Raw genomic sequence first — 288,358 nt, 5'->3', positions numbered from 1 at the left:
TTATTGTAAGGAGTTTGGGCATTGGGCCGAAGATTGTCCGGTACTCCGTGAGCAGCGTAGTCAGCGTGGTCGAGGAGGCGGAAGGTCAAGAGGAGGTTATACGGGAGCGAGAGGTGGCGGAAGTGATCGTGGAAAGGTTGAGATGAGGGGCCGTGGCCAGGATGAACGAAACATGTTTGATAGGCGGAATCAATATCAGATTTTGGAGGGAGAGAATGTGGAACACCAGGATTATGTGCATGCATAGGACTGCGTAGGATGGGGTAAGGAATCAGTTGAAGTGCCGGTAGATCAGCAGGGTCCATATGTAACAGCGGGTATTCTGGGTTCTACTGATCAATTTCTAGTCGATACAGGAGCTACACGTAGCGCTTTGTCGAAAAACTTGGTTCCGAGGGCTCCCCTGTCTGGCGAAATGATTACATGTGTAGGGTTTGATGGCACACCCTCCCCCAGCCCATTGTCCAAGCCCCTTGCACTATGTCTTGACAAATATTTTAGTTTTGGTCAATTCTTGTTATCACCCCATACTCCTGACAATATCCTGGGTATTGACTTGCTCAAATATTTTCGAGCAACAATACGTTGCGCTCCTGAGGGAGTGCGGGTTATCCTGAATGACAATTATCCTGACCCCGACAGGTTTTACGCCATCTCAGATATTTCAGCTTTGGCCTCTCTACCGCATACGTTATGGGCAACCTCAGATACGGATGTGGGAGAGATGCGTATTCCACCGATACATATTACTGTTAAGGAGGGGGCCCCTCTACCACGAGTGCCACAATATAAGATTTCGAGAGAAGGTGAAATTGCATTGACACATATTGTTCAGGATTTGATTTCTGCAGGGGTTGTGGAGGAGGTCCCTTATAATGTTTGCAACAGCCCTATTCTTCCGATCCTTAAGAGAGATACTGACGGCAAAATCTATCGCTTTATTATTGATTTGCGAGAGATCAACAAAATTGTCATTCCTCAATACCCGGTGGTGTCCGATATTACGACCTTGCTTACTTTGGTTCCACCAACGGCCACCACGTTTAGTGTAATTGATTTAAAGAATGCGTTATTTTCCATCCCTGTTCATCCTGATAGCAGATACCTGTTTGGCTTTACGCTAAATAATAAATCGTATAGATTTTGTCGTGTTCCCCAAGGATATACTGAAAGTCCTAGCATCTATAGCCAGGCTTTGAAAAGGCAGTTGGATTCCTTTAAATTGCAGTCTGGCGTTGCTCTCATCCAGTACGTGGATGACCTTCTGCTTGCTGCTGACTCTTATGCACAATGTGAACAGAGTACACTTGCGTTGCTTTCCTTTTTGGCACAGAACAATCATAAGGTTTCGAAGAAAAAGCTTCAATACTGTAGACCTCAGGTGACCTACCTCGGTCATCTGTTGTCTAAGGAGGGGCGTGCATTAACATCTGATCGAATTCAAGCAATTTTAGACACACCAGTCCCCCGCACGCAGAGAGATGTGCGTGCCTTCATAGGGTTGACGTCTTTCTGCAGACAATGGATTATGGGGTTTTCACATATCATAAAACCGTTGCTGGCGTTACTGTCCAAAGCCACACCAATGCCCCTTGAGTGGACAGATGAATGTCAGAAGGCTTTTGAACAGTTGAGGCAGGCCCTTTGTTCCGCACCCGTGTTAGGCACACCAGACTACACGAAACTTTTCACATTGTACGTGCATGAGAATGATGGGTGCGCGTTGTCAGTGTTAGTGCAATTACACGGGGATAAGCAGAGACCATGTGCATACTTCTCTGCCATTCTGGATCCTGTAGCACGAGGGTTGCCGGGGTGTTTTCGAGCGGTAGCAGCAACAGCAGTGGCCATACGACAGAGTGAGGGAATAGTGTTATCACACAAACTGTTGGTGTTAGTTCCACACGCAGTAGATGCCCTGCTAAACCAAACAAAGACCCAATACCTTACGAGTGCACGGCTAACAGGATATGAGCTGACACTTTTGGCGCCACATATTACACTGAAAAGATGCGCTACTTTGAACCCTGCCACTTTATTGCCCTATCCGGCCGAGGAGGGTCAGGAAGAAAAACATCACAATTGTGTTTTCCTGACCGAGGAACAGACAAAGGGTCGTGTCGACTTACAGGATGTCCCACTTCCAGATGTGGATGGGGAACTGTGGGTTGATGGATCGTGTTTAAGGCTGCCAGATGGTACGACTTCCGCAGCTTATGCGATCACGACACTTAAGACAGTGGTAGAAACAGCTAGGATACCACAAAAGTCGGCTCAGGCAGCAGAGCTGATAGCCTTAACAAGAGCCTGCGAACTGAGTGCTGGTTTATGTGTGAACATATACACGGACAGCCGGTACGCCTTCGGAGTGGCACATGACTTTGGGCTACTCTGGAGAGAACGTGGGTTTTTGACATCTCACGGAGAGCACATTATGCACGGAGAACTAGTGCGTGATCTCCTAAATGCGCTGCTAGGCCCAAAGAAAGTAGCGATAGTAAAATGCAGTGCCCACAAAAAGATCACGGATAAAGTGGGTCAAGGAAATGCCTTTGCAGACAGTATAGCAAGACAAACGGCTATGTCCCGAACTAGCTCCCCCATGTACGTGATACAATCACAGGCTGAGCGATGGAGTGATGCTAGAGCAGAAATATTGGATATTCAAAAATCAGCTACTGAATCTGAACTTGCGGCATGGGCAGCAGATGGGGTACTAGATGACGAGGGGTGTTGGAGGAGCAAAGACATGGAGAAGTGGAAATTGCCTGCGGCTTACTTGCAGGCGATGGTCCAGATGACACATGGACTGGCGCATGTCGGAGCTCTTGCAATCACTCGGCTTTTAACACGAGTTTGGGAACATCCCGAGATTGCTAATACTGCGAAGAGAGTAGTGCAGACCTGCCTGGTTTGTTTACAACACAATCCCGGAAAGGGGACCCATACTCCGAAAGGAGGGTTCGTTCCACCTTCTGCGCCATTCGAGGTGCTCCAGATGGATTACATCCAACTCGAGCGTTGCAACAACCTGAAGTACGTCCTAGTGGTGGTATGTGCCTTTAGCAAATGGGTTGAGGCCTTCCCCACGAAAGACAATACGGCTTTGACAACAGCTAAGGTGTTGCTTAAGGAATTCTTTCCTCGCTTTGGAGTTTGTAAATTTCTGTGGAGCGATAATGGGCCTCATTTTGTTGGGAAGATTGTGGAATATGTACTGAAGGGGTTAGGGATTCAGCAGAAGTTCCACGCTGTATTCCACCCTCAGTCAGCAGGTTTGGTCGAGCGGTACAATGCTACGTTGAAACTGAAACTGGCCAAAATTGTGGCGTCTACATCATTGAAGTGGCCAGATGCTTTGCCGCTAGCGCTACTCTCTCTTAGATCAGTACCCCATTCACGAACTGGCCTTACGCCTTATGAGGTGGTGTTTGGGCGCCCCATGAACATTTGGGGGGTGCCTAAGCCGCGACTAATACATGATGTGCCTTGTGTTATGATGAATGATTTTTTGGCACGATTAACAAATAATTTACTCTCTATTCATCAACAGGTTCGAGAAGCGCTCCCTGACAACTCTACGGGAGAAGGCCATGATCTCCGTCCTGGGGACTACGTTATGATTCGGTCGTTTGAAAGAGCAAGCAGTTTGGAGCCCAGGTGGAAGGGTCCCGAACAGGTCCTCCTTGCAACCCGAACCGCTGTACGAGTGACCAACAGGAAGCGGTGGGTGCATTCGACACACTGCCGCCGTGTCTCTCCGGACCTGGTGACTCCTGCTGTGCTGACCGACTACAAAGAGATCTTGGAGAAAGAAAAGAGCCCAGCTGTGACGCCGGCCGAAGTTGAGGGAGCCTTCCCGGACCACACTGTTGCCGGACGAGAACGCTATAACTTGCGTCCTCGATAAGAAGATTTTTGTATTTTTAATGACTGGTTGGTTACCGCTCCAGGTTTGTGAAACGGAAACCGGGAATTCCAAGGGGGGGGGATCAGTTCTGCCAGTGTAGCGACACCCGTCTTGGCCCGGAGAAGAAAACAACGGCTACCTCGGAGTTCAGCACCACATTTTTCTTTTTTAGGTATACACGCATGTGTATGTGAAACTTTGTGACTAAATCGAACTATTTGAGACTCAGCAAAGGTTTTCAGAACTATGGCATTATCAGCAGCACGAGATAAGAGACTCTTGGGTGCCATTCTCTTTGTCATGACTATTGTAGTGATTGCGGTAATAGCCTGGGTAGTCGAACTTGTGGTACCTGCACGTGAACATTTGCTGCCGACTACCCCGGCTCCATCTGAACATTTCCATTTCACCCTGCCTTATCATGAAGAACGGCACCGACAGACTTATCTGAACAATAGTTTTATTCAGATCTTACATCATACACACAATATGACAAATACTTCAAATTGCTGGGTGTGCGGGATGTTGCCTGGGCATCAGAAGAAAGGGGGTACTCCACTCATCCCTCTCCCGTTTTCACATAATGGATCCTGTAATGCATTTTATACTCTCCTCTTTACTTTGAGATGGCCCACAAAAGGGGGAGTGCTTTTCCGTTTAAATAAATTGTGTCATCATGATCGGGATGGGTATCCTCAAGCTGAGGGTACTCGATTTGAATATGAGGAGTACCGCCCTGACAATGTGTCTGCTTCACGAATGTATAGCAACCAGCGAAATGTCAATGTATCGAATGCACATGTTATCAACGTTATCGCTACCAAAGCAGACCTATGTATACGTAATAAAGGTGTAATTTCTGTTGGGAGAAGTGAATGTAACACCACACTCACGTTTGATAGTCCTACTGGTATATCGTTTGTCACCTCCCGAAATACTTACTTCATCTGTGGAACGAAGGGTTATCATCAGCTTCCTTTGGGATGCTCAGGCACTTGCTATGTGTCTTTTGTATTGCCGCCTGTATTCATTGCCCCACCAATGTATCACAACAACTACATCCTCTATCACGACTTTGTTTTAAATCGTGATAAACGCTCCCTTGTCTTGGACGATGTTGATCAAACGGACACTACCTTGCAACAATATGTGGACTTCAATTTGGGTTTGTTCTCTTTCGTTGGGGCAGCTTTGAACAGTCGAAAGATCCGACGACTAACTCGTGTTGTTGAGGCTGTGGCTAATGATACCGCAATTGCACTTGGAAATATCACTGAAGAAGTACAGATTTCTAGAATTGTTGCGCTTCAGAATCGGATGGTTCTGGATGTAGTGTTAGCTGATCGTGGGGGGGCATGTAGAATCATCGGAAGTAGCTGTTGCGTTTACATACCTGATAATTCACCATCTGTATATGATGCTATCACTAAACTACATAAGATAGCGGCTGAAATACATCCAGATAATGGTACTTGGACTCTGTCAGGATGGTTCTGGTCAACACTCACCACCTGGGGATGGAAACTGTTAACGATTCTATGTGTTATTGTGGGAATTCTGTTTTCCATTTGCTTATGTATCCAGTGTGGCCCAGTTTTTTGTTCTATGTGTTTGTAAGTTTGTGTACCATCGAGACGAGCTCTTGCTCATGACAAAATGATGCTTCATAAAGAAGTAACACAAATAATGCTAATTGACATAGAAGATGAACACCCTGACTATGTCCACTATGAGGTAGCTTCAGCTAAACGCTAAAAGGGTCGTCTGTCGTATTTTGACGATGGCTGGGTTAGCGCTTAGCTTTGCTACACGATTCCCGCTTAAATTAGCTATACGTAGAAACGCCATTTTGTATGTGTTGGCGGCCATCTTAGATCATGAGCGGCCTCGTGGCCGGCGTGCCCTTTAGTCCTTTGTCCGTTCCATTGACCACTCGAGTCTGCCCAGCAACAGGCTATTTTTAGTATTGGTCAAGCTCACACATGCGCAGTTCACACTGACCAGTCACTCCTCAGGAATGTGCCGCAAACTGACCAGTGGGTTTGAAACCCTCCAATGAGCTGGCAGTATTCCAAAATATGCCCTTATATGTACATAATGTTCTGCAACTTTGTGCCGCGTGTACGTTTTATTACCTGTAGAATCATATAAAAGAAAGGGTCACACCGATGTTCGGTGTGATACCTCTTGCATTACCGAAGGGTGCTGTATGAGTGTACCACCACCCCATGGGGTCTTAATAAACTTGTTATTTGACTTTTACAGTTTCCGTGCCAACAGTTCTTGAATGTAAGTGGGTTATCTTCGGAGCATGTAGGCCTTGGGAACCCTGATTACTTCAATGTCACAAGGAGGGCGCACTGAGAAGTGATGCATTGCTGCTTTCACGCAGCGATGCATCACTTCTCATAAATGAGGCCCTGAACCTTTTGCCCTGGCGGCATCTCTTTTACCGTGCACATCAGCAGCCCTAGCCTTTAAATTCTATCCACTAGAATCACAATATACTCAGGCTTACTGGCTTTTTTCAGGATGTCATCAACATTATATAATGTAATGAAACTTTGAAAACCCTTCACGAGGATCCCAATTCTCATTGACAATAAAATTATGCATGGCTGAAAACTTTTTTCTTTACATATCTGTTGTGATTTAATAATGTTGGTCCTTCTCGGCGACCTTACTCTCTGGTTATAGTGCGTTATTTATGTTCATGTACTCACGTCATGCATTCCACTTTGGAATGTTAGTAATGTGTATTTAAGTGACGTCACCCTAGCGTCCCCGGCATTTTCCCTCACCTTCTCCCAACTCTACTTTGCCCCAGCTGTATACCCGTGGGCCCTCCTGTACTTAATAAATACTTCATCCTTCCACTTCTGTCCGTCTCATCTTTATAACAATGGCTACTAGGGTGGGATTCTAAAAAGGTGCAAGAGAGGTTGTTGACATGCAGAAACCCCCCACTGCAACATGTACAGACATCGCTAAAGAAATAGAAAGGTCGTTAGTTACTACTAAAGTGTTGTCAGGCAGCAATAGTAATGATAATGTGTTCTACTTACAGGAAAAGAAGAAAAGTGACCGAAAAAGTTTTCAGAAAATTTAGGGGGACAAGAAGATAGGAAGTAGAAATTTGAGTTGTTTCAGATGTGGGTCGCAGGAACATCTAGCAGATTGCAGAACATGTCCCGCCATTAACAAAAAATGTGCGAAATGTAAAAGGTATGGTCACTATACTGCGCTATGTAAAACAAAGAAACCTAATGAAAATGTGAAGGTGAATACAGTGGGGGATTTTGATGAAGAAATGTGTGATAAAATTGTACTATATGTAGAGATGGTGAATGGAAAGATAAAGGGGCCAATAGGTGATGTAAAAATAGGAGATGTAGAATTACAGTTCACTGCTGATTCAGGGTCACCTATAACAATTATATCGGACAAATTATTTGAATAAAAATGGCAGGATGTAACACTACATGATACTGATGTAAACCCGAAAACATTTGTGGAAAAGGATATAGAAATGATGGGTTATTTCTGGGACACCTTAATGTTCAAAGGCAGAGAAATAAAGACTAAGATATATGTAGCAGTGAAGGGCAGAATCCTAGTAGGATGGAAGGACTTAGCAAAATTAGGTGTGATTCTTCAACCAGGTGCTAAGGAACCAATTATACTAAGAGAAGATTTCATTAATACCAGATGTGTGGAGGAGCATCAGGTAGGAGTAGAAGAAGTAATGGATAAGTACAACGAAGTCTTTAAGGATGTGATAGGGTGTGTAAAAGGATTTATACACGAAATAAAATTGAAGGAAGACGCAGAACCCATCAAACACAAAGTGAGAGCAATTCCACTGTCAATCAGAGAAGAGCTAAAGGAGGTGCTAGCAAAATTGTGCAAGGAAGGATTGATAGAGGAAACAGATGCATCTGAGTGGGTATCCGCAATAGTGGTCTCAAAGAAAATGAAAACAGGGGAGATAAGGCTGTGTGTGGATCTCAGATCTTTAAACAAAAACATTTTGGTGAACTGCCATCCACTCCCAATGATACAAGAAATCCTGCAATCTGTAGCTGGATCAAAATACTTCACCCTAATCGACCTAAGAGCTGCATATCATCAGTCATGTTGTCTGAAGACTCAAAAAAGCTCACAACATTCATAACACCATTTGGTGCTTACAGGTATGTAAGATTACTTTTCGGTCTAACATCCTCGTCTGGCGTGTTCCAGAAGTTAATAGACATCCTGTTTGGTGAGGTCAGAGGAGTAAAGGCATTCCGGGATGATATCCTGATACATACTGAAACGGAGCAAGAACACATAAGAGTACTAGGCAAAGTAATAGGCATCCTAAGGAACAAGGGAATGGCAGTGTCAAAGGAAAAATGTAAATTCATGAAGGAGAAAATAGAATACTTTGGACATGTGTTATCTTCCGATGGAATAACACCAAAGGATGACCTGGTCCAAGCAATCAGAGAGGCACCAGAACCGAAAGATAAGGAAACCTTGAAATCATTGCTTGGACTCAGTGAGTACTACTCAAAATTCATAAAGGGATATGCAGACAAAGTAGAACTACTAAGGAAAATCCTATGAAAAAATGTGAGCTATGTTTGGTCCAGTGAGCAAGAATTGGCATTTAATAAAATAAAAAAAGAGATCGCTGAAGCCCCTGCTCTGAAGGCATACAACCCTATACTGGAGAACGTAATCACAGTGGATGCGAGTACCAAAGGTATAGGAGCAGTATTTTGTCAAGTAAAAGGAGATCAAGAGAACACTATTGCGTTTATATCAATGAGACTAAGTGAAACAGAGAAACATTACAGCTCATTTGAGCGGGAGGCAAATGCCTGTGTCTGGGCTGTGCATAAACTAAAGAACTACCTAAGGGGTTAAAGATTTGAAGTTGTGACAGACCACAAGCCATTAGTGTATATGATGTACGGAGAAGGTCGTGGAACCAGAAGAGCAAGCTCAAGATTGATTAGGCTGTTGTCCAAACTCCAAGAGTACACATTCAGTATCAGACACATAAAAGGAAGTCTCAACAGCAGGGCCGACTGTCTGTCTCGTCTGCCTATGGACAACCAGGATAATGAATCAATGGACGATGTGGAATGTGTAGTGGCATGGGTAGATGCATGGAAGGCTAACAATGGGTCCGTGACAGAAACAGAGTGGAAAGAAGGATTGGAAAAAGATAAGACAGTAAGTAAGGTAATGGACTACTTGAAGTCAAAGTGGCCCCCTATCAGGAATCTGTAGAATGAGTACAAAAGCTATCAACAAGAAAGCGATGAGCTGACAATAGAAAATGGATTCCTAAAGAGATGCGACCAATTTATTCCACCGGCAATTTTGAGAGAGAAAATAATAAGGTTAGCTCACAAGGGACACCCCGGAAGTAGTGCAACAAAAAACATTGTCAGAAAACACTACTGGTGGCCTGGAATGCATCAAGAAGTGAATAACTTCATCGACAGGTGTGAGGCATGCCTCAAGGCTGACAAGCATTGGAAAATACGCAAAGGAGAATTACAAATAGTGGAAATTCCCGAAGGACCATGGCAAAAGGTAGCTGTTGACTTCGCAGGACAATTTCACGGATTGAGCGAAGACTGCAAATATATCGTAGTTATGACAGACTACTACTCCAAGTGGGTACATTATAAATTTGTGCTGTCAACTACTACGGAACAGGTGATAAAGTTCTTCAGGAAAGCGTTTACAATGGAAGGACAACCTAAAATAGTTGTTTCCGACAATGGAACACAATTGGTATCTAAACAAATTACTGAATTTTTTGACGTAGCTGGCATCAAGCAGGAAAAAACACCCCTGTATAGCCCAAAGATTAACAGTCAAGTAGAGAGAATGAATAAATTCATAAAAGAAGGAATACAATTGGCCATCGCATCAAAGTTGAATGTGAAGGACAGCATCCGAGAAAAGATAAACACTTACAACAACACACCAAATGAGACAACCAAGTTCACCCAGTTTTTCTTAATGAGGGGAAGAGAATGCAATGCTGTGCTTACACCAAAATTTAACAATTGGTATAGGAAAAAGGGAAGAGCTGAAAAAATAAAGGATTGTGAGCTACAAGTCAGAGAAGGCATTATGAGCAAACAGGAAAAGACCAAAAGATATTCTGATCAAGTCAACAAAATAAAAGTAAAAGAGAAAGAACGTGGAGATTGGGTGATAGCAAAGAAACCGTTCATGGTGGCAAAAGGAGAGTCAACCTACAGCAATCCAGTACAAGTGCAAGATGCTTCCAGAGCAGCAGTATATCTAGAAGGAAAGGAGTGGCGAAGCAAAGATGATGTGGTGAAACTAAAAAGAGGACAAGAGAAGATCATCATGAATGGAAGAGGAGCAGAGGAAGATAGTGCTAATGAGAGTATCCTAGAATGGGATGATGTTTCTGATAGACATCATTCTGCTGAAGAGGGGGAAGGTTGTAACACATCAAATATTGGAAGTATGGCAGATGGCTAGCAACCTAGACAGGAGTCACAGCAGGAGGCAGATGGACAGTGCCCCTGCAAGTGTTTCTAGACTGGTCAGTATAGTTACTCAGACCAGACTGGACAGTGACCCGACAAGTGTTCCTAGACTGGGTGGCGTAATCACTCAGACCAGAAGTGGTAGGCAAATTAGAATGCCTAAACGTTACGATGACTTTGTTCAAGATTAATTGTTCTCTTCAATGTGTAAAGAAGGGAGATGTTGTGATTTAATAATGTTGGTCCTTCTCGGCGACCTTACTCTCTGGTTATAGTGCGTTATTTATGTTCATGTACTCACGTCATGCATTCCACTTTGGAATGTTAGTAATTTGTATTTAAGTGACGTCACCCTAGCGTCCCCGGCATTTTCCCTCACCTTCTCCCCACTCTACTTTGCCCCAGCTGTATCCCCGTGGGCCCTCCTGAACTTAATAAATACTTCATCCTTCCACTTCTGTCCGTCTCATCTTTATAACAATATCAATAAAGCACTGTAATGTCAAACATTATAGCGTCAGAGTTTTCCACATTTAACAAGGTTGCCAAACAACAATAGTCGGTGGCGCATTAAAGCACATAAAAGGTTGCCAAACAACCACATAACCTAGCACATAACAACATGATGCCCACAGCACAAAGCGTTTCTACGGGAATGCGCAATATTGGCAAGAGTTCTTGAAAATTGAGTAATCTGGACCAATTTATATCAGAGACATTCTGCATTGCCGCTTTTCACTACAAAATACCCTCTTTAATTAACAGCATTATTTGAATTAATTAACTGCCTATCCTGTATGCTTGTGAGCTATTGGCACTTCCAGATGTGTGTTTTTGGTGTCAGAGAATGCCTATCTTCGAAAAGACTAAGGGGGATATGTACAATGAAGTGGCGGAGCGTGTCAATAGTCTCCTGGGTTTAAGCAACACGCTCCGCCACTTCGGAAAGGCAAGGCTGCATCATATTTACAAGAATGCGGTGCAGCCTTGCATTTCCCCCTGTGATGGCGTAAGTTTAACAACTTAGAGCAAACAGAGGCACCCATGCACCAGAGTGCAAGGGTATCTGTGTGCAGGGGAGGATTGGTTATGTGTAGGAAGGTGTCCCTTCCTGCACATAAACAATCCTAAAATGCCATTTTGTAACTTTCATGTGTGCAGTACACATGAAAGTTACAAAATGGCATTTTTTAAAAAGGTTTGTTTATGTACAGGAAGGGACACCTTCCTATACATAAACAAACAAGGCATTTAGCTTTTCCCATGTGTGTTTCAGAAGGCAGCACACATGGAAAAGCAAAAACGAGGAGAAATAATGCATTTCTCCTCGTTTTGCCAACTTAAAACCAGGATTTTCCTGGTCCTAATTTTAGAGCTGTCTCCCATGTACGCCACCCTTGTACATAGGGGACAGCTTCAATTTTAATGGGTGTTGTTGTGGAACACCCAGCACACCCCCCTTTCACGCTAAACATAGATGGAAAGGGTGCCTTATGTACAAGGCAGTATAAAGCCACAGTAAGTGGCTTAACACTGCCTTGTACATAAGGCAAGGCCCCTATTACCCCAGGAACGTCACAAAAGGTGACGTTCTTGTGGTGATAGGGGCTTATACCTAAACCCCTAGCACTTTAAGTTCAACAGTATCACTTTGCCCTTTTAATTAAATGATACGTCAGAAAGCTTCGAATGTTTCAAGGATTAAAATACATACGCTCTTTGCTACTTTACTAAATATCATCTACTTAGGGGGAAGGTTCCCAGGCACTTGTGTTAGGAAGATTAGAGACCATAAATAAGGTAAAGAAACAACATCATAAAATGAGAGAGACATCAGTGCAAGAATAGGGTATTGCACATTTTATTTAACTTTTTCTGTGTGCTGTGTAATCACTAAGGGATTAGTAACGGACACGTTAAAATAAAATACTAAAGGTCCTGGTAACTTAACACCATGTGTGAATTACTCCCTTCTTGAAATGGTGAACAGCTGACCAATCCATTGAATTACATTTCCTAGCATCATCGTTTAAAAACCGTAGATATTGATGGAAACCTGATAAATTATCACAATTAGGAGATCGAAATAGAGGAAGCTACTGTCCTTAAGAAAACCCATGACGTTTTGAGCGTTTTGAGGGCAATACGTCTAGGGTTGAATCATGTCGACCTCATAAGCATGTTCGAATTATTCTACGGCAGTCTTGTTTTTCAATCCTATACATGGGAGGAACAAATAAAATCAAATTTTAATCTATAGGTAGTTACCTTTATTTTCACCTTTATCCCCTCTGGCTATCCTTTAGGGCACATCGCCATCAGAACACTAACACATAGGGTCAAAAGAGTTCCCCTTCGCAATGAGAGGTACACTAATACAGCCCCTAACCAGTGTGAAATACGGGGCCTATGATGACGCATCTACTTGGTGGGTGGGGTGTTCTTTAATTAAAAGGATGTGAAAATGACTGACACTGGAGGCATACAACATTCACACTGGTATCTTCTCTCCTAGAGTATTTGTAGTTGTATAGGGTTGGTGAATAGCTCCATTGCAATTTTCCGGAAAGCAAGGAGGCAGGCGATTGCTAGTCAGCAGGTGCTCTTTCAGGATTTTAAATAAATTATCTCTGAGTTGTGTGAAAACTCACCAGCATCTCAAACTATTTAAGCCTTCTTGTCTTCCATCTCACCAGATCCACTGACTGTTGTAGTGTCTCCTGGTATGGCTGTCCCACATGCTCCCCCACTCACCCCAGTGTGTCTAGGACTTTGGTGGGTGTCCCAACACGCCCTGGAAGCCCACCTGTTAGTGGCTGAGGAGGAGTTTGTTGTGGTGGTGAAGTCAGAGCCTGAGGATGCACAGATATTGTTACTCCAACTCACAACAGCTACTTGCGTTCACCGTGTGGGCTAGGAAATTGACTTACATTTCTGTTTGAAGTTTGGTTGATAAATTCATCATCATCATCATCATCATCATAGAGTCTTTATTTCGATTATAAAACCATAAAAGACAGATGCAGACAATAAAAGTGAGTCCATTAAAATACAGTAATATAAATAGTTAAGACAAACACAAGATTCCCTAAAATGAGTATTAAACCACAGACCAAGACTCTTGATTTAAAACAGTAGTTAATGCACAAAGGGTAGTTAAAGTTAAGAAACACACAGCATCTAGCACTTTACAGATAGAAAAAGGTAACAGCATTTCATGCTACCCCACGGCTAAAGTCACTGTGGATTAACCAAATCAACAAACCCTGAGTTTGTTGGCCCAAATCCTCCACGCCCACCCTAGGAATTTTGCGATGGCAATAACAATGGCATCCTGAGGGTTGTCTGTTAAAATCCTCAGGGCTTCAATGGAAATCCTTGTGCCAAGGACAAGACAGATAGGTTTAAGCCATTTCCTCCTCGGGAGGCTGTAGTCTTGACAGACAAATAACATATGGGAGATAGTTTCAGGGTAAGCCTGACACAAAGGGCATAGGTCTGTTGTGGGAATAAGCCATCTACTGGTGAAGGCTCTTGGAGGCAGGGAGCCTACCCTAAACTGGTGATAGAGCTTCCTATCCAATGGTTTTAAGATAAGGTGCTAGTAGGGGTCAAACACAGGTTCATGCTTTATGGATAGGTAGTCTCTGGTTACGGAAGGACCTGTTGTACAAGAAAACCTTCACAAAATCCATATAAGCGGCCTTGAACTCCTTTTTAGAAGGAAAAGGAGGCGAGTCTGGATAATCCCACAAGATACCCATCCCCATTGCAGTCAGGGTATCTTTGATGTACTGCAGCCATTTGATCTTTGATATACTCCCAACCCCCCTGAAATTCAGAAGGCCTCTAGCATAAAGTTTAAGTTCAGGGGTGGCCCAAAACCTTCTCCAGGGGGCTAAAGGCCTGAATCTAGCTTAGTCCTTGATATGGTGACAGCCCAGGTCCAGAAATAAGGACACCAGGGGGGGACGATTGCGGTAATCCTGTTAAGGCCCTCATAAATTAGTTTTTGGCTATGGCCAGACGAGTTAGGTCCTCATGTCCCCATAATTCTGCGCCGTATAAAACGGCGCTAACCCCTTTGGTGTTATATATTGTGAGTACAGGGGCTATAGGTTTAGTGTGTGAGCATGCTTCAAAGCAAGCACGCCAATTTGCGGTTTCCAATGCAGCTTTCTAGTTAAAGTTATACCCAGATAGGTAAACACATCTGTCTGCTCTAAAGGAACATCGTTCATATAAACTTTACCCCTATCAGCTTTTGATTTGTGGAGAACCATTTCGTCTTACCCATGTTAACCACCAACCCATGATCGCAGCAAAACTCTTCAAAACGGGCCAGAGCAACTGCAACCCAGACTGGGTCTTAGATAATATCAGAGTTTCATCCGCAAACATGAGTAGGGGGAATTTCAGTGGGACATGTGGAGTAATATTGCATTACCCTGTCTATAAGGGAAAACAAGGTAGGCACATTTGGACTGCAAGTTTTACTATTTCTATTTGACTTTTCATACATGTTTACAATCTGCTCCTTTTAACAATGAAATAGACTTGTCCCCTGATGTCCTGGTATATTTTCTTCTGTTGCCACCCCCTGTCTTTGTTTTGTTCCTGTTGTTACTCTTTACCAAATGAAGAGGGATGCTTGTTGATGTATGTAATTGTGGTATATTATTAGAAAATGTCAAACCATCCAGAGTATATATCACAATACAACAAAATGAATATGATATATATTCATTAAATATACAAATGAAAATATGCATAGAGACATGATGCTCGGTGAGAAAAAGTGAGATTTATTTACAAAAGTTGAAACTAAACCAGTTATAAAACCAAAAGTTTTGGATGGTTGTATATAAAAGTGTTATTTATTTGAGTAAGAATGAGTCAGTGAAGTTGTGTGTTAAATGTTTAAGCACTTGGAGGTTCTTTTCCATACTTGCGTTGATAAAGAGTAGGTGGAATTGCACCTGTATTGGAGGCATAGCATGAGAGTCCACTGGGATGCCAGCAGGCTGAGAAGTGGTTTGGGAGAACCCAGCCAATATAGGTTTCAATTCTGTAGCAGTTGCATGGGACTTGCAGTCAGTAAAATCTGTCTAGGAGGGAGTCTGCATGCTATTCCTAACGTCTTTTTTACAATAATTTGCTATGTGGGACCAACAATTTCCTTCTCCTTCTAATTATTCTCCTCTTCTTTAGTTGTGGAGGCCATAGACATGGCTGCTTGGAGGATTATAGGTTTTAATCTTAGGGTTGCCCTCCATCCAACAATTGGGGACAGTAAAGCAGCGTAGTCATTGCCTTCCCAAGTGCTAACAATAAACGTGGATATTGAAATATAAAATGCACATTCAAAATTCAGCATATTCTAATAAATGCTTTATTATCCCATATCTAATAATTTAAGACATTCACCAAATAGACAAATAAAATCGGGTGGGCTCCAGTGCTTTCCAACCCCCCCCCCCCCCCGGGGGTGGGACAAGACAAGGGGGGAGTGTGCCTCCCTCCCAGAGTCTCCTTGATGCCCCGGGGACTTCATCACCTTAGTCTGCTAATTTATAATTAGGAGAGGGAGTCGTTGGCCTTACTCCCTGTGCCATTATCATGCTCCTGGGCCATTGTATTAAAAGAGGTAGGGGAGTGTCCGCCCCCAACTAAGAGCACAAAAGCTCTAGCGGGAACGGAACTTCAGAATTACTTCCATCTGGCAGGAGCAAAAGAAATGCTGCTACTGTCAGATGGGAGCAATGCTGGCTCCGGCCCCATCTGGGATAGGTGCTAGCAGGGGATTGGGCTGAACTGTGCATGCCTTGTATCTCTTCTTACAACTCCAGTATGGTTAATGATAGGGGTGGGGCGCAGGGAGACACCGGAGTACCCCAGTATTTAAAAAGAAAATTTAAGATGAGCGACTGCGGACCTTATAAAAAAAGTTACAAATATTGTTGGGTGGTCGGGTGGACACAGGTGCTTCCAGAGTGAAAAAATACACAATACAAATTGCCTATGGGGCTGCTAGCAGGGAGTTGGGGGGTAGGGTCCTGGGGCACTTCCCTTAGTCCAAAATGCATATTATCGATGTGGGTGTCCCAGTTGGGCCCTGGAACTCCCAAAACCTAACGAAATTACACACAAGAATATAAATGATTAATAAGAGCCACTCGTTTATTATTTACTGCTGACGCATGGAGTGCCAAATAATGCCCTACAAGGCATTTTTTAAATGTTGTAGGGGGCTGCAGGAAGCACAGCAGTCCCCAAGTGGCGTTAAAGAAAACAGTAAGTCTCCTGGGTTGTGAGTAAGTGGGGTGTGTTATATGGTGTGGTTGTGTGACCTCAACGTATAATACCTTTTCCAACCCCTTTGAGACCCCTTAAGTTTTGTCTCTGAAACCCTCTGCTCGACTCTGGGTTGCTGTGGCACAGAGGGGCCAGGCTTATAAAGAGGAACAAGTGTTTAGCACTTAAACAGCACCAAAACAAATGAAGAAGAAATTGACATAACACTCAATAAATCTGACACCAATTGACAAACAATACTTTTTTTTATAATACTTTAGACACTAGAACAAAAAATATTCACCACAGAGATGCAGAGTTAATGATTTTACTAGCAATAATATATCAGAGCAAATTCACTCAAACTTGGACACAATCATTTTCAAAGAAAATTATGTAAGTGTCAATGCCATCAGTTAGAAGTATTTGGGGGTGATCAACTCCAGCAGGGAGCTAGTCAGGGGGTCCTCAAGAACAGTTACCTCCACAGAAGTAGCTGTCCTCCAGCAGTTCCAGGCACCTTATCTGCATTGCAATGAATTCCTATGGAGTTGTTTTCATGCAAGGGCTGAAGGATGCCAACGATGTTTTACGGATGCTGTGGATGTGATGCAGTCAAAGGGGGTCTTCCTGAAGGGATTCATTGTTAAAAAAATATGGTGAGGGGGTTCTGTTTGCAGGGTTGATGTCTAACGAAGTCCTCTCTTGTCTGGCCGAGCTCCAGTCGCCACTGGACTACCAGTGGCCTGTTCTCACGGTCACATGCCAATCCTTCCTGGGTTGGTAACTCAATTTCTGAGGGTCCCAGCAACTCTCTGACATTACTTCCAGGATGAGGGAACTGGGTGCAACTCTGTGCATCAGATATTAGTTCTTGGTGCTCCACAGCAGCAGTGATATTGACTTGAAAACTTTCAGCTACAAGCTTGCCCCATCAGGCTACTTCACTTATTGTGTCCCTTTGCTTCAAACAAGAGGCCAGTCAGCTGGTCCTTGGAGTGTCTTGTCTTGAATGGACTCTGGAGAAAATTTCTGCAGGACATCGCAGGCAGTCCCTCTCTTCATTAGCCACCAAGTCAGCAGGTGTAGTCTTCGACGGTGCAGCCTCTCTGTGAAGGTCACTCAATGCAGTAGGGCAGTCATCTTTGGTCATTCTTCCAAATCAGTCAAGGTCTGTGGCCTGGGTGCCAGGGGTGCCCCTTTAATGCCCTGAAAGGGCCCTTAGGACAGGATGTGGTTGTTAGCCAAGGTGCTACCAGGTTCCCCCAACCTGGTAATAACTGCCTGTGGAGTATTGCATCTGACTATTCCAGGATGCATCATTCTGCCCACTCCCAAGATGGAGAGACCCCTCACCTGGTGTTTCGACCTCTGTAGCCCACTCCTGGGGTACTGCTACCTCAGGAATACATGCCACTGGGGAAACCAGTTTGAAACTGGCTCCCCCTTTCTGCTCCCTGTACCAACCTGGCTGCCTAAACAATGGGGCCGCCCGCCTCCCTAGTGTGACACATGTGACCTTTGAAGGGGCCTTTCTCTTTGAAGCCTGCCTTTTATGGCTAACACATAAGTGGCTTCCTGCAGGAGGGAGGTAACACTTCCCTGACTTGCAATCCATTATTGTTCTCTCTTCTTGAGAATCATTGGCATGTCTCTTCAGAAGGGCAGAAAGCTATGTCATGGGACAAACTCCATGTGTGCCCTAGAAGGCACAAACATTTTAAAGGCAATAAAGTGGCAGGCGTGTAAAAGCGGCACACTGCAACAAGTTACATTAATTTTAACCTGGGTTGCAAGTCGGGCTTAATGTAATGAGTTGTTTGAGATATTGGAGTGCCCCCTTTCGTCGCATGGTTCAGGAGTTAGCACTGGTGAGGGGTCAGCATGTAATCCTTCACTCGCCAATTGGGAACTATGTCTTTCCACAATAAAAATAGTGCATTCACTTGTGTGCTGTCAGGACATGTAAATACATGTCCTGCCCGTGTAATATGTTGCACCCTGCCTTATGACTGAGAATGACAGAGATGACTTACACAGATATACAATGGAAGTGCTGGCTTTGCCATTGCTTTTAATTGCAAAGTCAGGCTAGCTGTACAGGACTGCTCTACCTGCCTGCAGTGTTGAGCTGGGGTGATAATTTTACTTGGGGAGGGGGCAGAGTACCATAACTAGTGCTGCAAGCCCAGTGGTACCACTCTAACATATATCCCATGGGTACCAGAGTATTATATACTAGGGACTTACAGGTAGGTTAGCCATTTCCAAATGGATATAGCCAACTCAACCTACACTTTGGGGTCAGGGCACTGGCTCTGAGGTCTGGTAAGCAGACCGCTGTACACTCTCAGAGTTGAAAAACCAGCATCATCAGTCCAAAAGCTTGGGCGTGGCCATGCAAAAAGAGGCATTTCCTTACATGTCCCCCTCCCATATGAAAGGTGATGAACATCTAACACTTGCCCTGGTAAATTTCATCATCTCAGTGGAAGAACCTGGAAAGTCCATCAGCATTGGCATGGTCAGTTCCAGGTCTGTGCTCCACTGCAAAGTCCCTACCCTGTAGGAAAATTTACCAGGTCAAGAACTTGGAGATCTCTCCTCTCATCTACATCGGCCATTTGAGGGGTCTGTTGTCAGTTTGAACTTTTAATGGAGTCCGAAACATGTAGGGTCATCAGGAACCAAACCACAGCAAAGGCTTCCCTCTCAAGGGCACTCCAATGCTTCTCCCTAGGAAGGAGTAACCTTCTGATGAAGGCAACTGGCTGAACCTGGCCCAAATCATTCACTTCTGACAACACTGCACCTTTCCTATGTTGAGAGGCATCTGTCTCGACAATAAACTCTTTAATGAAGACAGAGGCCTTCATGACCGGTGGTGAGCACAATGCTTCCTTGAGAGTGTCAAAAGTCTTCTGACACTGCTCAGTCCAGATAACTATTCTGTGATGCTTCTTTGAGCTTAGGTCAGTTTGTTGTGCCACTATGGTGCTATAACCCTTCACAAATCGCCAGTACTACTCAATCAGGCCTAAAAAGGGTCTGACCTGGGTCTGAGTCTACGAAAGTCTCCCAAGCCAAATTGGTTTGGATCTTGGGCTGTAGAGATTGTACATTGTTTCTACCAACTTGATGGCCTAAGTGCACAATAGAGGCTTGCCTTATTGGCTCTCACTTGCCTTGATAGTCAGGCTTGCCGGCTGCAAGGCCTGAACCCTTTCTTTGAGGTTGGCCTGGTGATCCTCCCGGTTGGAGCTAAATACAGCTATATAATCGAGTTAACCTGTACCGAAATTCTCCGGTCCTGATACTTTATGATTAAGCAACTTCTAGAAGGTGGCAGGGGCATTCTTCAACCCACATGGATACACTTTAAATTGAAAGTGGCCCTCTGGTGTGGACAAAGCAAACCTCTCCCAGGCTCCTGGAGTGAGGGCAGTTTGCCAATATCCTGATGTGAGGTCAAAGGTGCTTAGATATTTAGCCTGCTCTCAACTTGTTGATGAGCTCATCAGCTCTTAGAATGCGGTGGTAATCAGTCTTAGTGATTACATTGAAGCACCTGTAGACCACACAGAATATTGTCTCTGGTTACCCCCTTTCTGGTTTAGGTTTGGGAACTAGTACCACTGAGCTGGCCCATCAACTGCTAGAGGGCTGAATCACCCCCAGCTCCAGCATCTTGGCAACCTTAACCTTGATGCTGGCCTTGACCTAGTCAGACACACTGTACATCTTATGTTTGACATGAAAGCTGCCACTGGTGTCCATAGCATGGGTACACCATGTTATCAGACCCGAGGTCAGAGAAAACAGTCCAACAAACTGCTTCTGCATGTGACAGCATTCTTTTTGTTGCTGGTTTGCCAGTGTGGGGGAGAGGATTGTTCCTTCCACAGTTCCATCTTGGCCATTAATCGATACGAGGTCTTGGAAGGGTCATTCTCTTCCTCACCCCCATATGTTACCATCAACATAGTGGTCAGCCCACTCGTGGTGCAGCTTGAGCCTGTTCACATGTATCACTCTATGAGGGTTCTTGGGGGTTCCCAAATTCATAGGATATGTGACTTCATGTCTCTTTTCCAAGATAGGGAGGGCTCTTAGTGCTACAGACTCTATGGTATAGATGCACCAAATTAAAATCCGCTCGCAAAGGGGCAGATTCTCAGAATCTGCCCCTTTGCGACCAGTATTTTTGTATTTGGGATGCATCATTCCAAATGCAAAAATCCCAAATTAAGACATCGCAAAATTGATATTACTTGCATTTAAGGAATCTCAAATTGAGATTCCTTAAATGCAATGCATTAAAATTAAAAAAAATAGCGATTTCGCTAATAGGGCTCGCTAAGTACCATGAAGTTGAACTTCATGGTAATTTGCAAAAACTTTTAAAAATGCACTAAAGTGCATTTTTCAAAGTTTCATGTTGCGCACACACAGGCCCTAAGGGCATGTGTGTGCGCAACATATGTGCACAGATCAATTTCGGGGGTGCAACAGGGTGCCCTTTGAAAACCCCTGCACCCTTGAAATTGCATTCTCATTTTGCGATTCGCTAATTGCGATTAGCAAATTGAGAATGTCTTCCCATTCATTCCTATGGGCCTCTAGGCCCATAGGAATGAATTAGGAGGTATTCCTTAATTGCAACTCGCAATTTGCGAGTCGCAATTAAGGAATTTTAAGAAATCACAATCTTTTTAGTGATTTCTTCAAGCATAGCATTTTGCTATTCCTTATTAATGAATCATTATTTTTCGCTATTAAGGAATAGCAAAATGGGTTCTTGATGCATCTGGGGGTAACACCCACACCTGTTGGCAAGTGTGAATGAATAAATGAATGAATAAAATTTATAACGCGCAAACAGTAACCCGAAGGCATCAAGGCGCCTAACAAAACAGATCAAAAGTGAAATCGCTACATCGCTACAGGTACGCTTGCGCAAAAAGGTGAGTTTTCAAAGCCCTTTTGAATGCCTGAAAGGTGGGTAGTGATCTTATTTCCAGGGGAAGAGCATTCCACCACTTAGGGGCCAAGGTGGAGAAGGCCCTGCCTCCCCATTTCACTCTCCTGAAACGGGGGTTGATAGCAGGAGTCTACCGGAGGACCGTAGATTCCTAGTGGGAGAATAGCGGGTCAGGATAGATCCTAGACCAGTGGGGCTATTTCTGGCCAAAGCCCTGTATGTCAAGCATACGGTCTTAAAGTGGATCCGCGCCTCAACAGGAAGCCAATGTAGCAGCTTTCTAGCCGCTGTGGCTGAGGTGCGCCTGGGAAGATCCAGGACGAACCTGGCAGCTGCATTCTGGACTACCTGCAAGCGCTGCAGTAGGCTCTTTTTCAAGCCCGCATACAGCGCATTGCAGTAGTCTATTCTGGAGCCGAAAAGGGCAACAGCTAGATGTTTCCTTGCCTGACGGGAAAGGTAGTTCCTAATCCTTCTCAGGATATGGATAATGCCCCAGCAGGTAGAGATGGTTCGACTGACCTGCTTGCTCATGTCAAGGGCAGGGTCTATCATAACCCCTAGGTTTTTTGCGGAGGAGGTGGGGATGGGACAGGCTCCTAGTGAGTCTGACCACCAGCTGGAAGACCATATTTCCTCTTACCCTCCGAACACCATCACCTCTGTCTTCTCTCCATTTAATTTGAGCGAGTTTGTGATCATCCATTTACCGACAGCCTCCATTCAGGATCTAAAATTGGAGGCGGTCGGGACGCTGACGTGGGAGAGAGAGACTAGGATCTGGGTGTCGTCTGCATAGGAAACTATCTCCATCCCATAAGATCTGATAAGCCTGGCAAGTGGGGTCACGTAGATGTTAAATAGGGTCGGACTAAGGGCCGACCCCTGAGGGACCCCACATTGCACAGGGAGGGATGGAGATAGGTACTCCCCCAGCTTCACTCTTTGTACTCAGTGGGTGAGAAAAGACGTGAGAAGATGCAGGGCAGCTCCACGCTCCCCAATCTCCCTCAGCCGAGTTGTTAGTACTGAGGGAGAGAGGGTATCAAATGCCGCAGTCAGATCTAAAAGGATCAGGAGGGTGGTCTGGCCCTCATCAACCCGTGTGCGTATGTTATCCAACACTATGGTGAGGGCTGACTCAGTGCTGTGTTCCCTCCTGAAACCATGTTGGGAGAAGTCGAGACATTCCGAGCTCTCAATGAAAGTGGCGAGGTGCGTATTGAGATGCGCCTCTAGCATTTTCGCTGGGGCAGGGAGTAGGGAAATGGGCCGGAAATTTTTTAAGACCGACTGATCCAGGGAGGGCTTTTTTAGAAGAGGTTTTACAACCGCTCTTTTCCATTGAATGGGAAAGACACCATCTCTCATGGCTCTGTTCATGATGTCTACCAAAGGAGGCAGGAGTGTTTCCCTGCATTGTTTGAGAATCCTTAGGGGACATACATCCAAAGGAGAGCCTGATTTGGTTTTGTTAAGGAGGCGTGTGGTACTCAACCATGGAAGACTTCTGGTCATACCAGTGCTTAACACGTTCCTGCCTGGCCTTTCCTAATGTACTCAGCCATTCTTGAGCAAAAGCCAAGTGCATAGTCTCATATATCTTGTTTGGGCTCTTTTAGAGGCTTCTCTCAGCATTCTCTCACCAAACTTAAATGGCATCTCACAGGGTGTCCTGAGAGCAGTTCAAATGGGCTGAAACCAACTCCTTTCTGAGGGTTCTCCCAATATGCAAACAGTAGGCATTATAGAGGTTTCACAGATAAACCGATAATCCTGACTCATGACTGTCATAGTCTTGGTACATTTTTCTATGAGACCATTTCCTTAGGGATTTTAGAGGGTAGTGAACCTTTGTCACATCACTATCATCCCACATTGTTTTCAAATAGGCAGACATGAAGTTGGTGCTGTCAGATGAGATTCAAGCCACTCACCTGAATTTCCCGGAAGATTTGCAGGAGTGATGCAGGATCTCCAGTTCTCTTGGAACAATTCTCAACAATTCTGTTTGATGAACAGCAGCGTTGGCAATTGCCCCAAAAGTGAAGGGGATTGGGATGACAAGAGAGAGAGAAAAGAGAAGACACTGTTATCTGCCACATAGGCCAGCCAGGATCCTAGTTCTCATGAGCAGGTGTTCTGTTTGTATCTTCTATCTGTAAACATCAATTGCTTTTTATTAAAATGACATGAATGCATGAAACACTCTAATTATAGATTGAGTTCCCCCAAGAATTACCTTTATAATAACTGTTGCTGCACAGATAATCTCTCTAGTCCTGGGATTGGCTGTAATAACGGATTGCACTTGAATTAAAACTAAATAACTATTGGTTTCCAAGTGAAATACAAGGAACACGGTAAATGCTTGCAATGATGTCTCAAATCATGTCTGAATTAAACCCACAGATCACATAAGGAACATACCTAGATTTGTAAGCCTCTAGTCACAAGATATTTCTCAAAATAATGTAATCCAATCCAAGGAGTGTGAATTGTTTATTCCTGGAAAGTTCTCCTAAAAACGTTATCCTAGTTTTGCCTTCAAACTAAACTAAACATGATAAAAATATGCTCAATCAGTAACATTACAAATTGCCCATAACAAACGTGTCTTCTGTCTAATGATTAATGTCATGTTGCAGCCACAAAAAGATCTAACACTCCTTGAATGTCCTGTAAGCCAGATTGCCTAGAAACACTCTAGCACACTTTAATTTGACCTTTAAATATGACACGCAGTAAATCACACATGCATTTTTGGTGTACTGAGCTTGCTTTGTAAAGATCGAGGTGCTTTTTTAAATGTGCTTTTAAAGTACAAACAGCCTGATTCCTGAAAACCGAATTCTGCGAATTCTAAATTGCGATTGACAGCGAATCGCAATTTAGAATTCGCAGACCGGCATTCATCAAAATCTGAGAGAAAAAAAAGCGATTCGCACGCGGCCGCAAAAAGCGGGAAGTCGCATTTTGAGCACAGTGATGACATCACAACCAGGAAGCAGGCAGTTCCCACCCCCATTCAGAACAGTGAGGCAGATCTCGAGGCTGCATCTCACAGAGCTCCTTCCAGGACACCTCCAAACTTTCTAATCCTTCACTTTTGTGGCTGCAGCAATGGCAGAGGATGCAGCACCAGGGCCCAGTGACACAGGGTGCAAGCAGAAGCTCAAATTTTCTGAGCAGGAGTTGGAGCACCTGATAGACGGAGTGGTTGAAAACCACCCAAAACTATTTGGAAAGGACTCCAGGAGGGTGCCTGAGGCGGAGAAACGCCGACTCTGGCTGGGGATCGGCGCAAAAGTCAACGCTGTGGGTGTGACACACAGGTCGATCGGGGAGCTGAAAAAGAGGTGGTACGACCTCCGAGGTCGTGCCAAGGAGAGGGTGGCAGAGAGGCTGGGCGAGACCCTGGCTACTGGAGGTGGAGATCCTACAGTCCCTCCCAACACACCCTTGGAGGACCGCCTGGAGGACACACTTGAGCGAGAGTCGTGCATAGGGGTCATCAATCTGGACTCATCCCGACCCACCCAAGACAGCCAAGGTAAGTGGCATGTAACTGCGACCCTGTCCCCTAACAATGGCCATGACCCTATAGCCTCCCATAATCATCCCAAGTCATGCAATCCATGCACATTAGGTCATGCCCAAAAGCATTGTGGGACATGTAGTCTGCCCACAATGTACAAAAACCCCAATGCAGCCAGACATGTCCCAAAGTACGCAATGCCACAGCCAGTCAGGGAATGTCGGCCAGCATGCATGTAGCAACTGCACGTGTGACAGATACATGCAATTAATCTACGTCCACTTCCCCTCACAGGTGGCGCTGACAACAACAGCAGTGACAGCGACAGGCAGCTCATAGACGAGGCACCAGAGGATGCAGAGGAGGTGCCAACAGCCACACATCCTGCACCATCAGGCGCTGCACCTATCCCCGCTGCCAGATCACCACCATCTGTGCCAGCACCATCAGGCGCTGCACCAATCCCTGCTGCCAGAGCACCACCATCTCCACCAGCACCATCAGGCGCTGCACCATTGACAACCGCAACACCACCACCAGCGGGACCCTCTACATCTGGTGCTGCTAGTGCGGTGACAGTGCGCACACCCACTGTGGCCAGCCAGCACAGCAGGCATGGCAGGGATCGCCAGCAGAGCACAGCACGCAGTGGCAGGAGGGGGATGGCTGTGCGCGTGCCAGGGCTCAGCATAGAGTGCCGGATGCTGCGCATCCATCAATTGCAGGCACGACGGCAAGGGGCAATCCAGCTCCAGCTCCACAACATTGGCCGAAATGTCGCAAATGTGTCCGACAGGATAGAGCGGATGACAACTGCCATGGAGGCTACCACTGCAGCCCTCATCTCGCAGCGCAACACCGCCCGCCGCTGCCACTGCCAGCTACTTACGTGGCTATCAGCCTACACGCGCTCAAACTATGTCATTGGGAATGCCACCTCCCAGCTCTCACGTCGGTCCCTGGCTATGCAGCAGCAGATGGTGCAATGCTGCGAGGATGTGGCGAGTCTTGGAGCAGGTCACCAGTGCCGTACTGGCACTACATCCTACTGGGCCAGCCAATGTTGGAGGGGACGACACCAGTGAGGGCACCTCCAGTGTCAGCAGTCTGTCTGCCTCACAGGTGGGTGTGCTACGCTGCAGCACCAGGCCCACTGCAGGGTCACGTGCCGTCCCAGAGGAAGAGCCAGAGAGGCGATTGGGTGCCACGCGCCGGAGGCACACTTGACTTTACTGTACATTGGCAGGGACATGCTGATGATAGAAGCATGTCCTGTGTATTGTTTGGAGCAGTATGGCGCAATACTGCTTGCATGTAAAGAATAGCAAAATGACATTATTATTGTGCCTTCAACAATAATATTTAATCTAGCATCGTACATCGACCTCCTGTCATTATTTCCATTGGCATGCAATTGTGATTTGTTGGGTGAGGGGAGTGGGTGCACTAGAAACTGTTCATTGTGATGTGTTTGCGGCGTCTGTGTCCTTCAGCTGGGTTCTCCCCGCGTGCATGACGCACATGTGCAGGTGGCCGGTCGTACCCTTCCGACTCACTGCCAGAGATCTCTACAGGTATCCGGCGCTTGGTAGCAATGTTGTGTAGTATTGCACACACAGCCAAAATGCAGCAGCACACATCAGGACTATAGTACATGGCCCCACCAGTCTGGTGCGGTATGCGGAATCTGCTCTTCAGTAGCCCAAATGTCCTCTAAATGCAATTCCCTGTGCGTATGTGTGCTACATTGTTGCGCCGTTGCTGTGGTATAGCAGGGTTGAGGTATGGGGTGAGGAGGTATTCACGGAGGGCGTAGCCACTGTCACCTGAATGAGAGGAGCAGAGGGTGAGTGCCTGTGCAGCGCTGCTACTTCATCGCAGTGTAACATTGTGGGCCAAGTGTACTTACCAAGTAGGTGTCCTTCACCAAAGTCTCCCCTGGCCAGTCGTGTGTGGAAGCCGCAGTGCCGGAATATGAAGGAGTCATGTGTACTCCCCGGGTACTGTGCCACTTTGTCCGTGATGTATGTCTTAGCATTGCACACCATCTGGATGTTGAGGGAGTGGTAGGACTTGCGATTGCGGTACATGTACTCCGTTGCAGCTGGTGGGCAGATGTGGATGTGGGTACAGTCAATGCATCCTATCACATGTGAGAAATGCGCAACATTGTAGAATTGATGCTTGGTCTCATCCAAATCCTGTTGGCTGGTGGGAAATTTGATGTGGTGGTGTAGCTGGGTCAGCATTGTGTCTAGGAAACTCCTTAGGCAGCGGGACATGGTGGGCTGGGATATCCCCCCAGCAGCCGCAACTATCCCCTGGAAGCTCCCGGAGGCCAGAAGGTGCAGGCTGCACAATACCTGGGGCCTTATTTATGAAGGATTTGCGCCGCCGGTGCGTCACTTTTTCCCATGTTAAAAGTGACGCACCGGCGGCGCAAGTCCTTCATAAATAAGGCCCCTGGACATGTGTGGCCACGGCATTGGTCCGCCTTGTTGGGTGCTGCATCAGGGGGTCAAGGTCCTGAATTAGCTTGATGATCATTGGCCCATTCAGGCGGTACTTTGCGTATATTTGCTCTCTGGTTTGGCCCAGCTGGGTGACCCGCTGGCGGAATATCCTCTCCTGGATTCTGCGTCTCCTCCGTGCTGCTCGCTGTAGCCTTCGCCGCCTGACCACCATGTAGAGTCCTGGCATTGTGAGACTCCTTATGCTGATGCTGCATCTCCTTAATAGTGTTTGGTCAGGCCTGCACCTGTTACTGATTGGGCAACGGATTTTCAAACAAAAATTTCCAATGGCTTTGATGGTCACCACCTGCTTTGGGTTGTCCTTAAATTGCGCCTCGCAATCAGCGATTTAGTTTTTTTTTGCTATTTGCGATTATTCATGATTAGCGATTGCGATTGTATTGCGATTTCGCAATTTTATTCGCAGAATCCGTGGTTTCTCGCAATTTCCGATTCGCTAATGGTCTACTGCCGGGATTCTGCGAATGTTTTTGCGATTTCGCTATTCTGTGTTTGCGATTTTGCTTTTTTCTTCTAGAATACCAATTTTGTCAATTGCGCTCGCTATAGCATTTTCGCAGCTATTGCGCTCGCAATTTTGATTCATGAATCAGGCTGAAAGTCTTTCACCTTGAGTGTACTTTAATTTGATCTCAAAGATGAAATGCAGTAAATCTCACAAGCGCTTTTGAAGTTTAGACCTTTGCTTAAAAGAAATGCGGTGTTTATTTAAATGCGCTTTTAAAGTACAAGTGTTGGTGACTTTGCTTGTTCCAGCGAGGTGAGATCTTCCTTCGGCAGATTCTCCCTTCAACTTAATTGTTGACGACCTTCAGATTTCAGAGGTCCTTATTTTCGTGGATGCCTGCGACGTCAGTCTTAATCCTTAAACAAAATGACTAAAACCCAAGCACCCCTGCGTGTTGGGTGTGGCTATTTATAGGAAAAGCAAGGGTGTGGTTTCTATGCTTTTTACGTCGTAGTTTCGAATGTGATGCTGGCTCACAGTCTCATGTGCAAAGTCAATAAATCAACAAGCATTGGTCAAGAATAAATCAGAAATCAACAAGCATTGGTAAAGAACACATATTAAACATGGGTTATACAAGAACATATTAAAGTACAGAGACATGATTAACTTAGACCCCAGAAGGATGTTGGCAGATTGTGGAAGAAATATGAAAGTTCCTAACAGGTGCCTCTATCTGATATCACCTTCTTAGGGAAAACCACACTTGTAAAAATACTAAGTAGGGCTCTAGCCACTGCAGGGGCAGGGACATGTTAGGGAAGCACTGCTGGGTATCTGGTGTTACTGCCCACTACCACCAAGATAAACCTATTGCCATAAACCGCAGGGGTGTCTAGGGGGACAACAATGTAAATCTCTACCCTCTCAAAGGGACTCCCTACCATATGCAGTGGTATAAGTGAAGCCTTTGGCTTTCTTCCTGCCTTCCCACTGACCTGGCTAGGAGCAACAAAACACCTTACTTTCTCTGACATATGAGGCCAGTAAAATTGATTGACCAAACTGTCCCAGGTATTTATCTGATCCAAATGTCCAGCTAAGAAGATGTTGTGGGCCAAGTTAGAGAAAAATGTTCTGTACTGTTGGGGGGCCATCACTCTCCTGTTTAACCCTGGTTTGGGTTATTTTGCCTCCCTGTCAGGATTTCCTCCTCCCATTACACCTTATGGGTAAAACCTACACCACCTTCCTCCTGCTTGATAGCCAATTGTCTCAGGTTCTCAAGAGCTGGACAAGTATTTTGCCTTTTGTTCTCAAGAGCTGGACAAGTCTTTTGCCCTATGTTCAAGCCCACTCTAGAGGGACCACATCTTCCCTGGATTTCTGCTAGGTCAGGCAAATCTCTGAAGAACACACCCTCCTGCTCCAGGACCAGGCCCTCCCCCAAGGGGCAGGCTCCTTCTGGGCTTCTGGGCTTTTGGAGGTTGCTTTGTCAAATGTCCTGCCTGTCCTCTTGGTACTAGGGTCTTGGGCCATTTTTCAAGGCTCTACAATCTCTTGACTTTCCCTTAAAGCCATTTGTGTTCTACTGGAAACACACTCCCACTCAGGAAGACATAGCATTGCTTCATGAGCCTTTCTCCCCACCTCTGCCCAGGTATAAGTTTCAAGGGCATTGCACAGCGGACACACTACTGGAATGGAAGGGACACAGCTATGTTCTTAGGGTCAGTAACTCCCCCCACTCAAAGTCTACCAGAGATATGGGATGTGACTTTGTTACATTGTGTCTTCAAAAAAGATTACCCAGGAACTTGAGAAGGTCCAGCACACTTGCTCTTTGTAATAGTAATCAAAACATGGGAGTGCAAGTGAAGCAAAATTACTTTTATTTGATTTGGTTTAAATCATGAAGGGCGGCACAACCACCAATATATTTAAACTTCACAAGCAAATATTTTGATTGATTAATTAGCTTGAATCTCATTAAAATTTACAATACAACAAGTTAGGAAATTAAACAATAATTTCCTGCAGATCTAATGGTAGCCAGTCATGCTATGAAAAGCGGGCTTCTTGTGGAATTCTGTTGAGCTGTGCACTAATAGGCAATGTGCATGATCTCTATAAGAAGCCCTAGGACAGTAGACAAATATAATTGACTGAGTTAATTCAATAAGGAGATGGAACTTAAAAACGAGGTCAAATGATGTTCCTTTTATGAAGTGCTGTTGCTAATAATTGATTCAACTTGGTGATCTAAGGTGAAATCTGGTACCATTGGTAATTTCCTATTATTTCTCCAATGTAAAGTGCATGGTGCTGTAAACAAATAGACTGCAAAATGTTGTATTGCCCTTTATCATGTTGCATGCCCAACCAGTTCAAATTGCCTATCGCTCTTTTCTGGTTCCTTTACCGCTATGCTCAGAAACTTTATTGTTTTGCATGCCAATTGTACTGACGAGCCTCCAAGGCATTTATTACAGTAGATCTACAAGTCCTTATTTGTTTATTTTTCAGTAGTGGCAGTAGGAGGACTTTCCGTATGGGTAGTAGTGCCTGAGAAAAAAATACATAATAGGTGGAGTAATGACTCATCTCCTTGTCCACAATCCATTGTGTGCCATACCTATTTCCATTTTGGAATAAGATCTTTCGATGGGTAAAGACCCTGTCTCAGTAAAATCTATTTCCGCTTGTTGTGATTTGCGAAATGTTCTATCAGATATTTAACATTTTATATGTTGACTTCACCATCCATATGTTGTTTTTTAGGTCAAGGAAGCTTTGTCTATTACCTGAGATTGTTGCTTGATGGTTTTATTAACTATTTGTTTGAACTCTGGATAAGACGATATTGTGTGCCAAGCGTCCTCTAATTATAGGGTCGCAAAGGATTGTTTTAAAAATAGGTAAATTGAGTGGGTCAATCTGGAATGCTTTTCGACCTCCAGCCAGCAGTAGTGTGCTAGAGAGTCTTCTTCCGCTGCCCTCATTCTCCAATAATATTTTGCCCCTTGTCTTGTCAGGATCTGGTTTTTTAACTCGAATTCCAGTCTGATCAGAGCTTGGAATTAAAAATGGATTCTTGAAGAGGCTAGTTTGGGCAGTGTTTAAGGATATTGAGTCCTTTGTATTGAGGAGTTCCAATCTATACGTGATTGATGGCAAGAATTTTGCTGCCACAACCATTAATAATGGATTGTGGTACTTCACTAAGTTTTATTGCAAGGTTTTAAATGCAAATAGTAGCTGTTTTGGTTTGAATTTCCATAGTTCTAGATATTGCTTAGAAATGAGATATTGATCTAGTAGTGCACCCAGATATTTATATGTTCCCACCTGATCCACGGGGTTGCTGTCAATCGTCCAGGTAAATTTCGGTTGTTTTTTATGTGAGCTGGAAAAACTCATAACCTTGTATTTTTGGAAATGTATGACTAGTTGGACTGAGGCTCTGTATTCTGCTAGTTGGTTTATCAATCTCTGTAGGCCTTAAGGCGTTTGAAAGCGCAACACGATGTTGGCATATTGTGGCTTGTATGAAAGTTACCCAATTTTGGAGGGTCCCCTTGTGTTAGGCGGAGGTTGCTGTCTAGGTCAGCTGTGTAGATGTTGAATAAACAGGGGTCCAAAATGCACCCCTTTTTTGTGTATGTGTATAGGCATTTATATAGCGCACTACTTACCCGTAGGGTCCCAAGGCGCTTCGACCGCTGCGAAACCCTTCCTGGCTTCCCTGAGAGATGGTCCCTTAATGGGTATCTCCAGGGTGAGACCAGGCATCCCCGGCGGTCTGGTGGGGCCGTTAGTGAAGATGAGGCAAGCTAATGCCCATAGTTGCCGAGTGTGATCGCTGATCAGAGTGGGCACCGAGGCGAGAGAATTATCGAGTCCGCTGACCCTGGTCCAGGAACCTGGTCCAGGAACCTGCCGCGCCGGGAATCGAACCCTGGTCCCGGGCCGTCCTCTGCTCTCGGGTCTGCCGCCTCTAACCAGTGAGCCACACTACTTTTAAGCCATTTACGGTTGTGATTTTGTTTGTAAGGCTTCAATCCTCCCCCATATTTTTTGGACTCATGTTTTGAGAAAAGATTGATAATTGCGTCTAACAATAACAGGGATCTTGGGACCTTGTAAAAAGCTGCTTTGAGGTCTACAAAGCAAGTATACACAGCTTCTGGATTTGCTATAGCTTAATTGGCCAAGAGTGTGACAGCAGATAAATTAGTTAGGGTGCCCATCCCGGCTCGAAAGCCTGTTTGTGTGTTAGGGGATCAGTAGTTTGCTATTGACCCAATTTTCAAGACCTTGCAACAAATTTGCAGCATAAATCTTTGCCTTTACATCAATAAGGGCTAATAATCTGAAATTGGATGGATCTGAGCAAGCCCCTGATTATATGTTGGTAGTAAAATGCTTCCTTGCCATGAGTCTGGAATGAAACAAGTCTCCAGTGTGCAGGAAAACAGCGAGGTTAAATACATGGACCAGAAAGCTGGGTCTTTTTTAAATAAGGCATTGGGCAGGCCATTTGGTCCTGGGCCCCATCAGATTTTTGTTTTTTTATGGCTTTCAAAAGCTGTTTTCGTATGATCTGTAGATGGTAAGTCGGGCCCTAAAATTTCAGGTGTACCTGGCAGAGATTTGTCTTCTGACTGTTTAATTTGGGGAAAAGGTGGTTTATCAGTTTTGATGTACAGGTCGTGAGATCTATTTTATGGTTGCTTCTGGATGCTGGGGCCTGGGAGTTCAATCCCGTAGTAATGGTCATCCGAATCCCTTTATTTAGAGTGTTCTTACAAGGTGTTATATTAGTCTGTGTCACCTTTGATGTTCAATTATTAACAGGAGCACCTGAGAAAGTGTGGGTGTTAAATATGGCTGCTATGTGAGCTCTTCATTTGTTTTTAGTTATGTCAGAATTAAAATGCTGGTTTCTCTCATTTTATAGGAGGTTAATGTGTGTCTGCCTAATTCATATCCTCTGTCCATCACCACCCCCTTTTTCTGAATCGTTTTTTCCACCATAAGCGTGGTATGGTATGCTCAGACATGAGTCCCTTGCTCACTGCATCATCAGGATTCAAGCAAGCCGGGCCGAAGACGGCTGTATTGCCAGAAACCGGTCCCCGGAAGCTTGTTTCCTTTCCAGTAAAAGAATTGGCTTGGCAGTTTGGTCTGCCCTGTTCCCATGATGCACTGGGCCAGGGACAGACTAATTTGCATGTAGCCAGGTTCTGAGCTGGGATGGTGTAGTGAGCTAAAAACGGTGATGGATCAAGCCCTGATCTTTTGACTGGGTACGAGTATTCTGCTTAATTCAGATGCTCTGTCCATCACCACCCCCTTTTTCTGAATCGTTTTGTCCACCATAAGCGTGGTAGGGTATGCTCAGACATGAGTCCCTTGCTCACTGCATCATCAGGATTCAAGCAAGCCGGGCCGAAGACGGCTGTAATGCCAGAAACCGGTCCCCGGAAGCTTGTTTCCTTTCCAGTAAAAGAATTGGCTTGGTAGTTTGGTCTGCCCTGTTCCCATGATGCACTGGGCCAGGGACAGACTAATTTGCATGTAGCCAGGTTCTGAGCTGGGATGGTGTAGTGAGCTAAAAAACTGTGGTGGATCAAGCCCTGATCTGTTGACTGGGTACGGGTATTCCACCTAATTCAGATGCTCTGTCCATCACCACCCCCTTTTTCTGAATCGTTTTGTCCACCATAAGCGTGGTAGGGTATGCTCAGACATGAGTCCCTTGCTCACTGCATCATCAGAATTCAAGCAAGCCGGCCCGAAGACGGCTGTAATGCCAGAAATCGGTCCCCGGAAACTTGTTTCCTTTCCAGTAAAAGAATTGGCTTGGTAGTTTGGTCTGCCCTGTTCCCATGATGCACTGGGCCAGGGACAGACTAATTTGCATTTAGCCAGGTTCTGAGCTGGGATGGTGTAGTGAGCTAAAAAACGGTGATGGATCAAGCCCTGATCTGTTGACTGGGTACAAGTATTCTGCTTAATTCAGATGCTCTGTCCATCACCACCCCCTTTTTCCATACCTGGACAATGGACACACAAACAGGGGGGCCCTAGGAAATTTAAAAACCAGCTATGGCGAACTCCCCAATTCACATAATCAAACACAACAAATAAATTAAAAGAGAGAAGCAGGAAGGGATGACTAAGAAAAAGATGTCCCTTTAAAGGATGGTTTGCCTCACCCACCTGGGGTGGCATGCTTCATCTTCCGGAATCCTCCTCGCACCATGAAGCCTAGTCATGGTGGGGGCTATAACTCCCTCACTGTGAGGGATATTTTTTGTGTAAGAGGGTTATTACTAAAACCCAATGTGAGCTAACACAATGCTGTGAGGGGTGCAGTGCTGGTGGCGAAGTAAATTAAAACTTGCTACAGGGTTTACCACATTATTTGATTCTGGCTACCTTGTGCTAGGGTTAAAAACGAAGTACAATGTAGAGCATTGGATCAAATTGTTCTGGACTCAGATCAACATATTTCAGCCAATTGCCTAGAGAGTGTTGTGGCTTTCTTCAGTACCTAACGTTAGCTACTGATACCCATAACAGATGCTAAAGTTGAGGGCTGTTGGGGGAACCTTGAGCCCCCACAGACCATGCGGGCTCCCCACTGAGCATCCATTGAGTTGCTGGCACGAGCAGTATTTTTTTAATTGTGGGTGCCTCGGTGCCCACCTGGTGAACCAACAACACAGCTAGTCATTGGGGGCCGCAGGGGAGTCCTAAGGTCCCCAGGACACTGCACCAGTATCGGCCCCTGGGAGATGGAATCCCTGGAGCTTATCTAAGGCAGAGAAAGGGGGGTTTGATCCCCCCTGCCCTCCAAAAAGGGTATGCACCTGTTACAACGCATTCGTTACTCCGCACTACCATTACAACGCGACTTTTGCAACGCATACCATTACAACGCATTGCGCTGGGGGGCGCTATAGGATAGGGAATAAGTATAATTTACTATCCAACACCTTCCCTAGGGTCCACGGGGACTGGAGTTAGAATAGTATATTATACTTACCACTATCCAGCACCCCAAAGCGCTATGCGTTGTAATGGTATGCGTTGTAATGGTCGCGTTGTAATGGTAGGTAGTTGTAACGGTATGCGTTGTAACATGGTACATCCTCCAAAAAGACATTGGCCTTGGGGGATGGTGTTCCTGGGGCCTTAAGAGACCAAGCGAGGCCACAAGTCCTCCCCTAAAAAAAACTATTGGTCCGAGAGATGGGGTTCGGAGGGCCTAAAAAGAATCAGTTTGCATGCTCAAAAGAAAATAAACCCACCGGCCACCCAGGCCCTGGTCTATCTTGGGGGTCTGTGATTTAAAAAGGGCTGAAGCCCACCTTTTCTTTTGGAACTGTGAATCCACGGATCCTCTGTGGATCCAAAGCTCAGATAAAAAAACATTGACCCCCCACCAGTCCTAAGGGGTCAGAGTAACCGTACCCTACCCCACTTTATGTTTTTTTTTACATGACAGGAGACTGAGTCTCGAAACCCTGAAAAGAGGCTGCCGTCACATCTTTGTTCATGAGGGGGCAGCCAATCAGATAAATATGTTGATCTTTTGGATCTGCAGATCCTCTACGGAGCGAGATACACATGCATTTTGAGCCTTCATTTATCAAAAACTATTGAATGGATTAGACCAAATTAAAAAAGGACACTCTCTGGAACAGGATCTATCTTTCTGTCAAATTTATTGTAATTCCCTTCAGTAGTTGTACTATTGCTCTTCAATTGTGCAATGGAAAATTGATCAGGGAAAATGTGTTTTGGGCTGCCTCTTTGTCTCAGCCCCCGATTGACGGATCTCCTTCAACCTTTCCAAGAAGAAGCTGAGGTTGAGATGTATAAAGTGTTGCAACATACCATGATGTAAAACAATAGAAACATGTATTGTAAATATTATATTGTAAAAAACTGTGGTAAATTAATGAGTTTGAAACTTCTTGCATTGTAAAAACTGATATTCTAGTGAAATTAATTTCTTAATAATTAATGTATTTATTTATTTTTGTAATTTCTATAAAGCGCAAAATGGCATGGAAGCTTCAGAGTATTCCACAATAAAGCCAGAACATATAAATACCAAACAATATACAAGTACCTCAAAGGTGGAGTGGAAGCCAAGTTAGCCTCTCCCAGAACATAAAAAATGGCACATGTATGCATAGCTAAAAATAGCAAGGAAAATCAGGTGAAGCAGTACTCCTAAAGGAGCAACACTAGTTTGTGCAGGGCGAGATTGGAATAAGATTGGAGGACTTTTTTGAAAGTGACATAACATGTGGTCAGGCAGCGGCTTGTGGGAAGGAGTTCCAGACTCTTGAGGTGTTTCCAGAGAAAGATTTGTTCTTATATTTCTTGTGTGGCTTAGTGGAGGAGCAATGGAGCATTTTTTGAATTTCGGTCAGTGCGTGAGATTTTCAGTTTCTTTGAGAGATAGGAAGGTGAAGAGCTTTATAAGGGGTGCAGGCAGTTTTAAATCGAGTTTTGCTTCTATGGGAAGACACTGAAGGGACCATAGAATTGGAGAGATGTGATCACATTTCTTTTGTCTTGTCACAAAGCGGTCTCCTGCATGTAGGACTGCTCTGAGTGGACTTCAGTGGATTTAGGGAATGCTGGAAAGGAGTGCAATTCCATAGTCCAGTATGGATGGAACAAGCACCTGGACAACAGTTGTACAGTCTTGTACTCGCATGAGGCTCCTGATTTCCCAAAGCAGTCTTAGATGAAACCAGGCATTCTTAGTCATGGTAGAGATATGGTCCTGGAGGTTAAAATATCTGCTGAGGTGAATGCAAGATATTTGACATTTTGAATAATGGAGAGGTGGCTAACAATGTCAGGAAGGGGTGTCATGTAGTCTTGGATCGAATAATTAATTTTTTGGAGGGATGAGAATACATTCTGTTTTCGCTGGGTGTAGTTTAAGGTGGTTGTTTGCCATTCAAGCTTGAATCTTTTCAAGGAGTTTGATAGGTGGGTTAAGTCTTCGGGCATGAGAACTTCAGATAGATTTGTGTGTCATCATTGTATAGGTGGGAGACGACTCATGTGTTTCTGAGGATCATGTACAGGGGTTCAAGGTAGGGGTGGAAAAGGTTTGGAGAAAGAATTGAGTTTTGGAGGACCACATGTTGCAGGCTGACCGGATCTGAGATGGACTTCCCAATGTTTACTATTTCGGAGCAGTTTGTTTGGTATGATATGAACTACTTAAGAATGACAACATTAATACCCTTTCGAAGCTTCAAGGTGTCTAATAAAGACTGGTGTTTAACTGTGTCATACTCAGCATAGAGGTCGAGGAGCCAAGTAGACGGGATTTAATAGTGTTGAGGAGGCGCATCATCCTCAATTTACGGAATTGCAGTCTCAGTGCTGTGGCCCTGATGGAATCCATATTAACGGGAGTCAAGAAGGTTGGATCCTGGATTTTGGTTGACAGTTGGGAGGCTACACAACTTTCAATCACTTTGCCAAGTGGAGTTGTTGAGGTAATCAGAGTGCAGAGATTGTGTTTTTTTCAGAGAGGAGAGATTCAACACCCCTTTGTGACAGTCTGGGAATGACCCCTGACCTGTGATGAATTGATGAGAAATGTACGAATGGGGATGAGCACGTCAGCTAGGTATTTGCTGATGGAGTGTGGAATGGATTTACAAAGATGGTTCAAGGGTTTCACCTTTTCTAGAGTTAGTAGTAGATCTGCTTCTGAGATAAGGAAGAAATATGCAGAGTCTTGCAAGGCAACTTCTCTTCAACTTTGTTAACTGGTTTGACTGGTAGGGAGATATTAATGTATTTGATTTTTTGTCACAGAACTCTTAAATGGGGTGTTGTGGGGAGGGTTATTGATGTGATTGATCACCTCAGATAGCTGTTTTGGTCTGTTTTTTACTTAATCCTGAAGGGATCTGAATGTGACGACTTGGCTTCAATGATGTGGCCTTTGTAGTTTTGTCTCACAGCACAAAGTTTAAAACCATTTCTTCAATAAAGGTCTTGGAGTACTGGGGCAGGAGAGCTTGAGTCTACTGTATTGCATTTTCTCTTTACACAATTAGGAATGAAATAGACTACATTACAGTTAGATTTTACTAAAGCACAAAAGATATCTAAGTTCAGCGTGTGTGTTGTAATATTTAAAAATATGTACATGAGTTGGAAACATTTTCACCATACCTTGCATATGCAGTAACTATTATTAAATCACAAGGTTTTAGATTAGATAAAGCAATAAAGGATAGAAAAAACAAAAAAAACAGTCATTTTAGAAGGAATGGCTTTTGCGCTTTTAATCAAAAGTGAAAACACTCTCAGCCTTGTTCCCCTCGGACTTTGAAGAAGTTGTTTCCAGCTTCATTTGAAAATACATTAGAGTCAGAATATTATATGCTCCTCATCTTGGAGCATATTAAATACCTGAAAAATATCACACGGAGAAAAACTAGACAAGTATGACAACATAAAAAAGAAGAGCATAAATTAAGGAAAGAAGCAATGCCAGAAAAAAACCTGAAAACCCACCAAGTATATATTGATATCTGCTTTACTAGCACAATTGGAACTTACTGTTATGCAAATGTGACAGTTGATGCACAAGTTGTGTTTACAAGACTTGCTGACTGCATTAAAAAGAAAAGAGAGTTCTAACTTCAGAACTGAAGATAATGTTGACATAAATTAACAAAGACAGAAAATTGATGCACAACAGAACAAGAATTAGAGAAGCATTATCAACAGCTTGCAAGAAGAATCAATGTAAGCAGCAGCAACAAGAGTTTATGATGATTTATTTTCAATCAATTGAAAACTTAAGAAGTGACCATGGAGATATTTTATAAATAAAGTATGCTTAGGAGTGCAAGTGTTCTAACTGTGTTCATGTAACTGGAACAGAAGTTGACCTTGAAAAGCAAAAATAGATGAGGAAATAATTTTAAAAAAGCACACATGTTTTAAGGTTGAACTACAATATATAAAATAAATCGAATAGTAACGCTGTAAAAAAGAGCTAAAACATTTTAAAATGCTACAGCACACTAATTTATTGACAGCACAATTTATCTAATCCAAATTAGCTTTAGCTGTTGTAATTACATGCTTTAAAATCAATTAGTTTAGAAATCTCAGTTGCTAAACCCTTAGAACAGGACAGACAAATATAACATGCTTGATTGTCTGAACATGATTATGACATAAAGTTCAAATTCTTTCCTCCCAAACTACATTTTGCCATCCATCCGTCATTGTTTATAATGGTAAACATTTTAACCTGTAAAGCATTATACACCTTTGCATCATGTGTACCAAGAGCTGAAGTGCAGAAAAACATTATTTAAAAACAGAGCAGCCTTGATAATGGGGGAGAGGCATTCCTTGGCCATAAGACGCCTTAAGGATTTTTCCTTTACATGCAGAATACAGTGATACCATCATAGAATGGTGGCAAGTTCTCTTATGTAAGTGCTCAACATTCCTAATTCTAGCTTGAACGCTTCTATCGAGACCATGCAGATAGTGCGAAGAATCTTCCCCTCCACCTTATGCATGAAGTGCCATAGCTTAATATTTATTGTTTCTATAGCATATGAAAGGGTCGACTGGATCTTTATTTTGTATACTGTTAAAAGATTATTAAAATGAGTATGACCTGTTGCTCCATAAAATGACATTTGAGCATTTCCATGATCTTAGCCATATCTGATAGGTAACGGTTACATTTGGGGTCATAATTCTTTCAAGATAAGGGTAAGATTTTTTTACTTCTATAGTAGAATTGTTAAAAAAAACTTATGCTTTGTAATGACCCAACACCCTTTTGAGAGAAACCTTATGATCTTGGTTTTATCTGTATTAACCTTCAGAAACTGGACATCTGAATAAGAAGACAGTATATCGAGATGTCCCTGGAGGCCTTTAGAAGTCAATATTGTCTGCATAAAGTACACTTCCTACAGGATATGAGCCTAGTTTTGAGGCATCATCGATAGGGGTTGGCGGAATTTGCGTAGTCGCACCTCGCAAAGCTCCACAAAACTGTAAAAATCTTAGTGAGCACGCAAAAATTCAGCGAAAACGCGGAATTGCTTGTTCTGCCCGTTCACGATGATTTTTTCCTGTTCGCGAACGCTGTTTGTTTGCTTGCTTGGGGAGAAATATTTTGCGAACATGCATTTTGAAAGCGCGAACAAGCAAAAAATTTTGTGGAGCCCTGAGTTTTTGGCAATTCTGCTTTCTCCGCAAAATGCGAAATTACCCAAATTCTGCAAATTCCAAGAGCGGAATGGAATATACCGCCCAGGCCTAATCATCGACCGCCTTGCTCAGCAGATCAGGTCAGTTCACCATATAAAAACAAAAAAAGTAGGGGCAACAGTAGGCATCCCTGCTTCAAACCATTAATGGTCGGGATTTTCAGAGTCATGCCCTGCCTGCTTCCTAACATGACATGACACCAGGTAGCGGTGCAGAGAGCAATGATGAGTTTTAGCAGACCCTCAAAAGCACTCAAGTTTTCCCAATGGGGTGGCCTGTCCAAGCAGTCGAAAGCAGTTGAAAAATTCATAAAGGCTGCGTAGATAGGCATCCCTCTTTTTTCACGTATTTTTCCAATCCAAGATGAAGTACCTTTAGGTTATCCAATGTCGAGTGACCAGCTCTAAACCCAGCACATACAAACCAAGATTTCGATTTAAATAGAGTAAAACAATATTGGTACGGAGCAGCCTGCCCACCAAACCTTTGGTCTTCTTTCCTCAGTTAGCAATAGATGGACCTTAACTACCTCTCATGGTCGGCGGATATGGGGTTGTTGGAGGAAGGCCATTATAGCGACTGATTTATGTAGCTTGGATGGAGTAATTACATTTTTTCTGTCCGTCACTGTGGGGAAAATCCTAAATGTGAGGGAAAAAATAAAAACAAAAATCCCCTCACACTCCAGGACGAAACTTTCAAGGTGTGGAGTCATTTGTTTTTTATTTGAGGGAAAGAATAAAAACAATAATGCCCCCCACACTCTGGGATAAAACTTCCAGGGTGTGGAGTCATTTGTTTTTTGATTTTCAGAAACCAACTTTTGCTTTGTTGTTTAGTTTTGGAAAACAAAAACTTTGGAAAAGTTTAGTGAATTATCATAAAAACTAAGGGCCCCATTAGGATGGCCGGCGGATTGCCCCCGCCAGGCTGGCGGTAGCCACCGCCAGCCTGGCGGGGGAAATCCGCCCGCCATCCTTTCCTGTATTCCCCCCACCATATTAGAATGGCGGGGGGACCACGGCGGAGGAAAACACCGCCGCCACTTTTCCGCCCCGGTCGCCTTGCGGCCGGGGTGGAAAACGAGTAACATGCAGGCGGTGTCTGTCAGACAACGCCCGCAATATTACAATGGGCATTTTACAGTGCCTTTCCGGGGCGGCTGCCGCCACGGAAAGGCATGCGGTGTTCACTCTGGGGGCCCCCTGTGGGCCCCCAGAGTGAAGGCCAAAGGGGGTGGCACACGGGGGGTACCTGTGGTACCCCCCTGTGGATCCTTCGGACCTGTCTAACTTAAGGCCCATCTCTCTGCTGCCGGGGCTCGGCAAAATTGCTGAACGGCTGGTCAACCAACAATTATCAGCCTTCTTGGAGTCCAATGGACTGCTCTGTGTTTCGCAAACCGGCTTTCGCCCAGGTCAGGGCACCGACACTGCTCTCTTGGCGGTCGTCGATGAAACTATACGTATTCTGGATTCAGGAGGGTCAGTGGCAGTGATCCTCCTGGACCTCAGTGCGGCGTTTGACACCGTGAACCATCAGGTGTTGATCCGGCGGCTGGCGGAGGTAGGGGTGTCCGGGGTGGCCCTGCAGTGGCTGAGATCATTTCTTACCGGACGAACATACCAGGTCTGGGACGGCGGTGAGCGCTCTAAATCGATCCCCCTCCAGTGTGTGGTGCCACAGGGCTCCTCTCTTAGCCCTACATTATTTAACCCTTTCGATGCTGATGACGAGCTGGGCTCGTCATGGTGCACGGTGGTCGTGTGCTGATGACGAGCCCAGCTCGTCATGAGCCCCACCCTCGGGGGAAGCGCTGGCGCTCCCCCCGAGGTTTTCTGATCCTCGTTGTTTTGCTCGGGGCGGCAGCGGAAGAGCTTCCGCTGCCGCCCCCGCCCCCCCCCCCCGGGAATCCCTGATGACGTCAGCGCGCACATCGCGCGCTGACATCATCAGGGATTCCCTGCGCTCGGGAAGCCATTTGCTTCCTGCGCGCCGAGGAGAAAGGTAAGTTTCTCGTGTCCGGCGGGGGTTTGGGGCCGCAAAGAGGCATCAGGGGAGAGGAAAGAGATTTTCCTTTCCCCTGAAGTCTCTTTGCAGGGCATTTCTGCCTCACGATCGCGCACAGCGTCGCGATCGTGCGGCGGAAATGCCCCCACTAGCACCAGGGATTGTAAATTTAGCGTTTCGGAAGCGACCCCTTGGGCAAGGGTCGCTTCCAGGTGGGCAGACATGTTCTCGACGATTTTCTGCCCCCCCTGGGGGCAAATCGGCCCGTTATTTCGGCCGTTTTGCCCCCAGGGGGGGCAGAAATAAACCACTGGCACCAGGGATTATTTGTTTTGGCAATGTTTGTTTTGGGAAGCGACCCCTTGGGTAAGGGTCGCTTCCTGGGGGCCATTATTTTGTCGATTATTTTCTGTCCCCCCTGGGGGCAAATCGGCCCGTTTTTTTTGCCGTTTTGCCCCCGGGGGGGTCCGAAAATGCCCACTAGCACCAGGGATCGTGAAATTAGCTTTTAGGAAGCGACCCCTTGGGCAAGGGTCGCTTCCAGGTGGGCAGCCATTTTATTTTCGATTTTCTGCTGACCCTGGGGGCAAATCGGGCCGTTATTTCGGCCGTTTTGCCCCCGGGGGGGGCAGAAATAAACCACTGGCACCAGGGATTTTTTATTAGTGCATGTTTGTTTTGGGAAGCGACCCCTTGGGTAAGGGTCGCTTCCAGGGGGCCTTGATTTTGTTGTTTATTTTCTGTCCCCCCCCCCCTTGGGGCAAATAGGGCCTTTTTTTGCCGTTTTGCCCCGGGGGGGGGGGCAGAAAATGCCCACTAGCACCAGGGATCTTGAAATTAGCTTTTAGGAAGCGACCCCTTGGGCAAGGGTCGCTTCCAGGTGGGCTGTGATAATATTTTTGTTTTTCTGCCCCCCCGGGGGGCAAATCAGCCCGTTTTTTTAGTTGCTTTGCCCCCAGGTGGGGGCAGAAATTCCCCACTGGCACCAGGGAACTGTTTTGAGGCAATGTATATGTTTTGGAGGCGACCCCTTGGGCAAGGGTCTCTTCCTGGTGGCAAGTAATTGTTTTTGAATTTCTGCCCCCCCTTGGGGCAAATCGGAGTGGTGTTTGCCTGGCGGTGTGTGTAGTGGTGCTTGGCTGGATGGTGTGCGTGGAGTGGTACTTGGCTGTATGTGCACGGAGTGCTGCTTGGCTGGCGGTGTGTGTGGAGTGGCGCATGGCTGGATGGTGTGCGTGGAGCGGTACTTGGCTGTCTGTGCACGGAGTTGTGCTTTGCTTGCGGTGTGCGTGGAGTGGCGCTTTGCTTGCGGTGTGCGTGGAGTGGTGCTTGGCTGGCGGTGTGCGTGGAGTGGCGCTTGCGGTGTGCGTGGAGTGGTGCTTGGCTGGTGGTGTGCGTGGAGTGGTACTTGGCTGTCTGTGCGTGGAGTGGTGCTTGGCTGGCGCTGTGTGTGGACTGGTGCTTGGCTGGCGGTGTGCATGGAGTGGTGCTTGGCTTGCGGTGTGGTGCTTGGCTGGCGGTGTGCGTGGAGTGGCGCTTGGCTGGATGGTGTGCGTGGAGTGGCGCTTGGCTGGATGGTGTGCGTGGAGTGGTGCTTGGCTTGCGGTGTGCGTGGAGTGGCGCTTGGCTTGCGGTGTGCGTGGAGTGGCGCTTGGCTTGCGGTGTGCGTGGAGTGGCGCTTGGCTGGCGGTGTGGCGCTTGGCTGGCGGTGTGGCGCTTGGCTGGCGGTGTGGCGCTTGGCTGGCGGTGTGGCGCTTGGCTGGCGGTGTGGTGCTTGGCTGGCGGTGTGGTGCTTGGCTGGTGGTGTGTGTGGAGTGGACTTTGGCTGGATGGTGTGCGTGGAGTGGCGCTTGGCTGGATGGTGTGCGTGGAGTGGCGCTTGGCTGGATGGTGTGCGTGGAGTGGTGCTTGGCTTGCGGTGTGCGTGGAGTGGTGCTTGGCTTGCGGTGTGCGTGGAGTGGCGCTTGGCTTGCGGTGTGCATGGAGTGGCGCTTGGCTTGCGGTGTGCATGGAGTGGCGCTTGGCTTGCGGTGTGCGTGGAGTGGCGCTTGGCTGGCGGTGTGGTGCTTGGCTGGCGGTGTGGTGCTTGGCTGGCGGTGTGTGTGGAGTGGCGCATGGCTGGATGGTGTGCGTGGAGTAGTACTTGGCTGTCTGTGCACGGAGTGGTGCTTGACTGGTGGTGTGTGTGGAGTGGCGCTTGGCTGGATGGTGTGCGTGGAGTGGTGCTTGGCTTGCGGTGTGCGTGGAGTGGCGCTTGGCTTGCGGTGTGCGTGGAGTGGCGCTTGGCTTGCGGTGTGTGTGGAGTGGTGCTTGGCTTGCGGTGTGCATGGAGTGGCGCTTGGCTTGCGGTGTGGTGCTTGGCTGGCGGTGTGTGTGGAGTGGCGCATGGCTGGATGGTGTGCGTGGAGTAGTACTTGGCTGTCTGTGCACGGAGTGGTGCTTGGCTGGTGGTGTGTGTGGAGTGGCGCTTGGCTGGATGGTGTGCGTGGAGTGGTGCTTGGCTTGCGGTGTGCGTGGAGTGGCGCTTGGCTTGCGGTGTGCGTGGAGTGGTGCTTGGCTTGCGGTGTGCACGGAGTGGCGCTTGGCTTGCGGTGTGGTGCTTGGCTGGCGGTGTGTGTGGAGTGGCGCATGGCTGGATGGTGTGCGTGGAGTAGTACTTGGCTGTCGGTGCACGGAGTGGTGCTTGGCTTGCAGTGTGCGTGGAGTGGCGCTGTGTATTGCGGTGTGCGTGGAGTGGTGCTTGGCTTGCGGTGTGCGTGGAGTGGTGTTTGGCTGGCAGTGTGCATGGTCTGTCGCTTGGATGGTGGTGTGGGTGGACTGGCGCTCGGCTGGCGGTGTGTGAGTACCTACTTTCTGTTGGTCACTACACACACTGCTAGTTGAGTGACACTGTACTCAGTCCATCATTTTGTGTAGTTGCTGTGGCAGATATTTGGGTGTGTGAAAGTGATGGGCCCTTGAATGGCGCTGTCTGCTGGTGTGAGTGTTGTAATGTGATGGGTCTGCGGCTGGTGGTGTGAATGTTTTGTATGTGTCACACGTACGAAAGGTGTATGAATGTCCTTACTGCCCCCGTGTGATGGGGGTACTGGTAGGAGCAGAAGACCGACTGGCACCAAAGGGGTTAGGCAGTAAAATAAATTCAAAAAATTAACCAGTGTCTTGATGTTAAACCTCATCTAATCCCAATTGGTCTTTGCCCTATTTGATGGCCCCTCTGTGCAAATGTAAATTTGGGGGGCAAATTTGTGTGTGGTTTTTTCAATTGTTATATTGTTTGTGAAATGTGGTAGTAATTTTTTTATCTTCTCCATTTTTGCCTTGTTCCAGGCTTTTGCTGTTTGGATTGTTGTAGGTTGCGGGTCCGTTACTGTTGGTTTTGCAGCTTGTGTAGTTGCTTGTGCTTGGTAAGTGAATGTATTTTGTACTACTTTCCCTTGTTTTTTGTCTTTTTGAAAAAGGTTGTACTTATATCACTTTGTGTGGCTCTGTTTCTTTTTTTCTTCAGCATTAGTGTTTTATGTGCACTTTGATTTCTAATTTGTTTTTTTTCTTTTCTTTCTAGTGGGATATCATTTCTTTTTGCTGTGTCTCAGCAGAGTAGGTGCTGGTGAGTGTAGCTGTATTTGGTAAGAGTGAAATTCTTTTGGATTGTATTGATCTTTGTGTGAAAGCCTTACCTTGTTTACTTCTTACTTTGCACAGTGTAGGTTGTTGTTCACTTGTGTGTGCGGTCTTTCTTTGTAAGGATAATGGCTAGTCGCAGGATTACTGCTCAGCAGGTTCTTAGTTTGCTTTTTGAGTCTTCCTCTGACCATGGTTCAGAGACTGACTCTGATTCGGATTTGGAGGTTGGTGGAGAAGATTCAGGCAGTGAGTTTTCTCTTTGCCTGCATTCATCATCATCGGATGAAGAATCTTCTTCTAGTGCTGATGAAGTGTCTATGGTAGCGGAGGACATTGTTGCGCCGGTAGTGGAACAAGAGGCAGCTGTGCTACTTCCTAGGGCTGCAAGGTATCCTTTCTTTTTACGTCGGCATGAGGCAGGTGGGCTACAGCCTGCGCCCAAAAGGCTTCACATTGCTGTGGTGCGCCAAGCGGCATCTGGTGCTGTTAGGCCTCCTATTGTTGTAGAGCGGCAAGGTGCATCAGGGTCTGATTTGTTTTCCGGTGGTGTAGTGCAGCAAGAAGCTTCTCAGGCTGCTGGGCTTCCCGTTGGTGAAGTGCTGCAAGAGGCATCTGGGGCTGGTAGGCTTCCCATTGTTGTAGAGCAGCAAGATGCATCTGGACCTGCTTTGTTTCCCGGTGGTGTAGTGCAGCAAGAGTCTTCTGGGGATGCTATGTTTTCTGTTGGTGATGTGCAGCCAGAAGTATCTGTGGATGTTAGGCTTCCCGTACGTGTACAGCAACAAGTGGCTTCTGGTCTGCAGGCTGAGGTGGCTGCTCCCCCCGTTCATGGGGATGGCCTCTGGGTTCCCCCTGGCATGGTGCAGCCGGCATTGCCAGAGTTCACTGGTGTTCCTGGGTGTAGAGTGAATACAGAGAATTTTCAGCCAATAAATTTTTTTCAGTTGTTTATGGACGATGTGTTTTTGCAAAATATTGTTGACCAAACCAATTTGTATGCAGAACAGTTTTTGAGGGACAATAGTGCCAGGCTTAAGCCCCATTCTAGAGCTACTCTGTGGACTCCCACAAATGTTGAAGAGATGAAGAAGTTTTTGGGTTTAACTTTTTTGATGGGCTTGCTAAGGAAGCCATCAATGTCTTCATATTGGTCCACTAGTCCCTTGATGACAACAGCTATATATCCAGCAGTCATAAGTCGTGATCGGTTTTTGCTTCTTCTTCGGATGATGCATTTTGTTGATAATGGTTTAGCCTTGGCACGCGATCACCCTGATTGTGACCGTCTGTTTAAAATTCGGCCTGTCCTTGATCACTTTGTTGATCGTTTTTCTGAGATCTTTGCTCCTGGAAAAGAAATTGCAGTGGATGAGTCTTTGCTATTGTTCAAGGGCCGCTTGGTTTTTAGGCAGTACATTCCTAGTAAGAGGGCACGCTATGGAATCAAACTGTATATGTTGTGTGACAGTGAGACTGGATATGTCTACAATTTCAGGGTGTACACTGGTAAGGAGTCCAGCATTAACCCTCCTGGTTGTCCTTCCACTTTTGGAGTGACTGAGAAGATTGTATGGGAACTAGGTAGAGGATTATTTCACAAAGGCCACCATTTGTATGTAGATAACTTCTACACTGGTGTGCGGTTGTTCAAGGAGTTGGCCAAAGTGGGCACTGTTGCTTGTGGCACAATGCGCAGTAACCGGAAAGGTTTCCCAAAGGAACTTGTTTGCAAAAGGCTTGTGAGGGGACAGTCTACTGCATTGCGATGTGGGGAGCTTCTGGCTGTGAAGTTTTCAGACAAGAGAGATGTGTACATGCTGACTACTATCCATGACGAAAGTACTGTACCTCAGCCTGTTTGGGGTCAGGTTGCTGAAGTGCGCAAACCTGTGTGCATTCTAGATTACAATAAGTACATGGGTGGTGTTGACCGAGTAGATCAGAGGTTGGAACCTTATGATGCTATTCGAAAGGCTTACGTTTGGTACAAGAAATTGGCTATTCATCTTTTCCATTTGGCATCCTTCAATGCTTTTGTTGTGTTCCAGAAGTCTTGTCCTGAGTCGAAGATGCCTTTTGTTAAGTTTCAGGAGTCTGTAATAGCCAGCCTTGTACTAGTGGAGCAGGCAAGTGTTCCTAGATTTGGAGTGGTGGAGGAGGTGGCTAGATTGAAAGATCGCCACTTTGCTGAATTCATTCCTCCCACTACCGCAAAAGACTTTCCGACTAGAAGATGCAGAGTCTGTTGGCGTAGAGGCGTGCGGAAGGAGTCTCGTATGTACTGCCCTGACTGTCCTTCTAAGCCTGGATTGTGTCTGTCAGCTTGTTTTAAATCATACCACACGAAAAAGAAGTATTGGGAGTTTTAATGAGCTGTGAAGTGAATTGCCTGGTCTGTATTCTGTAAAAAAAATTGGTTTGTTTCAAGGTTTGGCTTTAGTGCAATGTGTTTGGTTTTAGAATTTGTGTAAGTTGATTTGTAGGTATTTCCATTTGTTTAGTGTTTTTTTGAAAAGAATAATTCTAAATGTGATTGTGGTGTGTGCAGGCTGGCGCTTGGATGGCGGTGTGCGTAGACTGGCGCTTGGCTGGAGGTGTGTGTGGATTGGTGCCTCCCTGGCAGAGTGCATGGTTTGGTGTTTTGCGGGTGGTGTGTGTGGATTTTTGTTTGGCAGGCGGAGTGCATGGTTAGGTGCTTGGCTGGCAGTGTGAGTGTATGGTGCTTGGCTGGTGGAGTGCAAGGAATGGTGTTTGGTTGGCGGTGTGTGTGGAGTGGCGCTTGGCTGGATGGTGTGCGTGGAGTGGCGCTTGGCTGGATGGTGTGCGTGGAGTGGTGCTTGGCTTGCGGTGTGCGCGGAGTGGTGCTTGGCTTGCGGTGTGGTGCTTGGCTGGCGGTGTGTGTGGAGTGGCGCATGGCTGGATGGTGTGCATGGAGTGGTACTTGGCTGTCTGTGCATGGAGTACTGCTTGGCTGGCGGTGTGTGTCGAGTGGTGTTTGGCTGGCGGTGTGTGTGGAGTGGCGCTTGGCTGGATGGTGAGCGTGGAGTGGTACTTGGCTGTCTGTGCACGGAGTGGTGCTTGGCTGGCGGTGTGCGTGGAGTGGCGCTTTGCTTGCGGTGTGCTTGGAGTGGTTCTTGGCTGGCGGTGTGCGTGGAGTGGTACTTGGCTGGCGGTGTGCGTGGTGTGGTACTTGGCTGTCTGTGTGCGCTGAGTGATGTTTGGCTGGCTGTGTGCATGGTTTGGTGCTTGGATGGTGGTGTGGGTGGTCTGGCGCTCGGCTGGCGGTGTGTGAGTACTAACTTTCTGTTGGTCACTACATACACTGCTAGTTGAGTGACACTCTACGCAGTCCATCATTTTGTGTAGTTGCTGTGGCAGATATATGGGCGTGTGAAAGTGATGGGCCCTTGAATGGCGCTGTCTGCTGGTGTGAGTGTTGTAATGTGATGGGTCCGCGGCTGGCGGCGTGAATGTTTTGTATGTGTCACAAGTGCGAAAGGTGTATGAATGGCCTGTAAAGAGGTTGGTGCCTTGACGTGGCTTTACAGCTCACGAGCTGTGAGTCAGTGGTTCAGTTTATCATACTTTCAATTATACGCAGTGTATTTCATTTTTGTGAAATTACTTGCAAATAAAATTGTATGTACTGAATCATCACTCATCCTCGTGCCAAATCCAACCAGTATGTGTGTGTGTTTGCGGTTTAGATGGCTGTCCAGTAATATTTGTTTTTGTTTTCCCTTTTAGAAGTAGGGTGTACCTTGTCCCTTTTTGTGAATGTTGTAATGTGTTGCTTTTCCTTCCGGATGGTGTCAATGGTCTGGTGTGTAACAGGTATGAAAGGTGCGTGAATGGCCTGTAAAACGGTTGGTGCCTTGTCGTGGCTTTACAGCTCACGAGTTGGGAGTCACTGGTTTGGTTTTTATGCATTTATTTATTGACAGAGCATTTCATTTTTTGAAATATCTTGTTAATAAAATTTTATGTACTGAACCATCACTCGCCCTCGTGCCAAATCCAACCTGTATGTGTGTGTCTTTGAGGAATAGTTAGCCGTGCTTGAATGTTTGACTTTTGAGTAACTCTGTTACGGTGTACATTATAGCTATAAATAACTTACTAAATTTAGATTTTATTGTTAAACCATGGAAGTATATGGTCATGTCTTTCTGGTGAATTTTATTGATTTTTTTCCACAATCTCCTGCAAACTTGAAATTGTCGGTCAAAATTTCCTTGAATCACACGCTCTCAAATTGAAAACTTAATTCGCCACCGTACAATTTGGACCGTTTCCTTTTGCAGCCACTATGCCTACCCACGCAAGTGAGGTACCATTTTTATCGGGAGACCTGGGGGAACGCTGGGTGGGAGGAAATTTGTGTGAGCCCAGTGACGCCACGCTTTCCCACGCAAAAAAAGTGTGTAAAAACTGATTTTTCCAGCAAAAATTGTGGTTTGCAAGGGATTCTGGGTAAAGGAACGTTGGAGGATCCACGCAAGCCATACCTCCTTGGAAGCCCCCGGGTGTCTACTTTTCAGAAATGTGTGGGTTTAGTAGGTTTCCCTACATGGCCGTCTCGCACGGGGCCAAAAACCCAGGTAACCTCTCTTTCAAAAGCTGGTGGTATTCAATGTGAATACCACCAGCTTTTGCAAGAGGGGTTACCTGGGTTTTTGGCCCCGTGCGAGGCGGCCATGTAGGGAAACCTACCAAACCCACACATTTCTGACAAGTAGACACCCGGGGGCTTCCAAGGAGGTATGGCTTGCGTGGATCCTCCAACGTTCCTTTACCCAGAATCCCTTGCAAACCTCAATTTTTGCTGGAAAGATCATTTTTTACACACTTTTTTTGCGTGGGAAAGCGTGGCGTCACTGGGCTCACACAAATTTCCTCCCACCCTGCGTTCCCCCAGGTCTCCCGATAAAAATGGTACCTCACTTGCGTGGGTAGGCATAGTGGCGGCAACAGGAAAAGGTCCAAATCGTACGGTGGAGACATTACAATAACCAATAGCAAGATTACCTTCTTTTTTTAGGGGGGGGGGACTGAGTTATTGGACCGGGGCTCGGCGGGCATCTTTGGTAACTACCAAACCCAAACATTTCTGAAAACTAGACACCCGGGGGAGTCTGGGGAGGTATGGCATGCGTGGGTCCCCCAATGTTTTCCTACCCAGAAATCCCTGCAAACCATAAATTTAGGTTAAAAAAACAGTTTTCCATACATTTTTGCGTGGGATCGCCGTGTCGGCACAAATGTCCTACCACCCTGCGTTCCCCTTGTTCTCCCGAGTAAAATGATACCTCACTTGTGTGGGTGGGCCAAAGGCCTGTGACTAAGGCAGGGGGGCTTAATTTGCAACACTGAAATACTACTTTTTTCAACATTCATTTTTGGCCTGTTCTGCTTTGGGGCACCCACACAAGTGAGGTATCCTTTTACTCGGGAGAACAGGGGGAGCGCTGGGTGGTAGGACATTTTTGCCGGCACGGTGATCCCACGCCAAAAAGTTTGGAAAAGTGATTATTTTACCTAATTTTAAGGTTTGCAAGGTGGTCTGGGTAGGAAAACGTTCGGGAACCCACGCATGCCATACCTCCCTGGACTCCCCCGGGGGTCTACTTTTCAGATCTGTTTGGGTTTGGTACTTTCCAAAGAATACCACCGAGCCCCGGGCCAAAAACTCAGGTGCCCCCCCCCAAAAATGAAGGTTGTTTAGCAATTTGGTATTGTAAATTCACCACCGTACAATTTGAACCATTTCCTTTCGCAGCCACTATGCCTACCCACACAAGTGAGGTACCATTTTTATCGGGAGACCTGGGGGACGGCTGGGTGGGAGGAAATTTGTGTGAGCCCAGTGACGCCACGCTTTCCCACGCAAAAAAAGTGTGTAAAAACTGATTTTTCCAGCAAAAATTGTGGTTTGCAAGGGATTCTGGGTAAAGGAACGTTGGAGGATCCACGCAAGCCATACCTCCTTGGAAGCCCCTGGGTGTCTACTTTTCAGAAATGTGTGGGTTTAGTAGGTTTCCCTACATGGCCGTCTCGCACGGGGCCAAAAACCCAGGTAACCTCTCTTTCAAAAGCTGGTGGTATTCAATGTGAATACCACCAGCTTTTGCAAGAGGGGTTACCTGGGTTTTTGGCCCCGTGCGAGGCGGCCATGTAGGGAAACCTACCAAACCCACACATTTCTGACAAGTAGACACCCGGGGGCTTCCAAGGAGGTATGGCTTGCGTGGATCCTCCAACGTTCCTTTACCCAGAATCCCTTGCAAACCTCAATTTTTGCTGGAAAGATCATTTTTTACACACTTTTTTTGCGTGGGAAAGCGTGGCGTCACTGGGCTCACACAAATTTCCTCCCACCCTGCGTTCCCCCAGGTCTCCCGATAAAAATGGTACCTCACTTGCGTGGGTAGGCATAGTGGCGGCAACAGGAAAAGGTCCAAATCGTACGGTGGAGACATTACAATAACCAATAGCAAGATTACCTTCTTTTTTTAGGGGGGGGGGATTGAGTTATTGGACCGGGGCTCGGCTGGCATCTTTGGTAACTACCAAACCCAAACATTTCTGAAAACTAGACACCCGGGGGAGTCTGGGGAGGTATGGCATGCGTGGGTCCCCCAATGTTTTCCTACCCAGAAATCCCTGCAAACCATAAATTTAGGTTAAAAAAACAGTTTTCCATACATTTTTGCGTGGGATCGCCGTGTCGGCACAAATGTCCTACCACCCTGCGTTCCCCTTGTTCTCCCGAGTAAAATGATACCTCACTTGTGTGGGTGGGCCAAAGGCCTGTGACTAAGGCAGGGGGGCTTAATTTGCAACACTGAAATACTACTTTTTTCAACATTCATTTTTGGCCTGTTCTGCTTTGGGGCACCCACACAAGTGAGGTATCCTTTTACTCGGGAGAACAGGGGGAGCGCTGGGTGGTAGGACATTTTTGCCGGCACGGTGATCCCACGCCAAAAAGTTTGGAAAAGTGATTATTTTACCTAATTTTAAGGTTTGCAAGGTGGTCTGGGTAGGAAAACGTTCGGGGACCCACGCATGCCATACCTCCCTGGACTCCCCCGGGGGTCTACTTTTCAGATCTGTTTGGGTTTGGTACTTTCCAAAGAATACCACCGAGCCCCGGGCCAAAAACTCAGGTGCCCCCCCCCCCAAAAATGAAGGTTGTTTAGCAATTTGGTATTGTAAATTCACCACCGTACAATTTGAACCATTTCCTTTCGCAGCCACTATGCCTACCCACGCAAGTGAGGTACCATTTTTATCGGGAGACCTGGGGGAACGCTGGGTGGGAGGAAATTTGTGTGAGCCCAGTGACGCCACGCTTTCCCACGCAAAAAAAGTGTGTAAAAACTGATTTTTCCAGCAAAAATTGTGGTTTGCAAGGGATTCTGGGTAAAGGAACGTTGGAGGATCCACGCAAGCCATACCTCCTTGGAAGCCCCCGGGTGTCTACTTTTCAAAAATGTGTGGGTTTAGTAGGTTTCCCTACATGGCCGTCTCGCACGGGGCCAAAAACCCAGGTAACCTCTCTTTCAAAAGCTGGTGGTATTCAATGTGAATACCACCAGCTTTTGCAAGAGGGGTTACCTGGGTTTTTGGCCCGTGCGAGGCGGCCATGTAGGGAAACCTACCAAACCCACACATTTCTGACAAGTAGACACCCGGGGGCTTCCAAGGAGGTATGGCTTGCGTGGATCCTCCAACGTTCCTTTACCCAGAATCCCTTGCAAACCTCAATTTTTGCTGGAAAGATCATTTTGTACACACTTTTTTTGCGTGGGAAAGCGTGGCGTCACTGGGCTCACACAAATTTCCTCCCACCCTGCGTTCCCCCAGGTCTCCCGATAAAAATGGTACCTCACTTGCGTGGGTAGGCATAGTGGCGGCAACAGGAAAAGGTCCAAATCGTACGGTGGAGACATTACAATAACCAATAGCAAGATTACCTTCTTTTTTTAGGGGGGGGGGAACTGAGTTATTGGACCGGGGCTCGGCGGGCATCTTTGGTAACTACCAAACCCAAACATTTCTGAAAACTAGACACCCGGGGGAGTCTGGGGAGGTATGGCATGCATGGGTCCCCCAATGTTTTCCTACCCAGAAATCCCTGCAAACCATAAATTTAGGTTAAAAAAACAGTTTTCCATACATTTTTGCGTGGGATCGCCGTGTCGGCACAAATTTCCTACCACCCTGCGTTCCCCTTGTTCTCCCGAGTAAAATGATACCTCACTTGTGTGGGTGGGCCAAAGGCCTGTGACTAAGGCAGGGGGGCTTAATTTGCAACACTGAAATACTACTTTTTTCAACATTCATTTTTGGCCTGTTCTGCTTTGGGGCACCCACACAAGTGAGGTATCCTTTTACTCGGGAGAACAGGGGGAGCGCTGGGTGGTAGGACATTTTTGCCGGCACGGTGATCCCACGCCAAAAAGTTTGGAAAAGTGATTATTTTACCTAATTTTAAGGTTTGCAAGGTGGTCTGGGTAGGAAAACGTTCGGGGACCCACGCATGCCATACCTCCCTGGACTCCCCCGGGGGTCTACTTTTCAGATCTGTTTGGGTGTGGTACTTTCCAAAGAATACCACCGAGCCCCGGGCCAAAAACTCAGGTGCCCCCCCCCAAAAATGAAGGTTGTTTAGCAATTTGGTATTGTAAATTCACCACCGTACAATTTGAACCATTTCCTTTCGCAGCCACTATGCCTACCCACGCAAGTGAGGTACCATTTTTATCGGGAGACCTGGGGGAACGCTGGGTGGGTGGAAATTTGTTGATCCACGCAGATTCCGGAACTTTCCACCACAGAAATGTGAGGAAAATGCGTTTTTTTTCCCAATTTTTTAGCTTTGCAAGGGATTCTGGGTAAGAGAACCTGGGGGTAGGCAGTCGAGTCACCCCATCCTGAATTCCCCTGGGTGTCTACTTTTCAAAAATATATAGGTTTGCTAGGTTTCCCTGGGTGCCGGCAGAGCTAGGGTTCAAAAACAAAAGGTAGTCTGTTTGCCCAAAAAGGCCACAATTTCACTGAAAAATTGAGTTGTGACCACGTTGCGTTTTGCACTGTTTCCTGTCGCAGCCACTATGCCTACCCAGGCAAGTGAGGTACCATTTTTCTCGGGAGACCTGGGGAAAGGCTGGGTGGATGGAAATTTGTTGATCCACGCAGATTCCGGAACTTTCCACCACAGAAATGTGAGGAAAATGCGTTTTTTTTCCAATTTCTTAGCTTTGCAAGGGATTCTGGGTAAGAGAACCTGGGGGTAGGCAGTCGAGTGACCCCATCCTGAATTCCCCTGGGTGTCTACTTTTCACAAATGTATAGGTTTGCTAGGTTTCCCTAGGTGCCGGCAGAGCTAGGGTTCAAAAACAAAAGGTAGTCTCTTTGCCCAAAACGTGCACAATTTCACAGAAAAATTGAGTTGTGACCACGTTGCGTTTTGCGCTGTTTCCTGTCGCAGCCACTATGCCTACCCACGCAAGTGAGATATCATTTTTCTCGGGAGACCTGGGGGAACGCTGGGTGGGTGGAAATTTGTTGATCCACGCAGATTCCGGAACTTTCCACCACAGAAATGTGAGGAAAATGCGGTTTTTTTTCCAATTTCTTAGCTTTGCAAGGGATTCTGGGTAAGAGAACCTGGGGGTAGGCAGTCGAGTGACCCCATCCTGAATTCCCCTGGGTGTCTACTTTTCAAAAATGTATAGGTTTGCTAGGTTTCCCTAGGTGCCGGCAGAGCTAGGGTTCAAAAACAAAAGGTAGTCTCTTTGCCCAAAACGTGCACAATTTCACAGAAAAATTGAGTTGTGACCACGTTGCGTTTTGCGCTGTTTCCTGTCGCAGCCACTATGCCTACCCACGCAAGTGAGGTACCATTTTTCTCGGGAGACCTGGGGGAACGCTGGGTGGGTGGAAATTTGTTGATCCACGCAGATTCCGGAACTTTCCACCACAGAAATGTGAGGAAAATGCGTTTTTTTTTCCAATTTCTTAGCTTTGCAAGGGATTCTGGGTAAGAGAACCTGGGGGTAGGCAGTCGAGTCACCCCATCCTGAATTCCCCTGGGTGTCTACTTTTCAAAAATATATAGGTTTGCTAGGTTTCCCTGGGTGCCGGCAGAGCTAGGGTTCAAAAACAAAAGGTAGTCTGTTTGCCCAAAAAGGCCACAATTTCACTGAAAAATTGAGTTGTGACCACGTTGCGTTTTGCACTAATTCCTGTCACAGCCACTATGCCTACCCAGGCAAGTGAGGTACCATTTTTCTCGGGAGACCTGGGGGAAGGCTGGGTGGGTGGAAATTTGTTGATCCACGCAGATTCCGGAACTTTCCACCACAAAAATGTGAGGAAAATGCGTTTTTTTTTCCAATTTCTTAGCTTTGCAAGGGATTCTGGGTAAGAGAACCTGGGGGTAGGCAGTCGAGTCACCCCATCCTGAATTCCCCTGGGTGTCTACTTTTCAAAAATATATAGGTTTGCTAGGTTTCCCTGGGTGCCGGCAGAGCTAGGGTTCAAAAACAAAAGGTAGTCTGTTTGCCCAAAAAGGCCATAATTTCACTGAAAAATTGAGTTGTGACCACGTTGCGTTTTGCACTGTTTCCTGTCGCAGCCACTATGCCTACCCAGGCAAGTGAGGTACCATTTTTCTCGGGAGACCTGGGGGAAGGCTGGGTGGGTGGAAATTTGTTGATCCACGCAGATTCCGGAACTTTCCACCACAGAAATGTGAGGAAAATGCGTTTTTTTTTCCAATTTCTTAGCTTTGCAAGGGATTCTGGGTAAGAGAACCTGGGGGTAGGCAGTCGAGTGACCCCATCCTGAATTTCCCTGGGTGTCTACTTTTTAAAAATGTATAGGTTTGCTAGGTTTCCCTAGGTGCCGGCAGAGCTAGGGTTCAAAAACAAAAGGTAGTCTCTTTGCCCAAAACGTGCACAATTTCACAGAAAAATTGAGTTGTGACCACGTTGCATTTTGCGCTGTTTCCTGTCGCAGCCACTATGCCTACCCACGCAAGTGAGATATCATTTTTCTCGGGAGACCTGGGGGAACGCTGGGTGGGTGGAAATTTGTTGATCCACGCAGATTCCGGAACTTTCCACCACAGAAATGTGTGGAAAATGCGTTTTTTTTTCCAAATTCTTAGCTTTGCAAGGGATTCTGGGTAAGAGAACCTGGGGGTAGGCAGTCGAGTGACCCCATCCTGAATTCCCCTGGGTGTCTACTTTTCAAAAATGTATAGGTTTGCTAGGCTTCCCTAGGTGCCGGCAGAGCTAGGGTTCAAAAACAAAAGGTAGTCTCTTTGCCCAAAACGTGCACAATTTCACAGAAAAATTGAGTTGTGACCACGTTGCGTTTTGCGCTGTTTCCTGTCGCAGCCACTATGCCTACCCACGCAAGTGAGATATCATTTTTCTCGGGAGACCTGGGGGAACGCTGGGTGGGTGGAAATTTGTTGATCCACGCAGATTCCGGAACTTTCCACCACAGAAATGTGAGGAAAATGCGGTTTTTTTTCCAATTTCTTAGCTTTGCAAGGGATTCTGGGTAAGAGAACCTGGGGGTAGGCAGTCGAGTGACCCCATCCTGAATTCCCCTGGGTGTCTACTTTTCAAAAATGTATAGGTTTGCTAGGTTTCCCTAGGTGCCGGCAGAGCTAGGGTTCAAAAACAAAAGGTAGTCTCTTTGCCCAAAACGTGCACAATTTCACAGAAAAATTGAGTTGTGACCACGTTGCGTTTTGCGCTGTTTCCTGTCGCAGCCACTATGCCTACCCACGCAAGTGAGGTACCATTTTTCTCGGGAGACCTGGGGGAAGGCTGGGTGGGTGGAAATTTGTTGATCCACGCAGATTCCGGAACTTTCCACCACAAAAATGTGAGGAAAATACGTTTATTTTTCCAATTTCTTAGCTTTGCAAGGGATTCTGGGTAAGAGAACCTGGGGGTAGGCAGTCGAGTCACCCCATCCTGAATTCCCCTGGGTGTCTACTTTTCAAAAATATATAGGTTTGCTAGGTTTCCCTGGGTGCCGGCAGAGCTAGGGTTCAAAAACAAAAGATAGTCTCTTTGCCCAAAAAGGCCACAATTTCACAGAAAAATTGAGTTGTGACCACGTTGCGTTTTGCGCTGTTTCCTGTCGCAGCCACTATGCCTACCCACGCAAGTGAGATACCATTTTTCTCGGGAGACCTGGGGGAAGGCTGGGTGGGTGGAAATTTGTTGATCCACGCAGATTCCGGAACTTTCCACCACAAAAATGTGAGGAAAATGCAGTTTTTTTTCCAATTTCTTAGCTTTGCAAGGGATTCTGGGTAACAAAACCTGGGGGTAGGCAGACGAGTCACCCCATCCTGAATTTCCCTGGGTGTCTAGTTTTCAAAAATGTATAGGTTTGCTAGGTTTCCCTATGTGCTGGCAGAGCTAGGACTCAAAAACAAAAGGTAGTCTCTTTGTCCAAATAGCACAAGATTTCACTGGGAAATTGAAGTGCAACCACGTTGCATTTTGAGCTGTTTCGTGTCGCAGCCACTATGCCTACCCACGCAAGTGAGGTACCATTTTTCTCGGGAGACCTGGGGGAACGCTGGGAGGGTGGAAGTTTGTTGATCCACGCAGATTCCAGCACTTTCCACCACAGAAATGTGAGGAAAATGTGTTTTTTTTGTCATAATTTTAGCTTTGCAAGGGATTCTGGGTAACAAAACCTGGGGGTAGGCAGACGAGTCACCCCATCCTGAATTCCCCTGGGTGTCTAATTTTCAAAAATGTATAGGTTTGCTAGGTTTCCCTATGTGCTGGCAGAGCTAGGACGCAAAAACAAAAGGTAGTCTCTTTGTCCAAATAGCACAAGATTTCACTGGGAAATTGAAGTGCAACCACGTTGCGTTTTGAGCTGTTTCGTGTCGCAGCCACTATGCCTACCCACGCAAGTGAGGTACCATTTTTCTCGGGAGACCTGGGGGAACGCTGGGTGGGTGGAAATTTGTTAATCCACGCAGATTCCAGAACTTTCCACCACAGAAATGTGAGGAAAATGTGTTTTTTTGTCATAATTTTAGCTTTGCAAGGGATTCTGGGTAACAAAACCTGGGGGTAGGCAGACGAGTCACCCCATCCTGAATTCCCCTGGGTGTCTAGTTTTCAAAAATGTATAGGTTTGCTAGGTTTCCCTATGTGCTGGCAGAGCTAGGACTCAAAAACAAAAGGTAGTCTCTTTGTCCAAATAGCACAAGATTTCACTGGGAAATTGAAGTGCAACCACGTTGCATTTTGAGCTGTTTCGTGTCGCAGCCACTATGCCTACCCACGCAAGTGAGGTACCATTTTTCTCGGGAGACCTGGGGGAACGCTGGGTGGGTGGAAGTTTGTTGATCCACTCAGATTCCAGCACTTTCCACCACAGAAATGTGAGGAAAATGTGTTTTTTTTGTCATAATTTTAGCTTTGCAAGGGATTCTGGGTAACAAAACCTGGGGGTAGGCAGACGAGTCACCCCATCCTGAATTCCCCTGGGTGTCTAGTTTTCAAAAATGTATAGGTTTGCTAGGTTTCCCTATGTGCTGGCAGAGCTAGGACTCAAAAACAAAAGGTAGTCTCTTTGTCCAAATAGCACAAGATTTCACTGGGAAATTGAGGTGCAACCGCGTTGCGTTTTGCGCTGTTTCGTGTTGCAGCCACTATGCCTACCCACGCAAGTGAGGTACCATTTTTCTCGGGAGACCTGGGGGAACGCTGGGTGGGTGGAAGTTTGTTAATCCACGCAGATTCCAGCACTTTCCACCACAGAAATGTGAGGAAAATGTGTTTTTTTTGTCATAATTTTAGCTTTGCAAGGGATTCTGGGTAACAAAGCCTGGTGTTAGGCAGTCGAGTCACCCCATCCTGAATTTCCCAGGGTGTCTACTTTCCAAAAATGTATAGGTTTGCTAGGTTTCCCTAGGTGCCGGCAGAGCTAGGGTGCAAAAACTACAGGTAGGCACTTTGCCATAAAAGGGTCAATTTGTAACTGCAAAATTGAGGTGTGACCACGTTGCATTTTGCGCCGTTTCCTATCGCAGGCACAAGGCCGACCCACACAAGTGAGGTACCGTTTTTATCGGGAGACTTCGGGTAATTCAGATTTGTAAATCAACTGTTATTACCTAATGAGCTTTCTAGCATTTCTCCCTTTCAATGACAGACATTGTGTAAAAAAAAAATGTTTTTGAAAAATGACCAATAATTCTCAAGCTAGTATGGGTATTCCCAATTTTGAAAATGTGCAATTATATACTGTTTCTGAACTCTATATTTTGTACCCAAATCAGAAATACATAGGTGTCTTTCATACAGATTTTTCCATGTATACATTTTCTAAGACAAAATGCTCTATACCCAGTAAAAGAAAAAAAAACATTGCAAGTTGCTGCTCAGTTTTTGGATCTGGGTTCATTGGGTTCTTGGTGAAACTACAACTCCTATATATCCCCACAACCAGGAAGGTCTAACGGATGTAACAGTATATTGCTTTCCAAGAGCTGTCAAGATTAGAAAAAGTTATAGGTGAAAACGTTGAGACAAAAGGCTGTTTTTTTCAACAAATTTTCTATTATTCCAAGATTTAACTGTTACTTTCGATAAAGAACCCTTCATGGATTTAGACAAATGACCCCTTTCTGAATTCAGAATTTTGTTTACTTTCCGAAAATGTACAGCTTTCTAGGATCCATTATTGCTTTCAAACTCTTTTCTACCATTAATTGGAAGGAGGTGGAAAGCTCTAAAAATAGCAAAAATAGGCTATGTCCCAGAAAAATGCCAAAACTGTGTGAAAAATGTTGGTTCCCTGACAAAAGACTGTCATTCCCTGAAAGCTGAGAAAACGGAGATTTCAGCCCCACAAACCCTTTTTTTATACCATTTTCAGGGAAAAACCCAGAGGCTTTCATTTGCAGCCCGTTTTTCCCATTTTTCTGAAAAAAACAAAAAAATCACTATATTTTGGTTAATTTCTAGGACCCCTCCAAGGGAATCCACAAACCCTGGGCGCCTTTGGAATCCACATGATGTTGGAAGAAAAGGACGCAAATTTGGCGTGGATAGCTTATGTGGTCAAAAAGTTACAGGGGCCTAAGCGCGCACTACCCCAAATAGCCAAAAAAGGGCTCAGCACAGGAGGGGAAAGGGCCCAGCAGCGAAGGGGTTAATGTTTATATGGCCCCCCTGGAGGACATAGTGTCTCCGTATGACATCAAGATCGTCAGTTATGCGGACGACACGCAGTTGGTGGTTTCTTTATCCCAACTGGCTGAGAATCCGGATACCCTGCGCTCCTGTCTGTCGGACGCTCACACCTGGATGGAAGAATCTGCCCTTAAACTGAACGGCTCGAAGACAGAAATAGTGCTGCTAGGGAGCAAATCTCCTCTTCTTCCCTTGACCAGCTGGCCGAGCTGCATGGGAGCCCTCCCGGACCTCAAAGAGGTGATTAAGAGCTTGGGAGTCTGGCTGGAACAAGACTTGTCATTTCGGACCCAAGCTAAGAAAACTGCAGAGGTGTGTTTCGCTCTGTTACGGTCTGCTCAAAAAATGTTCCCTCTCTTACCGGTAACATCGAGGAAGCCGTTGATTCAGGGCCTTATAACATCCAGATTGGATTACAGCAACGCCATCTTTCTGGGCGCCCCTGAATCCACCCTCAAGACTCTTCAACAGGTCCAAAATGCAGCGGCAAGGCTGCTTATGGACGTCCCGAGGACGCAATCAGCAAAACCCGCCTTAAATGCGCTGCACTGGCTTCCAGTGCGGGAGCGAGTGATATTTAAGGCACTTTGTACAGCCCCCAAAATCCTTCTAGGGAAAGGTCCCCTCATTTTAAAGAACTTAGCGACCCCATACAAATCAAGCAGAACGTTGCGATCTGATCAAAAACACCTCCTTTTTGTCCCTAGAGTTAAAAGGGCTCACATGGGCGGGAGAAGATTCTCATTCAACACAGCGAAGCTGTGGAACTCGCTCCCTTTAAAATTACGTGCCGAGACCTGCACATGGCGTTTTCGCAAAGGTCTTAAATCCTTTCTGTTTCCCGCTTGAATGCTTTAAACTGGCTGTTTTTACTATCTGATGGTGTCTGGAAAAGCGCTGGGATGCCTAAGAGTAACTGCGCGCTATATACTATATAAAATTTTAAATAATAATAATAATAATAATTTACATAATCAAAGCGGTAGGCACCGCGCGGTGCCTGCCGCTTTGATTATGTAAATGCTGCACAGCATTTTTAGTATTGTGGCAGGCGGAGCACAGTGCTGCGCCCGCCACAATACTAAAAATACAGGATGTGCCCGCCACAGTGGCGGGCACATCCTATTGCTTCGTGCGGGACCCCCGCCCTTAGGGTAGGCGGTCCCGATTTACGATAGGATGGCGGGCGGGCAAAGCCTGCCCGCCATCCAAATGGGGCCCCTAAGTGTGGCTGCACAATTAAAGTTTGGAACATTGAAAGGTATTTCTTTGACAGGGAATCCTTTCAATATACAGAGATGACCGCTTGGCCAGCAGTCATATGTAAATTTGGTGAACAGTAGTCCATCAGGATGGTGGAATTAATGTCCATTGCTGGTCTGATTGAGAGAGTACCAGCTGTCAAGCCATAAATAAGACCCAAAATGTGGGTGTCGGACTAAACCACTGTGATGGTATCATAGTTCTGCACAATTGCTGGATCACTGGCAAACAAGACGTTTTAAATCGCAGTATAATTTGCATACTGTTTTCCAATGTCTTGCTACTTTTTTCAAATGGATGATGCATACTGTTCTTTACTTTGCCCGCCAATTATTTGGGATTTTAGAAATCAATTTCTGTTCTGCAACTGTTAAAGCAGATAAACATACTAATTACTGTGAATTGATTATTTACCTAATGCTGGCTACTTAGATCATAAAACAATATAAACTGAAATTGTGTTACTCAAAGTGATTTGCTAGGATTATCATTACACTTACCCCCACATGCATCAACCTATTTAGGAAGTGCAAACGGTGCGAATCGATAAATTTGGCCGTTTGCCCTTCCTAAATACGTTTTTGGGATGCATGAAACATTTTTTCAAAATTCGTTTTTTTTTGCATTTCCTAAAAATGCGAATGCACATAAGGAATCGCATTTGTGCGATTCCTTAAATGCAATGCATCATTTTAAAATAAAATACGAATTTTGAAATAGGAAGTGCAAATTAACACGAGGTTGACCCTCGTGTTAATTTGCGAAATTGTTTCAAAAAGCACAAAAATGCATTTTGAAAAGTGTCATTTACAGACACACATGTCCTTAGGACATGTGTGTGTGAAACATGCACTTTAAAATACATTTCAGGGGTGCAGGGGGGGGTCCTTTGGATCCCCCTCTGCACCCTTGCAATGCATCAACAAATTGCGATTTCCTAAAAAAAGAAATGCAAAACGGCATTGATTCCTATGGGCCTCTAGACGCATAGGAATTAATGTAATGCCATTCCTTAATTGCGATTCGCAATGAAGGAATCGCAGATTCCGAAATTTAAGAAATCCTAAGAAAATGTAGGATTTCTTGATGCATAGGATTTTGCAATTCCTAAATAGCGATTCCTTAATTTTCGCTATTTAGGAAATGCAAAATCCTAGATTGATGCATGTGGCCATTAGTTCTTGGTGATAGGATGCACAGCGGAGTCAAAGAAAATGTAATTTACTTTGAATTACGAAAGCATAAGTTTCAGAAGTGAGAAAATGTCAGAATACTAACTTCAAACATCATTAATTAAAACTATTTTTTGGGTTTTATTGTCTTACTAAGCAAATGGCTGACAAAGCATTCCTAACCCATAAAATTGATAACTGGTTTGTAATCTGGTGATTACATTTTCTTTTTCTCCGCTAAAGAACTTGTCATTAAGGGAACATTTCTAAATAGAAGACACCCTCTGGAAATAAGTTTACATGTGCTGCCTATTCATTTTTACTTGTATATATTAACTGTTTTTGTATGCTTTTATTATTATTTATTAATAATTGGATAAAACTTTTATTGCTTGCTTGAGTGATTGATTTATTGAAGTCTACATGTGTTGAGCTGTAATTTTGCAGTATGCATAGTTCTCCTAGCTCTGCTATCACTTCCCTTCTCTCCCAAAATATAACGTTTTTAATACTGACCGCTCCTATATCAACTCCACAATATCAACTACTAACATATCTTCAAGGTAAGTAGATGTAGAGTAAAGAATAGTTATTCAACAATTTCCAAAATATAGTTACCTTTGTAAGACATTGACAATCAATAGTCTGGAATCAATATCTGTGCAGGTTGATTTTATTGACCTCAATGTTTTGACACACTACCCCCTTAGCTTCAAACCAGTGAGTCTCCAGTCTGTTTCTAATGCTATGTTAGAGGCAACATGTAAATGCACATTTAATCAGTAAAGATTCTTCTCAACTATATCAGTTCGAAATTAATTTCTTTCACCTTTGAAGTGTCCTGGTGGATTGAATCAGAATGAAAATGTAGTAACTTTAGTTGTAGCCAGACAACGGAAAGCCTGGGTAAGGGCCAACATGTAAAAATGACATCTCCCAAAGCACCACAATTAAGTGAGTATGCATTGTCAAAATTCATAGCTCCATGGGGCACTGCAAAGAAGATAGAGAAGTAACAGTCATTCAGTACAGCCTGTTAACTTTCCTGTCTTCCGCTTAGGGACATCAGATGTTGAATTTGCATCACCCCCACTCTTTTAACTTCAGCACTCGCCTCAAGTTCTAACCCTACCCCAGGCAAGTAGCAAATCAGAAAGCATCTAGTAAGAACAAAGCAAAATAATAGAACATGAGACTGTACCTCTATTGAATAAAGGCTTTAGTTCACCTATTTGAGAGCTCTGCAGCTATGACATGTAGAGAGGGGGCATTAGATTAACTTTTGTCTCTATAATAGTTACTTCTCACAGGCCAAAGTCAATATTGATAACAACAACAAAAAATATATAGAAATATATAGATATATAGAAATATATAGAGAATAAAAGGAAGATTTTTTTTCAGAAAGAGCAACAATAGAAAACAGGAGTATTGCAATTTTGTGGACCTGTGTGTCAAAAAACATTTATTTGTCAAACAGAACACCAAGGCCCAGATATACATATAAATTATGCAGCACAGAGCAGCAAGTGGAGTTGTGGCTCCGCACTACCTTAACTACAAAGAAGTGGTTCTGTTCTGCTGTCTTCCTTCACTGGCATACATTGGTGCTACTTGCACCAATGTAGACACACTTGCAATGGTGCCCTCACTGGGGTCAGTATAGTTTTTGTGCATGAAAGGAGACCCTTCCTGCACAAAAAGTCTGCTGAAAGACAATTCCAATTTTGTATGCGTGCTGTTGAATGCAGCAGACATACAAAGAGGGAAAAACGAGGAGAAATAAAAGTATTTCTCCTCGCTAAGGCACCCTGAGGGAGGTACTTGATTTTGGCACATACTGACTCCTAAAAGTCTTTACAAATATGGATTTGCATCAAGTCCATGGGTGGATTGCATGGGAATCCCCATGCAACAGCCACTGCATGCTTCCTTGATGTAAAGTAATGCAAGGCAGCACATTGTTCGCTAATATCATGTTCATCCCCTGTGAGACTCAAATACAACCTCAAGATCGCAGTGTTTGCTTCTCCAAGGGTAAATAGTAATATAATAGGCAGCCTTACTGTGTTGCATGCAGTCCCATATCTCCACTATTGGAGACAGTGGAGATCCCTTACTTCTATAAGGGACTGTAGGATAATAAGAGGTTCTTGGGCATCTGATAGGTTTGTCTCAGCTCTGTGATTGTATGAAGTTACCTTCTTCGAACAGGTCTCCTATCTCACAAATAATTGCCAAATTCCATTTCACATATTAATAGTTTTCGAACTGAACAACTTTAGAGTTATCTATTCTTATGCTTATTCCTAACAAAGTGAGTTTATGGTGAAGTATATTTTCATGTTTACTTCCTATGTATTACTTGCTGAAGTGCTGAAACTGGACTTATCAGCGACCCCCCAACCCTACATACTGTCTGAGCAAGTCCAGTCTGTCACACTGATGAGAATCTCTCATTGGTTAATGCGCCTTTTGACATTGAACATCTTTGATAGATGTCCGTCTTTGTTTGACAAAGCTGGGATTAAAAGATTCACTGACTTCAGATGTTGACATTACGTGCATTGTATTGGACTGATTGAAGACAAAGGACCTGACTAATAAAGAGGTAGTAAATCCCCGAAGACACAGTTGTCACGTTCGATTTTCATAGCTTTCTTTCTTTCTTTTTTTTCATTTTCAAAATTGCTGGAAGCATATAAGCAAACTCCGTACCTTTCATATAAACCTGTTGCATTTTACCATATACACACAAATACCATAACGAATAGAGGGATATATTATCAAGGGGCTTTATCTCCGCTTTTTTGGCTTTAAAAGCCAAGAAAGCGGAGATAAAATTATCTCCCTATTACCTAGCTGTCGCTAACACCGGTTAGCGACAGCTAGTAGGAGATAGCGACCATCTTGGGCCCCACTTTGCATGTCAGTGATATTTATCACTAATGACATGCAAAGTGGGCGTGCCAAGATGTTAGCGACTGGAAACAGTCGCTAACATCGCTATCTCCTATTACCAACTTTTGGAGATATTCGCGCTAAGCGCGAATATCTCCAAAAGCTAACACCTGCCCTGAGCAGTTCTTAGCCATGTTATCCAATGGGAGGTGGATAACATGGCTAAGAGCATTAGCTCGCTAATGCATGAATATTGCTGACTTTTCTGCGATATTCATGCATTGCGGCCGATTTTTATCGCATTTGCGATAAACCTTGGTAATACCAAGGTTTATCTGCAATAAAAATCGCCGCAGCTCAGCGATAATTTTTTCACGCTAACCAAGCAATAGCGATAATTATCGCTATTGCTTGGTAATATGCCCCAGAATGTCAAGTTGAGCGGATTAGGTAAAAAGTGAATTTGCTAAAGTTTTCCCACTCCTTTCTTCACATAATAGACCTTTTCCATATGAGGAAACAGACCCCTTACAAACTGTGAACCCATAGAGACATTATGTGTACTTTGACTCTCCTGCACTACTTGCTCCACTTATTCCTATGCTTTGTCCTGTTAGTGCACCGAATGTATTGCAGATCTTCATAACTACCCTGTTTTAACATAGTCGGGGGCTCATGAAATTGCACATTTTATTTTCTTACCTCTACCTAACTTCGGACACATCACTTCTAATGATAAAAACAATTTTGAGAATTGGCTCTAATATTTTTACCTGGACTGAAAAAAAGGCGTTTTGACGTGTTTTAGGCCCAGTTTATACTGTGAAGTCGCCATGCTTTTCCAGACCCTTGCAGGTTAAAGGTCACTTGTCAATATCAAAAGGTAAAATATAGCCCTGGGTGAAATTTTGATTACGCCGGAGTAATTGGAGTCATTCAGTAAGTATATATTCGTCTTGTGATGCGAAATAAAAAAATAAATGTGATTAATCCAATTTGAGTAATTAAGAGTAAAGAGAACTCTTTGCCTCACTGTCACCAACCAGGTCCTCAACAAAATGGTAAAAGAATTTTACATATTTTGTTTATTCCAAATCAGATCATCTCGGCCAGCAGTCATGCTAGCACTGAACAGTGATCAGTTGCAGACAGCTTGCAGGGCCACCAGATTCCTACAGAAGGCGACCCTTCTCATACAGAAAACTGAACAAATTGTGACCAACGGCACAAAATAGAAGGCATGAACTATAATCAACGGCCAAGAATACAGACTAAGCAATATTTGCTTCTTATTTTTCCATTTTTCTTTCTCATTTTTCTCTTTTTTTTTTTTTTTTAAAGTTTAAGGACACTATAGAATGTACTTTCTATTTCAATCTTAGTCAAAAACAGTTTGAACTAATTTTTTATTCTTGTAATATTGTAAAGGTTTTGATTAACCATACACAATAAATTTGTTTACCTGTTTACCTGGTAAAAGAATGGTACTCCGTTTAGATATTGGGTAAAAACAAGCTTGTTAGGTCGCACTAGGGCTGTCCCTATTGAACAAAGGTCTTTAGTTTGTGTGGCCTTTTGACATTAAGGGGTCCTACACTTCTTCAAGCAGTGAAATGTACAGTGAAAAGTACCATTGAACAGCTAGGACAAAGGTAAATTGGCTTTGGAAGTTGGTCTTTGCTGAGTTACTCCCAGAAAAGATCACAATTTATGTATCCCTAAATAAAACATGATCGACAAAGGGATGAATTAGTAAGAGCCTTATTTAGTTTGGCTCATTAGATACTCCGTCACAAATTAGGCAAATATCCCATTTGCTGTATTACAAGTGCATTATAGCCTATGTGACTTGTAATGTGGCATATGGGACACCAGCCATGCTCTGAGGAAGTATCTCATCCATCTGTCACGCTTTAGATAAGGCCCCAAGTAACCAGTAAAGAAAAGTAGTAAATCAGTACATTACTCGTTCGCAACGTTTTCATGATTCAGTTGTAAAGAAAGTAAACCGATAAGGTTCAAATGCTAAAAGAATTATAGGCAATGCCTGCTGTTTCCGTTTTGTATATTAAAAAGATTCATGTAAGGCTGAGTACTATATAGAAGATTTAGCACAGAGAGAGGGAGGGAGGGTGTGTGTGTGTGCATGCATGCGAGTATGTGTGTTTGTGTGTGTATATACATATAAACTTTTTTAATAACACAATGTTTCAAATATAGTAATGAAAGCCAAAGGTTTGAAAGTATTTGTAAAGGTGAACTGATGAAGGATAGGCTATTGTGGTGTTTCTGGTCCAGTCCGGGGGCAAAAGAGCACTATTTCATCAAAGCTATGACTCTTGCATGCACCTACAAAACCTTGGTTGCTGATAAAAGCATTTGAGGGCAGATTTACAAGCCCCTTGCGCCTCTTTAATGCCGCCATTGCGTCACTTTTGTGATGGAGCGGCGGCGCAAAGCCAGCACCATGGTGCGGAGTATTTACAACGTGACGCATCTAGGCGATGCGTCACGTTGTAAAGCCCTGAGCCACTTGTAGGCATTCCGGCGCAGGGTGGTGGGGGGGGGCTGAGGGCGTTCCGGCGCAGGAACACCTCCTAAAAGTGGCTGAGTGAAATCTACAAGATTTCACTCAGCCACTTTTAATGCCATGCTGCGTCAAAACCCTGTGCCTTCTTGAAGCAGGGGCAAGGATTGACGCAGCATTTTAAGAATAGGGCACCGCCGAGCCTTGCTGGAGCTGCTTCGTGCTTGCGACGCAACTCCAGCAATACGCCGCCTTTATGGCAGCAGATGAGTCATGCATCTGTCCATTTTTGCCCCATGGTGCACCACATTATAAGTGCGACGCATCCATGGTGATGCAGGGATCCGCCAGTTATTGTAAATTTGCCCCTTTGTGTACATGAGACACATTGCCACGCCTGTCACGGAATGCTGCAGTAGAAGAAAATGCCCACTGTAAATCCTACTCCAGGAAAGAAAATATTAATTTCAAATACTATTGCATGACACAATGCCGTTCCCTGTTTCTGTGACAGTTCATAACCCTTCTTCAACTCTGTCCATGAAATACAACACCACCACCATCAATGGTGGTTTATGCCAAGGAACTGCAATGAATGCCATGGAATTTCCCATGCATTTCTGAATGTTGGTCGGAATGTCTGGGGTTGTGTTAAAATTACAATGCTCAATATGCCAGCCAGCCGAGGGTGTTGATCTCATATGCCACCCAGTCAGTAGTATTTATTGATTACCATATGGGCCAGGACTGCCATAATGTAATGTTCCCATTTTCTTTGTGATGCTATGAGCCACATTGCACAGATATGTAAAATAATATTCCTAGCCATTATTTTACAATGAACCTCACCAGTGCGTAAAACACAATTTTCAACAGCTGTTTCTTTCCCATTAAACAATGTTATTGTGTTATGTTCTCTAAAATATTATATTATCAGTAATCGTTTCTAGAATTTTGTCTAGAGCTCTAGGACTTTGTTTTCTGACATTTCTGCTCTTAGGACACTTCGGCTCAGGTTTACTGACGCTTTGAACTGGGTTTGCGTTATGCATTTCCATGGGAAATCAGAATTTGCTTTGAATACTTTCTTAAAGTAACACAAAGTTGCACTAGGCGCTGCTTTGCATTACTTTGCCTCAAGGGGACGTTCATTGCGTAGTAGATGTGCGTTCCCATGCAATCACTCATGGGTTTTGACACAAATCTCCTATCTACAAAAATTCTTACACTAGTATTTGTGCTAAAATCATAGGCCTCCTTGTTTTCATTTCTGGTCATTGTTTCTACTTTGCATGCCTGCTGCATTGTACAGCACACGTACAAAGCTGTTGTGCTCTCTCTTTTTCCGGTAATGCAGCACTGTAACGTTGGTGAGTGAAATCTCAGTCTGCATCTGCAAATTTCTAGAGTGTGTTAAACCTCATTCTGATGATTCCTTTTGTACACAACAGTGTGTAGAGGACTTTTTGGAAATCAATGGAGTTTCTAATTAAATTACAATGAATACACTCAATATCTGATTCCCTTCATGGCCAAAATATGTGTACCTGCTTAGCATCTCTGTGCCACGTGCAAAACCTTGTTAGTCCCCATTTTTTGTTTTGCCAACCGCACATTGTATGTTGGGACTTTTAGTTGAGAATTTCTCATTATATTTATGGGTATATTCTCCTATGCAGTTGGATAAAAAGTTTGGACTGATTAAAATTGTGATGCGTGACATTTTGTAAGCAACGATTATGCCCTACTTGATCATTAATGTTGGTAATAAATTCAGAGTGTTATAGGTGGTACAGAATATTTCCAACTTGATAAGACAAAGCAGTAAAACATTGTGTGGGACTTGTTTAACAGACAAAGAAAGGGTGAAAGTGATGGTTGGACTTGTGGATTTGATCTACTGAGCTATATATTCGGGCTAATGCCTTGTCTGTGGAGATCTGCTTGCGTCCTGCAGGTCACAGACTCAAATCCCTTTGACACAACTTTGTCTTCCTAGACGGAAGTTCTGAGTAATAGCAGTACTTTTATTAGCTTGTAGCGAGGGCTGGCACAAGGATGCACCTAAGATGGGGCCATTGGGGTCACTCTCTTTTGTTCAAAAACGACCCCCTACTTTTGCAACCTACGGGAACATTTCTAGAGTGGTAAAACATCAAGCCTATCCCTAGATTTAATGTGCATTCATGCTATTGCGCGTTATGAGCACAGTCTGTAGGTATTATTATTATTACAAGAACCTAAGTCAGGAAGGAAACTTCATACAGGAGTTTATCAGGAACTATCCAAGATTCAGCCAGAGGGTTACCATTTGACACAAACATTGAGGTCAGTTCCTTCACAAATGGTAACTGTGTGGGATGATGTTGTCCATTGATGTTTACCAGTCAACAGCACTCTGCATGCTGGAAGATGTAAGGTCACATTTATAGAATAAAAGATAAAATTAGGAGTCTCGGAATGGATTGTGAAGTTGGCTAATAATCGAGAACTAGTTGATAGTGTCCAGCCCATGCGACAGTTGCACAACATTAAACTCAACAACCTCATCCAAATTGAAACAAGTGATCCAGCGCTGCAACTAAAATACTTTATAAATGATGTCACAATCCACCACCAAACTTACCAATCAATACCAGGCCCATAGAAACAACAGAGCAGCTGAATCATGAGGCGAATGGATCTAATATGTTTGTTTAAGACATTCACAATAAACAAGACCAGCTTGTCATTTTTAAAAGTTTATTCAAACATATTCAGAAAAACTTAGGTTTTGGAACTTTATTAAGCAAGCATTAGAAAAAGTCATAGAAAAGTTTTATTCAGCATTTATAAAGAGAGCTTATTTCAAGAAAATATTATTCATTAGCAGAAATAAATAAAAAGAGCATTTCCAAATCCTAACTAACTCTCTGTCTCTACCCTCATCGCCTGAAAACAAAGTCTTAAAAAGTTACTTTCCTTACGTGTAATCATCGGACAGCAGAACACGTCCCTCTGGAATCAAGAAGCGTAAGCCAAAAATTTGCAGCTAAAGCCTATTCTTATACCCTAAATTAAGCTGAGCTAACTATTTTTCACATTCCATTAGCTGAATTCTGGCTCCCCATTGGCTGAATCACCTCACGCCACAGTAAATTGTGACATCTTCCACCACGAGACCAGGCTTTTACACAGAGCCATTGTTCATGCACAAGTCCTGGCGACAGTTCCTTAGTCTGCTACATTTTGTAGCAAAGATGTTCAAGCAATACAAAATCTGTCACATCTCTTCCTTTCAACCTTGAGCCTGTCCGTTCTGAGCTTTCCGTGGCACAACCAAACCACTCCACAGAGTGCCTTTTGCAGTTCTTTTCAAACCATTTCACAATAAAAGTTCATAGGCTTTTCATCCACTTCAAAATAAGTTTTTCTCATGTGGCTTTCAACAACAGCCGGCCTCTTTTCAGAAAGCATCATTTTTCTGCGCCACTTTTGCTTGCGTCACTGGACACTTTTAGCTCACGTCACTTTCCAGAAAACTATTATTTAAACAAACACAAAACAATAATTAATTCAGGTAATGAAAGACATTCTGTTTCCAACCTACATAGCTAATGTTAACCCATTAATATAAGTCACCTAGCAGAAGCACACAGAAAAGCAGCACATTTAAAATCTACAATTCTTCATCGTGTCCAGCTTTAAGTTTCTGAAAGAGTAAAAATATGATTAAATAATACACAGACAGACAATCACAACATAGGACAAACATGTAAGCACATATAATAAAGCACATGCCATGAATGATCAGCCGCATATTAATAGTGACAAAGACAATAGGACAGACCTGACAAACAAAACAATATTAATCATGTGTTACAAAACAGACTTGCAAATGCAACAAGAGCACATGTAATTAGTTTCCCGCGTGTTCATGTGTGGTGCAAACTTAATCTAGGTTGAGTTAATTAAACAAATCATGCAAAAATTCATTAATTGATTAGTTCATGTTATAGAGAATTGAATCCACGAGTCAGAATAAAATATTTTCTGAAGCCCGCTTCATCAAAGTAAGAAAATTCAGTGCTGCAGTACTATTCTCTGATATAAAACATTGACAGTCTATCACTGAGCTACCCAGTCTCCTATCACTCATTGACTTTATTCTTATCTTTGACGCTGTACAGTACCACGTTGCCTTGTGGCTAGGTTTGAGCTATAGAAATAGCGTATGCATGCATACACACAATGATACAAACATAGATACATGCAGGAGAGAGGAGTTGGCCGAATGGCTAGGGCGGTCAACCTTGAATCCGGGGAACCGGGTCCGCATTGACGCTGAACATCCTGTGATTCTGGGCAAATCACCTAATCTCCTCGTGGCAGATTTACAAGCCCCTTGTACCACTTTTACGTCACTTTTCCCATGTTAAAATGACGCCAAAGTGGCGCAAGGGGCTTGTAAATCTGCCCCCTCGTGTCTAACAAAACTGAACGTGTCCTCATGTAACGCAACTGGTGCTATGTGAAGCGCTCTGATACCCTATTCGGGTCAAGTTTGCACTGTAAAAAAAACATGCATGCATACATACATCTCTCTGTCGTCTTTCTCTCAGGCTTTTTGTCCGTGTTGATTATATTGACAAACTTTGCCAATTCTGATGTTTAACAAGGGTCTTCACTTAACTATGAGATGTTCATTGATCCATCAAATGTATTTACAGGTTTGTGACACTCATGATGGAGTGTGATGATTACTAACCATGGCGGTGGTATTGTACCGCAGCTAGACCCAACGTGCATCCATTGTGCCGCTTGGCCATGCACAGGATTTCTCCTGTTGCGATTCCTAATTAATCTCATTTAAAATCATGCAGCCCTGACCCTGTGCTAGTGTGTCTTCAAGCTAATCATGCGGTGCAAGATTACTAACAATCTTTCGGCAAAGTGTCTGGGCGAAGCAGCTTTGAGTTCATATTAAGAGTAAAAGTATAAAAAGTGGATTGTTTTAAAGTCGACAATTCCATTAATCATACCCCAAAAATCGTTTATAGCAGTAGAGCCCAATGCCGTCCTTATGGACCCAAAGCTCTAATAAGGCCTCAGGAGTTATGTATTTCACCTAAAGCCCTGACTGTTGTAGATCCTGGATCAGGCTACTTTATCAGCATATTTCAGATCAGGGTTCATCAACTCCTCTCTTCAGGGCTCATCGCCAACCATGAGAGTATATCAGAGGTCAAAGATAATCAGCAGCTGAGCTCAAATGTAACTTTGTGTGGAGCAGATCTCGGATCAGGGTTCATGGATGCTTCTAAATCTACGATCAGATCTTTTTCCAGGCTTCAGCAGCTTTAGCTCGAAGGTCACACAATATGAGATGCTGATCTCAGATCAGATCTCATCAACTGCAGATCCGTTACACCTCCTCAGCACAATACAGATCAGGCTGCTTCAGGTGCAAATCATGTGATATCAATCCTCATGATCAGCGAATCTGAAGTTAGGTAGCATCATCAGAGGAGGCACAATGGCGGCAAGGCCAGTGACTTTGTGTCCTCAGCTGTAGACAAATTCATCTTCTTCCGATTTTGTATTTTATTTTTTAGTTTATGTGTTTTTATATGGCGCAGACTTTACCCAAAGGTGTCAGAGCGCTTCGCAATAGGAATAGGAACAGTAGCGTTACATGAGGAGAAAATTACAGGTGGGCATGTTACAAAAGCAAACATTACATTACATGAGGAAAAAGTGATAATTGTGCATGTAAAAAAAGCAAACAAGATATAAGAAGAGGTGGCAAACGATACGTTACAAGAGGTAAAAAGTGAACATTGTGCATGTGACATAAGCATTCAAGATACAAGTAGAGGTATAATACTGCAATAAGTGGCAGTCACTCAAAACACAAGAACACACCAGGAAGGCACTTCTATAGGCATGGAGTACATCATTTCCTATATTGAAAGAACTTCCTTGAGGGAATAGAGGAGGAGAAATTAGAGGTCAGTTTTGAAGGACCGGGAAGAGGTGGTGGACCGAAGCTGAGGCGGAAGAGAGTTCCAGATTCCCACTGCGTTGCCTGAAAAGGATTGGGCCACTGATGCTAGATCAGACATCAATACTGTTCACTGACTAATAATGTGAGCATGACCCACACATCTCGCTTTTCAGATAAGCAACCAGCATATATTAGTCAAGGTCTTTGCTTTAAGAAAGGCTTTGAACAATTTCAAACTGTTTCAAACTGTTTTCAAAGTGAATGAAATAAAGATGTGATACAGACCCGTCCACATGAAGATGTGTTAATAAATGGATGCGAAGGCGTGCTTTACTCTATACCTCGGCGGGACTCTATCTTTCACACTGAACATATGATTGGCCATCACTGGACCTTTCTCTTGGCTGTAGTGGAAGCAGGTCAAGGTGGTGGCTCCCATGGTGGTCTGAACTGATCTTTGCGGGTGATTCTTTGATGGAACAGAGAAAGAATGGCTGGGGTTAGAGCTGCGGTGCTTGCATACCCTGAATCCGCTGACAAGCCATCCAAGATCTCCTGCCCTCGCTTCTTCAATGCCCATATTTACATGTGACTTATTTAGTTTATTAGGTTTCACATGCACATTACATGTACAGTAATTCTTCTTTACAGTGCTTAGTAAGTTCATTGGGTTTCACATGTAAATTACATGTACAATAATTCTTCTTCACAGTTCTTAGTACGTTTACGTGGAGGAGTGTGGCTCAATGGTTAGAGCGGCAGAGTTCTGGCCAGGGACCAGGGTTCGATTCCCGCCTCGGCGGGTCTCGGGCTCATAAATTCCTCTGACCGGATATTCTCACCTCAGAGCCTATTCTAATCATGGGTCACACGCTGCAACTCTGGGCAATAGCTTGCTTAATCTCCACAACGGCCCCAACAGCGCGAGGGATGCCTGGTTTCACCATGGAGGTGCCCAGGAGTGGACACTTCACAAGGAAAGCCAGGAAGGGTTCCTGAGCGGTATGAGTACAAGCGCCGGGAGACCTTGGTCCGGGGTAGCTGTGCGCTATACAAGTACAACACATTTACATTTAATGGGTTTCACATGTACAATACATGTACAATAGTTCTTATTTACAGTGTCTAGTAAGTTTATTGGGTTTCACATGTAAACTACATGTACAATGATTCTTCTGTACAGTGCTGAGGGTAGAGTAGGAGTAGGACAGTAGGGCGTAGAGTAGTTGTCAGGGGTGGGATTTCTAAGGGCGTCCTTGCCTGAATGGGATATCAGTGCAGCTCTGAAAATAGTATCCTAGCCTGAAGCTCATAGACAGGTACAGTAGTGCCTCTCTGAGACAAAATTCATTGCCTTCGCAATTCGGTGGGACAGATCTCAAAACGCAATCTTTAAATGGTGCTAATACTTGTCCTTGGTAAGGCAGGGATTGGTGCAAACACCCTTAAGCACCAAATTAGAAAAATTGATTTCTCAAGGTGGTAAAATGTGACCCAAGTGTTTGTGCCTGCTGCATTTTGAAGTGATGTTGATGTTCTGTGTTGTGTTTTTCAGCCGCATTATTGCATCTTGTTGTCATGTTTTGAGGTTTTTATGTCTCTTTTGGCTGTTTTATTGTGTTTTATTTGCCATGTTATGTTTTTGATGTTTGCAAATGCGACTACATTTCCAGTCAAATACAGCACATTCCTGTAAAGTACTTTCAGAGACAAATAGTCACTTTCTAAGGCAGTATTAAACCACTGCTCGAACATTCAGTGGTGTAGGAAGAGGGAGGGGAGGGTGGTAGGTGCGGGATGCCCCGGGTGTCATCACTGAGGAGGGTAACAAAATGGCACTGAGGGGGGTGACAAAATAGCAAAAATATGTGTAACTAGCATTTTTTTCCTTACTTTAATATTTTCAATGTGGGCGGGGGGGTGAAAAGAAATTTTCCGTACCGGGTACCTCCTGACCTTGCTACACCACTGCAAACATTCCAAATATTTAAGACACCAATTAGTATATTAGCACTTTCAGTGCACCCTGTATGAAGTACGCCCAGCATCTCTGGATCGCACACCACAACAAACGAACAGTTAAATGTTTTCCTACCAAAACATAAGGTCAGTCAGTGTCTTGCAACACTGAAACCGACAGAAATGTTTCCACCCATCTACTTGTTAGAACAAGTTCAGTTCTTGCTTGTCAAAGGCCAAAAGACAGTTTCAAGACATTATTGCCATTTTAAGGAAACACTAGGGGCCTGAATCACAAAGTGCCTCCGCATTCATGGCGGAAGCCATCCCTACTACAGTGACCCATTGTGGGGTCCCCGCCATGAGTGGGGGCCCCCGCGCCATCACAGTGTGGCCCCTGCCACGAGTCCAGAGGCCCTTTTTGAATCGGCCCTTCAATATTTTCCCACGTTGTTAATAATAAATTAATTTCTAAGCAAATGATTATATGATAAGCAATGTTACAAGTATTAATAGAAGGATTGCTGATATTCACAGGGTAAGGACAACATTGAAGGATGTTCAGGAAAGCACTAAAGTATCTGTGAGACAATGCCTCTTTTTGCATGATCACCCTCGTAGTTTTGGGATGATGCCGCTTATTTTTGATTCTGTGCTCTGGAACGCTGTGCAGTGCATGTGCCCCGACACCTAAAACATGGTGAAATGGGCTATGCTCCTCATTGGCACATTTATCTTGAAGTCCTGGAATGTTGACTGGTGTCAAAGTGTACTCCTCTTGCCTAAACCTAAAACTTGTCACTTTTTCGATTATTTTGAAGGCTTTTTGCCTGGAGATAAGACACAAGAATGGGGCCAACTTGCCAAGCCAATTCACAGAGGGTGTATCGCCCATGGGCTTGACTTCACCATAGTGACTGCTACGTGTGCCTTGCACTTTAGCAGCTCCTCAAGAAAGTCTATTTCGGAGATTGGGTTGAATTCCAGTAACACAGGTGCTGGACTGTCAGACAATATCCGAGGTCTAACTGAACAAACTTCTGATGAGAATGTTGAATAAAGTTTATAAATCTTTTCCTCAAAGAATTCAGATAAGCTAGTGCATAAGGCAAAGGACGGATTGAAAGCACTCTTTGCTACTACTATGTAGTAAAAGATTTTACAATATTAAAAATTTCCCTGGTTGAATTACCAGAAATTATCTTGCATCGTTTGCAGCTTTGGCTTGTGACATATTTTGAGTGCCGCCTTACTAGTTGGTTTATCGGTCATAATACCTCCTCAAACATCGGTCCAGCCTTTTACAGAGGCTTTCCTCTGCTCTAACATTTGCTGAAAACCAGGGACCAGATGGCTTAGACCTATTAGCGGTTACTGTTTTTAGGGCAATTAGGTCCAGCACCTTAGTGATCCAAAAACTTTAAAGGATCTAATCCCTGTCGTGATTGCTTGAAAAAATGGCACTCCACTCACTCCTAGCAGTCGGAAAAAATCTCCAACACGTGGCAGGCAAAATAGAACCCCCCCTACAGAAACAAAGCAGAGGTTTCCCTCCAAGAGCTCTATCTAACCCTCAAGAACCTGGTAGTCCGTAAATCACCTACATGGAGCTTTCAACACAACTGTACCAAATTAGTTCAAAAATTATTCTAAATACAGGTATTCGTTTGAAAATGGTATAAACTAATTTTTATTAACAACAAGACAGACACATTAGGACCAGTTTTTCAGGAGTCTGCTGCGCGTCCATGACATGGAACTCCTTAAAGAAGGCTTGGGAGCTGGTCTCCACAACTCGACCACTAACTAAAGCAAGATGGCGCCCAGGAATGGACCCCTCGAATGGAGAAAAATGGTATTCCTCTCGATTCTAGCAGTCGGAAAAAATTGAAACATGCAGCAGGCAATGTAGAAACCCCCCTTACAGAAACAAAGCAGAGTGTAGTGAAGAGTCTCCCTTCAATAACTCCAACACTCCTTGTTGTGTTTCAGAGTCATCTTTATTGACCACAGTCTTCTCCAGAGACAGCTTGCAACTGACTCGTCTGTAACTTACAACTTAAACTTCACTCAGCATTCCGCATTCCGAGATTACAGAGCTCGGAATGGGAAATGAGGAAAGATCAACATCACCACACAGAGGTTTCCCCCCAAGACATCCCTCCGACCCTCAAGAACTTGCCCAAAGACCATAAAACACCTACAGGCAGCTTTCAACACAACTGCACCAAATTAGTTAGGAAAACAATTCTAAATACAGATGTTCTTTTAGAAATAGTATAAACCATTTATTAATAACAACAAAACAGACATATTTGGACCGGTTATTCACAAGTCTGCAGTGCGTAAGCAGCATGGAACTCCTTAAATAAGGCTTGAGATCTGGTCTCAGCAACTAGACCTCTAACCCAAGCTCTAACATGGTGCCCAGGATTGGACCTGTCGAACGGTGAAGAAATTGCACTCAATCAATCAATCAATCAATCATGGCATTTGTATAGCGCACTACTCGGCCGGAGGGTCTCAAGGCGCTTAGGGGAGGGGGGGTCTGCTATTGCTCGAACAGTCAGGTCTTGAGTTGTCTCCTGGAGGCGAGAGGGTCCTGGGCCAGCCAGAGGTGGGTGGGGAGGGAGTTCCACGTCTTGGCCGCCAGGTAGGAGAAGGATCTTCCTCCGGCGGTGGCTCTTCGGATGCGTGGTATGGCGGCGAGGGCAAGAATTGTCGAACGGCGGGTGGGCGTGTAGAAGGTCAGGCGGTCGTTGAGGTACTTGGGGGCCAGGTCGTGGAGGGACTTGTGTGCGTGGGTGAGGAGTCTGAACGTGATTCTCTTGCTGACGGGGAGTCAGTGCAGGTCCCTCAGGTGTCCGGAGATGTGGCTGTGTCGGGGGATGTCCAGGATGAGTCAGGCGGAGGCGTTCTGGATGCGTTGGAGTCGTTTCTGTAGCTTGGCTGTGGTTCCGGCGTAGAGGGTGTTTCCGTAGTCCAGTCGGCTCGTGACGAGTGCCTTGGTGACCGTCCTCCTGGTTTCGGTTGGGATACCAAGACGACTGAGATCATGGTAGTCGGCAAGCAGGCGACACTGTGGGATGACAAGTGGTGGCCTTCTGAATTGGGTGTGACTCCGTCTCCAGTATCGGAGATAAAGAATCTGGGAGTATGGCTTGACCCGTCCCTCGGTTTCATCTACCATACCAAGAAGGTGGCAGCTTCTTGCTATGGCATTATTAGAGGACTCAGGCCAATCCTTAAATTCTTTAATGCTCCCACCAGGCAGTTGGTGGTTCAAGCATCAGTGCTGTCTCGGCTGGATTATGCCAACTCACTTCTGGCTGGGATCAACCAATCCGAACTCTCTCGACTGCAGCGAGTTCAGAATGCTGCAGCCAGAGTAGTGATGGGTCTACCAAGGCGTAGTTCGGTCGCTAAATCTTTACACTCGCTTCACTGGCTTCCTGTACACCAAAGGATTAAATTCAAGGTGTTATGCCTGGCGTTTAAAATTCTCAAGGGTACATCTCCCCAAATCTTGGAGAATTTGCTGATACCGTACGTCCCCTCGTGAGCCCTCAGATCCTTAGGTCAAAACTTGGCTGTGGTTCAGCGTTTTAGACTTAGTAGAGCTGGTGGCCGCTCCTTCCGAGTCTTAGCGGCAAATTGGTGGAATTCTCTTCCGGTGCATATTCGAGCTATGGACAATCTTCTTCAGTTCAGACGGGCTATCAAAACTATTTTATTTGTTTAGCTCCCTCGCTGTGTTCTATGATCCCTCTAGTATTCTGCGGTGTTGTGTTGTGTTGATCTTGTCAAAGTGCCAGGACACCCCTTTGCTGGGGCAGCTGTGCGCGATACAAATAAAAATAACATAACATAACATCCATCGGAAGATCTTACGGCGCGTGCGTAGGGTGTTGAAGCATGATGAGGAGACGGCGTTGACTTGTCTGGTCATTGAGAGGGAGGAGTCCAGGATGAAGCCCAGGTTGCGTGCGTAGTCTGTTGGCTTGGGTGCGCTGCCTAGGGCAGGGGGCCACTAGGTGTCGTCCCAGGTGGAGGGCGATGATCCCAGAATGAGGACTTCCGTCTTGTCTGAGTTTAGTTTCAGGCGGCTGTTTTTCATCCACTCGGTGACGTCTTTCATCCCTTCGTGTAGGCTAGTTCTGGCGTTGGCTGGGTCACTGGTGAGGGAGAGGATCAGTTGAGTGTCGTCGGCTTAGGAGATGATGTTGAGGTTGTGTTGACGTGCTATGGCTGCAAGTGGTCTCATGTAGACGTTGAAGAGAGTGGGGCTGAGTGATGATCCTTGCGGTACGCCGCAGATGACTTCGGTGGCCTCGGATCGAAACGGGGGAGGCGGACTCTCTGTGTTCTTCCAGCGAGGAACGAGATGATCCATTCCAGAGCCTTCTCTTGGACACCTGTGTTGCTGAGGCGTTGGACTAGGGTGCGGTGGCAGACAGTGTTGAACGCTGCTGAGAGATCCAGGAAGATGAGGGCCGCTGTTTCCCCGTTGTTGAGCAGGGTTCTGATGTCGTCGGTGGCTGCGATGAGGGCGGTCTCGGTGCTGTGGTTGGCTCGGAAACCGGACTGCGAGGGGTCAAGGGATCCATTCGTCTCGAGGAAGGCGGCCAGCTGTCTGTTGACGGTCTTCTCGATGACTTTGGCAGGAAAAGGGATGAGCGAGATGGGGCGAAAGCTCTTGAGGTCGGTGGGGTCCGCTGTTGGTTTCTTCAGTAGGGCGCTGAGCTCGGCGTGGTGACGGTGTTGAAGGAGATGTTGATGATGTCCCGCAGTTGGGGTGAGATGATGGAGCCGGCCTTGTTGAAGACATGGTGGGGCAGGGGTCGGTCGGAGATCCGGAGTGGATGGTGTTCATCGTGCGGGCTGTGTCTTCGGTGGTCACCGTGGTCCAGGTGCGGAGGGTGGCGGTGGGGTGTGTTGGTTCGGCGGTGGGGAGCGTGGCTGGTGCGCCGAAGCTGTTGTGGATGTCAGCGATCTTGCGGTGGAAGAACGAGGCGAGAGAGTCGCAGAGGTCTTGAGAAGGAGTGATGTCGTTGTTGCCGGTGCTGGGGTTGGAGAACTCCTTGACGATGCTGAAGAGCTCCTTGCTGTCGTGGGCATTGTTGTCCAGTCGTTCATTCAGTGTTTTCTTCTTGGTAGTGGGGATGAGCTGGTGGTGCTTGCGGGTGGCTTGTTTGAGGGTGGTCATGTTGTCTGTGGTCTGGTTGAGGAGCCATGCTTTCTCGAGGGTGCGGCAGTTCTTCTTGGAGTCCTTTAGTTCGTCGGTAAACCAGGTGGCTTTCTTGCTTCTGGGTCTGCTCGGGTCACTCGGCTCAATCCTATCAGTTGGGAAAAAACTGCAACACCCCCCTTACAGAAATAAAGCAGAGGTTTCCCCCGAGAGCTCCCTCCAATCCTCAAGAACCTGCCCAAACCAGTGGCAGTCCAGATACACCTAGGGCAGCTTTTAACAAAAATGCACCAAATTAGTTAAAATAAATTCTAAATACAGGTGTTCTTTAAAAGTAGTATAAACCAATTATTAATAACAACAAGGCAGGCAAATTAGGACCAGTTATATAGGAGTCAGCCTGTGTTGAATCTAATGATTTGCTTTATGATTCTCCATCCAGCTTCCGTGCTGGCTATAGCATGGAGACTGCTCTTCTGGAAGTTGCAGAGACAGTCAGAGATGCTTTGGATGGAGGGGCATCTGATATGGTGGTGCTGCTGGATCTATCAGCAGCATTTGACATGGTTGCACATTCTAACTTGTTGACTAGATTAGGCCATTTTGGCTTTCAGGGAATCGTGCTGTCATGGATTTGATCTTTTCTCAAGGATCAAACTCAAAGGGTTTTCTTTCGTCCTTTCTCATCTTTGCCTAAATTGTTAGTTTGCGGGGTTAAACAGGGCTCTGCCCTCAGTCTGATGCTATTCAACCTTTACCTGGCCCTTTTGGCCTCCCACATTGAGAACTCAGGAGTGAAGGTTGTTCATATGCAGACGAAACTCAACATATTCTTTCATTTAAAGAACTTTCTGAGGCTTCCTTTATCAATTTCAAAGAGTGCCTAAAGGGCATTCCCAAATGTATGGACATCAATTCTTTGAATTCGAATGCAGAAAAAACAGAGGTGGTTTTCTTCAGTCAGATGACGTCCCCCCCTTCGTGTCTATGGTGGGCTACTGAATTGAATCTGACACCTATAACGGCCACTTCAGCTAGAAATGTAGGGATTAAGCTGGATTCTGACCACTCTTTTCCCACTAAAATTTGGCAGACCTCATTGTGTTGCTTTCTGAAACCAAGATCAGTCAGGAAACTACTGCACCTGTTGCTGGTAGAGTTACGAAATATTGTAGTCCAAGAACTTGTGACATCACGCCTGGATTATGCCAACAGCTTATGTTTGAGACTTCCAAAAGTCCTGACTCATAGACTCCAGATATTTCAGAATGCAGTGGCCATGCTGATCTGACGGCACCCTTTCGTCATCAAATCTCCCTCCATCTCATGGAACTTCATTGGCTCCCGGTGGGCAAGAGGGTTGAATTTAAAGCCCTAACATTGGCATTTAGAGCCATTAGAGGCAAAGGGCCAAGATACCTGAGAAACAGGATCAGACAGTAGCAGAAGGTGAGAGATTTGAGATCTAATCACTTGAGACTTCTGCATATCCAAAGGTTTTTCAAGGCTCAACGTGGTGGGAAGTCATTCTCAGTACTGATGGCTCAGCTTTGGAACACCGTGTCTATCCATCTGCATATGGCCAAGTCTGAATTTGGTTTCAGAAGGGATTTAAGAAAACTATGCATGGTTAAATAGATTGTGCTCTCCCAGTTATTCTTTTTCTTCATGCACTCCTTTGTGTGCTCACAAAACTTTGTTCATTTTTAGAGCATAATGATAGGCACTTTATTATGGGATTAAAAAAAAATGAATTGTTTGATTCAACATTCCTCATGGCATATTTCAGTATGTAACAGCAGTATCCCACTAACACATCCATCATTGTAGTTTGTAAAAAGAAGCACCTTGCACCAGGATTTGTAACCAATGACCAACACATGGGGTACTGTAAACCTAGTGGAGATTTTGTGCTCGTTGAACTGAGAAGGTAATAAGAACTATAATTGAAACATATCTTTTGGAGTGGCAACTAATTTACAGATAGTCAAATGTGTATCTAATTTTTGCAGGCCTGATTCACAAAGGTAAACTTACATTTTTGTGTAAGTTTTTCTTTGGGTATTCACAAACTATGAGTTAATAGTAAATTTACGACTGCCGAGACAGGCCTAACTTTCAAGTGCAAAGTTATGGCCCGACTGCAGAGTATCAGAATTTGTAAACTTAGTATTAACTCTTAGGGGCTTATTATGAGTCTGGTGGACCACGGATCAGCAGACTCACGATGGCACAATGGTGGCGGTCTTTCGACCGCCCTATTAGGACCAGGGGGGTTGGGCCACCCCGGGACTACTGCAAGTGGCTGTGATCAGAGATCCCAGGCGGTGGCACTGCAGTCTTGAGGGCCCAGTATGTTTGGCAGGACAGCTGCGGGCCCACCAAACATATTACAAGTTTCCTCACTGCCACACTTTTCTTGGCGGTGCCACTGCCATGACAAGTATGGTAGTGAGGAAACAATTGGGGCCCTACAAGACCCCCAGGTGCCTCATGTCATGTGAATGCACACAGGGGGCACAACATGTGCCTGCGTGTGTGTATGCACACCAGAAGCTGCACAGCATGGACTGCAGCAGTCCATGCCATGCAGATACTGCCTTTGATGCTCCTATTGCAGTGCTACCCTGGGAACTCCAAAGAACCGCCCACCAGACCTGGAGAAAACTTCTGATCTGGCGAGCTGTTCCTACATGGCTTTGGTGGTGCAGGAGCGGGCAGTCCCTCACCACAAAAATCATAAGAAGGCCCTTAGTTTGTGAATACCAAATAAAATGTAATATTAGTGTTAGTGTAAGTTTACATTTGTGAATCAGGATCAGAGTATTTACAATCATAAAAAGAAAAATATCTATCTGCAATAAGCATCAGAGAGTTTGGGGGGAAGTCCCAATATTATACATTTTCAAGGAACAATCTTTTTAACACCTTACAGCCATAATGACTTTGTTCACTTATAAACATGATTTGTTATTAACATTTTTTTAAATATTTCAGAGATTGCAAAGAAATTGTTTTATATTATGAAAATTTGAAAACGACATTTATTTCTGTAGATATTTCATGTTTACCTTTATTTGTTGATATGTTTTGGTTTTGTACTTTTTAATTGATCTATGTTTTGTAAATTAAAATATGTTATTGTAAAAATTATAAAATGTGTAGATTGATTGTAATGCAATCCATATTTTGTAAGGAATAATTGTAAAATACATGATTATTATAATTCTAAAAATATATATATATATATTTTAAATACTATTGCAATTTTCTTATATTTAAAATTAAGTTTAATTAAATTCAAGTAATTTTTTTAATGACATTTCAATATATTTTACACAATATTTAGTTTTCTCGAGTTTTTTTCCATTTTAATAGTAAAACTCAATATTGTGGAAATATATATTTTTGTACAACACATTATTTAACTTTAGATATTTTATTAGGACAATTTTTTGGAATTAATACTTTTGATGTTTTAATTGCAAGTGCAGGTTTATTATTATTATGGCGGTCTTTAATTTTACTCGATAATATGGTCAACTTTTCTCTAGTTCATATTCATTAACTACAATTATTGGTGACATGGGTGTCACTAGTCACACATAGATTACAAGGACTGTGAAGGATATGACATAGTCCCGAAAAAATATTCCAATCCTCTGAATCACCTTAAGTTGCCTCGCTCAAAAACAGGCAATGATTCCTCCTTATCGAATATATTCCAAAGCACCTTCTTCACACCACATCATCCCAAACAGGCTGATAGAGACATTAATTTTGCAATTCTATCTCACTAATCGTTCGGATCACATCACTCCCAACATTCATCCCTTGTCAAATGTACTCAAAACCTTTTGTACCTACATTGTAGAATAAAATGTCAACTTCTTGTGCATGTAAGACCTAGTTGCTAAACACAGGTCACTAATTTTATGTAATCTTTTATGTCAACTGTAAAAAAATACATTGATATACTTTTCTTTGTTTGTTGTCGAGCCTAATGTGTGAGTTAAGTAGTTCCTTTTGTTCATATGTGATCCTAGAATGTTGCTGATGAAAAGAAAAGAGCACCACAGAATTCTCTGAAACTTAACTCAAAGATGTTCTTCTCCAACAGAGAACGAATACGTGTGAAGGAATATAAAATCAATACTATATAATGTTGTCATAACATATCCAATATATATCTGCCACTTATATCAAAGCCCCTTGTAAATACATTTGACCCATGTACATCTTGAGAATCGGGCCCGAATTGAGCAAAAGCCATCTTGGTTTCGTTTCCTGAGGCCTCTTTCGTTAGTAAGGAGACACGTGACATGCTGCTTAGAGAAGAGTCAGACAGGTCGGCCTAGACTATGAACAAAGCAGTGATTCTAACTTAGGAAACCCAAGGTTACATCTGCTCTTTCTTGTAGGATGAGCACATTCCTGCAGGCGCCATGCCCGTACTCCCATGCACCAGAATGAAAGGGAGGCACCTTTACTGACCTACGCCCGGAATAGCTTTAGCAGAGTTCTAACCAATTTGTTGTGCCTTAGATGGGTATTCCTGATGGCTCCTCTTGAACTGGTAATTTTCCATGTACGGAATTTGTATGAAGTATGTTGAAAGTATTTATGCCTGTTTTGAATATGATCCAGCAGTCTCCTCTGTACACCTTCGCGAGCTGTGGCCAGAGGGAGGCTCCCCTGTACAGGGTACTTTGCAAAATAAACGATTGAACGTTTTCCATTGCCGACTGATTTATATATGGTAAATGAGATATATGGGATATTGGTAAGTATAGCTCTATGGTATATTTTTCTAGTACTTCACATGCCCCAAAACACTGGCACTGCAGGGATCCTATGCAGGCATCAACTAAAGTTATTCTTACTTGTCATTAGGCTATATGCAATAAACGAAAACATAACCGCATTTACGTTCTTGAATTCCTTTAGTTTATTGCTGCTGTTAACCTAGTTCAGCAAAAACACAACGTGTCATTGCCTAAAACTCAAAAACGCCCAGAACTAAAAAGTTGGCATAACTCATAATTGTGAAGAATAGTATATTAAAGACAAGCCACGAGCAACAGGAGTACTGCAAACAGGAAGATATGTAAATTTGTTTCTGTGCATGAATCCTTTACGCCACTGTTTCATATCAAAGTATAAATACAGATTTATGCAGAGAAGTGAATGCTCAAACCAACTTTGCATGTGCAAAGCTAGAATACTTGACTTTTCAAATGTAAATTTCCTATTTATAAATCATAAAAGTGCATTATGATCTGTAATTACGAATATGAATCTCAATGCACACATTGAACATCCTTGCAAAGTTGTATAGAAAAGAGAATGCCAAAGAGATATAACTCCATTCTTGCCACTCACAATGGAACTCACAAATGTCTCACAATCACTTATGCCGGGGGCAGGCATCACCATAGGCAGAGGTGAAGCTGTCGCTATCTGACAGCTTACACTGTGCTTTCCAGGCACAGATAGGAGCATGTTGTTGTCTCCAAACTAATGCTCCCCTATGCCCCATTCATAATGTGCCACTTTTTCACATTAGGATGACAGACTTCTCGGTAGACAGTGGCACAAATGACAGCACGATTGCAGTTATGTTATGTTAATTTCGATTTATATAGCTCCAAATCACCGGACAGGTCTCTTAGTGCTTGCTTTGGGAACCCGTCCTGGCTTTCCCCATCCTTGGGGATGCCCTACTGGGCATCCCCAAGGTGAAGACCAGGCATCCCATCGCGGTTGGCCGTAGTGGAGATTAAGCAAGCTATTGCCCAGAGTTGCAGAGTGTGAACCCATGATTCGAGTAGGCACCGAGGCGAGAATTATCGAGTCCATGGACATTTTGAGCTCAAGACCCTGCCGCGTCGGGAATTGAACCCTGGTCCCGGGTCTTGTGGTTCCGTGGTCTCGAATTGGGTTCGATAGTTCCGAAACCCGATTTAGAAAGATCGTCGGAAATGGACGATTTTGGTATCAGCAGACCGCAAATGGCGAGTGTAACGTGTCTGAGTGTTTTCATATGAATCGATATAGGAGAACAGTTCGGCCAGGTCATCAGTTAGGAGACATGCGCGTCAATATCCGATGCGAGAGGTTCCTCCGGTATGGAGACCTGCTGATGCTGCTGCTAATCCACCGGTTTTAGCACATTTTCAGCGTGTTTGGGTTCATGTACCATGGAAGCGTGCAGAAGTTTTAGCGCTTAAACAGACTTTACCAGATCCGCAGAAGAATCCGGTAGGATAATATAAAGAACTTACGCAAACTGTGAGTTTGTGCGTTATGAATTTGGCGGACATTGATATGTTGTTTGGGAATGTTGTCCCACAGTCCATCTGGAATGTCATTCGGCATACAGATCATGATAATGAATTGGGCGATTCGTGGGTGAATCTTGTTGCAGCAAACGATAGACAAGTTCTAGTCTCGCGTTTCGAGGAAACTTTTGTTGATCATAGTGGTCAGGATATGGCTACTGAAGGTGGCCAGAGATTGTTCGTTGATAAATTCATGCACAATCTTCTTCCTGAGTTGTGTACTAAGTTGAAGGATTCCGAGAGTGCTTGGCCTGTTTCTACGTCGGCGCAAATTCTTGCTACGGCTCAATACTATGAGAATAGGCGTAAGGATGAGTTAGAGAGAGCGGATAAGAAGACTAAGGAATTGAAGACTAAAGTTCTTCTACAACAAGCTTATCCACCCCGTGTTAATATTCAGCGTGATTATCGGCAGCCTCAACAGTATTCGAGGAACTCGCAGAGAGACGAGACTCCTCAACAGCGTATTCAGTATGGGCCTAATCAGTGTGCATATTGCAGAGAAGAGGGACATTATAAGAATAGTTGTCAGTTTTTGTTGCAACGTGCTAATATTGCTCCTGGTGTTAGAGGTAGAGGTACTCAACAAGCGCCTAGAGGAAGAGGTTGCGGACAAAACGCGCGCACTTTGACTCCGCAGAATTCAATGAACAGTTTTGACCGACAGCAGAATTCGTATGGTAGGACAGCTCAGTACTACGTAGATGATTACTATGTTGAAGGCGATGGAGAGCAAGGTAATGATTATTAGGACAGCCATGGACAAAGAGAGGGAGTTGTTTCAGTTCCGGTAGATCAGAGTGGACCTTAGGTAGAAGTGATTGCATCAGGTGTGTCAGAGCCTTTTCTGCTAGACACTGGTGCTACGAAGAGTTCTATGATGCATTCTAAACTCCCTGGCGCACCTTTGTCTGGCTTTAATAATGTTTCTATAGGTTTTTCTGGCGCCCCCGTTACAAATCCGATTTCTGTTCCATTGCCTCTTTCTGTTGGTCCTCGTAGGTTCAAAGCACCCCTTCTTTTGACTACAGGTTGTAATGAGAACTTCTTAGGCCTTGACTTGTTGAAGAGATTGTATGCGACTTTGTATTGTTCTCTGTCAGGAGTACATCTTACTTTGGGTGAGAATGTGATCTCTCCGATATATGTTTCGAAAGATTGTCTTCCACCTGAATTGTCTTCGTTACCGGATTCGTTATGGGCTACGGGTCCAAATGATGTGGGCCTTTTAGATATTCCCCCATATGTTGTGACGCTGAAGGCGAATGCTCAGTTACCGCGCATTCCGCAATATCGTATTACAAGCGATGGTGAACGAGCGCTTTTGGCGATCATTTATGATCTAATTGACAAGGGTGTTATTGAAGAGACTCGAGGTAATGTGTGTAATAGTCTGGTTTTGCCTGTCTTGAAGAGAACTGATTCTTCACAGCCTCCTGTATATAGGTTTGTTATCGATCTTCGTGAAATGAATAAAATTGTTGTTCCACAGTTCCCTGTTGTGCCTGACATAACTGCATTATTGACATTGATTACAGCTTCTGCTACCTGGTTTTCGGTGATTGATTTGAAGAATACTTTCTTCAGCATCCCGATTGCCATAGAGAGTAGAGATATCTTTGTATTCTCTTTAGGAGGACGAAGTTTCCGCTTTAAGCGCGCTCCTCAAGGTTATTGCGAGAGTCCATCAATCTATAGTCAATCTCTGAAGACGCAACTTGACTTGTTGACTTTACCCGAAAGTGCAGCCCTTATCCAGTATGTCGACGATTTGCTGGTCGCTGCGATACAGAAGACATATGTAAGGTTGCCACTGTGTCCTTGTTGTCTCATTTGTCTGAATGCCATCATAAAGTTTCTCTCTCGAAATTACAATTCTGTCGCCAAGAAGTAACCTATCTAGGTCACCTTTATCGAAGGAGGGAAGGAAACTGACCCCAGAAAGAATCCAGACTATTGCGAGAGTGAGTGTCCCTATGACACAGAGAAAAGCACGTGCGTTTTTGGGTATTACGTCTTACTGCAGACAGTGGATCCCAAATTTTTCCCTTCTAGCGAAACCTTTGATAGCTCTTATGGTTAAGGATACTCCAAATCCGATTCCTTGGACTGAGGAATGCCAAAAGAGTTTTTCTGAGTTGCGTAGTGCGTTGTGTTCGGCTCCTGTGTTGGGTACTCCCGACTACAGTAAGCCTTTCACATTGTATGTCCATGAGAGAGAGGGATGTGCATTATCGGTTTTGACTCAACAATATGGCGGGAAGCAACGCCCATGTCCGTACTTTTCGTCAACATTAGATCCTGTGGCTAGAGCATTGCCGAGTTGCTTGAGAGCAACTGCAGCAGCGGCTGTTTCGATTCGACAGTCTGCTGGTTTAGTTATGGACAATACGCTAGTGGTTATGGTTCCACATGCAGTGGATACCTTGTTAAAAAGGACGAAGACACAGCACTTGACTAGTGCTCGGTTGTCAGGGTATGAGCTTACGTTGTTAGCAAGCCATGTGCACATCAAGAGGTGCAATACCCTAAATCCGGCTACGTTGTTGCCGATTTCGCTTGAGACAGACGATGATAGCGAAGAGCAACACAATTGTTTCTTGAGAACAGAAAAAGAGACGAAAGGGAGGATAGATTTAAGGGATAGTCCTCTTCCTGATTGTAATGATGCTTTGTGGGTTGACGGCTCGTGTTTTAAATTACCAAATGGCGATACCACTGCAGCATATGCTGTGACGACTTTACATACAGTTGATGCATTTGGAGTGGCTCATAGCTTTGGACGATTGTGGCGTGAACGTGGATTTTTTACATTGCATGGGACGAAGATCCAGCATGGGCAGCTGGTGAATGAACTTCTTGAATCTCTTACGTTACTTTATCTCCAAATAGCGATTGTGAAATGCAGTGCCCATAGAAAGATTACGGATGATGTTGGTCGTGGTAATGTGTTTGCGGATGAAGTTGCGAAAGAAACTGCTAGGAATATGACGAGTCGAATGTATGTTGCGGGTCCAGCTGGATGGGTTCCAGAGAAGAGTATGTGCGAAGACACTATTGAGAGCGTGAAGATTATTCAGAGTGAGGCCACTGAGAAAGAGTTGGATGAATGGAGAGAGAGTAAGGGTGGGTTGGATTCGAATGGGTGTTGGACTGTCGGAACATCAAAGATGGTTGCTGCCAAACGCGTATGTGCTTCCAGTTGCTACAATGGCGCATGGATTGGCACACATTAGTGTGAAAGGGATTTGCAAGTTGTTGGCTCCGGTTTGGCAGAATGTGGGAATACCCAGATGTGCAGAGAATTTGGTCAAGAACTGTATGGTGTGTTTGATGCATAATCCTGTCAAGGGAACTCCAACACCAGCTGGTCATTTTGCTCCTCCTACATATCCGTTTGAGGCTTTGCAGCTAGATTTTATCCATATGGAAAGATGCAACAACTTAAAGTATGTGTTAGTGGTTGTTTGCTCTTTTTCTAGATGGGTAGAAGCTTACCGCCTTAAGGACAACACTGCTTTGTCCACTGCGAATGTTTTGATAAAGGAATTTTTTCCGAGATTTGGTTTGCCGAGAATCATTTGGAGTGATAACGGAAGTGAGTTTGTGGGTCAAGTGATGAAGAGAGTGTGTGACGGTCTCGGAATTAGGCAGAAATTCCACGCTGCAAATTATCCCCAATCAGCTGGTTTAGTTGAGTGCTATAATGGCACTCTGGAACTTAAGTTGGCCAAAATTCAAGAGAGCACTGGTTTAGAATGGCCAGATGCTTTGCCATTAGCACTTTTGTCCACCCGAATGACTGTGCATTCACGAATGGGTTTGAGTCCGTATGAGGTTGTGTTTGGTCGCCCGGCGAATGTTTGGGGCGTACCAAGACCGACGAGGTTTAGCGACCTCGAATATCCTGTTTTGCTTGATAACTTGCGTGAATTGACAACTAAAATGAGTGTTTTACGCCAACAGGTATATGACTCTCTGCCACAAGGTACAGAAGATCCAGGCCATGCCTTAGAACCTGGCTCGTGGGTCTTCATCAGAAACTTTCAGCGTACGAAGAACGAGCAGCCCCGTTGGACTGGGCCCTACCAGGTCCTACTTTCTACGAGATCTGCGGTGCGAGTACATGGCTCCCACACGAAGAAAACACCCTTACCTTTGCCGTACGATAAGTGGGTTCAGGATGGTCTCGCAGATTCTGAGACCGAGACAATCCCTAAATTTGTAACGTTCAGTGATGCTCGTTTGATTGGGACTAGCTCAGAACTGGAAAGTGATCGTCTTTTCCAAGCATCAATACCTCCTGCAGATCGATTGGACACTACTGAGCCTCATTTTTTGTTTGCCGAGCAAGAGTTACCTGGAAGAAATAGATTCAATTTGAGATCGAGAACTAAGGACAAATAAAAATTAATAAAGTTGATTTTTTTTACTGTTTGCAGGTTAACTCTCCCCCAAGGATCTACGTATTTTTGTTTTTCTGAACTGCCATCCGGTTCTTGCTGCTAGGGTCGCGGTTGCTACCAGTCTTGGGAGTGTAAGACTGAGACACTAGGTCCTGGGTTCTGTTGGTCCGAGGCAGTCTTCCTGGGTGCAGCAGAGGCACTCTCAAGCAGAATCAACCAACCACCGCGGGCAGCAACTTAGTTTAGGATGGATTTCTTTGAGTTGGAGAGACCTGTGCAGACACTGACTTTTAGAAAACGCATTTGCAAAATAATGTTGAAGAAATGCTTTTTGATACCATGCATACTTTTACTACTGAGTTTCGTAATTTTCATAGTTGGTTATGTAGCATTTGTTTTTAAAATGACGTCTAATTCCACTGTGCAATCTACACCTTCACCTACTGTTTCCTCTCATTCTTTCCACCCTTTGCCTGAATATGAGGTAGTCAGACGTAAGGAATTCTCCAATAATTCCTTCATACAGCTTTTGCACCAGCATCAGTTAGTGATCAATACGACGAACTGCTGGATTTGTGGTTTGATGCCTCATACAACCGATAAAGGAATTCCTTATTTGGTCTTGCCTTTTAGTTTGAATGGTTCGATTCGAGCTTATAGAACCATGTTCATATATGCCCACAGTGTTGACCCCTTACGTTCACCGAGAGATAATCCGAAGAATAGTCCTATAGCTAGAGGCATAGTCGACATGATTAAAGGGACTAATGCAGTAGAGACTATTCCAAAAGATGAGAGGCAACCATATAGTGGTTGGAACGTAACTGGATATGGAGTTAGTCTGAGTTTTAACCAGCAAGCGAAAAGTCCTCTACCGATCTGGATAGTGTCCCATAAGGGCTACTATTGTCTGCAGGGCAACGGTAAGAATCCGAAGGCTCAGGTAGGGAAGAGCGTTTGCGCTGAGACTTATGTGTTTCCGTCTCAGTCTTCCCCAGCGTTCTTAGCTGCTAAGGATACCTACTTTGTTTGCTATGACAAAGCGTATACATGGTTGCCCTCCAACTTCTCGGGAACATGTTTTGTTTCCTTTCTGTTACCCCCCACTTTTACAGCTGCGGCAGATTACCACAAGACGAGAATTGCTAGAGGTGTCTTTAGCCAAGAAGACACTGCAGGACAAGAATTGGGTGATTTCTTCAAGGGTTTTCTGCCGTTCTGGGGACCTATGGCTAACAGTAGGAACATTTGTCAGCTTACGAGAGTGGTTGAGTCCACCATAGTGGAGACCGCCGGTGCCCTTGGTAACCTGACTGCTGAGCTCCAGTCGGATAAACTTATGACACTTCAGAATAGAGTTGCCCTAGACGTTATTCTGGCAGATCGAGGGGGAGTTTGTAGATTGATTCAGTCGAGCTGCTGCGTTTTTATTCCTGACAATGCTCCGTCAGTCCTCCAGGCCATTTCCAAATTGCACAAAATCTCTGATTCTGTCCATCTGGACAAAGGGGATTGGTCTTTGATGGGATGGTTATGGGGATTGATAGCCACTTGGGGTTGGAAGATTCTGATGGTCATTGGAATGGTCTTAGCGATTCTGTTTGTGTTCTGTCTCTGTGTACAGTGTGCTCCGGCTATTTGTGGCCTTTGTGCTACTTTGTGCGTACGGAAGCCTGTCCGGAGAGAGATGCATAGTAATAAGATGATGCTACAGCAGCATATCGATGACTTGATGAATATAGATCCGGATTCAGATTAAAATGGGTCTGGGTTTATTGCATATGATAGGGCAAAAGGAGGGTCTTTGGTTCCGTGGTCCCGAATTTGGTTCGATAGTTCCGAAACCCGATTTATAAAGATCGTCGGAAATGGACGATCTTGGTATCAGCAGACCGCAAATGACGAGTGTAACGTGTCTGAGTGTTTTCGTATGAATCGATATAGGAGAACACTCTGCATTTGAGGATTTAGTTTGAACCCTCGGGTTCTATTTTGTATGTGGCAGCCATCTTGTGTGGTTGCCCTAACATAGGCCCTATGATTGTGGCTGAACGAGTCCTTAACACTTACGCCTTAGTCGACTTCTGGTTGACCTGGCCGAACTGACTCCTCGCCTGGGGCGAATCCCGCTGAGCCAGTTCCTTGTTCAGCAGCTGGCCTGATAAAGATCAAAGAGCAGGACGTGCCCTGACTTTATGACACACCGTTCCCACTCCTCTATCTCCTTTCCATCTGTTTCTGCCTTTCCCTTACGACATGTTCATCGATCTGGGTTGAAGGTTTTATGGTGGGTTTGTCCGGCCTGATCGAACAGGAAACTTAGCAGATGTGCGATCGTTTTGGTGGGCTGGACAACGGAAAGTGGGATTGACTTTGACTGTCGTGATTCGTTACCTTTTGAAATGCTACTTGTTCATTGGTTAGTTTGTATGCACCAAATGTAAATTGTGATGTTGCTAGAGGCGTAATTTTCGGCATAAAAGACCGAGTTTCGTTCATTGAGGTGGTTCAGTCTCTGTTGAACTACCCGTGTGTACTTCGTAGACCTCTGTCCCTGGTTGCAACCAATAAACTTTGGTCTTTGACGTCATCGAGAAGTATCCCGTGTCTCTGTTTGCCAAGACAGGGGAATCCGGGGTCTTTGGGTGTTGCCCTGACACCGCTGGGTTAATGTAATAGTATCGGTTCCGAGAAAACCCAGTACCTCAGTCTGACCTCTGCATCTGGGTATGCCTCCTCTAACCAGTGAGCCACACTTCTGCTGTCTCATGTAGGGCAACATACCAGCATTCACTACTGTTTTAATTGAGGAGCAATGCCAGTTCCCTGCTCTATTAAAATGAATGAGGTAAACCTACATCTCTTAGCGCTGCATAGGGTTTGCGAATGCTTTGAAGGGTAATCGATGAGGCTGTTGCAAAGCATTACTCAGACAAGGTGTCCAAAGCAGATCTTTGGACATCATGACCAAGATCTCTTTGTAGGGCTCGGCAGAGAAAATAACAATTTTTTCTTTCTTCATCTCAGTGAAACATCTTTCTCTACAAGAGCATTGACTGCCTAAAGCACTGTAGGAAAAGAGTGAGGAATGTTGGTTTCTAAATCAGGTTTCGGGAAAAGAAAGTACAAATTGTTGATATATTAACATGCAATTTTAAACCAAGCAGGACATTTACTTTAAACAAAGAGAAAAGTTGTTAACCTATGCAGACTTTCTAAGGGGTAGGAGTCTGCATTTAAATAGAACTTCTTAATATAATTATTCCAGTCCAATTAGTTTCCAATGTCTCTTGGTAGGAAGTAATCATTAAAAACATGGAAATTAAGCTACTGGGAAGCTTAATAGATTTAGTCATTGATTTTTCATCTCATGTTGAATAGTAACCTTCAGTTGAAATTAATCACCAAACGCTTCCCTGAACCGACGACAAAAGGTCAAAGCTCATTTTCTAATGGAGTTGCATAAATGAATCTCTCAACTCAAAGATGTTCTTATCCAACAGAGAGCGCAGATGTGTCCCACAACACTGACAGTGCACTGGTACTATGCAGGCATCAAGAGACATTATTTTAACTTGGCATTAATGCCACATGCAATAAAGCCACATTTACATTCTTGAATTCTTTTAGTAGTTACAATTAATCAGCCTCAGCATTAAAAGTAATTAAAGTGTTCCAAAGCTTCCACTCGTGTTGGCCTTGCTTAAACTCTCAGAGTGGAATGGTGCAGTAATTCATTTTTTTCTGTGGCACAGACAATGTCTGTCTGAATATAATAATGCTTCTGGGGTCACAAAGCTTTGACGGCAGAATTCTGCTAACTTAGCTGAAAGTCACAGCTTCAACAAAAGCGATTTTATTTTTTCTGGAGCCCTGAATTCAACTATGCTTCTCATATTGACACGCTTAAGGACTTCTTAACAATCATGCCACCTCTTTCTACCTTCCATTTGGAATGAAAGATTTGAGTGAGGGAGCAACTAAGTTCATGAGTGTGATGAGTAAATGAATTAGAGTATGCATTGAGTGAGTGAGTTGTTTAAGTGAGTGAATGGGTGAGTGAGTAAGTTCATTGAATTACTGAATCACTAGTAAGTAATTCATGATGCACACCCACCTAGGGATACAAGGGATAAAGTACTCACTGCTGTAAAGATATTGCAAGTCACTGAGGAGTTCCATAACCATATAGAGGAACGAGGCTGAGTTGCTTTATAAGATTATGGAACTCCCCGGTGACTTGCAACATCCTCATCATGTATGGCAGGGGGTACTTTATTCAATATAGCACATGGTCACACAATCACCATTAAAGAGCAAGCATGTTTGCAAACATGAAGAATAAAAAGTAAAACCTCCAGGGCAAAATTAAACACATCAAAACATTAGTTATTTCTGGCTAACAGATATTAAAAACATCTCAACAGAAGTCAGTTTGTTTTAAAGCGTCAGTGGTTCAGAATATGTAGAAACATTCTGTATGATTCGAGATTTTTTTTTACTATCTTAGGAGTGCAAAGAATAAATGTTATATCTGCTTGTCACTGTAAGCTAAAAACAAATAGAGCAGAAGAAACAAAAGCAATGTTCTGTTGTTGTTGCTTTAAACAGCTGCTTCAGTCATGCTCAATGAACTGACCTGCCCTTCACTTCAGCTGCTGGCTCTGACAGTAGGCATTGTGACATCAGAACTCAACTATAATAACTTATGAAAGTCGAATTCTTGTGTCTTTTCTTTATAATCAGCGACTGGGTATGTCACAAGTTACTGATTATCAGATATTGGTGTTTATATAGGAATTACAGGATCACATGTATTACAAACACTCAGGGTCTGGGGCATCATGAGTCATGAAGATCCTGCAATATAAAAACACCTATGCAGATGGTGCCATTTAAGCAGCTGACAAAAAATCTGGGTTTCTCATCCAAAGTTTGATTTAATTTGATTATGAGGTTTGTATAGAGCATGGCTGCCCTGAGGCTTCCCCACGCTGATGATAAGTGCTGTGGTAAGAGCGGAGTCCATTAATGGTTTACGGGAAACAGCAAGGTCAGCAAGGTCTTAAGTTTTTCCTGAAAGCCAGTCCATTTGTCAACGCTCTTAGTTCCTGAGGGATCTCGTACCAGCATTTGGGAATCAAGTGTTCAAAGGATCTTCCTCCCCAACTTGATCTTTTGATTCTGATAGTGTGGCGGAGGTTTCGATGGGAGGACCTAAGTAGTCTGGGCGGGGCATGAGCAGATATCAAATTTCTGAGTTTTTCGAGGCCTTTGTTATTTACTGCCCTGTGAGCAATGCATAGGGATTCGAACTTGACTCTCGCTGCAATTGGCAGCAAATGAAGCTGTTTAATGGGTTCTCTTACCGATACGTGGCTAGGGAGTTTGAGCAGGAGCTTTGCCACTGAGTTCTGTCTCTTTATCTTGTACTTTGGAGAATCTAGGTAAAGAGAATTACCAAGTCCAGGCGTGAGACTATAAGGGACTGCAGGGCTGTTTTCCACAGATGCTGTGGGATGAGTTCCAGTATCTCCCTGAGCATTCTTAAGGGCCCGAAGCAGTTACCCGGCAGTTTTTTTGCCTGTTGGTTCATTGCAAGGGAGCTATCCAACCAGATACCTACATTTTTTATAACGGGTTTAGGATCAGGTGGGTTACCGATGCAGAATGGCCAATTATTCAGTGGCCTAGGTATGGCCATGTTACCTAATATCATTAGTTCTGTCTTCAATCCGTTCAATTTTAGGCAACAGTTTGACATTCAGTGAGACAATTTGTTCAGGCAGGGAACCATTTGTCAGTTTCCATGGTTGGGGCCATTGGACAGAGAGACAATCAACTGGGTGTTGTCAGCATACGATACACCTGAGATGCCAAACTCCTGCATGATATAGGCAAGCTGTCGTAAGTATATATTAAATATCGTGGGGCTGAGTGAAGAGCCCTGTTGCACTCCGTATTTAATTGGTAGGCTGAAATAGTCCTTTTCCATCACTTGGAAGGACCGATCTTCCAGAAAAGAAATAAGCCAGTCCATTGCTTTGTCCTAGAAACCTATTTCTCATAATCTGTCTATTAGTATAGTGTGGTTGACGGTATCAAACTAAGAACTGAGATCGAGCAGTATAATGGCGGCAGACCCTCCATTATCTAGTAGGGCTTTAAGTTCCTCAATAACTGCCAGGAGAGCTGCTTCAGTGCTGTGTAGGGCCCGGAAGTCCATCTGTGTCGGCTGGAGTAGATGGTTCTCCTCCAGGTAGTTGACTAGTGACCGATTTACACGTTTCTACAGGAGTCTACAGAGGAGAGGAAGTAGCGAGATAGGTCACAGATTGTCAAGTATGTCAGGGTCTAGATGAGGTTTTTCAAAATTGGTCTGATTTCGGCATGTTTCCAAGATTGTGGGACCACGCCGGACCCCAGTGACTTATTAAGAATCATCATTAGCGATGAAAGTATAACCTCAGTCACCTTGAGAAGAGCATGCGGGGGAGCTGAGTCTATCGGGGATTCAGATTTAGTGGACCTAATTAGCTTGAGGATAGCCTCTTTCTCGAGTTTAGGGAATTGTGATAGACTTGGGGTTGTCGCCGAAACCCTGACCTTATTTAACCCCCCATGTTCTGGTTCAGCGGTGTTCCGAAAGAGACTGTAAATGTCTGTCACTTTCTTGTGAAAGAAATATTCTATTTCGTTGCATCTTTCTTAAGGGGCCTTAGGAGATCCATTCATTTCTTGAGAGGTGGTCAGAGTTTTGACTACTCTGAAGAGTTCCTTTGGGGAGTTAAGTGCCTAAGTGATTTTATCCTCATAAAATTTAACTTGAGCCATTTTTTATTTGTTTTTATAGGATCTGATCGAGGTTTCATATTTAACTGTTAGGACTGGGTTGTACTCCTTCCTCCACTCTCCTTCTAATGTCTTACATTGCTTCTTCAGTATCAGCAGATGGTTATTGTACCATGCAGCTTTCTTATCCGGGGTTTTCTGTTTGGGCATTTTTTTCAGTAGAGCACATGCATCTAGCGACTGACCAATAAATCCAGCTTTCCCACTGCTTGTAGTCCTCCTCTAAGCTACCAGTGAGATTGGGCATAGAGTATTTCTGGGCGCTCGACCAAATATCCGAATCGCACTTCGACCAGCGCCTAGTGGCAATGGTCTCAGCCTAATCCTTAGTCTGTTTGACAGGTTTGGGTAGTCTGAACCAAATAAGGCAGTGGTCGGACCAGGGGACTGAGGTTACGTTGGATACCGTAACCTAGGGATCATTAGAAAATATGAGGTCCAATGTATACCCTTTGTCATGGGTGGGTGTCGAGCCCAGTTGTATTCGTTGAAGAACCTCCAGATCATCCAGTAGCCTTTTGGTGGAAGGAGTATCCATGACTTCAAAGTGGAGGTTAAAGCCACCCAATATAGTTGTGTGATTTTTCCCTATAGATAGGCTTGCTAAAGTATCTGGTAAGGCTTCTAAGAATGTGGAGCAGGGGCCCGGAGGTCTATATACCACAGCACCGGAATATGTACAGGAGGGGGGGAGTGTAAAAAGAAACTGAACGCTTTTGCATTCCGGGAGAGTGAGTGGGGTTGTAGAGCATTCAAAAGCAGTTTTTAAAATGATGGCAATTCTGCCCCCAATTTTATTTTTCCTATCTAGTCTGTGAATGTAGTAGCCTGGAGAGAGTGCAAGATTAATGTCTGGCCCAGTGCTATCCTTAAGCCAAGTTTCGATGACAAACAGTACATCAAGGGATTTTTCCTCTAACAAATTTCTGATGTTAATGGCATGTTTGGCGATTGACCGGGAATTCATCAATCCAAGTTTCCAGAAAGAATCTTGGGGCTTGGAGCTGTTTAATGATGGTCCTTGAAGCCATGCAAATTAAAGCCGCACAGGCTTCAGTTTCTTCTAGAGCTAGGAAGATTAGTGGAATCCAGCAACTGATCATTTCGGAAAAGATATGGAGGCCTGAGCGCCAAGATCTGACCTCTTGTGTAATTCTGCAGACCTATATAGGGGGGGTATTAGGGTTCCTGGCCCCTGGTACCGTTTGGATCCGGCTCAGCATCCGGATATTATTGGTGGCCTGAAGCGGAAGTGCATGGAGCGGGGAGGGGCTGTGTCTGTCCGCCACAATCGGCAGAGCCATGACGGACCAGAGTCGCAGAGCAGAAGCGGCGACTGAAGTCAACACGCCGGCTCAGAATATGGGGGAGAGTGACCAGAGGAGTCCTTCCCTGGTAAGGTTATCGCAAAAAGCACACCATAGGCTAATCCCAGCTTTGGCTCCAAATCTTAACATGTTATGTACATAAAATAAGAGAGTACAGGCCTAAACACAGGTAGTCAGAGTTTAAAAACCTGAAAACAGATTGTCCGATTTTAAAATATTAACCCGTTAGTATATAAAAATGAAGGTTAAAATGCACAGGTTTGACATGAGGACTTCACCTCGCACTCACCCGCACTCATCAGCCGTTAAGACCTGAAAGAGACATTGTCAAATAAAGTGCCCTTAACTCAAAGTTGAAACCCCTTTTTAACATCAAGCACCTATAAGAAATGAGAACTATCGGTACGCTCTGCCTATCTGATCTGAGTGATCGAGTCAGAACATAAGTTAAGACTGGGAGAGCTGTGTTAGGTCATAAACTGCTCCTTTGACGGGCTAATTTAGTAAACCGAGGTTGCAAAGCAGTTGATCATTTCAGTTTGTGGTGCGACTAGTTTACTACTAAGTTGCACTGCAAAATGTGCATTTGCTTGTGGTCACAAACCTGCATTTGACAATCCCATGTAAATGTCTGAGAATGCAAAAATGCAAGGAACAAACAACAGTCATCTCTGAGTTTGCACTCTTACTGGTGAACACATTTTTAAGCAGCCTGTGTACTTTAAAGGGATAGAACCTGCCTTTAAAAACGTTCACATGTAAGGAATAACATCTGAGTGAACATGGCCTTTGTACATTGGGTAGCTGCAAAGCCTGTGAAACATTTCTTCTATGTGCTTCTCTGTTTTGTGTGTAGTATATTGATAGGCGTTTAGTATCCAGATCTCTAGTTTGTGTTACAGTCTACTTTGGTGAAACAAGTCCAATATTCAGTCAACTACTTGTGGAGTCATAGATTGTGAGTGTACCAGTCCACCCTGAACATTCCTTCTAGTCGAAAGTCAGCTCAGGGGCCTCTGCCTCTAAATTCATTTGGCAATTTTTGAGACATACCGATGGCAAGAGTAGCTATAATGTGCTCACAAACCTGGAGACAAGGGCTTGTTTTTGATCTCATTGTGATTGTTGGTCTTGCTTTTTGGTGTGAATTGTTTTATCTGGGGCAGAAGTGATCTCATATGCTGACCCACATAGGTCTTTTCAGGCAGCTCCGCAGTTCTGTAGAGGTCAGACAACTCAGCTTACACTGTGCATCAGCTCGAATAGGCAGGCAGGTCCTTCCTCATGATGCAGGTCAGGAACAGCAGCACATCCACCCAGAGTTCGTTCTAGACTCGGTGCCAGTCGGGGTGAGTAGCAAACAATCAGCATCTTCAATTACTCTTAGCTGCACTGGTGTACAGCTCCTCCTTGGTTTTCGAGGAATATTTGAACACACTATTAGTTCCATGGGTTAGTACATATTCCCAGGTTGGAAAGTCACGATATCTGCAGTGTTAAAATATTGTGTGGTTCCTTGGTTTATAGAGGAACAGCATCTCTGCAAGTTAAGCTGATGAATATTCTGGTATCACTGTAGTCCTTTCAGAGACCAGTTTGAAGTAGGTCAGGTGGACTGGTGATTGGCTTTGGATTGAAAGCCACATCATATAGGAACGCCGATGATGCAGGAACTCACTTCAGCAGGATAACTGTAGCTAACTTCAAATGACTGGTGAACTAGATACCCTCAACCACAGGCACAAATAATGTAGGGAGGGAGCACAAGAAGGAGTGCAAGCTAGCACCAATGTCCAGGGTGGATCCATGGCACCCTCACAACAAGATGAGCACTATCTTGAGATGCACACACATATTGATTAAAATGGACTCCACAATTTACCAGGTCAATCACATGTCAACCCACGAATGCACTCACGTCCACATGCACACACAGGAACAGATGAACTCCAAGCATATCACAGACATTATGGAGCCAAATGATAAAAGTTTAGAATTCACATAGAGGAAGCCTGGAGGCTATCACTTCATAATGATATGGACACGCAGGCTCCAAAGACTGTTAGGTCCCCGATGTTAATCTTGCATAGGGTTATCCAGAATCATAAAAGGGGAGGAAGACAAAGATTTCATCAGACATGAGGTCCTGCTCCTTGGTGGTCTACTGATGGGTTTTGTAAGGAAGCAAAACTAGGGTGAGAAGGTAACCTTATGGCTAGAGCGGTCAACGTTGAAGCTAGGGAACCCCGTTCGAGTCTCGGCAATGGCACTCAACATCCTGTGATTCTGGTCAAATCACTTAATCTCCCTGTCACCAAAACTAATGAAGGATATCTTGAAACGGTATCCAGTTGTGAGGCAGCTGAAGACATGGAGAACAGAACCAGAGCTGAGGGAGATGAGATTGCCAGTCTCGAGGAGTCTGAAATGTGGAAGGAAGAGTGTTGAACCCTGCCGGATGATGCTGGATGGCCTCCTGCTCTTGAGTTGTGGCGTGGCGAGTGAGTGATTGGAGGGTGTGGAGCGGGAGGTGTAAAAGGATAGAGACCTTTGCTCTGTATACTCACTATCCCAATCCGACCACCTGCACCGTTTAGAATAGCTGGTGTTATATGCTCATTATTCCCTGCATGACCCCTTGCACCCTCTATTGTTGGACCATTCAAATGAAACTAGTTTGAATTCACACTGAATTGCTTCATGGGCAACTTACGAAACATGAGCAAGATTGGGTAGCAGGGGACACTCAATAGTATGAATGAAAAAGGAAGGGAAGCAATTGGCAACCTTTCAGAAGAAGGATGGTCTACCTTGAGGCGGGTCAAAGGTAATTTGTCTCTGCAAAGTGTAACAAAACACTAATATAAAAACAAAGCAAACTCTTACTTACTGCTCTTTTCCTTTCTGATGATCCCAGCGACGTCATGCTGTCTGGAGTGATTCATAGAGGAAAGAAAGAAAACCAACATCACACATAAGAGGGAAAAGAATAGAGAGACGTACAACCCAGGATTCATTATCAAAGCCTGGAGTATCACTTCCACATCTCTGTAAGCATAATCAAATTTCACAATTCAGAAACGAACGCAGCCTCCTTGTCTGTTTATCTGCTCCAGTCTATTCACAGCTAGGCAGGCTTTACCTTCCGGTTAAGGCTCTGGGCTAAGCAGGGCCATAAAGTGTCAATAACGTGCACTTTGAATGTCCTAGTAATTATGGCTCAACGAACCACTCGCAGTGGAGTCTGTCTCTGTGCTGATAGGGACAGATGCTGGTTAACCCACGGGGTCAGTTGGTTGTGTGAGCTCAAAAAGACACTGTGTGCAGTGGAATCTTAAAGACCAAAGACATGCTCTTTAGTAGCTCAACATGAACAGTTTATTAGGTGCATTGGGAAAAACTGCTCCAAAAATGCAACAATACAGGGGAATGCCCAGGTGAAAATTAATGTAAATATGGAGCTGGAACAGCTGTACAGGTGGTCAGGGACTCACATTCATGTAGGGCCTTTTTGTCAAACAGGACATATGTGGAGACCTGTAGGAAACACTACTTACATTTGTCGAGCAGAAGGAGCAGGTGGGAATCTACAGTTTACTCAAAAGAATCATCTGTAGATGCTTATTCAGCAAAGAAGCATCTTGTGAGGCTTAGCACAAATGTATTGGTCCTCCTATGAGGTGGTCCTAATTTTTATATTAAGGTTAGTTCTAAAACTGTTGGACAGAAAGACATTTGTAGTCCTAGAGCCCCTGCATATCACCCATGATGCTGCAAGTTTTCATTGCACTTTTCCAAATCTACGACTTTACATTTTTTTCTTTTTCTCACATTTGAGTTTAAATGCACTTTTCTTTATGTAAATCAGTGTATCGTTCTATCTGTGCCACTGGGAGATTACAGAGTCCATACTGCTGGCACACCGCTCTTGCATTTTAGAGTTGGTTGATTCTAGATCACATGTTTTGAAAATCCCTATACTCTGGTATTTTAATTGATTGCTGACAAAGGCCTTGTACTCTCTTTTCTTGTGTTTTTTTCATTCGGCAACTTACGACTAGAGGCGGCTGTTGGAATTTGAACCTGGTGGGGCTTTTGAAGTAGGCATCAACGAACGGGAGCGAGCGAGCGAAGCGAGCGAGCCCGACGGCAATAAGGGGGGTGTGGGGGGGTTCTCCCCCCGCGAAGAAATTTTTTAAAAATTGGCATTTTTTGGTGCAATTTTCCGCACTATTTCAGTGATAAATGGACTGAAAAATCAGTTCTTCTAGGCATTCATAAAAGAAAACTCATACATTATTTCAGAGAATTTCTGTGTTGCCAAGCAAGACTGACTTCTGAAGAGGGCCAGGGTACTAAGCCAGGTTGCACATCCACAAAGAAACACTCTTGTAATTTTGTTCCTCCCAAAAATGACGGCTGGCCATTTCCTTTTCTGCATCAGCTATTCAACGTTGATTGCCCAGTAATCTTTATGACATATTAAACAGCTACATGTATAAGAAATATCAATTTGAAACAAACATTTAATTTTTAGGAAGTCAGCAAAAGCTTTTCATTTTTGAGCAACTCAATTTTGCAAAATAATTAAGTAAATATTGTATTTAAAATAGTTCATATAGCGCTCTGAAGCCCTTGGGTCTATCAGTATTTTAGAAAACCACTAATTAAAAATAAGTTAGGAAATGAGTGTAATATGCATTGCTTATAATATAAGAAATATCCATTAAAAATCTTTCATTTATTTAAGAAAGAAAGAACAAAAACGTTATTTGCATAAGCAGGCTAGGTACAAATGTTTTACTTTATTTTTAAATACTTTGCATGCCACTCTCAGGCCCTTGTGGCAGTCAGTATAGTAGAAAATGGCTACACAAAAATAAAATATGAAAATAAATAAATGTATATTTTAAGAAATATCCCTTCAAATCCAATATGATATTTGTAAACACAAACAAAATTATTTTAAATAATACTATGTAAATTGTTTGAATGCCACTCTCAGGTCCTTGTGCCCTTCAGCCAGCACAGCAGAAAAAGTTAAACAAAAAGAAATTATGGAAATAAATAAATGTACATTTTAAGAACTTTCAAAACCAATATATTTTTAAACACAATTGACAAAATAAAAATAATATTTAAATACTTTGCATGTCAATCTCAGGTAGAAGGGTTCCTGTCCCTGTCAGTACAGTAGAAAACGGTTAAATAAAAATAAATTAGGAAAATAACTAAATGTTGTATATATAAAGACATATACCCTCAAAACACTAACAACAAAAATATTTTAAATAATATTAAAATATGAAAACAAATATATATAAATTCACAGATACATAAGCACACATATATAAATACATATCAACTGTACAGGAGTTGTATGAATATTAAATGGAATGAGAACATTTCCAACAGTACTTCCTAATGTTATCAAACAAAACAAACTGAGCTATAAACACCTGAAACTATGATCACACATCAGATTCATATTTTCTATTTATATAGAAAGTTTGCTCGTCGATCTTTAATATGAACAAACTTTTCGATTGTTCTTTTGTTGAATTCTGGTATTTCCTTTATTAGCTCTTTTTCCATTGACAGCATAGCCAAAGCATTAAGTCTAGCTTGAGTCATAGTGTTTCGCAAAAAAGTTTTTACCCTCTTTAGTGTGGAAAAACATCGCTCAGATTCTGCTGTTGTCATGGGTGTAGTAATGACAACTCTTAAGAGCTTTATGGTCTCAGAAAAGGATTTCTCTAAGTTGTTTTCACATAAAAAGCTAAATAAAGCCATGGCACCACCAGTAGTTTGACGGAAGTCTCGTCTTCCATACAGGACCGAAAGTTCTGTACTCAATCTGGCTTTGTCTAACATAGGATAGGCTTCTACCGTTTCTGCGAGTGCCTCAGCTGGGAAAGATTTGTCATGGCTTTCAAAAAGGTCACTTCGCAATAGTGTTGCACTTACAAGATGCTTTGTGAAAGCAAAGCGCTCTCTGGCATGGACCACAATAATGTCACAGACTTCTTTTGCTTCTTGGGTTAAAGTATTTATTTGCAGTCTCCGGTTTACAAATGTACATTCTTGTGGCAGTGTAGAATCCAAACTGTCAATGGATTCTCGTACTTTGGTGATGCTTGTCACAAAGTCTGTAGTAGCTTTCTGGACAGACACAGTGTCAAAGTCTCGCTTTTGCAATTGATTATATAAAATGTCTACCTGGGGCATTATTTTGAAAAAAAGAAACAGAAAGAATATAAACTCTCTATCATCTAATGTTCTACTAAATCCCTTAGCTTCACATATAGTATTCGACTCAAAATCACCACTGTTTGCAATGGTTGACATACATTCAAGAAGATCTTCTCTGAATTCATAAATTAGCAATATTGCTCGAATATTGAAGTTCCAGCGAGTTGCAGACCCTCTTGGAAGTCTTCTTGAAACTATTTGTTCAAGAACTTCCGTCCTTTTCGGGGAACGTGCAAAAAATGCTGTTATACCACCAATCTCTGAAAAGAAAATTTTAACTCTAGATATTTTGGAGGAAGCCTGTTCCATAATTAGGTTAAGTTGGTGGGCATAGCAGTGAATATAATGTGCATTTGGGTAAACATCCCTGATTTTCTTTTGCACCCCACCTGTTGCACCACGCATGACGCTGGCACCATCGTAGCTTTGAGCAATTACTTTTCCTTTAGCACATTGCTCAGGGAAAACAATGTTTAATTCATTAAGAATGGCTGAGGCAATTGTTTCTGCAGATGAGTCTTTTAGATGTGTGAAACAATAAAATCTTTCAGCTACCTTGCAATTTCCATCAATGTAGCGGAAGACCAGAACTGACTGTGTCTTAGTAGAGACATCAGTTGTATCATCAGCTTGGATAGCTACATAATCAGTGGTTCTCAACTGCTGTATAATATACTCTCTTATTACTTCCAGCATACAGTCCAGCAATTCATTTTGAATAGTTTTAGAAGTGCCTTTAAACACGGTGGCTGTTTTTAAATGTGTTTCCATAGCACTGTCAATGCTGGAGACAAAATCAACAAGACCCCTGAACACACCAGGATTTAGAGACTCTTCAGTTTCATCATGGCCTCGTAATGCCAATTCAAAGGCACCACAAAATCGAATACAGTCAATCAATTTTGATAAAATGTATCGGTTTTTATCCACTTCTGCATTATGTTTCCTTACTCCCACACGGTATGCTTCGTTTAATTGCTGTACAATGTCCGATTTTCCAAAAAGAGATAATTTTAACATATTTGTCAAATGGGATTTACAGGAATCATGTTTTTTTATTTTTTCAGCCAGATGCTTTAGGTCAGTAACTCCTGTTTTTGTCCAGGTAACTTCACCTCCAAAGAGTAAGCATGGGAAACAGAATAAAGCATTTTTAGAAGCGCTACCAGTAAGCCATTCAATCCTATCATACCATGTACTGGTAAAGCGACGTGTGTACCCCTTTCCCCTATCTTTTGTAGACTGCTCAATTTTAATTTGAGGTTTATCAGCTCCTAATGTTTTCACTTGCAGTTTATCTGCATATGTCAAACCCAAAAATGGGTTTATGAGTAAACTGTCAACTGTGTTCATTGTGTCCAGCAATATATCAGATTGTAAATAGAAAACCTAGCCTGTTTTTTAAAATTCCCTTGGTTGAAGACACAAAAACGATATTACGCAAAATACTAAATAAACACTAATTTAAATTGTCATGCACACACAAGTAACAGGAATTATTCATCCACATCCATCTTCAGTCTGACAGGAATGCAACTGCAGCAGCACGTACAGCTGTTCCCCAAGCGGTATAGCCTTGTAAATTTTTGCAGAATTTCTCCTGGGATCCTGTTAATAATTAAAATATGATGTGAGCTTCGAGGCTAGGTGCCATAGCATGCACAACACCAGTGGTGATTGAAAAGCTTGAGCATGTCAATTCAGTGATCTGCCTAGAATTTAAAGGGTGTACTTATAAATTTTGACTTGACTTTAGATGGCAAATAATACAAAACATATTAAAAAATGTCTTCAAAAGAATGAGAGACTAATTGAGCAATACCCTTTAAAAGGGTTCTAGGCAGATCTCTGATATATCCAGTACTCATCTGTACCCAACACAGCAAAATAAATGCATATTTTTTCAATTAGGAGTTTAACATTGCAGTTAGACCATTTTGATATTCTACACATTGATGAAATGACCTATTTTACACACAAGACAGACTAAAATTACAGCCTATAGACAGTGCTAGTCCTATCAGTGATCCTATTACTAAATGGACAACAGTCAGAAAGTCACAACACATTAGATTGATTTTATATATCCAACTCACTGTACATACTCTGTGTGCAGTAAAAATATTGTGTGCAAAAAATAGGCTGAAAAACATTGCTGTAAAAAATATTGTCGACTGAAAAAACTAGAATGAAAATAAACAGTGGCCTAAAACGTGGTAAAATGCCATGCATTATAGAGCAAAGATGAGTGTACTGGGATCAGGGGTAAGAGGCATCCTCCTAAAGTAGACAGGAGCATTTAAAATGAGGTGGGGTAAAGGGCCCGGAGACTAGCAATGCATTTTAATAATTCAAGTATTAGTTAGCTTTAAGGGATAGTTAGGAGATTTTAGGGTAGCACTAAGTAGTAGTAGAGGGCTATAATGAATTAGAGTAGTACTTTTTTAAGCAGGAAGAAAGGATAAAACATATGGGCAGTTTGGTGTTTAAAGGCTTTAAGGGTGAAAAGCATTAAGGGATAGTAAGGGATTACCAGGCCACAGTTAAATAAATGAAAGTGTATAAAAATATAAAAGATTTCAAAATCAACATTTTGGGAATTTTCATGGTCCATGATGAAAAACAAAAAATGATTCCCTTGAACTTTCAACTCGCTACAAGCTCACACTCTGAACTGTTCTGCTAGGATAAGCCAACAGGCAGTCCTCCACACCTAAAGACCACACAGTTGGCATCCATATACAGCTGAATGTGGACCTTTGCCGTAAATAGAGAACCATGTCCTACCTTGTGGCCTGAGATTAAGGATCACGAAGCTGAGTTTTGGTCAATGTCCTGTTACAGCAGAGTCAGAACTACCACTTGTCCTCTTTCGATATCTCTCAGTACTGATCTTGAATGTGATTATATCACGATCAGTTTTAAATCCAATTTTTCATGTGCTAAAAGAATTAAAACAATAATTATTACCAGCAATTACATTGCATTCATGTAATGTAATGTTTCAAGCCAATGTGCTTCCTGTACAATAATGTTTTACACAAAACAAATAAAAATAATACATTCAGGTGTTTTTAATCGAATGTGCATGAGTGCAAGTGAGCTCCTGGGTCTCTGCAAGCATGGTGATGTGTGAAATTTTGTATAGCGTTGAATATTTCTGCAAAGAAGTGCATGCCCATGTTTAAACATGAATCTATGTGAACGAATGTGTGTGTATGTTTGAGTATGTGTGCATTGCAGTGAGCACCTGTGCCGCTGGCCCGAAACTCTAGAATCCTGTTGAAGTAGTGAGCAGAGGTATGGGAACACCTCATGTGACTAGAGGAGGGATGGTGAGTTAAGGTTTTACACCGGTTACATTCAGGGGGCTAGAGGACAGATAAGCCAGTGATCATTTCCAGCAACCAGACCCCTAGGTTGAAAACTTTCAGCACCAAGGCCACTGCCACCTCTAAATAGCCTATAGTCCATCGCCTTTCTGGAAAACAACAGTTGGCATAGGACGACCCCATGGTTCTACGTGGAGCACTCTCTGCCAGCCGGGTCAGGAATTATTTTGGTTTATAACTTGCGCTAACTGAAGAAAGTGTTTTACACTGTGGGAAAGCAGGCAGTTTGGCAAGAGATTGGTGATTATTTCTTCCAGGCAGTGCCGAAATGTGATTTTGCCAAGAAAATAAGTGGGACAGACTGCATGCTTTTCATGACCACGATGCACTTACTGCAAGCGTGCTTGCTGCCTAAAGCTGCCTAAATGCAGCTACTCAGAAAGCATGCAAGGTGGTTGGGGACCCATGGGAAACAGCTTCCCTCTTCCTGCTGGACCTCTCAGCCGCCTTCAACACTGTTTCCCACCACACCCTCTGCACAAGATTCCACGATGCCAGCATCCGGAACAAAGCCCTGGATGGATCTGCTCCTTCCTCACTGGCCGAACACAGAGAGTAAGACTTCCACCATTCAACTGAAAACCCACAGAGATCAGCTGCAAAGGGTCTCAAGGGTCCTCCCTGAGCCCCAAGCTCTTCAGGCCCTATTTGCAGCCATCGTCAAGAACCACAGATTCAACGTTGTCTCCTACGCTGATAACATCCAGCTGATTCTCTACCTCACAGAAGGACCCACAGCTGCCAAGAGCAACTTCCACAACAGGATAAATGCAGTCACCACCAGGATGAAGGACAGCTGCCTCAAGCTTAACTAACTCAAACAAGACCTAAGTCCTCAACCTGGGATCTACCCCCAAGTGTTGCCACTCCCTCTGCCTTGGTTGACTCTTGGTGGCTCAGGCAGAGGGGGTCTGCAGCACTTGTATGTATGTATGTATGTATGTATAAAAGATTTTATTACGCGCTCTGCTACTACAGAGTATCCTGGCGCGATATGTGAACTAGAACAGAGCCGAACCAAGGAAGAAGGGAAGCAACTAGATACTGAGATTAAAAAGGTGAGTTTTTAACCCCTTCTTAAATTCTGCCAGTATGGCTGACGCACGCAAAGAGAGCGGCAGGGCATTCCAGGATCGAGCTGCTTGGACAGAAATAGATTGACCACCCAATCTCACATATCTGATTTTAGGCGTAAACATCAGAAGGAGATTAGCTGATCGGAGTGCACGGCGAGGGGAATAAAACGTGAACCTCTTGTGCAAATATTGTGGTCCGTGTTGATGCAGGGCACGGAAGGCCAGGACCAGAGATTTGAACACAATACGATGGGCCACTGGAAGCCAATGGAGCTTTCGGAGATGAGCAGAAGCGCTAGTTCTTCTCGGGAGATGGAATAAAAGTCGGACCGCCGCATTCTGAATAATCTGCATTCGGTTGATGAGATATTTAGGAAGACCGCTAAAGAGGGCATTGGAATAATCCAGCCTAGATAGAATCAGAGCACGCAGAACCGTCTCTTTTGCTTCCCTATGGAGCAGTGGAAGGAACCTTTTTAGTGACTTGAGGGTCGCAAAACAGGTCGCCGTAAGTTTTTTTAGATGTACTTCAAACTTAAGATCCTGTCCGAACCAGACCCCCAAGTTTTTGGCCGGGCCTCCAAGAGAGCTGGGACAAGCAAAATCAGGCGGCCAAATGAGATCCTTAAAATTGGCCGGAAAGTTGCCATAAAACAACAGCTCTGTCTTGTCCTCGTTGCATTTAAGTTGGGCTGACAGGAGCCACCGAAAGACATTGGATAGACAGGAGCAGACGACACTAGCATCTAGGCAATTCTTAGGCTAGGTAAACAACAGCTGAGTGTCGTCGGCGTACGCCATTATTTTGGCTCCCCACTGCTCAGCCAGATAGATCAGCGGGGTCATATAAACGTTAAACAACAGGGGGCTTAACGTCGACCCCTGGGGGACCCCTGTGCTGAGCTTCTTGGGAGACGAGGCGTAAGGAGGCATCCAAACTTGCTGCGTCCGTTCCGACAGAAACGAGGACAGCCAAGCCAGAACCGCGCCTGACAGTCCCACCTCTGCCAACCGATTCAGCAGCAGAGCATGGGGAACCGTATCGAAGGCGGCAGATAAGTCCAGCAAAACCAGGACCGCTCTGCCGCCTCCGTCCAGACACTCCCTGATGGCCTCCGAAACTTCCACCAGAGCCGTCTCGGTGCTGAAAGCCGCCCTGAAACCCGATTGAGCCGGGTGCAGGGCCTGAGAGGACTCAATAAAATTATTCAGCTGCCTATAGACAACCTTTTCACAGACCTTCGCCAGTGCCGGGAGCAACGATATCGGACGATAGCTGGACGTGGCTAGAGGGTCCAGGCCAGGCTTCTTAAGGAGGGGAAGCAATTTCGCCTGTTTCCAGCAAGGTGGCACTGAGGCCGAGGACAAAGACAAATTGACCACCTGAGTGGCCTCCTGATAAACCACGCTCGCAGCTCCCCCCAGAACCCTGGCGGGGCAAGGGTCAGAGGGTGAACCCGACTTTAGTGACTCCAAGATGGCCAGCACGTCCGCTTGCACAGCTGGCTCAAAGGTGGTAAATTGGCTAGTAGATTGCTTCCCCCCAGAACAAGCGAAGGGTGACAAGGGCCGAAGAAGCCCACTGGAATTTTGGAGCTCCCCCCCCCACACACTCCCACTGACTACATGTGAAACCGTGGCAACCTCCTGGACTTCTCTCTCTCAATAAACCACCAAATCAACGTTGTTTATTCCTCCTATTTCCACATGCTCCATCTACTTCATGAAATCTTCCAGTGTGCCCCAGTGAGTACAGGAAAACTGTCACCCATGAGCTTGTCAGCACTCTATCCAGCACCACCCAGAAACTCCAAAAGAAACTGCAGAACATCAAGAACACCTCCGCCAAACTCATCCTGAACATCCCACGTCGCAGCCACATCACCGGCCACCTGAGAAGGGAAATATCCATTACAACGAATCCAATACAACGCATGCCATTACAACGCATGACATGACAACACAACGCAAGTACCATTACATCGCAATGTTATTACAATGCTTAGCATTACAATGCAAAGCATTATAATGCATATACCTTTACCACACATGCCTTTACATGAATTTCTTTGTATAGGCAAGTATGGTAAAAGCATATGTGTTTTACATGTAAGTATAAGGTAAGTATAGGGTTTAGGGTGGGTTTGGGGTGTAGGGGTATAGGTTTGGGTTGCCAAGATTAATTTTAGGGTTCAGGACAGGTATATGTTTTGGGGTGCCAAGGTTAATTTTAGGATTCAGGGTGGGTTTGGATTTTAGGGTGCCCAGGGTAATTTTAGATACAGAAAAGGGGGTGGTGATGAACAGAGTGTCTGAATTAAGCAGACCACTCTTACCCAGTCCAAAGATCAGGGCTTGATCCATCACCGTTATTTATCTCACTGCCCCATCCCAGCTCAGAACCTGGCTATATGCAAATTAGTCTGTCCCTGGCCCAGTGCATCATGGGAACAGGGCAGACCAAACTACCAAGCCAATTCTTCACCAGAAAGGAGACAAGCTACCGGGGACCGGTTTCTGGCATTTCAGCCTCTTCGGCCCGGCTTGCTTGAATCCTGATGGAGCAGTGAGAAAGGGACTCATGTCTGAGTATACCCTGCCACACCTATAGTGGCCAAAAACGATACAGAAAAGGGGGTTCAGGACAGGTATATGTTTTGGGGTGCCAAGGTTAATTTTAGGATTCAGGGTGGGTTTGGATTTTAGGGTGCCCAGGGTAATTTTAGGGCTCGGACAAATCTGGGTTTTGTGGTGCCAAGGGTAATTTAAAGTTTAGGGTTTGGGGTTGTAAGGGTAATTTTAGGGTTTAGGGGGTATGGGTATTAGGGTGGTAAGGGTAGTTTTAGAATTTTAAGGGGGTAGGACTATTGGCACTGGTACAAAGGGTCATTTTGGGGTTGCCTGGGGGTATTATATATATATATATATATATATATATATATATATATATATATATATATATATACACATATACACACACACACAAACAGAGACACACAATTACTTACCTTAACCACTTTTACCAAGTATATGCCTTTACCACGCATGTCTTTTCCTTGTAATGGCATGCGTGGTAAAGGTATATGCATGGTAAAAGTGTGCTTTGCAATGGTAATGCGTTGTAACAGCACTTGTGTTGTTACAACCACGTTATAATGGCATTCTATTCCCTGAGAGACCTTCACTTGCTATCTTTCAACAAAAGAATTACCTTAGCTCAAGCGCCTCACGCACGCCTACAAATCCCTCCACAACGCCAGACATACATAGCTCAACCACCACTTCTGCTTCTACACTCTCCCTTGACATCTCCACTCCGCCCAATTGGCGCAGGCCACCATCACACATCTGTAGACCAGTGCTGGAGAAAGATCCTTGTCTAAACTTCTGGAACGTCCTGCCTCTACACCTCAGGCAATCACCATCACGTCCGCAATTAAGGAAGGACCTCAAGACTTGGCTCGTCAAATCAATTCTAGATCCCCTCCCTCAACACCCCACACACAGCGCCTTGAAACCCTACGGGTGAGTAGTCTTGCTTTAAATAGTAATTGATTTGAAGCAATGGAGCAGAAAGAAAGGCTTAAAGCTTATCATCATAAGACGCTTGCTTTTGAATTTTTATTTTCAAAATTTTTAAATTTAAATACCACTATTTTGTTTTTTTTCTTTTTATAGTGCTACTCATCCATATGTAGGGTGTCAAAGCGCTTTAGATCACATGTACACATATATTGACAATAAATGAAGAGTGTAAATCAATGTACAGGTTGTGTTACAAAAGTAAGTTAGGGTTACAAGGTTAAAGAGTTGCATGCTGTTTATAGCTCACTGTGCTATATGGGAAGGATTAAAATGTATGCACTGTCACTGCACATAACCAAATGAGCTCTGTATTAAAAGCAGTAACCCACTTATCTAGTTTCATAAAATAAACATCTGTCATCGGCATATTACATAGAATTTTGCATGGAGTGCACTGCATGACACACATTAACCCTTGCAAGTTTATTTAAATGCACTCATGAGTCATGATACTAGACTAGAGTGTGCTATATGTTAAAATAATTACAAAGTAGTATATTTAAATAATGGAAATATTGCAAAAATAATTTAAATGAACAATAATTAATACTTCACACTTACCCCAGTTATCAGGCAGCTTCTGTCTCAGCCGGTTGATGCTAGTTGCTGGCTGGCTGTGCTTCTCCTTTGTTGTCCAGCAGCTACTGGTTCAGAGAGAGCTGAAACAGTAAAGCTTTCACTTTCAGGATGAAAGTGAAAGCTCTTCTCTGTGCAGCATGTGACACCACGTCACAGGGTCATGAGTTAAGTCTCATGACTGTGACATAAATAAAATGCTTACAGCGTTTTCTTTTTTTTTTAAATGAAGTTAAAAGTTTATATTCAATAATCATTCAGTGTAATGATTATTTCATTTTTTAAAATGTCCTTTCCCAAATGAGTCGTTTTTGAGGTGGCTGGGGTCAGTTATGCATGACCCCACCCCCTCCAGTGACGACTAATCAAAGGGTGGGGTGAGGGTGTACTCGTCACCATTCCCCAGACTTAAATGCAGCCTCGGGCTTACACTGTACCCGCCCGAGGCTGCTGTCAATTTGTGATGCTGCCTTGCGTCATTTCTGGGCGGGCCCCAAAAGGGCCATTCTTTATACTCCCGGGCTGGCACCTAATGCGCCCGGTGTTTAGACTCCGGCAGTGAGGCTTCAAGCTGTAGCATTACATTGTGACACATGCGCAAAGCGCATGTGTCACAAATCCCCCCACACGCTTCCTCCATTTCCTGCCTGGCCTGCCTGCTGCTGCAGTGACGCTCGAGTGCGTCCTAAACTGATGGCAGGCAGGCAGGCAGGCCGGGCTTTGATCAGCACTGCAGTGCGGCTCCGCCGGCTCGGGATTTAAAATGCCTGGTAAGTAACATTGCTGTTACTTAGCATTTTAAATCCCTGGCTTGCCGGCCGAGTCGATAGGGAGGGCGGAGCCCCGCCGCCCTTGAATGAAAACCGCCGCTGCTTGGATTCATGTGTGATAAATTAACGCTGTCAGGATTTGATAAAAAACAAACGCACTCTTGTTCTCCACTTCATCTAGCTATGTGTTACAGTGAGACAATTCATTCCACAGTGCAACTCAAACTGGAACAGTAAATCTAGAATGGTTCATACCAAAGTTGTCAAAAGCAGTGGAAAGCTCCACAGAAGATCAGAAAAACAGTGTAACATGTGACTAGATAAAAATAAAACCGGCTGTTTCAAGTACACCCACAGAATGTGTTTATTGCCCAAAATCTTGCTTATCTGTCAAGTGACCCATGTCATGTTTGAAAACTTCATCCAGTCATAGCTTTTTAGAAAACTGACATCACATGATATATTAATCCAATCCAGATGTCCTATGTTGAAATTAAAGAGTCAAATCCCAGAATGGTATGTGTACGTAGCTACAAAATTTAGGAATGCTGCTCACAGCCATATGGACAGATTGAAGCAGCAGTAAGCACTCACAAAATCGTGCTTAGGAATAATTTGAAAATTAAGCTGTTAAGGAAAAGTCCAGAACTAGATAATCATGTTGCTTGTGACTGGGAGACTATTTGTGTGCTGAACATTTTTATATATCTCCTAATAAGATTTCAAGTGTTGCGGTAGAGATGTGTAAGAAATTGGGTTGTTGGTTGACTGGGGTGTGATCCCTGGTCACACAGCAACCACAATCCTTTTCAGGGTGAGTCACAGCCCAACCCTAAATTAACTTTGTGATAAAAATTCTGATAGCTTGGCACAGAGCAGTCAGACTTAATTCAGAGGCATTGTGTAAAGTATTTCTGCAACACTTGAAACAGTAAGAAAGTGGAAAACAACACCCACAAAGGATCACACACCAAGTCAGAGAAATAGAGAAAATCTTAGTAAATAAAACTAGTCCACAATGACAAACATCCAGTCTGTAGAACTGGAGCTATGAATGATTTAAGATTTTAGTGAGAATAGTCCCACAAAGCACAAAGCAACAACTAGGGATATCAGTTCATGCTGGATGGGGTCAAAGTCATACTCTCACTCCAACCACGATCGAGTATTGGCCATCTACAGGGCCCCAGTTAGGCCCACCGAACAATGTACCTTAAATCCTAGTTTATGGAGCATTGTTAGGATCTGTGTCGAAGATGTGTCATGCAGCCGAAGCGATGCATCAGTTCTGAGATACAGCGAGGGTGCAATACTAGAGCCTGCATTGTCATCAAGGATCGCATCGATGGGTGCAAGATTGTTTAATGCCTGTTGTATCCTTGAGGCTTCAGATCAGGAGACCAGCCATCTTGCCCTTAGAATCACTGTGGGTTTTGGGGCCAAGAGATGAAGGCCCAATCCTCACCCAGGCAAGAGAGTAGCAGGTCAGCACAGCAGGGCAGCAGTCCAGCAGAGTGACAGTCCTTTCAGCAGCACAGCAGTCTTTCTTCCTGGAAGAGTATCCACAGGTCCAGAATTGTACTGAATTGATGGCATCTGGGGTACTCTATTTATACCCAGTTGTGCCTTTAAAGTGTGGAGAGGCTTCTAGAGGCATGCCTTTGAAGAGCATAGGTCTCTCCTTCCTGGCCTTGGCTCGAGACTAACTACAGGAGGTATGCAGCCTTTTTTTGTGGAGATAGACATAGCCAATGTAGGTGTAAGTGTGGCCGGGCCCAGCTCCTCCCTCCCATCCTGTCAGTGATTGCTTATCCAGTCACACCCAAGCTTCAAATTGTGGGTGGTTGTCTGGGAGGAATGCAAAAGCCTAGCTTTCACCCCACAACCGGTCATGTGGCACTCAGGACTCAATTATGAGTCTTGTAGTCCACGGGCACAAGACTTGTGGGAGAGCAGCTATACGCTCTTCCAACCACCCTATTACAATTAGGGTGGTCAGACCGCCTTTGCCCCGTTACAGCTGCCAGGAAAACGCCATTCACTTATGGTGGTGTGGTGATGCAGAGGGAACAATATGCTTGACGGTTTCTCCTACAAGAAAACCTTGGTGGAGAGAAAAAAGGGGGCCCTACAGAGCCCTAGAATGCCTCTAGGCCTCAGAGGTGCCTGCAGGGGGGCATAGCAAGTGCACCCCCTGTGTGTCTGCACTCCAGTTAGACGTCTAAGTTCCGCAAGAGAAGAGAAAGCCAATTAGTGTTAAGGGAGAGAGTGATAGGGATACAGGAGGCGCATGCCTGATCCTAAAATGGCAGCAGTTTCTCCCCCTTGTTTCTTTAATACAGCAATATTCTCCTCCTCAGGAGGCCAGCAGATACTGGCTATGGACTCTCACTGCGCCATTGCTGAAACAACGCCCGCCTTCGAGCTAAAGATATTAATGGCTCCGTCAGAATGTAACACCATGGTTATTATTCCTTTCCCTGTCTCCAAGATGGCTGTCACAGTTGTACCCACCACGTTATGCTACTACTACAGAACAAAAACTGGACTATGACCTGTCTTTGAAGCTATCCCTCATCCTGCTTACCCATCAGGACTCAGAACATGTTGATCTTACCTCCAACAATGGAGACCTACCATTTATTTTGGCTGATGCCCGGTGGAGCTACCTGTGAGCTATAGAGAAGATAGGCTGTGGATTTCCCTCTCTGCCATCACCTACAGATCCGGACTTTGGACATACTTTTCCTTTGTCTCTGAGCTCCATTCTTCTTGTCTCTTATGCTCTTTATATGTTTTACATTAAGACCTGCCTATTTGGCCGAAGCCTGGTAGTGCTATCAGATAGCTATAGAGGAGATGGGCTGCAGACTTCCCCCGCGGCCCTCACCTACCCAGCCGGACCTTGGACAGACTTTCCCTTTGGCTCTCTATCGTATCTCCCTCCTACCCCTTTTCCCTACCCGTCCTGCTCTACTTCTTCTTTCCAGCTAGTGACCTTTGCCCTCACCTGTCCTTGCCCATAGTTCCCACCCTGTTTATCTGTGAACTTTTCCTCGTCAATAGAGACCTAGCTATTTTGACTGATGCCCAATGGAGCTAGCTGGTTTAGCTAAAGGGGAGACGGGCCATGGATTACCTCCTCGGACTTCACCTTCCCAGTCGGTCTTCGGACAGACTTCCTGTTGTCTCTTCCCTCATCCTCCTTCTTCACACTCCCCTTTCCCCTTTCCCCCTCCACTATTCATATCTCTCCTTTCTCTCCTCTCTCAATGTATTGCTTATTTTTTTCGTGATGTTATGTGTAATTGTTATCATTTTCTGTTACATTGTGGAACCTAATGTAAAGCGCTATGATACCTTCGGGTCTCGCCAGCGCTATATAAAACTCTTTAAATAAAATACTGCATGGACTTCACAGTTCATGCCATGCAGGAGCTGTTTTTGGTATTCCCATTACTAGTTTTTGGAAGCACCGCCGTGAGAATAGAAAAACAAAAGCCAGCCAGACACGAGAAACATTTGTAACCTGGCAGGTGGCCCAACCAAGGGTCTGGAGTTGCAGCTGCGGGGGGGGGGGACCGGCACTACACTGCCAAAGTTGTAATTAGGCCCTAAGGGGCATATGTATGAACAGAATTTTTACTTGCAAACTCTGCAAATCGCAAAGAAGCAGTGTTTGGGAGTAAAAATTCGCTAAACGGGATGTAAGAGGAAAATCGCATCGCAAAATTAAGGAATCGCAAAATTTGTGATTCCTTAATTTTGCGTAAGCATTTAAGGAATCGCAAATTGCGATTCCCTACATGGTATGCAGCAAGCACTCAAATTTTGCGATTTCTCCTTAAGAAATTGTAAATTACCGCCAACTTCAAGTTAGGGCATGTATGTGTGCCATATGCGCAGACATGTTCATTTCAGGGGTGCATCAGGGTGTCCTCATGACACCCTTGCACCCTTGAAATTATTCTCAATTTGCGATTCTCAAATGGCGAATCGCAAATTGAGAATGACTTCCCATTCATTCCTACGGGCCTCCTGGCCCATAAAAATGAATGGGAAAGTATTCCTTAACCGCTTCAGCGCGGCGCAAATTTTCGCGCTCTGCTGAAGATTCGAAAACGGGCGTGGTCGTGACGGAACGGTTCCGCCACCAGCACAGCCCAACCGACGCTCGTGACGGAACCGTTCCATCACGAGCATCGTAGGGGTTAATTGCGATTTCGCATATTGCTAATCGCAATTAAGGAATACTAAGAAATCGCAAAAAAATTGTGATTTTTTAGATACAATACCTTTTTGCAAATCTCAAATAGCGATTCTCGAAAAATTGCTATTTGAGAATTGCAAACAGGGTTTTTCATGCATATGCCCCTAAATGACTAAGGCAAGAATATGCAGACTTTCTAAAAGTACCGTAACCAAAACTGGGTCTGGGCTAACGGGCAATAAGGACAAGCCTCACTATAAACCGAAAAACCAATAACGAGCGCCAATATTGCCACTTATTTTTAGGGGGGTTATTGATGACCACTCGGTCTACTGATTTAAACAGTACACCTCAGGACACTTTTTTAGTCCAGAATAAATCAATTTTAATTGTCAAAGTTCAGCAAAAACAAATTTCACAAAGATTTCGTAACATTTGAAAGCATTGCCTATATCACTCAAAAATCTCTCATACAAAGACACAGTCATTCACTCAACCATACAACCTGTACAAAAAACAAACATGAACAAGGTATGAAAACAACTATACATCAGTTAATACAAATTTGCAGTTCAAAATTCACAATCTATACAGCAAAGGAACAATTTTTTGCATTTAGAATGGTTTCCTTTTAGAATCCTAATACTGTAGGAAAAAGGTCAACGCGTTTCGATGACCCTTGATTATAGGGAAATCTCGTCAGGACCACGTAGCTGCGAATGCAAAAGAAAGGGTATGAGTCACTCTGCTAGAAGACCCACCCTCTGTCACTTTTAGTTTTGAAAGGGGAATCTAATCCTACCTCAGAGGTGCTTGATAATCTTTAAGGTCGAGATCTAAAAAACCAAAGAGACAGATACAAACTCTACTTAATACCAGCTATTTTCAAGTAAAACACAAGTCAAAGCACGTATCAAATATACTCACAGGCTTCGCATTTACACAGGCCTATTCATCAGGGGAGTTGGATCTGTTTAATGGAGAAATTGAATCGTCAGGGAGCAGTCTTATGAAGAAATGCATAATATATTAAGGACAAGTTTGGCGAAATGATTCTTACTTGTGACCCGGCGGGGTTCCACAAACCGAAGTTTTGAATTATGCGCAGGCGGGACGAATCACGCCTGTAGGAAGAGGAAAATCGAAATGAGTTCGCCGTGCACGGAAGCAAAACGTATTGCGCGCTGTTTGTGGGAATTCGGGGCTGTGGTTACCTGGTATGCCCGATTAGTGTAGCACAACGAGGAACTCCGCCATCCGTCTCTGTCTCCGGATCCAAGAGACTACTGTAGGTAGCGCTAGCCTAGCGTTATCACGTTTGTGCGTCCCTCCACTTCCTGGTTCCAGGGGATTGTGGGATTTGTAGTTGTGTGACAAAGATTATGAGTACGTACTTATAGTGGGCTTGACGTCAAACTGTAGTTGATAGGTTTACAAAGGGAATAGTCACTAGATCGATTGAGAGGACAGCTATAATTTCAGAATTTAAATAACCAGGGTGTATCAGTACTTTGACAGGAAAATATCACAAAAGATGTTTCATTATAAAAGGTGGTACGTTTTCACAGTCGGTAGATTTCTGACATTTCATTGAGGCCATCGATGGCTGTATTGAATTTGACAATTAATAGGGCTTCGTGGCGTGCCGATTTTTCTTCAATGTCGCCGCCTCTTGGGTCCTTTTCAATTTTGGCTACAACTGTCCATTTCAACTCCTCAATAGTGTGATTGTTGGACATCCAATGATTCACCAACGGCGCAGTAATCACGTTGTTCTTAATACGTGATTTATGTTGGCTTATTCTGCAGCGGACCTCTCGACTCGTTTTTCCAATATATAATTTGTCGCAAGGACATTTTATGCCATACACAACAAATCGTGTTTTACATGTTTCCAGTAAATCTGATTGTGTGAGAAAAGTGTACCCTTCTCTGTACTTGAACAACAACTGCAGGCACCGCATTTATGGTGTCGTTGTATCGGTGGGAGGCCAAAGAGGGAGCAGACTGAGGTTATAAAAATTTTCAGGTAGCCAAAGTGTCCCCCTACCCGCACCCTATCCATGCACCCATGTTCCATGTATGTCGTGTAACTTCTCTCCTGTTCATGCTAGAGAGACGCAAATACATTTGCGTCCAACGTTAACATGTCAGCTATCCAGCCATGCATAAATATCCTGTTAATTAGGTTTCTAGGCCTATGGTGCCAACGTCTTTACATGGTACACTTTCACGTTTTCATCCACGTTTTCTGGCCCAGTCGAGTTAGGCCCTTAAACGAGGCCCCGAGTCTCTTCTCTCCTGTCTCTGAAAGCTGTATGCATCCCTGACCCTTGCCTTACTTCCTGCCTCAGATGAGCAGTGCCCGGCTCGGCCTGGTTCGCTTGCCAAGATGATGTTTTACCTACAAGTTATCTGTCCAGCCTCCTCGAAAACACATTCCAGTCGAGTGAAATAGGTAAACATATTCCCGGCTGCAGAGCAAAGGGCCCTGCCTTCCTGTCTCCATGCAAGTAATTTACTGTTCCTGTTACCATGGTAGGCCCATGGCCCCCGCACTCTACATGAAGATCCCTTTGCACGCACTCGCATTCAGTGTTGAACGGCCCTTGCCCGAGAGACCTTTTACTCCAGACACTACATCCTCAAACATACGATATCAGATATGCTATAGGTACAGGTCGTTTTGACACCCCAGACATTAGTCTCCTCTACTCGTGCAAAAGTCAAAGCCCCCAGTTCTCCCCGGTTGCACGTCATGCTCAGCTGCGCGCGCATATAGGTTAGAAGTTTCTGCTGATTCTGCAACTTTCACTAAGCATCCACCCACTTGTGACGTTTCATGTTACGTTTCTCTGACATGTCCAGTGCACGCCCATGTGTACGCCTTCTTACACTCCTCCTGTTACGCACATGTGTTCTTATCACCTCTCTTTTCACCTGTTACGCCTACTGTATTCACTTCCATGTATACTGTTTTACTATATATAATGTGTACTGTTAATAAAAAGTGAGAATGTCCCTTCCTGAACCTGAGTGGTGATGGAACCCGATGTCCCATGCTTCGAAGCATTATATTAAAGCCCGTATGACTCAGATTCCACGGACTCTGTCTCTCATTTGAATGAGCTGTCTTGTATTGATAATTATATGGAAAAAATGATTAGGTAAAATTTATTTACCACAAGACTGTTAGTTGTTTTTTCTTTATGGCTGCTCTCACCAAATGGTTTGCCACGCTTTGATCCTTTTTAAAGGCGAACAATGGTTTTTCTTTAAGGGATTCGTCGGCATTTTCCACTAAATGCCAATTTTGGAGTATCATTTTCTTTAGTTGGTTTGAGTTTGCACAAAAAGTTGAAACACATACTACTCTCTTGAGCGCAGGTTTTTCTCTCTTTTCTAAGAGGGTGTCTCTCGGTACCCACCATGCTCTTTTCATTGTTCTTTTGAGGAGTTTTTTGGGGTAGCCCCTTGCTACCAGGTTTTCAGTAAGGTTGTTTGCATGGAACATGTATTCATCCTTGAAATGGCAGTTTCTTTTTATCCGAAGGTATTGTCCAAATGGCAAGTTTTCTTTCAGATTACGTGGGTGGTTACTTTGGAAGTGTAATGCCTTGTTCCGATCTGTTTTCTTTTTGTATAACGTGGTCACTAGACCCTCTTCTGTTGGGTACACCTCAACGTCGAGAAATGCCATTCTTACTTTAGAATAATTGAGGCTGAATTTGATTTCTTGCGTTCTTGAGTTGAGCCATTCGTGGAATTGTTTGAGTTCTTCCACGTTGCCACTCCATGTCATAAAAATATCGTCGCTATATCGACTCCAACTGGTGATCTGTTCCAAATATGGGTTATTTGGTAGACAAAACGCTCTTCATACAATGCCATATAAAGAACAGCCAATTCTGGAGCAAATGGGCAGCCCATGGCTACTCCACTTATTTGGTAAAAGAAATCTCCGTTAAAATTAAAATAATTTTTCTTTAATGCAAATGCTGCTAACTGCATTATAAATTCAGTCGGGACCCTGGTTGGTTTTTCTCTTTTTTCCAAAAAATATTGTATCGCATCTAGTCCGTCATTTTGGGGGATCTGGGTATATAATGAAGTCACGTCCAATGTAACTAATAGATCTTGATTATCTTCAAAGTGGATTGTCAGGAGTTTATTAATGAAATCTGATGTATCTCTTAAGAATGATTTAACTTGAGGGAGAAATGGTTTCAAGAAGAAGTCTACAAATTTGGATATGGGTTCAAGTAAAGAGTCACAGCCGGAGACAATTGGTGGCATCCTTATGCATTTTTGGCAGGACGTAAAAGAGTGGGGTCCGTGGATTTTTTGGTTTAAGATATTCGTACTCTTTTTTCCCAATGAATCCGTCCTCAAATCCTTTCTCAAGCATGGGGTTGAGTTGGCTTTGTAATTCCATTGTAGGATCTTTTGCGATTTTTCTGTAGCATCTCGGGTTGTTCAGTTGACTCATAACTTCTGTTGTATACTTCTCTGTGTCCCAAATTACAATTGACCCGCCTTTATCGGCCTGTTTTATTGTGACTGATGTATCTTTTTTGAGATCTTCCAGTGCTTTTCTTTCCGATTGTGAGATATTGAATTGAGTCCATTGCTTTTTTTTTTGTTCCATTTGAGTGATGGCAGACAAAATAACTCTTTCAAAGGTGATGATTTCTTTTGCCACTTTGTTTGCTGGAGGGCAAAATGTTGACTTTGTTTTAAGCCCTGTCACCTCAATTGGTGTGTTGTACACAGTGTGTGAAAAGAATGATATGAGTTTGAGTTTTCTGCAGAACTCTAATGCCTCTGTTCTAAGTTTGACAAAATTGGTATATCTCACTGGGACAAAAGAGAGTCCTTTTTCTAGGATGCTTGTTTCCGCCGGAGTGAGAATCTTATTTGAAAGGTTGAAAATTGGTGAAACTACCAATTCTTGTAATGTTGCCTCCGTGTCGACATCGCCCATGGTTGATTGTATCGGGGGCGTGCCCGATTTTGTTGTTGGCCTCTCCCTAAAAAAGGCGCTGATGATGGGCCCGATTGTTGTTGGTGGAAGGATCCTCTTTTGTCTGTATTTCTTCTCTGATTTCCACTCTCGTTTTCACTACCGCTTGAGCAAGATGAAGTGTCAGAGAACGTGATAAATTTGTTGTTCGATCTACCTTGATATTCCGCTAAATATTTCCTTGAGTCTGGTCTTGAATAGAACTCAGGTTACAGATATGGATAGATTCTTTCCAAATTGAAGTTTTTTTTATCCTTTTGGAACTGGTTTTCCTTTTGATTTATAGTAAAGTCCTTGAACTCTTGGATATCTTTTTCTACCTTATCCAGTAGTATTTTTGCATCTGTAATTAATTGTTTTTTTTCTATTTCAGCTTCTAATATTTTGATCTCCTCTAGTTGTTGTAAGGAGATGCGTTGTGCTGTTTCTACTGTTAACACCATAAGGTCTCTGCTGCACTTCGTCTCGATATAGCTATATCCCTTCTTGTAGATTGGGTCTTCGGTGAATATAACTGGAATATTTTTTATCTGTAAGCTTCCCGGTATTGTACCAGCTCTCAAATGCTGGAGCAAAAAATGACCATGTAGGTCTGTTTGAATCTGTTTTTTCCGTAATCTTAGGAGTTTGTCAGTTTCGTTTTGATTCCTTGCAGATGCACTTAAAGTGACAGAACTGAACAAAGGTGGTTTATCTAGCAGATTTTTTATGTGTTCTTCACTATAGGCGAATGTCTGATCCTCTGATATACTTTGATAAGACACACACTCAACTGACACTCTTGACACAAGCGAACTCACTTACCACACTACCTACTTCAGTGGCTCCACTATGGGGCTCAACTACAGTTTGACGTCAAGCCCACTATAAGTACGTACTCATAATCTTTGTCACACAACTCCAAATCCCACAATCCACTTGAACCAGGAAGTGGAGGGACGCACAAACGTGATAACGCTAGGCTAGCGCTACCTACAGTGGTCTCTTGGATCCGGAGACAGAGACAGATGGCGGAGTTCCTCGTTGTGCTACACTAATCGGGCAAACCAGGTAACCACAGCCCCGAATTCCCACAAACAGCGCGCAATACATTTTGCTTCCGTGCACGGCGAACTCATTTCGATTTTCCTCTTCCTACAGGCGTGATTCGTTCCGCCTGCACATAATTCAAAACTTCGGTTTGTGGAACCCCGCCGGGTCACAAGTAAGAATCATTTTGCCAAACTTGTCCTTAATATAATATGCATTTCTTCATAAGACTGCTCCCTGACGATTCAATTTCTCCATTAAACAGATCCTAATCCCCTGATAATTAGGCCGGTGTAAATGCGAAGCCTGTGAGTATATTTGATACGTGCTTTGACTTGTGTTTTACTTGAAAATAGCTGGTATTAAGCAGAGTCTGTATCTGTCTCTTTGGTTTTTTAGATTTCGACCTTAAAGATTAACGAGCACCTCTGAGGTAGGATTAGATTCCTCTTTCAAAACTAAAAGTGACAGAGGGTGGGTCTTCTAGCAGAGTGATTCATACCCTTTCTTTTGCATTCGCAGCTACGTGGTCCTGACGAGATTTCCCTATAATCAAGGGTCATCGAAACGCGTAGACCTTTTTCCTACAGTATTAGGATTCTAAAAGGAAACCATTCTAAATGCAAAAAATTGTTCCTTTGCTGTGTATATTGTGAATTTTGAACTGCAAATTTGTATTAACTGATGTATAGTTGTTTTCATACCTTGTTCATGTTTGTTTTTTGTACAGGTTGTATGGTTGAGTGAATGACTGTGTCTTTGTATAAGAGATTTTTGAGTGATATAGGCAATGCTTTCAAATGTTGTGAAATCTTTGTGAAATTTGTTTTTGCTGAACTTTGACAATTAAAATTGATTTATTCTGGACTAAAAAAGTGTTCTGACGTGTACTGTTTAAATCAGTAGACCGAGTGGTCATCAATAACCCCCCTAAAAATAAGTGGCAATATTGGTGCTCGTTATTGGTTTTTCCGACTTTCTAAAAGTGGCATACTCATAATTGTAATCTAAAATCTACGAAGGGGTTAAATTATGATTCCAGAGACACCAAACAGGAAATGGTCACCTGTTCCCATTTTGAAAATGACAATCATAGACACTTATAAAATGTAATAAGGTCATTCCAATGTTATCCTAAGGGAGAGGTAGACCTTGGTGTAGTGAAAAACAAATGTTAAGAGTTTTTCACTAACTTAGAAGTACATGCCCAACGTTTAAATACACTTCACCCTGTCCTCTAGGGTGACCTGGATCTAACTTAGGATGTCTTATATGTATTAAAAAGAAAGGCTTGGTCCTGGAGAAAGGTTTGCTTTACCAGGTTGAAATGGCATTTTACAACTGCACACACACAGGTTTCAATAGCAGGTCTGAAGCATGTTAACAGTGCTACATAAGTGGGTGGCATAATCAGTGCTCCATGCACACAGGCAGCATTTAATTTACAGGCCTTGGTCACAGGTAGTGCCACTTTACTAGGGACTTACAAGTTAATTACATATGCCAAATGCTTATAAGCCAAACTAACATGTTTATTGGAGGGAGTACAAGCACTTTAGCACTGGTTACCAGTGGTAAAGTGCACTGAGTCCTAAAGCCAGCAAAAACAGGCGGTCAGAAGGAGAAAAGTTAGGCGAAATCCACTCCAAGGATGCCAGGTCTAACAACTTGCACGTAGTGACGCTGTATGAGGAATTACCAGGTCAAATGTAGCAAAACATTTCCAGGCAAAACCCTAGAATTTGTGAATTATCTGCAGAAATCAATGTGTTACCAAGAATTCCCCTGGAAATGTTCCATTTGATAGGGGAAAACTCAGTATATAATAGAAACTGTGCATCTTAAAATTACCAATCCATGTTGTATGAATTTCTACAGCCCGCACACTGACAGTGCCCATTCTGTTAAAAAAAAAGGTAGAGATAAAAAACAACCTATTACCAGACCTACTTGAAATATGCACTTCTGCACTTGTCAAACAATCTACCATCTAATATATAAAAGAGCCGCACGTGGTGCTGTACAGTGGCAGACATTTTGTAAATGCTAGCGGGTGAACTTTTAATTTATGATTACTATATTCATATGACTGCAGCCCTGTGCTCATGAACCCGGCACTCCAGGCTTTCACACTGACATTAGAATGAGTTTACATTGCCAGCACTAACTGATAAGACAATGGATGCATCAGTGTCACAATGTTTATATTTGAAAATGTTGCATCTTGTTTCTTATTGTGAAGGTCAGTGGCCATTAAAACATGACAACATCTCATCCACCTTATTTCACGGTCTGCTCCACTGGGAAGCCTCTGACTGCCAGCAGTATTGCCTTGAGATTGTTTGTGCGCCAGAAATCTCTCGTTGTTATTTTACAAGTCTTTCTAACAGACTCCCTCCAAAAAGAATGAGTTTGTGTACACGTGCACAAAACAATGTCATTATCCATTCAATAGTCCGCTGGAATAGACACAGGAGCAACATTGTCTCTTACTGTGTCAAAATGGAACCGGCCAGGAATATGAGGCTACATACTTGCAATACCTGCCAGGAAAAAATGACATCTCTTCAAGCCTTGAGGTCACGGAAGAGGCTTTCTTTTCTGAGGACTTTAATGTAACAGAGGCAGCAATATGTAGAATTTGCCTGAAACGCATAAGCCTATAGTTTAAACAACTTGGTTTATGACACAAAGGGCCTGAATGCGAGAGTCGTGGATAGGTAGATGCCATCTATTGAACTCCATAACATTGGAAACTCTGTGGGTTAAAATTTATCAGCTGTGATAAATATCATCTAGCCTACGTTTTTTCTCTGTAATGTGCAATAACATGCAGATTTTGGGGCTTACTGCCCCAAAATCTGCCTGAACCAGTAATTACTAGGCATTATTCGTCTTAAAATCATATCCTGTTGCATTTCTAGAGGTTGATATAAACTTTATTGCACCCAGTAACTACTGGGTGCAATAAACATCATGGGCCATATGTATAATACTTTGTTTTGCGATTTCAAAGTAGCGAATTTGTGGAAATCTCTATTAGGGAATCGCAAAATGAGATTTATGTAACAATGAATTCTTCTTATAGGGATTTCTACAGATTCACAATTGCACATAGAAAATCACTATTTTCGAAATTGCAAAATTGCAATTTACAAATAAGATTTCGCAATTTAGGAAAAGTTGCATTTCGGATGCAGAAGGATGATGTCCGAGATTCGAAAATGCTGATATGCCTTGATATGCCACGCAAAGGAGAAGGTGGTCAGCAGGATGACTGAGGGCCTTAGCATGGGTGGTGGACCTTCCAAACATGCCCATGGAATCACTGATCGAGGGGGCACTGGAACCAGAGAGTGTGTTGGGAGTGCCGAACTTTGACAGCGCCAATCCTGCAGGCACCAGCCAGAGTAAGGTAACTCCTCTATATTTTCTTAACATAACATAATGTGTGATATTCCACAAGTAAAACATCACAGCAAACAAAACTCCATTTTGTTGTACTTTGGCAATGCATCATGGGAGTTGTTGTACACCAAAGTGGCATGCCGTACTGGGTATCTGATGACTACATTAAACACATGTAACACACACTGGATGCATACTTACAACAATATTGTGAACACAAATTAACCATTTATTAACACTAACTATATGCATGCATTTACAGAGAACAAACCCAGGAAGTGTCATAAACAATTGAGGCTGAAGGAGCTACTTGCACACATGTGGAAATGGAGAATAGCTAAATAGCAACTCCTGTGCCAATTAGTTCAACTCCAAATTCCAGGAGAGCAAGCACCAATACCAGTCTTTGTGGAAAGTGATGAGAGACAATCTAAAAGCAGAGGCACAACTACATCTGTGGGCAGGACACACAGACACCATAGGATCCAACCACCAACAGTCCACAATGTGTCAGATGACATGGTTGCCAGTTCTCCTGTGCTTCTACAGTGCCTGTAAACCAAACAAGGTCAAAGCAGCTACTGCATAAATGCAAGTCCATTGGATTGCTCCCATGCGGAAAGACCAATATCTGCACAGATGCAGGCACAGGCAGTACAAGGCATGCTTTGATGCCTTCACTCAATAGATTAACAGAAGCCACAGCCACTCTTGCAAGTCAAACTGTTAACATTCAAAATGACATGGGGCCATGTTACCAGTATGTTGCTTTTGGGCTAGTACAAGTGACAACAGCCCTTGAATACCTTCAGACACACAACCTGTCTGTCTCCAACATAGTGCCACCTGAGAGTGAAGACAACTCCAGCGTTAGTACCACATTTATGCAAGAGGGATGCTGTACCAGGCGTACACACTGAAACATCTCTGGATTTCCCATGTTCCCTTTTACATAGACCAGTCCTGCTGAGAAGGCACCCAACGCCAGAGATATTATTTTTGGTCTGATGCAAATATTGGGGGGTATTTGACAAAGATTTGTATTGGTTAAGGTTGCTATCCATGATGTTCAAGAACACCTGAATGACCTTGGAAAAAGCACTTTGTGACCTCCCCAATCCCACAATTACTATGACCCCCTGGTAACTATGACAAACTAGAAGGCGTAGACAGCACAATACCTTCACATGTGATAGGATTGCATTACATCTGAGTGCAGCTGTCTGAAGCTGAGGTTGTAACTAGCCAATTAATTCCAGGATTACCTCCCTGTTGAGTCTGTCCTTCTGACCTATCTAATCCTTTGTCTGTTCAAACAGGATAACCCTCACCCTAGATATCCTCCCTTGTCTCCTCCTCCTTCTCTGCCTACCAAGGGTGGCTCCTCATGTGGGCGGAGGAGTGTCGCCCCACTGCTTTCTCGCAGTGTGAGAAGCAGAATGAAAAGGGGGGCCCTTGGCCCCTCCGCCCGCATGGCGTCGCGGCGATCCCCTCTCCCCTTGCCTACCGGTGGTGTGGGGGCGTGATCTCCCGGCGCCCAATGGTACGCGGGAGGTGTGCGCCACACCACTGGTCGGTCGACGCCCAATCCCTGATCCGGAGGCGTTGTGCAGTCTTCCGGGTCAGAGGGGCAGGCGTCGAGGGTTGAGGGGAGGGGGCGGCCCGCCCTCTCCCCGCATCCCTGGGTATAAAGGAGGGGGGAGAGCTCAGGTGGTCCTTCTAGTCGCCTGACGCTCCCCCACACTGGTCGTGCCCCGCGCTCGGGGCCTCCAAATTTTCTGTTTTCTTTTTCAGATCAAGGATTGCTGACTGGAGTGTGTGGTAGCGCGACGTTGGAAGCAGAAGACAGACGGAGAGTTGACCGTAAAAGATAGAGGACGGTGGATCTGTAGAGTGCAGGACACGCAAGTCATCGACAGTAAGAGGAAGCGGGGGGATTGCATTTCATCGCTTCGTGTGGCCGCCGGGTGGTTCTACATTAGAGTTTGGCCACCCCTAACATTCGAAATAGCCAGTGTTATGGTCGCTGTTGCGTGGTGCTCATAGCCCCCTGCACATCCTCCGTCTTGTGAAGGTACAGGGCGCACTGGTTGCGAATCTGAGCAGTTAGCGAATTGATCGAAAGTAAGAATGCCGGGAGCCAAGGCTAAAGGGTCGAAGATGGAGTTGATGTTTCAGGCCATGATGCGTAAGATGAATGCCATGGATAAAAGATTGAATAAGGTTGACGGCCTAGAGGCCCGAATGATGGAAAGGATGGATGATATCGCAGGCCGCGCGCACTAGGCCCAAGCGGCAGATTGACGCGCTGTAGTGATGGCATGTTCCTTTAATTAGAACCTTGTGTATGTAATAGGAATGTTCAGTGGCTGAGCAACGGTAACTGCGGCTCTGGTGTCATTCTTGATGTAACTTTACTGGAGCTGCATGTTATTCTTCACCTTGAGAATAAACGTCCTATTTATATAATTCTACTCTTCTCATTCTTCTGTTCCTGATGTGATTGGAGTCACTACAATTTTGGCGACATGGATGGTCTTTAAAAACAAAGAAGAGAACCTGTGGGAAGTTCAGAACTGCCTAAGAAAACGGAAGTGTGGCTGTGTCCGTATTTTGATGGAAGCTGTGGAAGGCCGATTGTGATTTCGACACTTCACTGGAAAAAGGAGTGTGTTTACGATATTTCTTCGTGAGTAAAAGCGTGACCTTATGCGTGCGGCATGTGAAGACAATTTGAACTTGAGAATGAGCAGCAATTGCCATGAAAATATTCGTGTGGTTGCCTTCAAACTTGGAGTGTTTAAACGTTTGTTTAACATCGTGACATTGTTGTAAAGGAGCTCGCTTACTAAATTCACGCTGTCATATAAATATATTTACAATAACGTTGGGCCTGCTTACATTTAAAACTGTAGTGGTTGTGCGTGCGCCAGGAGCTCGAGTAGGAGTTCTTTGTGACGTATCCCCGGAGCTCGTACTGGAGTTATCTTCGTCAACCTTTGCACGGACGTTGTACGCTCAAGGAAGGAAGTCGGAGCACACGTCACTGCGTCAAAGGTCACGTACGACGGCCATCTGGAGCAAAATCTCCCTGACAACCAGGCGTACACCACAGACACGGCAAGGCAAGGCTAATGTAAGCAACGTGGACATCGATGATAATTCATTTTTTTTTTAAACAGCAGCGGAATGTCAAATTTAAAAAAAAAAAGAAAAAGGGTATTTGGAGCAATTTTATTGCCGGTTTCTTGAGGTAACATATTTTTGAGGGAATGGAAGAACCGAGGAATGATTCTTGAAGCGATGAGGTTAAACATTTCATGACTTAACTTCATGACTTAACTATACACCAACTTTGTTCTCTTTAAGTGTGAAGTGCAGCTGGAAGGTGCGAGTATTTTATAAAAGCACCATTCATGAAGTGATCTTTTCAGTTTTCACGAAAGGGTGATTCATTCTTTGAGGAATTGTTATAAGGAAGCTCATTCTGCAGTATTTGGGTGCTGGAATAACTGGAACTCGAGAAAATTCATCGGTAGACAACGGTGACTACTTTCTTTATTTTTGCTTCCTAACTACAAAACTCTGTCGTTTTCATTCCACAGCAGAGATTTGTTTCCTTATTTACAACGGTTTCTTGTGCTCCAAGTATTACCATTAGTATTACCATTACCAGTACAAGTACTACTTGCTTCTAAGTTGTTGCATAGGTTCCCAAGTACGCTCACTGTATGCAGAAATTTCATAAAGCTCAGGAATTTCATGAAGTATTAATTTAGAGTTAGTAAGTGTATATTCATTTACAGTTTATTTTTTTACTGACTCATCGACCTGTCTATATTATTTGGAACAACGAACCTATCTATTGCTTGCAGCAGTATCAATTTTGCTATTTGCTATTTTCCTAATTTTGCTGTCTCATTATTCATGAAGTGGTTATTTGAGTCTTTATATTTTTACTGACTCGTCATTCACGAAGTGGTTGTTTGAGTGTTTTTGTTTCTCTTTCGCATTTACATTAAGGTTGTTATCCTTTGCTGAACTAATTTTATTTTGGATCTGTATTGGTGTGTAAGCTTGTTAGTATGTTTTTAATAGCCAGGGATTCAGCAACAGGGGACGAAGGTTCTTCTAGGATGCGTTTTACTTCAAATTTGCAAATCAATTCCCCAGGAGGAAATGGTGATTTTCGTGATAGGAAGGAGTGGGAGGGTAGTGAAAGGAAGACATTTAGTGAGAAGGAGTGGGAGTGTAGTGTAAGGAAGAAATTTAGTGAGGGAAGTGAAAGGAAGAAATTTAGTGATGTGGTGTGTTTTAGATGTGGGAGTTACTTTCGGAACATTGAGATTTGAATTTCAGTCATCACTTTTTGGTGAAATATGTGCTGGATGATATATTTTTTTTTCTTCTTCTCTCTTTAGCAATTTGGAAAGGGGGGATGGTTGGGAGTGATCTGGTTTAGTTCTCATTTGTTGATCACATAGGTTTGTGCGGTATTTACTAAACATACATGGCGGATTATTAGGTCCGAGTTGTCAATGATTTTATGTTGTTGTTTTCTTATTTGTTTGTTTTTTATTTTTGTTTGTTTCTTTGTTAAGAAGGAGGATGTGTAGTGATGGCATGTTCCTTTAATTAGAACCTTGTGTATGTAATAGGAATGTTCAGTGGCTGAGCAACGGTAACTGCGGCTCTGGTGTCATTCTTGATGTAACTTTACTGGAGCTGCATGTTATTCTTCACCTTGAGAATAAACGTCCTATTTATATAATTCTACTCTTCTCATTCTTCTGTTCCTGATGTGATTGGAGTCACTACACGCGCCTTTACTGGAGAGAGATTCCGATTCCTCGCCTAAAAGGGGCAAGGCTAAACGGCCAAGGCGCAATGCTTCCGCCCGTGCACCGGTGGCGGTTCCCACTACCCCGGAGCCTGTACTCCCGGCTCCCTTGGCACCGGCTCCCACCTTGCCCACAGGGGCCAATCCTGTCGGGCTGGCGCCGCCTGCCCCAGATGGCCCACTTCCATTGCCTCCATGCCGGCACCCATGGCTCCGTCATCACCGGTGGTGCCGGCAGTAGTACCGGATTGTGACACTCAGATCCCTCCTGAGTTAATGGCACAGATAGCGGCTATATTTCCTTGGCTGCAGAAAGGGGGTATGATGCCCTCAACGTTAGACCATGCCGAGCAGGCGGCAAAAATGGTGGGGAAGATTAGGGCGGGAACAGTTACGAGTGTGGCTGCGGCCCCTGTTTCTCCTTCTTCTGCAGGTTTGGATGCCGCTCGGCCGAAACGAAGCAACGCAGGACCAGCCCCGGTGTCCGTTAACGGTAAGGAGGTAGCCCTGCCTCTTTTAGGGGACGGGACGATTCCGTCTAGGATCGAAGATTTAGGGCAACATGTTTCTCGGGCGGTGAAAGAGATGATTTGGGCGGGAAAGTACATTTATATTTTCTCTTTGCTATTAGATAATAGGGAAATGGAAACTGCCAAAATGCTAAAGGAATGGATTCATCCTAGTGAATGGAGAGTACAGTGTGCGAAGTTTAGGGTGGAGGAAACTCTGAGCAATTGGATCAGGGCATTCTCCTTCCTTACAGCTATCACTATTGAGCGACCTCCAAACGTGCATGCAGCAATGGCTTGCTACCGGAGCAGGATCGTGGGTTGGAGCGAACAGTATGCCGGGGACGCATGGAAAGAATATGACGTAAATTTCAGGAAGTCGAAGGAGTTCGGCTCGTCGTTGTCATGGGACAAGGTGAACTCATTGTTGTGGCATAAACAGTTCGCAGGGAGCACGGCCCCTGCCCAGCCCAGGATCGTAGCCAACGTGTTCCCTGCAAAGATCCAGCAGCCCTTTCGGGCGGCGCCGTGGAATGAGTTCCCAGGGAGGAATAGGGGAGGTGGCGGGGAAAGAAAGGGTGTGTGTTGGGACTTTAACAAGCGTTCCTGTACTAGACCGGCCGACACATGTAGATTCAGACATTAATGCGCAATCTGTGGTCACACTTCCCATCCTGAGACAACATGCAGGAAAAATGGTAACCAGAGTCAGAGAGGGGGAAAGAAACCAGAATATCGCTGGAAGCATGGTTAGCCCCTCCTCGGTTAATGTCCTGGCAATGATTCCATGGTTGAATAGATAACCAGACCACGGTGCAGCTGCGTTACTGCAGGAAGGTTTCTCCCAAGGTTTTCGGATCCCGGCTGAGGGATACACCGGCAGTGAGCACTGTAGGAACCAGTTATCTGTACAACATATTCCTGCGGTAGTTATGGCTAAGATCCGGAAAGAACTGTCCCTGGGCAGGATAGCGGGGCCATTCCAGGAAGTCCCAGTGCCGGATTTTGTGTGTTCACCATTAGGGGTAGCCCCCAAAAAAGAGATAGGTGAGTTTAGACTGATCCACATCTTGTCCGCACCAAGAGGGGCGTCCTTGAATGATGCGATAGACGAGGGAATTTGTAGTGTGAAATATGCTTCCTTTGACTAAGCAGTAGAGCTATTGCAGGGATTGGGGCGGGGCACTCTCATGGCCAAATCTGATATTAAATCAGCCTTTCGTTTATTGCTGGTGCTTCCTTTGGACCACCACTTACTTGGTTTTGCTTTTGAGGTAAAGTTTTACATGGACAAATGTATGCCTATGGGTTGCTCGATCTCTCGTGCGTACTTTGAGACTTTCAGTTTCTTTCTGGAGTGGGTCATGAGACAGGCCACGGGCCACAAACAGGTCATGCATTATTTTGACGACTTACTTTTCCTTGGAGCGGCGGGGACTTCGGAGTGTGCCTGGGCATTGCAGGAATTTTGCGTGCTCATGCGGGCTTTCGGGGTTCCGTTAGCGCCCGGGAAGTCGGTTGGCCCGACCACCTGTTTGGAGTTCTTGGGTATCGAGATTGATTCATTGGAGGGGTGCATCAGGTTACCCAAAGACAAAGTATCGAAATTTAGGGCGGCATTGCGCCAGTGCCTGCTGAAGGAGAAAGTTACATTGCAGCAGTTACAGGAGACGGTGGGCCAATTGAACTTTGCTTTGCGAGTCATCCCAATGGCACGCCCCTTCTCTCGGTCGATTGCCCAAGCCATGAAGGGTTTGAGAGAGAAACATCACCGCACTAGGCTGTCAGCGGAGGTTCGCCAGGATATGCGGATATGGGTGGCATTCCTGGAGGATTTCAATGGCAGGGTAGTGTGGCTGGCCCCCCCCACGCTTGTATCTCTTGGTTTTGCAGTTTCTTGAACCTGTCACGTGGGAGAGGAACTTGCCGAATGTCGGCAGAAGACAGGAGCATTGCAACAAAAGCAACAGGAAGATCGTCCGACATTGGTGACTTGGATTGTGGGCCACTCCTATGTTAGGCGTGCTAAAAATGTATTTCTTGCAGGTGACAGGATGAGAAGGGCTGAAGAGGAGGGGTTCTCCATCTCATTCTTCGGGAGGGGAGGCCTGGGTATTAGGCAGTTCAGGGATTACTTTCTGGAATTATTGTCACAGCAACCCGCCCCCCGTCAGTGGCGATACTTCACCTGGGCGAGAATGATTTGACCAAACTGGGGAGACGCATCCTGATAGATGAAATCATATCCACTGCGGGGTGGGTGTCTAGGACTTGTGCGGGTTGCACGGTAGTCTGGTCGCAACTTATTTCTCGATGGCAGTGGCGAGGGGGGGGCTCGGTCAAGGCGTTGAATCACTCGGTAAAGAGGATCAACACACAGTTGGACAAATTGTTTCGAGCCCCCCAGTTGCAGACGATTCCTCATGGGTGTATTTGGGGGGAGCATTTCTACCTGCGGGATGGGGTACACTTGACTGAGGCTGGGAACGTCCTGTGGTCAAATAACATTTCAGCTTGGATAGAGGGATATGCGAGGGGGACATCACCTTTCTGAGGAGTAGGTAGGGGGGAGGCCAGACCGTCGGGTAACAATGCTGGCCTGTGGCGGTAAGGTCATGACCGGTGAGCAGCTATTTTAAGGTCTTAGGGGGCGGCATCATCCTTTGGAGGTGTCCGTCCAGGGGGAGGAGGGGTCACTGGCCCCTCCTAGAACTTCAGGGGCAGCTGGTAATGCAAGTTAGGGCCCTCCTTCACTGGTTAAATGAAGTTCACGGGGTGGCCCGAGTAATTAACAGGCTCGGCTGCATGGGTGGACCGAGTAAGTAACGGGCTCGGCTGCATGGGTGGACCGGGTAATTAACGGGCTCGGCTGCAGGGGTAGACCGGGTAATTAACGGACCCGGCTGCGCATGTGCACCTGCGTAAGGGCGCAGCTTGTAAGACCTGACACCGGTTAGCGACCTTGCTATATTGCCATCAATGTTAGTATGCAAAATTTTCAGATGAGGATGTTAGATTCGGTTAGGAAACAAGCTGTATTAGAATCTTGTTAAGGCTAGCCGATCAAAATTGTCTATATAAATGTATCTTAACGTATATGAATAATTTTGCATACAAATTGTATATTTTGTTTAACAATTTTATTATTTTGTATCTTAATAAATACGGCCGGGGGGTTTTGCGACCCCCGCCTTCCAAAGACAAATCATGTTCCTTTTCATTGTGTTCTGGGTTGATGTGGGCATACAGGGAGAGGGGCGGTAGCTGTCGCTGACCATGACATAAAATGCTATTATGAACACCATTGTATGTTTCTGCTTCTTGCACTGCAAGAAAGCAAAAGGTTTTGGTTTGGGGCAGGCGGGTGGGTGGTGACTGGGTGGTCTTGCTCCAGCCAAGGGAGGAGTGGCTTGCCCACTGTTGTGGGCACTATTTGATTGGTGCTAGGGCCAATCAAACCAGTCATAGGCACTCTCCCGTTTTACCGTTGTAGGGTGCATGCAGCCTGCATGGAGAAAACGGCATCCCCATGGACGTCTGTGTGGTCCATGTCCCAGCCAATCACGATGCTGCCATTACAGCATTGTGATTGGCTTAGTGGAGGAGAGGGATGCTGCCTGCTTCCTGTGAGGAGCAGAGAGGAGATGGGACGTGGTGGGACCACTGCCTTTATCTCCTGGGTGCCAGTGAACCTGGACAAGTAGCCTTTACCATTTCAAGGGATGAAGGCAGTAGCTCGGTGGATGTCTTCCAACTTTCTTCAATGTAATGTTGGTAAGACAGAGGTGATGCTTTTCGGTGAAGCCAGGGTCCAATGGTCCCCTGATTGGTGGCCACTTGACTTAGGCCCAGTCCCTGAACCCAAACTAATAATCAAGAACCTGGGGGTACGACTGGAACCGGAGTTGACTACGAAACAACATGTCAACAGCACTGTGGGATCTTGTTTCCACATGATAGGTCTCCTTCGTAGGATATTCCCTTTCCTCCCTGACTCCCACAGGAGAACTTTAGTTCAGGCTCTAGTAATCAGCCGTCTTGATTATTGCAATGGTCTCCTGGCAGGTGCAAATGAAGAGGTACTAGATCGTCTGCAAGTAGTGCAGAATACAGCAGCTAGGCTGGTGCTTAATGCCCCCCCCCCCCCAGATCTCCATCCAAACCTCTGTTGAATAAACTTCACTGGTTGTCCATACGTCAACGAGTGAAGTTTAAGCCCTGTTGTATTATACATAAAGGTCTTCATGATCTAGGACCAGAATATCTGGCAAGAAAATTTGTTCCATATGTTCCTACCCGCACCCTTAGGTCTAGCGAACAGCTGCTACTGAGTGTACCCAAGATCAGTAGAACTAGGCTGGGTGGTAAGGCCTTGTCTGTGGTGGGTCCTAATCTGTGGAACGCGCTCCCACTTTTATTGAGACAATGCCCCAACCATCTCCTTTTCAGGAAGAACTTGAAAACTTTTTTGTTTAGTTAATATTAGCTAATCACTCTTTATTCTGGATCTAGGTAATTGTTTGAACGAATTTTATAATTTCAATGCTACCACCTATAGTCCTTCATGCCGGCTGTCACAAGCGCGGAGATACTCCTTTGGGAGTCTATTCCTAGCGCTATACAAACATGCAAATAAATAAATAAATAAAAGGGCTCCATAGACACTTTCATTCTTATCGTGGACGAGGTAGCGAGAAATGCCAACATCCTTACTGAGGCCATACTCCCAAGACTTGGCTATGCAATCTAGCATCAGTAGTGTCTGATACCGTACCTCTAAAACCAGCTGGAGACAGTGCTTTATTTGTAAAACATGAAGTGTCAGGGCCCTTTTTTGGAAGGTCACTGCGGCCTGCACCACCCATACCCTGCCAGTGCTGCCAATGGCAGTACCAACATAACACCTTACCATTGCACTCCTACAAGTGTGACAATTCAGATTATTTAAGGCCACACACAGCTATAATAATGGCATGAGAGGCTAGTATTATTAATGTAAATGTTTATTGACCTAATAAACACAGATGTTTTCCTCATCTCAAAACTGAAAAAAACAGAGCCTCCATGTGGTGAACTGTCACTAGAGCTGAGGAAGCCTATTAAGTGCTGATGTAGAGCTACAGAAACCACCGGCACAAACTAAGCACTGGCTGGAGTACTCAGTTCATAATGATTCATTTACCAGTTTTCACAGAGCATGTTTTGTAACCTTTCCTTCTTGCACTATCACTGGTTGTGCAGGGATGAATTATTATAACAGGTTACTATTTAATGTTTGTAGCCTGCCTTCATTGCTGAATTGCCTGGGTACACTAATGCAGGCTGTTTTCTGTAGCATCACGGTATTACAAAGATTTATTAGCACAAGCCCTTAATAGGTTGCGTTCTGGCTGGCAAAATCACCAGATTTCAAGGTTGCAATGATACATGCCATCAATAGCTGATAAATTGAAGCTTGGAGTCATTGCTGCACTACAATGACGGAAGTACCACGAGATTATTACTAGTTGGCTTTCTGCAACTGGTGTGCTCTCAGGAGTTCTATAATATCATTAATGCATTACTAGTATGTTTAAACATGCAATGTTGCTGAAGTTTGGTTGTTTATAGAATTTCTTCTGTATGTTTCCAAGATTTTATTCATACATCATACACTAAAAAGTAACATAATTAACTCATAACTGTGAACATGCTAAATTTTATTATATATAATATAAAATATAATATATTTGTCTTGGCACCATCTGGCCTTCTTAGATATCTTTAAGCATTTAGGTCTTTATACTGCAATAGCATGTTCAGCCATCTCATACTTTTCACCTAACAAGATTTGCAATCTGTGTTCATTACTTAGATTCTAGAATATGTTATTTTCATTGGAAACCCTTTGTAGTGGTGCTTGCTTGCTTTTCCAGGTTTGGCACGATGACAATGTTCTATAGAAACAACATTGCAGTGGGAACACATCTGTATCTAAAGTCTATTTCTACAAATAGCCAGTGGTCACATATTGTACATAAATGAATTATTTATCTATGTTTCCTGTTTTGTTTTATTCTGAATGGTTATCCTGGGAGGTAATTGGTAACTCTGCTTCATTGTTAGCCCACAAGATTTCACAACTAACCAATTAATTGTCAATGCATCCAGTTAATCATTCATTCAGACATCTATGTGATTATTCAGTGATCCATCCACTGACTTATTTCATATACATCCACATATCCTAAAACACAGCCACACCCTCATAGAAATTTGACAAATAATTAAGAAGTACATTTACTAGTAAAATAAAAAAAAACACCTATTTCCATTCTCAATGTTTATTATAGATTGTGAGTTCAATTATTGCAAAATACAGACTGGGTGCAGATTTACTAACTTTTCACACAATGCAGGAAAGTGCAGCAACCAAAGTGGATGCAATGCAATTTTTTACTGTAGGTGATCCTTCCAGTACACAAACTATGCTTTAAAACTTTTACCACTTTGTACCTGTGCTGCATGAATGCAAAGTTGGAACAATGTGGTGATTAATATATAATTGTTCATCAGTAATGCCTGCCTCAATGAGGTGTACAATTTTGGGACAAAACCCTGTCTACCAAAGTTAAAACTTAGGGAATTGAGTAAAATCCATGGGAGGTTTAGGGAGAAGGAGAGCAGTGGTAGGAATGTATATGGCACACAGTTTGAAGAAATAAAAACCTTCTAATGGGTTCACTGATACACCTTGTCCTCTAAAACAGCAAAGAAGAAATTGGCGCAGGTGCTGTAATATAAAAGCAATGCATTTATTAACTTCACATGAGGGAGATTGCATCACACAGTACCCTCAGGCCACTGTAGGAGGCATTCTGAGGAGTACAGAGAACAGGGGCCATATATATATGCATTTGTTAAATTGTCAGCATAAAACCAAGGGGAGGTCCTTGCACATACAAGCATGCTTATTGACTAATATGGGTATACAACATTTGCTTGCTCAACAAAGTGGGAGGGGAAACTAAACTGAACACATCAGAAAGAACAACCTGACAGTTCTATACTAAGAGCCGGTGCATTCTACTAGCTAGGCCTTTCTGAGCATGTGCAAGGCTCTGGAAGAGGGAGAACGTACTTGGTGAGCACATGGCTAACTAAAATGGCTGCCAAGAACAAAATGGCTTTCAGCTCATGCTAACAGCGATTCCTCAACCTTTAACAAGTTAATGGAGGTTCTCCACCAACAACTTTTTTTGTTTTCTTTCTCACGAATTTGGGGGTCATTGCCTGTAAATTGATCTGCCCATAAGATCCTTGATAAGGAGTGGAATGACATTGAAGAAACACTTTACCCTAGTTCTTGCCAAACAAGTGCCCAATGAAGGCCTCACCAGGAGCTGCCAGTTGGGCCACATATGGTTGACTACCATTGCCAGTAGAGGATCACAACATCCATTGCAGATGCGTGATTGTTGTGGTGCTCTAGGCCATCTGAGTCCCATTGAAACGTGTATCATATTCCAGTGGTCTCCATCCTAACAGTCTTGGAAAGTAGGTTGGAGATGTTGGCATACTTGAGCATCTCCGTTTGTGTGATGGTTAGTGGAAGGGGATTTGTGGAGAGCGGCGTCTTGGACTGCCTCTACTTTTCTGATCCTGATGATGAATGTCAGGTAGTTGATCTGGTGGCCATCTTGGACTGTCTTCACACAGAGGGATTTTCATCATCCCATAAGACAGCCCATTTGCCTAACTGGCATTAGCTGAGAGCTCTCCTCAGGGCCTTGTGTTTTTTCTCCAGTAGATGTAGGTTCAATGTCTCCTAGTATGGACGGACACCTAGATATTCCAGACTTATATCAGCTGCCAAAAAGATATGCAATTCCTCATTTTGAACCAAGAAGTACAAGACATTTTTCCTCCTAGATCTACTTGGTCTAATATCTCCCAGAGAAAGAGAATGGGGTTGCCAATTGTCTCAGTCGCCTGTTCCCTTCATCACATTTGTGACAGATTGGAATTCCTGAATGAGACTTATTTGCCACACCATGTACCCATTGTTTGCTGTACTCCCACTTGGTGAGATTGATGTTCTCTTAGTCCAGTGGCCTATGGGTTTCCGATACATCTTACATATGACTCCTCTCATGATGAGTTTACATAGTTCTGCTTAAACAGCTCTTAATTTGTATCATAAATGAAGCAGAGGACTGGGTTTTTCCTTAGGTGCTTGCTGCCAATGAATGCTGAGGTTTCCAAACACCAAGCTTGCCTGATCTTCATTCCACCTCTTGCCTCTTTCGTATCTACCTGTGTCTTTATGTAACTCTTGCACGTTCTTTTTAACCCCACGGGGCAGATTTACAAGCAACTTGCGTCACTTTTAACATGGGAAAAGTGACACAAAAGTGGCACAAGAGGCTTGTAAATCTGCCCCCACATTTTGTTCCTTTGAAGCTGTTTCCCTTTCCTTACTTATTCACTTCCTCCTTCTTTTTCCATGTTCTGCCTTTCACAGAGTCAAAATCTAATGTAGAAAATATGTCCAGGCTCCAAAAAATTATGGTTAATGTGAACCATTGTATACATCGAAACATATTAAGGGGCCCATTAGGATGGCGGGCAGATCGCCCCCGCCAGGCTGGCGGTAGCCCCCGTGGGCCTGGCGGGGGCGATCCACCCACCATCCTACCCTTAATCACCCCCGCCATATTAGCATGGCGGGGTGACCACGGCGGACGGGAAGACCGTCCGCCGCTTTTCCGCCTCCGTCGCCTTGGGGCCGGGGCGGAAAAGGTTTAATATGATGGCAGTGTCTATTAGACACCGCCAGCCATATTAGTACGTGCCAAAACAGATGCCTTTCTGTGGCAGCATCGAAAGGCATGCGGTCTTCACTTCGGGGGCCCTGTGGAAGGCCCCTGGAGTGAAGGACAGGTGGGGGTGCACACGGGGGGTACCTGTGGTACCCCCCTGCATTTACATTAACAAAGCGGCAGGCACCGCGCGGTGCCTGCCGCTTTGTTAATGTAAATGCAAATGTGCATTTTTAGTATTTAGCGGGCGGTGCTGAGAGCACCGCCCACCACAAGGATAAATATGCAGGATGTGCCCGTCACTGTGGCGGGCACATCCTAATACCCCCACAGGACCCCCGCCCTTATGCCGGGCGGTCCTGAATTCCGAAAGGATGGCGGGCGGACTAAGTCCGCCCATCATCCTAATGACCCCTTAAGTGAGGATGGCTGACACACTCATCATCAAATAAGTTATATGGAATACTACATCCTACACTGCAGGTTCTGTGTGACAGCCCGGAAGCGGGGGTTGGGGGGGGGGGGGGGGGTTGGGTGTATGTGTGTGAGAGTCTTGGTAGTTTGAGTCAGGCATTTTAGCATCTATTGGCATTCGAAAATTTGTTCTGATAAAACTTTTCTGCTGTTCACTTTATAATGTTATTCCTACTTTTTTCTGAATTATGTTTTGTAACCTTCACTTTCTGAATGTGCTTTTCGAATTAGCATGTCATGTGCTGACTTTTGCAGTTCTTTTCCTGTCTACCACGCTGTCGACTCATCAAATCACCCTGTGCTAATAGAAGACTCATTCAGCCTGCATCAGTGGAGCTATGGAACACATTACACAAACAAACTAATTTATGAGGGGAAGGAAATAATTTCCCTCTTAAAAGTACACAAAAACACAGAACTTTCTAAAGAGAATAGTGTCAGAGTAAACAACTAAAAATCACTTAATTTCTCCATTCTTCATTCTTTTTGCAAATTACTTCTAATATCTAACCTTTTTTGTTTATTGAAGACAGTTGGTTTTGTTTTTGTTGAGCAATTTAAGTCTTCTGCTTTCTTCAATGCGGGATATTGAAAACATCAAGTTTTAAAAGTGGAAACATAAATTGTGCAATGAACAGTTCTTAAACGAGAAATTTTATAGGTAAATAACTTCTTTGTTTTTACAGGGCATTATTTTGGTAATGGATTTCTAATAGGGTCCCTATTTCACCTCATGGGAGGCTAGAATGTGGACAGGAACGCTGGCGCAATGAAGAGGGACCCATGGTCTGCGCAGTAACAAAAACGATCACAGTGAAGCACGTTGGGAAGTTAGTCAGCCATTTCAAAGTGGTAGACATTAACTCATTATTTCCACATGGTAGAATTTCCCATTTGCTCGAAAAGGGAAGGTTATGCTATATTTCTCCCAGTTTGAAGGTCCGCACAATATAATAATGACAGGGATGAATTCAAATCTGCTTTTCTTGTGGCTCTTACATTTTTTAACCTTACGAGCACAGGCCCAGATTTACAAATTGTTCATGTAGCGTAGAATTCAAATTTGCTGAGCATAGCAGGACTTGCAAGCAGTCCTCTGGTACTGCACTGTTAGACCTTGCTTTTACAGTGGGTTTATCCCCAGATGTTTTGCTTTGTGGCCTTCTATTGCTGATCAGTTTTTGTTGGTATTATGACTCTAGGCACTTTACCACTTCCGATCAGTGCTAAAGTGCGTATGCTCTCCCTGTAAATTGTATGTATGGATTAGTGTTTTCATAATTGGCTAGTTTGATTTACTAGTAAGTCCCTAGTACAGTGCACTGTGTGTGCCCAGGGCCTGTTAATCAAATGCTGCTAGTGGGCTTGCAGCACTGTTTGGTCCACCCACATAAGCAGCCTGTAAATGTAACGCAGGACTGCCATTTCAGTGCATGTGTGCAGTCTAGTACTGCCATGTTGACTTGGCAAGTGCACCCACTTGCCAGGTCCTAACCTTCCCTTTTCTTACATGTTAGTCACCCCTGAGGTAGGCCCAAGGCAGCCCTGTGGCCAGGGTGCCGTGTAATTGAATGTCCTGGTAGTGAAACACTGCCAATTTCGTTTTTCACTATAGCAAGGCTATATGTTCCCATACAATAGAATATGGGGTTTGCTTATAAAATCTTATAAACAAAATTATAATTACCCCTCGTAACAAGGTAGGAAAATAATGTTCAGTATGCCTGAACTCAGAATGGTGAAATGCATCCTCCAGTGAAGGTGATTTTTACATTCTGTTTTTGAAATTACCACTTTTAGAAAGTAGGTATTTTTTGGCTTAGCCATCCAGTGTTCCTCTGGTAGGGTGTGTAATTAATGTCTGGCTTTGGAGTGACAGGGGCTGGGATAGAGCTGTGGCTGGCACCGAGCTGCTGCTTGCACTAACTCCTGTGGGCATCTCACTATGCACCGCTTTGGACTGTCTAAAAGTACAATCAAACTGAACAGGGCTTTATACATTTCTTTGAGTACCATAAAGTACTTATGGTGATCCTTGTTCGGTAAAGGTATGTGGACCTCTTCGGTAGAGTCATATATATTAGCCCCTGATAACAAATGCAGGTGGGCCCGACCTTGCGTGGACACAATGTGGGGCAGTGAGTAACGTGCTCAGATGTTTGGCATGAGGGGAATTTCATCACTGTGTGTACTTTGTGGGCTGTGTCCTTATTGGCTGTGTGTTCCTAACTTCATGTGGCATCTGCCTTTAGCAGGTTTTAGGAATGGGCACGCCCCTCTGGCAATGTGTGTTTTGTTGTGGTCAATCTCACTGGACCGTTATGGTGTTGCTTATCTGCGGGATGGACCTGAGTTTCCCGTTCGCGCGTTTGTCTGCTGGCTAAGTACAACCCCACCTGTGACCTATCAGCCAGAAACATTAGGCCTAGGTCGCAGAGCCTTCCTTGGGTGAATTTGATAATGGTGATGTGATTTCGTTCTTACGTGCAAACGTATCAACATAAGCAATGGCATTGATTCAATCAATATTAGCATATGTTATTTAATTCACAAACACATACAAAGAAAAATTAACATTTTAATTTTAATGGGTAGCTTGGAGCTTTTCTAATTTCACAAAACGAAATTCAAAGTCCTGAGCCACAGTCACAGAAGCAATGTCATAATAACTCCAAGTAGTAGTCTTCTCAAGCTGTTTTCATGATGTGTTATTCTATTTTTGTATAAATTCAAATAAAGTGTGCTTCACTTTTTCAACGTAACAGGTAGCCACAAGTTGAGCTAACACTTGTTACGTCTGTAGGCAAATACCCTCAGACTTGATCAGGGCTACAACAGACAAATGCACAAATTACTTATTAACCCCTTCCGTGCTCCCGTCGGCCCACGTCCGAAGGGAGCACTACCTCACTGGTGCTGCCGTTGGCCAAAGGCCAACGCAGCCCCGCCCACCCTTTAGGACGCCCGCACCGCGGCAGAAAAACCACCGCAGTTCAGGCGTTAAATACAAAAGAGTATATAATAATACAATAACAGGACCATCACCAACTAAAAACACAAAGAAAAACACCTTGTGAAAATCCACCGAAAGACCAATGGAGTAAAAGAAAACAGATTAGAACATAACTAAGGTGTGCGTGAAGAGACAGGCTAGATTGCAGAACGTTAAACACCCAAGCGTGTAATGCTAAAGGAAAATGTGCCATGTGTACACCAAGGTTGAACAACAAAAAAGAGGGAGAAAAATGTATATATTGTATCCATAAACTCAAAAAACAACCTAAGGTGTATGGGTATAAGTAATCCAAGAACAAGCAGAGAGCTCAACACAAAACTTGAGTGTCCATTGAAAGATCTAAATATATGTCAATCACAGATTTCAGCCACAATTCTTTTTGTTGACGTGCCAAGTTCGGCAAAGTACCCTATAATCTGACCAGCAAGTGTGAAAATATATGTGAATACTAAGTAACCCATTTTATAAAAGGTATGGTCACTTCTTTCTCACACTCTCCGGATATATAAATGAGACAATTTAAACCTCATCACTGAAGCGTGAGAAATAAAGGGATCACTGACAGAATATTGATGACAAAAATATAGACTTACCAAAACATCGAGTAAAAAATATAGAGTGCAAAAATATCGACTCCCTATCTCCAAACAGGTAAGTACAAAAATATTGAATCAAAAATATTGTTGTAAAAAATATAGTTACTCAAAATATCGAATTTTTTAAATGTCTTAAATGTAATTGAAAATTAATGAAATTATACATTTAATTAACTTAAACATACTTAAAATACTTAAATAACCTTAAAATTAATAAATAATTAATGTAACATTAAAAAAAGCAATTACATTTTTTAATACATATATATATATTCACTGAAAAAACCATGGGTTATAGACCATATATAGTTAGGAATTAGCATTTACAAAACCTTATTTTACTCACACAAAACCATTGAAATTTCATATATAGTTAGTTGCCCTAACTATATATGGCGCACCCGCAATCCACTGCTGATCATGTCACATATTACATCATTCATGACATGATCAGTGACATCACTGATGACATCACTGATGACATCACTGATGACATCTCAAATGACATCACTGATGACATCACTGATGACAACATCCAGTGACTGTATGTTTCTGAAAAGTCAAAATATGTCTTACATATTGAAGAATGAGTGGATGTATAAGTGTCTGGATGAAGGATTTAGTAGGTGCATGACTGACTTAAGCATGGGCGAATTTTGCGAATTCTCGCGAATATGAGTTTTTTTTTTTTTTGTGTTCGCGCGTGTTTCTGCCAGTTCGCGAGGGTTTTGTACAATTTCGCAAAACGCAAACTTACCTGTCGGGTCGCAAGTTTTGCGAACTTGTTGTTTCTACGTGTCCGGCCTGTTTGGGACACTCTTCTTCATCACTGCCACTCTCTGTCACCACTGCCACTCTCTGACTACTCATGCCACCCTCCGGCCCACCCATGCCACCCTCTGTTTCATCACAGCACCCTCTGGTTGTCCAGTTTTACATTATTGTGGCAAAGCAAAGCACACCTTCCCTGCCTCAAGTGACCTGAATTAATTTGGGGCTGATTAATGTGTCACAGAATATTTTTTTAGCTGGCACCTGCTTCCTTAGTGCTTCCTGATTAGTGATCTTTTGCACTTGCTAAGTGCTTTCATTGTTGCAAAATTAGTTACAACACCTGCCCTGCCCCAACTGACAATAATGAATTAGGGGCTGATTAATGGATTTGAACTTCCAGCCTGGCTCCTGCTTGTCTCCCTTAGCTGTAATTCAGGACCTTTGTGGCATATGTGTAACTATTCTGAGGTTCAGAGCTGGGTCACATAATAGTTGCAAGTAGGCAACTGAACTCTGGAGGGGCCCCTCAGGAAGCACTACAGGAAATGGCTACTAATGATGAGCCTGAACTTTTGAACCTGGTAAGTAGTTTCAGTTTTGCTAAGATCGTATTTCTGCAATTTAGCGCTTATTCGCGGGGCGCGAAGTTGTACTGGGAAGCCGCGAACTCATGCGAACAGTGCGAGCAAGCCATAAAATCCGCTGCTCGCGGATTTGCGGATTTTGCGGGAGATTCGCGAATCTCGCGGATTGCGAATTTACCGAAAATCCGCAAAATCCGCGAGCGAAACGGATTTTCTGCCCATGCTTAGACTGACTGTATGAGTGAGTGATTAAATGTGTCTCACTGAGTGCATGGGTTAGTGACTAAACTGTCTTAATTTGTGCATCATTATGTCTGTTGTTCTGTAAACTGCTGCATGTGTTGATCAGTAGCTTTATGATTAAGTATATGGGTTATTGATTGGTTGCCAAAGTATTTGTATGGGAGACTGAGTGTGTGTGTGGGTGGCTGGGAGGTGTATGACTCTGTGCATAGATGTGTGAGCAGTTGATTCACTAGATGTATGGGTTCAAAAGTGCATGTGGAAACAGCTGTATGGGCGGTTGACTGTGTGCATGAGTGTATTGGTGAGTGAATGGATATCTCAGTGCTACATGTCAAAGTAAGTACATATGTAAAACACAGTACATGTGAGAGTTGACATATATAAATAACTGTGCATAAGAGCCAGTGAATTTGTGAGTGGCTGTATGGATCATTGTGAACTTGTATCAGGGATTGTATAAGAGAGTAAATATGTGTTAGTATATGTTTGAATAAGTAAGGTGTGTATAACTGTATAGTTGAGGAAATTGAAGTGTAATTGATTCTTTGCATGACTGACTAGGTGTGTGAGTAACTCCATGGATGAGTGACAGTCTGTGAGTGTCTATTTACTCTGAGTGTATCTAAGATTATATTAGAGTCTGAAGAGGTTCACCGTATTATCACATGAATGATGTCATCAGTGATGTGATCAGTAATGTCAAATGAGATGTCATCAGTGATGTCATCAGTGATGTCATTTGAGATGTCATCAGTGATGTCATCAGTGATGTCACCAGTGATGTCACTGATCATGTCATGAATGATGTAATATGTGACATGATCAGCAGTGGATTGCGGGTGCGCGATATATAGTTAGTGCAACTAACTATATATGAAATTGCAATGGTTTTGTGTGAGTAAAATAAGGTTTTGTAAATGCTAATTCCTAACTATATATGGTCTATAACCCATGGTTTTTTCAGTGAATTTTCAAGGTTTTGTAAATGCTAATTCCTAACTATATATGGTCTATAACCTATGGTTTTTTCAGTGAATTTCAATGGTTTTTTAATAGCAAATATCAAAAGCTTTAAAATGTCAAGTACGTGGTAGGTAAAAACATTTTCGTGTTTATGCACGCTGATGTGCTTTGAACGCTGCCCCCCCCTCCTCTTTTCTTTTAGGAGTATTCTCTCTTTGCAGATAGTGAAGGGTAGGTAACGCAGGCCTTTGCCCCCGTTGTAACCCGTCGTGCCTGCTTCCCTCTCCATTTGATTGATTGTTGTCCTAGCATTTATTGTTTTGGAATTGGTTCTCTTTGGTTCATTCTCTATTTACAAACAAGCACAGAGTCACAATACTCTGTTTAGTCTTTGCAGATAGTGAAAAATCGTTAAAAAAACAAAAGGAATCAAGCAAAATCAGTAGGCCACTAATGGGATCTCTTTTTGACCTTGCTAAAATAGAAACATTATGAACAACCCCTTTTGAGAAATACGAAACTAGTGAGAGGAACTGAGCTCGACACCATGATGGCTGCAAGACAGCTCGGCTCCGCCGCCCACACCACCCAAAGGAACGACAAACCTTATGCAAATATTATAAATATATACAACACACCAGCAAAGTAACAGGGTAAAACGTTTTATTAAATAACTATTTACATGGCAGCCTGCTGCAACATCGATCCAAACAAGCCTTTGTATTTGGGGCTCAAAATCAACAAGTAACAGGGTAAAACGTTTTATTAAATAACTATTTACATGGCAGCCTGCTGCAACATCGATCCAAACAAGCCTTTGTATTTGGGGCTCAAAATCAACCATCAATAGTAAGATTTTCATAGGTGAGTGTAGGTTCATGGTTTTCCATCCACAGACTAAAAGCCTGGAGTGGGAGTGAAAGAACAATAACTAGGTAAGAAGGAAGGCAGAGGCTGTGGGAAGGACTCTGGATATGGTATGTTGCTTGGTCCCTGAGATACTTTGATGTCACTGCCTTGCACAAATGGTATAAGTCCTGGATGTTGGGTGCCATAGTTGAGGGTTCCGAGCAGCGCTTGTAACACTGTCTGAAGCTTATTTGCACCTGCTGCAGCTTCACTATTCTCAAAGTAAGTGGGGGCTGTTTGTGGACCTGACTGCATTGGAAAACAATGTGATGCGGTGCCTCCCTGAACCGCTTGACGGAGGCCCCCGAGATAATTGCGCCTGCTCCACACCTTGTCCCACAATCCGTTTGACCTGAAGACACGTCCTGCGGTGCCCTGGTCCGACCATCACATATACCTGTGCCAGGAAACGGCGTGGGGTGCACTAGAAGGGAGAGGCGGCGCGAACGAGCCTCCCCCACCTCCCCAGGTGGAGGTTTCTCAGCTACACCCCAGCGCTTCACTCGACCAGCTGACTTGCGCCCGCTCTTGCGACACAGTGCCTCGCTCGGCCAGCTTTAATTGCGCCTGCTCTTGCTATTACAACGTCTCACCCGCCATCCAACGGAATTGCACCCAATCTTGCGGTACAGCGACAGGCGGCTGCTACGGAGCTCACGAAATGGCGGTCGGCTCCACAGACTTGGGCCTGGCCTGCAAAGATGGTTCTGGGCAACCGTGGAACTCAGACGCTTGACTGCTAGGGCATGAGCCCCATTCCCAAAAGAGTCCCCTCAGCCTTGAAGATTCTACAACAGTCACCGGGACCCCCGACTCCCGCAGGCTTCCGGTGGGGAGCGGCTGCCATGATTGCTCGCGGAATGGCCACGATGGAGCCATGAGATGGTGGTGCTCTCATGCTGACGCCAGCTTCAGTCTGAAACATCCAGAAACACTGTAGACTACCAATTCGATCAGTTCCGGTGGAGCCCCAACGTGACCCGGTAGAGAAGAACTTGCCCTCCCCTCTTTGACTGATGGTTCTTATAGCCTGTCCCTTCTGTTGTCATTTAACAGAACTTTTTGGACTGCTGAAAGGGGTTGTGTTCCGACCGCTGGTTGTTGGAGACATTTTGACTATATTCTGGAACTGCGTTGTCGCGTAATGCGTCATATGACGTGCCGCGTTAGCGCACCCGGAAGTGCTCCGGTGCACGAGGCGCAGCTTCCCGGAAGCGATCCAGGGCGCGGCGCGCAGCGCGTAACGTAAGCATAACAGGTCATGTGACTTGTTAATAAAACTTTTCATTGGTTCATTTTACTTTTGTTTTTTTAATGATGGAAGGCTTGGTCATATGACCTAAGAATAACCCTTTTCATTGGTTTCGAACATTTTTTTTTCCCAAATGATGAAAGCCCCACCTTTTTTTTTCTCACTCTGACTTGTAAAGCAAAGGACCCAGATGCATTTACAGTTTATCACTAACAATGTTCCAGGCTAATGTATTTTCCCGGGAAATTTACAACTGTCCTGCAAGTAAAATATTCCTATTTCGAGAAAAAGGGCGTTTCTTCGTCCCATGAGGGAACCGTTGAACAAAAGAGGCTCGACCTGCTGTCTTAGTCGCTGATAGGCATGAATATCGAATTCTTATCGATCACTTTATGTTGCAGGAGTGGAAAACACAACAGCCCTTGACCATTTATCTTTACTGCTTTCCTGCGTATTATACCTTTTAACCGTCATGTAATCGGGCTGCTTTATTTCACTTGCCTTTTACTGATTCGAAAATAGTGGCTATTATTCAAAACTTTACCAATCTAGGTACTACTACCTTTTTTTGTTTTAAAAATCTTTATTGCGAAAATGTCAGTATACAAATACGGGCCTATAACCACGTGGGCCAGCCACGGAGCAAACTGTAATCGTATATGATGAGGGGACATTTACACTGTAGAAGAACGTAACGGGCGGGCCATTAGGTTGCAAGAACTAAGGTGTCTAACAGTTGCGGAATCGGTGGACGTACATTTTATAATTTAAGTACGACAGGGCCAGTTACAATAAAATTATCTAGATATACATTTGCGGGCAAGTACCATGGGTGATGTTAATTCGAACTTTCAATAGTACAGTAATCAATAACACATCAGAACTTAATATCAATAGGGATGTCCAAATGTTCAATCAGTACTCGTCCCCGCCCGCCATGTGCTTCAAAACTGCATACGTATCTCGTGATATCAAGGTTGGGCAACCAGTACACAACAAGGAGTTACGAGTCCCATTTATACCGGCGCCATTTTGGGCGAGGCCAGGCAGGTCCAGGATATAGTCAAAATGTCTCCACCAACCAGCGGTCGGACCAGAACCCCTTTCAGCAGTCCAAAAAGGTTCCGTTAAATGACAACAGAAGAGATAGACAACAAGAACAATCAGTCAAAAGAGGGGACGCTTTCGGGAATGGGGCCCATGCCCTAGCAGCCAAGCGTCCGGGTTCCAAGGTGTCCCAGGGCCATTTTAGTGGACCAGGCCCAAATCCAAAGAGCCGGTCGCCATTTTGAGAGTCCTGTTGCAGCCGCCTATCGCTGCACCGCAAGAGCGGGCGCAACTCAGCTGGATGGTGGGCGAGATGCTGTAGCCACAAGAGCGGGCGGAACTCAGCTGGATGGCGGGTGAGACACTGTGCCGCAAGAGCGGGCGGAACTCAGCTGGACGGCGAGTGAAACGCTAAAAGGCGCCCCACTGCAGATGAGGTGCCTCCACTTGGGGAGGCGGGAGAGGCCCGTTTGTGCCGCCTCCCCCCCCCCGGGCACCCCACGCCGTCTTTCGGCGCAGCATTGTAGGATGGCCACACCAGTGCAACTTGCTGGACACCACCTCGGTGCCATCCGGATCTCGGCGCGTTGTGCTGCCTTCGGCCTACTGTAGCAGCAAGTGCGGATGCAACTCAGCTGGACGGCGAGTGAAACGGTAAGGGGCGCCCCACACCACCTCGGTGCCATCCGGATCTCGGCGCGTTGTGCTGCCTTCGGCCTACTGTAGCAGCAAGTGCGGGCGCAACTCAGCTGGACAGCGAGGGAAACGCTAAGGGGCGCCCCACTGCAGATGAGGTGCCTCCACCTGGGGAGGCGGGAGAGGCCCGTTCACGCCGCCTCCCCCCCCCGGGCACCCCACGCCGTCTTTCGGCGCAGCATTGTAGGATGGCCACACCAGTACAACAACTTGCTGGACACCACCTCGGTGCCATCCGGATCTCGGCGCGTTGTGCTGCCTTCGGCCTATTCGCACATCGGTCCGCTACTGACGCCGCCTCACAGGCCAACGGATTTTGTAGGCTTTGTATAGCCCAAAGCCGCATAACAGGTCATGTGACTTCTTTATAAAACTTTTCATTGGTTCATTTTACTTTTGGTTTCCTAATGATGGAAGGCTTGGTCATATGACCTAAAAATAACACTTTTCATTGGATTGAAACATTTTTTTTCCCAAATGATGAAAGCCCCACCTTATTTTTTCTCACTCGGCAGTCCAAAAAGGTTCCGTTACATGACAACAGAGGGGACAGGCAACAAGAACCATCAGTCAAAAGAGGGGAGGGCAAGTTCTTCCCTACCGGGTCACGTTGGGGCTCCTCCGGAAGTCATCGAATTGGTAGTCTACAGTGTTTCTGGATGTTTCAGACTGAAGCTAGCGTCAGCATGAGAGCACCACCATCTCGTGGCTCCGTCGTGGCCATTCCGCAAGCAATCATGGCAGCCGCTCCCCACCGGAAGCCTGCGGGAGTCGGGGGCCCGATGACTTTTGTAGAATTTTTAAGGCTGAAGGGACGCTTTCGGGAATGGGGCCCAAGCCCTAGCAGGCAAATGTCCGAGTTCAAATGTGTCCCAGGGCCATTTTAGTGGACCAGGCCCAAATCCGAAGAGCTGGCCGCCATTTTAAGAATCCTGTGGCAGCCGCCTATCGCTGCACCGCAAGAGTGGGCGCAATTCAGCTGGATGGTGGGCGAGACGCTGTAGCCGCAAGAGCGGGCGCAACTCAGCTGAATGGCGGATGAGGCACAGTGCCGCAAGAGCGGGCGCAATTCAGCTGAATGGTGACTGAAACGCTAAGGGGTGCCCCACTGCAGCAGAGGAGCCTCCACCTGGGGAGGCGGGGGAGGACCGTTCGCGCCGCCTCCCCACCCCCCGGGGCGCCCCACGCCGTTTTTCGGGATGGCCAGACCAGTGCGGCAACTTACTGGACACCACCTGGATGCCGTCCGGATCTCGGCGCGTTTTGCTGCCTTCGGCCTATTCGCACAACGGACCGCTACTGACGCCACCTCACTGGCCGACGGATTTTGCCAACTAAAAGACAGACCAAAACAGCCCATTGTTGCTTTGAGATGGATGTTGCAGCAGGCTGCCATGTAAATAGTTGTTTAAAATGTTTTTTTTAACGTGTTTACTTTGTTGGAGCGTTGTATATATTTATAAGTTATTAAAGTGTTATAATCCTACTACTTTGTTGGAGTGCTATATATTTTTAATATTTACAACAAGGGGTGGTGAGGGACAGAGTCTCTGAATTAAGCAGAAAGCTCTCACCCAGTCAAAAGATCAGGGCTAGATCCAACACCGTTTTTTAGCTCACTGCACCATCCCAGTTTCAGAACCTTGCTGTATGCAAATTAGTCTGTTCCTATCCCAGTGCATGATGGGAACAGGGCAAACCAAACTACAAAAGCCAATTCTTAAACTGGGAAGGAAACAAGCTCCCGGGGACCGGTTTCTGGCATTACAGCCGTCTTCGGCCCGGTTTGCTTGAATCCTGATGGTGCAATGAGCAAGGGTCAGAAACCGGTCCCTGGTAGCTTGTCTCCTTTCTGGTGAAGAATTGGCTTGGTAGTTTAGACTGCCCTGTTCCCATGATGCACTGGGCCAGGGACAGACTGATTTGCATATAGCCAGGTTCTGAGCTGGGATGGTGCAGTGAGATAAATAACGGTGATGGATCAAGCCCTGATCTTTGGACTGGGTAAGAGTGGTCTGATTAAATCAGACACTCTGTTCATCACCACCCCCTTTTCTGAATCGTTTTTGGCCACTATAGGTGTGGCAGGGTATACTCAGACATGAGTCCCTTTCTCACTGCATCATCAGGATTCAAGCAAGCCGGGCCGAAGACGGCTGAAATGCCAGAAACCGGTCCCTGGTAGCTTGTCTCCTTTCTGGTGAAGAATTGGCTTGGTAGTTTAGTCTGCCCTGTTCCCATGATGCACTGGGCCAGGGACAGACTGATTTGCATATAGCCAGGTTCTGAGCTGGGATGGTGCAGTGAGATAAATAACGGTGATGGATCAAGCCCTGATCTTTGGACTGGGTAAGAGTGGTCTGATTAATTCAGACACTCTGTTCATCACCACCCCCTTTTCTGAATCGTTTTTGGCCACTATAGGTGTGGCAGGGTATACTCAGACATGAGTCCCTTTCTCACTGCATCATCAGGATTCAAGCAAGCCGGGCCGAAGACGGCTGAAATGCCAGAAACCGGTCCCTGGTAGCTTGTCTCCTTTCTGGTGAAGAATTGGCTTGGTAGTTTAGTCTGCCCTGTTCCCATGATGCACTGGGCCAGGGACAGACTGATTTGCATATAGCCAGGTTCTGAGCTGGGATGGTGCAGTGAGATAAATAACGGTGATGGATCAAGCCCTGATCTTTGGACTGGGTAAGAGTGGTCTGATTAATTCAGACACTCTGTTCATCACCCCCCCCTTTTCTGAATCATATATTTTTAATGTCACACATAATTGTGAAGACTTTGATGTACAAAAAGGCATCCCTGGTATCTTCCGCTTCAGGCTCGGTCCCACACACCCTTACAGTGAGAATCCCCTCCCCAATCACAATACAGGATCGTTATCAGATAGTAGGAACGCGTGTGGTGTGACGGATCTCATGGGGTGGGGGCCTTGATCTACTGTAACTCCTTTGAAGAGAGGTGATTCTTTACAGTTGGGGCCATAAACTACATCCGCAGGGCTAGGTGATAGCCTGGGACCGGCCTGGACAATCAGACACAGAGGAAGAGGAGTGTCAGAGGGTGCCATAGTGAATAGGGTGAAAGGGAGGTGTCGGGCGGGCACAGGGTGTGATTCTCAGGGAAGAGCAGCGCAAATGGGGGGAGGTTTATGGCCCATGCATGAGAGAGAGAGCGGGGGTGACCAGTGCGTGGGGGAGATGCTTGCGAGGGTGGGGAGCCATGCTGAGGATCGGCGGCGTGCAGAGAGTGGGTCTGGTCAAGGCATCTAAAATGGCTGCCGTGCACGACAAAAGTGTGGCATTGGAAAAAAGGCAAGATGGCACAGACAATGTTTATCAATACGGATTAATTTATAACAATTATTTTTAACAATATATTTACTCGCAGTGACAAAATGGCGGTCAACACTTCCTGATTTCCTTCGAATCGAACGCTAACAAACGTCATGCAGCAAAAAAAAAAAATCCGCTCACGCGCAGCCGCTGGAAGACATGTATCAACATATATGAGCATCCTCAGCCACCCTCAGAAAACATAGGGGGTCAGGATACGTCTCCCGTACCCCCAGAGGGTGCGGTAGTGAATAGGGTGAAAGGGAGGTGTCGGGCGGGCACAGGGTGTGATTCTCAGGGAAGAGCAGCGCAGATGGGGGAGGTTTATGGCCCATGCATGAGAGAGAGAGCGGGGGTGACCAGTGCGTGGAGGAGATGCTTGCGAGGGTGGGGAGCCATGCTGAGGATCAGCGGCGTGCAGAGAGTGGGTTGAGTCAAGGCATCTAAAATGGCTGCCGTGCACGACAAAAGTGTGGCATTGGAAAAAAGGCAAGATGGCGCAAACAATGTTTATCAATACGGATTAATTTATAACAATTATTTTTAACAATATATTTACTCGCAGTGACAAAATGGCGGTCAACACTTCCTGATTTCCTTCGAATCGAACGTTAACAGACGTCACGCAGCAAAAAAATAAAAATCAGCTCACGCGCAGCCGCTGGAAGACATGTATCAACATATATGAGCATCCTCAGCCACCCTCAGAAAACATAGGGGGTCAGGATACGTCTCCCGTACCCCCTTATACCCATTTCCCACATTGTTTTTCCTCCATCTTGTAATTTAATTAAAACGAAACACAAAATGGCGAATTCCCGTTTCGCTACCGGTTCGCGAACCGGGAAGCGCTTCTACCGCGAAAAATTCTTTGCCCCATGGGACCTTTTAATAACTCCAACATCATTCCTAGGGGGTCAAGAGGGGTCTACCTTGCCCCCTTTCATTAAATTCCCCCTTCGTTTTTCTCCTCCTCTTGTCTCTTAATCCTACTGAGAGACAAGACGGCGGCCGTTCTGGACTGTTTAGAATGTTGACAGACACCGGAGAGCCAATCAGCTTCGCTTCGCAAAGTTCCGTAACGCGAAAAGTACGCGAACCGGTTCGCTACCCGGGACGCTGTCACAGATATATCTGTTTTTTAAAACGTTAATTTCTCAAAATCCACTGGAGCACATATATTGAGACCCAGCAAAGGCACATCGGGCTAACAGTCCCTACAATTTTGCCAAGTTTCGTGCTAATCCATTCAGCCGTTCGAGCTAAAAGTGAGGCCAAACGCCCTATGGAAAAATGAATGGGAAAAACGCGTTTTTGGAGCCCCCTTTTTTCTCGGCCCCCCCTTGACGAAACCCCCCCAAATTTTCAGGGGCTGCTCAGAAACAAAATGTGCCATTTTCCTAGATATTTCAGCCGATTCCGTCCACAAACGCCAAAGTTATTAGACATAGAATTTTCAAAAGTCCCATAGAGAAAAAATCCTAACTATATATACCTACTGGCGACCGCCAGAAGGTAATATATATATATATATATATATATATATATATATATATATATATATATATATATATATATATTACCTACTGGCGATAGCCAGTAGGTATATATAGTTAGGATTTTTTTCCTATGGGAATTCTGAAAATTCTATGTCGAATAACTTTGGCGTTTGTGGACGGAATTGGCTGAAATTTTCAGGAAAATGGCACATTCTGTTTCTGAGCAGCCCCTGAGAATTTGGGGGGGTTTCGTCAAGCGGGGCCGAGAAAAAAGGGGGGTCCCAAAACGTGTTTTTAACATTGATTTTTCCATAGGGCGGTTGGACTCACTTTTAGCTCGAACGGCTGAATGGATTTCCACAAAACTTGGCAAAATTGTAGGGACTGGTAGCCCGATGTGCCTTTGCTATATCTCAAGATATATGCTCCAGTGGTTTCTACGAAAATTAACTTTGAAAAATATATATTGGGCTACATTGGGCTATATATATGTTGGAGCCCAAATGTAGCCCAATGTAGCCCAATGTAGCCCAAAGATGGCCACCAGAGACAAAAAAAACCAAATGTAGCCCAAATAACAGCCAGATGTAGCCCAACTATAGCCCAGTGACAGAATGTCCCAGAGTGTTCTAAAGAACAACTAGAGCGCTAACAGTCTTACTTATGACAAAAGTATGGCACACCTGAAGTCATCTTGATTGGAATAAAGTGTTAACACTTAAAACATTTAATTTGCAAAGGAACAAAATGAGAGGTTTCATTTTGCCATAGAAATGTTATATATTACCTACTGGCGGTCGTCAGTAGGTATATATAGTTAGGATTTTTTTGAATAGGGATTTCTGAAAATGTTATGTTGAATAACTTTGGCGTTGATGGACGGAATTGGCTGAAATTTTAAGGAAAATGGCACATTTTGTTTCTGAGTGTCCCCTGAAAGTTTGGGGGGGTTTCGTCAAGCAGGGGCTGAGAACAAAAGGGGGTTCCCAAAACGTGTTTTTAACATTGAGTTTTCCATAGGGCGGTTGGATTCACTTTTAGCTCGAACGGCGGAATGGATTTCCACAAAACTTGACAAAATTGTAGGGACTGGTAGCCCGATGTGCCTTTGCTATGTTTAAGATATATGCTGCAGTGGTTTTTACGAAAATAATTTTTGAAAAATATATATTGGGCTACATTGGGCTATATATATGTTAGAGCCCAAATGTAGCCCAATGTAGCCCAATGTAGCCCAAAGATGGCCACCAGATACAAAAAAAACAAATGTAGCCCAAATATCAGCCAGATGTAGCCCAACTATAGCCCAGTGGCAGAATGTCCCAGAGTGTTCTAAAGAACAACTAGAGCGCTAACAGTCTTACTTATGACAAAAGTATGGCACACCTGAAGTCATCTTGATTGGAATAAAGTGTTAACACTTAAAACATTTAATTTGCAAAGGAACAAAATGAGGGGTTTCATTTTGCCATAGAAATGTTATATATATATATATATTCACTGAAAAAACCATAGGTTATAGACCATATATAGTTAGGAATTCGCATTTACAAAACCTTATTTTACTCACACAAAACCATTGAAATTCCATATATATTGTTAGTTGCACTAACTATATATGGCGCACCCGCAATCCACTGCTGATGATGTCACATATTACATCATTCATGACATGGTCAGTGACATCACTGATGACATCACTGATGACATCTCAATTGACATCACTGATGACATCTCAAATGACATCACTGATGACATCACTGATGACATCTCATTTGACATTACTGATCACATCACTGATGATATCATTCATGTGATAATACGATGAACCTCTTCAGACTCTAATATAACCTTAGATACAATCAGTGTAAACAGACACTCACAGACTGTCACTCATCCATGGAGTTACTCACACACCTAGTCAGTCATGCAAAGAATCAATCACACCTCCATTTCCTCAACTATACAGTTATACACACCTTACTTATTCAAACATATACTAACACATATTTACTCTCTTATACAATCCCTGATACAAGTTCACAATGATCCATACAGCCACTCACACATTCACTGGCTCTTATGCACAGTTATTTATATATGTCAACTCTCACATGTACTGTGTTTTACATATGTACTTTGACATGTAGCACTGCGATATCCATTCACTCACCAATACACTCATGCACACAGTCAACCGCCCATACAGCTGTTTCCACATGCACTTTTGAAACCATACATCTAGTGAATCAACTGCTCACACATCTATGCACAGAGTCATACACCTCCCAGCCACCCACACACACACTCAGTCTCCCATACAAATACTTGGGCAACCAATCAATAACCCATATAGTTACTCATATAGCTACTTATTAAGACAGTTTAGTCACTAACCCATGCACTCAGTGAGACACATTTAATCACTCACTCATACAGTCAGTCATGCACCTACTAAATCCTTCATCCAGACACGTATACATCCACTCATTCTTCAATATGTAAGACATATTTTAACTTTACAGAAACATACAGTCACTGGATGTTGTCATCAGTGATGTCATCAGTGATGTCATTTGAGATGTCATCAGTGATGTCATCAGTGATGTCACTGACCATGTCATGAATGATGTAATATGTGACATCATCAGCAGTGGATTGCGGGTGCGCGATATATAGTTAGTGCAACTAACTATATATGGAATTACAATGGTTTTGTGTGAGTAAAATAAGGTTTTGTAAATGCGAATTCCTAACTATATATGGTCTATAACCTATGGTTTTTTCAGTGAATATATATATATATATATATATAAAAACATAATATTAATAAAAAATATACAATATTTTTACCGTAGGATAGCAAAAGGGTTAAATTTACTATTACCACTCCAGTGAGTTTAACAGTAGAGAAAGCGTTGGATAGCGGTAGGGTAAAAATTACTCTTCCCACTCCACTGAGTGACACAGTAGGGAAAGTGTTGGATAGCGTAGGGGTAAAAATTACTATTCCCACTCGAGTGAGTGCATTAGTAGGGAAAGCGTTGGATAGCGGTAGGGTAACAATTAGTATTCCCACTCCAGTGAGTGCAACAGTAGGGAAAGCGTTGGATAGCGTTGGGGTAAAAATTACTATTCCCACTCCAATGAGTGCAACAGTAGGGAAAGCATTGGATAGCGGGAGGGTAAAAATTACTATTCCCACTCCAGAGAGTGCAACAGTAGGGAAAGCGTTGGATAGCGTAGAGGTAAAAATTACTATTCTCACTCCACAGAGTGCAACAGTAGGGAAAGTGTTGGATAGCGTAGGATTAAAAATACTATTCCCACTCCACAGAGTGCAACAGTAGGGAAAGTGTTGGATAGCGTAGGAGTAAAAATTACTATTCCCACTCCACAGAGTGCAACAGTAGGGAAAGTGTTGGATAGCGTAGGAGAAAAAATTACTATTACCACTCCAGTGAGTGTATTAGTAGAGAAAGCGTTAGATAGCATAGGGGTAAAAATTACTATTCACACTCCAGAGAGTGCAACAGAAGGGAAAGTAAGTACTTCATATATGAATAAAAATAAATTAAATATTAATACCAATTACAAATTGATTAAAAGTAATTAACAATGTTATATAATATATTAATTAATCAATTAAAAATACAATTACAAATTAATTAATAAAAATAATTACCTATTAATACAAATTATTTACCAATTAACAATTAAGTTATTATCAATTAAAAAATAATTAAAAATTACAAAACAAAACCAATAAATAAAATAAAATATTTAATTAATTACAATTAAATTACTACCCACCCTATTCCCCTACAAACCCACAACCTGCAACAGAAAATACATTAATAAAATTAACATAATTATCAATTAATTAAAATAAATTACCAATTATATTGTATTCAATTACAAATTAAAAGTGTTATTATCAATTAATTCAGAATAAATACCAATAAATAAATTAAAACATTTAATTGAATATAATTAAATTACTTCCCACCCTATTCCCCTATAAACCCACAACCCACTACAGAAAATAAATTAATACAATTAACATAATTATCAATTAATCAATTACTAAAAATTAATTACCAATTATATTTAATTAATTACCAATTAATAATTAATTAACAATTAATTCAAAATAAATACCAATACATAAATTACCATATTTAATTAATTATAATTAAATTACTTCTCACCCTATTCCCCTATAAACCCACAACCCGCTACAGAATTATATTATGCAAAAATTAAATACCATAAAATTAATTTATTAAAATAATTATAAAATAAATATACACTTTTCACACATATACTAATATAAAAACACTTTAAAAAATTGGATATTATTAAAAAATCACTATTAACTTATTTACCTCAAATTCGATATTTTTGTTGTCTATATTCTGTCCATTCAATATTTTTGTTGTCTATATTCTGTCCAGTCTATATGTTTGTTGTCTATATTCTGTCCATTCGATATTTTGTCCATTCTATATTTTTAATTCGATATTAATGTAAATCGATATTAAAAACCCAACTTTTGAGTGTATACCGAAATAAAGTGCATCAGAGCGACCTCCAACTTTAAAGGAAAAAATTCTTCAATATTCCAATAAGTGATCTACAAGGAAATATTAATAACGGCATGCTTGTATTACTGGTCCAATCTTCCTAAGTTAAAAGGCATAACTTAAAATAAAACCCGAACATATCAAGTAACAGCACAAACCAGACGTCCCAGTCCCTGGGAGCATAAATAGTAACTCCCTAGTTTTAAATAGATGAAAATCGAGTACTGTATTATTTAACTTTTAGGAAACCATATCCGAATCGGGAAAAGTGTTTAAAAGCACCAATGAATTTTAAAGTGTACCTGTAGTATGAGCAGCAGAGAGTACACCTTTCCGTATTAAAAATCTGGCATGTTGCATAAGCATAAGTTGCATAAGTAGCAATTTAAACTAAACTGTAGTAGTAGACAGTGAAGCCGCACAAATAAGTAAATTCGGCCTCCAAATAAGAAGTTTCTATGTCGTGTTGGACTTGGAAAAACTGTTACTATAGTAACTTGGTAGTAAGGGACCAACTATATATTTAGGAGGATAAGTAAGCCTAGTTCTCGCCAGTCCACCCAATATATGCGAGTTTTCCTAAAATTTTGTAAAACAGAATCATCAATGGTATTATGAGCTAAACTGAGGTAGTAGACAATGATGAAGTCCACTCTTTAGTGAACTAGGCCAACAGCACAGAGATATGTATGCCGTATTGGACTAGGAAAAATTATTATTGCGATAGTAACTTAATGATAAAAAGCAGACTATATATTTTGGAATAAATAACCCTAGTTCTCCCAAGTCAACTCTATGATTGGGAAATTACCTAAAATTAAATAAAACCAAGTGCACTGGCAAGACACACAATAAGGGGGTCGATTCCAATTCGGGAAAAAAAACATCCGTCCGAATCGTATCCGGAGCTCTCGCCGTACGAATTGTACACGTTCATCCGAATTGCGTAGTACGATACGTTTCCCGTCAATCCGTCCGAATCGTTGCGAACCGTACGAATTGCAAGGCTTAAACCATATGACACGGATCTGCACAGTGAACCGTACGATTCGTAAACATGCCGTACAACCCGACGAGTACGATCCGGACCGGGGGATGAGGACGCGATTCGTACGGTCCACGTTGGGTAAGGACGATTTGTAAGGAAAAGCACCCAATCACATACACACCGTATGGGGCGTACACCCCATGATCGCAGGGGTACGGTGCGTACCCCTGTGATCATGGGGTGTACGGCCGTACCCCTGTGATCGCAGGGTGTACGCGCCGTACACCCAGCGAACGTGGGGTACGGTGCATACACCCCATGATCGCGGGGTACGGTGCGTACCCCCCATGATCGCAGGGGTATGCACCGTAACCTGCGATCATGGGGAGTACGCACTGTACCCGGGAGGACCGTTTCGTACCTGTTTTGAGGCGAACTCTGCTTTTATGGCAGTTTTCAGCTCCAGTAGAAAAAGAGTCGTACGGTGCGTACCCGTCACGGATCGTACTTGCTGGGTCGGGAAAACCTGCGTAGAAACGTACAAACGTCGCTTGCTGCGTGTTCTGGCAGTGATTCGTACGGGAATACGAGTCGTGCGGTTCGTGGTACAATTCATACGGAGAGCTGCATTGGGACGGAATCGTACTACATCGTACGAACGGGGGACGTTGCAGGGTACGATTCATACGGGGAAAAGGCTCCAAACGGCTATCCGGAGCGGTTTTTCCCAATTCGGAATCGACCCCTCTGTGTCAATAATATGCCAAGCTCAATATTACAATCTAAAATCTTCATTAATTCCTAAAACAAAAACCAAGAATTCCACATTAAAATACAAAAACATGTTGCATTCCAAAAACAAAAACTGAGTGCTCCTCGAGCAGTATCAGAATTCTGTGGTGAGCTCACACAAGTACCCAGACTAACTAATATTTAAACTACAACAACCGTAATACTGTGTGGGGGTGAATTATGAGTAGATTAAAAAACAGCAGCTTAAGAATAATCAAGAGTGTTCCCAATTTCTGACGAGAGGAGAGCCGCTGTGCAAGTCATAAAAGGAAAAAGTTTTCTTATAAAAGCCAAAAGGGGAGAGGTGTACATATAAACAAATCTTAATAGGATTCAATTAGGGAACAGTCTTGAAATGACAGTAAGGGGTCTATTAGGATGACGGGTGGACTTTGTCCGCCCGTCATCCTAGGGGGGATTGGGACCGCCCGCCATAAGGGCGGGTGTCCCATGGGGGGTATTAGGATGTGCCCATCACAGTGGCGGGCACATCCTGCAATTTGTTAGGATCGTCCCCACTGTTCTCTCTGATACCTTTAGATGTGCTAATCCACATGATGTTTCAGGAATGGTAATGGTCCTTTCAAGCCTGCAGGGACATGGTTTTGGGCAAACCATTGCAACTCTTGCCAAGCGCTGGTCCCAACTGGTGCATAGGAATCTTATACTATGTATTTGCAAGGATTCCAAGATGGCCACTGATGTTACCAAATCGGTTGCCGGTCTAGTTGTTTGCGAGTAAACTGCGCACTTCAACTGTTCGTTTTCATGAAGCGGCTGCTCTTGTTCCTGTGGCGTTTCAGTTTTTGGATTTGAGGCCGTTCGTGAGTAGAAAAACACTCACTTTCATATTCCAGCCTACCGCTTCTGTGATGAGTTATCCTGTATACTCCTTTTGGTGGATATTTGTATAATGTTTCTTCGACAAGGAAAGTGACAGTTCGTCACAAGCCTACTGGTTAAAGAACTCAATTTCTAGTGACTATAAAACTTAGAGATATTCCGAAGGCCAGTTCTTAAAGGCTAATTCCAGAAATTCCCGAACTGCGTAATTATCTTTAAAGACTAAAGTAAAGACTTCTTACTCAAGTGTGAGTCGGCATACTGGAGAAGGTACAAGTCAACTATAGAGATATCTGCAAGTAGGTGTGCATTATATATATATATATATAAATATACTTACCACCTTTAGAGAAGACTCCTCCAGCTCTTCAAACTTCTTTGTATTGGATTTATAAGGTTCCAGTGTAAAGACTGTGGGACTAAGGTTACGGTAACCAGATTCAGAAAGCCCATAGGTCATGTCTACAGTAAAATCGAGTGGAGAATATTCAGGTGTCTTATGTTCTAGGTTCAACACTACAATAAATGAGACCGTACCAGTACAAGAACACAGTAGAGAACCGCTAGCCACCCTGAAGGTTAAGGTAACATAGACAGAAAAGTTTAGAGTTTAACCATAGGAAGAAATAGAGAATGCATATTATTATATGTATGTACATGGCTGCATAATAACTCTTTTGACAGGAAGAAGAAAATAGCAGAAGCAGAATCCCCTTCAGGCAGAAGACGTGGCGTGTTTCTCTCTCTAATTCCACTTCCCCTTTCCCCCCTCCTTGCTGTCAGAATCTATATGATTTTGGTATCGGGGTGTGGGGGTTAGAGGATTAGCATCAGCTCCTGCGAAAACCCTCGTTGGAACTCAGGTACTTGACAGATTGAAGTGCCAAGACCAATTTCCGCTTCAGCAGGATGGCTGAAGGAATTGACCTAAAGTCGTTAGCCACAGTTTCAGATGGTATTCAAGCGCAATTGAGTGACACCATGTTAGAAAATCAAGTTCTAAAGGAAGAGATAAATAGGTCAAGTCAGGAAACTCAGTTTTTGCAAAAAAGAGTAGATGAATTATCGTCAGCATCTGTAGTGGGTAATAAGGGAAGTAGACCTCAAACTTTTGCTCCAGCCCCATCAGCAACAGAGTTAACCACTCAGGTAATCCATGCAATGTCCCCTACCATACCTTTGGCTGCTCCAGAGAGGTTCAATGGGGATCCTCATAAGGCCCAGATTTTTCTTACACAGTGCTCCTTGCATTTTCTTTGTAAACCAGTCATATTTAGGGAACACCAGTCGAAGGTGGATTTTATGTTGTCCTACCTGAGCGGTGATGTGGCGGCCTGGTCAATGCCGCTAGTAAATAAGGATGATCCAATTCTTTATAACTTTGATAACTTTAAGAAGGAATTTTTGAGAATTTTTGATCGTCGGTCAGTATCGCAAACCACCGGCAACGAGTTGTTGGATCTCAAACAGGGAAATCGAGATTTGGTCGCCTACCTGGCACAATTCAATAAGCTTATTGTGGAGACCAATTGGCCGGAGGCAAAGCGAGCTTCCATTTTCTATCGCGGCCTCAAAGATGAACTGAAGGACTGTTTGGCTCAAATTCCCAGTAGACCTACGGAGGTTTCAGAGTTGATCGACCTGGTTTTGCAGAATGACCAGCAACAGGGTGAACGTAAAGGAGAAAGACGGAAAGAAGGCAGAACCTTTACCCCTCATTTTGATTGGAGCAAGTTCGAAGGTACGAGGACCAAGGAAGTCCAGTCAGAGGAAGAGCCTAAGCATATTAGTTCAGTTTGTCAGACCCCCCAGGATATAGCGGCATAGATTGTCAAATTTAGCGGCACAAAAGTGGAAATTTAGCGGCACAAAAGTGGAAATTTAGCGGCATTATTGCGGCACTGCATTTCATTCGTAATCATTCCTTTTCAGCCTTAAATCAATGTAAACTGATTCAGCAGGGTATTCCACTGTGAAACTGGCATGTTTAACGTGTCTGCGGCTCTACGGAATCACAGTCTTGTCTAAAACACTAACCATACTAATTTCTTTTAGGTTCCGAAGTGCATCTTACTTTGCAACTACCTTCCCCAACTTTCAGCTCCGACATATTTTTCCTGGCTCACTTTTCAAAATGTGTTACACTGTGGTGGCATTATTGGAGAAGAACTATGTGCACAGCACAGTCCTTTACCCACAGGAGGCGAGGGGGAAAGTAGGGGGGGACGGCAAACAGAACAAGCACCGTCAAAATAGCCAATGTCGAATCCTACTCGGCTGCCACCACAACTTCTACAACCGCAGCTCCAGCGCTCTAATCATAGCTGCCAAGGTTTCAGATTGCTATGTGTGACATTTTCAAAATTTTTAGTGTAATTATGAGTGACATTTCAACAACTATGAGTGACACTTTCTTCTGAGCAAAAATCAAGCAATGTAGACGATTGCAATATACCACACTTTAACAGTGACCCACAAGTCTCCATAACCATTCTCTCTCACAAGCTTTTGTTTTGTTTTTTAGAGCTACTCATACCAGTGTAGGGTGTCAGAGCACTTTACATCACACAGAGACAATGAGTTATATGTGTGTAAAGCAGTGTATAGGAAATGTTACATAAGAGGTGTAGGGAAGGAGTCATAGGTCATTTGTCATTTATACTAGGCATAGTATAAGAGTGTTTGATCTGAAGAAGCAGAAGTTAAAATATGCCACTATGGTTGGGGGTTCTCTTTACTAATAAGAATTGATTTCTACCCAAATTACCATTTTGCAACATTATGATAATGAAAGTCTGGGGAGAAATCAACTCTTAAACTTATACCTTGCAGTTTGCATGCAGCTGTTTCAAACCAGTTTATAGCTTACTGTGCTACATTTAGGATTTTAAATGTATACATTTCAACTATTAAAAGATCTCTCCAACAAAAGCAGTAAGGCACTGAACTATTTAAATTATATGCATTTCTGTGATCTGCACGGTGCTCGTGCTTTGCAGCAAGCATATTAACCTTTACTCTGTGTAAAATTTCCACTAGACAAAACTCTGACAATACCCAGGCGGTCCATTAATCACCAGAGTTGCTGTTTTCTTGGCATTTTTATTGTTGCTTAAAGTTGCCTGGGGCAAGGAACCTGTCTGGTGCCATTGGAATGTGGCAGATATATCGGTGAGCCTGGGATATTGGCTGACATGAGGTCTGTGCCCCTCACCAAGGCCTGAAAATGTGCAAAAGGATGTGGGTACAATACCACCGATCCACAAGAAGACCCGGGTGGCCTGCGGGGATGAGTCTGCAAGGCGTCGGTCAAAACTCAGGTCAAATCAAATGCAGCAACGTGAACACGTGTGCAAACCTGCTGCCATCTTTACAAACGTTGCTCCATCTGAGCAATGTGGACAGGAGACTATCGTTGTTTAAATTGCTGCAGTGCGTTTGTTGCTGTGCTTAACCCCTTTGGATCTGTACCCCAAGGAGGCAGACTCTAACTGCATCTACAGTTTTCAGCTCAATGCTGTTTTCCCTGCTACTGACCCAGCCCAGCTCCCTCCCATCTTCTCAAAGAATGCCGTACTGCCTGGCCAATGCTCCATCCATCTACCACCTGCAGCGCCTCCGATTGGCCTTTACTTACGGTGGCGGTGAGTCTAAGAAAGGGTGACTTTACTGTTGGGCCTCTTGGACCCCCTCCTACTTTCGCCCGTTACCCGAACTGCTGCACTCCAAACACACTAATCTCAGGCAATTAGGTACGGCCCTAGGGCCCGCCTCGTGGCCAAATCGAATTCCGTGGGAAACATCATCCGGACTCCGAGCATGAATGAGTATCAGCAATTATTAATGAGGGTTCCATCGGCCGCGGTGGTCCGCGGTCAGCTCCGGGCAGTATCTGTATTTTCATTTTTTATTTTTTTATTTACCACGTTGAGTTGAGCTCTGCCTGCCATTACCAGTGCAAACTCCGTCCTACAACCACCCGCTCGGGACGGCTCTCTCCTTGTTGTGATGTCATCTATCCAGAATCATGCCGCGTGAGTAAAAAGTTTACATTGTTGCTTTGCTAGCCAGTCCCCAAGCTGCTAAATTCAACTTAGAAGACGAGGAGGACGTATTGGCTGTCGTCCAATCGAAAAACGGCGGATTTCGCGTCCGGTTTGCCAAAAATTGCGGGATTTGCACAAAGATGCAAATTTCGCGATTTTTTTGCAAATCGCGAAATCGCGATATCCTGGAGGGTCTGGTTTGTGGACCGCTTTCTAAAGAAGAAAGAGAAAGAAGGTGGCTGGAAAGTTTTGTTTATATTGTGGAGATTCGGGTCATTTCTTGAAAGATTGTCAGAAGAAACCCAAGAGTCATATGCCGGTAAAAGACAGGCTCCACCAGTAAAAGAGGTTGCCCTGGTGGAAGCGAAAGAAGAGTCAACTCCAGAGATACAATCGGCAGCGAACACATTGCAATCGGCTACTCCCCATTCAATTGAGCTGAGCAAAATTGAGTATGGGGAAAAAGGTCAGGAAGGCATTTCAGTGATGATAGATTCCGGAGCTACGGGAAATTTCTGTGATATTGGTTTTGCAAAAGAATTGGGAATTCAATTTATCAAGAAAGAGAGACCTGAACCTGTTCGAGCAGTCGACGGCACAAGTTTGTCCTCGGGACCAATTGTTTATCATACAGAGGAGATTTGTTTATTTGGCCCAGGGGAACATGTGAGTGTTTTGAATTTCAGTCTCATTGACGCTCCTCAATTTCAGTTTATTCTGGTTCTACCATGGTTAACAGAACACAATCCGAAGATTGACTGGGCAAAGAGAACTATCCTAATGAATTCTGAATATTGCATAAAGAATTTCGAGCATGTGAAGACTGAGGAGGTTGCAATGTCCTCATGCTGCTTGCTTGCCAGTTCGGCTTCTTCCATTTGCTCTGTTTCAATTCAAGAAATAATAGTTGAATACACCGACTTGTCAGCTGTTTTTGATGAAGTAGAAGCTAATAAGTTGCCACCTCATTGTGACTATGATTGTAAAATTGAACTTGAACCCGGGGCTTCATTACCCTGTAGTCGCATCTACGCGCTCACTGAAAGAGAAAATCAACATTTAAAAGAGTATATCGATCAATACCTGAACAACGGGTTTATCAGACCCTCCACATCTCCGGTTTCATCTCCGTTATTTTTCTTTCCAAAAAAGGATGGCAATTTAAGAACTTGCATCGATTATAGAGGACTAAATTCAGCAACGAAAAAGAACCGTTATCCATTGCCTTTGATCTCTGAGCTGCTAGATCGAGTAAAAGGGGCCAAATATTACACTAAATTAGATCTGCGTGGTGCTTACCATCTGGTCCGCGTTGCAGAAGGAGATGAATGGAAGACTGCATTCCTCACCCAACTGGGGCTTTTCGAATATCAGGTCATGCCTTTTGGACTCTGTAACGCTCCCGCAGCCTTTCAGTATTTTGTGAATGATGTGTTGCTGGAGTGTCTGGATTGTTTTGCGGTCGTTTATATTGACGACATTCTTATTTTCTCCGAGAATCTTCAGGATCATATTGAACGTGTTCGGTGGATATTGAGGAAATTATTGGAACACCAGTTGTTTGTCAAATTGGAGAAGTGTGTGTAAAAATGCTCAAAAGGTGGAATTCTTGGGGTTCGTACTCTCTCCTGATGGCATCGCCATGGATGAATCTAAGGTGAAGGCGGTGGAGAATTGGCCGTCCCCTCTCTCGGTAAAACAGGTGCAGAGTTTTATTGGCTTTGCTAATTTTTACCGTCGTTTCATTGAAGGATTCTCGGAGAAGTTTGCCCCTTTGACGAAGTTGTTGAAGAAAGGAGCAAAATTTGTTTGGACTGAGGAAGCCGAGAATGCCTTTAAGAATTTAAAGGGAATGTTTATCTCTGCTCCGATACTACGACACCCCAACCCTGAAGAGCCTTTTTTTGTGGAAGCCGATGCTTCAAAGTCAGCTCTAGGAGGAATCCTTTCTCAACGAAACAAGACAACAGGACAGCTTCATCCCGTGGCCTTTTGCTCTCGCAAGTTGACTCCTGCAGAGTTAAGTTATTCAATTGCAGACAAGGAACTGTTGGCAGTTAAGGATGCGTTCCGTGAGTGAAGACATTATCTATTGGGAGCCAGGCATGAGGTCACCGTATATACGGATCATCGAAATCTTCAGTTTTTGAAGTCGGCTTGAACTGTGACGCCAAGACAGTTGCGATGGTCACTTTTCTTTGCTGACTATAATTTCATTCTCACTTATAAGCCTGGCTCTAGCAAAGGTAAGGTGGATGCCTTGTCGCGTCTGGATATCAAGGAAGATGCGTCTGTGCTACAGACCGAGTTTATCATTCCCAGAGAAAAGATCATTGGTTTGGTTCAATTTGCGGATCTTGAAGAGCGTCTGAATCGAGAATATGCCTCTCTAAATCTTGCAGAATGGGTACAGCAGAGTGATAACCATGAGATAAAGGAAGGTCGACCATTTTTACAAGGACAACTTTTTGTTCCAACTGAAGAATTACAAAACTTGATTATTCAACATTTTCATGATGAACTGTTGTCTGGTCATAAAGGTACCAAAAAGACTTTGGAATTGATTCGACGAGATTTTTGGTGGCCATCAATGGAAGCTCAGGTGGGACAATATGTGGCCTCTTGCGAACAATGTTTTAAGGGAAAAACTACCCGGCAGGCTCCTCAGGGATTATTGATGCCATTGCCATCTGCCCCATATCCTTGGCACACAGTATCCATGGATTTTATCATAGAACTTCCCTCTAGTCATGGTTATTCAGTCATTTGGGTGGTGGTAGATCATTTCACCAAAATGAGCCATTTTGTGCCTTTGAATTCCCTTCCAAATGCCCCTCAATTAGCTGTACTTTTCACACCACACATTGTGAGAGCGCATGGTATTCCTAGAGTGGTTATATCTGACAGGGGACCTCAATTTGTATTTCGATTTTGGAGATCCTTTTTGAAAAAACTGAACATTGATTCTCGTTTGTCTTCCAGTTTCCATCCGGAGACTGACGGTCAAACGGAACGGGTGAATCAGGAATTGGAGCAGTAATTGCACTTGTTTCTGATGGACCATGAAACCGAGGGCCAGACATCCTTTGGGCGGCTGAATTTGCATATAACAATGCGGTCCATGCCAGTACAGGATTTTCCCCTTTTTACCTAAATTCTGGTAGGCATTCAAACACCATGATAGGAAGACAAGACAGTGATGTTCCTGCAGTTGAGGAAGTGATACAGAATTTACAACAAGTGTATAAACAGGCCACAGTTAATCTAAATAAGGCCAAGACTTCCTATAAGAAAAATGCTGATAAGAAAAGACGCCCACGTCCTAGTTATGAACCAGGAGATCAGGTTTGGGTTTCTACACGTAACCTGAGATTAAAGGGGAATAGGAATTTTCAGCCAAGTTTCATAGGCCCCTTCTCGTTAGAAAAAGTAATAAATCCCGTCAGTGTGAAATTACAGCTTCCCCCGAAATTTAAGATTCATTCAGTTTTCCATGTTTCCTTGTTCAGGAAAAGCCCTCCCAATTTGAGACAGAAAGGCCCGCCAGGTCCAGTGCAGATTCAGTCCGAAGAAGAATATGAGGTTAAACAGATCCTAGACTCCAAGATTAGGAAGGATAAGTTGTTTTACCTAGTGGATTGGAAAAGTTTTGGTCCAGAAGAGAGAACATGGGAACCAGTGGACAATATTCATTCGCCCAGATTGCTAAGGGAATTTCATAAAAGACACCCACTGAAACCCAAGGAAGTTGAGGGAGGAGTTTTGGTGGGGGGTACTGTTAGGATAGTCCCCACTGGTCTCTCTGATACCTTTAGATCTGCTAATCCTCATGATGTTTCAGGAATGGTAATGGTCCTTTCAAGCCTGCAGCGACATGGTTTTGGGCAAACCATTCCAAATCTTGCCAAGCGCTGGTCCCAAATGGTGCATAGGAATCTTATACGATGTATTTGCAGGGATCCCAAGATGGCCGCTGATGTTACCAAACCGGTTGCCGGTCTACTTGTTTGCCAGTAAATCACTGCAGCTGTTGTCGCGCGTTTACTGATTGTAAACTGCGCACTTCAACTATTAGTTTTCACGAAGCGGCTGCTCTTGTTCCTGTGGCGCTTCAGTTTTCGGATTTGAGGCAGTTTGTGAGTAGAAATCCACTCACATTCATATTCCAGCTTACCGCTTCTGTGGTGAGTTATCCTGTATACTTCTTTTGGTGGATATTTGTATAATTTTTCTTCAACAAGGAAAGTGACATTTCGTCACAAGCCTACTGGGTAAAGAACTCAATTTCCGAAGGCCAGTTCTTGAAGGCTAATTCCAGAAATTCCCGAACTGCGTAATTATCTTTAAAGACTAAAGTAAAGACTTCTTACTCAAGTGTGAGTCGGCATACTGGAGAAGGTACAAGTCAACTATAGAGATATCTGCAAGTAGGTGTGCATTATATATATATATATAAAGATATTTACCACCTTTAGAGAAGACTCCTCCAGCTCTCCAAACTTCTTTGTATTGTATTTATAAGGTTCCATTGTAAAGACTGTGAGGATAAGGTTAAGGTAACCAGATTCAGGAAGCTCATAGGTCATGTCTACAGTAAAATTGAGTGAAGAATAATCAGGTGTCTTATGTTCTAGGTTCAACACTACAGTAAGTGAGAGCGAACCAGTACAAGAACACAGTAGAGAACCGCTAGCCACCCTAAAGGTTAAGGTAACATAGACAGAAAAATTTAGAGTTTAACCATAGGACAAAATAGAGAATGCATATTATTATATGTATGTACATGGCTGCATAATAACTCTTTTGACAGGAAGAAGAAAATAGCAGAAGCAGAATCCCCTTCAGGCAGAAGATGTGGCGTGTTTCTCTCTCTAATTCCACTTCCCCTTTCCCCCCTCCTTGCTGTCAGAATCAATATGATTTTGGTATTGGGGTGTGGGGGTTAGAGGATTAGCATCGGCTCCTGCGGAAACCATCATTGGAACTCAGGTACTTGACACATTTTTAGCATTGTGGTGGGCGGTGCTCTCAGCACCGCCCGCCACAATGCTAAAAATGCATTTCAGCATTTGCATAAACAAAGCGGCAGGCACCACGCAGTGCCTGCTGCTTTGTTTATGCAAATAAAGGGGGGTACCACAGGTACCCCCGTGTGCAACCCCCACCCCTCCTTTACTCTGGGGGCCCGCAGGGGGCCCCCAAAGTGAAGACTGCATGCCTCAAAGCCCATGCTAATATCGCTGGCACAGTCTAATAGACACCGCCACCATATTCACAAGGCGACCATGACGGAAAAGCGGCGGACGGTCTTTCCGACCGCCACGGTCCCCCCGCCATTCTAATATGGCGGGGGAATTCTGGAGATGATGTTGGGTGGATTTCCCCCGCTAGGCCGGCGGTGGCTACCTCCAGCCTGGCGGGGGCAATCCGCCCGACATCATAATGGGCCCCTTAATGTTCATTGCAGTGAAAAAGAGAGTAACAGACAACACATTTATTCTTCAGAATACAGTCATAAGCTCATTAGCAACTAATAGTACACGTCTATTGTTTTTTATAAGAAAATCTAGATGCAACCATTAACTCATTGGGGAACCCATCCGGAAACTCCCCATTGCGTCAAGCGAATAGTAATCATATTACTTGTAGTGTGTATGTGAAAGGTTTTGTTCAATATTAGCCCTAATAATAGTAGAACCACATCTTAACAGTCCCAAACATGCAGCTCATTTTAAGTGCAGTGTAGCATGTTAGGAACAATACACATATGTTATGCTTGGCAGATCTGAAATACAGACATTAGGTCATAAGGGGACCCCTCAGGACTACCACTTATCCTAGGCAACAGGTATCATAGTACATGTGAAATAAAGCCCCAGCATATCAAACGCACACAAACATGTCATTTGCGGTGTGATGTAACAGATTGAGAGCATATATCACCCGTTAGGATAACTACAATTTTATATTGTAGCTCTGAATCCATGTTAATGCTCATTTCTACTGCATGTAATTTAAGAATGCATTGGGCTACACATTGTAGCACTCTTATTTCTCTATTACCTCCTCTACTATCATATGGCATCGCCTTAATACCATAGAAGGTAAAGGACAGCTTAGTATTCTGTGCTGTGCATTCTAGGGCATGTGTCACTATAGGATACCTGGCATCCTGGTTACGTAATGCTCTGAGGTGTTTTGATATGTGGTCATTAAGGCATCATATAGTGCTCCCAATATACATTTTTTTTGCACTTACATTTGATAACATAGACCACAAATTTTGTAGAACAGTCAATATGTTGTTTGATTTGATATTTGTTGGACCCATTATATTCAAATTCCAGTTTACCATGTAAAGCTAGTTTGCAATTGCTGCCAATACCACACTTATATGAGCCCATATTAAGTGTCTGCAGCCAAGTCAGTTCTCCATATTTAGATTTTGGATAACTGGGGCTGACAATATTAAGCAATGTTCGGCCCTTACAGTATATAACACTGGATTTCTTAGTAATATGCACACCTAAATCAGGGTCAGATGTTAGCAAGTACCAGTGTTTTTTAGAAAATCGTAGATCTTATGTGACCATGGGTGATAGCTAGTAACCATTTTCACTAAAACATCTATTTTTCTATTGCAGCATGTGCTACGTCCCATTTCCAGCAATTGCACAAGCTGCAATCGTAACATGGATATTTCCGACTGCCCATAAGGTGGTCGCATCCTAATAGTGCAGGTGGAACTGCTCACTAATAGTCTCACAAAGTTCAACTGAGTTGACAATTCATGGATACATTTCACATTCCTCTCTATTAATTACATTATTTGTTTTAAATAAGATATTCAACTATAAAACCGTCCTTTGTATACATTTGAGAATTATGACTGCTGGAAATATTAGTTGCCAAAAGAAGATTACAAGAAAGGAAAGCAGTGATGGAAAGAAAAAAAAGTCAATAGAGGAAACCAAAAGGCTGAGGCCACTTGAAAGTATTTGTCGGTAGGACTGCAATGTTTTTGTTATGCAAGCACGGCCTAATATATAGACCTTGATTGTTGGCCAACAGAAGTCACAGAGGTTCCTGTTTTTCCTGAATCCATGTACAGAGTCACAGATAAAGGGAGGACTAGGGAGGAAAGGATGGCCTGGTCAGCTTTCATTTTTGTTTGCTCCAATAAAATGAAAGGCTTTTGAATAATGACCAAGTCTAAAATACCACATAGCAAGGGTAGGTTTTTTTCTGTGTGCCACTTCATTATGAGAAGTACCCTGACTGGGTTTCCTGGTGCAGGGTGCAGATTTATCTCCCCTGTAGGCCCAGTTTGCTGGCCACAATATGCCTTGTCTGTTCTGCCAGTTTTAGAGCCCACTCAAACTTTGCTACAGGCCATTTAGCTCAATCTTAGCACTGGATGGGAGCTGCGTAAGAGCATACAACAGCAGACACCACCCAGGCAGTCCATGCTGCATGCCTTGACTTCTGTCCTCCATATGTGTGATTTACTCGTCCTTGCTCCTTGTCACCATTCTCTTACTGCAAAGGAGATACACTAACTGCCCCAAAATTTAAGGGTGAAATGGCGGTGGTCAAAAGGCATGGAATTTATGGCATTGGAGTGGGTAAATGACACCTCTTCACTGCCACACTTGAGTGCGCCATGGTGTGAATGGCTGGCAGCAGAGCTTTACCTTTTCCAGGTCCATGCTTGATACCTTAAAAAAGTAATCCATGCCAGGCTTTTGTTCTTATTTCTGGGATTAATCATCTTAATTTTATAATGAATGGACTACAAATCCCATAATTGGAGGTAAAAACCTGGATTGAATGAGCTACCCGGGCACAGAATCAAACATGTTGAGACTACTTGAGCAGGGACTGAACCTACAAAAACCTAGGAGAACCTATCAAACTCTACACACAGTGATGAACATTCACAAACATACACTTCCCAAGTATTGGCCCAGCAGAGGTGAGTAGTCAGGCCTGAGGTGACCTAGGATAGGATGGCCTTGAGCTGTGAAAAGTTGAAGTTATTCAAGGAGTAGGAGGGCTTAGGATTTGACAGTGGATTGGCTCGCTAGGGCAGGCCCTAAACAGACAAAAGGGTAGGATGCAGTGTATTTGAAAAGATGGAGATGCACTTTTAAGTTTTATATGTCCTTGTAGTGAAAAATTCCAACATTTGTTTTTTAATACTGCGAGGCCTTCCTCTACCTAAGGATAATAATAGGTCAACTTGTTACTTTAATTGGGAGCAGGTACGAACTTCAAGTTTGGTGTCTAAAGAACTTTAATTAAAAGCAATCTTTGATGATAAAGTCAGATTTTTAGGCACAATTCGGAAAATACAATTTTTATAAAGTTAACACAAGGAGATGATGGACAAAGCAATGAAACCTTTCCGACACTCACAGATCAGGGTTGAATCCATCATCGTTCTTTAGCTCACTTTGCCACCCCAGTTCAGACCCAGCTATATTACTCTTTGCCCTAAATGGATACAAAATATTAGTTCTGACCATAATACACTCTTTTATTCATTTTAACTTTTGAGCCCTAATAAGATTTTATTTAAAATTATCCTGCTGGGCCCAAATAATTATTCTATTGGTAAACTGGCAATTCAAATCCTCTCTAAAAGCCTAATGTGGTAGAGCAACCATTCTCTTTAGAGAGGAAAGTGAGAGGAATGAAGCTGCATTCTGTGATTAGCTATCACTCCGATTAGTCTTAGAGTGAGTTTATTTTGCAAATGTACTTCTATTTATTGTAAGAAACCACTCTTTGCAAGGTGATTAATATAGAACATCACTGCTTGTTATTCTCAAGATGACATCAAAATAAGGAAGAGGTTTAGGAACTGATATTTTGAATGATTTAGGAACAATATGGGAGTTGTTTACTATACAGAGCTCCCTGGTGCTATAGGTACTGTAGATCTAAGAAATGAGAGGCGATCATGTGAAGTTAACAAATTATTTGAAGGTCCAAATATGAAAAACTGTTTTATTTTGCATTTCAAGCTAAAGTTGTGTGGTAGTTAGATGACTATGTACTGATGAGGACCTAAATATTGACTGGATTGAAATGTCAACAAAGCCTACCTTTTGGTTGACTTGCATACTTAACACTAATTAATTGTGTTCTAGTCCACTCTTCCCTGGTCCCGTGCACTTCTTGAAGAAATTAATACAACGATTGGGAATTGTGTGGTGTCTTATGTTATGTGTGTTTTAAATATGTTCACAATCTGAGCACTGTGTGGTCTGCATTATGAATTAAGCCTTGGCGGAGTTTGCGTAGCTGCGCTACGTGGAATTCTGCAAAGTTGCAAAAAAACTTAGCGAGCAACGCTAATTCCACGAACACGTGGAATTACTTGTTCAGCCATTTCATGATGCATTTTTGCCGTTCAGGAATGCGTAGTGCGTGTTCAGGGATGCTTATTGCGAGCTTGGGGGAAATATCGCGCAAACTTCACTACACCACATGGCCATCTTGTTTTTCTCTTTTTTTCTATGGTTCTGAGCCTGTTTTTCTATCCTCCCTATATATTTTCAATCCTTTGTTTCTAGAAACTTTTTCAGATCTTTTTTATTTATTATCTATTCCTCTCTATTCCTGATTGTATATTTTTTTTTTTTTTTCTACTTTTTGTGTTTTTTTAGGGCGTTTTTCAATCTTTTACAATGACTTGCCTTTTTAAATTCTTTTACTTACTGTATTACTTCCTACATTTTCTTTTCTGCCCCACCTACCCAGAACCATGGCGAAGAGCCTTAGAAAAAATAATAGCCAGGGGAAGAGGCCGAGGAGTGAGAGCCACGACCACCTTCCTTGCTGAAGGTGAAGCCCACAAGTGGTACAGCCAAGGGCCTTATTCAGTGAGGTGAAGGGGGCCCCAATGTTTTTTTAATCCAGCGCCACGTCCCCTTAACCCTAGCAGCAGACGGCAGCCCTGGGTCCGAGTACGTGCTCCAGGAGCATCACCGGCGGTGGGCGAGGGTGCGTGGGCAACATTTCGATGCTCTTGGGTCCGGCTCACCCATAACCAATTGATGCACCGTTGTCCAACATCCCGGACTGGGAGCAGGACCTGATGGACCTGCTAGGTAATGAGGTCTTGGTGCTTGGTGAGTAGCTAATTATATTGGTATTGTGCTAAACAGAGCTGGTGGTGGGAAATAGGAAATGGGCGCTCTAAGGTCTTGTCACATAAAAGTTAAGGTTATAATATGACATCTCGTACAATGCATTAAGGTAGGGAAAAACCACCAGATCCCCAAATAAGTGGTCTAAATGGCCACTAGAACAGTAAATGCAAATCCTCTGCACACGTAAAGTAATTACAAACATAAATGGTAGGTTTATAAATCACAATTCCTTTTTGTTGTGCATTTCAAGGTTGTTTATTCTGGTCCTTCTGTAAGCTAAAGCCATTCCGTACTTTACTTTTTCTGATTCTTAGCCAACACGTGTTTTGTTGCTGTTTCATGGGATTACCCCTCGACTTCCTCAGGGCTATGAGCTGTATCTCGAGGTTGCTTATTTTCTGTGATAATTCGTTATGTACGTAGCGGTAAAGCACTGAGCACACGCAGGACGAGGGAGGACAACACGGATAACAAACGTGCCAGATGGGGCATCAGGTCGCGATACTAACAACCACAAATGCATAATACAGGAGAGAACTCTCACAGTAATGACGACAATTTTGACAACCACCGGAACATAAAATAACAAGCAGAAACCCTTTTGGGTTGGAATTATCACCAAAAATAAAAAACCTTGCGATACAAGAAGGGAAACACTTGAGTCACTTATTTGTGTGTAGATTATGCTAGTAGACTTCATGCACAACAACAATACAAACACCAATCACTCGGAGTTAGCATCCAATTCATGCCATCATTTACCTGTTCCTAAGGGACAGTACCTTTCGGCTCAGATAGGAGGATATCTATAGTCAGGTTCTTTGGAGGGGCTCAATGAGGCAGGCACACATTTCTTGTACTATTCTCCATCTAATGCCTGGTTTAAGGGAAATGGATTTAGGGTGAGTCAGAAGTGGACTGGAGCAGGACTCTGAAGAGTGGATTTACTTCTTCACTGACTGCACACAGTTGCAACTCCAATCCTGCATCAAAAAAGTAACACATGTTGATGGATTGTTGGTGATTCAAACTAGACAGAGACACACAAAAGTAATAAAAGTAAATGAGCAAGAAACAATGTAACATCCTAGTTGTCAGGGTAGTAGAGCTTGTCTTCAAACTCTGGTAGTTCACCGAAAAGTAGGTCATCTAACACACTACTCCCATGACCTAAATCTCCATCCTCATCTTCCTGCTGTGCTACTGTTGTGTAGTTAGATAGTAGCCATGCAGGACCTGCACATTTGGATAACATAAACTGTAGGATTGTTGGTAGACTTGTTCCATGCGCCCCCACAGAGAAATGTCTGCCTATTAGCATTTAGCTAGCTCACAGTGCCATTAGTGCCTCCCCTTATCAGAGAGAGAATAGTTTCTGGCAACCTTAGAAAATGACAACCCTGATCCCTCAAGATTGTGGAAACAATGTACTACTTTTTGGTCAATCACTCGTGCTCTTTTAAATTATCTCAGAAATACACAGAATACACAGACAAACAGTATTGGGCATTTCAATAAGGGTTTATTGAACAGTTGTTATTCTCGTGTAAAAAATATGAGCTGTAACAATCAGTAGTAGAGATACATGATTAGCAGTAGATTATAAATAACAGGATAGCACAGTTCTACCATCTTGCAATAAGCATGAATAAATACATGAATATAAAATGCATGATAAAAGTGTGCATACTCCTGCGATGCCTATCTAGATGTACCTAAGTGTAACTAGCATGTGAGTAGGTGTGAATACAAGAATCCCTCTAGGATTTAGTCGAACCCTTTACTTGAAGTGTGAGAATGTAGAAGCCCTTCTTGATCTCAAGTTGGAAATGCTGGAGGGATATTCAGACTACTGTCAGCTGGATCATCTGCATGCAGGTCCCTCAGCTTCCCTGGTCAGTGTGTCGGCCTGGAAGTCTCGGTTCCCATTAACCAACACTAGCAAGAGGTGCTGTACTTATACCAAAAGTATCTAAGGTGCCTTTGGCCCTTGCTGCTTGTATTAGCCATTGTTATGTTTAAGGATGACGTATGGGATGAACCATGTATATATGATAAGGGGAAGAAGGTGATGTAGCCCCAGCCTAGTTTCTAAGAACTCTTATGAATATTCATTCATACCCTGTGAGTCTATTGTTAGAGTTTTAGGACTCTATTGTTTAGGAGAACCCCTCCTTCTGCACCCAGGACTAGAACTAGGTAAAAGGTTCAATCCTAAAAGGGTTTGTTACAGTGTAGTGTAGGGGACATATTGTGGGTGAAGAGTTATAATGTTACCCGGGTCTACATTAGGGTACCTATATGAAACGTAATACCCACTCCTCTTCCCAACAGTCAACAATGATAAAAATGCAAATGAACTCTTCTCTGTACTAGATAGTAGTGCATAAGACATTTATCAATGACCTTCATAAAAAAATGTTTTAAAATCATTTTAAAAAACAGCTTACAAAGAAAAAGAGAAGAACATTTTCCTTTCTACGAAATTAGTTTGTTAGAATTTTCCGTTAAGCCACAGTCCTAATTGAGTTTGTTTATATGAGTTGAATTCCAACAAGCCTCAAAAGCCATGCTTTTCAGCGAGAAAGTGTCAATTTTTAGGAAATGTTCCAAATGTATTTAAGTTTAGAAAAAAGAAAAAAAAAAATATTTTCCAGCACACGATGAGTCAATTATAGATTGAATGTCCTGGCTGGGAGATGCAAAATCATCGCTGCTTGGTGCTGCAGGGGACGGTCCTTGTAACACCTCACAGACTATGTCAATGGAGCACAGATGATATTCAGTACTGCCAACAACCGGTGTAGAGGCAGCCGGTGCTGTAGTCGATACCTGGCTGCTAGTGGTGCTAATGGTGGAGTTAAACCTTACTCCAGTTGTAAAAGGCACCTGGGGATTCTCAAGGAATGAGGTCGTTAGTATAGGAATACGCTGAAGACATTGCCGAGCATGAGACCTCAAGGGTTCCAGCCTGGTATTCAAGCCCACAGGCGTGTCCATGGCAAGTGTCTGATAGAGAGAGGTCCAACACGCATTCGTCCCTGCAAAACAAGCATGGAAGAACAGGTAAGATGCTGTCCATCCACACTGGTCTAAGCGATAGGAACCAAGAGGCGCTCAGTTCCCGTATGCGATGTGTGCCTAGAATGCTGTACCATGCGTTCACGGTATTTCCACTCCAGGAGTGCATTCGCCATCCCGTTGGTGATTGGGCCGTCCATTGCGTATCAGATAAATGACAATCAGGATTCCTGCAATTGAGAGCAGGATCAGAGGTAGACCTCCAAAGATGCTTCCAAATACGGAGTGTATAAAGTTTGGAACAACTCTGAGGATTGTCTGAAAGTTGCTAAGAAATCCTGACCTTATGGTCTTAAATAGGTCTACAATACAACTCGTATCAGACATATTAAAGATACGACCCACCATTTCTGCATAGTGAATGGGGCAGTTTGTACGTATAAGTGCCTGTATCTCAGTCGAGGTCCTTGCGATTTGAAGATCAAAGGTCTCTTGAGCAGAGGTTAAGGGTACAGTTTGCTGTAAAAGCATGGCTTTCAGTCTGCTCAAAGTATCGAATTGTATAAAAGAAACATTCAACGAAGGCCATAATGGTGCCTCCCTGACTGAACTTGTTGGGGAAAACAATACTTGAATACAGCAAGTAAACCTGGAGTTCACAGTGAACGGAGAGGCAATGCCTGGAAGCATACCACAGCAACCTTGATCGTTCAGCATCAAGTAACTCCCATTTGAGAGAAGCTAAAACACAGGTTTAATCACGGCAGCTGGAGTCCCTTTCATGTGGCAGAACAAGTTTGCTACCGACCCATTACAAGCCCCATGCAATGTAATGTCCTGGCACATGAGAGAACCGCTCAAAGCGTTCTTGCAGTTTAGACCACTTAGAAACACTTCTCGATCCCCACTCCGGCATCGAAATCTGTATAGTAAATCCCAGGATTCCTTAATGTAATCCCTACCCATTTTTTCATATTTTCCCACCTGCCTTTGCTCAAGGAAATATTGAAACTGAAATGTAGTGACCGGTAGAGTTATATGGCCATGGATAAGCCATTCAGTGAATGGAGCTTCCGCTACTGTAAATGGTAGTCCGTCCAGTTTTTCAATACGCAGCATTGTATAGTTAACTTCCGTTTGTGCCAATTCAACCTGTTTATCTGTTAGATTATATTGCGAAAACAGAGACGTACTGTTTATAACACACCAAGGCACAGGGCCTGCAAGCAATGATTGCAGCGTCCAGCTCAATAACGTGATAGAACGTAAATAAGATTGCCTGTGTTGTAATATGGCCAAATCTTGTTCTAGGATGTCTATCGCACAAGACCCAATGTTGCCTAAAGAATATATTCTGGAGGTCAAATTTGTTAACCCATTTTCTACCACAGCTAATGATTTTTTCCAAGTTAATACGGTCTATTTTCGGTATTCTCTCTGCGGCCTTGTGTTGGGATATTTTCCAGATTTCATTGTAGGCAGTATAAATGCCAGCATATCTGAAATGTTTCTGATGTATCTTTCTGGGACCTAATAAAAAATCCCTAAGATTTATATCTTGTGTGAGTAAGGTTAAGTGTTCTTTCACTTCTGCGAGTGTTGAGGTTTCTAGCCAATCAAGGCACAACTTCCCAACACTGTAGGATGTCACTACCCCTGGGTGTTCTCTTTGTACATAACATGGCCTGTGGATACTGTACATTTCGGTGATACCCAAGAATCTCTTATGACATATATTCGTGTCTGAAGGCCAAACCACCCATTCTTCCCGATTTGGGTATGTTCTATTGTAATTTAAAAAGTTATCTACTGTTGCCCCATCCTGTGAAGTCGAATATTGCCACCCCTGTGATGGTGTTGGAAACTGAGGTGTATTAAGGTCCTTTATCTTGGCTAATCCAAGCCAGGATGTCTGTTGCACAGTTTTGTTTACAAATATCATCGGCTGTGGAATGAGGCATGCTCTAAATAGTGCTTCTGCTCCCTGTACCTGCCAGTCCCTTGATCCCTAGACCGAATTTAAGTCTGTTGTGTCCTTATATAGGTCAAACCCCTGTTCAGACAATTGGGCAATAAAGGAAGCAGAGTAAATTTGTTTGGTGTTCGTCAGCATAATTTTCAGTGCCAATATTGGTGTAACCTTATAATATTATGGGGTTTGGTCTGCAGTGTTAAACCCTGAACAGTATAAATATTTCTGTGCAAAGGTATGTGAATTACTATTTGGTGGTAGGGGACAATGCTCCCACTAATAGTATTCAAAAACATTTCTAGGTGAAATAGATTTGTGCAAGAAATGATGACCATAATGTTGGTAACAGTACAATACGTCTTAGTCTGAATTATCTTCTACCATTTCAGTATTGGGAAATGCTGCAGTTTTTTTTCCAGGTGAGACAACATGTTATTAACAGTTTCAGTGTCCCAATCATTAGAAAAAGCACTGGAGGTAATTATATCACTTAATGAAATTTTAAATAAATTAGGAATTTTTAAAAGGTCCGTCGGGCCGAATATATCGAAATCAACCTTGTCCCAAACTATACTGTCCGGTATAGGAACTGCTGTGATGTTCACTGATGACAAGTGTCTTTGTTCATAATGTGATGATTGATGTGGCTTTAAAATCAAGTTGACCTTTTGGGCTGTATAGCTTTACTGAAGGTATCTTCCAATAATAAGCATGCTAAATGGTATAACTAAGTACCCCAGTAATTACCCAGAATTCTACCCAAGGCGATACCAGGTATGTCTTTTGAAGAAAGTGAAGAACGTTTTTGATTTGTTGCTTGAGTGATTGTCGGGCTGGTGTTGTTTCCAGTTCACTTGGATCCAAAGAAACATATCAAAGTTCATGAAGTAGCCAGAAGCAGTTCGATCAATTGTTGGAATCGCATTTGGATTTGTTGAAATTGTATTTTGTTGTCGTTGAGGCATGTTCATGTAGACATCTGTGTTTTCTCTAATTGCAACTTGGATGTTGCTTTGAGTTGAATTTTGAAGTTCGGGTTTAAGAGGAGCAAGTTCCATAGAATTGTTGCATAGTCTATCATTCCGTACAGCAGGCTCTTCAAACATGATGAGTCTTTCTGTTTGAACTTCTTGGATTGTAGCGGGAGGAGGGCGTCTGCTACTGTGGAGTCCACAAGGCCTACTGTTCAGTATTGGCCACATAGTGTGGTTTGATTAAGTCAATCGAGACAATTCTCTTCTCCTTTTTCCTGGCATGAGGCAGCAGAAGTACTGTTCTTTTTCCTTGTACTGCTAGGACCGGTATAGGTTTTCTGTAGGATAGTCCGAATTCTTTAATGTCCTCTATTTTTCTTTGACCAGATCCCCGACTTTTGGGATCCAGACAGTTTTCTCCATTACTGCCTTGATTTCCCTAGTGGAGGTCTGTTTTAAAAGGACGTTTCTTTGTCTTGTCCTGGATTCATTCAGATCCAGTAAAAAAAAAAAACGATCATGGATATCAAATGGTTTCCCTTCTACCACTGTGCCTTCACAATCAAGATCAGATACCAACATTCTCGCCTCAAATAGGACCTCATATGGAGTGAGACCCCCTAAAGAACTTCTTGGCTGGTTATTAAGGGCTCTCGGCACCCCATATAAGTGATTTACACAACTATCACCCTTTCCTAACACCATAGCTGTTAAAGATTGCTTTAAGTTCCGGTTTTTCCTCTCCACAACCACATTTCCCTATGGACGGTATGGAGAGGAGTACAGCAATTCTACACCCATACTTTCCATTGCCTCTTTGTAAGTCTGAGTGCTAAACGCCGGGCCACGGTCAGAATGTAATGTGCCTACTGTGTATGTCCCTATAAATCTTTTATAACAGTTTGAGCGTCAGCTGAGTGCTGAGGCAAAACTAATAGGAATCTGGAGCATGAATCCACTGCAACCATGATATCCTTTTTGGACTCATTGGATTGTAAGGGGCTGCAGTGGTCCAAATGCAAACATGCAGTTTGTCAGATTTTATTAGTGGTGTCTGTGGCGTGCGTGTTATGGTGGATCCTTTCATTGCTGACAGATGTCACATTTCAAGACATAGTCTTTAGTTTGTTTTGTTCGATCTGGCCACTAATAGAGCTGTTTCAATAAAGAAATAGTCACTGTAATGCCTGTGTGCGCGCAGAGCCCAAACCATTGTGTACTGCTAGTATTAAACCTTGACTACTATCCATATTTGGTATTACTCTGTCCCCCACTTCAGGAATTTGAGCATATGAAATGTTTTGTGCATCTAACATGTAGGAGTACATGAGTGGACATTTTTTAGGTACTGCTGAGTTGCCTTTGAGAGAAGCAATGCCAGCCATAATGAAATCACTGTCTATTCTTGTTTTAGAACGAGTGATTGCAGCTACGAAAGCCTTCCGCACAGCCCCCTTTGTGGCTTCATCAGCCAATGAATTCCTTTCAACATTAATGTCATCACGTTGATGACTCAGTGTATGCATCATGTGAGCCCTTGTTAGTTTGTTTTTCAACTCAACTACCTGTTCCCATTGCATTTTATGCTTAATTGTGCCACCTTTCGCATCTTTAAACTCGTTTATTTCCCAATGATGTAAGTACTCATTGTACGACAATACACAGTAAAAGGAGTCACACACAATTAGTGTGGGGAATTTGTGATCTATATTTACAAGTGCCAGTATAAGCGCTTTTAATTCTGCCAATTGAGCCGTGCAGTCTCCTTGAGATTGCGTTTTAGTGCAACTCAGATAGAACTTTCCATCCTGCATGCAAGCTTTAAAAATAGCACATGCCGCGCAGTATTGTTGCTTACTCGCTATGGTCGGTTGAGCAGGTCCGGCAGTGTGAATAATATATTCATACTGATCTAGAGCTAATAGTTCATTTGGTAGAGGATATTCTTATTTGTATTGCAGAGATGCTTGTGTTTTTAAACTTGGATCAAATCTGTATTCAATGTCCGTTGCAGTAAGAGAATTAGCCCATTGTATCCATTTTGGATGTAAAGCTTTTGCATTTGGAATGCTAGCCTTTGTAACAGCTTCTAAAGCCAGTACTGAGGTTATGACAATTATGCGTTTCCCCCGAGCCAGTGCTCATTCTCTTGCTACAGCGGTCTAAACTGCTGGCAGGAGTTTTTCTGTTGAAGTGAAACGCATTTCTGCGTTTGTGTACATGTGTGATTTGTATGTGATCAGTACTGTTTCGCCTTCATTGAAAGTTAAGTAAGTGTACCTGCATAGACACGCCTTTACACGGATCGCCACGGTGCATGCATTTACGTGTGTCTGTAAATGTTTGGAATCAATCATGTCTTCTTGTAATGAACGTAGGATATTGGAACGTTCCTGTGTCCAATGTCTTACTGAAAAGTCAGGTTTTATTAAGTTGTAGAAAGGTTTTACTCTTTCTGCGTAATCCAAATGTATGTTTTGCCGAAATTTTAGAATTCCAGTATTGATTGTAAGTTTTTTAATGTTTTTGGACATTGGATCAGCTCACTCTTTTCTAAAAATATAACTGCCAGGCTTTTCCCTTCACTTGAAAGCTTGTATCCAAGAAATTGGTGGTCTATTTTTGATTTTTTTAAAGGTACATTTTTTAGCCCTCATAAGGGAATCCCATTAGAATGGTGGTCACCATGGTCAAGTTCCTTTTTAAGTCATCGTCTGTCAGATAAATATCATCGACATAGGACAATGCTTCCTCATCAAAATGTTGGAGTAACTCAGTTACTCTTGCTGAGAATACCCCTGGGGAGATGACAACATTTTTGCTGGAACCCTAACGCCTACAATGCTTTCAGGGGCTATATTTTGGCAGAACAATCAATTTGAGATAGCAAGTGTAGTTTTGTATTTTTTACGCACAATGTTATTCATTAATGCGGCACTGTGTGCATTTTGGACAGCTAATGTCTTTGTGCAAGTGTTTAAGTTTCTGTAGTCTAAAACTAGACAACATGAATTATCTGATTTTGATATGGGAAACAAAGTATTGTTCAATGGTGAGGTGCAATTTTCGATCACCCCTTGGTATTCAAGTTGATCTAAGATCTCCCTGGCCTGTTTTTTAGCTTCTTGCTTCATAGGGTATTGCCTCTGAACATTTGGTGAAACTTTTAACGGGATTACATGGTGGGTTGACTCCCCATCCCACCCTGTATGATTTTTATCTTCTACGTATTCTGACCTTCCTTCTCTCTCTGAGGTTTTCATTGAGCCCTGAAAGGGACAAGAGGAATGTGTATCAGTATCCTGATCCCTGTCAGGTTTCCTAAAATTATTCCTATTCCTGAGATCATACCTCTTTTCAGAGGGCTCCTGTGGAGGAGATCTACCTCATGATTGAGATCTCTTTTCTGTATAGTTTTCTTGTTTTTTATTATCCCACTTCTTTTTAGAAGTAGATGTCTGATTAGTAGTATCCTTTTCAAGACTGCCCATCAGTTGTGGTTTTAAAGCTTTCCCACCCAAACTATCTCTGCTTAATTTTGCATCCGCAGTTTCAATTATTTTGGGTAGGTTATGTTGTTGATCCAATGGACTGAACTCCCTTAGGTGTTTGCCGATTGCCACTGACGCTGCTTCCCCTTTAATATTAGCTAGTATTATGACTGATACCTAGTCGTATCAGTCGGGTATCACTGTTAATGAAGGAATACCATGAGTTCTGGTATATATGGCAACGAAGACTGTACCACATTCGGTACAGTCCCCTAACTGTAGTTTTATTCACATGGGCAAGCATTCTGTGTTTTTCAAATGTGGTGGTATTTGGGAATACAGCCTCAAGCTGAGTTATTTTCTGAGCAACCAAGAATGGTATTTGTTCACGTTTCATGGGCATTTTGTCCATCACTGCATTTAATGTTTGTGGAGTTATTTAGTTGTTACAACTCTTGTTTGTTGGACTGTGAAAGTTCTCATGAGGTAGTGCGTCAGGTTTCTGTAGATTCTAATTAAATCTTTGTGTTGTATGAGTAATTCTGGTTGTGGCATTGGATCAATGTCATGATGTGGTGTGTAGCCTGGTAATGCATGCCATGTTGCCACATTTCCTCCAAGCTGGCCTACTCTTACTCTGTGTCTTAAGTGGGGTAGGCGCCTTTATAAACCAGTTAAAAGGTTCCTGGTATGTGAGTGGAACTTCTATGTCCTCGCAAGGACCATATTCCACTGGTGCATCTCCTTCTGTGTAAGAGTGAAATGTGTGTGATCTAGCATCTGCTTTGTTTGATTTGTGTACCTCAATCACAAAGTCTACTAAGCCACCCCTTGCCAATAAACCATGTTCTAGTAGTTTCAGGGTGATAGTACCTCTGAATTTAGCTGGGATCAAAATTCCATTCACCTCCTCTTCTCCTGAGAGGTGTAGATCCACTACGGGGTTATTTTCACCTCCACTCTCAGTCATTTTGAAACAAAGAAGTTTGTTCAAGGGAACTAGGATAAGATGCTATGCACAATTGTTGAGGAACAAAGGGGCATATTAGCAAGAACCTTCTTAAAATTATCGCCGTTTTAGCGGAAGGACACTGCTGCTAAAATGGCGATAATGGGCTTGCTAATATGTGTTATAGAATTCCAATAGAAGCCCAGGTTAGATGTGCCAGGACAAAACCCCACCCATTCCACAAAAGAAAAAGGGAAGAGGACCAGCACAAATATTGTAGCTAGCTTTGCATAGTACAAACGTGACATTGGGTGGTTACATTTGTTTTGCCCCTCTGGCCTAAATACGCCGAGAATGGTAGGCTGGATTTTGTTGTATTCTGGTGCCACTGATGTAGGTGACTTCTTGATATCAGATGTTGTTAGGATCAACACTGTATGTTTTTTCATTGCAGTACCTTCTTGCCTGGGACCCCTTGGTGTCACAGCCTGACTCTTACTCTTGTGCCACTGAGATGTTGCTGATGAGGATGTGGGCTGTTACACTGCACTGCTGGAGACAGGGCTCCTTTGTGTACCAGAGAAAATGGCTCCCTCTTGTTTACCTTTCACCGGGATCGAATATTCTACATCTTCATCCCTAACAAGTGCAATGGGTGCAGTTTTTTTGCCACTAAGGGGCGCCTCCCACTGGATGAAGTGCTCTTTTTTCAGATGGGTGGTTTGGCCTCTGGTACCATAGTTTGTGCCAAGCTTACCCTGACTAACACCTTGTCCACAAATTGAGAATATAGCAATGTTCACCTCTTTCTTGCTAATTGAAAAGAAGTCCCAAACTGGGGAGGTCAACTGCCTGGCATTGCTGCTGGTGCCACTTGCAATGCTGGATGAACTGTTAGGTGGCTATGAAGTTTGACTTTCTGCAGTACCTACTGTCACAGTGTTGGTACTAGCAGTGAATGTACATGGCTGCCGGCAAAATATGGAAGCTTGAGGTGGTGTTGGTGGTATGCTCTGTGTTGGTGGTACTAGTGCCACATCCCTCACACCAATTTAGGATGGGGTAATGTCAGTCTCTACTGGTGCTAGACTAATGTCCACGATGACTGGCTCATCATCATCCTCCTCTTCTACATCTACCTCCATAACTCTAGGGCTTTCTGGAAGCTTCTTTTTTCCCTTGCTTTGTCTCCTCATGACTGAGGTGGCTTCCAAGAGCCATCTAGATCTTCAGAAGGGGGGCTTTTAGGAGAAGGTAATTTACAAACCGTCTTTTTCCTTGCTGGGTATCTGGAAGACAATGGATCTTCTAAAAGAGTGGCTTGCTCTTCTTCTTTCTCTGCAGGAAGCTCGATCTGCTGAACATCGCCGACAACATCACTGCTTGTCGGCGTTGGACTCATAATTAGACTGGCTGCATCTGTGACAGACATGGGCTTGGGCTTAGGTTGCTGGGGTGGGTCTACCAATGCGGGGGTGCTGGTCCCAGCTTGTTCCCCGGACACCACTGCTGCAGGCGCAATATTTGGTTTCCCCAAAAAGGTCTTAGGCAACATACCGGTCTTGGTGAGTGGCAGTGCCTTCTCCTCACTGGTAACTTTCTTGTTACTTTACCTTGTATATTTCTTTGGTGCCATCTTGAAGATGTCAGCAGCACGCAGTGACACAAGTTGAAGAGATGTCTGTGGTTACATGTCACTTGACGTCGTGCTCAGCAGGACTTCTGTCTGGCAGTACAGTGGGTGATATTGTCTCCTCCTCATTTGTGTACCTAAAAGCAAAGAAGCAAGAAGAACATCAGTGAAATGTGGCTTTCATTGTTGTGGTTCAATTACTACTAGTAGAAACAAACAAATATAATATATAATTTAGTGTGTGGTTACACTTGTAAGTGTTATTAATATCATCATGTTTATTACAGCAGTTAATATTTGGTCAGTGTACTGCAGTGTAAAGTACACTTAGGAAGGATAGGAAAGAAGAAGAACAAAAATACAAATGTCACAGACCCAGTTTGGCATTGTGCATTACGTGGGATGCAGCATTAAGGGAGCTGCAGCTGACAAAGGATGGAAGCAATAGGCCAAGAGGAACAAAGGTAAGACATGCAGGCCTATGACAAAAGCTCACTAACTAGCACCAAAAAATGTAACCAGCCACATGTCCCCTCACAACAACAACAAGCAGTAGGCTTGGAAAACAATGAAGTCAAGCAGGCCTATATGGACATATGAGAAGGCTCAGCCAAGGCAAATGCTGTCTCACGCACTATTACAAAAACACTCACACACTGGACAGACAAAGAAGGCATGCTAAACAACACAGCTTTAATAGAACAATGCCAAAAGCGAAAAGCCACAGGGCTAAGAAAAGTTTGCAAGTTACACAACAAACATCCAACAAAGGCATTTATTTAACCTCATAACGGTTATGGAACGTCCAGCTCCAGTGCTGGACGTTCCATTGCAGCTATGAGGTTCGAACGTTCAATGGCCGACGGCAGCACTCCTGAGGTAGTGGTGCCGTCGGCCGCCGAACGTTCGAAGCACTTAAGAGGTTAATACACATTAAAAAGTGCAAAAAAACTAATTTTTTTTGCATTTCAATCCAATGCCATCCATGCCCTAAAATATGTTTAAATTCAACAGACACCACAGCAACAGTTGTTTCATGCACCCATGGAAAGCTCTGGGCCTATTGGTTGGAAAACCCATTGTCAGACTATGCCACATAATGAATCAATCAAAATAAATTAATAATGTGCAAATTTATTAGAAAATTTGTGAACTGTGCTACATTTTTTGCTGGATAAAAGAAGGAAAAATTGCTTGCAAAACAAAAACCAGCAAGAAGGCATGGCCACAACAAAGAAGGCTTGTAGGCCTCATGCAGAAGCACAATGGCTTTCCCTTCACAAAATGGCCACCAGCCACATGGCCAGGCAGCAACAACTAGAAAGGGAAGAGAGACAATGAGGCCTATAGCAAAAGCACACTGGTTCCTTTCACAAAATGTCTGCCAGCCACATGGCTAGGCAGCCCGTAACAACAAGAAAGGAAAGACAGACAATGCAGGCCTATGGCAAAGGCATTTATATAATACACATGAAAAAACTGAAAAAAACAACAACACATGTTTGCATTTCAATCCGATGCCATCCATTGCCTTAAATGGTATTTAAATTCAACAGACACCAAAGAAACAGTTATTTCATGTACCCATGAGTAGCTCTGGGCCTACTGTCTGAAAGGCCTATTGGCAGACTACTGGGCTAGTAAATTAAATAAATATTGCAAATTGATTTCAAAAGTTGGAGAAAATGTAGTGAACCCTGCAACATGTTTCTTTTATAAGAGAAGACTAGCAGAAAAATGAAATACAAAGAAACAACTAGCCTCCTACTGAAACTACAGGCCATTCACCATAATACATTTTACAAAAACAATGAAAAGTACAAAAAATGTAGGTGCAATGCCCTAATCAAACAAACAACACCAATTTTCCAAATTTCTTGTGAAATCTCAAATCCAAAGGTCCTCAAATCCAATCATATATGAAACAGCAGACACAAAGAGGGATCCTCCCAGCTCCAAATCCAAATGAAAAGTGAACAGGAGATGGGCAAAGCATTGGGAGGAGCCTGATGGACAGGAACAGGAAGTTGGAGACTCTGGGGCACTTGCTTCCTCTTAAGAAAAATCAAAAAAGAAAAAGGACTCCTAGCACAAATAAGTAAAGCCAAATGTCAATCTGAGATGTTTTTTTGAAATCCAAATCATCATTTCAAGAAGGTTTTGATGCTTCTTGAGAGAGATTCTGCTCCAGATTGCAAATTCTGCGTGTTCAGGATCACGATCTTCACAAAATTTCAGCCAGAAGTTTGATGTGGCGCCAAATAATGTGTTCACAAACTCTCGCAGCCGGCTACCAAATCTCGTGGTGCTCGCGAATGGATGGTAAATCTCGTAGGCAAATGCAGGCATCCCGGTAAGTCACTCCTGTGCATGCGAAAAAGCATTCTGAGCGCTCAAACACAAAAAAACTCTGCTTCGTTGCGGAGCGCTGAGTTTTTCGGTAACTCTGCGTTTTATGCGAAGTTGTCAAAATTATTCCTGTATATGAATTGTAAGTATGGGCCAAAAATTTGTTCTGGTCGCGGAATTTGCGGATTTTCCTTAATTTTGATTTCCGCAAATCTCGTGAAATCGTGGCAAAATCCGCGAATCCGCGAGCGGGGCGAATTTTGTTCAGGAAGCACTTACAGGGTTACTGCAGGTGCCGAAGTTGAAGCTAATTTCTTTATAACCATTTACAAAATGGTTACAAAGAAATTAACTTCAACTTCGGCACCTGCTGTAACCCTGTAAGTGCTTCCTGAGCGGTGCCTCGTTGCCTACTTGCAACTATTCTCTGAACCTGCACTGACCCTCGAAGCAGGGTCAGAGAAAAATTACAAGTAGACAACGAGGCTTCTGTCACAAAAATTAAACGTGAACAGGAAGATCTTACAGATATAGATAAAGCAGGTCCCTGAGTTGAAGGTCGAATTCGGTAACTCCTTAATCAGCCCCAAAAAATTGTGCGCTTTGTCGAGGCAGGGCAGGTGTGCTTTCTCCCCATATCTACTGTCGCAAATTAGCTATGATGCTTGATAGAGGCCTTTGCATCCTTGACTTTCACGGGCGCTATCCCCGTGCAGTTCCTGTGACCAGGAGCTTCTTTCTCCCCATCTGCTGCTCTGATCAGTCCCTGACTTTTTATACACACAAGAGGCATGTGAACTCGCAAAGAAGCCCCCCTCGTTTGCCCCCCCACACTAGCGGTGTGCACCGTCTTCCCGCCCGTTACCCACTATGATGGACAGCTCACTCGAGAGACCCCGGCGCCCTTTGGCGCGATGGCAAAGGTAATCAGCCCAAAACCAATGTGCGTTTTGTCGAGGCTGCGCAAGTGTGCTTTCTCCCCATATCTCCAGTCAAAAATTAGCTATGATGCTTGATGGAGGCCTTTTCATCCTTGACTTTCACGAGTACAATCCCCGTGCAGTTCCTGTAACCAATAGCTACTTTCACCTCATTTGCTGCTCTGATCTGTGCCTGACCATTTATATACACAAGAGGCATGTGAACTCGCAAAGAAGCCCCCCCGTTTCCCCCCCCCTCACACACACTAGCGGTGTGTACCGTCTTCCCACCCTTTACACACTATGATGGATAGCTCACTCGAGGGACCCCGGCGCACTTCGGTGCGATGAAAAAGTTACACACTCATGGTCATTGGAGGCAACTCTTCTGGCCCTATGCAGTTGCAGTGCAGGAAAAGCACTACACATTTACCCAACGAGGTAGCACTTACTGATTAGCCAGTAGAAAGTACTCCAGTTAAGTATGGTGCAAGTCGCAAACAAATCCGTAAATTCATTGAATTTTTTGCAATTTTGCGTGAATTCGCGGACCGTTGATTCGCAAAATTCGCCCATAGGAACTTTTGATAAAAAACAAAGCTTTTCCTGTGCTACTTATACAAACGAATTTAGATATACAATACATTTTCATTTTTATTTGATCTTGGATTCCTCAAAGGCACATACAAGGTTTCTGCTTATGATGAGTCCCACAGGACAGCTGTTCTAACACATGTTTACCATGGGCCTTGTGGGCTTATAGGGTTGTCCTTGTTACACATATTCTGTGATTAGTTAGGCCATGTCTTTGTTGCAGAGACATGTAAAGTAGAGGCAGAACTCTTGGCAACAGTTTCACTAGGTGTTCCCTTTGTAGAGCTGGAGGGAAGAAACTAGATTTTTGTAAGTGAAGCCAGGCTCAGGGAAGAGGCCTTCCAGATTGTAGATCAGTCATCCTTAGGGTGGTCCTTCACCAAACTTTTTGCCTGCTTATATACTGTTTTTCTCATTCTTTTTGTTGCCTTAGGACTCCGAGCACTTTACCACGGCTGACCAGTTCCGAAGTGCATGTGCTCCTCCCCTGAACATGTTAACAGTGATATATACAGAAGTGGAATATTTAGTTTACTTGTAAGTTCTTTAGAAAGCAGTATAATATATACTCAGGGCCTGTAACCTAAATGCTACCAGTGTGCCTGCAGCACTGATTGTGCCACCCACACAATTAGACTTTTAAACCTGTCTCAGGCCTGCCATTACAGGGTCTGTGGATGCAGCATACTGGAACTTCGACTTGGCATTGGCATTTAAATCTACTTGCCAAGACTTAAACTCCCCTTTTATTACACATAAAGAAACCCTAACGTAGTCTCTAGGTAGCCTGCTTGGCAGGGTGCTGTGTAAGTAAAAGGTAGGACAGATACTGTTAAGTTTTGCATGCCCTGGTAGTGACAAACACCCAAATTCATTGCCATAACTGTCAGGTAAGCATGGGCGAATTTTGCGAATTCGCGATCCGTGAATTTGCGGATTTGCGAATTCGCGATCCGCAAAATTTGCGAATTTGTGCGAATTTGCGGACTTTTGTTTTTTTGCGTGTTCGCTGGGTTTTTTGCGTCTTCGCGAGCCGCTTGCATAGCGAAGTTACCAATGCAGTCGTTTATGGGAGAGGGAGAGAGAGATAGATAGATAGATAGATAGATAGATAGATAGATAGATAGATAGATAGATAGATAGATAGATAGATAGATAGATAGATAGATAGATAGATAGATAAAGAGAGGGAAAGAGAGAGGGAGAGAGAGAACGAGAGAAAGAAAGAGAGTCCGGATCTCTGAAGGGCCAGATTCCTGAGTTGCCCCTACAGAACATACAGCTTTTTATTTTTAGCAAAATTCATATGAAAATTGTGCTGTAAAGGTCTCTTTTAGTTTAACCCCTCCTGACAACTCAAAATGGGTATATTTGCCATCCTCTCCCTTCTTCCTGATTTTTATATCTGTAAGTGCTTCCTGATGAGGTTTAATTCCTTGGACAGGTGCCTTGTTGCCTACTTGTAACTATTCTCTGACCCTGCTTCAAGGGTCAGAGCAGGGTCAGAGAATAGTTGCAAGTAGGCAATGAGGCGCCAGGAAGCAATTAGCAGCAGGTGTCCAAGTTGAAGTTAATTTTTTGTAACCCTTTTGTAAAAGGTTACAAAGAAATTAGGTTCAACCTTTGCACCTGCTGCTGTAACCCTTGCTTGGCTGAACATTCGTCCCCGCTGATTCGCGGATTTTACCGCGATTTCGCGAGATTCGCGGATCGCGAAATCGCAGAAAATCCGCAAATTCGCCTGCGAAACGGATTTTACGACCACCCTTACTGTCAGGCCTACTCCACACATAGGTTAACATTGAAAATTCCTTCCTACACTTTTATGCTGTAATTCCTAATTGGAAAGGAGAAGTTGCATCATGTTTTATATCTTTGGAATGGAAATGATAAATCCTCATTACTGGTAATGTAGGATTTAACATTATGATGTTAGAAATGCCACTTTTAGAAAGTGTACATTTCTCTGCTCCTACTATTGTAGGTGCATGCAGACTGTCTCCAATAAACACCTGGGGTGGGTAACAGCTAAAGTTTCTGCATTCCCTCTAGACAGCCACAAACACAAGAAGGTTAGGTGTGTCTGAGTGCTCATCTGCTCATCTGCATTCATCTGCACTCTGATGGCTCTTCCTGGGCATAAAGGGAGAGAGGGCTCACACTCACATCTGAATAGGTAGTGACCTGGGTCCACACAAAGGGCTGATTGTCCCCTCCGAGATAGCCTGAATCCAGGGCTTCAAAGACCATTCTTTAAATTACACCCACTTCAAACATAAGTATTAGGGCTCTGACCCCACCAAATCAGACACTTCTGGACCAACAACTGGACTCTGTCAGAAGAACTGCTGTGCTGCCTCAAGGACTGGCACTCTGCTGGACTGCTGACCTGGAAGCCCTGCTTTTCTCCTGTGTTGCCTTGCTGCCTCCTGCACTTTGACTTTGCTGAGGACAGCTAGACTCAGCTTTTGCACCAAAGCGATCTTCAAGGGCTTGTTGGCTTGCCTCCTGTTGCTTGAGACTCAGGGATATCTAAGCCTCTACCCAGACTCCTGGGCCTGGTTCACTGAAAGTGGACCCAGATTCTTGCACCAGAGAAATCAATGCATCTCCAATCTGCTTGGAGCAGCACCTGGATGGGTCCTGTGGCTGGCCTTCTCGCCCTGGCGGTCACCAAGAACTATTGACTTTGCACTGGTCCAGCATCACCAGATAAACCCCATAATAACTGATTGCTTTTAAGATCTAGAACTCGTTTTGTTCTTTAAAAATTCATAACTCAACTACTTATTGGATTTTGATCCCTATGGTTTTGATTTTGTAATAAAATTATTGTCTATTTTTCCAAACCTTTGCGGAGTCTTTTTGTACTGTTTGCATTGTGTGTATGTGTGTGTGTGTTGCACAAATACTTTACACATTGCCTGTTTAGATAAGTCTTACTGCTCTGTGCCAAGCTACCAGAGGGTGAGCAGAGCTTATCTTTTAGTAGGTACCTAGCTTACCCTGACTACAGTGGTGGTTCGTGTTTGGACGCGGTGTATAATAACCTTGTGCGCAGTGCTCAGCTCCGTCCATGGAGTGTGCATAGTGTTGCCTACTTCGCGATCCTCAAAGTAGGTGTAGTAGGCAGGCTACGCACACGTCATGGAGAAGCGAAGTTGCCCGGCACCCACCTCCCACCCATCCTCTATCAAATGGGCTTATAATCTCTAAAAGCATAATAAAAGTAATTAAAATGACTTGCCAGAGATGCGGCGTCCCGGGGCTCCCTCTTCCTGCTTTATCGCGACTTCTTCCTGATAAATGCGCATGCGCGGGCGCTCACGCATGCGCATTTCTTGCGAGAAATGCTCTTTTTCTTGGAAGGCACCTGGTCCAATATTCAAGAATCCAGGGCCTGTTCAGTGTTAGACTTTTTAACCTGTGACCTAGTCACAGCAAATACATGTGCGGAGATCTCTCACATTTCTGCATGGGTCCTCAACTCCACTTCAGACCAGGCTGAAGTGTTTAAATCATTGCCAAGCATGCATTCAACAGGGAGTTCTTCACTTACCCCAACCTTCTTGAGGCCAGTTACCCCTCCCCAGGAGAAATTAACAACTGCCAGGGCATGGTTGGTACTGACATTGCTAGCACTGGTCACTTGGTAAAGTTCACCAAGTATGATCTGTCCAGGGTCCACAAAGCATTGTGTCTCCATTGTGACACTTACCCCTGTGTCCCAGCAACCCAAAGCCTCTTTTCCATTGATAACAGGCTGTTGTCCGTATTTGCCCAGTTACTGGGACTCCCACAGGAGGTCATATCCATGCCTCCATCACAGATCAAGACAGCCTGAGTTAGCACTCTGACTAGGCCAGAGCCCATCTCACCCAGGGTTCTGAAAGCAGAAGGGTCTAGATCACTTGCCAGTGACCAGGAAGGCGATGTGAAGATATCCACCGATGTCGGGTGATTTCAGGTGAAAAAGGTGAAGCTTGATTCTTCAGCCACGAGGACCAGGAGGCATCAACAACAACCAGGAGTTGGATTCGAGCTGTCCCACAAAGGATGTAGAGTGCTGCAGTGTCGGTATCTGCATTGGACCCAACAAGTCTTGGCAACAGCAACCCACGCAGAAAGCCAAGATTTGGCTTCGGTGCAGACCAGCAAGGTCTGATGGACTCACCCTTTGGAGGGGAGTCAGGGCTAATTTGGAGCAACTAGACAAGCCCAAGAAACAGAAGAGTTACCTTTGTGGGGACCCACGAGTTGACCGACCAAGGATCGCAAAGGGGCCTCAAGCAGAAATGCTAGAAGAGGGCTCACGGGACACTCATGGAGTGTAGGCCCACAATCTTCAGTGCAGATAGTGCTCGGGCTTGGACTACAAGTAGCTCAATGCACAACTTCAGGAAAACTTGGGAAGTTGATGTACTTGCAAATGTGCACATTGTCCAGGGGTTCTGGTTCCATTTCACTCGTGAGGGCTAAGGGTCTCAGCTTTGCTGGGATCTCGGGTTGGCCTCGGATTTGTATAGAAGTCTGTGTCCTTTGTCACAAATCTGTCAGGATCCGGCGGGAACCTTGAAATTGCAGACCGGCAAGATGCTTCTTTGGTGCCTGCTTGAGCAGGGGAGTCACTCCTTGACCCCAAGGGAGATCCTTCCGTCTTCTAGTCGAAATAGAATGTCGAAGTTCTGTCATGGGGATGAGCCTTGTCTTCCCACTGTGTTAAGTTGACATGAGCTTATTAGAAGTTTAAACGCCATTTTTTCCTTTCTGCAGCGTTTTTGCACACTGCACACATTATTATAAATGTTTAGAGTTAGGCAAAGTGTTTTGCTTCACACGAGAATAATATGTTTTTCTATACTAGCAGACTTGCTTGGTAAGCTTTGTCTGAACAGTGAGTGCCAAGGCCTTCAAGGTTATTTCAACACAGTGGTTGTTGTTCGGACTGATCAGCGCACGTTATAAACATAACATATATGCAGCTGCAGCCTCCTCTGATTTTGGCGCGTTTAATAATGCACTGCATAGGCATGATCACACACACTTGGAGAACTTTTGCATGCAGAGAGCTGTGGCAGAAACTGATGTGATCCATTTCTGCTAGGACCAGAGGTATGGGGCAGCCCTTGTAATCCCAAGAGACCTTCTGTAGATATAAAATAACCAACTAGCATGGGAGGGTGAGATATAGGTGTATTCTAACCCGTTTCTATTTAGCATTGTAATATGCTTTATCCCTTTGTATTTTAAGAAATAGTAACTATGCTGATAATCTTGTTGCTTATAATATGTTTGCTTGTATTAGCTAAGATACTGCGCATGAGAGCACAGCATTAGAAATAAATATTTTAAACTTGCTCGTGTCCCCTTTTACTCCCTGTTCTGGACTGGTATGAGAGTATAGCAAAAGAGTGTTCATGTGTTTCACATTGCCTAAGGTAGTCTAAGTTCCATGTTCTGGGTTATCTAATCATTGGGGTTATGGAAGAACCAATGAGACACTGACTGCTAGTCTGGTAAGGGATTTTGGCTACTAAGGTGAGTTTTGACACACCCTAATTCACTGAGGTTCCAAGTCTCTATGCACAGTTCAGTGTAGGAGCAGAATCACTGCTACATGACGCCCAACGCTGGTGGTCTTATTACATGATGCTTGAGTGGTGCTTCATTCAGTCCTTAACCCCTTCGCTATTGTTTCCATATAACAGTCGTGTCGGACAAACCTACCTATAGTTACATAGGTTTTTTCAAACTTGAATCTTTCAAAACGGTTTCCTTCTGAATTACTACCCAGTTGTGCTACATTGTTTTACATTGTACCTTTACATCCCTGTGTCGCTATGGCTGACATTGATATACCGCAGCATAGTCGTATTGCGGTACGCAACCATTTAGAAGCTTATAATGTCAGCTTGGAGGGAATGGCAGTTATTTTTGTAGTGAGTGTTGAGGTGGCATACTCTTTTGAGATTTACTACTCATGGGTGATGTTTCCCGCTGTGGATGCGGCTACTCAGGTTTTTCACACTTATACTCACACACCCATGCCCGGGGAATATGTTCCATATAGGACACTGGAGGTTCCGATTTCTGAATGAACAGTTGTGTCAGACAAGCCTACCTATATTTACAAAGGTTTTTTCAAGCTTGAATCTTTCAAAACGGTTTCCTTTTGAATTATACCCAGTTGTGCTACATTGTTTTACATTATACCTTTACTTCTCTGTGTCGCTATGGCTGACATTGACATACCGCAGCATAGTCGCATTGCGGTACGCAACCATTTAGAAGCTTATAATGTTGGCTTGGAGGGAATGGCAGTTATTTCTGTAGTGAGTGTTGAGGTGGCATACCCTTTTGAGATTTACTACTCATGGGTGATGTTTCCCGCTGTGGATGCGGCTACTCAGGTTTTTCACACTTATACTCACACACCCATGCCCGGGGAATATGTTCCATATAGGGCACTGGAGGTTCCGATTTCTGAATGGCAGGACTGTGTTTGGTTTAATGGCGCCCTACCCCATAGTTTAACGGCGGCTCGATTAGGTCCTGTGTCCATCCCAGGCGCTTCTTGGCCTGTGTTGGCTGGATTTACCCGGCATCCTCATGCGGGGACTGTCCCTGTTGCTGAATTGAGGCCCCTATATAACTCTGCCATCAGTGTTATCAGGGCCCTGGTTCAATATATCATCCGCAATTTCCCGGGCGGTGCCCCCGGAGTTGCGGCCCTTCCAGCTGGACCAAGCAGAATGAAGCTTAGTCCAGTGATGGTCAATACAGTAATGGGCAAGCGTCCCCAAGATAAGGATGATAAGCCTTTTTGGCTTGCCGAGAAATTTGACCAGCTGGAAGTAGCATTTCCAAATTCCACTCCCATGGAAAAACACAGGATTCTTACAATTAGTTTGCCCAGGGACTTGGTACCGGAAGCCAGTGACTGTGAGTCAAGGAGTAGGATTTTTGCGGCAGTGTACAAGAGGTGCTTCGGCACTCCGTCAATGGCTGTCCTTCCGATGGTCAGTAAGTGTGTTCAAGATGAGCATGGACAGGAGGCTGGGGTTGAATTGGGAATGAGACTTGTGGGCTCATTTGATGTAGTTTCCGATCTGGTCCTTTCTAATATAAAGGGAGATGCGGTGAACTTTCAAGTGGCAAATGCCTTACGCGAGGTCCCCAGTGCCGACAAACCCCGACAGTTACCGAGAATTATTACGGCGGCTTATAAAACCATTTGGCCACAATGGTTTAGGTGTCAAGCCCTTTTCTGCTAAAGATAAAAAACAAACTCAGAGTGCGAAGTCTGAAACAGAGGTTCAAACCTCAGCTCCGAAGAAAAATTGAAACAGAAATAAAAAACAGGGGAAACAGCAACAGAAACAGGAGTCCCGTCCCCCATCACCAGTGCCTGCGTCTACTGAGCACGTTTATGAGTTGCGCGACCCCTCTACGATTAAGTCGCCTGATCGTTTTCAGGTTTCTGATCAACGCTCTCCTCATTCCTTACAGGACACATCGGCCTCATCATCCGGTGGTGGAGGCGGCGGCAGAGGTCGGGGTGGTCAACAGAGTCGCGACCAGCCCCGCCCGAAAGACAGAAAAGGCAAGCAGGACGATTCTTCACAGAAAAGACCCCAGTTTCAGAAAAAGAAAGTTGCCGCTTTAACAACGAGATATGCCACAGATAGTGTGAACGCAGCTTTGGAATCAGACATGGACGCTGACGTTGTTGGACAGCGCGGTGGAGATTACCATAGTGCTAGCGGCCCTGCGTCCACTACTGAAGGTGACAGCGACTGACCAATATCTTGTTGTAGAGACAGCTGATACTAGAGTAACTCCCCCTAATAGGCTTTTTGAAATTGTCCTTTTAATTGAAGGTGACATACAACATACCATAAAAGGGGTATTTGGGGAAAATTTCACAACTGCCTATGACATTTTGTTAGCAGAGGCTGACTGGCCCCCACCTTTTGTGCTTGCAGCTCTGAGAGAGGAGGAGGTAATCCTCCCTAGTTTCGCGCACACAGTGTCTAAGGAGCATGCGCTGAATTTTGCAGAAGAGTGGGCTAAGGCCCTTGCGCTGGCTTTGTACCGTACTCACTGTGGTTGGGATACATTTTCCCCGCACCACGAGGTTCCCTTACAGCCTATGTCACAGCCTCAACCTCAATATCCCATCCGGGGTGAAGCTAAGGCTTCCGTTGTGGAAATCCTTGAACAATTGGAATATAATGGAGTGATTGAAACTTGTGTGTCACCAATGAATAACCCACTTTTTACAGTGAACAAACCTGACGGTTCGTATCGTTTGGTATTGGATTACAGGCATTTAAACCCACATTGCCATACTTGTGTGGTACAAAATACCCACCGCTCTGCTTTAGTGGATGGTCATGTGCGAAAAAGGTTTAAACAACACTTAACATATCCAATGATTTCTTTGCCCACAATCTGTCTGGTCTAAGTTCCCAATGGACCAGTTTTACCAGTGGCGGCAAACAGCGCCATTTTAAACGCCTGACCATGGGCTATAAGAATAGTCCGGATGTGTTTGCTGCCCGCATTATCACTCTCTTGGAGAGAGTGGACCCAGATGCGTGTTCGTATGTGGATGACATCTATCTCACAGACAACGAAATTTGGGCGCATCTGTGTTGCGTTGACCGCAAATTTGGTAACTTTGCGGACTTCGGTTACAAATTCAACTTTGCAAAGTCTCACATTGCAGAGTACACAGTGTTGTTCCTGGGCTACGAGCTCAACAATGAAGGTCGAGGGTTGGCACCTCACTTCTTGGAGAAAGGCGCACAACTGCGTGCTCCTACAACACTGAAAAAATTACAGTCCTTGCAGGGATTTTTTAATTTCGGGCGTACATATATTCCTGAATATGTCCAGCATATCAAGCCTTTGTATGCGTTGATACAACCTACTTTTACCAAATCATGCGGGCTGCCTGAACATTCAGCAATTTTGCAATCTTTGCAGGTTGATCTTCTAGAATTTAGGGGTCTAAACTAGAAATCCTTCAGTGAAAATACTGAACGTTGGTGAAAGACTGATTCCCAACGCGGTCCGCAGGTCCACACTGATTACAGCTGCTCACGAGGGTGTTGCGTCTGAGCATTCAGGTGTTTCGGCTACTGTAGCTCAGTTACAACAACGTTTCTGGTGGCGGGTACTGTACAAACAGACGCGTGATTATATCCTTCAATGTGACATTTGCCAGCAGATTAATCCTTCAACTGCTTTGCGTCCGCCCCAGGCACAGTTGTACATTTCTAATAAACCACTTGGTTGTGTTTATTTAGATCACTGCGGTCCTTTTTCCTCTGATACTGCGTATAAGTACATCTTAGTTGCAGTTGATTCTTGCACACGCTTTGTGTGGGTGTGGCCACACCGCAGTGCTGATTCGCGAACTGTCATAAGAGACTTGCGTGTCTTTGTAGGGATTTTTGCCTGTTGCACCTTCCATTCGGATCAGGGTCTGGCTTTCGCCTCTAAGGCGTACACGGATGCCATGACTTCAATGGGGGTCCAAGTCAAGTTTTCGTCTCCATACAGACCTGAGGGTAATAGTGTTGTGGAACAAATTAACCGAGATTTAAAGCAGTCTTTGACAGCTAGAGTTATAGGCACTGGCAGGAACTGGCTAGCCCACCTAAATAGCGTGCAATGTGCACTTAATAATCTCCCTAGAAGGACTCTGGGTAGGCGGACACCATACGAAATGCTCTATGGTTCGCCCCGGACCTTGACGGTCTAGACCAGGCGGCGGTTACTGCCCCCTTTGACGTAGATGAACATTGTCATGTTTTACAGAATCTACAAGAGATGAGTCTTGCAAAGGAACAATTGCCATTCACATCTGATGCTGCGTTGCAGGTTTCGGTAGTTGGCTGGCTACTCCAAGTTGGAGAACTGGTTCGAGAGAAGATCGAAAACAAGAAAGAATTTGGTCCCTCATATCGAGCTCCGGTTCCAGTGCTTGGTGTGAAGGGCACAAGAAGAGTCATTTTACCACCACTTCCAGGTCGTAAAGAACAAAGGTACATCTCCATTGATAATGTCAAACTACACAGAGTGGCTGATTCTTCTTAGTATGACTCCTGCGGTCTCATGTCCATCGATTTTGAGAAATTCTGTTTCGCCCCCGGCTCCTAACCCCAGGCCTGACGTTGCCTATGAGAAGCCTGCAGTTTCAAATCCTTTGTTAAGTTCTCCATCTGATGCTCACCTTGATGAGACTGAGTATACGTACCCCACTGACTTATTGATGCCTGATTTGCAAACGTGTTTGGCTACAGAGTACAGATTTTCATTTGACACTGATTCTCACACATCGAAGACCCCTTCAAAGATCTCAATTTTTGCATCATGGTTTAAAAACATGTTTGTATTCCTCCTTGGACCTTAATTTGGTTAGTGCTTTTTTGAATTTACCTATTCATGTCTATTGGATTTGTGGTGTATTTTTTCCGCCTTGTCAACGGACACTATGTTGAAGAGAGAACATGCATTCTACATATTAATGGAGCATTGGCTCTCCATTCCTCGTCACACAGATTGAAGAGGGACCTGGCTTTTGTTACCATAACTGCTTGGCCTGTCTTAGATGGGATTTTATGGGATGCTATTAGATTTCAAATTCACGGAACCACTGAGGTTATTAATGTCCCAAATGTCCTAAGATTTTTTACGGGGATGTGATCAAACGAAATATACGTTCTGATGATTGGGATGTTCAGGCCGTAGAGGCTTTTTTTTCTGATTTGAAATATTATGCTGCCTTTGATGCTGAAGATCTGTATCTAGAATCCACACATTATGGTGATTTGGTTTGTTATCAACACTTTGACAATTACTACTTGCATAAGGCTAACACCAGGAGGAATATGGTTAATTATACACAATGGGACCATTGCCCCGCTCTTCTACAAGACAGTTCCACATCTCTTTTAAAGAGGTTCACTTATTTTACTGATTTTAATCAGTCAAATCCCAATGCATTTTATTTTAAAATGACTGAAAAGTCCACTTCCAAGGTTAGACTTACCCACACAAAATGATTGTATTCAAAGTCCTTTTTAGACCAATTGGCTGTTGGGGGCTACGAGCTGTGGAAAGATACTATTGATCTTAAATCTGTTTGGTTTCAAAAGATTGGCAAGTGCAAGGTACCGAGGTTTCGCATTGTGCATGCCTCATCCCGAACCATATGTTGTTTTTGAATTCTACAATTTCACAAACAACTTGCTTTGGATTGGCTACTACTAAAAAATTAAATGCGCCATCTTTTCCTGAATTAGAAGAATATTCTGGTTGGGATAATAATACCAAGTTTTCCATCAGAGAATTACAGACTCTGTTACTGAATTCTACCTTTAACATATCCAGTTTAGATCCTAAAGGTTGGTTGCTGTGGCACAAAAGTGCAGATTCTTGCCAGCATCATTTTCTGGGTTTAGCTCCAGGCTACACACAGTTGAGGGTGGATCCCCGTTTTGAAAGTGGCCATTCTGTGACTACCTATTCTGCAGGCAAATGATGTCAGAGTTGGCTCAAACATTCCAATTTGGCATCAGTTATGCTGCATTTATCTAAATTGACTGACAATGTTGATCTGAATGATTTTGTGAAGGGCCCGGCTTCCGGCAGTTCTAAAAGATGAATATATGCTATTTACAACGAGGTTTGGAAACTGTCCCCAATTTATGTGGCTTCCCGCATTAGAGCTATAGAACAAGCAAATTTAGAAAAAGTGCTAGCAGTTGTAGATAACAGCATTAACAGGCTTTCTTCCCGCATTTACACATTGGATAATATTGTTTCATCTGTTGTTGATATTGTGCAAGAAGATGTGTCTGTTTTGTACCTCGGTCAAAATCAGTTGCGTTCTGTTATGCAGTTTGCCTGGACCTTGCAGACCTTAAAATCTGGAGAAGTGCCATGGCACTACATGAATAATTCATCATTATTTGCCCCATTTAATTTGACTGACAAGCAACGTTTTATGTCAATGAAAGATGCCACATTTTCTATGTTTCACATTGAAAAGTTAGAACCGTTATCCTTCTCGGTGGCCGAAACAAATTCTGCAACGTGGCTTATCCATGGGTTGATAACTTTACCTTTTCCCCTTTTCAAGTTCGAGGCCTGTATGAAGTACTACGCAATAGGCAGATATGAACCTCTGGGCACCGCTTATCTTCATGAAGCTTTGTCTCTACCATTTACCTATAGGTGCCTTAGGGAGGGAAAAGAGGTTTACTTGAATGGTGAAGATTACACTACAACACCAGATCACTCATTAATGTGTGGGAATATCTCATTACATGGCTCTTGCAACCAGAACAAGCCAAATTTAGCCTGTATTTTGAAAGGTACACCGGCACCTGCTATCATACCAACATTCACATTACTGTCAAACTGGAGTTATTACCTTTTAAATAATGAAGATTGTTGTGGGATGGTAGATGGAATTCCTTACGTGGTTACGGTCAGTGTGCGTGTAGTTTGTTGTAAAAATGTAATGTTTCCTCCTCCGCATGGGAAGCTTGATGTTTCCATCTGGCCAACGATTCCGACCTTGAAAGCAGAGTTCAACAAGATGGGTCGGATAAGAGCTCTATTGTCCCAAAAAGAAGTCGCCCTCACATCTGCTCGTGAAACATTTGTCCTTCACGTGGCAAACACCCGCACAGAAGTGCATGCTTTATTAAATACGGATTTTCCCTCGCATTTCGGTGAATTAATTCACACTACCTTTAATGCATCCTCCACCACAGGCTCACTTTTTAAAAGTTGTTAGCAGTGGCCTTGTGACTTCTTTTCAAACTATATTTGTAGTGTTCCCGTCATTCTTTCATTCGTTTTTTTCCAGCCTGTCTGGTGGATTTCCCTTAATGCTGGCTCTGGTTGCAGGCGTACTTCTGTTGTTTTGTTCATTTCAAAATGGATGCATGTCCTGTGTTGCGAGAAGATAGAGAAGATTCCGCAACCAAATGCTTGAACATTATGGAGCTCTGCCTCTTGCTACCTTGAGAGCGGCTTATGGATTATCGTTTCGATTTTCCTTTTTCACATGCGTCCAGCCTGTCTTTCATTGCCTGAGTTGCGTTTTCGACTGGGCCCTGGATTTGTGTCTTTGCAATACAGCGTCTCCCAATGTGGATTATGATCAGTTTATGAGCCCTTTAGTTGCTCATGAATTGCTTTGTTCTGGCGGAGGGATTATGGCCTTTGCAGCGATGCATGGAGTCCTGTTTTCACAGTGGCGCAAGATTTCTTGGCACGCAGCTTTCTTGAAGAAACACTGAGCTGCCATCTGATGGTGCTAGAGGCTCCGGTAATTGAGGAATATGTATGTTCTTTCCCTTTGCTGAATTGGATGGCTGGACTGTATTCAGATGAGGACAGTGACTTCCTATTGGAGGCTGTTGCTACATATTTTGCATATACATTGTTGGAGTGAGATGTGTTATCGCTTCTCTCTCTCTCACATGGCCAAGGTCACATGTTGGACATCGGATATATATATATATAAAAAGAAATTATTGTTTTTCGCGATTTCAGTTTTTTCCACCCAGCCCAATTGGCTTCCATATTTCAGTTGCTAAAATTGATAATTTATGAAATTTGTTCCCATTTTTTCACTGTGGCAATTTGAAGTACTTGGTTCTGACTGTCGTTCTTGAACTCTGCTTTCCAAAATTTCCCCTTTTTATTATCCGTGCTCGAATCAAGGGAGGGTGTCATGGTGATGAGCCTTGCCTTTACACTGTGTTAAGTAGATATGAGCTTATTAGAAGTTTATATGCCATTTTTTCCTTTCAGCAGCCTTTTTCACATGGCACACATTATTATAAATGTTTAGAGTTAAGCAAAGTGTTTTGCTTCTTACGAGAATAATATGTTTTTGTATACTAGCAGGCTTGCTTGGTAAGCTTTGTCTGAACAGTGAGTGCAGAGGCCTTCAAGGTTATTTCAACACAGTGGTTGTTGTTCAGAATGATCATCGCACGTTCTAGACATAACATATATGCAGCTACAGCCACCTCTGATTTTGACGCGTTTAATAATGCACTGCGTAGGCATGATCACACACACTTTGAGAACATTCGCATGCAGAGAGCTGTGGCAGAAACTGATGTGATCCACTTCTGCGAGGACCAGAGGTATGGGGCAGTCCTTGTAATCCCAAGAGACCTTCTGTAGATATAAAATAACCTACTAGCAAGGGAGTGTAAGATATAGGTGTATTTTAACCCGTTTCCATTTTGCATTGTAATTTGCTATCTCCCTTTGTATTTTATGGAATGGTAACTATGCTGATAATCTTGTTGCTTATAATATGTTTGCTTGTATTAGCTCAGATACTGCGCACGAGAACACAGCATTAGAAATAAATATTTCAAACTTGCTCGTGTCTCCTTTTACTCCCTTTTTCTGGACTGGTATGAGAGTATAACAAAAGAATGTTCATGTGTTCCACATTGCCTGAGGTATTCTAAGTTCCATGTTCTGGGTTGTCTAATCATTGGGGTGCGGAAGAACCAATGAGACACTGATTGCTAGTCTGGTAGGGGATTTTGGCTACTAAGGTGAGTTTTGGCACACCCTAATTCACTGAGGTTCCAAATCTCTATGCACAGTTCTGTGTAGGAGCAGAATCCCTGCTACAGTTCCCGGATATATGTTGCAGAGTTTCGTCCAGGTATAATCTAAAGTCCTAATGGCTGGGTTCCAATACTTAAACTACGTAAGAGGACCCAGGCAGGGGGTGGTTACACCCTTTTCCCTTTGTCCAGTTTCAAGCCAGAGCAGGGAATGAGTGTCCCTGCAACCGGTTTGAACTGGGGTATGAACAGAGGACACCAAGTGTGCCCGTAGCACGGTCCGAAAAGCATTCTATGAATGCAGATACCCAGCCCCAATACACTAAAGCCTGTCTGGGGTGGTTACACCTCCCTGTGACAGGAAACCAATTGTCCAGGCTTCACCTGCCAGAGTTTCGTCCAGCAGCAGGAGGTCAGACCTGTGTCTGTTGCTGTGGCATCCATTTTGTTAGGCCAGGCCTCTTTTAAACTACTACCGGTTAATTAAGTATGTACATGTCTTCTCCCTCTAAAATGGTGGAATTCTACCCCTGCCACCAGAACTGGTGTGGGGGTAGGATGCAAAAGTGTTTGATACCAAACACAACATGTTTCCATGCAGCCATTCCAAAGTTAGCATTTACCGCAAGGTTATAATGCACTTAAGAGTATATGGTCTGGCTGCATCACAGAACAGCCTCATCGAATAGATTCCAAAAGCTGCAGAGGGGCTCAGCTCATGCTTGGGCCCCCTCTCACACAAAAACAAGCACTCTGCCTTCAGGATTGATGAGGCCTGCCATAGGAGTGACTTATAGGTTTATATGTGTCAGTGATTAAAGGTAGATATAGGTAACCTATATCTTAGTAAAGGGTGCACGCACCACCTTACGCAGGCTGCAGTAGCAGACATGTGGTGCCATTTTGGAAGGCTTCTCAGGGGTGGCATAATACATGCTTCAGCCCATGGTAGGCCTCTGGGGTACCTATGCCCTTGGTACCTAAGGTATCATATACTAGGGACTCACAAGGGTAACCCAGTAACCAATCTGGAGTATACCTAAAGTACATGCAATCAATTTAGAGAGGAAGCAGCTAGGCTGCGGTCCTGAATAACAGTGCCCCAGCCAGTCTAAAGTCGGAAAAAACAGTGAAACACCAGCAAAAAGTGGGGGTAACCATAGTAAGCAAATCCTACTCTCCTGGACCATTGTGGTGTCCCTGATGGAAAGTTCATGATAGGTGAATTTGATAATAGAGATGCAATTTAGTTCTTGTATATGAATCCATCGTTATAAACATTGCCATTTTTTTTTTCATTACTAACATGCCCGCCTCTGAAACTTTCTGCTACATTATCTAACCCATACTTCATGACAGTCACACTTTTAGGGACTTGTTGTTCTTCATTTTTGCCTGTTACTATTTTCCTACTTTCTTACATCATACCCTATTTGAGGATTGGGGTTTTACAGCAACAAACCTCCAATTGCAGGAAACCACACAAAAAATAGCAATAAGAAAATAGGCAGCAATGACATGCACTGGTCAGACAGCTTCTGGGAGAGCCTGGAAAACCAACTCAAAAATAACTCCTGCTCAGGGGCACTGCCCTCCTCATGCATGTCTCTTTGAAGTTGCGCAGCACTTGGATGGCAAGAGTCAGAGTCCTATTGTCCAAGGCGTTTCCGGGAATAAACATGCAGCCAACACATATCGATGTTGCATCATCGTAAGGCGGATGCCTTTCAGTTCTTAATCCCTTAATCCCTTCGATGCTGATGACGAGCTCAGCTCGTCATCAGCTACGGCGCTCGTATGCTGATGACGTGCTGAGCTCGTCATGTAACGCGGGTTTTTAAAAAATCCAGCACACAGTGGGAAAACCGCTAGCGCACAAGGGGCTAAAGGATAAAATAAAGAACAAGCTCAGTGCTGTTCATCATCTTGAGGATTTCCTACCTGGTTTTCTGCAACCCGCAGTGGTTTACTTTAGTTTGTAAGGTCGAGAAGGGTATGGACGGCCCCACAGATACTTGTGCGTCAGAGAATAATTCTTCCTAAATGTACTTGTACCGAGCCCAGCAAAAATAATCTGCAAATTTTTTTTTCACAAGCCTAATGCAACTGAAATGTCCTCTTCCTTAGCAGGTGTTGGTACAAATGCGACAGTTCTTCTCAGGAACGATCAGGGTTGTGGTGTGCATGGTGATTGGGGATCAGAGAACATGCCTTCCAGGGACAAGCTGAGTGCAGCCAAACTTTCTGCATGGCCAAAAGGTATCCATTAGCATGGAGGTGCCCCAATGCACGTCTGGAATGTGTACGCCTGTGCCACAGTTTTCATTTGTGGCCAGTGGAATTGTTCCTTTACCTCTGAAACACAGGAAGGAATACAGTCCAAGTTACCATACAATTAAGCTTTGCCCCTTACCTTCCAACTACGTATATCCACCCACCTCGGTATCCCAGATTTTCAGAATGAGGAAAACTCTAATCTGTTATTAAACCGTCCCTTATGAGACACAGTTCTGTTCACATCAACGAGGTGGATGGCCCTAAACTGGAATTCCGTGTCTAGGGTCCATTTGTTGTTAGATAAGACTGCCCCAGATATGCTAAGGATTACCCTGGGACTACAGATGGAAGTAGAGGTGGATATGTTTGAGCATTGGTTTGGTGGTTTTACTACCTCATCTCTGGGCCAAATAGTATCCTCCCCTGTGGTGCCCCTCCTGCACCTCTTATCCAGTTCAATTTGAATGTCGCTAGTCTCGGTGATGTTGGCTTGCTCTCGTATCTGGGCAGATTTACTACTACTCTTTGGTGTTCTACCTTGTTGGGTTGTATTTTGGCCCTAATCCTACATAGGTATAGGTGGAGAAGGCATTTTACTTTTTCGAGGGACACCTCTTAGGACGAGTAAAGTCTGTCTGCACCTACTGCATGTGGTATCAATAAACAGACATAACATAACCCGGCTGATGCCTGGGAGCCAACGACGGTCATGTGTTGATAACAGGTTTTGTGTAAGAGGGTGCTGTGTGGTGCATGTGGGATAGTAGTTTTGGGTTTTCTGTAATTATAAGTGAAATGGGAGAGGTCCCTACGCAAGCACTGTAATAGCTTCTGGTGGACTGCATTTGATTAGGCAGTTGTTTGGGGATGGATGGATGCGGCAACACTCATAGTAAACAGGGTACAAAGAACTGCAACAATACAGACTTTATTGAACATTGCAGGGTGTGGGATGAAATCAAGGGAGGTGTTCATAGTCATCTGATGAGTGGGGGCTTACTGGCTTAAAAGGTTCAGAGCCAAGAAGTTCACAGTACAGCTCACAGTTTTTCAATTTGCTCTCTGTAGATCTTGTTGGGGTTATGATGTGGCTGCTGAACAAGTAATGCACCTGGACGTTCAATTGCTGACCTGTTGAATAAGAGCTATGTTGATTTGTTTGTTTGTTCAGAAACACTGCATTATTGCATGTGCCATCATCAATCTTTTTCCTTTTGGGTTCATGTACTATCCTTTGAGGGTATGTTCTCCACACTCTATTCACACAACTTAAGTGAGGCACCAGAAGGTGGCCGCAGAGAGGGTATTATTTTTGATGGGTTACGTTAAAGAGGGGGGACATATTAGTATTTTATAAGTTGTTAGGCCTTCCCCCCTCTCCGTACCTAGCTGGGAGTTAGACTGCTGAAGGATTTTTACAGGCTGATCTCATGAAAGTTAGGATAAAATCAATTTTAGCTAGGGTGTCCTGGTTAAAGCCAGCCCTTCTTTCCAGATGTGTACTATTGGTGCAGGCCATGTTTTTTGATTGATATACACATGCACTGTATGATGTGTGAGGAGGGTGTATGTCTGTGTTTGAGTGCTGTTGGTGGTTGCAAAGTGCCCTGAGGTCACATGTGTACCCCTCTAGTCCCTGGCATGTGGCATGCACCATGACCTTCCCTTTTGGTGCCAGGTGTCTTGACTACATCCTTTTTCTAGAGACTTCTTTTTGGGCTAGTATGGGCATCTTTTTGTTGATATGTTTGGCACTTCCCTGGGTCTCACGTGACCTGCTATCTAATTTATCATGAAAAAATGAAGGTGGCCAGAAAGTGTTCTGTGGCCTCCTTGTAGCCCTTGCTTATGTCATTTTGCAGGATCCGGGTTGGGCTTACTGCTTTTTCCTGATGATGTATGTAAGGCCTGGTGTGCTGGCTAATTGCTGGGCCTTATACGGGGTAAGCACATTCTGCATTAAAAAGTGACTACAGCCCTCAAGAAATACTTCTCAGCATTAGGCTGGTGCAACATATTCGGGCAGAGGCACAAGCTTTCGAAAGCTGTATGATTAACTTAATACGTATTAATGGAGGCAAAACACATGATTGTGGACACCAGCAGGATAACTGAAGACCCAATTGCAATTTGGGCAAGCTTCACAAGGAACGTTATAGCCTGGCAGGCAAAACCTACAAAGCATACAAAAGTGACCTGGCCCCAACAGTGATCAGTGAAACGCAGAATGGACCGGCTATGGTGAGAACTTAAAAGGAAGCCAATGGACCCATTATTAATAACCAAACTGAGAGATGCCCAAAATCACTTGAGGGTTGTTAAAAGGGAACATCGAAGAGATCATTTGAATTCTTTTTTGAGCCAAACTAGACCATGAATTAAGGACAAACAACCCTGCAAGGTTTTGGCGCACCATAAATAGTTTAGGGGGCAGTGTCCCCAAAGTTGCCTCCTCAAATATACTGGAACCTCGAGTGGTATCTCTTCCTGTATATTTTAATGACCCACAAGTCTATATCCTTAATCAGGCTATTGGTACAGAGGGCAGAAAAGCTCCGGAGGCTCAACGTTGGACGAAGGGGAACTCACCTCTAGAGCTTTTCCATGAAGCACCAATAAACCAAGAGCATTTTCAAAAAGTGCCAATAACCGAAAAGCAAATCGATACTTATAATCGAGGTAACAGCATAGAGTACAGTACAGTCCCGGAGGATCAAATCCAAAAGCAGATCACAAAGGGATGGAAAGATGGGGCCCCAGGATCAGGAGGCATCCCTCCAGCTCTGTTTAAGGAGGGTCCAGCTTTCTGGGATTCTAAGCTTGCTCCATTCTACACAACCATCCTAGAAAGGAACATCATTCCACCCTCATGGCGAGGATCGATCCTTGTTCCAATTTTCAAAGGAGGAGGCAAAAAAATCTCCAGGAAACTATTAGTTGGCTGCCCTAATCGACAACGAAGTGAAGTATTTTGCTGGGATATTGCTCAATTCACTTCGGGCATGGGCTGAGGTATGCTCAATAATCCCACCAAACCAAACTGGATTTACAAGCGACAACGGCACTACCGTCAATCTTATGGCACTTTCTTGTTTAATTGACCAGTCAGAGATTAGCACCAGACCATTTTACATGGGGTTTATGATTACAAATCGACGTTTGTCAAGGTCAACAGGTCAAAGCTGTGGCAGAAGCTCTCCTCAGTGAACATTCCAAATGGATTACTGAGAGCCGTGCAGCTTTTGCAACCAGACACATGGGTCAGGATCAAGATTGGCGATGGCTCCAGACTGTCACAACCAATTTCGACAATGCAATGCCTCAAGCAAGTTTTTAACTTATTTTTATCGGATCTCCCGGAAGCCCTGAATTCCATCAACTTGCACTCACTCAAACTAGGCAATCTGCATTTGTCAAATTTATTGTATGCTGGTGATGTGGTTCTCTTAAGACACACAAAGATAGGTCTACAAAGGCTCATGGATGCAACGGCTGCATACTCAAACAAGAATGGGCTTCAGATAAATAAGAAAACCAAAACCCTGGCGGTTTGCCCGGGAAGGCCCAAGAAGCTGTTGTGGGTCTTAAACTTGGAAAGTATTGTGGAAACCAAATGCAACAAGTATTTAGGATTCTTCTTCAATAACAACGGAAGATATAAAAGCCATTTGGGTGAGCTAAAAATAAAGGAACAGCGCTAGCATTCGCACTTAGCTCCATCCACAAGAAACTACTAGGCCCAACCTTTGCTCAAACACTTCAGGTGGCCCAGGCAAAAGTCATTCCAACTCTAACATACAGAAGCGAGGCGCTAAAAGCACTGGATTGGGGCAACTAGATAAAATTGTTGTAACATTTTTTAGAACTGTCTTCCAGCGAACCCCACACACTTCACCGGCACAAATTAGGCTGGAACTGGGCATCTGCAAATAATCAATGGGCAAAATGATGACTTCCTAATGAGCTACCACAAGGTGAGGTCGTCAAAGGAGGGAAGCCTAGCGTAACATTTATGGACCAACCTGAACACAAAACGTTGTTTAGCAGGGTACCGCTATTTGTCCAGCGAGCTTAACACCCTCAGCCTGAGCGAAGTCTGGGACCTACATGTAAGCCAAAACGAGTTCAAGAGGATAGCAAAAATAAGTGCGAAAAAGCTCTCCTCAGTAGAAGACAGGGCAAACCTCGCTGCTAGAAGCCATGGTTGGATGACCCTCAAGACATATGATCAGCTGAAATGTCGAAGCTATTTAACTTTCCCCTTCAAGGCACGCATCAAGCTCCGCTTTTTAAAAATAAGAATGGGGGTGATCCAATTGACTTGCCATCTTCCCAAATGGAAAAGAGACCGAGCCCTGAAGTTTGCTTTGCGGCCATCATAGGGAAGACCTAGTACCTGTACTGTGCTTGCGTCCTAACCTTTGAAGGAATGAAGGTCTCTTCTACAGAGGGGCTGGAATGACAAGGAGGTTAGATTGTGCAGAGCTGCAGTATTAGCCTGTTTTGATTCCTGGAATACCGACCTAAATTTCGCAATGGTCAGGTTCATGGACAGTGCAGCAAAAAAACTAGAGGGGGGAACTGCTTACCGTTACCTCGGCCAGAGATTCAGACCCCTGGCTCATCGCAATAGCTGTTAAACAACTCTTTTTGAAGGGCAGCTAGGCACATGAATCATTGTCGTAAATACCAAAACAAAACAACTATCGGAAGGGGAATGGCATATGGCTGGTTAAATCTGTGACTTAAAAGCTACTTCAACAAGGATCGCAATTGCCCCCTAAGGGAACACCATCATAGGATATTTGGGTAGTGCACTTACAAGAGAGTTTCATAATTGGAATGTTGGTTGCTTTCAACTACAGGATCCGGGGTTATTTTTAACTAATTTAATAAGTGCCATATTTTTACTTTTTGCTTTGGCAAAGGTTTTTTCAAATCATGCAATAAAGTTTTCAGATTCTGCATTCTACTCTTGTTCAGAGCCATGATGGAGTTGTGGGCCCTCCTCTTCCTCGTATTTGAATCTGTAGTTCCTAACTGTGGCTTGGGGGCTTCTAATAGTTGCCACACTTTTGTTGCTATTATGGAGGGGCGTGACTCAGCAAACAATTTTGGTTCATTGTAAAATTTGAGGGAAAGGAAGAAAAAACATTGCTGCATATAAAATCCAGGGTTCAAGATCAAGAACTTGTCAGAATTTGCCTAATGAGGGTGATGGATTGGGACAGCTGGTTATTCTGGTGGTCCTCCCCCTCCTAAATAACTCAGCGCCATGCAGTACTGCGCAACCTGTCGGATCTTTTGAAGCAGAGGTTACGGGTCTTTACTATCCCAAGCATACAGGAAGCCTGGCTCCTGACACTGGAGGACAGCTTTGTTTTGGAACTCAAAGGGGGCGTCATTTGGCTGGATGCTTCTGATTTTTGGGGGTGGTGTTGTGGCTACAAGTCGTAAAAGAACTTTGGTCCCGAGCTGGATGCCCAAGAATGGGAACTTTTTGTTTTGGTAATTAGAACCTGTCCCAGTTGGACTTAGCTGATGGGGGCCCGAGTGCCTGCTTTTAAGGACTGGTTGGGGAGCCGCCACGTACCCTAGTCAGACTGCCCTCCCACTGGGATGCTGCCAGCTCCGCCCTGGGGGATCAGCAGCATGGTGGGCCTAGATTCCCGTAAGTGGCTTACTGGCGAATTCTAGTGAGGATACCTGATGGACAAAGCACATTTAGCAAACCTGAATTCCTAAACACTAGTAAAGGTGTAATTTCTTAAACTTGTCTTGAGGTGTGTTTGAAATGGGTAGTATGTATTGGGGATTTTATAACTTACTGCACATTTGGGTTCTGCGTTTGTTTGAAAGTATTACCTCCCCAGGCAGTTACCCCTCCTTGCCACAGTTGTGGCCCCAGTCCCTGTTGGCTGAGTTGGGTGCATTTTTGTGTCCCTGAGTCTGTCTGCCATGTGGCCTATTCTGTGACAATAGTAATATTCCCTAAGGACTGGTTGCTGCCAAGCACCCTGGCCTCTGCCATCATAGTTATATTGAACTCCTCCGGGGGTTTTGTTGAGCCCCCTTCAAGACTGGTACCATTTGAGCACTCGAGGCCAACATCCCAACCTCAGAGGGCAGTCTTGTTCAATTTGTGTTGGACCAAGTAGCAAGCCTCTGGGCTTGCTACTATTTTTCATTATCCTTCTCTTGTTTCTTTTTGTAATAGTGTAATATGTGGGCCTGTATCTCCTGCTAGGTTTTCGGTATCTAACCCCACTAGACCATCCAAACCACTTTGTATCTCTGTGGGCATCCCCTTTTTGAGGATATTATTAAAAAATGCACTTTCCAGTCCATTTCAGCCCATGGCTGTCCTGTCTCTTGCCCCATCGTTCCCTCATCCTAGCCAAAAAATTAGTATGGTTTCCACAGGATTCATAGTCTTCCTCATTAACCATCATACATCAGGGCAGTCAGGGAACATATCCCCCAGGGCCATAGATATTTGGTGTCAGTATAAATTAACTACGGCTCCATTAGGCTCGATGTTTGTCAGTGTGATTGCTGGGATGCTAGCTTGGGGCATAAACCATGTTATTCTCCTCTCCTATAAAAATAAGCAGCAGACTTTTGGCATCGCCTTTCGCTAAGTTTATTCCTGCTGTGTTCTTTTCAAAACATGAAATTAATTTCCCTGCTCCATCCTGCAATGGTGGTAATTTTGTCCTCAGCCCTTCTTTATCCATCTGAGCCTACGGCACATAGATGATCCCTGACGTGCCCTTCTGTAGTAGCGGATACATTTTGGTTTTCAGTGCCTCTACTGGTTTCTCCCTTTCATAACGCTCCCATTTTCTGAAAAGATCTTGAGATCTACCTCTATGTGCCATAAACAGTCTTCCGATAAGGCCATGTAGGTAGGGAAGGTCGACGGTCCAGTTGATCGTCCCTCCCGCCCTCCCAGGCTACTTAAGGGTTGTTCCCTACCTTCATAGTAGTATTGTTGAACTTCACCCTGAGGCGGAAGCCGGGGATCTTAGCGCTCTCTTGCGCATTCTGTTCACTCTGAGATCTTGTGTATCTTCGCTGTGAGTACCCGTTATTTTAGGAGCAAGAACTATTTTAGAAGTGTAAATATTTTAGATTGCAGTTTTTAAACACGCTTGTTCCTTACCTGGTGCGAGACTGCTTCGCCCCAGGTAGCGTCACGACCGGCCCTCACAGCGCGGTTCGTGCTAGACGCTGTTCACTCACCCCACCTACCGGAGCCGCCATCTTAGTTAGGGAAGGTCGACGGTCCAGTTGATCGTCCCTCCCACCCTCCTCCCGCCCACTACAACTATGGATATAAATAACAGACATGCCCGTCTGCGCCCGTCCGCGACCTGACGGGACCAGGGGCCACCCCCCCCCTGCTCAAAACAGAGTAGATGGCGTTATACCGATACGCTATGATCCTCACACCCTAAAAAATCTAATGCCGCCCATGAAGGATCTCTGTCGGCACTCTGTTAATTGTAGTATAACCAGTGGCACCTGCTCTCACTGCAAGTTTTCACTTTCTAGCTATAGGGGCAATTCACACACTGCTAAACCTTATACAATGTTTCTTTTAAACTGTCGTTCTCTCATTAAACACGCTGTTCAAATGTCACTCCTCTTAGAAGAATCCAGTCCTGATGCCATATTTTTGACTGAGACGTGGCTTAAAGACACATCTGATCCGGATATCACATCCCTTATGCAATTGGGATATAGATTTCAGAGGGTGGATAGACCGGAGGGCAGGGGAGGAGGCCTGGGCATCCTTTTTAAAAACCATTATCACTGTAGGACTAGCCCGGCTACAATATCTAATTGCGAGAGCATGCATTTTGCACCCACCGCTACCTTTTCCGGTATCCTTATCTATAGTCCCCCTAATCAAATGGGAGAATTTCTCGATTCACTTCAATCCAAAGTTGCAGAGGCAGTGGTCATTAGACCTCATTTTTCCCTGTTAGGAGACATCAACATCCATTTGGATGATCTAAATACCCCAGTGACCAAGTCTCTGCTGGACAATCTGGCGGCCCTACAAATCACACAGAAGGGTTTTAAACCTACCCTTGAAAAAGGCCACCTCCTAGACGGGGTATTTAGTAACGATCAAAGACTTGAGGTAGGGACTCCTCTGCCTCTTACATGGACAGATCACTATCTGATTCCCATACAGTGGCTGCCAGTCACCTCGGCCCTGGTACGCCCTCGTACTATTCTACAAGGGAGAGAATGGACAAAACTGTCCACTGATCAGTGGATCAAGTCTCTGTCCCCTGCCCCTTCCCAAGTTGAGGATGATCCTACATATCTTTACGACAACTATACCAATTGGCTGTGTACGGCCTTGGACGCTATCATACCCCAGAAAGCCCTTAAAGAGAAGACTAAGTCAAGGGACTCACCCTGGTACACCTCCCAACTCAAGGAATTGAAGAGAGTTTGTAGGAAACTTGAAAGAACATGGAGGGAATCCCACAGCAATCTAGATAAAGCTAATCATCACGGAGCAATAAAAAAATACAAAGCTGAAATCTGATGCACGAAAGCCTCCTACTTTGAAGAAAAAATTACTAATGCTTCCAACTCCCCGAGAGAAATGTTTAAAATTGCTAAATTCCTTATTGACACTCACCCTATTCCCCTCGACCCCAGTAAAGCTCAGATGCGCTGTGATAAACTAGGCCGAATATTTCTACAAGAAAATACAGAATATCTCCTCTACTTTTGACCTACCCAATCTGGCCTATGATGAAGGAACGTTCCCACCGCACACTAGGCCCCACCAACTGGAGGAGTTCCCTCTGCTTAATGAGGATTCTCTTGACATCCTTATGCGGAAAGTCAAATCTGGGTCTCCCACTGATCCCGTTCCCCCGTGCCATCTAGTAAAGATCTTAGATACTATTAGACCTGTTATCCTTAACACACTAAACACCTCCATTACCACTGGCCTAGTCCCTTCTGCGTGGAAATGTGCCCAAGTCAGAGCACTGTTGAAGAAACCCACCTTGGATCCTGAAAATATGGCCAATTACCGACCTATCTCTTTACTTCCCTGGGTTAGTAAATTACTAGAAAAACATATTAATACCTCCATTACTCAATTTTTAGAAAATAATCATCTGCTCCACGACTCCCAGGCAGGTTTTCGTCCTAAATTAGGAACTGAGGCCGCCCTTCTGAAGGTGACTGAACTGGCTAGGAAACAGATGGACGAAGGCGGCACCACAGCAATTATGTTGCTTGATCTCAGTGCCGCCTTCGACACTGTCAACACCAGCATCCTCCTTCAATGCCTACACCAAATAGGAATTTCAGGGAAGGCCATTCACTGGCTTCAGTCCTTTCTGGAGAACCGTTCCTTTGAGGTAATAGAGGGCACCACCCACTCAAAAATGTGGCCTCTCGACCAAGGTGTGCCCCAGGGCTCTGCCTTGAGCCCTACCCTTTTTAATATTTATATGCAACCTCTCACTGACATAGTGCATTCGTTCGGTCTAGACATTGTGACCTATGCCGACGATACGCAACTGGTTGTATCTATGAACCAGCCCAATACCTCCCCTCACAATCTTAGTAATTGCTTGATAGCGGTTACCCAGTGGATGACCACCTCGCATCTGAAGCTCAACGGAGAAAAAATGAGCTAATGATTCTGGGCAATCCTACTATCTCTAGCCCTCTGCTGGATTGGCCCACATGCTTAGGCACCCCACCCCAATCGAAAACCCATATAAAAAGCTTGGGCATTTGGCTGGAGACTAATTTAAACTTCACACAACAAGCAACTATTTTGTCCGCCACTTGCTTTGGTCTTATGCGCATGCTCAGGAAAGTGTTGCCACTTCTTCCCTCCCAAACCCGTAGAATAATGGTGCAAGCCATCATCTTGTCCCGCCTGGACTACGGGAATTCCTTATACCTTGGGGCCCCGGCATCTACAACAAGGAAGCTCCAGGTTACTCAAAATGCGGCAGCCCGCCTTTTGCTGGGCCTTAATCGTCGAGAATCAGGCACAGCGGCTCTCAAAAAACTTCACTGGCTCCCTATCAAGGCCAGAGTACTGTTCAAATCTATGTGCATTATGCACAAGGCCATGTGGAAGACCGCACCAGCAATGATCTGTTCTCTAGCAACTCCTTACCTCCCCCATAGAACATTGCGATCTAGCACTGCTTTTCTGGCCACTACCAATAAAATCAAACGAACCAGATGGGGCGGACGCTCTTTTTCCTTGAATGCCGCTAAGGCTTGGAATACCCTGCCCACTACCCTTCGCAGCGAATCTAACCTTCTGGAATTTCGGAAGAAACTGAAAACTCTTCTCTTCATCTAATTTCGGCCTTCCTTTTTCCTTTTCTAGTCTGACAATACTTAGCGCTACGAGGCCCCTGGGTTGTTTGCGCTTAACAAAACACAATTAATAATAATAATAATAATAATGTCCTCAGGTTTGAAGGATCCCTTTCTCAGACAAGTTCTATCATACTGGTACTTCCCCTTGGTCCACTGGGCCAGCAGGTAGTAGAATGGCTGTGCAAAGATCTCCCCTTCCTATTGGACCACCATCTTTCTTGGGGTCATTCTATAAGTCCCACACAAACGGAAGGAGCAGTGATCATTTTCATCACTTCTCCCTTTGTGCACAAACAAGGAAGCTATTTTGTTTTTCCTGCAACTTGGTTGGGTCTGTACCAGGCTACCTTGGTCTGTTATTTCGTGGGCAGCCCCTATTCTGCATTGATAATTTAGAGAGTTTCAGATCCCAGTCAAAAGCCTTTCATCCAGTTCCACCTCTGATTTCTCTCCGATCATTGCCCTCTACCTATCCCCACCCTCCTTAAGTGGAGGGCGAGCTGATCTGCTTTCTCGCTGTGCTTCCATGGTGCGGGATCTCTTTCCTTTGCTCATACCTTTGCTCTAAATTCTATCTATGTTGCCTCTTTTACTCTAAGCTACGTACTGTTCTTTTTGGTCAGAATTTGCTTTCTGTACTTTCTTTGGCTACCTGCGCAAACCCTGTAGTTCCATCCTCATTATCGGATCGTTACCCATGCTGGTTGTATCACTGTCCAAAATCTCTATGAACCTACCTGTCACTTGAGTATTCTCCGGTGGGAGTGGGTGTTCTTCACGCTGCTGGGGTTTGATGGACTGAACGGGATAAATGGGGGGTTAGAACTTGGGGAGCGCACTGCTAATAACACACTGGGGCTTATTGAAGTATAGAAATATTTACACGCACAGGCGAAGAATTGTTTTGATCAAAAATGACAGCTTGGGCTGAATTTCCTTCCTATAATACATACAATAATGTGCATCTGTGTTATTATCAGTGTGCTGGAATTAAAATGCATGATGTTGGATATTGTGACACGACAGGACAGTCGGACATTTATTTGTGCAGCTTAATAGTCCCGCAAGCACTCGCTATGTTAAGAGGGAGTCGAAGGTGACTAATAAAGTTTCGTTGAGAAAGAGTATTGAAATATGCACTACTGAGGCAGGAACACCACACTGAATTTATAAAGTGCTTTTTCCCCGTTATACGATTCATTTACCACTATGGCAGAGACACATTTTTTATGCACGCAGTGAATTTGTAAAACCAGTATGAGGAAATATTGTGTTTAAACACATAACGTGCATTGCTCGGCAAAAGAAAACTCGGAGTCTGTTTACACTGTTTATGAAATGTCATGGGTTTGTTTATTTAATGCACAACGTAACACTATTTCACCACTCGTGAACAAGAGAACTTGTGTTCTCGAAACGCGTTGAGTGAGCATTTGAGGAAATAAATCAGTTCTAAGCAATTGGGTGTTGGGTGCTGTGGATTGTTGTCTTTGGGAAGGTGCTGACATATGGTGGCTATATAGCTCACAGCATTCTGGGACTCGTAGTATTGACGCACTGGGCGTCCTACCATGTGTGTTTACCAGCCAATGACTACCTGTGCTGTTCAGGGGCGTAGCTGGCTTTCACCTGGCAGGAGGGGACTAGGTATTTATACCGGTTATGTTGTCCTCATTTTGCTTGAACCATTTTGCGCTGAGGAAGGCTTAATCCAAGCCGAAATGCATCCGCCTGAATTTAGTTTTTAAACTTGCAATAAAGAACCCTCCACAGACTCCCCTGCGTGGCCTCTACCTCTTGTCCATGGAGAGGATACTGTTCACATATTCAGCGCGAGTGCCAGTAACGCGCTGCAAGAGGCTCCTGCACCACTAAGCGGCTCCTGACAAGCTGGTATCTGCCTTGGTGGAATTTCTGTTTGCCCAGGAATCTGGGACGTCGGGGCACACCCTTGGAGCCGGCAAGAAAAATTGCAGTGTTGGAGTAATTTTTACCCCACGCTGGGCAACGCGGATCATTGGTCCTGCCCCTGCTATATGGACTGCCGGGACTGTGTGGTTGGTGCAGTATGGGGAGCAGAGGAGGTTTCTGCTTGGCAATTTCCAGGTGATTTCTATCCGCATATTTCCTTCACCCCCGGTGCAGTGCCACACCAGCTCACAGCATTCTGGGACTCGTAGTATTGACGCACTGGGCGTCCTACCATGTGTGTTTACCAGCCAATGACTACCTGTGCTGTTCGGGGGGCGGAGCTGGCTTTCACCTGGCAGGAGGGGACTAGGTATTTATACCGGTTATGTTGTCCTCATTCTGCTTTTCTGCTTGAGACGATACTGTTCATATGTATGTTATATATATATATATATATATATATATATATATATATATATATATATATATATATAATATTCCCTGAAAAAAACATATGTTTTGCACATGTTCTAGTTAGGAATTAGCATTTAAAAAAAACCTTAGAAATTCACAGAAAAAAACATAGTTAGCTGGACATTTCACTCATACAAAGCCATTGAAATTCTCCCGGTATAGTTAGATGTACTATCTATAACTTGCGCGCCCGCAATCCACTACTGATAATATCACGTATTACATCATTCATGACATGGTCAGTGACATGGAAAACACACCAAAGAGACAAGGGATTACTGTTTCTCTGACTCCCTTTTAACAGTCTAAACTCACACAACAGAGAAACTCTACATATAACAGTATAGCCTCATCCATACAGTATCTTATTCGTAGATTAAGGATATTAGTCCTAACATAAATATGCAGAGGGGGACAGACAGAAAAGTGTACACTGTTTTTTGCAACATTACTTAGAGGAATATCATAGATATCTTAATGCTGCCTTCACACACCTCGCGGTGTCATGCTTCATCACTGGGCCGCATCAGACACCTAGGTGCAGACCAACACTCTAGATGGAGCGCAATCTTTTCTTTGACTAAGACAAGTGTTGCGGGTCAGGGTAAAAGGAATACAGATGTGATGATACACAAATGACACTAAGACATAACATAGAAAAGAAAACAGGAAGGCCTCTTCCCTGTTTTCACAGGACCAAACAATGCAGTATGTAAGTGTTAAAACAGCCTAAGGATCAACCTTCTCTTATTTATTCTGTTGGTGATCCCCGGCTGGGTTAAAAAGTGAAATCAGGGGTATGTAGGGAAAGTCACGGTCCCTATATCCCCACTGCTACTACCAACATGTTTCTGCCTCTACATCGCCTCCATCCGGATGACATTTAGGCTTTCATCTGGGTATTGGTCCCTGTTTGTTAATCCTTACCCAGCTAGGGTGTTTATTACCTTAATTCTTGTGTAGTGGTGGAAAACTGTTCCACTTATTATCCCTCGCCAGTATTTCTGTTGGGGAACACAGACCTAGGGATCAAAGACAGAGCGTCAGTCATATTGCCCTTCTCTCTGAACATTATTGTGTCCCCTATGGTAAGACATAGATCATCCTCATATGTGCTCTTAAAAACAATAACCAACATAGTTATCGCCACCAAATAAAAAAGCAGTCACTCCGCTGCTGGTCCGACACCACACTCTCACTCTCTTGAACATACAAATTCCCTAGACCATGAGGACAGTCTTAGGTCTCTATTGCAATAGTCTGTCAATTCGTTTGTGCCATATTCACACGAGTTTGGTCAGTGACATCACTGATGACATCTCAAATGACATCACTGATAACATCATCCAGTGAATGTGGTTTGGATCGATATTTAAATAAGTATTATCTATATAGAGAAATCTGCCCTGAAGACTGAATGGATGTATAAGTGTCTGAATGGAGGATTTAGTAGCAATGTGATTGACTGTCTAAGTGACAAATCTAAAGTGTCTCACCAACTATATAGGATAGTGATTAAACTGTGTGAATACCCGTATCACTCTATCTCTTGTTGTGTAAACTACTACATAACTTGGTTATTAGCTATCTGAAAGTCTATATTAGTTATTAATTATTTAAGTGAGTATTTGTATGGGATAGTGAATGAATGTGTGTGTGGTTGGGTGGGAGGTATGTGACTGTCGAAAGATGTGTAAATAGTTGATTTAGTAGGCATATGAGGTTAAGACTGTATGTGGAAACAGTTGTTTGGGTAAGTGAATCCCTTTATAGGTGTGGTGATGACTAAATATATTTCTCAATTATACATGTTCATCAAACTAGAAATACAAAAGGCAGTGTATGTGACAGTTGTTGTATATAAATAAGTATAACTAAGACTCAGTGATTGTATGAGTGACGTATGGATAACTGTATACTTGTAATACTGATTTTATAACACACACAGGGCTCCATTAGGATGACGGGCGGACTTTGCCCGCCTGTCATCCCATCGTAAATCGGGACCACCTGCCTAAAGGGCGGGGGTCCCGACATTGGCATTAGGATGCGCCCGCCACAGTGGCGGGCGCATTACTCAAATTAACATTGTGGCGGGCGGTGCAGTGAGCACCGCCCGCCACAATGTTAATAACAAATGCACGCATTTGCATAATCGAAGCGGCAGGCACCGCGCGGTGCCTGCTGCTGGGATTATGCAAATGCAGGGGGGTACCACAGGTACCCCCCGTGTGCCACCCCCTTTAGGCCGTCACTCTGGGGGCCCACAGGGGCCCCCCAGAGTAAATGCCGCATGCCTTTCCGTGGCGGCGCCACAGACAGGCATTGAAAAATGCCTATACTAATATGGCTGGCGGTGTCTGATAGACACCGCCACCATGTTATCCCTTTTCAGCCCCGGCCGCAAGGCGACCGGGGCGGAAAACAGGCGGGCAGTGTTTCCCACCGCTGCGGTCCCCTCCGCCATCATAATATGGCGGGGGGGACTGCAGGGAAGGATGTCGGGCGGATTGCCTCCGCCAGGGTGGCGGTGGCCACCGCTACCCTGGCGGAGGAAATCCGCCCGACATCCTAATGGAGCCCTAAGTATGAGTTACTATCTGTAAGAATAAATAAAGTGGTGTTTGTGTAAGTGTGTATCTTAGTAAATATAAGTATGATTCATTGTTTGCATAAGTGAGTAGGATGACTGCATAAGTGAATAGAATGTGCGCTGGTGTGTAATGTTGATGTAGGTGTATAAGTATATTTATTAGTGTTGCATTGATCTTTGTTAGCATGTACAAGTAAATCTATAGGAAACTGTTTAGGTGTGTGTGTAGATGTAGGAATCACTGAGTGGGTTTTTAGAAACTTGTATTGGTGTATCAATGGTTTCAAATATGGTACTCCATATTTTATAATGAGTATTGAAAGGTTATACTAGTGTATGATAAGATGTATCAGATTGTCACATGGATAATGCCATTGGTGATGTCATCAGTGATGTCATTTGAGATATCAGTGATGTCATCAGTGATGTCACTGACCATGTCATGAATGATGTAATATGTGACATTATCAGCAGTGGATTGCGGGCGCGCGAGTTATAGTTAGTACAACTAACTATAACGGGGGATTTTCAATGGTTTTGAGTGAAATGTCCAGCTAACTATAACGTGCCTAAAACCTATGGTTTTTTCTGTGAATTTGCAAGGTTTTTTGAATGCTAATTCCTAACTATAACGTGCCTAAAACCTATGTTTTTTCAGTGAATTTCATAGGTTTTGTATATGCCCATTTTTTAATGTATTAATTGTTATATTTATTTTTTATACTAATTTCCGACATTTTTTATAATATTTATTTTGTTATTTTATTTTTTAAATGACATTACATATTTTATATGTAAAATAATAAAACAACTTTAAAAAAAAAAGATTTTCTTTTACATTTATTTTTCAATATATTAAAATTAATTTCTATATATTTTTTTGTGGTAAACGTACTGTACGCGTACCGTCCTCGCACCATCCTGTACTGTATGCGTACCCGTGCATACGTTACAAATACGTTTTGACGTTACGCGTCGCATCAGCGCTTCCGCCTGAGGTCATGTACGTTTGTACGGCGCACCGTACGCGTACTCCGCAAAAGTTTCTTAATGTTTAAAAATATATATCTATATATTTAATGTAAATATTAAGGCAAGACATTATCTGAGATAATCATGAAAATAGTATTTATTTACTTTTAATAAGCGTATATTACTTTTAAAAGCAATTACGCAAATCACAGTGTACGTCATACATACGCGCATCGTAAGAGCACCGTACGTGCACCACATGTGACTTTTTTTGATTCGTTCATAATACTTCCTATTCTAACTGTTGAAGGACCCCACCCATTTTCATAATTCTTCTTTGACTTTGACTGAAGAACCATCTGTTTTCTGAAGCTCCTTTGTTTTTTAAGACATTTTTAATATGGCTGCACGCCAGGAGGAAGATACATCTAAACATTCTTCAGAAGAATAATTTCTTGCTGAGGATGCACAGCCAAAAAGGAAGGAAGCTCTGATCTGGAAGTTTTTTACATTTCCAGATGGAGAAAAGAAAGTGAATGCAGCCATGGTCACCTGCAAGGTGTGTAGGACCATGCTTTCTAGAGGCGATCCAAATAAAAAATATTCATTTGGAACCGCAAGCATGGTACGACATGTGAAGACTCTTCATCCCTGCAATTATGCGAGAGCTGCATGTGACAGGCTGCGGGAAGACCCTCCACCATCTGTAGCCAGCACTTCCATAGCACCATCTAGTCTGCATCCGGACATCCGTGCCGATTTTTGAGACCTTATCATTCTTTGCAAATTTTGTAAAGAGACATTATGTTAGATTTGAATTACAGGTGCAAACAGGAGCACCCCGTTGCTCCCGCCGTTCATTTTTTTGTTTATTTTTTTCCTGTTGCAGACTGTTTTGATTGCCCAGTTCATTTTTTTCCTTTGGAAAAAAAAGACTTAAAAAAATACAAAACTACTAAAAAGACAAAAAAAAAGGTTTTTTTTTAAGAACTAACTTTACTGGTCAAAAAAAGAGCTATATTAGTATGATAGTGTGTAAACGTTATTTTGAATGAATGTGTAGTTCATAAATGAACAAAAGAATACATTAGTAGTGTATGGTGAATGTAAAACTGCAGAACTATAAGGAAGTGCTACAGCATAACTCTATAAGGTGTTTACTTGCAGTATACTGTAGTACTTCTGAAGCACATGAATGTAACATATGTAGATTAATATGTTACAAGTCTATGCTTCACTCTGCACTGCTGGTGAAACTGCCTGAGTGAATTTAGAAGTGTGTGTGTTTTAATGCAGTGAATGGAATAGTACATACGGATGAATGGGTCAATGCAGCTGTGTAATAGCAGTGACAGACTGCTTGGTGGAAGTGTCAGGATACAGACTAGAGAATTGAAGTTATAAAAGATAAGTGTACAGGTAGATAGAAGACTACAAGCATAGTGCATAGTGCTTTGAAGCAGTTTAAGCCCTAAGGCCTACTTCGCTGCAGGAGTACTTGGGTACTGACTGAATGATTACAGTTCTGCAAGGACAGTGCCTGACTGAATTTATAAGTGCTCGAGTTTTAGTTCAGTGAATGGATTAGAACAAACTGCTGAATGGGTCACTACAACAGTGCAACAGCAGTGACAGACTGCTTGGTGGAAGTGTCAGGATACAGACTAGGGAATTGAAGGTTTTAAAAGACAAGTGTGTAGGTAGATAGAAGACTACAAGCATAGGGCATAGCGGTGTGAAGCAGTTCATGCCCTAAGTCCTACTTCACTGCATGAGTACTTGGGTACTGACTGAATGATTAAAGTTCTGCAAGGACAGTGCCTGACTAAATTTATCAGTGCTTGAGTTTTAGTGCAGTGAATGGATTAGAACAAACTGCTTAATGTTTCACTACAATAGTGCGACAGCAGTGACAGACTGCTTGGTGGAAATGTCAGGATACAGACTAGAGAATTGAAGGTATTAAAGACAACTATGCAGGTAGATAGAAGACTACAAGCATAGTGCATTGCGGTTTGAAACAGTTTATGCCCTAAGGCCTACTTCGCTGCATGAGTACTTGGGTACCGACTGAATGATTACAGTTCTGCAAGGACAGTGCCTGACTGAATTTATAAGTGCTCGAGTTTTAGTTCAGTGAATGGATTAGAACAAACTGCTGAATGGGTCACTACAACAGTGCAACAGCAGTGACAAACTGCTTGGTGGAAGTTTTAGGATACAGACTAGGGAATTCAAGGTACAAAAGACAAGTGGGCAGGTAGATAGAAGACTACATGCATATGCATAGTGCTTTAAAGCAGTTCCTGCCCTAAGACCTACTTCGCTGCATGAGTACTTGGGTACTGACTGAATGATTACAGTTCTGCAAGGACAGTGCCAGACTGAATTTATAATTGCTTGAGTTTTAGTGCAGTGAATGCATTGGAAAAAACTACTGAATGGGTCACTACACCAGTGCAACAGCAGTGACAGACTACTTGGTGGAAATGTCAGGATATAGACTAGGGAATTGAAGGTATAAAAGACGTGTGTGCTGGTAGATAGAAGACTAAAGCATATGCATAGTGCTTTAAAGCAGTTCCTGCCCTAAGGCCTACTTTGCTACATGAGTACTAGGGTACTGACTGAATGATTGCAGTTCTGCAAGGACAGTGCCTGACTGAATTTATAAGTGCTTGAGTTTTAGTGCAGTAAATGGATTAGAACAAACTGCTGAATGGGTCACTACAACACTGCAACAGCAGTGACAGAGTGCTTGGTGGAAGTGTCAGGATACAGACTAGGGAATTGAAGGTACAAAAGACAATTGTGCAGGTAGATAGAAGACTAAAAGCATAATGCATAGTGGTTTGAAGCAGTTCATGCCCTAAGGTCTACTTTACTGCATTAGTACTTGGGTGCTGACTGAATGATTACAGTTCCGCAAGGACATTGTCTGACTGAATTTATAAGTGCTTCTTGAGTTTTAGTGCAGTGAATGGATAAGAACAAACTGCTGAATGGGTCACTACAACAGTGCAATAGCAGTGACAGAGTGTTTGCTGGAAGTGTAAGGATAGAGACTGGGGTATGGAAGGTATGAAAGACAAGTGTGGAAAGAAGACCGCATACATAGTGTATAGGGGTTTGAAGCAGTTCATACCCTAAGGCGTACTTTGCTACATGATTACTTGGGTACTGACTGAAGGATTACAGTTCTGCAAGGGCAGTACCTGGCTGAATGTATAAGTGCTTCAGTTTTAGCGCAGTGAATGGATAAGCACATATTGCTGAATGGGTCAATACGATAGTGCAACAGCAGTGACAGGATGTTTGCTGGAAATGTAAGGATACAGACTGCGGAATTGAAGGTATAAAAGACAAATTTGCAGGTGGAGAGAAGACTGCATGCATAGTGTATAGGGGTTTGAAGCAGTTCATGCCCTAAGGCCTACTTTCACACATGAGTACTTGGGTACTGACTGAATGATTACAGTTCTGCAAGGAGAGTGCCTGACTGAATTTATAGGTGCTTCAGTTTTAGTGCAGTGAATGAATAAGCACATACTGCTGAATGGGTCAACAAAATAGTGCAACATCAGTGACAGAGTGTTTGCTGGAAGTGTAATTATACAGACTGGGAAATTGAAGGTATAAAAGACAAGTGTGCAGGTACATACAAGACTGCATGCATAGTGCCTAGGGATTTGAAGCAGTCCATTCCTTAAAGCCTACTTCGCTGCATGCGTACTTGGACATCAGTGACAGAGTGTTTGCTGGAAGTGTAAGGATACAGACTGGGGAATTGAGGTATAAAAGAAAAGTGTTCAGGTAGATACAAGACAGCATGCATAGTGCATAGGAGTTTGAAGCAGTCCATGCCCTAAGCCCTACTTTGTTGCATGAGTACTTAGGTACTGACTGAAGGATTACAGTTCTGCAAGGAGAGTGCTTGACTGAATTTATAAGTGCTTCAGTTTTAGCACAGTGAATGCATTAATATATACTACTCAATGGGTCACTATAACAGTTCAACAGCAGTGACAGAGTGCTTGTTGAAAGTATAAGGATACAGACTGGGGAATTGAAGATGTAAAAGACAAGTGTGCAGATACATACAAGACTGCATGCATGCATACTGAAAAGGGGTTTGAAGCAGTCCATGCCTTAAGGCCTACTTCACTGCATGAATACTTGGGTACTGACTGAATAACTACAGTTCTGCAAGGAGAGTGCCTGAGTGAATTCATAAGTGCTTCAGTTTTAGCGCAGTGAATGGATAAGCACATACTGCTGAATGGGTCACTACAATAGTGCAACAGCAGTGACAGGGTGTTTGCTGGAAATGTAAGTATACAGACTGCGGAATTGAAGGTATAAAAGAGAAATTTGCAGGTGGAGAGAAGACTGCATGCATTGTGTATAGGGGTTTTGAAGCAGTTCATGCCCTAAGGCCTACTTTCATACATGAGTACTTGGGTACTGACTGAATGATTACAGTTCTGCAAGGAGGGTGCCTGACTGAATTTATAAGTGCTTCAGTTTTAGCACAGTGAATTGATAAGCCATACTGATAAATGGGTCACTTCACTAGTGAAACAGCAGTGACAGAGTGCTAGGTGGAAGTGGAAGAATACAGAGTGGAGAATTGAAGATGTGAAACACAAGTGTGCATGTAGATACAAGACTGCATGCATAGTGCATAGGAGTTTGAAGCAGTCCATGCCCGAAAGCCTATTATATATCTAACTACTGCATTTTAGTGTACAACCCTAACTCATTTTGCAAAAACATAAGCAATTTGCTGTCCTATTTACACCACATTACATGAAAAAGCGACACAATACAGGGCTTGTAAATCTGCCCCAGACTGTCTGCAGCAGTGTATGTATACTGACTGGGGAATTGTAGATTTGAAACAGAAGTCTGATTCTAGACAAGCAACACTATTAATTACTCTGAAGGGCTAATAGTTAATGATTTTAAAATGGATTTAGCATCCCTTAATCTGACCCTAAAGAATTCCGGCCCCACACATAGAGCCGGTCATTTGTTGGACCCCATTTTTTCCAACTTAATGACATATCCACACACACTGCCCTTCCAGTGCCCTGGTCAGACCACTTTTTGATTAAATTCTCCCTTCTTCTAAAACTTTCTAACAAAGTTAAGACATCAGTACCTACGCAACTAGTCAGGAAATGGAAAAAGCTTGACATATAAAACCTTAATTCCTTTCTTGAAGGCCATCTTCTCTGAACAAAATTAACAGTACAAGAGTTTTCAACATCAGTCCAAACTTGGCTTACAAAAGCTATTGATTCCTCCCTGCCCAAAACTAAATTAAAACAAAATTCCCACCGTCCCCCTGCCCCTTGGTTCACTGAGACTCTGAAGCACGAAAAAAGCAGCCGCAAAACTGCAGAACGGCAATGGAGAAAAAACTACTGTCCTGATGCCAAACTAGCTTATAAAAATAAACTTTCAAATTACCAGAGGCTATTTGCTAAAGCCAAAGCTGAACATGCCTGCACAAAAATTACTGAAGCCCTGGGCCAGCCCAAAACACTCTTTAAAACAGTGAGTTCCCTCACTTTACAATCGCCCCAGACCTTAATAAATCACAATGCGACTCCCTCGCAGCCTTCTTTGTTGAAAAAGTGGATAAGATATATCAGGGTATAGAACAAGCCACAATTGACATGGCCAAGACTCGGGTGATTTTGCCTTCCATCGATACCAGCTTTGAAACTCATACTTCAGATTCCATCATCCCTGCTGAAACAGCTCGGTCCTCTTGCCAATCCCCCTTTGAAGCGACACCTCCAGCTATTCTTAACAACTGGCCGAAGCTTGACCTTGACCTGGTTCGCAAATTATTAAATTCTATCAAATCAGGCTCACCCAATGATCCACTACCATGTTCGGTCCTGAAAAAACTCAATAACGGAGCGTTGGAAACAATCACTCAGCGTCTCAATAAATCCTTACAGGAAGAAACCGTACCGAACGAGTGGAAATACGCGATGATTCATCCGCTGTTGAAAAAAGTAGGAGCAGATCCTAATTTACCATCCAACTTCCGACCGATTTCTCTGTTACCTACTTTCGCGAAAATACTAGAAAAACATGTTCACAGGGTTCTTACTGATTTTATTACTACTCATGATTTATTACCCCTCCACCAATCAGGATTTCGCACAGTCTTTTCCACAGAGACGACCTTGTTAGGCGTCACCGAGAACATCCGTCTAATGATAGACCGTGGAGAAACGGTAGCTTTGCTGTTACTCGACCTCAGTGCAGCATTTGATACTGTGTCACATACTGTACTTGAACAAACACTTTACTCCAAAGGTATCAGGGGCGCAGCCTGCAATTGTATTAAATCCCTATTAGATCAGCGCACCTTCCAAGTCTTCTCCCAGTCCGCCTGCTCAGACACCATGACTCTTAAACATGGAGTACCTCAGGGCTCCATACTGAGCCCGCTACTTTTTAATATTTACATGAGCCCGCTGGCCAAAATGATAGAAGAGACTGGATTACTTATGTTCTCCTACGCTGACGATTCTCAGCTTATCTTCTCTCTATCATCAACCGAATCTAATAACATCTCGTCATTAAAACTCGGTTTAACTAACATCGCGGAACGGATGAGAATTTTTTCTCAAACTCAATGGCAAGAAGACTGAGCTACTTGTACTTGGTAAGAATAAAGAGCTCTGGGGACCCCAACACTGGCCAGGCGAGATGGGTACCCCCAGATCCCAGTCAAATCAGCCCACAACCTCGGGGTCATCATTGATGAATCGCTTAATCTCAATCAACAAGCTGCGAAGACGTCAGCTACTTGTTTTGCGATTTTAAAATGGTTAAAAAAAATGTGTTGGATGCTACCCAAAAATACCCAAAAAACTGTCATCAACGCTTTAATAACCTCCAGACTCTATTATGCCAAGGTGCTATACTTGGGGGCCAACAAGGCCACAACCCGTCGACTACAGACAGTGCAAAATGCCGCCGCGAGATTACTGTGGAAAATTCCCATCTCCACACCTACCACCAAATACATCCGCGAATTGCACTGGCTGAAAATCGAGAATCGGGTGAAATTTAAATCTCTATGCTTTATTCATAGGATCTCCACCAACAATGCTCCCAAGTACCTTCAAAATCTAATACATCTCTACCGCCCATCTCGAACCCTCCGTTCAGCCACAGCTAACCACTTTGTGATTCCAAAAATTAGGCTGGCACGAATGGGTGGAAAATCCTTCTCTTATCTCGGACCCTCACTTTGGAACACTCTCCCGGTGACACTTCGGCAGGAAACCAACTACATAAAATTCAGGAAGGCCTTAAAAACCTGGCTGTTTAACATCTAGAACCTGAACCAATCAAAGCACTGGGTCACTAGCGCCGGGAAACCCTTTGTTGGGTAGCTGTTGTGCTATATAAATGAAATAAATAATAATAATAAATAATAATAATATGACTGCACACATTCCAGAAATATAAATACTGCATTTTACTGTACAACCATGAGTCATTTTCGAAATTCAAAAGCAATAACTGGTTTCTAATTCTATCAAAACTTGAAAAAAGGATAGATTTTTAAGCAGTTATGTGTCTGCAAACACAAAACATACAAAAATGCTTCCCTCAAAATAACTCCTAAATGCACACAGACGCACAGTGTGATTCTAGACAAAACATTTTAGACCTTGCATTTTACCAAAACACATTTACTAGTCTAGAAACGGTGGATGTATAATGCTACACTGCACACGTTTTCATCGCAAACATTCACATCGCCGTCTTTATATGGCACACACATTCACAACGCATGCGGACACAATGCAACTCATTACTTCGCTCCACCATTGAAATGCATAGAAAGCACAACCACTACGCACACAAACACCTTGCATGCTTTAACATTGCATTTTTTCCCCCGAAATAACACACACTACCCCCAGCATGAGCACACCCCCTACGCCAGTTCCCCTAAACCCGTACTCCTAAATCATTAATTAGTACCTTACATTACGGCCCCCTGACCCGACCCTTAACCCGAAAACACACGCTCCGCAGTGATGGGTGTTCGCCATTTGATCAATCGGAATGAAAAGCAGCAGATTTCCATTAGCTATGAAACATCTTGTGCACGCACCTGTCATGCTAGCATCCATGTAAGTTTGACCTTCTGCAGGTTAGGTTGGGACACTGGTATAGGCTCCAGCAGCATAAACATAAATTAATTTAAGTCCATAATGCAAGCGCAAATCTTCAAAGGCTTTTACAGCAAGGGAAGGAGAGTGAAGGTTAAGTAATTTGTTCAGTTTTGCCAACGGAAGTGATTTGCGAGGAAGGAAAGTGTGCAAATAGGCTTGCTACCATAATTTCCATGTGACAGTTTATGGATATTTTCAGACTCTTTCAGCAAAGTGTCCTAGACTAAACTCTTCCTCAGCGCAATCGCTAGAGATGGAATGTGTGTGGCAATCTGTCACTGTCACGCGGCATCTCTATGTAATATCAGTTGGAGTTCTTGCAGTCAACAATTTAATTCCAACAAATAATGTTTTCCAACTCAGAAACAGCTTCATGAGGATAGACACAGAAAAGCAAAAAGATCGCAGTGTATATGATTACATGATTACTTACTTTTTATTATAAACTGATAAAGAGGGACTTATCCCGCACAGTGCAAATATTTGAATGTTCCTGAAGCTAGCCAATGCCTCATCCATACATCTATCCAATGCCTCATCTATACATCCATCCTTCATCCATTCACCCTTGCATCCGTCCATCCATCCTTCATCCATCCACCCTTTCATCCATCCATCCACCTATCATTAATCCACCGACCCTTTCACACATCCATCCATCCTTCATCCATCCACCCTTTCATCCTTTCATCCATACATCCTTCATCTATCAACCCTTTCATCCATCCATCCATCTATCATTCATCCACCCACCATTTCACAAATCCATCCATCCTTCTTACATTCACCCTTTCATCCTTCCATTGATACATCCATCCTTCATCCATACACCCTTTCATTCTTCCATCCATACATACATCCTTCATCCATCCACTCTTTCATCCATCTATACATCATTCATCCACCCACCCTTTCACACATCTATCCATCCTTCATCCACACACCCTTGCATCCGTACATCCATCCTTCATCCATCCTCCCTTTCATTCTTCCGTCCATACATACATCCTTCATCCATTCACCCTTTCATCCATGTAAATGTAAATGTAAAAAGCACTTATATAGCTCAAAAAAACTGTCACCCTGTATCCTGGAGCTTTTTAGAAATGGTGATGGTCAGCACGTTACCAGCCTGTAATAGGCAGTGGGAGAATTAGTTATCCATCCTGGGAAGTAACCAGGTTTTCAGATTCTTTCTGAAACAGGTCCATGAGTTGGCCTGTCTGATGGTCTGGGGCAGATCATTCCATAGTCGTGGGGCAGCCACCCCAAAGGCTCTGCCCCCATTTTGGTTTTCCTTAACCTAGAGACCCTGATCTGGTTTGTGTTCGAGGATCGAAGCTGTCTTTTTGAGTTTATTTATTTATTTATTTTAAACATTTCTAAAGCGCACATATACCCGTGGGTGTCTCGGCGCTGCGACTTGAGCTAGCGATCTCTTTTTAATCATGGTGTATGTCTTGAGAAAAGTTGTACTGGACGATTATTGGTCAAATAGCCATGTTTTTACAAGTTTTCTGAATTGAATTAGTGAGGGTGCCGATTTTAATTCCATTGGAAGCGAGTTCCAAAGTTTGGCTGCGGAGTTAATAAAGCATCGATCGCCCCATTTAACAGTCCTAGTTCGTGGCACAACCAGAAGAAGTCTCTGTTCCGATCGAAGAGATCTTTTCGGGAGGTAGTGACATAATTTCTGTTTAAGAAACGCTGGGCCCTGACCCTTGAGGGCTTTATAGGTGAGACACAAGGTTTTGAATCTGATGCGATTCCTCACCGTTAACCAGTGGAGGTTTCTTATTGCTTGTTTGGTAGACTGAAATCTGGGGATGCCTGCTAGCAGCCTTGCCGCAGCATTTTGAATAAGCTGCAGTTTGGCCACCACCTTTGCCTGCACGTTTACAAAGAGTCCATTACAGTAGTCTAGGGACGACAGTACTAAGGAAGTCACCACTGTTTTCCTTGTACTTTCGGGTAAAAATGGCAGGATTTTTCTGATAATCTTAAGCTTGTAGAAAGCAGAGGACGCTACCTGGTTGGCATGGTTAGCGAAACTAAGGTTGTCGTCGAAGACAATTCCCAGATTCCTAACTTTGTGTACCGGCTCTGGGGGGGCTCCAAGCGAAGTAGGCCACCATTTATTGGACCAATGTGGGGATAATTTTCCGAAGATCATTACCTCCGTTTTGTCTGAATTGAGGCGCAAGCAGTTCTCGGCCATCCAATCCTTAATGGCTATCATACCTTCCTGGAAGCTGGCAGATACTTCTTCACCGTCGTTCTTGATTGCGATCACCAGTTGGGTGTCATCGGCGTAAGATGTAAGGCTCATCCGGTAGTTCTTAATTACCCTAGCTAAGTCCGACACATAGATGTTAAAGAGTGTCGGACTTAGGGATGAGCCTTGCGGAACGCCACATGGGAGGGCGAGCTCGGTGGATTGGAATGCGCCCAAAGTCACTGCCTGCGTCCTGTTCGACAGGAAAGAGGCTAAGAGCTCTTTGGCAAGTGAGCAGATGCCCATCTCTTTGACACGGTCAATCAAAACCGTATGATTGACCGTGTCGAAGGCTGCCGAGAGATCCAGAAGGACCAATATCGCTGTTCCTCCCTGGTCTCTGATGGTTCTTATATCATCAGCAGCCTTTATGAGCGCGGTCTCGGTTCCATGGAGTTTACGAAATCCAAACTGGGACTCGTCCAGGAGATTGTTCTGCTCAATATACTCGGCTAATTGGCTGTTCATAGCTCTTTCCACAATTTTAGCCAGAAAAGGCAGGCTAGCGATGGGTCTGTAATTTTTAAGGATTGTTTTCTCTAATCCGCTCTTTTTGAGGAGGGGTTTCAGTAGTGTATTTTTTAACTTGTCTGGGAAGATGCCAGAATGGAACATGGCGTTACAGATTGGAGTGATAACTTCGCTAACCAAGTCAATTATTGGAGAAAGAATTTTGGGGGGGCAAGGATCTAAGGAAGAGCCGGTTTTTACCTGTCTCATGATATCTATTATCTCTTCCTTCGTCACGTCCCTAAATTTAGCAAATGAGCAATCCGGGATTTTTTTTGGTTGTTTTAGTTGCTTATTGGTATTAGGTGCAGTCACCGAAAATTCGGAATAGATGTCATTAACTTTTGAGTAAAAGAAGCTTGCCAAATCGTTACAGAATTCCTTTGTTTAGGGGGGACTCAAGTCTTGCACATATAAACCTTTCCTGCAGTGGAATCGGGCCCTCCTCATGAGCTGCTTTATACACAATGCAGAGAGCTTTAAAGCAGATTCTCTCCTTGATAGGCAACCAGTGTAGGTCCCTTAAGGCTAGACTTGCAGAGGACCTTCGTGGCCAATTTAGCGCCAACTTGGCTGCCATAGACTGGGCTCACTGCAAGCTCTGTAAGATGTATTGTAAAGGGTGGTGCAGTAGTCCAGTCTACTGAGTATTACGCTCCTCACTACCAGTGAGCAGGTTTCTATAGGCACAAAAGGAAGAATCTGTCGCAGCATCCGCATCAGAGAGATGCAGACGCTGACCGTTTTATTAGCCTGAGATTCAATTTGGAGACTCCCGCCCACTAATGCCCCCAAGTTACGCTCCGTTTTGCGGGGACAAGAGGATCCTCTTCAGGGGTAAGCCTAAACTCTGGATCGATCCATCATTCATCCACCCACCCTTTCACACTTCCATCCATCCTTCATCCATCCACCCTTTCAGCCTTCCATCCATCCATCCATCCTTCATCCATACACCCTGTCATCCTTCCATCCATAAATACATCCTTCATCCATCCACCCTTTCATCCATCCATCCATCCATCCATCCATCCATCCATCCATCCATCCATCCATCCATCCATCATTCATCCACCTACCCTTTCACACATCCATCATCCTTCATCCATACACCCTTGCATCCTTCCATCCATCCATCCTTCATACATTCACCCTTTCATCCTTACATCCAACCTTCATCCATCCATCATCCATCCAGCCTTTCATCCTTCCATCCATACATCCATCCTTCACCCATCCACCCTTCCATCCATCCATTCATCCATCCATCATTCATACACCTTTTCACACATCCATCTATCCATCATTCATCCACGCTGCATCTGTCATCTGTAAACTTCTGTATCCGGCATCATCTGTCACTGTCAAGCACTTGCTGTCATGCGTTGTAATCGCTAGAGATAAAATGTGTGTGGCAATCTGTCACTGTTACGCGGCATCTCTATATATTATTTAATATTTACGCTGCATTTGTCACTTCTGTACTCCACAGCACTTGCTAGCGATGTGATGTACTTGCGCAGCACCGTTGTAATTGCTAGTGATGTAAATGTTAATGCGCATTTGTAGCATGCATTGTAAAAGCATGCTAGGTAAAGACTTCTGTGTTGTGAAAGTTGTGGTGCGATGGCACCGCGTGAAATTACCGTCGTTGTAATGGGTGTTTCCCGCAACGATAAGGTGACTAAACACTTTCCATATACATGACTGCTGCATTTTACTATACAATCCTGATTAATTTTGCAAATACATAGGCAATTTGCTGCATTATTGTCGCCAACATTACATCAAAAAAGTGACACAATAGAACAGCAAAGAGGCACAAGGGGCTTGTAAATCTGCCCCAGAGTGTATGCAGCAGTATATGTATACTGATTAGGGAATTGTAGATTTGAAACACAAGTCTGATTCTAGACAAGCATCACTATTAATTACTCTTGAACTGGAAAAGTGACTGCACACATTCTACATTTTTTAGTACTGCACTTTACTGTACAAAGCTGACTCACCAAACACCTTAACTTACCAAATGCTTTTATCTTAATGGTTATCCAAATGCAGACAAACTCAGAATGTGATTCTACACAACTAAACTACTCCTTGCAAATTAGAAGGATAAACAGATTACGCTTATTAAAAACAAAATGCACCACATACATCCCCTTACAAGTTAACAATTTACCTTTCAAATTGATTTTTAGATTAAGAAGAATGTCAGCCACACAACAGATATTCTTATACAGAATCTCTGCACTTTAACTGGTCTTAGCAAAACCAGATAATGGCAAACTTTGCCTCTCATTCCACTCGCATATACATGTAAATAACAAATCACATTTATTCCCACATTATTCAAAAGCAAACACACATTTCTATTGGTTGAACTTTTGAACCCTATCCAACTGACATAACTTTCAACCCTACCCCCACTCTGACTTCTGCCTGTGACCATAGAAACACTTAACTGACCACACAGTTCAGAAATTCATCACACAATGTTACTAATCAAAAAAGCAAGTATGTTTGACTTTTCAACATATCAGCTTATCTTATATAATGTACCTTTCAATCAGTTTTTGTTAACCAATAAGAAACATGCTTTTAAAAAACATGCACCCTAATTTTCAGTGTAGAATGTTCTCAAACAACCAATCATTTCTTATCTTTTTTCAAAACTGCATCTTATCCACCATTTCATTTTCAGAGACCATCTTTATGCATCCAGACCTCTCTTCAACATGCTTAGAGTGTGGATTGTGGGACACAGCTATATTTTCGGGAGCCAAAGGCACTCTGAACAGAAAGGAATTCACAAAGACCTAGGTTTACCAAACGTAGACATTAAATGGATCGGGCAGAGAGGGTTAATATGGCAGCAATTAATGCCATTGGTTAAATCCTTTTTACATCTCCAACACCCGAACCTCATAATTGTGCACTCTGGTGGCAATGACCTATGCACTTTGACTGGGTTAAGCCTGGAAATGCTTATGAAGGACACCTTAGGAGAATTGATGGCACTTTTCCTCAAAACTGCCTTTGTCTATTCTAATATATGCCAAAGGTAGAAATGGAATTGGTCCAACCAACATTGTCCACAGATTGTGAAAGCTAGGAAACATGGAATAAATATGTTTCTGCTTTTCTCAGAGACTAAAGAATGGAGTCCATTTACCACAACAATCTGCGTTTCAATATCCATGGCATTTATAGGAGAGATGGTATACATTTTACAGATGAGGGTAACAAAGTCTTCCTCTTGAACTTTAGACTGCATCGGTACTTACTTGTAGGTACTAAAATCTCCCAATAAACATAAGGGCTCTTTTTAGAGCCAACCAGCATCTAAACACATAAGTTTGATAAATATTTGAAAAATATATTTCTTTTTCTTGCTTGCATACGGGTACGGGATGCCTTATAAACCAGGTAGCGTACGGGGTACATTACACGTACCCAACGCGTGCACACCAGAACAAACTACAGTATCCCGGGAGTGGGCTTCTGGGAAACTGCAGGAGCCGACCCTGGGGAGTGGTGGTCCCCAGGGCCACCACAAGGCTCCAGGAGGGAGGCTGCATGGCACCCCTCCCAACATTTAGGAACCGCAGGGGGTGTTGGTCCCCGGGACTCAGGGGTCCATCACGCACCCCCCAATTTAAAAATGTAGTGCCCTGGGGAGGTGGTATTTTTAATTTTTGTGTAAAAAGAAGCTCCGGGGGGTGGCGGGGGGCCGCAAGCCCCCCACATAGGTAATATCAAAGCCCCGGGGGGTGGCGGTCCCCGGGGCTGTGGGGGGTGGTAGCCCCCCGCATACATAATGTCAAAGCCCCGGGGGTGGCCCCCCATTATAAATAAGAATATTGCCCCTGGGATTTGGCCCCCTGGAGGCTAATTAACAATAAAGCGAGCTTTGTTTTGTTTTTCTTTTTCTCCGGGTACACGTACATTATGCCATTACTCTACAATAACAGGGGATCTATGACAGAATATCGACAGACAAAATATCGACCTACAGAAACATCGAGGCTGGAATATCGAAGGCAAGTATATCGACATCCTATCTACAAGATGGTAAGTGCAAAAATATCGAAACAAAATTACCGATGTTAAAAATATCGTAATTAAAAATATCGTTTTATATCTGTAAAAATATAATGTGTAAAAAAAAGTAAATAATACTTATAAATAAAATAAACATTGTTACAAATATTTGGTAATGTTTAAAATTAATAAATAATAGATATATATTAAAATAACATGAATTAAACACATATGCAAAATATATATTATATATTTTCTTAATGATACATTTTAATAATTACTATAATTACTTATAAATTATTTAAAAATACTATAAATTACAAATAGATCTCCGCAAATAAAATAATTACATAAAAAAGTAAATACTGATTTTTAATAAATTAAAAAAATTAAATATACTTTTTTTTAGTTAATAACATAATAAATGATCTAAATTCATTCTAAATAATCAATAAAACTACTATTTAAAGTCCCAAAAAATCTACAGTATTAAAAACATTGGATAGCGTAAAATGTAAAATTCCACTCCAGAAAATGCAAAATTAGGGAAAACATTGTATAGCATAGATAAAAACTACTTTTACCACTCCAGAGAGTGAAACAGTAAAGAAAACATTGGATAGCGTAGGATTAAAAACTACTATTCCAACTCCAGAGAGTGAAACAGTAGGGAAAGCGCTGGATAGCGTAGGGATAAAAATTACTATTCAACTCCAGAGAGTGAAACAGTAGGGAAAGCGCTGGATAGTGTAGGGTTAAAAATTACTATTCCAACTCCGGATAGTGGGGAAAAAATCACTATTTCAACTCCAGAGAGTGCAATAGTAGGAAAAGCGTTAGATACCATACAAATTAAATAAAACTTATTTAGAAATAATTTTTATATTTAAATTTATTAATATTTTAATATTTTAAATAACTAAACATCATTCAAAAACTACCCATTAATAGTAAAGAAAAAGTAGATTTGAATAAATAATCAACAATAAATATTAAGCAATACAATAATGTAAAAATAAAACAAATATTATTAATAATTAATTACTAATTAAAAAACATTAATAATATTATTTGTATGCCAAAAAATACTTTTTATAACACATTAATTACAAATTATTTACAAATAATTTCCAATAAAAAATAATTTAATTACCAATTAAATACATTAATTACAATGACAAAAATTATTTACACGGGGCGTGGCTAGCAGCCGATGATGGCGGCAGCAACCTAGAGAGGCTCCCGTAGCAAGGCGGCATCCCGCAACAATCCGCATGCCTATCCGTTCACTGATCATTCCAGAAGGGGTGTCCTGGGTGCGGTGACCGAAAGGCGCACGCAAGGGAAATTTGGGAGTGCTCAGACCCCAGCAAAGGGATGAAACTTCGTCCGCGCCCCTCACGGGCGAAAGGCCTGGTGGCACGAGGCGAGCACCGGTGTCGAGTGGAACCTTGGGCCGGGCGGAAGTCTACCCTCCCCAGCACGACCAACCGGAAGTAGCCGCTGACGACAGCACTCGACACCACCGGCTGGCAATCCTTCCCGCCGACCACTTCACCCTTCACACGGCATATCCAGTGGCGCTACGCCGTGGTGCCCCCTTTGCTGCACTCGACATACACCGTGGGACTTGCGAGGCACCAGTCGCCATCTTGCCTGAACTTGCCGAGACCGCAACAGCTCCGCGGCCGTCGGCAGCACCTTGCCATCGTCAGCGACCCCTGGCCTGTACCCAGTCTGAACCTTCTACATAACCCCCCCCCCCAAGCGGACGGCTACGGGCGTCTGGCCCGCTCCATCATAAACGGTGTCTCGCCGCAAAGGGAAAATGGCGGGGAAGGGGCCACGACAGACAGCCGCTCAGGCGAAGCTCGGAAAATATGCTTATGACAACCAGACGTCCACTCAACCTGAGCAGCGCAAATCACTGGGAAAGGGCGCGGACAACGACGGGACAAAAAAAGCCACGCTGGACGATGTACTGAAAGCACTGGAGCAGGTACAGGCCACGGTGGGTTCGACTGCGGCCGAGGTTACCCTTATTAGATCCGACCTCCAGAAAATGAGCGAAAGGGTGAAGCAGGTGGAGGTGGTGACTAAATCATTGATAGAGGACGTTTCCGACCTACAAGTGGCAATGGAGAGACTGCAGGCGGACAATAAACTTCTTAAAAGCAAGCTGGACGACCAGGAAGGGCGTTCTAGACGCAACAATGTCCGTATCTTGGGAGTTCCGGAGTCGGAAACAAAGGGAGCCATGGATCTGTATGTTGAGGACCTTATAAAGACAAAGCTGGCCCCGAAGGGACTCTCCAACTTCTTTACAGTAGAGCGGGCCCACCAGGTCCCTGGAGGGACACCTGCGCCGGGGGCCGCCCCGCGCCCCATCCTGGCAAGACTCTTTAACTTTAGAGACCGCGATGCAGTCCTCCAGGCAGCCAGGGTGGCACCGCCCATCCAAATCCAAAATTCACGGATATCCTTCTTCCCGGACTACACAGCGGAGGTCACCCGCAGAAGGAGGACCTTCCTTGAGGTTAAAAAATCACTCCGCGACCAAGAACTGCCATACTCCATGTTGTTTCCGGCCCGATTGAGAGTGGTGGCAGATAAGAAGGTCTGGTTCTTTGACTCGGCGGAGTCCGCAAGAGAATGGCTGGATGGATGGCGCACGGTGGACCGCGCTTCCAACCGACGACGCAACAGGACGGGAGGGGAGAGCCGGCCGGGCTCGCGATCGTCGACCAGGGGCAGCGCAAATGGATCGCCATCGCAGGACCACGTGGGGGCCGCTGGAGGCGAATGACACTACCATGAGGGACTGAATGTGTGACCTGGGCTTTACTCCCACTACTATCGTTCATCAAGTCGTCTTGGACGCTGGCCCGGACAGCCCAAAGACAGCAGAGGGACCGCCTGCTTTGGGGGACACTCTCCCCTGACGCGCAAGTACTCTGTTTTTGGCATGGGATAAGCGCTCTGCTAAGTTGGGGTGGCGGGCAGTTCTGAGTCCGTTTGGCAGGGAGGCAGGGTGGGGGGGTTGGGGGGGTTTGTTCGTTTTTATGGGACATTCACAGAATCTATCACAAACTGTACAAAGTGCTATGATGCTTATTGAAATGTTGCTGGGGAGGTGGAGTCTATTCCAATGGTCTATGTTTCTGATGTTTACTGATGGTGGATGTACAGCCTAACGTAATGAGAGCGGAGGAGATGCGAATGGGCGGCTCCGCCCTCAAACTTCTTGCCTGGAACGTGCGCGGCCTAGGTGATAAAGTGAAACGCGGCCTCGTTCTGTCCGAGGTGAAACGTCACAAACCTGACTTAATACTCCTCCAAGAGACCCACCTAATGGGTAGCGCTACTAAGGCCCTGGACAGAAGGGGGTATAAAATGTTAGCCCACTCGGAATTCTCCACTGGGTCCCGGGGTACAGGTATCCTACTCAGAAAATCTTCCAACTTCATCACCCTTAGCACTAGGACTGACACACAGGGCTGTTTTGCGGCAGTGGCAGGACAATGGGACGGGCGCCCCTTAACAATAGTCTCAGTTTACATCCCACCTTCATTACACTCGGTGATGTTACCAGCCCTGGGTGACTTCTTACTGTCCCTCCCCGAGGGAGACATGCTTCTAGGCGGGGACTTCAACGCAACTGCAGACCCACAACTCGACAGGTTCCCAGCAACTGCCCTCCCGGGGGGTCCCTCCAGGTTTCAGCGCTTCACAGAGGCACTAGGGCTGGTAGACGTATGGCGCCATGTTCACCCTACACTGCGACAGTATACATTCCACTCCACCGTCCACAATAGTCTATCCCGCATTGATCACTTCCTGGCGTAAGGGGATGGGTTGCAGCGCGTAGAGGAGGTGCTCATACACCCTAGGGGCATCTCAGATCACTCACCACTGACTCTCACCATCACCTCACGGACCCGAACACGCCGCCGCGTCTTCCCTATACACGCCTCTTATCTTAAGGTCCCTAAGGTCAGGAAGGCCCTGCAGACCGCCACAACACATTATTTCATGGAAAACGAACCGACCGCAGCCTCGGCTGAGGTCCTCTGGGAGGCCTACAAGACAGTCTTGAGGGGGCAAGCTATCAGTTCTATAACGTCACATAGAAGAGAACAGGCAGCTGAACACGCGGCCCTTGAGCTCCGACTGCGTGAAGCCACCACTGCCCATGAAGCAGACCCCACGGATGACACAACACATGCACTCGCACTTGCTCAGCGCCTATATACAGACCACGCTCGGCTCATCACACAAGGCCACATCTCAGATACACAGAATCGAATATATGATGTTGGAGACAAAGCGGGAAAGATGTTGGCCTGGCTCGACAAGAGAGGGGGTAGCTCCAGAGGGATCCAGCAGGTGAAAGACGAGGGGGGAAGCACTCAGACAGACCCGGATCGCGTGGTAGAGGCACTGGCTACCCATTTTGAAAAAGTATACACTCCGGAACGGGACATCACCGCGATTGCAGCCCAAAGCGCACTATATGACATAAACATCCCAACACTGCCACCGGAGGCCGTAACCGAGCTGGAGGCACCATTTACCGCCGACGAACTGCAGATAGCCATTGGGGCCCTCCGTACGGGCAAAGCGCTGGGGCCAAACGGCATCCCAGTCGAATGGTTCCAAGCGCGCACAGACGTTCTTAGCCCGTACCTGCTCCAAATGTATGAAGAGTGTCGTGATAAGGGGATGCTCCCATTGGACCAACGGACGGCCACGATCGTGGCTATTCCTAAGCCCGGTAAGCCCCCTGGGGAATGCTCCTTGTACCGCCCTATATCTTTGCTCAACGCAGAAAGTAAAATTCTAGCAAAGCTTCTGGCAAATCGTCTCATGCCTCATCTGTCCGATCTTATTCACCCGGACCAGTCAGGGTTCATGCCCCACAGGAACACCTCGCTCAATCTCAGACGGGTGCACGGGGTGCTAGCTAAAGCGGATGACATAGGCGAACCTGCAGCTATATTGGCGCTTGACGCGAAAATGGCCTTCGACATGGTGGAGTGGGCCTATCTCTTTGAGGTTCTTCAATATATGGGATTCGGACCCGTCTTCATCTCCTGGATCAAATTGCTGTACACTGCACCGGTAGCACACGTGGTAGCGAACGGCCACATCTCACGCTCCTTCCCACTCAGGCGTGGCACCCGACAGGGATGCCCTCTTTCCCCCCTTCTTTTTGCACTCTCACTGGAGCCTCTGGCTATCCGCATCAGGACTACCCCTTTACTTAAAGGGATTAAATGGAGGGAGGGCTGGGAGGACCGCATATCGCTTTACGCGGACGATATGCTGGTATATCTGACGGACCCTGATCAAGGCATACCGGCCCTCTTGCGCCTCTGTAATGACCACGGAGAGATGTCAGGCTACACTATTAATTGGAGTAAATCAGAATTGTACGCCCTGACGGGTGGTCACCCAAAGCTTGGTCCGGACTGCCCTCTGCGGTTGGCCGGCTCCTCATTCAGTACCTTGGTATCCACGTCACGGGTGACCCGGCAGAACACGAAAAACTGAACCTCATGCCACCGCTGGACCGCCTCAAACAAGATGCAAGCTTCTGGGTGGGATTACCGTTGACGATGCTAGGGAAAGCAGCCCTGTTTAAGATGAAATCCCTGCCCCGCTTCCTATATATCCTAGACAATACCCCATTTGCTGTACCCCAAAAATACTTCAAGAGAGTGGCGGCAGTGGTCTCTGGTCTGCTGTGGGGCAACCGCCCGGCGCGTATAGCACACGCCAAGCTATGTAGGAGCTGGTACGAGGGCGGCATCGCACTCCCCAACCTTTATCTCTACTACTGGGCGGCACAGCTCAGACCGATCAACCAGTGGCTGCATGCATCGCAATCGGATCCAGCGTTCCAGGCAGACAGGGCCCAACTGGGCACCAATAACCTGCTGGCACCGCTTTATGATAGACGGAAACTCAGACCGCTGAAGGGCCCTACTAGGCTCACAGTGGCCACCTGGCACGCAGCCACCGCTGCGCTAGGGTGGAAAGACACACTCACTAAGCTCACTCCACTCTGGGACACACGAGCCCTAGGCAATCTTCGGACCAGTAAGGGGTTCTCCCGTTGGGACGATATCGGCATCTCTATGGTGGGGGACATGTGGGAGCGTGGGGAAGTCATTACCTTCGCCCGTCTGAAGGAAATCTATGACCTAGGGCCGCATGAAACCTACCGGTATGTCCAAATCCGTCATGCATTACTGGCAGCTATCCCGGCGGGATCGACTCTCCCCGAGTCCTCCCCGCTAGAAGATCGCCTTCTGACGGATTACATGATAGAAAAGGCCACCTCCCTCACTTACTGAAAACTCCTTAACAATTCCCCAGACCCGCTAGTGCCTCTTAAGGAGAAGTGGGAGCAGGAGGTGGGCATGCTAGATGAACATGAATGGAACGAGGCACTGGCGTCCCCTAAGGAAGTGGGAATATCGACTAGAATGAGGCTCGTCCAACTCAAAGTTCTACACAGAACATATTACACCAGGACTCTGCTTCACCGCATACAACGATCCCCTGACCCCTTCTGCTTGCGAGGCTGCGGGGAGGAGGGCACACTCTTCCACACATTCTGGGATTGTTCAGTTATACACACCTATTGGCGTCAGGTCATGCGCACTGTGTCACAGGTGCTGGAGGTCTCGGTGCTGCCGGAGCCGCGGCGATGCCTCCTCAATGTGTGGGAGCCAACTGACGTGTCCTGGCATGGCCGCCTCTGGGTAACATTGGGGATGATGATGGCCAAGAGAGACATCGCGCAGCGCTGGGGGGTGGCGGACCCCCCGACGGCCTCACAATGGTGCGTAAATATGGACAGGGCCATGATCACAGAACGGGCAGTTTACTTGAACAGGGCTTGTCCGGCCAAATGGAACAAGGTGTGGTCCCCATGGAACGCATTCCGGGGCGACATCTGCGATCCACTACCTGAAGATGACCCACTGGACTCAGACGAGGAAGACGGGTTGGGATGAGGAGGGCTGATTAGTGTGGGGGGGTACTTCCGGGGGGGATGGGGGGTAAAGATGGTTCGCTCGCACCCTACCTTGCCTTGTGGGCGTGCATGAAGTTGATTTCAACTCAGGAGTAAACTCACGTCTAACTGGCAATAAGCATACTCATTGATCGTGCTGTGACTTCCCAAAGTTTTGAATGTTCTTTCTTTAGGTACAAAACAGAAAATGAAAACCTCGTTCACCAAGCATGGACCATTTGTATTTAACCTTCACCACTTGTTTACCGATCTTTACCTTCATGACTTCGGCAACTACCTGCACAAATGTAAAGAACGTTTTTCTTTGACACCTTGATTAGCGGCCAGCCCATTAGGGTTGTAGGCGACAAGCTGTGTAAAACTGTGAAGGTATAATAAAGGTTTTAAAAAAATAAAATAAAAAAAAATAAAAAATTATTTACACATCAAATACATTAATTACCAATTAAATACATTAATTACCAATTACTAATATTAATTACCAATTACTAATATTAATTACCAATTAAAAAATTAATTACCTATCAAAATTATTAATTGCCAATTAATAATTAATTAAAAATACATACATTATCAATACCAATAAATAAAATAATTCATTACTTAATTACAATTAAAATACTTCCCACCCAATTCCCGTATAAACCCACTACCCGCTACAGAAGTTAAATGCAAAAAATTAACTAAAATTAATTTATAATTCCTAAAAAGTTATAATTAATTTAATATAATTAAGTTACTTCCCACCCTATTCCCCTATAAACCCACAACCCCTTCCGGTACTAAAACATAAAATACATAATGTCAAAGCCCCGGGGGTGGCCCCCCATTATAAATAAGTATATTGCCCCGGGGATTTGGCCCCCGGGATTTGGCCCCCTGGAGGCTAGTTAACAATAAAGCGAGCTTTGTTTTGTTTTTCTTTTTCTCAGGGTACACGTACATTATGCCATTACTCTACAATAACAGGGGATCTATGACAGAATATCGACAGACAAAATATCGACCAACAGAAACATCGAGGATGCAATATCGAAGGAAAGTATATCGACATCCTAGCTACATGATGGTAAGTACAAAAATATCGAAACAAAAATACAGATGTTAAAAATATCGTAATTAAAAATATTGTTTTATATCTGTTAAAATAGAATGTGTAAAAAAAGTAAATAATACTTATAAATAAAATAAACATTGTTAAAAATATTTAGTAATGTTTAAAATAAATAAATAATAGATATATAATAATATAACATTAATTAAACACATATGTAAAATATATATTATATATTTACTTAATAATACATTTTTATAATTACTATAATTACTTATAAATTATTTAAAAATACTATAAATTACAAATAGATCTCCACAATTAAAATAATTACATAAAAAAGTAAATATTTTTAAATACATTAAAAAAATTAAATATACTTCCAATATTTTTAAAATTAATAACATAATACATTATCTAACTTCATTCTAAATAATCAATAAAACTACTATTTAAAGTCCAAAAAAATCTACAGTATTAAAAACATTGGATAGCTTATTATGTAAAATTACTATTCCCACTCCAGAAAATGCAAAATTAGGGAAAACATTGTATAGCATAGAGATAAAAATTACTATTACCACTCCAGAGAGTGAAACAGTAAAGAAAACATAGGATAGTGTAGGAGTAGAAATTACTATTCCAACTCCAGAGAGTGAAACAGTAGGGAAAGCGCTGGATAGCGTAGGAATAAAAATTACTATTCAACTCCAGAGCGTGAAACAGTAGGGAAAGCGCTGGATAGCGTAGGGTTAAAAATACATAAATTATCAATACCAATACATAAAAATAATTCATTACTTGTCATGAGGGATATAATATGTGACGTCATCAGCAGTACAATGCAGGCATGCGAGTTATAGTTAGCTGAACTAACTATAACGGGGGAATTTCAATGGTATTGTATGAGGAAAATGTCCAGCTAACTACAACATGTGTGAAACCTATGGTTTTTTCAGTGAATTTCTAAGGTTTTTTAAATGCTAATTCCTAACTATAAAGTGGCTGAAACCTATGGTTTTTTGAATGCTAATTCCTAACTATAACAGGTGTGAAACCTATGTTTTTTTCTGTGAATTTCAAATGTTTTGTAAATGATAAATTTTAAGGGTAGTCATCATTATATTTCTGGCTTTTTATACTAATTTCCTACATTTTTATTATATTATTTATAGTTCTTTTATTTTTTGAGTGATATTTCATATTCTTAATGTAAATAATAACAAAACTAAATTCTAAAATAATTTTGTAATTATTTTTTCCCCCAATATATTAAAATCAAATTCTATATTTTTCCTTTTTCCTTTTTGTATAATCGTACTGTACGCGTACGGTGATCGCCCATACTTTGTATGGGTAATCGTACACTGCGCGTACAAGTGCATATGTTACAAATATGTTTTGACATTACGCATCGCATCGACGCTTCCGTGTGTCGTCATGTACGACGCCCCGTGCGTTTATGGCGCAAACATTTCTAATTGTTTGAAAACTTATAGTTATGTATTTGATGTACATACTAAGGGGAGATTTTATCTGGGATAATCATGAAAATACTTTTTTAACTTTTAATAACCGTATATTACTATTGAAAGCAATTAAGAAAAGTGCAACTGTACAGAGTACGTACTCGCACCGTAAACGCATGCTAAATGCACTGTAAGCGTATGCAAAGTCATGTGAGCATAAAAGGAAAGTTTTGATTTGTTCATAATACTTCCTATCTAAACTGTTGAAAGACCCTTCCCATTTTGATCATTCTACTTGGACTTTCTCAAGAGAAGCATCTATTCTGTGGAGCTGTAGTCCTTTAGAACCAACTATACAATGGATGCTCTTTTTGAAACTTCATCAGAACATTCCTCTGAGGAAGAATTTGTTGCTGAGCAACCTCAGAAAAAGGGAAAAGAAGCTTTCAGTTGGAAGTTTTTTTCATATCCTGAGGGACTGAAAAAAAATCAATGCACCGAAAGTAACTTGCAAGATCTGTAAGATTACTCTTTCCAGGGGTGATCCCACTAAAAATTACTCTTTCAGTACAGCCAGCATGGTTCACCATGTCAAAAATTTGCATCCAAATAACTATGCAAGAATGGCAACACAAATGTTGCGGGAGAATCCTCAACCTGCAGTTCCTACTACCTCAACTGTACCACCACCTCCTCCAAGCAGTCTGCATCCTATTATTGTGCCACAGTTTGCAGATCTGAAATTTCATTTTAAATATTGCAACACATTACTTTGTTACCATCAGCAGTCTTTTGATCTCATTGTGAAGAGGAAAGAAGAGCACCGTTGTCCAAAACATTAATTTTATTTTTAACTTTTTTGTTGCTGTTCCACACTTTTTTTGTTTCCAGTACAATTTTTTTTTTAACTTGTTGAAAAAATACAAAGAAAAAGGAAAACTAAAAAGACAAATAAAACAGTTATTTTAGAACTACCTTCACTGATCAAAGAAAGAACTATGGGACAGATGTAGGTAAAATAGATTTACCGATTTTTAATTACCGAATTTTACCGATTCGGTAATTAAAAATCAGTAAATCTAAGGGGTGGATATGTAGGTATTCCAGATGTGCTGGAATACTGATTCGGAGGAATTCGGTATTTACCGATTCGGTAAATACCGAATCGGTAATGCCCATTCATTCCTACGGGCTTTGAAGCCCATAGGAATGAATGGGCATTACCGATTCGGTATTTACCGAATCGGTAAATACCGATTATCACAAGGGTGCAGGGGGTGTCACTTTGTCACCCTCTGGCACCCCCAAAACAGGCTTGGGTGCCATGTGGCAGACATACATGCCCTAAGGGCAGGTCTGCCTATCACATGGCATAGGTGTGCATGCACACATGTGCATGCACACCGGAATCGGTATTTTACCATCAAATTGGATCTGATGGTAAAATACCGATTCTGTAAGGCCTCTGGGATTCTGAAGAGTCCCACCTACATCTGGGTGCCTCAGAATCGGTAAAATTACCGAATTTTTATTTTACCAAATCGGTAAAATTACCGAATCGGTAATTTTACCTATTCGGTAAAATAATGCCCCCTACATACCTGTTACCCATTTACCGATCGGTAACGGCCTAAATCATCCGTTACCACTCGGTAAATGGCCTCAAACGGCCACCTACATCTGGCCCCAAATTTCTATGTTAGTCTGTAAAAGTTTGTCAAAATGAAAGTGTAGTTCATAAATGAATGAATGAATACCTAAGTAGTGTGTGGTGAATGTGAAACTGCCTAGTGAGAGGGTTTGGCTGAATGTATAGCAGCTTCACTTCTAGAACAGTATATACATAAGCACATACTGCTGAATGACTCACTAGAACACTAAAACAGTAGTGTGAGAGTGTTTGGTGAAAGTCTAATGATACAGATGAGGGAATAGAACCTATAAAAGGCAAGTTTGCTGGTGCATAAAAAAAATACATATGTTGTCTATAAGGGTTTGAAGCAGTCCATACCATAAGGCCCACTTTGCACCATGAGTACTTTGGTAGCAGCAAAATGATTACAATTCTGGAAGCAGAGTGTCTCAAACCAATATATATTTATTTTTTTTTGAAAACCTTTATTTGACATTTTCAACCAGATACAAACACGGGCCTACAACCCCCAGGGCTGGCCGCTAAGCAATTGCAACACAATATTACGATCAAAACTTCAGACCCAGCCTCCCAGGGAGCATAGTCGCTACATCCACAATGTGCACTGGTTGGATGACATATTAAATTGGGAACAGGATACAAAAGGTTTCATTTTATAATATAAAATAGAAGGATCAGGTGCCATGCAATATCTCAAGCTATGAAGAGGGGGCGAGCGAAATAGCAAAATGTCCACAGTTAATTCGTTTTCATGTAGGTCAGTGGCGTTAAAGCAGACGACACCCGGATAAACAAACATACTATTATGGTTCACGCCAATATTTATGCCCGCCCCGTGGCCCCGAAACATCGCGAGAGTTGAGGCACAGATGTGAAAGCAAAGATGGACCGAACAATGAACCCACTACGCTGACCCGGAAAAGAGAAAAGAAAAGGCCAAAGAAAGACAAGAAGAGAAAAAAGGCCATAGAAACAAAGAAAAAACAAAACTCCCATCCCCCAGCCGCCCACCCTGCACCCCTGCAGATGACTACGGCCTACCCCCCTAGCAGCATGCCTGTCGCCCAAGAACCGAAACCCGAAATATAGAAGAAACCGGGAAAAAAAGGAAAAGAAATTAAACCCCACCCGAAGAGGGGAAATGGAGGAGGGCTTTGTTCAACGCACTCCCGGTCTCTCGCCCCCGTCCTAACCAACCCCGCCTCGGACTCCGTTAATTCAATAAAACAATCCCGTTAACCATAATACCACAATAAACAACCCAGACAGCAATCTCAGCCTTGGCCCCGTCGATTAAATTCGCTGAGTCCTTCAGGGGAAGAAAGCCCCATCCTCAAAATGTCAAAAGGTACACAGAAGTTAGCAGGACAGGGGTCCACAGATGAAAAAAGAACGGCAGGTCCCAAATTAGGCGGCTGGTACCAACGATGCCCCTCCCCGTCTCCGAAGCCAGGCTTTATCCCATCCGCCATCTTGATAGACCGACTGGGGAGGGGGGTCGACACAGTCCAAAACAGTTCACGGTACCAATTGAAAGGATCCAAAGTGGGGACAGCATGTAAATGTTCCGACAGTTGCAAAACCGGGGATTCCAACGGGTTAATTGAGTCACCAAGCACAGCACTTTCGGGTAGCTCCACTGCGATAGGGGCAAATACAACTTCCAGCGCCGGGTCTAAGTACGCCAACGGGGCATCAATCGAAAGGCGGGCTGGCCGCCGGGTCTCGGGCGTCAAGTCAGGATCCAGTCTCAATCCTTTGAATCCATCCGCCGCCAACAACAGGCTGCAGGTCTGGGCTTTAACAGTCTCCTGAAGTGCCACAAGGGCCTCCAGCACCGTCCGCAATGACGGGCCACTTTGAGACTGCTCCGTCGGCCTCCATTTTTCCTCAGGCATGGTGTTCCCCACAGGAGAGGCGCCTTCTCTGGGGGAAGATGAGGCGGAGCAGGAATGAGCCATGAGGGACAGACTGGTAGCGTGCAGTAGCGCGTAGTGAGATTCCAACTCAAGGGGCACCGGCGATATGAATGCCGGACCCCTGGTCCGGGACCCCCGCAACACAGCACCGTGCGTCACTCGTCACCTCACCTCCTATAGAACACCAGGCAGCAGATGGTAGCAGGGCAATCCCAAAATTCCGAATGTTCCAGAGACCAGACCCAACCACATTCAACAGTCCGTTGTTGTTCAACTCGGACCCGGCTAGGCCAGCACTCGAGACCCCGGCTTCTTGGCTGGGTTAGGCCTCAAATCGGCCCTCGACGTTACTCCGCTCCACGATGTCGGAGAAACTCCAGGATCACATCATCGGAGTGCAAATCGGGCCACACACACGGATCGGGGGCCGGAGATCAGGATAGGTGACAGGATAGTAGAGCGTAGGACGGAGGTCAGCGGAGCCGGGAGACTATGCGGCCATCTTGGTTGGTGTCATAGCTCCTTCCCCTCTCAAACCAATATTATTATATAATAATACATTTATTCTTGTAACATTTCATAAGTGAATACAGCTTCTATTATAATTTCATCAGGTATTTCCTTTTCCTGGTTATCATTTTCAAAAGTCATCTGATGAATCCTCATTCTCATCTAATGCTGCCACAAAAGCATCATCCAAGGTAAAGAAAATCACACCTGATATCTCCATCATTCATTTTTTCCACCTCAATAACGTTGCTCATAAAAGATATGTTCATCTCTTCTATGACACTGTTAGTATTTTCAAAATCGTGTTCCATATTGTTTTCTTGATTTTCCATTGTAAATTTGTAATGCTGACCTCCTTCTACAAAAACATAAACACTTTATTTTATCTTTTTTCCTAATACAGAACACAAAATTAGCTTTATCAACTAATTTGCCCTTTAATAAATAATATATAAAAACCATTCTCAACTACTTTATAAAATTATATAATTATAATTAGTCATATGAACGTTCCGTTTTAAAATTTCTTAAATTACCAAACCAGTCACTCCTTATCACTATCGGAAAAAACCCAGACTGTTATTATAAAATGTAGTAGTAAAAAAAGTAAAATATCTCTATTCACCTTACCTGGTCCAAACTAGTAGATGTGTTGTAGTGAAATGCAAAGAATACTGGAACACTCAGTATATTTATATTTTAAGTTTTTCAAGTCTATATAAAAGATACAAACCATCTTTGTGTCATTGACATGGATACATAACAGAAACTAACAAAGAACAATTATTTAATAACCTACCCTACTCTATCTATATTCAATATCTATTATTTAGTCTAACGCTACTCATTGTCTACTCCTTGGTCTTTCGAACTAGCCTCTCCTCTAGTGTTTATCTGCAACCTTTGTGCTTTCTCTTCAGGAATATCTATGGAGCAATTGAAAACGGGGCTGAACTTGGGAACGTCTTAGGTGAAGTGCGCACTCGTTAGGGAGCGCGGGCATCACCAAGGATTCCCCACAGGTGTGTGGTAAATGACTAGACCGCCACGCGTCTTTCCTTGTGGCGGCCATCTTAGAATTCCTCTGTTGCACTAAAGCACTCCGAGTCTGTTTCCTTGCGGATTCTTCATCTCTCCTGCGCCAGCTACGCTTTAGATAAGTCATTATAGTATCCACTGATTGAATAGGGGTTCTGACAGGTACACTCAGTATATCATTTTTTGAAATGTCTTTAAAAGATACAAACCATCTTCACACACTTATGTTCTCCATCCATGTTTTATTACTTCAGCTCGGTTGAAGCACATTCCATCGACCATTTCAATAATTACTTGTACTTACCTTAAGAATAATAAATATTAAAAAAATGATATATTATAAAATTCCCATCTGTGGAAGACACAAAAAAATACAGTTACAATATATCTTTTACAACATAAAATAATTTGTAAAGTATTACATTTGCCTTTTTTGCTGTTCTCAGAATATATTGAATTTCAATAGTACTCATCACATACCAGCGGGCACAATCAATAAGATTATCGTAAAAAAAATTCAACATTCTCAATAACGATCTAAAAAATAGAAATAAAACATATCTTAAATGTTTTTTTCCAAGAGCAATTTCTTACGTAAAGATGACACATCTCAAACAATCATAAAATAACAAAACATTATGATTCATTTTCATTCACGGAAAATAATGTTACTTACAAATATATACTGACAAAATATACAACAAAAACTCGTTATTGATTTCACATACTTTTGCGCTAGGCCAAATAGTATGCATCAAATTCTTACTTTGGAAATTGTTCAATAGTAATCCTGAGCATCTGCCTCCCAGCGTTCTGATCCAAAAGCACCGACATCATTTGCTCCGTCCCCCAGTGTTCATCCCTCAACCCAACGCTTTTCAACATCTACATGGCCACCCTCACACAAGTAGCCCACCATCACAACCTCAACAACATCTCCTACGCCAACAACACCCAGCTCATCCTCTTCCTCACCAAGAAGCCACACACCACCAAAAGCAACCTCCACGACACAATAAAGGAAGTCACCAACTACATAAAGAGCAGCCCACTAAACATGAACTCACACAAAATGAAGGTACTCATCCTCAGACCCACCCCCTCAGCCTCGGACGACTCCTGCTAGCTGACTACACTGTGGACAGTACCAACACCTGCCAACGATGTCCACAACCTAGGATCCACCCTCAACTCCTCCCTCTCCATGTGTATGCAAGTCTACACCATCTCCTCGTCCTCCACATGCTCCGCAACATTTACAAGTGGATCCTAACCAAAAGAAGAAGAACAATGACAGAGGACCTCATCAGCAGCAGACTACACTGTGGCAAAACACTCTACACAGGAATTCCAGCCATACACCTACAACAACTACAACAAATCCAAAAGACCTCCACCTGAGTGATCATCAATGTCCCCTGCTGCAGCCACATCACCCACCACCTGATACACCTACACTGCCTCAATATCAACAAGAGGATCACCTTCAAGCTCCTCACCCTCACTTACAAAATACTCTACAACACCAGAATAATCTACCTTAACAGCAGTAATCCTGAAAGGCCAAATTTTGATCTTAAAATGTTGGCTTTAAAACTATTAGTTCTGCATTTGGTAACTCTTTAGGCAAACGTTGCTTAAAAACTAATTGACTTTCATTACAATGTATCCAACCTTTCAGACATTTTAAATAAACAGTGTCATGTCCTGATGTTGTAGAAGGTACATCATGAAAAATAATTGCAACAGCTACAAAAGTTCTTCCTGACATTGAAACTTGACCAGCTACAACATTTTTTATTAAAGTTTCCAATTTTCTTCCATCAGCTCTACAACGTTGCAGCATTAAAATTACATACTGTCCATATCTTTGTATAAATGATGTTGATGACATTTCTAATTTACATTGGCTTCACTCCATGTTTTGACTTGCTCCTCTAATTAGATTGTTAAAAGACACTGATTCACAGTCAGGTAAAGTCAAATATATGAATCTTTCAGTGTCTATGTTAGTGCTACATGTAAACAAACAATTTTGACAGTCATGTTGCCATTTATAAGAAAGGCAAAAAAGGTTTTCAATATCTATACCTTCATCTTCCTGTACACCAAGCATAAACATTAAAAATTCCTGACAATCTTGCTGAATATTCTCCGTAAAGTGACTAGAACCAGATCATATGTCTAAAACATTTCGAATATCAGAAACACTTTGTATTTTACTTTTATCACTACTACATTTCTCATAAACAGAATACAACAATGAACAGAATCTTTCGTCCCGATTTTCAACAATTGCAAACTTTCAAGAACAAAAACAACATTACCAACTACATTAGCATAGCTGTTGACACCAGAACTATTTTAAAACCGATAACCAACATTCTCTTCAACACTGTCCTTTTTCTTTATGCTTGCAGGCGCAACTTCATCTTGTTTTTTTTCTTTCTCTACAGTTTCACTACAGATATTCTCAAATCTCCTTTTTCTACCTACCACACATTTTATTTTTCAAATACTGGATATTGATCTAAATTGGGTGCATATTCTCTTCTTAACCTAATATACACTTTTACACAATTTGCATCTGCACTAACCTTTGTCTCATCAAAATCAATCGAGTACAATCGAGATAAAGTTCTGACTCGAGACAAAGCAACATGTGCCATACCCTCTTTAAACACGGTACTTCCAATATTCACTAAAGCACTATCTACACTTAAACCTTGAGATTTATGAATGGTCACCGCATATGCCAAACAAATAGGAAACTGTTTTCTGAGTCTATGCAATTCTTTTACAAGCAAAAACCGAAATGAACAACGTCTAAATTGTTGTACTTCAGCAATTTCATCAAATTTGATTTTCAAAAATTCAATCCCATCTCTATTTACATGATTAACAAAATCAACAATTTTACCCATTGCTCCATTTACTAAACCTTTTTCGACATTCAAATTATGTCGTTAAATTACCCTACACTTTACACATGCATACAAATTCTTTTCTAAACCAGCAGTTTTACTTACCGATTTCTCTAAAGAATCCAATTTCCTCTTCAACTAAATTTTCAGTCAAAATAATAGTGATTCCTTCATGCTCTATTTTATCAATAGCTTCCAATAATATAATTTCTTCATTTTCCAAATTTAACATTTCTTCATTGAATATAGAACATTCACGTTGTGTTGGCATTAAGCAGATTACAGATTTTTTTCTGCAATTCTCATGTATATTTTCTCTGGAACAATATTTTCATTTGGAAACAATTTGGAAAGTATTCGTCTCTGTAAAGCTTGTTTGCCATGTTCAGTCATTTTTCCAATTCTTATATCTTGAAGAATAGTTCCATAATCAGCATCATTTGCCTACATATTTGTAATAATTTCCTTATGCTCAAAATATGACCAAACGTTTACATTTCCAATGCTCACCAAAGACTTTCTGGTATCTTCACGCACCAGTGTTTTAAACACAGGTTGTCCTTTTACAGGAGTAAGTTGTAGAAGATCTCCGAATAATACGTCGTACTCTGTTTTAAGAATTTGCTGCATTCTTAAATGCACAAAGGCAAGCATTAAGGGGTCAATTAGGATGGCGGACGGATCGCCACTGCCTGCATGGCGGTGGCGATCCATCCGCCATCCTTGTCCGTCCGCCTCCTATTTTCCCCCCGCCATATTACAATGGCGGGGGGGACCGTGGCGGAGGGAAAGACCGTCCGCCGCTTTTCCACCACGGTCGCAAGGTCTAATATGGTGGCGGTGTCTATCAGACACCGCCAGCCATATTAGGATGGCTGGATGCAGATGCCTTTCCGTGGCTGCAATGCCGCCACGGAAAGGCATGCAGGCTTTGCTTTGGGGCCCGTTGCAGGCCCCCAGGGTGAAGGGGGGGTTGGGGGTGCACATGGGGGATACCTATGGTACCCCCCTGCGTTTCTCAGTACAATGCAGGATGCACCCGCCACTGTGGCGGGTGCATCCTAATTCGGGGCACGGTATTTCCGCCATTGTGGCGGACGGTCCCTGCCCCCAGACAGGATGGCAGATGGACAAGTCCGTCCGCCATCCTTATCAACCCCATAGTTTGATACCATGCTTACCTCATCCATAATGAGAAGTTTCATTTTCCACAATATTTCTCCAGATAGCATGTGGTATTCTAATTTGTTTTCATGCTCTACTGGTAGCATTATTAAACGATGTAAAGTAATTCCTTTAATATTGTTGGCTGCTAATCCAGTTGGAGCACTGACAACACTAGAAAAATGCGACTCAGTTGTTTTCTGTAGTAAAACTTGTGATTACTTTAATTAAAACACTTTTGCCTGTTCCAGCCTGTCCACTAACATACATTCGGATAGGTTCAAATGATGAGCAAGAGCACTCTTTCTTCTCATGAAGTAATCCATGGTCAATCTGTTCTCTCACTTGCTCATATATTTCTTTCTGCTCAAGATTTAGTTGTTCTTCCAAGTTTCCTAAGTTATTTACATCTTCTTGAGCTTGATACATTGCTGTTTACACCTCTTCCATAGCCGTTTCTGCTTCATTTTGAAAATGTGGCTCTCCTAGTGGGTCATGCCTCAACGGAGCAGAAGTTTGACTCTCTTGAGAACTGTCTCTATCAATCTCAGCTGCAATTGTAGCTTCTTGCTCAATTTCATCATTCAACATTTTCACATAGTTAGCAAAAACAGGACATTCTATAGTATCTTTAGTAGGCGTGGGCGGAAAATCCGTTCCGCTCGCGGATTTTGCGGATTTTCGGGAAATCCGCAATCCGCGAGATTTGCGAATTTCCCGCAAAATCCGCAAATCCGCGAGCAGCGGATTTTGCTCGCACTGCTCGCACTGTTCGCGTGAGTTCGCGCCCCGCGAATAAGTGCAAAATTGCAGAAATACGATCTTGGCAAAACTGAAAGTAACTGCTTACCAGGTTCAAAAGTTCAGGCACATCATTAGTAGCCATTTCCTGTAGTGCTTCCTGAGGGGCCCCTCCAGAGTTCAGTTGCCAGTTGAAACTATTATGTGACCCTGCTCTGAACCTCAGAATAGTTACACATATGCCACAAAGGTCCTGAATTACAGCTAAGGGAGACAAGCAGGAGCCAGGCTGGAAGTTAAAATCCATTAATCAGCCCCTAATTCATTATTGTCAGTTGGGGCAGGGCAGGTGTTGTAACTAATTTTGCAACAATGAAAGCACTTAGCAAGTGCAAAAGATCACTAATCAGGGCGCACTAAGGAAGCAGGTGCCAGCTAAAAAAATATTCTGTGACACATTAATCAGCCCCAAATTAATTCAGGTCACTTGAGGCAGGGAAGGTGTGCTTTGCTTTGCAGAAAATAATGCACACTGGACAACCAGAGGGTGTAGTGATGAAACAGAGGGTGGCATGGGTGGGCCAGAGGGTGGCATGAGTAGTCAGAGAGTGGCAGTGGTGACAGAGAGTGGCAGTGATGAAGAAGAGTGTCCCAAACAGGCTGGACACGTAGAAACAACAAGTTCGCAAAACTTGCGACCCGACAGGTAAGTTCGCAAATTGCGAAATTGTAAAAACCCTCGCGAACTGGCAGAAACACGGGCGAACACAAAAAAAAAAAAATCCGCAAATTCGCGGGAATTCGCGGATTTTGCGGATTGCGAATCCGCAAATCCGCAAAATTCGCGAACGCGAGATCCGCAAAATTCGCTCATGCTTAATCTTTAGTTGCATTGAAGGAATCTTCATAGCTCTAAAAATCTCCAAGTAATTCCAATTCTGAACGCCATGGCTTGAAAAGTTGCAAAAGAGTTAAATAGTAAAATTCCTTTTTGTCAGGTGTTTCGGAACTCAGTTTACGGTGATTAATCAAATATCCTTTTCTTTGTTTCACCAGACATCCTTCAGAACCAATCACAGCATATATATCATTATTGATTTTTTCTGTAATTTTAAAAATATAGTTTTGCAGCACTTCATAGAGACAAATGTTCTCAAGATGATGACTTCTATTTGGATAATATGTATCCAACATATTTGTTTTCACAATATCTGTACTTTCTGGCTCTTTTTCAGCTAAATATTCAATTTCTTGTACAGATTTAAGAACTCGGTTTCGTGTTGCAGCAAGACCTAGACTGACCCAAATGATTCTTCTAGATTAAGAGTATAGACTTGCAGATGATAAGCGATCCGAGCATTCATACGCTCCAATTTCTCGATGGGATAACATCTTCAAACTGTAAGTATATAATTTCTTACTTAGAATCTTCTCGTGAGAAATCTCTTCCCACATTTCCTTCAATTACGTCTTTTCTGATTTTGGTATGTACGATGTTACATATCGAGCAACGGCAATGGAATTGTCTGCAACATATTGAATATCCATATTATCATTCCACATGGACAAAATGACTGGGTTATAGTCATTTATGTATTTTGACTCTTCATTTCTTCTTAAGTTGTAGTTATTTTTTGCAGACTTTCTTGTGATAGTATGTCACAAAGATGACATAAAACTGTTCACTCTTCCTTTCGATATTACTGGACGTGGAAATCCAAAACGGCATTTGGTGTAGAATTTGTCCTTAGATTTGTACTTTCGATGACAGTATTTCCCACAACGATGGCTTTGGAATCGTAAGACTTGTTGTCTTAAGTCCTTATCTTGTGTACTTTTGGGTATATCACGTGTAGCATATTCTTCAATAAAAGACAACACAGTATCATCTGAGTCTGTACCAAATTTGGGAGCATCTTTGATTCATATTAGCATGTATATGTGAGGAGCACCTCTTGCTTGATACTCCTTTCTCCAAAAGAAGTCCAGAACCTCTCCAAGAGGAGGATTTTTTTTTATTGGTGACAAAAGACATCATAGCTTCAAATCTATGATTGAAAAACCTGCATACATTAACTGGATCCAAAAAACACAATTCTCGAGGTGTCTTGTATTCAATATTTAGTATATTTGTGATGAGTACAAGCCTCAGCAAGGCCTGCGAATGCGAAAAGGGTTTTTCCTTCTGTACACAGAGTCCTCAGACTACACAAGAATTTGGCACGGAAACTGGAAATACAAAAACATAGTTTAATAAACCTTTAAAGGTGGTACTACAGCCCACACAACACTCTACAGTATTTTACAAGGTAGCACAAAGAACTCGGACATGTGGTCCCCTTTTATATGTTAGGAATCAGTCCCTCTTTTGATGACCATGTTTTTGCAGTCACATGACTTGCCAGCTACACATAAAGAGTAGTCCTACCATAGTGTTGGTGCTTGTTATTGCTAACCTGTGGGTTCCTGGTTGGTTCCTGTGTATCCTATTGGCCGTTGCTGGTTCTCACGGCCTCGTGAGAACCGTTGGAGTTTCCCTTTTGCCCCTCTTCCCATGTCCTGGATTCCCGATATTCTTTTTTGTCTGTTCCATCCCTTTCCCTCGTGTCCTTCCCTTTTAGGCTGTGAGTTAGTTAGTATTAGTGTTGCCCCTTTGGTTCGATTCCATTTTTGTCCTTAATCCTTTTTGAGAGTTGCGACCGGCATCCAGGGGCTCCTGTTTGCCATTTACCGTATTGGTGCGATTCTCTGTTTGTTTTCGAGACGTGGTGAGGTCGGACTGTTGGAAGCGCTGTGTTCGCGCTGTACACACGTCCTTCCGTAACCGCTCCTTCTCGGTATGGGCGGAAATGACATTTGAGGTCATTCCGCGTTAGTAAACCCAGCCGAGTATTACCCTTCGGTTCTCCTGGGAACGGAGTTGACCGTATTTTCCAGATTTTGTTCTGCCCTGTAACGTATCTGAAAACACAGGGGTTTTTTGTTCATGCCGGTCATTTAAGCATGTTTTTTACCCTGTACATAAATCAGCGCCCAAACCAAGCACCCGAACCCTCAGTCCTGTTTTAATTCCAACCCAAGCGAAGTTATCTTGGAGTGGTTGTACCCTGGACTAAAACCCCTCTCGAAGCAAACCCTGCATTTGTCTCTGGTAAGTGCATGTGTGGTTATTGGCTGGATATGGTCATTATGAACAAAGAAGGACTGGGGACTGAGATGTTATTGTGAGGTGTATTTTTGGTTCCCTGTTAATGCAGGTGCGGAAGCGAGGAGGAGGGTGTTATTTGGAGTACGCTCTACAGGGGCGGAAGGTTTGGTGCCTATACTTTCCACCCCCTTTTCTGGGTCTTTGGCTTACTCATAAGTTACATCTAGTGAGTGGCCGGTGAGTCGGGGAAGTGGATTGGGACATACCTCGTTCCTGCAGTGTGTGGGTTGGGCAGGAGCCTAACATTATACACAAAGAAGGGGCGGTTACAGCTCAAAACATGATTTACAACCATATATGGACATTTCTTGAGCATGATCAATACATTGGTGGAGTTAACAGTTCTTGAGACCCGCCGAATGCACATTCCAATCTTCCCTAATCAGAAACAAATGTGACTCCTACTGGGCATGTGCTAGAAAAGCAAATAACTATTTATAGCCTGTTGCTGGGCAAACTTCAGGGGTGACAGTCAGTGAGGTAGGACTTGCCTCTTGGCGAGCACATGGCGATGTGTAGCATACAAGATGGACGCCAGAAAACAAAATGGAGTCTTGCCATATCTCAAGTACGGGCGGGAAAAGTAGAATAAAGACATGATAGCATGTCTTCGGTGAATGCTTAATACTATCGCTGTTTTATTTACAACAGACGACCCTTTCAGCATTTGCTGAAGACATTTGGTTTCCTTGGATAATTTAAATACTCATCGTTTATGTCGATGCTCATCATATCAGCTATCTCTCTAGTTATAGTTTTCTTATGGGTAGCTTCTGAGACAGATTGTTTATTAGGCACACAAAATGAAACGCCTAGAGAACATATCATTGGACTACATTAGGCACATACACAACATGTGAATAATATGGCAACAATTATGCATAGTCCAGGGAAAACCTTCCAACCCCATGTAGAAATCAAGGTCCAAAACCACCCTAAAAAGTCCAGGTTCCATTTTCAACATGTATATCAGCTGCAATCTTATGTAATTTGTTAATAGCTTTATACACAGAAGGAGTATGATCGGGGATAAAGACACAACAGCTGCTTCCGATAATTCTACAAGCTCAACCTCTATCTGCTGACATCACATCAAGAACCATTCGGTTCTGTAACGCAACAATCCTGGTAATTTGTAGTTCTTCAGTAAGATTCCCAAGGGCTGCAGCAGTTTGATTGGTAACAGCTTCCACTACTCTCGTTAATCGTCGTATCTTTCTGCTGTTCAGAGCAGCTCCCACAAACAAAAACAATCCTAGGTTGAAATCTATATATTGTTGCAGGCTAGTATCAGTCTGATCAACATCATCTACAGATAAAGTTTGTTTGAATCTATTTACAGTCACATTATTCAATAATTTCAAGTCTTTGTGATTTGATGCAGGTGCCAGGAATACAGGTGGCAATAAAAACGATACATAACATACTCCCGACCATCCGGCTGGTAATCGATAATAGCCTTTGTTTCCGCATACAAAATAGGTGTTATGTGAGGCAAGGAAAGTACTATTATTAAGGCCATCAATATTCCATACAACAATACAATCACTAACACCTACAGGAATATGGCCTACACTTTGTACGCATACATCTGCTTGTGCTTGGGCCACTGAGATCACAAACTTCTCTTGTCCAACAGTGTCTCTGACGCTGGGCGCGCGACACAGAGGGGAGCATGGGCGAGACAGCGCCTTAGTACCACACGACGTGCGAGAGGAGCCTACAGCGCACCAACCCCCCTCCTCACTAACGACCAATGGGAGGGCGCTCCTAGGCGGGGGGGCGTGCCCGGGGGTTTGTTATAGCAGGCCCAGCACGTTGCTCGGTCTTTCCTGCCGCGTCGGTGCCGTGGGCTGCTCTGCGCTATTTGTTGTTCCGTGTGTGTCCGTTGTGCGCCTGCCGGCCTTGCGGGTCTAGCGTCGGGCATTCCCTCGTCGGGTTTTGCGGTGAGTGTTAGTCCGAGGGTCTTGTGAGCAGCTTGCGGGGGCTGCGTTGGGGGGGCACAGAGCGGGATACCATACGGTGAGTGCGGCAGTCACCAACTCCAGCTAAGGCTTTCATGTCTTGTGAGCAGTTATTTAGCGGTGCATGTTAAGCCTTTGCATGGCCTACTTTCTAGTCGTCAGGGGGTTGTAGCTTGGGGTTTTCCCAATAACTCTGGTAACTGGAAAGAAAAACAGGAAAAGCATGGGGATGCACACTTCAATACACGTATATGGTTGTGTGTTGTGGGTGTGATGGCGTGATGGCGTGAGGAAAAGCTTGCATCATGCACGGCGGGGAATTTCTCGAGACTGGATGTGGGTAGCGAACCCCCTTTATCCTCCTCGTGGCATTGGCTCGAGCGCTTTTGTGCAAGTATGTGTGCGTGCCGTGTGGCGGACTACATTCCTCAACGTAGTCTTGGCCAACCAGTTGAAACGGCTTTCAGAGATGTGGACCCCTCGGTTGCCACACAAGTAGTCTCTCGCTTGGGAAGGTTGAGGTTGTAGTTGCTCCGCTCTCCCGTGCACAGGCTGACCCCCTCCCTTTGCTCTCTGTCCGACATGGGCCCCGAGCGGGGCGTTCACCATCGCTTGCCCGGGCCGGGTTGGGTATGAAGTTTTTACTCTGGAACCGCTGGTGAGCTCGTTTCCTCCCCCCCCCCTTGGTCGCCATGTGCGAGTCTGGACCTATGCCCACGCGGAAAGGGGGGGTTCTGTGAGTAGCGTGTGAAGCCGCTGGAGGGAAAAGGGTGCATGCGAGGTATGGGTCCGTGAGAGCGCTAAGGGCATTGTTTACAGGTTTCTATTGTCTTTGCACTAAGTATCGATCATGCGGGGTATATCATTTCGATATTCTGTTTTTGCCATTGACCATGTTACATGTCGCCTTTTGAAAGTGTTGATCATGCGGGGCGGGTGATATCGATATTTGTTGCCAAATTGAACAAGGTTACGGGGTCGTTGACCGGGCCACGTGGCTATAGGACCCTACATGACTGCTATTAGGCTTGTGATGTCTATACGCAATTTGTACCGTTTATTGTACTGCAGTGCCAGACTAATAAATGTCAATACGTTTGATTTGTGCCCCCCCTCCCTGACCAAAAATTTTCCTTTACCGTGCTGTGTTGCTAGACTTGGGGTTCCTAGCGGATGGTTCAGGTCTGGTCTCGGCGGGATCCCACGTGGGTACACGCCGTGTTGACTTCCTCTGGGTCGAGTTACGACCGACTTACAATAGCAACGTAAGGTACCCCAGTGGCTCATTTGGTTTGGGCGTCGGGCCGCTGTGGGGGTGTGGGTTGTACTCCGCTAATTTTCCCGCACTCGCTCGGGGTGCGGGCGGGTCCGGGGAGCCACACGTGGTGGGCCTGGCTGTGGGGGTATTAGTTTTCTAGGCAGCCTGATGCCGATCCTCCCCGGCCATCTCGTCTGTGGCCGCAGGGTAAGGTAAGCGGGTTCCCTTCGTGTACGCTTAGCCATGCACTTTGTATAGGGCGCATCTGATAGCCTCGACCCGGGCCCTGAGCTGGATGTGTTTCCGTCGTCCACTCGGGCCGGGTTGGGGATCATGGTTTGACTTAGGATTTGCTCGAGCCCCTCGTTGACCACATGCGTGCCTAGGCGCAGTGCCCTAGGTTACTACGCGGTAGTGTGGTATTCCATTTCCAACGTGTGATTTCATGTCGAGTGGAAAAGGGTGCAAAGGGTTACAGCATGCTTTGTGGTGCGCGGGCTTTCAGGCAAAGACACTTTTCGGATAGATGTATTGATGTTGATGGGGGAGATGTGAGGGATCGGCCATTTTATTTGCATCATCATTTAGCATGTACTGTGTATTCTTGCTTTTACCAGAAATGCTAGCGTTCATTCCAAATGTTTCATATCATGCGATTATGGCTGAGCAGACCAGCGGTTGTGGCGCCAATCTCGGACACCTGCGGGCTAAGAGGCGTTTGCGCGCTAGGGTTTCTTTGCGTTTCGTGGTGTCACAGTGCCCAGATGTCTGTCGTGGCTTGCTATAATTATGGGCTCGATTTTTAGGTTTTATGGATTATTGGGTTTCTTGGCGTCTTACCGGTGCCACGGGGCCCAGATGTCCGTTGTTGCTTTCTATGATTATTGGGCGCGATTACTAATGCAGCCGATTATTTCTAGTGTACTTGACTTGGATGCAGACCGTTGAGAGGCATTTATTAATCATGATCCCATGGCAGCCTTTGGCAGACTAATAGCCTTTTACTTGTCAGGATTCTGTTTCTGAGGAGACGGTTAGCGCGCCTACCCATAAGCACAAGAGCGATATCGCTATTTAACGTTCGACAAAATACATCAGTACATTTATAATTTCAAGCCAGCGGCACAACCTCCACCTGGAAACCACTCAGTCACAGCCAACGCGCTATCTTGAAATAACGATCAGAAATTCACCCTTCGGTTTAGCACAATAAAAGGGCTTTCGAAATTGTTTCATTCTGAGCCTATTGTAAGTACAAAGGTTTGTGGGCTGGGAAGCGCAGTTGCTTGCGAGAGTCGCTTCCTTCACGGTTTAAAACCGGCTATCCGAGGCCGCTCGTGCGCTACCATATTTCGAGTCACGTTTTGCACGTATAATAATTGAACACAGTAAAGATGTGTGGCAGTGTGTCCATGAAGACTGCAGAGATTAAAATGGACCACCTGGAGAAAATACTATAGGTAGCACTGTTTTTTATATTCTGCATCTCGAAGCGAATGGTGATTTCGAATGCTTCTAAATGTCGTGTGCGCCTGCCATATTCGGCTTCACACCTAAAGCTCATAATTTCTCAATGTACTTGGGAAAAGGATGGCTTATGGCTTTCAATGGAAATATCCAGGATCGTAGAAATGCATCCCACCGCATCCTGTCACCTGGCATTAATAGTTGGTGTATTGTTGCAGGGTAGCTAAGGCTGTCTCTCAGATGCTGCCAAGCACGTAAACAGTGCGCGAACAAGACCTCCCTGCAGGCAATACAGTAGGAGAGACAATAAATAACGCACACCGCTTTAATTAATTGCTTCTTAATTTTAAACCACATTAGTCGCAGTTCTAATGTGTCATGACACATTTAAGCAGACGGGAAGCATTTTCACACTTTGCCGCTTTCAGAAACTTGCCAGTGCCAAGTACTTGCTGTTGAGAATATGTGCTCCCTTGGCAATGTCTTGTTGACCTCGCGGCCGATGGTTCAATCATGCTCCAGTTGCGAGATTAGTCGGGTTACTGCACAATGAAAACCGAACCGCAACTCTTTTCATCAAGGGTACCATCAATCGGATGTGCCTCCTGCCCCTTCACATGACTGCTAACAGTTTGCTGCCTACTGGTGTGATCGTGGTAAACACAGTGCTTAGGACTGTTATGATGTTGGCAAATGTTATTGTTGCACATGGTTTTTTGTTCTATAAAGTTAACTGCTTCATTTATGGGACTCAGCATGAGTTGCTGGAAAGATCCAAGTATGACCTGCACATTCGTACTAGTAATAGAGGTTTAATGACTGATTTTGCACCGGGTAAACCCTGGAAGTTGGTAAGTGACACTGGCCGCCATATCGTACATATACCGGGTTTCTATAGCTTTATACTATAGCTTAAAACTCTACTCCAATGGTACTCTCTTACCAAGCTATAGACCAGTGTGGCAGGTAGTTGTCTACAATGGTGTGGGTAGGAGTATGTCATCAGCATAGCATGTGATAGAACTGGCCTAATATATTATAGCTGGATGCTGGACCATTAGGCCCAGTCCACTAAGCCAGGGATAACAACAAAACCCACATGCGCTGAGGGTCTGTATTCACAGCAGAAACCCGATATTTACCACCGCTCGGGAATCCCATCGGGGAGAAGTATTGTGGTCTTTAGGCTACTTAACTATGAAACATCCCCTTCATTTGTAGTGGTTACCACAAGATATTTATTGGCAGTGAGGTATAGATGCAGAGGTATTCTTAGGGTAAGGAGCTAGATGGCAATATTATGCTCCGCGAAAATGACTGTTGCGGCCCAATCGAATATGCTTGGGCACACATGCGAAACTTAGGTGCACACGTGACTTTGAGAATAAGACCCTACACCTGTTTGTTATAGGATGAATCTCCCTCAATGAGACAGGCACAAACAGGAGCGCAGCTTCCGTGGGTGCAGTGGCACCGAGGACACTTGAACCCTGACTATTGCTGTATTTGAGCATTGCTGCAATTATTATTCTAACACCATCCCGGGGCCCATTTCCTTCCTTGAAATAGTGCCTATGACACACTAACTGCACTATTAGGCGTACACTGCGCACCCAAACCTTGCGATTCACGGTCAAAGTAAACAAGGCAAAACGCAGCGATAGATCATGCTGCACACCGGGCAATGTTACTAAAAGCAACCAGACGTCTTGGCAACGCACGACTACGCCAAAATGATAGTTCTGCCTTACAACTGACACGCAGGTATTCGCAGAGGAAACTCCAGTAACGTTTTATGTTAATCATTATTTTAAAGTACTTACGATATGCTTGGTTCAAATTACCACAAAAGAGGTCATCACCTTACTAAATAGGCACAACTGCCGATGTCTATTCAGTCCTTGTTTTCCTAACATGCGGTAAGTGCTAGGCATATGACATTTATGTCACACGTAAAAAGACTGGATATACGATTAGGTCACACATACCTAGTCTCAAACTTTGCCAGCTATGTACAGGTCATTGCAATTACTCCAGTAAGTTAAACAAGAGGCATGCAGGCATGCTATCCGTTGAAAGACCAGGGGTTAACTTGTTCCGCAGTTAAAATAAATATTATGTATGTGTGTGAACGTTGTGTGAATATGCAAGCCTACGAACAGTGTATACGCTATGGCACAAGCCATAAGGAGCAGATTACGATCCTTGCTGAGCAGCGGCTGGTTTCCCTCGTCTTCATTGCTTGACTTTACGTGCGAGAGAGTGTCACTCATAGCTATTGAACTGTCACTCAATGATTACACTCAAATTATAAAAGGTCACACATAGCAACTCGATTTGGGAGGTGCGGACTGGCGTAGACACCCCGGCACCGGGGTTAAAACTGATGCCAAACAAGGGAGTGTCCAGGTAAACAAGCCATTGCCATATTGAACTGCCTTGGCTTGTCTTTGCAGACAAAGTTAGCGCCAGCAAAGGTGTATTGTTCCAAATGTTTTGTTTACATACTAACCAACCAATTCTTTCAACATATAATCCACAAACTGTAGGCAGACACTTCCGCCTGGGACAAAACAGCTACCCAGGCTGTACTTGAGCACACAATGGGTGGGTACGATCTTTCTGACCTCAACTCCTATCAAATCCGCTTTATGTAATCACCAGGCCAAGCACTGTTTTACACCAGAGGATCCTGAATGGATCCACAATAAGACTCCTCCCCCGATTAGATATCATTCAAAATAAGCCTTATACCAACAAAATCGTCCCTGTTAGACATGATCACAAAGGCCAGACGACTTTTAGTGGTGGGGCTAAAAACAGTCCACTTCTGAGAAGAACTTGAAAGCGAATTTCCTGAGTGTTAAATTTCAAACTGGGGTAATCATAAATGCTAAGAACCCCGGGAGCTGATATTACCGCTATTATTTTGGCGGACGAAGGGAGTGCAGCAAAATCGATTATGCCATGCATGGTCGGCAAACACGCCACCCTGAGTGGGGCCCAATAGGTACAGTACGCAATACATACCAGACACCCAGGCACAAGAACAAACTTTACGTAGGCAATGATGGCACTCGGGCAAGTGCAAAGGTAAACAACACGTGAGAAATAGCAAACAGTGTGTTAAGAGAGAAGAACACTGCAATAATGACAAACACTTTAAACTGAGAACTGGTCACCGGTTTCGGGCATCTGCTAGCGCATGCTCTAACCAAGGTCACATAACGATCTTGCAGTGAGTTTCCAGGACATTCACGGTCATGATTATTACAGCATTGGTCATGTCTTCCACATGCCCATCACTTTGCTGGGACAAATATCACTGGTTTGCCATCATCAGCAGATACAGTATGCTAATAGTCACCTGCCGATCCCCCGTATAATATGTCCGGACAAAAATCAACTAACCGCCAAGGAATCTCTGTAAGAGGTGTGGCTTCAGTAACTAAGGGCGTGGCCTAAGAACCGTATCCAAGCAAGCCCCACCAGAGGTGCGGCTTATTTAACTAAGGGCGTGTCCTAAGAACCGTCTAAGAAATCTCCATAGTGGTGCGGTGTAGGGTACTATGATAGAGGTGCACCCAAAAGCTTAGTAAGGAGGAGAGACTAAATCACTCACCCAAAATGCAATGGTCACTATCAGGCTTAAGCGTCTGAATAATGGGCTTAAATTAAAGGGTTACAACGACAATGGTGGGTCCAAGGTGAAGGGTGCATCTGTAATAGATCTCGATTGTGATGTGCGGGGATAAATAACGCCACCAGGTTAACAAAGACATGAGGTAGCTAACAGTGCATTCAGAAGGGGAAGTGACAAGGGGCTGGTTACAAGAGTAACAAAGTACAATTGGAGGCGAAATACAGTGGCAAATGTTCCACTGGGACTTAAGAGGGGCTTCCCTGACGGCGCCCTAATTACACGTGCCACACCACATGCGGGCTATCATATTGTTGCCTGGTAAGAATGCTCTTAGGTTGGGTACACTGTCTGGACTGGGGTGAACATATCCCTCCTGGGTACAAGTGGTACGAAACAGCGAGGTGAAGTAGCTAGGTGGGTGGGGGGCTCTGTCATCGACGGGGGCCTCCTCCAGAGCTGTGGCGGAGTCACAGGGCGATCTGGAAGCAGATGGACAGTAGGGGTACCTCTGCGGCAGAAGGATACAGTCTAAATACCTCTGCCTGGCGCAGTAAGGGTGCCTGAGCCAAGAACCTGGAGCCGAGGGGTTTCCAGGAAACAGCGTCGGCGCCCCGTTAGTCCTTCGGGCAGTCGGGGGGCCTGAACCGACCGGGGGTGTGCCTCATCGCTCCGCCCTGACAGGGGGGGTGGGAGTAGAACAAAATAAAGTGATAATTTACTGCACCGTCAGAGCATCGACTCGCCGTGCAAGAATGGCTCCTTAGGCATGCGGGTCAGCGAGGGGCTGCCGCATTGGATCGCCTGTAAGATGACCCACCTTTTCAGCTACTTGTTGTGCGAAATAAACCTGCACCACTGCTTTCCCAAAATATGTCTCATGAGTTTCCTTGGTATGTAAGTGTTAACGTGCGCAGTGTGGAGCGAGCGCTGGCGGTGTGGGCACTATGCCGCTGGCCGCGCGACACAGAGGGGAGCATGGGCGAGACAGCGCCTTAGTACCACACGACGCGCGAGAGGAGCCTACAGCGCACCAACCCCCCCCCTCCTCACTAACGGCCAATGGGAGGGCGCTCCTAGGTGGGGGGGCGTGCCCGGGGGTTTGTTATAGCAGGCCCAGCACGTTGCTCGGTCTTTCCTGCCGCGTCGTTGCCGTGGGCTGCTCTGCGCTGTTCCCACCCTAACCCTGACCCAGCGGCAGAACGGAGGGCGAAAGTTGTGAACTTTTAATGGTCATGTTTTGTGTTGCAGGCGGAGTCTCAGGGCAATCTGGAAGCAGATGGACAGTAGGGGTACCTCTGCGGCAGAAGGATACAGTCTAAATACCTCTGCCTGGCACAGTAAGGGTGCCTGAGCCAAGAACCTGGAGCCGAGGGGGTTCCAGGAAACAGCGTCGGCGCCCCGTTAGTCCTTCGGGCGGGCGGGGGGCCTGAACCAACCGGGGGTGTGCCTCATCGCTCCGCCCTGACAGGGGGGGCGGGAGTAGAACGAAATAAAGTGATAATTTACTGCACCGTCAGAGCATCGACTCGCCGTGCAAGAATGGCTCCTTAGGCATGCGGGTCAGCGAGGGACTGCCGCATTGGATCGCCTGTAAGATGACCCACCTTTTCAGCTACTTGTTGTGCGAAATAAACCTGCACCATTGCTTTCCCAAAATATGTCTCATGAGTTTCCTTGGTATGTAAGTGTTAACGTGCGCAGTGTGGAGTGAGCGCTGGCGGTGTGGGCACTATAGTGTTCGTAAAAATGTAAGGTGTCGATTCATTGTCCGGTCGATACTCTTCCCACTCCCATATAGTTCCGTTGGCTTGTGGATAGCCTTCTTTACTTTGATGACATTCTTTATACAGTCTGAAAAGCAATCTTCCAACTGTAGGCTTTCTCGTGGCAAAAAGCAAAGTATACCATGCTCTACAAGAGCCATTTTGAGAGAAAGGAAGAGGTATGAACGGTGTTCCCCCTTTCTTTTGGTGCGCTGGCATCATCCCACATATCCAACAGTCTGTAGCATTTGTAGCAACGTGGGCATGATGCAACATCCGGATAAAAGTGTTATTCAGATGTGATTGTCGATGTTTCAACTCTTGATATGGGAGGGTATAGAAAAAGTGCTCATCAGGGACTGGAGTGGAAACAACATATAGCTCAAGGGCAGGAGCTTTATCCTCCACAAACCACATGACTGTGGCAATAACTGCTATGATGATAATGAATCCTACAGAACCAAGAATCTTCTTCTCATCCATTGTACACAGTATCTTCCTGAAACTAAAGTGTTGTCAGAACTCTTACCCGTAGGTAGCCGTTGTTTTCTTCACCAGCGGGCCAAGACGGTGTCACTACATTAATGCATGGCTGATCCCCCCCCCTTGCCTCATTGGCTCTCCGTTTCACTGACCTAGGGACCGTTCTGACAACTTCTCACACAATTGCAGATTCTTTTCTTGGTCGTAGATTGTATCTTCTTGATGCAGGGATTGTCTGGTCCGGGAAGAACTCCTCAGATTCGTCAGGTACACAGCACGGCCTCTTTCCGTAGTCAGGATATCTTGATGGTCGGTCAATACTGCAGGCTCCACCAGATCAGGTTGTACTTTTTGGCAGTGAATGGAATGGATCCAGTTTCTGTGATTGGTCACCCGTACTGCTGCTCTAGTTGCGAGGAGGACCTGTTCAGGACCGCACCATCTCGGCTCTAGACTACTCGACCTCTCGAAAGACTTCACCAGGATGAAGTCACCAGGCCGAAGGTGGTGGCCTTCTCCTGTGGACCAGTCAGCTAGTGCTTCTCGAACCTGTTGATGAATGGAAACCAAGCTATCAGTTAATTGAGCCAAATAGTCATTCATTAAAACACAAGGTACATCGTACACTGAACTCGGTTTGGGCACCCCACATATGTTCATGGGGCGCCCGAATACAATCTCATAGGGCGTTAGGCCCGTCCGAGAATGTGGTACTGATCTGATAGACAATAATGCCAAAGGCAAAGCATCTGGCCAAGTCAGAGAGGTAGAAGCCTGTATTTTCGCTATTTTTAACTTGAGCGTGCCATTGTACTTTTCTACCAATCCTGCTGATTGAGGGTGGAACACTGCATGACATTTTTGTACAATGCCTATTCCCTTCAGGACATACTTAATAATGTCCGCCACAAAATGGAGCCCATTATCACTCCACAGCAATCTACAAACACAGAAACGAGGAAAGAATTCCTTCAACAACACCTTAGCAGTAGTCATTGCAGAATTGTCCTTCGTAGGGTATGCTTCAATCCATTTGCTGAATGCACAAACCACAACCAGGACATACTTCAAATTATTGCAGCGTTCCAGCTGAATATAATCCATTTTCAATACTTCAAAAGGTGCAGTGGGTGTTGCAAATCCTCCTGCTGGAGTTTGTGTCCCTTTTCCTGGATTATATTTAAGGCAAATCATGCAGGTCTGTACTACTCTCTTAGCCGTGCTAGCAATTTCTGGATGCTCCCAAACTTGCGTAAGCAATTTCACAATTGCCGAAGCTCCAACATGTGTTAGCCCATGTGCCATCTGAACCATAGGTTGTACGAAGGCTGTAGGTAACTTACACCTATCCATCTGCTTATTCCTCCAACAGCCTTCATCGTCCAATTCTCCATCTTTGGACCATTGCTCTCGTTCTTTCTCAGTAGCAGATTTTTGTATCTCTAGTACCTTTTCTCTAGCGTCGTGCCACCGCTCTGCTTGTGACTTCACAACATACATTGGAGTGGAGCCAGGCTGCATCGCACTTTCATGTGCTACTCGATCTACAAAAGCGTTTCCTTGTCCCACTTTATCTGTCACTTTCTTGTGTGTACTAGATTTCACTATAGCTATCCTTTTCAGATAGGTCAGTGCAGTCAAGAGATTCTGTACTAATTCTCCATACATTATCTGCGCTCCATGTGATGTCAAAAAGCCCCTTTCCTTCATGAGAAGGCCAAAATCATGCGCTACTCCGAAAGCATAGCGGCTGTCCGTGTAGACGTTCACACATAATCCTGCACTAAGCTCACAAGCTCGTGTCAACGCTATCAGTTCTGCTGCTTGAGCTGATTTCTGCGATATGCGTGCTGTCTCCACTATTGTGTGTAGCGTAGTGATTGCATATGCTGCGCAGGTGGTCCCATCTGGTTACTTTAAACAAGACCCATCCACCCACAGCTCTCCATCCACATCTGTAAAGGGCGTATCTTGCAAGTCGATACGACCCTTTGTCTGTTCCTCAGTCACAAAGACACAGTCATGTGTCTTTTGCGCCTCAGGCTGAGTCGCTGGGAAAGGCAACAACGTGGCTGGATTCAGTGTTGCACATCTCTTCAGAGTAATATGAGGAGCCAACAATGTCAGCTCGTATCCTGTCAGACGAGCACTAGTTAAATGCTGCATCTTTGTCTGATTCAAAAGGGCATCAACAGCATGAGGGGCCAACACTAACAACTTATGAGATAACACAATTCCTTCACTATGGCGTATTGACACAGCTGTCCCTGTAAATGAGCGAAGACAACCAGGCAACGCTCGAGCGGCAGGATCAAGCATTGCCGAGACGTATGCACAAGGGAGCTGCTTATCGCCGCGCATCTGCACTAACACTGATAACGCGCATCCATCTCTCTCATGCACATACAATGTAAAGGGCTTCGTGTAATCAGGGGCGCCTAAAACTGGTGCTGAACAAAGGGCCTGTTGTAATTTTTGAAAAGCATTCTCACATTCATCTGTCCAGGGAAGGGGGACTGGAGTATCTTTTGTCAAAAGGGCTAACAGTGGTTTAACTATGTATGAAAACCCTAATATCCACTGTCTACAAAAGGAGGTGAGACCCAGAAAAGCTCGAACATATTTCTGCATGGAGGGTGCTGGTGTGTCTAAAATAGCTTGAATTCGATCTGGTGTAAGTGCACGCCCCTCCTTAGACAAAAGGTGACCTAAGGAGGTTACCTTTGGTCTACAATATTGCAATTTGTTTTTCGATACTTTGTGTTTGTGCGATGCCAAAAAGGTAAGCAAAGACAACGTACACTCCTCACATTGTTCAGGGGTGCTGGCGCCAACAAGATGTCATTGACATATTGTATAAGCGCCACACCTTCAGGCAGTATGTAAGAATCCAACTCCCATTTCAATGCCTGGCTATAAATGCTAGGGCTCTCAGTATAGCCTTGGGGAACTCTACAAAATCTGTACGATCTATTATTCAACGTGAATCCGAAAAGATATCGGCTGTCAGGATGAATAGGGATCGAAAAGAAAGCATTCTTCAAGTCTATAACTGAGAATGTTGTCGCAGTTGGTGGGACCAGAGTAATAAGTGTCATAATATCAGAAACCACTTGGTATTGAGGTATCACAATCTTGTTGACCTCTCTCAAATCGATAATAAATCGATAAATCCTAGTGTCAGTGTCTTTCTTCAAAATCGGTAGTGTAGGACTGTTACACACATTGTATGGAACTTCTTCAACCACCCCTACTTTAATCAGATCCTGCACTATTTGTATTAGCGCCTCTTCCCCCTCCTGTGAGATTCGATACTGAGGCAGGTGCGGTAACACAGCTCCCTCCTTTACACTAATGTGTACCGGAGGAATGAACATCTGTCCCACATCAGTATCTGAAGTGGCCCATAAAGTATGAGGTAAAGAGGCCAGTGCAGCATCTTCCTTAATTATACACACCCTCTCCATTGTTGGATAATTGTCATTCAGGATAACACGTACTCCCTACAGGAGCCGGCCCTGGGAGGTGGTGGTCCCCACGGCTATCAAAGGCTCAACAAAGGCCATCAAAGATTTTGACCTTGGGGATCATTGTAAACCCCCCTAAGCAGTCCTAGGGGGACAGGAAGTGCTATAGCAAATAGCAAATTCTACTCCTTTGTTGCTGACTCCACTAAGGGATCTTTGTGCCTTTTAAAACTCCCTCTCACCTTTTGGAAACGGCTCGCGGAACCCGCTGCGCGGGTCCCGCTTTGTCTGTGGATACCTGGGGACACTGGTACAGCGGAAAAACTCTCTCTGGGTGCTTGGACCTGCAGGGCTGCGAGCGTGTTGTGGGCGCAGGACTGCAAGTCCCAGGAGTGCCCACAACCCCCAATTGCTACCAGCTGGGACGCTCTCCCTGCAGGCTCCTCCCTGGTTCACCATCGCGGTAAAAGCTGCTTTCCTCTGTTTTACCGGCGGATCTCTACTCCTTTGTTGCTGACTCCCCGAAGGGATCTTTGTGCCTTTTAAAACTCCCTCTCACTTTTTGGAAACGGTTCGCGGAACCCGCTGCGCGGGTCCCGCTTCGTCTGTGGATACCCGGGGACACTGGTACAGCGGAAAAACTCTCTCTGGGTGCTTGGACCTGCAGGGCTGCGAGCGTGTTGTGGGCGCAGGACTGCAAGTCCCAGGAGCGCCCACAACCCCCAATTGCTACCAGCTGGGACGCTCTCCCTGCAGGCTCCTCCTCTTCCACCCAAGTCAGTATATTAATAATTGGCGAATCCCGCTCCGCGGGAGCGCGCGGGAGGGCGCCGGGAGAAGCCCGGGCAAAGGGCGGGCCGTTGTGTGGTCGTTAGGTGGCTGAGGGAGGCTGGGCTGGGCCCTGTCTCTTTCTCCCCCACATTGCTTCCCCTTAGACCTGAGTTAATCACACTAAAAGCTGTGTTGTCAGTTACCCTGTCTGTAGCATTTTATTTGGTGATATCACCTATTCTGGGTTATATTTGCTTCTGTACCACTGTTAGGACAGGTCTTCTCTCTCTTTTTTCTTTTTCTCCCTGCTATTACCCCCCCTCTGTTGTTTACCCTTTATAGGGGCCAAAGTTTCTAAGTATCTTGTGTTTCTGATTTGATATTCCTGTCTAGGTTCTAGCTCTTTTATAGTCGTGTAAACCTCTGCCAAGATGGACACTGCTTCCCCTAGTACCCCGGGGGGAAACCTTAATAAGGGCACCCTAGACAATTACTTTAAGAAATCCAATTCTGAAATAGACAGGGAAGAAGCCCTAGCTGAGAGAAGGGTGGAGCGTCGACGTTCCATCGAAGGTTATAAAGCCAGACTCTCTCTGACATCAACCCCGCTTACTTTAACACCTGGTTCAGGGGTGGCCCCTATTATCGAGGATTCTTTTGCAACCCAGGGAATTCCTGAACTCTTAAGGGACACTTCTCCTTTACCATCTTTACCTAGGGCCCCAAATAGTTCCCCTACTACCGTTCCCTCTTCATCCTGTAATTCTGGTGTTGGCCAGGATGTTCCACCAGCTGTCCTCTTCACTGCTAAAAACACCGCTAAAAATCAAACAAGGAAGATAAAGGTCCCGAAAGTTCATGGTCCACCTCCTAATAAAAGGAGGAGGAAGGGGGGTTCTTTTCAAAAGGGCAAAATTAGCCACTCTGATTTCGGCAAGGGGAAAGGGGGGAGATTAGTTCTTGCCCCTAAACCAATAGTGGACTTAAGACCCAAAACTACCTTAGAGACCCTACAAGAAATTCCACCTACAATCGTCACCGCCTCTACAAGTGCTAACATCATGGCCACTCAGCCGACCGTCCCCACCATGGAGCTTCTTGAGCAAATATTCAGGTCATTCACCTCTCCAATCTTAGACAGATTTCTGGCTATCGAGCACCGGCTGGGGAATTTGGAACTGGCTATTCTTAATAAACCAGATAAACAGAAGGCCCCTCTTATTCCTACTCCAGCACTGGCTGCGGTTGGTTTACCTAATACTTCAAAACCTACTTCAGCCAAGGTGGCCCACACTGTATCCACTACCACCACAACGGTTCCACTCCCAAAACCCAACGCTCCCACCAAAACAGCGACCCACAATCCTCAAGGGACTAAAACTTCTTTTATTCCATCTCGACCAGCCACGCAAGCTGATGGTGCCATCCCGAAGGGTGGTAACAGTTCGCCTGCAAGACCTTTGCAGTCGGCTGGAGAGAGGGAATCTCTAAGTAGAGTGACAAAACGTAGGAGTCCCCAGGTTGAACTTCCTCCTGAAGCACTACCCTATGTGGTGGTGCTCAAGGGTGTTCCTACACTTGACCCAGACAAGCGAGAAGGCCCTCAACAGCTTAAAAATAAAACTATGTACTGGTTATCCAAGAATAGACCACTCCCGGGTAATGTTAACGCGGACATTGTGCACGTGCGCCGACTCCCCTGGCTGGGGGGGCGGGAGAAGGACATTGAGGGCGACCTGATTGTGGTCAACTTTAGGGATCCTGAAGCTGTTAGGCATATTTTGAGTTGGATGCCTGGGAATCTAGGCAAATCAATTATGCCTTGTGACCTCACTTATTTTTATCCAAGAGCCTTAGTAGCTCCCATGTCATGCCCCTGGCCACCTATGGCCCAGCCAAGCACTCTAGGCCATAAACATAACAATCATTATTTCCCCCCTTTGCCTGGCCCTATAGCCTCAAAGAATGTATCTGGGTGGGAAACCATTCCACAAAGGGGCCATGGAATCAACCTTGGGAGGTCGGACTATGCTCTTGAAACAGGGGGGATGGATCATTTGCTTCCTTTCACTCCCTTGGAAGTCAACAATAGATTCGAAGCTTTTTCTGGTTTGGATTACTGCGATTGACGCCTGGGTACCTCTCCTAGTCTTCTTTGTCCAGAGAGGGGGTTATGGGCACAAGATGATAAATCTTATTTCTCTTGTGTACACTCCCCTATGCAGACTTCATGTGATTCCCCTGGCTTGACTCCAACCCCCTCAGTGCCATCTAACCAGAGCCCATCTCCTCTCCCTGGGATCTCTGTCTTGCATGATATTAGTGATAGTGGCAACACGGGGACACAGGGACTTAAACCTAATACCCCATCTAGAGTCCTGAAGGTATTGTCATGGAATGTTGCGGGCATCGCCAATAAAATACACACTGAAGAATGGGACTCCCTAGTAATAAATAGTGACATCTGTCTCTTTCAAGAGACATGGGCGAGGGAACCCACTTCCAAAATTGATTACGCAATTATTGAAATTAAGGCTACCTGGAATGGCAAGGGGAGGCCCTCGGGTGGTCTGGCGGTGTGGGTTGCGTGTCACATTGGTTGCACAGCGGAGACTATACCCACTTCCTCGCAAGACATCCAGTGTGTTGTATTGAACTGGCCAGGTGCCCCCAAACTGGCAATCATAAATGTCTATTCCCGCCCTGTTGGCCCTACGGCGGAGTCCACCACACTAGATGATCTTTGGTCCTTTCTGGGACAGTTGCCGACTGATTACAAGGTGGTAATGGGTGGAGATTTCAACTGCCACTTCGAGCCCTTAGAGGGCCTGAGGGAAGGGGCTCTTAGGCAGAAGACGATTTCTGGGGTGTTCCAGTGTGCCAATCGCCCCACCCCAGATCCTGGACCCCACTTGCGGTACAAATTACATCCCTGACCCTCAATTTTGCGCTAAGAGCCTGCAATGGACGCACAACTTCAGACACTCCCTCAAAATGCACATTCAATAGGAGGAACCAGGAGTCAAGATTAGACTACATTTTTGTTGACATTAGTCTCTGGCCAAAGGTAGAGGATTTTAAAATAATCCCCCGTACAGATAGTGGCCACAATGCCCTCCTACTCTCCTTGGTTCATCCCCCAGTAAATCCCGGACCTCCACCCCTCGAGGATAGAGAAGATCTGGGTAATCTGGTATTAACCTCCAACAGGCGTCGGGTGAGATGGGAGAAATTTTCAAATTCTGAAGAAAACATTAGGAAAATCTATGAGCTTGTGCTGCCAAAATTTGAGGCCCTGGGTGAGCTTGTTAGTCAATCTAGGTCCCAGGATTTTGATAAAACCTTAGCTCTTATCCATGAAGACCTAGTGGGAGCTCTAGGTGAGGTTCTCTACCCTGAGGTGGCGAAGCCCAAGCAAAAGACCCGTACCTCCTCCTGGTATAACTCTGAATGCAGAAAGGCCAAATCCGACCTAATCACCGCGGTTAAAGAAGGTGCTGCACGGACCACGGTGGCCGACTTGAGGCGCCGGTATAAGGCCACAATGGCCCGTGCTAGGTCAGATTGGGACTGGGATAGATGGCAAGACCTTTCAGCAGCCCTAAGAACCAGGGACTCTAGAAGATTCTGGTTACTAGTTAATACTGGCTCAGGAGAACCCAAAGCTGCAGTTGAGCCCAATATTGCTGCATCCCTATGGGAAGATCACTTTAGTAAACTTTATGTGGATAGCTAAGAGAGTACCGATGATGTTGTTGCAGCACTCCTATCCCTCCCTGGAGACATCTTGGAGTTCAGCCTGGGGGAAGTGGCCTGTGCAATAGACGGCCTAGCGTTGGGAAAGGCCCCGGGTCTTGATAAATTACCAGGTGACCTTTTTAGGTCCCAACCTGAGATCTGGGCGCCATATTTTCATATCCTTTTCAATTCAATTGCACGTGGAATGGCGATCCCCTGTACTTGGATGGGGGCAGAGATAGTCCCCATCTTTAAGAAGGGCTGTCCTCTCCTCCCATCCAACTACAGGCCGATCAGCCTCATAGATGTGCCCCAAAAGCTTTATTCTCGACTTCTACTGGACCAACTCCTGGACTGGATGGAGGAGAATGATATCCTAAGCCCCCTCCAGGCTGGCTTCAGGAAGAATATGTCCACCATGGACCAAATCTTCCACCTCGTCCTCCTTTTCTGGAAATCGGTGAGGATTGAGGGAGGGAGATTGTACATGGTGTTCGTAGACCTGAAGTCAGTATTTGACTTGGTTCCATGAAAAAAACTCTGGGAAGTCCTTAAGGAGATGGGAGTCCCTACCCACCTACTACAGGCCATAATAAGACTCCATGAGGGCAATTTTGCCCAGGTACGATGTGGGAGGGGTGGAGTCCTGTCAAAAAGGTTTCCTGTTTCCAGAGGGGTTAGGCAGGGATGCGTCCTGGCGCCCACACTCGTTTGCCTTTACGTTAATAACGTCATCACACATTTAGCTAACGTTAGGGACAACGACGCCCCGGTTTTGGCGGGCAGGAGGGTGCCGGCAATCATGTTTGCTGACGACACTCTCCTGCTTTCCAAATCCCCTATGGGAATTCAGCGAATCCTGGATGGATTTGGTCTTTTCTGTAGGCAGTATGGTCTTGAGATCAATACAGGGAAGACCAAATTCATGATTTTCAACCCCTCCCCCACAACCAGACCCAACCCTTCCCTGAATTCCACAGAACTGGAGAGGGTAAAAACATTCCAGTACCTGGGTGTAACTTTGCATGAGAACCTATCCTGGGGACCACAGATCTCAAGTTCGCGAATAAGGCTTTCTCAACTGTCCGGGGCTATTCTAAGGGTTACGAACACCTCAACTTTTAAACCAATAGCTCCTGCAGTTGAAATGTATAAAACACAAGCGAAGTCGGCTGCATTATATGGCAGCGAACTATGGGATCATCAAGCTGCAAATGAGTTAATGTGTGTGGAAAATAATTTCCTG

General features: G+C 44.0%; 1 protein-coding gene and 1 long non-coding RNA gene across 2 annotated transcripts; both read right to left on the bottom strand.

Moving 5' to 3' along the window:
- Positions 1–106,851: 106,851 nt before the first annotated feature.
- Positions 106,852–108,630, bottom strand: LOC147710930 (zinc finger MYM-type protein 1-like). Its single transcript, XM_086919401.1, has one exon. It carries the CDS (start codon positions 108,628–108,630, stop codon positions 106,852–106,854), a length of 1,779 nt encoding a protein of 592 aa, XP_086775527.1.
- Positions 108,631–109,095: 465 nt separating this feature from the next.
- LOC147710929 (uncharacterized) lies at positions 109,096–116,289 on the bottom strand. Its single transcript, XR_015295656.1, has 3 exons — positions 116,225–116,289; positions 110,398–110,552; positions 109,096–109,218 (listed from the first exon to the last, which is right to left on the bottom strand). It is a non-coding gene; the product is annotated as an uncharacterized LOC147710929 (long non-coding RNA).
- Between the last annotated feature and the right edge of the window lie 172,069 nt (positions 116,290–288,358).

This window comes from Lissotriton vulgaris, chromosome 5 (genome assembly GCF_964263255.1).
Source record: "Lissotriton vulgaris chromosome 5, aLisVul1.2, whole genome shotgun sequence".
Taxonomy (NCBI): Eukaryota; Metazoa; Chordata; class Amphibia; order Caudata; family Salamandridae; genus Lissotriton; species Lissotriton vulgaris.
This window is presented reverse-complemented; position numbering and strand designations above follow the sequence as displayed.

Bases quoted from the DNA above. Each gene is read 5' to 3' on its own strand.
- LOC147710930 (XM_086919401.1), bottom strand. From the start codon at position 108,630: ATGTTAAAATTATCTCTTTTTGGAAAATCGGACATTGTACAGCAATTA.